A 288,358-nucleotide genomic window follows, 5' to 3' on the forward strand; every position below is an offset into this window, starting at 1 on the left:
CTTAGCCCAGAGGGTTGTGCAAGGAGAGAGAAGATAATTCAATACGTAATACACCTTCATGAATTGCCAGCTTGCCCCCTTTGCCATCCAAACCCTTTATACTCCTTTTGCTGCTGGTAGGTGAGGTATGGGGAGGAGGGAGGAAAGAGACAGGCAGAGGGGTGCCCAGGAAGGATTCTACCCCCACCCATCCCGCCTCCAGTGAGAGGCAGGAAGTCAAAGTGGGTGGATGAGATGGCCAAACCTGTCACTCACCAGGGAAGAATGCAAGTTAGAGGGCAGAGAACCGTAGTCTCCGAGTTTGTGCTACTGCCAGTGCATCAGGCAGGCACGAAGCTATTTGTGACATGGCACTTTTGGGAACTGGCATTTCCTGACACACAGTATCACCCAAAACAGAATGACCTTTTCAGAGAGGTTTTATCAGAATGTGTCCACTGAATATCTGCGACCTCTTTTGTCCTTGCCCCCATCATAGGTGAGAAGCCTAAGGGTCTACCTTAAATGCAGTGAAGAGGCAGGGCAGGGAGCCCCGCAAGCAGCCCCAGGCTCCTGGCCCAACACGGCTCTATGCCACTTGAGCGCAGCTCTCAGGGGCTGAAAGAAAGACTGCAGTGAGGGCTCAGCAGGAGCCGGGGCACTTAAACCGCACCATCTGTTCGAATTGATTTATCTCTCTAGGTACTGAAAAAATAGGATCTCAAATAGAAACTTTTTGCTCCCCAGAGCCCAGGTCTAGACCAGCAGGGCATCTAGGGTGGAGAGAGTAGATAACACAAAAGAAATGCGTGAATAGGCCACACCCAAAGCAATCGCTGTGTTAGCATGATAATTATGTAGTTTCAAATCTAGCCTCTAGCATTAATGACGATAATTACCACTCATAGGTTTAGTGTGTTTATATTACTGTTTTACAGGATGATTTATTGACATACTAATTTATAATTTTCGTGCTGCTGTCTCCTTGTTGCTTTTTTTCCCCCTTTGCCACCCCAACTTTTGGTTCTCCTGCTTCATGTTAAGGATTCTGGGAGAAATTTATTTAGGGGCATAGGGCAGAGTTTGAGGTTTCTGGAGGGGAAGTGGTAGAAGGTGCCAGAGTGATAAGAGTCTTGGAGAAGTTCCCTCATTGCTGGCAATGGAGGAGATATTTGAGGGGATTCTGCAAGTAATGAAAACAACCACTGTCCCATCACCTGCACCCCAAGACCCCCCGGGGACGAGGAAGGAACTCAGAGGACTTAGCTGTGAGGTGTAGGGGAGGGGGAAAAAAACTCTTTTTCTCTACCCTCTTAAAAGTCTGTAATAGAGGCCTGTGAATTGAATTGACGAAAAACAGGTTAACAAGTGAAAGGCATGCAATTTAAAAAAATAGTTTTAATTTTATGTCCACAGGTCTTCACAGAAAAGAAGTAAAAATTCTAAAAAAGTGATTAGGTGTGGGGGCTTATATATCATTTTAACAAAGGAAGATAAATTGTGGAAAAGTTACTAACAAAAGGAATTTGGGCTCGAGGGCTGATAAATTGTGGGAAGGTGACTAGGAAATAATGGAAGATAAGGGTTATTTTAGTAAGGTTCGTTTATGTAGAGTTGGGTGTGGGCCTTCCACCTCCTGTGACAAAGGGTGCTCTCCTCATCCTGGTACAGGAGAGAGGGAGTATTTATGGCATCTTCGCAAAGGGAAATTTTTGCCCTGTTTTCAGGCAATTAAGGGGAGGACAGAAAACTTCCTGCATTGGTTGATTCTCAATTGCCTTCAGCCGATATGGCACATTTTGAGGTGGCATATTCTGAACCCCTCAGGGGACTCCTCTAAGACCGCCAGACCAAACACCCAGGGACTGTGAGTCTTTTGGGCACAAGTAGAGCCTGACAGTCACCCTGGTGGACTAAGGTTAGAGGCCTGACCCTGGTTTTTTGAACAGCACAGACATGCCAGTGATTCTTGTATGAACTAGAGATGGGGAGGAGATTCCAAACATGACTGATATTAAATTTCTCACCTTACGGGCAAGTTAACTTACATGATTTAGAAAGAACCAAAATATGGCACTTTTATACTCCATGTTTTAAAGTAAAATTATAACCCCTAAATAGATATTATCTCATTAAAAACTCACAATAATCTTATTAAGTATTAGCATGACCAGTGAGGACTTGAGCCTTAATGGGGTAACTCAATTACTCATAGCTATTAAGGTGGTGCCTGGAAGGGATTGCTTCTCTCCCTCCTTTTTACTCTGCATAATAATTGGTTATAGAGATTTCATTCTTGAATTTGGCTAAACCTTTATTTTGAAGTTGTTTCTCCTGAATTCCTTTATGAGAAATTGAATTCACCATATGGCACCCACCGTACAGGTTCTTATGGTCACCACAGCTATATGTCAAGGTTCTTTGGTGGAGAGTAGGGACTTTGTTTCTCCTACAGGAGGACACAGGACAGTTAAGGTGTCACTCATTATGTGCCCCCAAGCTCACTTGCTCTCAACCTTGTAGGGACATTCAGGCTCAGTGTTGTTTAAAAAAAAAATAAGAAAGAAAAAGGAAGAAAAAGAAACACCTATAACAGAGTCCTTTGTAACAGCCCCATAACCCAAACAGAAAAACCTGTGATAAACCCCAGGGGGAGCTTAAATATTTCTCTTCTCTCACTCCCTCAGTTTGGACGGCTGCAGGTTAACCCTGAAACAAGATGATGGATCCTACCATCCTACCGGCATCAATAAAGCCCTAATCCTAGAGGATGGAAGTGGGGTCTGGTTTCCACTGTTGCTAAAAAAAAAAAAAAAAAAAAAAAAAAAAAAAAAAAAAAAAAAAAAAAAAGATCAGGGCTTTCTTTCTTAGAATTATTGCTCTTCCAGCGGTTGTAACACACGGAGACTTGCTTTGGCAGGAAAAGCTCCTTCTGAAGACAAAGGGTTGTTTTACGCAGAGTTCCTCTGAGCGCGCTTGACAGTCCAGAAGCCCTGGTGCCACTGGGTGGCGCTGAAGGAGCCGGGATGAAGAGGCTCTCGCTTCCTGCTTCTGTCGGGTCCGAAATGGACACCTCAGCTACAGAAGCGATGAACCCAGGTGACGCCGTGAGGAGAGGGGGACTGACTCCCTATCTCCCCCCCCCCCAAACACTTTAAAAGTGGACAGTCGCTGTTTTCTCCCTCTTATATAAAGAAGGAAGAAAAGCATCTTTAGAAAATATGCTTTTACTTAGAAAACGCTATTTTTATGGGTCTGTAAAAGACCATCTGTGTAAGAGGGTGCAAGCGCAGTCCCGTGCAAATGCAGCTTCAAGGCGAGTTGCCTGGGGGAGGTCTGAGGGGGGTCAGCACGTCTCCCTGGGCTCCCTCAAAGCCTGCCTATCTATCGCTGCCAGCAAGCCTAACTGCTGTAGCCAAAGCTTAACCGCTGTAGCATTGTCCATGGTACTCCACGGGTTAAATAGTTGCAAGGCTCAAGTTCCAGTAGAGAATAGAGATCCCACCTCTTGATAGAAGGAGTATCAAAGAATTTGGGGCCATGTTTTCAAACAGCATGCCTAGGATACTGCCTTCACCCATGCTTTCTCCTCCTGTCTCATTTTCCTTGTAACTCTCTGCCTCTGTCCTTTAAGGTTGGGGCTGGGTGGGGACGGTCACTAGAGTTGAGCCCAGAAGGATATGCCCTCACACCCTTTTCTTTCCTTACCTCAACTTTAGGACAATTTCCCTTCAGTGGTCGAGCTTGCAGATGGAAAGAAGGCTCCCAATAATTTGATCAATGCCCCTTTCTGGTGGGTGGAGAGGAAGGTAGAAGACTAAACGCTGGGGTCTCAAGCAGCCATTAGACACTTCCATTTGGTGGTCAGAGGAATTATCTGAGTGAAGGCAAGAGTGACGATGAGAAGAGCTGTTGCTAATGAGTCAGTGTTTCAGAGAGGCCTCAGGCCCAGACAGCCTGCTTTACAAGTACAGAGTAGAATTCCTGCCACCATCGTTATTGTTAGAGGTGGATTATTATTATTATTATTGAAATGAGTTTAAGCTTCCGTTTCTTGTTCTTTTTTTGTGCTTCAAAAGTAATAGAAATTAATAGTCATGAGGCCCAGCTAGTCCAGACATTTTCCTCTGAGGCTGATGACAAGGAAGTGAGATGTCATGCCAACAAAGGTGGACATCTGGGCATCACGTCTTCAACTGAAGCCACTAATGTACCTCATAAATGCTGCCAAGCCACTATGGCAGTGATGACTGTTTCACTCCAGACCCAGACCAATTTTGAGCCAATGACCTTGGCTGACACGGTACCTCCTACAGCCATTCTATAAAGAGGAGAATGATAGCAAGTCAGTAGAGTGGCTCCTTCCAATTACTAAGGTGACGAAGGACATAAATACACTAAGTACTGAGACCCGCGGGGTGACAGTGGCTCAGTGCCAACAACCACAGTGGCCTTTTTACCACTAATTTAGTGGTAAATTAGGCTCATTTTCCTAATACAATCTTCGTCCTTTTGCAAGCACTGAATTAATTTCTTTCTCACATTCATGCATACACCCTTCTGCCTCCATCAGACCAGGAGCTCAGAATGGCCATTGTCCAGGAACAATTTGTAAAGTACAGTGAATATGGTAAACTTTTGTCTTAGAAGAGTTTCTACCCAAGGAGACAAGAGAGTCCATGGATGTGACTAGAAATCAGCTTGAGATTCAGGAGTTATTTCTTTGGGAAGCTCTTCCATCTCCATCAAACACTTAACCAGAAGAGTCTGCCAGAGGCTGTGGTTCAGGCCTCTCAGAGACATCTCAGCCTGGAAGACTTGAAAAATTTTGTGTGACTTTTCGGCTGGATCCTGATGGATGCATAATATTTAGAGAAGCAAAGAGGAAGGAGAGGAGAGCCCCCACGGAGGATAGGCAGGAGATGGATGAGAAAGGAGACTGTGGAATGAGGCTCCTTTGGTGATGGAAGAGCACACAATTTAGGGTCCCCCGACCCAGGTTCAGTGTTTAGGTCCATTTTTTAGTAGCTTTGACAAGACGCTCTGTAAGTCTCAATGTCAACATCTAAAAAGTGGGTATTAAAATAACTACCCCAATAGAGTTGTGAGAATTAAATGAGATAATGTGCATATGGCAGCTGCTTGAGGAGTGGGAGTTAGAGTAAGACATTCTATCAGTAGTAATGACTGCGTAAGTGTGTGTTTGGAGGATAGGAACACAGCGCAGGGCTTGTGTTGGGGAGGAGAGGAGGATCAGTGTAAAAGACAGTGAGGTGCGATGTGAAACCAAGCAGAATATTATGCTATGAGGTTGGATGTACCACTTTTCAGATTAATCATCTGAACCCCCGAGAACTGAAGTAACTTATCAAATGAATGCTGTGTTCGTAATACCATCTGAATATCTGGTTTTCTCAAAAACACAAGATCTTTGAGGGCCGAGGCTTTGACTTCTATATCCTGACAAAACCCAGCACATCATATTGGTGCTGAGTTTCTACTTTTTGGATGAGGGGAGCATGTGCTCACTAAAGAAATTGGAAACTATACTAGTGGTTTAGTATTGCTACACAGTTCATCAACTAATCAGATCAAGACCTATCTGTTTTAAAGTGGTAGGACCTAGTTAGGTCAGGTATTCAGAAGAGATATGTCCATAACAACTCTAGGATTCTCTTTTTGTCCTAGGGACACACCTTATGGGAAGGAACCAAAAGAGAAAGAAGTTGGAAAAATAGATAATACCCGATGCCAGCAATGGTGTGGTTAAACGGGCACTCAAATGTGATTATATGGTATTATAATTTGGCACAAATCTTTAGGAAAGCAATTTATATTTAAAGAGCTATGGGTTTTGAGCCAATTATCTCACACAAATAGATTTATTTTTAAATGATATCTGAATTAAATGTGGGACCGAGCAGCATCAGCATCTGCATGGAGGGAATGACCTGTAGGGAATGTAGAGCCCAAGTGTCTGTGTATGCGTGTGCTCAGGGTGAAGATAAAGTAGGGTGTTAGCACTTAGATGGGGTGAAGGGACATCCATGCAGGGGACAGTGGAGGCGGTGGCCAGGCCAGGGTATCAGAGTCCAAGTGATAGTAGAGTGGGGACAGTGGACAAAGGGAGATTGAATACATAGAGGGGTTTTGATGAAATGAGCAGATATAGTAAGGGTGATGGGAGCCAGGTTTCTCACTACTCAAGAGGGCAGTTATAACTATGGAAAGGGAGAAAACTAGATTGAAGCCTGAGATGTAAAACTGAAATGGAGATATCGATGTGAACTCATGGCTGCAAACTTTACAAGTGAAAAATGCCCTCCCTTTTGCTGTCTTAATTTACAGTTTAAAAAAGATAAATGACATTGAGCATCTTTTTAATTTGCTTGTTATTTCTTTTTAGTTTCTTGTCTGTGAGATGCCTGTTTGTATCTTATGCTTTAAAAGAATTTTTGGAGTATTAGTCAACTTAGCCATTTGTTCCTAGTAAGCATCATGAATATCTTCTGTTTTTCAGTTTTATGTTGTTATTTTATAGTCAGATTTAAGTTAAAAACAAAAAACAAAAACGTGTTCAGGTCTGTCCATTTTCCCCCTTATGTTTTCTGAGTTTTGAATCATGCTTAGAAACAGCTCTCACTTCCTCATTTTTCTAAAGCGAAGCACCCATGTTTTTGTCACCGTGTTTCTGATTTCACTGTTCACGTGTGATCCCTCTGCATGCTCCGGTGGAAGGCACGCAGCGGTAACAGGAAAAGCCTGGCAGCGCCGCTTCCTCCCGCAGGGTTAGGGAGGCTGCGAAGGGGAGGGGCGTGGCGAGGGGCGTATCCCCGGGAGTCGGTGGCCGTGTGAGTTTGGGCCAGTTCTTTCACCTCTCTGTGTCTCCATTGCTCATCTGTAAAATGGGGGTAACAATAAAACTTACCCCAGAGGTGGGAGGTTGAGTAAATGAGGTAACACATAGCGCTTAGAGCTGTGCTCCGCACAGAGTATATAGTTAGTAAATCTCAAATATCGTGTTATCCATTATGTGCCTATCTCTTAAGGGCCGTCAAGATGATAGGCAGAAAGCCGGGGCCCAACTGTCCTTCGTCCCAGCGCTTGGACGGAGGAGCGAGCCCCGGCAGGACTGCCCCGTGGACTGAGAAGCAGCCTTGAGGTCTGCCAGCCACGAGAGCGACTCAAGAAAGGCCGGGCCGCAGGGGGCAAGGAGGGCAGGTCTGTGAGGCGTGTTCACCAAGTGCGGAGCAAAAGCTTTAACCGCGGCGATTCAGCGCTCACTGCCATCGCTAGGCGTCTCTGTTGCCACTACAATCTCGTGATCGCCGACTTCTTGCCTAGCTTGCTGGCTAATTCTCCTAATGCAATCTCTCGGGTGTCCTTGCAGCCTCTTTCAGCATTGCCATCCCAGTAGGCTTGGTGTGCTTTTTTAATAAAGGAAATTAAACACGCACTCTTACATCTTACACACATGCACACGCACACTCTGTTTAAATAATTAACAAATGGAGGATTAAGGGTAGAGATTAAGGAAGGATAGAGATTTCCTGACTTTGGCTGGGTTTAAGCCAGCCACTTAACAAATGGCAGGTTGACAAATGGCCACTGGAGGGCCCTGGGAGCAGGTCTGCAGCCACCGGCTCAAGGAGCTGACATCCTGTCTGGGATGCCTTGGCCTTCTCTGTCCTCAGGAGACCTGGGTGAGGGGCGCAGCCCATGGCCTGGCCTCTCTTCTAGTTTGGCTGCCTGGACACGCAGCAAGGGCCAGAAGCTCCATTTGTGGCTTTGTAAACTAATAGTCCTCAGCCTTCCCTCCTTCCTGACACTGACAGCTCCTGGCCACTTGGCCCAATGTGTGTCCCAAAGTTTTCGCCGTGCTCACAGCCAGCACTCCATCTTCTTTACCTTCACAGTGGGCGACAGGCTTGCCCCATTCCTTCTTCCCCACACGGTCTGGATGGTAAAGTACAACCTCCTGGAGGCAGCTGGGCTGTAAGGCTCTTCCCTGGGGGTCCCGCCCTAATTACACTCATTCCTCAATCTTCTTGGCTCCTGTTACTGCCAGCCAACCTGAGTGGCTCGGCCTCCTCGTAACACCCAAACTCTGTTTTCTGCCTACCTGCCCACCTCTCTCCTCTCTGCCAACCTGCTTCCTTCCCTTGCTCACATTCTCCACCTTTGTTCCCCATTCCAGTCTGATGTACTTGGCTCCGAGCATCCTTATCAGCACATTGTCCCTCAGCAGGCACACTGGAAATAATCAGTATGGCTTTATTAGGGAGGGATGCTATACCTGTGCTTCTCCGGGATGCCTAGGGTGCCCTACCCCTCCTAGACTTTCTGGTCGACTCTGCTTCCAAAATCCCGTTCTCTTAGCTAAACTTTTTAAAGAACCTACCCTTACACTCTTATAGTTTCACTCGTGCTTCTCTGAGCTTCTTCGAAAGCCTACACATCCTATTACTACTGTGTTATGAAAGCAAATTAGTAATTCCTGAGCCACTTGTCTGCTCTGTTTTATAGACTCTGAGGTACTTGAAGGTAGAGCTCACATCTTATTTTATTATTTTAATAAGATATCTTTGTAATAGCTTACTTGTCTTTGTGTTTCCAGGACCAAACACAATACTTGATCTTTTTTTTCTGAATAAGTTTATAATTAATCACTAACTTCCTGACCATGTTTCTTTACCTCCAAAATATTCCTTTTATTTCTTATATTTTATACCACCTTTGCCTCACTCATTCTATTCCTAGATATCTGCTCATGAGAAAACCAACTTTCTTAAGGATTCATATTGGGAGTGCTGAACCCACAGGGACTTTCCAGTTATTCGTTTGTTTGTTTCAAGGGCATGACTCCTTGTTTATGAAAGGGACTTTGTCTAGTGCTTGAACTTGGCAAGAGGAACACATTTAAGAAGAGTTGATGGAGATAAAGGCCAGAACCCATTCCACAGCAGACCCCAGATCAGGTGTAGTGTCTGTGGTCAATCCCCAAATGACGCCTGGCACTTGCAGTCTGTGGCTGTCATTGTCTTCAGACAGACAAGCAGCAGGGAGCTTCTGTGACAGAAGGAAGGCACTGCTGGGTGTGAGAATGGGGTGACATTCTGTCTTTAAGACTGATTTCAGGGTGAGCCTGAGGATGATATTATAAATAAACCAATAAAATAGAATAATGCATTTCAGAACCAAATGTAAACTGTTAGCTTAGGTAATCAAAAAGAATTGTCTGTATCAAAGATATAATGAACCTGGACAGAAAGGAGCGAACTGACTGATTTGGAAGGGGACAGGACACAGAAAGTAGAAATAGAAACAGGAACGAAGTAGCAAGTGTAGGCTTCTTTAATCTGACACATTTTACCCAGGACAAATCTAACTTGTGCTTTAAATAACTGGAGGCTAAAACGAACTTAAGTATTTAAGTATTTAAGGCTCTATATCACTTGTCCTTTGAAACCCCATCTCTCGTAGATCTGTGATAGGGCATCATGGAAAATCCTCATTCCAGAATTGTGCTAGCTGCCCCATACAGCTAGCCAGACTTGTGTTGAAAAATTGGAAGATCTTGGGTCACTGGACCCCTCATCTTGAATGACAACAATTGGTGGGCACTGATTAGTTGCTATCCCATTTAGATAGGACAACTCATTTCCAGTGTATGGGCTCCGCTGGTCCTGTTGTCTAATACAGTCTGTTCACTCGTTTATGTAACTGGCCTGTGGGTTATTATAGGGAGATTTTATTTAGCCAGTAGTTCTCCAGCTATTTTTCACAAGGCAAAAATGTCCTTATGTAAATGTATCTTTTAACTGTGTACCGTAAAAGAGAACATGGGTTAAGGAAGAGTATAGATGAAATCAGGTTCTGTTACAATTAAAAGAAAATCTATAAGAGGAAGTTATTTTCAAAGTTGCACATCTATTAATTTTATCTGTGCATGATATATATATATGTTACCTTGCTTATGCTACGTAACTGTGCTAATATACTTGAACATGACTTTTTGGTGAATTTTATTATTTCTGCCTGCACATCTGGAGGATTGGTATTAGGAGAGGGAATTTCTAAATTTGAAAACAAGAATTTTGGTACATTTTATGCTTTTGAAAAATCTATATCTATAACCGAGAGCTATGTTTTTATTGTCATATTAAAATGTATCTTGGTTTTGTAGACCAGCATAGCAGTAGAGTTATACCAGAGTCAAAATTATCCATGTAATACTTTCTCTTTCCTATGGTGCCTAATAAGAAATAGGTATAATAAAGACATTTCAAAAGCTTTAAGTTATTCATGGCCTTGCTCCCAAGCCAGGGCTCTAAGAGACCCTCAAATTTCACATCAGCCATTTGGAATATGAACTTTAAATCTTCCTCTTGCCTAGTAGTTTTCCTATCTAGGGCTATTGCCAAGACGGGACCGAGTTTCATTGAAATACTGCCTGGGGATTGTGGCATTTACCAGAGGAGATGCTTGAAGAGGCCAAGGTAGACGGATAAACATGTATACGATAGGGATAGTTTTCAACACGACAGTAGGAGGAACGCTAACAAGATTTCTTTTTTTCATTCATTATTTAGGAGGCTTTTTGCCAGATCGTTTTTCTTGCTTCCCCTGGGCTTGGAAGACAGGCAAAATAGGGTTTAGTAGAACTTGGTGAACCATCAAAAATTATAAGTTCATGAAAAGTCAACAGGAAGGTATGTGGTGCCATCCGTGAACATAAAAAACGAAGACCCAATGTGTCAATGAAAATGATGAAAAGTGAGAGTTTCCTGATTCTGAGTTCTCCCAAGATTATGTCCCAAGATGTCTTGTGCAGGATTCTTGCCATTAAGGGGAGGGTAGTTGCTGTAAAACTTAGACTTGGGACACCCCTCCCACTTGCCTGTGGGAAACAGGTTTTTCCTCTTGTCCAACACCACTACCCATCACCGGAGTCCTCCTCTCGGTGTCCTTAGAAGGAGGTCAATAACTGTTGTTTATTGAGTTCTTTCCTGTACCAGGCACTGGTCTAAACACTGCACATGTGCTAGCTTGTTCGACCCTCATCCTAATACTGTGAGGTAGTACTGCTTTAATCTGCACTCTACCGATGAGGAAAACTGAGCCATAGAGAGGTTAGATAACCTGCCTAAGGTCATCTTAAGTGAAGGAGCCAAGATCTCAAACCAGGCACCAGCTCCAAAGCATGAAACTCCAAATGGGTGGCAGGAATGGTAAGGCATGGCTGAGGCCCCTGGACAGACCAGCAGCTGTGGGGAAAGGCCTGCCCTGCAGCTGTTGGAGCAAGGCAGGGCTCCCACAGGCCCTGCTTGTAGAGCTTTGACCAGATTCGTGAAGGAACAATACAGACAGAGGTCTAATTTTTTTGTATCCTTTGTCCATTTTTCTGTTCGGGGTTTATTGTTTGTCTTAACAATCTGTCTATTGGCTACTCGCTCTACTACGAGGGCAGGTATTTTTGTCCATATTGCCTACTGAAATATGCCCAGTATATAGAAAGTGCCTAGCATGTAAATATATGCTGAATGAATAAAGGAACATTAACTCCTTGTCCGTCATTTTCAAATGTATTGTAGTGTGTCTTAAATTAATTTTTATGTGCCCAAGTTTTACATTTTTATGTAGTCAAATATGCTGATCTTTTTCTTCATCATTTTCCCATTGAAAAATGTTTTTAAAGTCCTTTCCCAGCCATACATCATATAAATATTCAGCTATTTTTTCTAGGTTTCTTATTGTGACTTTTTCCCTTTACTGCTTTAATTCACCCGGAATTTGTTTTTTCCTATGCTAAAAATAGAAGCCATAAATAATTTCTGTCTAAATGGGTCCTGAATGTTTTTTCAGCACTATGTATTGAATAATCCGTCTTTCCTTCCACTGGTTTGTCTGTCCACTTCTGTGCAAGTATTACATCCTTAAATTATTGTTTGTATGTGTATGTTTAATATACATGCTATATTTAAATATACTTTAATGTAGATTAAAATATACACTATTAAATATACATTAATGTATATATTAAATATACATTATTCCTTTTTAATTGGATTGGTTGATATTATTATATGTTCTGATTATTTTTAAGGATAATTGACATTTCTAATATTCATCTGGAAATATGACTAAGGAGAGCAAGCTCTTTTTGATCAATTCTCTTGGGTTTCCCAAGATGACTGCAAATAATGACCAACTTGTTGCTTGCTTTTCGATAGTTCTAGAGCCCAAGTCTTTTGGAACCCAAAGCCCATGGTCTTAACCATCACACAAAATTACTCCCTAGATTATGATCTGTACCTAAAAATGATTAACTGTGTGGTCCTGGGGAAGTCACTTTATATTTTGAAAATGAGAGAGTTTCATTTCGTTAGTCTCTCTGAAATGAATGATTAAAAATTGACTCGAATGGTCAATGTGGCCCAAACTTACTTGATTCTGAGATTGTCCCAAGAACTCAGCAACTTCTCAAAAGTGAAATACATCAGTGCAATATGGAATAAAGCAAAACTAAGAGGTAATGCTGCCTATACACACACGTATATTCCACACTCAGTCACTGATTTGAGCTGCCTGAGGACTCAGTCCTACCTCATGGATATCTGTCATTGAAAGCTAACTATCCCAGTCCTGTATTCTCTGCTTCAAATCCTGCAATCCCAATTTTGTATGATGTTGTCTTGTTATGATATTTTTTAGCACTTCAACTTTTAAAGCCTTATTTGTTTTTAAAATCACAGCCTTGCATCCTCAGACATTAGTGTGTTCCCGTACTTCCCCCATCTTGATGGTTTTTCTTCATTTTACAAACGGAGGCCACAAGACACGGACACCAGGTGTCCTGCGCCAGCCACGTAAGGCAGAATCTAGTTGACTCAGAATCTAGTTGCCAACCACTGAGCTCTTCACAGGCGCCACCTTGGTGGAGCCTGGGGAAGAACTGCTGTGACAGAACTCCAGTGTGGACACGTGTACATGTGCGTGTGTGCGCTACGAGCTCCTTCATATCGATACCTATTTTAATGAGAAAAAGAAGCACGAAGTCGGCAACTATTCAATATACGATTATAAGAAAGAAAACCACATCGGGAAGGGAAAAAGATCACTGCAGCAGATAACGGTTCAAAAGATGAAACTGATCCCGTGCTGTTAAAGTGAATGCACAACCATTGCTGCTGTCTCCCGCGGTTAAAGCAAAATGTTTTTGACGGTGGCCGGTTCTTATTAATGGTTCTCTCTCAAATGCGGCAGGTGTGAAGTATGAGGCCGTGGGGATCTATTTTGACCAAGACTTTTACTTTGTAACTTATTTATTAATGAGACGGAGGAAAACAATTTGACACCATCGAACTAGAAAAGACACAGAAAGGAAGGCAGGAGGAAGGCAGGGAAGAAGAGAGGAAAGAAGAAAGAGGAAAAAAAAGCGAAATTGTGGCCTAGTCTGCCAAGCTTAGTGAAGAAGTGAGGTAAACGAGAAGAGATTTGATTTAGGTAAACGTAAGGTAACCCACTTGGGGAGGAATAACAATTAGGAAATTTATAAAAGAGAAAGCTGTTGTTTTGGACATAGTACTGTAGAAAAAAAACCGCTAATACTAATAACTGTGGATATGAGCCCATAATACCGCTGTTACAAAAAGAGACTGATGCCACCTTGGCTGTACTATAAAAGAATCCCTTAAAAACAAGTGGTAATAAAGTTGCTTCACATGACCTTTGTCTGGCTGTATTTTTCATAGTGAAATGCTACCTCAGACTTGCAGAAAAGAATGCTATAAAAAGATATTAGAACACTGTTGAATGTTGAAAATAGAACTGCTTGAATCCTGCATATACACTGAGGTGGGAGTTGCAATAGCTCAATCAGGTCTCATTTTTATTTAAAAATGTCAAATCCAGTGATGCCTGCATTTCTTAGATGCCTGCAGTTTGTGTGGAGCTTGGGCAGCAATGAAAGTCTGATGAACTTTTCGCAGCAGGTCAGTTCACCAGCTCTTGCATGCTTCGCGTTTCTTTTTCTTTTTTTTAATTTGATCGCTGTCACAAAGAAAAATTATTCTCTCAGCCATAAGAAGAGATGAAATACTGCCATTTGCAACAACATGGATGGACCTTGAGATAATCGTGCTAAGTGAAATAAGCCGGACGGAAAAAGTTGAAAATCATATGATATCACTTATATGTGGAATATAAATCTAAAAGTTAACAAATGAACAGTACAACAAATAGAGACTCACAGACATGGGCTATAGACTAGTGGTTACCAGAGGGTAGATGAGGGGAGGGGGGATGTATGTGGGGTAAAGGGGGTCAAATATGTGGTGACAGAAATAAATCTAACTATGGGAGGTGAGCAGTATATATATATATATATATATATATATATATATATATATATATGCCTTACCGTTAAAGTGTACAGCTGAAACTTACTGGATTTCGCTAACTGATGTCATCATTAAAAAATTTAATTAATTAAAAAAAAGAAAAATTATCCTGAAAGTCACATTGTAATATGACTGTCGAGTTTAAAATAGGGGCCAAATAATGTCCTAAACTTAGAATCTTGCTTAACTTCTCCCTAAAAAGATAATATAACCACAGTAACGAAAGACATGATCTTGGACTTGTTGGCAGAACATACCACTAAGGTTTAATGTTAAATGTGTGAGGCTCTCAGGTTCCCGGAGAATTGGGGTCACCCTGTCTGTTGTCCCTTCCCATTCTTTCCCTCCCCACCCTCCTCAAGGGTTTCTCAAAATATGTGGGAAGGAGAGAGTGAGGTCTCCTCAGCCTTCAAGTATTTCCACAGCTCGGGTTCTCTCAGCTTTTAACAGTTCTAGGGGCCTTTTGAGTGGGAGAGTTCTTGGTTGGGGAGGACTGTTTGGTACATTTAGCATCGCTGGACTCCAGACATTAAATGCTAGTTTGTAATAACCAAAAGCAAGTAAGAAATGCTCCTGTACATTTTCAAACACTCCTGGGGTGGGGGGGATGGAGAGACCCTGGTTGGAAACTGTTGAGAGTTGATGGTGCCAGAATAATAGATACTGCCCCGGGGGCGGGAGGCTCTGAAGTACAGTTTCCAGTCTCCTCAGGGTCCATCTCCAAAGCCAGATTCAGGGCATGTGGAGAAAGCCCCCTACTGCCCAGGATCCCTCCTGTGATTACTGAGTTCCGGTATGCAAGCTTCTAGCAAAATGTCGAGGCTAATCGAGCACTCCATAAATAGTTGCTAATTAATTGCTATGTCTTGCTTACTATTTTACACTCATTGAGATCAGAAATTTCACAACCTCTATGTTGTAAAAAGCCCTAGGCGGACTTAATATAACGCCATGCTACTGATAAGCGCTCAGGAAATGTTAATTACTATTGATGAAAGTGGTGACTACTTTAATTTAGATGCAAACAACCAAAAAGGACTAAGTACCCTTGGCTCCTTGCCTCTGTTGCATTTAGAGAGACTCATTAATATAGCCTTACAATTAATTACTTATCCCTCCATCTCTGGCACCTAAAACGCAGTGCATTCAGGTCACTGAGCAGTTGCGTGGGTGGACGAGAGACTTTCTTGGGCTATGGCCAGAGAATCAGGCTATTTGCAGCAAAGCTAGACTTTTACGATATGGAAAACTTGGTAAATATGCCAAAGAAGGGGACAGGAACCAGGCCAGTTCAGGCCAGGCCAAAAGATGGGCATCAAAAAGACTGGCGGCCACGAGGACAGTGTGTGTAGCCGATGCCAGAAGCTGGAAGTTACTTTGGGGGAGGGCCGGGGTCAGTGTGATGGGTCCCTCCCCGGCCTCCATTCCTTTAGGCCCCAGTTCCCCCTGAAAATGTGATCACTATCTTGCTGAGTGCAGGCAAGATTCAATCTGTGAGGGGCAGTCGGGATCCAAATTTCTATCATTCATAGTAAGTTAAAACCAGGGGTTTTTGCTCCTTGACCATGGGTAAATCAGGTGAAGTTTATATCCCAGTATGATCACTGAAGTATACTGGGTAAATACCATGTGATTTCTATACAGAAGCATGAGAAAAAAAAGTCCTAGGCAGGACTAAAGCTTTATAGAAAATTAATGCCACTCTGAGTTTTAAAACAAAAAATAAACTCTGATTGTGATGAGCAGTCATGGATTACCTGTGCATTTCTGCTGAATATCTAGATACTTAGGTTCATTTGCAGATTTACAGATTACACTTTCATTTCGTTCAACTTGTATACAAGAGACAGTGACATTTGCAAACGGCTAAGATTTACTTGGTCTGACTCTCCTCGAATATCTGGCAAGCTTAAATCCAGTCTGTTCTAAAGAAAAGTAGAGGGAGTAGAAGATTGTGTTTTCAGTACCAGGTTTCCCCAAAACACAGTCCCCACCCTTTCAATTTACTTTTCCCCAAGTCCAAATGGCAATTCCTTTTTAATTAGCCGGGAGAGTTAAATAACAAAAAGAAGCTGTATTTTCTTCTTCCTTCCTGGGTGAGCAGGATTTAAATCAGTAAATTCTGGCCGTTCTTGTTTCCCGGAGCTGGTGTGACAAGAGCCCAAGGTAGGATATCTACATCGATTTTAATGACTTTGCTAGAGGTCACTTTGGGGGACAATTTTCAAAGACAATCCACACAGCAGTGAAAGACCACACTAACGCTCTGTGTGATGGCCTGGGCACATTAATATGCGAATGTGTATAACGTGTGATTCTTAGGAAATAATTTGTCAAGGCAAGCTTGTCACCGCACCGCAAAGCAGAATGTAGGCACCTGCCCTAGATGATCTCTTTTCTCTGACCCCTTAAATCAGGGGCTCCTCTAGGTGGCCTCCTAGCAACATAGCCAGGACAATTGCTCACATATTTGTAGAAAAAGGAAAACACATATTGTGTTAAATTCAGTTTGTATTTCTCCCTGGGTCACAGGCCATTCTAGTCTTAGGTTTTTCTGATGATTTCCTTTGAATTAAATAGACATGGCTTTGAGACTCGGCTCTGCAATATATTAGTTCTGAGATCTTCGGGAAATTTAAAAATCTCAAATTATTATTTATAAAATGGGGTATTTATTAATTCCTTCCTCATTGGGCTGGGCGAGCATAAAGGGTAATGTGCAGAAAGCACGCAGCAAACTCGTCGGCACGATTTTTCTTTCTCCCCCAGCCACAACCTGCTGCTGTCACAGCGCAGCACAGAACCCGGAGCAGAGGGTACCAGACCGAACGCGGACCACAGGACGTCCTTCTCAGAAGCTTACGGCGAAGCGCTGCCGTGTGCATGGGGACACTCTGGAGAGATAGGATTCCTACTGCTTCACAGAATAATGCAATCTGTGTATGACTATGGGAGCACAGCAGGGTGAGGCAGCGCCCTGAGGAAAGCCTGATCAGGGACTCTGCCAAAGAGCAGATGAGGAAGTGCGAGGAAAATGACCTCCAATAACCCATAACGGTGTAGCACAATATTCTAACTTAAGATTTACTTCTTTACCCATGCACCGTGACAGAACACAGAACGCTGTCTGCAAAAGCTGAGGAGATCCCCGGAAAGAGACTTGTGCACAGGAAGAAGCTGGACAAGATGAGGTTTTGAATGCCGAGGTGGTGGGGGCGCTGCTCCTCTAAACTGTTCTTGGTCTAGTCTACTACACACACACACACACACACACACACACACACACACACACACACCTACAGAGAGAGGAGATAAAGCTAGGTGTGAAAAAGAGGAAAGACCTGTTTTAATACATTTTGTCAAGCACCGGGGCTGAAGCGACAGTGCACTGAGACCCCCTCCCTTTTGCACAGTGTGCTACTCCGTCGACTGGGAACCATGGGCACTCTGGACGTCAGTGACATCACCACTGAGGAACAGTCATACCCCATGGACCAGCAAGACAAGACATGGTGCCTGGTGGCCCAGTGGCAGCTGGAACAGAAAAGTGCTAAAGCTGGTGTTTTTTCAATTGGACAGCAGAGATAAGAAAGCGAGGCCGGGTCTCCATTTTCAGCAGAAGGACATGTGCGAATCACATGTCCCCAAGCCATCCCTTACCTCTGTTCCTACTAGTGTGGGTCAAAGGTCTCACTTTTATTACCTTAAAAAATATCACCTACTGAATGTTTAAAAGCCTGGAGGAGTCTCCAGGCCAATAGCAATTACTGTAATTGTTCTTAAAGGATTAATCGCTAGAGTGTTTTAGTTTTTATTTTACATGGAGAAGATTCCAGTTCTTTTTCCCCTTTACTAACTATTCAACACTGGAAACCAGAATCTTAAGGAGGAGGACACATTTCAGAAATTCCCTGCAGGGTCCTAAGTACCTGGAGCTAATGTTAAAAAGATCATTAAAAGCAGAGCATCTCTTTGTTCCCTGGAGCTCCTGGTAATTTGTGTTTAAAGACCTAGACTCTAGCAGAGTTAATATTTACAGTGAGGTAATATATTATTTACAGGGACCCCAGACACCAAAACATCTATAAATTCACACATAGTTAACTTCCTTCTGCTCCTTCCTTTCTGTACTTATTAAGTCGATTCAAGATATGGTCTATTATCACATGTAAAGTTGTTTCAATAATTTTACCCACTACCTCTTTAAAAGGAAAATAAAAAAATGAAGGACTTGCCAAATTCTCATATAACATAGGATCTTTTGCAGGTTTCAGAAGTGATCCTGGGTAAGGTAGATGATACAAATATGAAAAAAAATACATTATTTCCTTTATTTGTCCTTTGGAGTTGATACAAATGGCTGAGGAGGAGATAGATTCCAAAGGGTGAACTCTTTCTTTCTCCAGAATGTAATCAGCTATTTGCGAAAATTTCCAGGAGGAAAAATGTGAATATAATCAAAGCTAATTTAAAAGGCAAATCATACTGCTTAACAATATGTGCGGAAATCACATAATTATATATTGCACAAGAATTCTTAAGCAAGGGCTCTCGACAAGTCATAAGATTTTGCACCTACTGTGTCTTTTCTGCACCTCTTGCAGTAGCTCAGGAACTCCCAGTTCAAACTGCCTGAGTGTCCAGGTGTCCGGGGAGCCTCCGGATTTCACCCCAGGCTTAATCTAGCTCAGGCTGCACCATCTGCTTACCTTCCAAGAAATCTCCTCACTTAATTACAGAGCAATGAGGAACTGAAAGTGGGTGACGGTTGGGAAGGCCTATGGGGATCAAAGTAACGAACCAATATAAAAGCTAGAGAAGTCTATATAAGAACTTGTACGTGAATGTTTGTAACATCCCTACTCGTAAGAGCCAGAAAGTATTAACTCAAATGTCCATCAGCTGATGAATGGATAAATGAAATGTGGTATATACATATAGTGAAATATTTTTCAGCAATAAAAACAAATGAAGTGCTGATATATGCTACAATATAGATGAATACAAATCACCACTATCAGGAATAAAAGATCCTACAGACCCTACAAACATTAAAAGAATAATAAAGTAACAGTATGAACAATTTTATGCCAACAAATTCAACAATTTAGATAAAATTGGATAAACTCCTTGAATAACTTGTAAAAACAGATACAAGATAAAATAGAAAATTTGAATAATCCTATATCTATTAAAGAAATTAAGTTCATTATCAAAAATTTCAGGAAGAAAACTCCAGGCTCTTCTTATTATTTCACTGGTGAATTCTATCAAATATTTAAGAACAAAATAATTCTTTTTGAAAGCAGTAGGAGGAAACACTTCTAACTTATTTTATGAGTGTAATTTATTATATTTATGGAATAGAAGAGAGACACCATGTGATTATTTCAATATGGGGAAAAAAAGTATTTAGAAAAAATTCAATAACAATGTGATAAAACAAAAACAAAACAAAAACTATCAGCCAAATAGGGAGAAAGGGGAATTCTCTCTAACTGAAAGGCATCTACAAAAACATGGCGCTAAAAACAAAACAAAACAAAACAAAACAAAATGTGGAGCTAACATCATGCTTAATGGTAAAATATTGAATACTTTCCCACTAAGATCGAGAACAAGGGAAAGATATTCAACCTCTTCATTTTTACTCAAGGTCCTAACCCATGCAATAAGGTAAAAAACAAACAAACTAACAAACAAATAAAAATAAAAAAAGAAACAAAAGACATAAAGATAAGAAAGAGAACTAAAATGATGTCTGCAGATGCAATTGGTAGTTATTATTTGAGATACAAAATTACAAATAATTCACATGAATTCAAGTACAGTTTGTGGGACTCTTTTACTGAGGCTTCTAAATTAGTGCTCAGGCTTTCGAGGCTTCAATAACAGCTCTGCTCGGAGGTCCTTCTATTATAGAGGTGCTGCGTGTATGTGTGCTCAGGTCTTGGCCATCCATAGAAGCTGCAACTTCTGTCCCTTTTTCTTCTATCTGGAGCAATCTAATGACAGACACCACATAGGTCTCCCTCTGCTGTGGAGGCACTGGCCCTAAACCAACTTCCAGATAGATGATTCTAGTTTTTTAGCTTAGTAGGCTCCAACAATGTTTTGCTTTAAACAAAGTCATATGTATTTTAAAACAATTAAAATGAAAATTAGTCTTTTGTATTTACTCAGATATTAACCATTTCCTTTCTTTTCATTCCTTCCTGAAGATGTGAGTTTCCATATGATATAATTGTCTTTTGCTTGAAGAACTTACTTTAGAATTTCTTATAGTACAGGTCTTCTGTCAATGACCTCCCTTAATTTTATCTGAAGAGTCTTCACTTTGCTTTCGTTCTTGAGTGATGTTTTCAAAAGATATAGAGTTTGGGGTTGAATGTTTTACTTCCAGCACTTTAAAGATGTTCCACTGTCTTCCAGCCTCCCATTGTTTCTGATGAGCAGTCAGTAATTACTTGAATCATTATTTCTTCATGTGTCATTTTTCTTTGCCTGCTTTCAAGGTTTTCTCTTTATCTTTGGTTTCAGCATTTGACTCTGTTATCCCTAGACATGCCTTTCTTTATATTTATTTTGCTTGAGTTTCCTTGATTTTACTGAATCTAGAAATTCATGTCTTTCACCAATTTTTAATCATTATTTCTTCTTATTGTGTTGGGCCCCATTTTCTTTCTCCTTTCCTGGGACGCTAATTACATGTAAGTTTGACTTTCTAATACTGTCCAATAGGTCTCTGAGAGTCTATTCATTTTTTAAACTATTTGTTTCTCCTACTTATAGAGTGATTAATTTTATTGACTTGTTCTTCTGTCATCTACATTCTGCTATTAATTCCATGTATTGGAATTTTTTAAAAGTGTTAGCTATTAAGCATTTTTGTTTCAGATATTACACTTTTCTATTTTTCATGCATTACACTTTTCTTTTTATTTTGTTTCAAATATTTCATATTTTTAAAAAGAATTTCAGATTCTTTTTAAAGATTGGTTCCTGTGATGGTTAATTTTATGTGTCAACTTGATGGGGTAATGATGCCTAGATATCTGGTCAAATGTTATTCTTCATGTTTCTGTGAGAGTGTTTTAGGATGAGATTTACATTTAAATCTATGGACTTTAAGGAAAGCAGATTACTTGCCAAGATGTGGGTAGATCTCATCCAATCATTTGAAGGCCTGAATATAACAAAAGGCTCACCTTCCCTACCAAGAGGGAATTCTGCCGCAAACTACCATCAGACTTCATCTGCAACATGGGCACTTCCTGGATCTATGACTTTGGGCTTTATCTGTAACATTGGCCCATTTCTTGGTCTCCATCCTGATAGCTGTCTGACTCGAATCATAACATCAGCTCATCTCTGGGTCTCTAGCCTGCTGGTCAATCCTGCAGATTTTGGATTTGCTAAGTTTTATAATTGCAAAAGCCATTTCCTTAAAATAAATCTCTTTATAAACATCTCTTACTGGTTCTGTTTCTCTGGAGATCCTTCACTAATATAGTTCCTTTTTATAGCTTCTATTTTTCTTCTGAAATGTCTATCTTTTTATTCATTGTGAGTATATTTTCCTTTAGTCCATGAGCATAACTATGATAGCTGCTTTAAAATCCTTGTGTGCCGATATCAACGTCTTGTTTATTCCAAGGTAGAGCTTTTCTCTTGAAAATGGGTCGAAAGTTCTTATTTTTTGATATGTTGAGTACTATTGATTGTATCTTGGACATTGTGCACATTACGTTGTGGAGACTCTGAACCGTGTTGGTTTTGTTATTGTTTCATCTTACCAGGTAATTCACTTGTTTGGATTCAGACTGCAAACTTTGTTGGGCAGCAGTTGAAACCTCAGTTCAGTTCTTCTGCCCTTAGTTGAGCTGTTTTAAGTCTGCTTCTGGTATGTGTGTTCAGAAATCAGCCAGAGATTTGGGCAGAGTCGTACACAGTTTTGCTGTTACTCTCCTTGCGGGCATTCCCTTCCTACCTTCTTGTGACTGTGGCATAAAATCCCTCATGTGTGAAATAAGGAATTAGTGCCAGAAATAGCGGTGACAATCTTGTTCCAAAGTCTTCTTACTATCTCTTTAGCTAGAAAAACTGCAGTTTCTGTTGGAGTTTTAACAGAGCACACAGCCATCCCGATTTGCCCAGAAATAAGTGTTTTCCTGTAATATGGAACTTTCAGTGAAAACTGAGACAACCCTGGAAAAAGCTGAGTTGGCTAATCACCCTTGGTTTTAGCCACTCTGTAGTTTGCAGTTTGTGTTTGAAGACATGAAAACAAAAACTTATCCAGTGCCATACTTTTCTTTTAGAATCTTCTTGTTTTTGATCACTTCCAGGTTCCTTCAAGTATTGTTTTTTTGTATTTTGTCTAGAGTTTTTATAGCTGTTATCTGTGGGAGAGTTGGTCCACTAGGTGGTTCCTTGATCATGACCAGAAGCAAATCTCCCTTCTTATCTATCATACTGCAAACCTTACTTCATGTGCTCTCTTTTTCTCTACCAGGTCTGTCTCATAATTCTCTATAGGCACTTCTTTCTCTTTCTCTTCTGAGCCATTTGCCAAGTCTCTAGCCTTATGACCGTGCCTCTCCCTGAAATCCCTACCCCGCAAGGCAGTTTCAGTGTGAATTAGTGATGGATTCCACTCAACATCAGGAAGCAATTAGTGCCCACAATGCTTGGGCTCTGTGCCATTTGTGAACTCATCTGACCTTTATCACAATTCTGCAAAGTAAGCATCATGCTTTCCGTACCGTAGATAAGAAAACCAAGAGTCGATAAAGTTATTCTCTACGATTACAAAGCTGGCAGGTAGGAGGACCATAAAGGAACCTCCTCTCACGCAGTGCTTCTCCCTTCTTATCACCAATGGAGGTGGGGGCGAGGGAGGCTTAGGACGGTGTAAACAGATACCTTTGAATTCTCGGTGTTTTGAATATTATCTCTGTTGATACTAACCTGCTTCCCTGATTGTCACCTCTATTTCTGGCACTAATTCCTTATTTCACACATGAGGGATTTTATGTCACAGGCGAAAAGACTGTCGCTGTTCAGTGCCCAGGTCCTTCTGGGTGGTGGGTCAGTAATCATCCAAGATAGGGACGGACTTCTAGGAAATGAACACTTCAAAGAAAATTCCCAACATCCACTATGTATAGAACTGTGTGCTTAAGCAAATGCTTTTTTTTTTTTTTAATGACCTTATATACATAAATTGAAAAGTTCACCAGTGAAAGTTAGAAAAAGATGTTTTACTGTGCAAGTGTCTTGTGTGAAATGTCATGCTGGCTAATTCTACCATTTTTTTCTCGTTAGTGGCAGGTCGAATATATTCAGAGGGACCTTGAGAATTTGCTCCAAGGAAATGAGTGAATGTGGACTGGATACATTTGAAAAAGAATTGCTGCTGAAAGAATTGTTCCCGTGGAGGGAACAAGCGTTAACTCTGATTTCCAGATTCCAGTTAAGTTCATGCTCACCTGGTCTGGTTTCCCCTACAACACTTTATTATGCACATTTTCAAACATACAGAAAAGTGAAAAATATTTTACCATAAAGGACACACATATATCCACCACCATGGCTCTATCGTTTACATTTTACTGTATATATTTATCACATCTCCAACCATCTATACATTTGTCAATTCATCTTAATTTTTATGTAATTAAAAGCAAATTACAGACATGGGTGCCTGGAAAGTTTCTGAGCTCATCTTCTTCTCTTCTGGTCATAGAGCCTGTCAGATTTACATTTGTTTAATCTCTGCCACTCTTAATCTAAGAGCTTATTTTGCTCATAGAGGGCCCCTCTGGTCTCTTTCCTTTCAGGTCCTTATCAGCCTTTTTGCACCCGTGGAGCTATAGGAATGCCCACAACTCCCTCCCTCCAGCACGCCCAGGAGAGGGGCAGCCTGGCCTTGCAAAAGGCTTCGCCCCTTAGGAGGTCACGTGCAATACTGTGAGAAGGATGAGGCTGGGGATTAGGTTACAGTATCGATGCTCATTTTCCACATACACACATATGATACTGTGATTTATAAAAAGAAATACATACTTAGTCTTTGTCCCCATTTCTGGCATAGAGGTCCTAAAACCCTTGGAATACTCTAGGCAATGAGAGCAGCAAAAGAGTCTTTTGTTAAGTTAATGAGGTGACTTTTGGCCCTGTACCTAAAGATGGGGGCTGTGGCCAGGGGACCCAACCATGTGATGAGAGGGTTGGAACTTTCAGTCCCACTGCCTGACCTCTGAGGAGGGGAGATGGTCTAGAGCTTGAATCAATTGCCAATGCAATGACTGAATCAATCATGCCTGTGTAACAAAAATCCCAAAAGGATGAGCTTCTGAGAGCTTCTGGGTTGGTGAACACATGGAGATTCAAGGGGAATGGTACCAAGAGGGCATGGAAGCTCCACACCCTTTCCCTGTACCTTCTGCATCTCTTCTACCTGGCTGTTACTGAGTTAGTTATGTCTTTTTATAATAAACTGGCAATCTAGTAAGAAACATGTTCCTCTGAGTTCTGTGAGCCGCTCTAGCAATTAATCAAACCCTAGAAGGAGGTCCTTTAGACCTATGATCTATAGCAGGTTGGTCAGAAGTAACTGGTGTCGGAAGTGGTGGTGGTGAGGATAGTCTTGTAAGACGAGCCCTTAGCCTGTGGGAATCTGACACCATATCCAGGTAGACAGTGTCAGAACCAAGTTGAGTTGTGGGACCCAGTTGGTATGTGAGAATTGAGTTGGTTGTGTGGAAACCCTCACGTTGGAATAATTGATGATCAGAATCTTAGTTGGTGTCGGAACACACCATGCACATCCTACCACACACACACACACACACACACACACACACACGCACACACACACTCCGTCACTATCGCCAACACAGCCCTACCAGCACCTACAGGGTAGGAGAGCCACCAGTTGGCCATAGTGGTGCAATTTTCAGAATTCCCCCAAAGTGTTTTCTGCTATTGGTAGTTGGTGGTAAATCATCAGAAATATTTTATTAATAAAGACATCCTTCTGAATCTTATACTAAAAATATTCACCAAAACCAAATCAGAGCAAAAAATTAAAATGCACCATGAAGTATCTTTTCAGGCCTGCTGCCTGATTTTTATTTCGAATGGATTCTGTTTCATTTTCCTTATCATATTGGAGTCACTGCTAACAGAAGAGCCGCTGAAAACTCATGTGTTCCTGCCACACTCCTTCTCTCATTTTCTCTGACTGTATTTTTCTTTCCAATTCATTTCCATGGGCTCTTTAGCTCCATCTCTTCAGTGAGCTCTATCCTATCATTTGTCCTCTACGAGTTCTTTTATTGTATCTCTCTTATTTCTGAAATGGTCACTTCTTAAGTGTCCCACACATTTTACATTCCCGAAGCATTCATAATGAATGGCCCCTCCCTCCTCTCCTGCTCCGACTCCACGAGGAGCCAGGAGTGTCTTTCCTGCAGACCTTGCTGGGAGCTGAAGGCAGAGCTGAGAGCTCCAGACACCTGACTGTTTTCCTCCTAATGAACCAATCCGTTTACCTAGACGACTTGACACTTCAGTTCTCCACATCTAAGCATGGCCAGCCCTTTAAAAGAGGAGAATTCTTTGTCAGAAATAGTCTTCCTTTTTCTCCTAGAGACAGCAGCAGGGGATATCACTTTATGAAGGAAATGCAAACAATGATGTAGGAAGGAAGAAAGTTGCACTTACAGATTTCACCTCGATTTTCTTCTCATTGGTGCCCTGTCTCGTTTGGAGGGCTCGTTCCACACCCCCCGACTTCGATTATGGAAAAATGCCAATTAACAAAAAGGATAAATATTCCCTAAGTTTTCAATAATATCTAAAATGTGTGTAATTTTATTCTATTCCTGGCACATTTTGATGGCTTCCTAGGTTAATTGATCTTCTTATTGAATTATTGAGCAAAAGCCTTAAATGAAAACATCAAAGTGTCCTTTATCTTTTTCTTCTCCAGCCATGGGACAGGCCAACCTTGCAGCTCACTTCCTTCTCAGAATACTGACATCATCTACACAGTGTATTCATCAAAACCGCACTGGGCCAGAGGGTCCCTCAGGGCTCTCCTGCCCACACACCGCAGGGCTTCCTTGTGGGAGACAGAGTCCTTTTTCTAGTTCTGAACTGAGTGCTCTTTGTTTTTTTGACAGTTTACGCACTGCACTTCTTTTATCATATTCTGATGCTCTGCCGAGACTCCAGAGTAGGGCCAATGCTTTGGTTTATAAACAAAAAGGGTACATGTTTTCTAAATCTTCCATAATCTTCCATAATACCTAACTCATGTAACTATTCTATTCCTGACTGGTTTTGACGGTTTCGTAGGTTAATGGCTCTTCTGATTGAACTACTGAATCATTAAACCTTGCATAAACAGTAGAAGCTCCTCTTCAGAGATGTTCAATAAAGCGGAAGTTTGGCAACTATCCTGTAAATTAAGGCTGTGTAGACCACTAGCCTGGAAAATTCAGTTTTCAATTCTGTTTTTCCTTGGTTATGTCCTCGGCTGGTTAATGGAGGCTAACGCAAGTTGGAAATTGAAGTGACCTGAATTACTCTGGTTAAGATTTAATTTTTGCGGTACAACTATAATTAATGATATCTAATAGCTGTGTTGTTCCCGAAAGGTTGTGTGTGAATTCCATTTTGGTCATTGAATAATTTTCTCATTTACTTTCCCTATAAATTTTAGGATGCTTTACCTTGGCACCTAATTATCTTCGAAAGGTAGTTATTTCCAACATTTCTCTTTCTGTTTTTCTGCTCAGAGGCTTCTGATAAGTAGCTATTACCCCCTTAATGAATGCTTACAAGTGCTTTGGAAGATACACTTGTAATAAGACAATGCTTTTATAAGGCCTTAATTTATGTCTTTCAAACAAAATATCTCACGGTGGAGCTTCTTTAAACAGAGCACACCTATGCTGAGCAGTTTTGCAAATCTGACTGCATTTCAGGCCTAGGAGGGGCGACCTTCGAGGTTGCCATGTAGCCCAGTGTGCCAAAATTTAGTGGTTCGAAAGCAGGTTATCTCTTGTGCTTCAGTGGCTTGGCTGGGCTCGGCTAGGTGATTCTCCCTGGGCAGGGGTGGGATGGGTGGGGAGATCTCTCAGGCAGTCGTAATCAGATGTTGGCTGGGGCTGGAGTCACCTGAAGGTGCTTAACAGAATACGGAAGAATGTTTCTTTAGTCACAGGTCAAGTGCCTAGGCTGGGATGACTGGAATTGCTGGGGGCTGGCTGGGTGCCTCTCTCTCCCCAAAGTCTCTCTCCATGGCTAGCTTGGACCTCCTCACAGCATAGCCACCTCAGCATAGTAGGACTTCTTTCTGCCAGTGGCTACCCCACGAGTGAGCCATTTGACACAGTATGGTAGACATTGTAAGGATTCTTCTGACCTAGCTGAGGAACTTACTTAGTGCCACTTGGGCTGCATTCTGTTGGTTATAAACAAGTCACAAGACCAAACCAGATTCCAGGGGACAGGACTACACAAAGACATGGAGGTAAGAGTCATCGGAGAGCTATCTTGAGAGCTTAGCTACTACACCCTGGTTATAGGTCTATTACTGTGTGTTTAGTGTAGTCTCATATTTGCAAAAAGGGCTAATTAGAGCTAAAATTACTTTTTTCAGTTGTATTCCTGAAAACACCTAAGAATAATAATATTAATATTTGCCATTTATGGAGCAATTACACTATCTCGTGCTAGAAAGGGAGTTGTGCAAAAATGAATAAACAAATTCCTGCTCTCACAGAGCTTGCATTCTAGTGGAAGAGAAAGGTAATAAACTAATAAAGAAAATTTGTAGATGATGATAAATGCTATGGAGAAAATTAAGCAGGAAGCATGTGTGTGGAAGTGATTTTAAATAGGCCGGATAGGAAAGGCTGCCTGACGAGAAGAGATTTGAGCCGAGGTCTGAAGGAGGTGAGGGAGTGAGACGTGGCCTTGTGGGGAAAGAGCCTTGTGGAAACAGGGCCATGGTGGCTGGGGCTGGGTCATGGGGATGGGACGGGTGTTAGGAGAGAGGATCAGAGTGCGAGGGAGTGTGGGGGAGGGTGTGCGCGTCATGTGAGCTCTGTGTGCGACTTACTCTGAGTATAAATGGGAAGCCATTGGAGGGTTTTGAGCTGAAGAGTGGCTTTCTTCGCTGAAAGGGAGCAAGGGTGGAAGCGGGGAAACCAGTCGGGAGGCGGCTGCAGCGGCCCAGGCAGGAGCTGACTTGGGCCTGGATGCTGGCAGTAGGAGTAGCAGGTAGTGAGGTGTCACATTCTGGATCTGTTGAAGGCGGAACCAACAAGATTTGATTGCAGATTGGATGTGGAGACAGGCTCCCAAGACAAGTTTGGCTGTAAATGGGAAGGAGCGGAACACTGAGGAGGAGGCTGGGAGGGACACGCGGTTTTCTAATTTTTTAAAAAGATATGAAGAACGTGTGTACACTAGTCAGAATGGTCCAATAAAAAGGGAAAAGTTGGCGATACGGACGAGAGAGGGGCTAAGTGCTGGCATGACGTCCTCGAGCAGAGAGAAGGGTGGACTTGGGATACGATGAGAGGTCGGCCTTAGGTAGGGGCGCCAACAGCTTACTCAGAGTAGCAGGGGGAAGGACTACGTTTATGGGTTGGTGGGTGGGTGTGGGGTGGCACTTACGGGACTTCTCTTCTGATTGTCTCCATCAGATCCACTGGGATGGAGGCTGTTTGCAAAACAACCATCAAAATGAGAGCGTAGCGAACCCGCAGGACAGGAGACAGGGCCCCGGGGTGATGCCCGAGCCCACTGGAGGTTGCCGACCAGGGCTTTCAGCGGAGCGAGCAGCTTGGCGGTTTTCCTCCAGTCTTTTCCAGCTGTGTGGATGCCAGAGTTTGGTGGGGAACTGGATATGACCAGGGCAGGAAGCTGCCAGGTCAGTGCAAAGAAAGAAGGGGAAGAGAGCTGAGTACGATATGCAAGGGACAGCTGCTGACAGGGACATCTCGGTCAGTAAAGGAGGAAAGGGAGGGGTCGTGGGTGGGTACGGGTGACAGAGCTGAGAGGCCCCGGAGTCGTTAAACAAGGTCTCAGGGCCACTGCAGTGTTCCCTGCCATCCGGTCAGTGGTGTTTTTCACATCATGGCAGCTCTTCTGAATTATCTAAAAATATCTTCCAGACCTAACATAGAAACCAAAGTACTTATGTCAAATAGGCCCCCAAACCAAGGAATAGAATCACCAAACGTTTAGGGCTTCCTCTGTCTGGTCACTATTACCTGCCAGCCACACGGGGACAGCAAGGCCCTTGACTAAGCGGTGGCTGAGGCCCCTCCACCCCGGGACGCGCAGCCGCTGGGCTGGCCGGTTCTTCTCCCACCCTGGCTCTCAGAGCTGGCGGCTATACAGCCCACCCCCGCTCCCAACCCACCCTGTTTCCCTGGGCCACGTTCCCCCCAGCCAGAAGTAAAGGCAAGATCGACCTTAGAGGCCGCCCCGCAGGCAAGAGCGAGGGAGGGCGCTGGGGCTCCCGTACCCCAGAGGGGTGGGGGAAGTTGGGGTGAGGCAGGAATCACTGCTCCACCCCCCACTTACCCAGCATGTGGATTCCAGGCCTGGGCCACCCACGGTCCTCTCCTCTGCCCTTGGAGCATTGTCCCTGCCAATGTTTGGCCACCCCCGATTCACTCTTTAGGTTTCAGCGGAAAACCTGTAAGAACTCCTAATCGGTTTGGGGGCCCCTGGAATCCTGAATTTCTCCCGTCTTCCTGTACTTATCACACTGTGATTGTCTGTTCACTTCTCAGTATCACCAACATGACCAAGAGGGCAAGGCCTCTATTTCTTTTGTTCACAATCATATTCACAGTGCTTAAAACAATTTCTAGCACACTCATGGGCCCCCATAAGAGGGCATTGCCTCCACCACAAAGCGCCCCCGCCCCGTCCTCTTTTCTCCAGATGAGAAACAGTCTCTGTGAAGCTGACTTGCTCAAGGTTGCGTAACTCATACGTTGCAGATTAGTACCAGGGCCTCTGACTTCCTGTTCCTTGGCTGCATCACTCTCTGGCCCTGGGGGTGAGGATTCCAACTGCTGGCCCTCAAAAATCAATGCGCAAACCTGTAAGGATGGTTTCCTTCTCCTCTTTCCTGCCATAGACCAAGTTTCAGTTCCAAACTGCACTTACGTGGGTGACCTCCGGGATCTGATGTGTATTCTGACCTGTAGTAACAGAGGGCAAAGAATATGGATTCCTGCCTCTGGATACCATCTGAGGGAAAGTGACGGGGAGATAGTTTTAAACAATTTTGGGAGCTGGTTCTCTGGCTGCCGTCAGCCTGCTGGTTGTGTAACTGTATTACTGCCGTCCATGTGCCCGGAGGGGTTAACAATGGGAACATTTTTAAAGTCTAAAAATAAAAGTCAATAAACAAATGATGAGGATTGTCGAGCCACAATAACTCCCAAACAATTGAATTTTTTTTTTCTGAATCCCAACCATTTATTTCCAACAATGACAACAAACACTGGAGCCATAGATCAAATTGTCCCTTGTTCCCCCTTCTCACCCGCAGTGCTGATTTGAATGGCAGCAGAGCCATTACGAACCACTTGCCTGGGGTCAGGTTTATCTCTGCATCGATTTGCTTCAGGCTCAGGCGTGCTGTGTGGTTCCTGAGCAAAGACCCGAATTTTCCTGTCAGAGGAGAACACAAATAATGCAATTGTCCGTGAAAATTTTGTTTACAAAACCACAAGGAAAACACAATAATACAGGAATTATATTGAACTTAATTAAAAACCTGAGATACTGCCCTTTAGATTTGGCTCAGGATTCCAGTTAGCAGGTCTGTTTAGAACAGCTTCTGTATTTTCTCACTAGGCCCTATCGCTAAGGATTTCTTGCCTTGAAAGAACAAAGCTTTACTGTAATTAAATCAAAGGATGATATTATTCTCCCATTGAAGTGTAAAAATTGAGGAAGAGCTATGGTAAAAAATCATCAGCGGTCTTCTCTGTAGTTTCAAAGGATGTTTCCATTCGGTGGCAGCGCTGGGGTCAGGGTCAAGCTTCCTGTTTCACATAGTTTTTCTTTTCTTTTCTTTTCTTTTCTTTTCTTTTCTTTTTCTTTTCTTTTCTTTTCTTTTTTTCTTTTTTCTTTGGAGAGGCAAACCTTGGTTGACCTCACAGATTACAAGGACCTTGTTAGTTTACAATCCCTTTTTTATTTTTATTTATTTTTACTTTTTACACCTACAGCACCTGGTCTTCCTAGGTGTTCTCCCATCCAAGTACTAACCAGGCTCAACCCTGCGTAGCTTCCGAGATCAGACGGGATCGGGTACATTCAGGGTGGCATGGCCGTGGACCCACATAGTTTCTTGATGGGATCCCAAGAGGTCTGGCCACTTCCTGGCTTGTCACTGTGCTGTGGGTTAGAAAGGAATCAGGGGAACTCAAAAATAATAAAAAAATAAAATGAGGAGGAGGAAGAGGAGGGAGAATATTATTGTGTGGAGAGAGGTCAAATCCCCTTGAGTCCTGTGGCTTTGATTCCTCTTCTAATCCTCACTGTGCACGAAGCTGAACCCCTCCATCCCTCCAAAGGAAAGTCTAGCCTGAACACCCACAAAGTTCCTTTTCTTGATGTCTCTTAGTACAGAAAAGACAACCTGTCATTTTTGAAAGGGCACTGACAAAGCAAAGTAAAAACAAAATAACTACAGAAAATATCAGTAGTGTGCAAAAGTCAAATTTCTCAAAGACAGATTTCTGATCCTACCATGATATTCTCACTCCACAGGACAGTGCAACTCCACAGGCACCAGGGCTGTCGTCATGTGATGGGTGCCCCCTTACCTCAGCTCAGCCAGGAGCTGGTCTCCCCTGGTACTGAGGAAAGCCCCGTGCCTAGGTGCTTTGCTATTGAGGTCTGGTTTTCCAGCTGAGGGATTCACCATATAGATGCCGAAGATTAATACAATGAATTGTTCACCTCGTGGTAAACCCTGCCAACCTCCCTTACTGGAAAATGACATTCTAAGTCTGCAGATCCACTTATATAACAATAGATAAAATATATAAAAATTTATGATCCTTGTGTAATTATATACACACATGTATCCTCAGATACTAGGCCTTTCACAGATGAGGAGCTCAATAAATATTAGTTGAGTGAATGAATGAATAGCACTTTATTTCTCAGACTGATTTCCAGAGCAGAAATGATTGACATGCCTGTACCCCAGAGAATAGTTAAATAAGCCTATCAAGGGATTTACCAACATCCCTTGGTTCTTCTAGACTGGGTCATTACCTAAGTCTTTTACCCTCTTCATTCCCTCTTTCCATCCACCCAAAGCCTTCTGCATGGATGCATTTTTGTATAGAGAGAGTCAAGAACAGGTATGCATTGGTGAGAAGGTCTTGCCTGAGCGCTCCAAAGCAATGGTGGGTATTCAGGGAGAGCAGGGTTGAGAGCGGCCCCTGCATGGATGGAAAGAGACACGAGGGTTGCGTGCCATGGGGCACAGTGACGTCGGGGAGGTTTGGGCAAAGGAGGATACGAGGGACCAACTTCAGCTTCTGAACAGTTTGCTAGAGGTATGAAATTTAAGCATGTCTTTGGGAAATTAAGCAATTAGTGTTCCGGAACCATATGCACATGAAGGTAGGGTTGCTAAGTGTCTTCTTACAAGTGAACAGGACAATAGAAAAGTAACCAGAAACCCATATATATAATTGCTATGAACATGACAACAAGAAGCAGTTTTGGCCTTTTGGGATGGCAAAGTTTAAGAAGAATGTGGGTTCACAGGGGTGCCTATGGAGGTAAGGACACAGGTGCCTGCACACCTGCAGGGGTGGGGTGGGGTGGGTAGGGTACATTAATACAAGGTGTCTGGGGGAATAATTAGCTAACATGTAGCAAGGGGTTTATGAAAAGTGCATTTCCTTCTAACCAAAAAATACTCTGTACCTCCCCCATGAAAACCTAATCACACTTTATCTGAATTCCTTGTTTAATACTTAAATTCTCTATTAGACTAACTATGAAGGAGGAACTGTATATCTGGATTATCGTTCCATTCTCAGCATCAATAGGGATGTGTGTTAAGCACTCAACACATGTTAATGAATTAGTGAGTACCTCCCACTTCTAGTATGCATCCCCAGGAAACAAGCAGACGTGCGCAAAAATATTGTTGGAAGGCCATTTATCTCTTAACATAGTGGTCCCCAACCTTTTTGGCACCAGGGGCTGGTCCTCCTATGAGAACCCAATGCCTAATGATCTGAGGCAGTGATGCTAGTGCTGGGGAGCGGCTACAAATACAGATGAAGCTTCACTCGCTGGCCCGCATTTCACCTCCCGCCATGCGGTCTGGTTCCTAACAGGCCATGGACTGATACCAGTCTGTAGCCTGGGGGTTGGGAATCCCTGTCTTCATGCCTTCTAAAATGTCTAAAAATGAGAGATTGATTAAATAAATTAAGAGATTCTATCCAATAAGATACAACGCAACCATTTAAAATGATGATCCATATTTATCGGTATGGAAAGATATTCACAATATAGAGCTATAGAAAAATAAAGCCAATTACATAACCGTACACCACCTATTATAGAATTTTTGTAAAATAAAAAAGTCGTGTGGTAGGAAATCAGATATTTTTATTTTCCTCTTTGGGTTTCTGTGTTGTCTGACTTAAAAGGAAAATTTTCTTTAAAAAATTCCTTTTACAGTGTGAAAAGCCAATAAAACCACTTCCATTTTGAAAACAATGCAATCGTTCCTTCCCATTTGGCCTTTCTCCACTTATGGGGCCATTATGTGCTGTGCTTGTGAAAGGGGGCAAAATGGCTCCAATTAGAGAACATAGGAAACTAGCACCTCGTGAACGAAGGCATCGAACAGAAGGAACTGTGTCTACTAGAGGCTCTGTCTTTTGTAGCTGACACAAAAACTGAAAAGGCATTTAATAAAAGCCAAAAAATAAGAATGCATCACGGGGCCATAAACTGACTTTGCGCCCAGTGAAGATGCAGAACAGCAAATCTGGAAAGGATGAATCACAAGGGTTTCTTTTCTTTTGATCCGTACGTGTAATTGTGCATAATTGTAACACAGTGTCCACTGCTCGGGCACCCTTAAATCCTCCGGCTTTTGGCAATCACCCTTTTCCTTTAATATCCGAAGACATTTGCATGAGGCCCTATACCATGCTCTGGCTGTGGAACGTGTGTGGCCTCCCATGACTTCTGATGACTCTCCAGATCTGGGGTAGCAAGGAGAGCTTATGTTCCCACAGTCATTTCTTGCTCCAGACTCTTGCTTTCACTGAGTCTGGGTGACCTGTCCATCTTCTCACCTCCTAAGGCTGCTCTCTCTTCCTGTACCGCTTTGCCCACCCCAGCTACCGCTCTCTCCATTCCCAGAGCACCAACAGCACCAGAATCTGATGTTTAGGGCTTGAAGACTCCTACAGAGCTGCTCAGAAGAGGCGATGACCTGCGACTAAGTATCAAACATCACAGCCCTGAAGTCCCTTCACAGCTGCAGCCACGGGCCCTTCTCCCTGGCTACGCTTCTCATGTGTCTGTGGCTGCTGCCATGTTTTCTCAGGCTTCCTCTTCTCTTCTAGACCCTTCTCTTCCACATCTGCTCCTCTTTCCATCTTACAGGCCCACAAAATCGTTTTCCTCTTAAACTCCCCTAGGACCGTGCCTCTCTGTTCCTCGTTCCTCTTACTCTGTTAAGCAGAGCAACCTAGCTCTCTCTCAATGCCGGCCCTCCCCTGCCTAGTCCCCACCCATATAAACTGCACAGGGGGCTTCATCTTTGCTGACCAAAAGGCATAGACTTGTTTTCTTAAGCATATGAACCACCAACTTTGAGTAACGACTATTTTCCTAGGCTGTGAAAATTTTATAGTAATTTAACTTTCAACTAGTAATTTCTTTTTTCTCATTAAATAGACATAGATATCAGTCAGGGGCACCTAACTGTACGAATACTTGCTACACTTCCGTGTATACATGCTTATGCTTATACATACACGATTAGCTTCTTAAAATATGTAAAAACTGGTAAATGCTTTAAGAATCTGTTCTCATTTCTGTTGTACGTGCTTTAGAGGCGAGGCAGCAATACAAGAGTGCATGCAAAAGGTGTTTTGGGGTTTGGCACAGAAGTTTTCTAGAATTCTCAAAGCAGCTGTGTCTCAGAGTGTATCTGCAGAGTAGGGTCTAGATCCATGCAAAAAAGAGTGTCCATTTTGATAGCAGTGCAGCTCTCCAAGGCCTTCGGAGGGCTCGGTCTGAGAGGTTTTGGACTCCCGTCTCTTGCAGACGGTCCCCTGGAAGTTCCCTACTCAGCTGGGCTTTTTCTCACTCAGCTCCAGTAGAGAGGGCACCGCCAGGACCAGAAGAAAGATGGTATCCTTTGAAGTGGCTCCAGGATGTATAGTTTTGATTTCTCCTTGGCTTACTCCAAACTATGAATAATTTAGGCTTACTTTTCCATCCCTAGTCTCCATTGACGATTCAACAAATATTTGCTTTCTCCACCTTTTTCTGCTTTTGATCGCCCTGGAAATATTTAATGAAATATCTGGCATTGAGTCTGTGCCTAAGCATTCAAGAAGCACTACTGAAATTACCCAAGCACATGCATGTGCATTGACTGGAACCAGCATAAATATTGTCTCAAAGTCATGTCCGGGAAGCATTATGGACTTATCGTGGGTATCCACGCTCTGGGGGGACATTTATAGCAACGGTGTTAAGGCTAGATAATGGCCCCATTTAGAACAGCCATTTAGTCTCATAAATACATTTCCTCAAATAAATCTGCTGATTACCCTCACACTGACTCGACAGCTCAGCCAAGTGCTTTGCCCTAAATGCTGCAAAAGGCCCTGTCGTGTGTCCATCCACATCAGGGACCTCAGATGAGGAAATACAATGGGTGGGCCCTTTTTGGAAAAGATTGCACAAAATGAGGAAAGAAATAGGAAAAAATCGCACAGGAGCGAGCATTTATTATCTAGCTAGCCACCTATATGAAATCATAACTACTGCTTCAGGAAAAATCGACCACGATTCAAGACCCAGACAAGCGTTACCGCAAATATCTTTGAGACGGCAAAAGAAAAACACAAGTTTTCTTTCAGACGCACTAAAGATGGGGAGGGGAGCAGTGGCATGCTGGTTTGTTAACTTGTTAGGGGCTCCGCTTGTTAAAAATTCTTCAGCCCCCCTCCTCCCCCTTGGATAAAATTCGAGGTTTTAGGATGGAATGAAAGACCCTTCTCGGTTCCAGTGCATCCTCTCTGCCACTGGTAGTATTCCACGATCCGCTCTAATCTTACAAAACCACCAGCAAATGTCTCTTGTCCTCTGGAGTTTTCTCTCCTCTCCGCACCTTTCTTCACCTAGTGGAATCTTATTCATCATTAGGAATTCGGTGTACAGGTCGTTCCCTCTGGGAAGTCTTCACTGAGTTTCTTTCACTGCTGCTGACCGATTTGGATGTCCATCCTCCTTGTTCCCTGGGCGCTGATGGCCGTTCTGGTCATCTGGTGTGGTTTTCTTGTCCACCTTCCAGGAGGGTTTCTGGTGCTGGAACAGAAGAGGTACTTGCTAAACATTCCTTAACTAACAAGAGACCACATGTACTTGTTTGCTACCCTGTACCAGGCACTACTCATTAAGTCCTTCACATGCTTTATCTCGTCTCCTTCTCCCAACTGTCTTATGAAGTGGAGACTAGAAATAGCCTCGCTTTACAGGGGAGGAAACTAAGGCACAAAAGGTCTGAAAAACATTCCCAAGGTCAGTTACACAGCTCGTGAGTGTTGGGGTCACGATTTGAATCCAGGCAGTTAGATTCCTGAGCCTGTATTTTGAAATATCATGCTGGGGTGAGAGAAGAAATGGATAAATAAATGCATGATGGGGAGATATCTTTCTTGATGCTATTGCTTGAGAGTGGAGGCAGGCGAGAGAAGGCGGAGTTCTGCTGTCACACACACCAGAGCGAAGCCCCTGGTTCAAGCGACCCCGGTGCCTGCTGTGGCTCCTGTGGCGGTGGGGTGGGAGGCAAGGAGGAGTAGGTGGGGGATGGGCAGAGATGTTCTTTCTCTTAGATAGCTTGCTCCTTTGACTTCTTGACAATTTCTTCCTTTTAGGGGTAAATAATGATAGATTATAGGGGTCGGTATCAATTGTTTCAGTTTCTTATGCTGTAAGCAACAGGTCCCACTTGCCCTGTTTACTCCTACTTAGACATAATGTCTTAGAAGAAACGCCGCCTCTCCAGCCCAGCAGTTCCTCAGACTGAAGCTGCCACACATGCCTTTCACAGGCCACAAATCATCAGCGGCTCTATAAGTGCCTCCCTCCAGGCTCTGATGGTCGGCCACTCAGAGTGCGTGGGGATGGACTGAGAGGTGATGAGGATGAATGGCAGGAGCCAATCCAGGAGGTGAGGTGGCAGCAGGCTCCAGTGGGGGCTTTCCTCTGGTTTCTGCAGAGAAAATGGCTATCGGACACCACCCCTGGAGAAGGGCGGACGGCGGACCCCCAGGCCACGTTCTGCGGAGGTTTCTAGTGCCTCCACCCACCCAGAGCTGTGCTTGGGGCATGGTAAGCCCTTGGCACATGTTCTTTGCCTGTGGAAAGTAAGAGGGAAGGGAGAGAGGAAGAAAAGACTAAAGAAAAGAGGGAAGGAGGGAAAGAAGGAGGGAGAGAGGAGAGGAGGGAGGGAGGGAAAGGAAGAAGGACCAGGAAGATACACAGAAGAGGTGAGGACTAGAAATAAAAGAAAAGCCATGGGTCGCAGTTAACTCAAGGTGACTCACACTTGAGAGTGGGGGTGGTCTTCAGGGTGGTGGGTTTTGTTTTCAACTTTTATGTTAACATCTTCTTTTTCCCATATCCAGGTTTCTTTTAGGTTCTTGGGTTCATGTTAATTTTCCTGTCTACAGGACTTGGATTTTTGGTTGAAGAAATTGCTACACTGTTTTTTTTGTTTGTTTGTTTTGTTGAGTGTGTGTGTGTGTGTGTGTGTGTGTGTGTGTGTGTTTTGAGGTATAATTGACATATAATACCTTGGGTTTAAGCAGCCCTGCAAGGTCCCACGGTGGCTCCAAGGCAGACGCCCTCAGTCACAACTCTTTCCTGTACTCACCCAGAGTCTCACGGTCGGATCTGTTGTGAAACTTGAATATGAAGTGAGTTTGCAACAGGCATATTTTAATTTTATCCAGAATTGTTTTTCGAAGCAGAGAATGATTCTGGGATTTCAGAATAGGTTATGGAATTAGTTCACTGTAATTCAGGTCCCACGATCTCCCTGCAAAGGTCCCCTAATGAGATTATATCTAAGCATTACACAGTTGCCCGTTTTTCATTTTTCCTGGTTTGCCCAGACAGATGCCGATGACGAACCTGACTCTGATTATTTTATCACGGTGAGGTCAGCTCAGTGAGAGATCTCACGGCGGAGACCCAGAAAATATCATAACTCACTCAAGATAAGGTCAATGTCATGGGGAAAATCACACACTCTATAGTTAGAACAACTCTCCCATATGAGTTGATGTCCATTTTCAGACATGTTCTTTAATCAGTTCCTCCAAACAATGCATTCTCTATTTTCAGGGTTTTCTGCTTTAATCTCAGACAATAATGGCCATTCACTTACTCATGCCGGCAGCTGCCTTCTCCTTCCAACTGAAATTCCTTAATTGGAATCACCCTCTCATTGACCTACACCATTCATTACAAACTATTCCAGACAAGCTCCTGATAACCCCGGAGGAGAGGTGGCACCTGTTTGTCTCTCATTTAAGATGCTTTTCCACTCTGGGACGCTCTAGTCACTGCTCAGAAAACGAATTTCTCTCATCTTCACATTCACAACGAATAGCTTTCAATTTAGTAGCAAAACCTGAGACCACTTGGTCTTTGGGTTTCCTTATTTATCCAACAGGATGATGAGAGCTGGTGCTGGAAAATGCACTCTTGACGGGAGTATAAATTGATATATTTCTGGAGAGCAATTTTGTACCGTGTAGCAAAATCTTTAGAATTACATTTGTAAAGAATTCATATTCATACTAATTAATTATAATTAACGTTAGATAGTAATATCAAATAATTTAAAATTATTTGTTCAAACAAATGTTTGTCTAGGTGTTTATCTTAACTAATCATGGCTATGTCAAATGATTGGATTATAAAGATGCCCATTGAGACAATCCTTATAAACGCAAAGAAACAGAACCACTAAAGTACATAATAATAAAGAACCAGTCAAATTAATTCCTGGAGTATAAATGAATCTTTATAGCTCGACCACACAATGAACTAGTGTGTGACCATTAAACATGGTGGTGGAAAAGGCTATTTAAGGCATAGCATCAGTCAGGATCTCAGGTTAGCATAATCTAAGGAGGGTTTCTTCACAAAAGGACTAAGTTATGCGAGTGTGAGTCATGAGGGGAGCCTCAAGGGAGAGGGCGGGGACACCAGCAAGCAGTGGCAGAGCCGTTACCAATTCTGGACCCAAAGGGACATGGAGTGGGGGGCCACAACCAGAACATGTAACCAGAGAGGGTCCTTGCAGAGTAGAAGCCAGGAGAGAATAAATACTCTCTGATTCTGGTTCAGGCTCCTCTTGATTGAGCTAAAACCAACCACATAGGTAATGGGCCCCGTGGATGGCATTCATACAGGGCGGAGGGCAGGCGGAAAAGGGCGGGGCATTGTGGAGGGGGTCTGCAGGAGTAGTGTTTAGTTTCCTGTGGCTGCTATAACGAATTGCCACAAGCTTGGTGGCTTGAAACAGACGTTTATTCTCTTATAGTCCGGAGGCCAGAAATCTAAAATCAAGGTGTTTGCAGGATTGGTTCCTTCTGAAGGCTCTGAAGGCAAATTTGTTCCATGCCTCTCACCTAGCTTCTGGTGGCTACCAGCAATCCTTGGTGTCCCTTGGCTTGTGGACATGTCACTCAAATCTTTGCTTCTGTCCTCACATGGCCTTCTCTGCTTTTCTCCTCCCCTTCTCTTTTCTTCTAACGATACTTGTCACTGGATTTAGGGCCCACCTGCCTAATCCAGAACGATCTCATATGGAAACCCTTAATTTAATTGTATCTGTAAAGGCTATTTTTTTTCTAGATAAGGTCACATCACAGGACTAGTGGACATATCCTTTGGGTGGGGGGCACTACTCCACTGACTGCAGGCAGGCAGACGCTCTTTGGTACAATCAGGGAAAGGGACTCATGCAAACACATAGGTAAAGGGCCAAGAGAGCTGGAAAAAAACAAACGCTGTGTTCTGGTCCATCTTTTGTAGGAAAACCATACATATGTGCATCTAGGCCTAAAAAAGTAATTGAAAGAGCACACCTGGAAGTGTTAGCATGGCTGTTTTTCTGTGATGAGATTACAGGTGATATTTATTTCAGTTTCTACATTTAAAAAGATGATGCTGTATTACTTTTGTAATAAAAAAGCAAACAGAAGCAGAGAGAGAGAGAAAGGGGCGGGGGGCTGATACCTGGTGTTACAATCTGTGTAGGAGAATGAAAGGAGTTTGGTCATATATATAAACATAATAAAGCCCCCAAGCGTGATCAAGTATATGACATAATTTGATCTGTGCTTCTCTCCCGATATCATGAAAGGAAAAAGGCATTCACGCTTCATTTTTAAAGCTCCAAAGCAATCCTGTTGTTTTCTGTGAAATCTTTAACCATTGGCTCCTGGTCCCATCACAACACAGGAAAATGGCCACGTCCTGGCTTTGAGAGAAAAGATGTAATTGTATTTGCTTACACAAGCCAAAGCAGGGGCTGTGCATAACCGTGCCTACAGGTGGTGAAATGCTCTGACATCCTCCTGGCCTTAGACTATGGCGGGGTAAAAGCTCTTTCCCACGCTGGGTCTGCATCCTGGAAAGAAGGTTTGATGCTGAGTGTATAGTGGCAGTGGTAGGGGTGGGTGGGTCTTTATGTGTTCCTAGCCGAGCCCCGACCCCTTCACTCAGTATCTCGGTAGATATTTTCCTATTTACACACTTCTAATCTAGACCAGGTCTCCTGTTGGAGCTTCTTCATAATTTTTAAAAATATCTTTAGGCAACCAACCTTTGTATAGGTGTGATGGACTGATTAAATGTTCTTCTTTTCGTTTCTTTCTCCTTGGAGATTGGTAAAATAATTATCCTAACTATGATTTGCAAGAAGATTAAGGGTAAGATCTTCCATTTCTGCGTGGCTTTGAGGACTGCAGAAGCTGGGGGACCTCATGCAGTAAAGAAATGGGTACAAACATGCAAAAGCCGGAGTGTCCCTGAGTAGAAGGAAAGAAAAGGGGGCAGCTCTGTGCGGTAGGAGGGAATTTGAAATCCCCTGTGATCCAGTTTATCTCCTGACGCCTGCAGAGGTACACACTCTACCAGGAGGGCTCTACCTCTACCGAGGTTTCTTCTGCATGTGTGGCCATGCACAAGTTATTGAAAACCATCTCTTAATGGATAAAAAGTATTTTATTACCCACTAGAGGAGGAAGGCATTCACAAGTTATTTAATCTCTTATTTTCCCACTGCACTGTGTAAAATGACAAAGAAAAAGTTTCTGATAGTCATCCATTTGAGCAGAAATTCCATTTATCTTGCTAGCTGGAAGTCCCTGCGTAGTGGGTTGCACGGTGGTCTCCCACAAAATGTCTATTCGGAAACTATGAATGTGACCTTATTTAGAAAATCTACTTTGCAGAGGTAATTAAGTTAAGGATCTCCAGGTGAGATCATCCTGCATTATCCGGTAGGTCTTAAGTTCAATGACAAGTGTCTTTACAAAAAGAGGAGACGCAGACTGAAGAGAAGACACGGTGAAGACCACGTGAAGTAGCAGGCAGAGAATGGATGGCCCCTGGAAGCTGGGGGGCATGGGATGAAATCGCCCATAGAGCCTCCAGGGGGAGCACAGCCCACCCCTTGATTCAGACTTATGGCCCCCAGAACTATGGGAGACTAAATTCCCATTGTTGTGAGCCATCCAGTTTGTGGTAATATCTACGGGAGCCTTAGGAAGCTAATACGCACTGTCTTTGCACATTATCCATTCTTTTATCCCTCTTGTCACCTGGTGGCCCTAGAGGTAGCTAGCTGATGCCTGTCCATCATTCGAGAAAGCACTCTTTCATTAAAAAATCGTAACTGTTTTTGGAGAACATGTCCTTAATGCATTTCTTGTTCTCTTGAATGTTTTTCTTCTATTTTTTTGAATCTCAGTTTCTTTCTCTTATTTCCTCTCTGGGCATCCCTTGACTTCTGACTCCCAGAGAGCTCCTCAAACAGGTGAGGGGAACTGAGAGGCCAGGTACTGTGCTTTGGGTCCGCCCCAGCGACCCAGGAGCCCTGCTGTCATCTGTGATCCCGTGACAGACCTCCTCTTCCATATTTTGCCCTTTCTTTTAGAACCTGAGTGAGCACTTTATCATTTTCCTGCACTCTCATCCATGCAGGGAGATGGGGTCCCTCTCCTAAGAAGCTTAGTAGAATTCTTTCACTGTTGATGTCCATAGACTTAGTGGTGACCCTTCTGGCGTCACAACGTGAATGGATTCCCTGTCTATCTTACTTGGTTCATAGGGCTTTGCGGGTTTGTTGTCAGTTCAATCCAGAACAGAAACGGAGCAGAGAAAGCCATTCAGCTTGAGCCTGATGGGTGAGACAGAGGCAACGAGAGTACCAGAGCCAGGAGCCAGGAGGGAGAGGCTTGACACCACGGTGAGGTCACTGCGTCTAGTCTGCACTGCCGGTGGTGCCAGTCTGGACCTTCGACACATTTTTTTGATTAAGGTGAATCATGATAGGTTTTTGTGACTTACAATTGAAAGAGCCCCGAATCTTGCCTAAGTCCCTCATAACTGGGAAGCGATAAGGCAGGTCTTAGGACTTCTAGTCCCATGTTCTTGCCATTAGGAGTAGAGTGTATTCTAATCCAGCTCAGATACCAGAAGCAGTCATATCAAAGAGGTGGTCCAAAAGCCCATTAAATGACGAACCGAAAAAAGACCTCAATTAAAAACGGACGCAAGATTAATGTCTGCCATGTGCTCTCCTGTCATGCTAACACACTGATGTCCCGCATGGGCTCTTGCTGGTGCAGTATCTGGAACTCCAAACAGAAGGACCATCTTAGCAGATTTGATGGTTTTGATGATGGCCAATCTACTTCCTTGCATGTCCGATCTCAGCTAGAGATTAGTCCAAAACTTACAAGTTAATAAAGCAACTGCTATATGGTGGGTACACTCTTACCTGCCCCAAATTGCTAGATGGTAAGTGATGAGCAAAAGTTACATGATGCATAAAATTTGACATTTTCAAAGAGCTTTACAAACTCATTAACCAAAGGGAAATTCATTGGATGCTCAAGTGAGACCTGACTTGTCCACTGCCTGCCCTGTGTTCACTAGTCGGGAAAATCATAAACCAAACATTTTGATCACGCCTCCTGTTTTTTTGTGCAGCCATTTGGACTTTGGGACTCTCTTTCTCTGATGAACTTGAATACGTGCCATCTTAGGTACCCTCACTCTAGCTCAGATGACTGAGCGTGTAGCTTTCTGAGATTCCTCTTAGTTCAGAGTCATAATCCTTCTTTCTCTCATGCTGTTCAATCCAAACAGGCCCCACATATTCTTTAGCCCAAGTCTTCTGCTTCTGCTGTTCTTTTGACCCCTACTCCCTGTCCTGAACTTTGCATCTACTCTCCACTATAATACACCACTTGTCCCCTCCTATTTCCACATGCCCCATTTAATCATCCGTCTGTCCATCATCCATCTGTCCATCCAGCTAATGTGTAGTGAGCATCTGCCATGTGCTAGGTACTGTTCTAGGTGCTGGGGAGATGGTAAAGAACAAAGCAACCCAAAATATCCCTAATCTCCTGGTTCCTCTCCTCCCACACATTCTCCATTTTCTGAACTCGGTCCTTCCAGTTTCTCAGGCCCCAAATTTTGGGGCAATTCTTGCCTGCTCTCTTTCACTCATACCCCATATTCAATCCGTCAGCAAATCACGACAGCTCTAACTTCAGATATATCTAGAACTTACCCACTTCTCATTGTTGCCTTCAAGGTGCCTACTGGCCACCTAGGAGGAGACGTGGAAGAGGCAGTGTGTGGAACATGTAAGTCCAGAAGTCGGGAGTAGTTAGAATGCAAGTATGAATTTCAAGCCACGAGATTAGGTGTGATTACTAAAAGCAGAGCAGAGCAGAGGTCTAAGAACTGAGTCTTGGAACATTCCAGTGTTAAGATAAAAGGAACCAGAAAGAGACTGCATTTGTTTTCTACTGCTGCCATAATAAGGTGTTACAAAGTAGGTGGCTTAAAACAACAGAAATGTATTATCTCACAGTTCTGGAGGCTGGAAGTCTGAAATCAATGTGTCGGCTTGGTCAGTTTCTTCAGAGGGCTGCGAGGGAGAATCTGTTCGATGCTGCTCTCCTAGCTTCTGGTGAAGGCCAGCGGTCTTTAGCATTCCTTGCCTCGTAGAGGCATCACTCCAATATTTTCCCCCAGCTTCACTTGGCATTCTCCCTGTGCCTTCTCTCTCTCTGTCTTCACACGGCCATCTTCCTACAAAGGCATGAGTCATATTACATTAGGGCCCATCATGAAAATTATGTACTCTCATATGACCTCATCTTAATTAATTACACTTGCGATAACTCTGTTTCCAAATAAAGTCACATTCTGAGGTACTGGGGTTAGGACTTCGACACGTCTTTTATGGGGAACAGAATTCACCATGTAACAGAGACTGAGAAGGAGCCACCATGGGAATGAGCTGGTCTGGAACATAAATGAAGAAAGTGATTCAAGGAAGAGGTAACGAACACTACTGCTAGGTCATCGAAGAAGAGGAAATTATTCATTTCGCAGGACTGGTGTGGACAAAAGTCTGATTGGCATGGGTTCGAGAAAGAGAAGGAATAGATAAATTGGGGAGAGCAAGTATAGAAGAATCTTTTTAGAGTTTGCTGTGAAAGAAAGAAGAGGTATAGAGTGGTTGCTGAAGCAAGCTGTGGGGTCGAGAAGATTTTGTTGTTGTTGTTTAGTAGAAGAAGTTACAGCATGCTGTTAAGCAAGGTGAGTGAAGACAAAAAAAATCAATGATGCCAGAGAGAAGAGAGACTTGCTAGAGGGTACAGGATTTAGGGGCCAAGGACAGAGATTGGCTTAGAAAGGCCAGTGACAGCCCCAATAACCTAACAGGAGGGAAGGCAGAGTGTATGCTTACAGCGGACGGGTGGGATGCGCAGGAGTGGGACGGTGCGGGGTGCGGGCACGTACAGGCTCTCTTTTGATTGCTTCTTTTCACCAGGAGAATTAGGAAGCAAAGTCATGTGATTCTTCGGCAGTCCCATGGATCAGGGTGGCAGGTGGGAGGGACCAAAAAGTGAAAAGATTTCCTTCAAGTCACCTAGTTAGGAGAAAAGCCAAATTAGGGCTCAGATCTCCTGAGTCTTAGTGACAAGGCTTTTCACACTGCGCCAACCACTAAAAGCAGATATTCAGCCTGAAGCTCCCCCCATCATGCCCCAGCCTGACTGACCGACAGTCTAGTCCTTTGGGAAGCCCTCTGACAGATGCCACCGCAGGCAGGAAGCTTCACCCCATGGGCTGCTCTCCGGCCACTTTGCTCTCACCAGTTGAGTTGTGCGCTTACCTCAAATTAGTGGTATTTGTTTCCACACCTGCTTATGCCATTTTCTTTGGTATTGATTTGTAATTTAGTTAAATCTCACAGAAACTAATTAAATATGAGTGGGAATAAAGTTTGTTTATATGAAAACTAGTTTGAATGCTTTGGAAAAATAGACAGAGGTGAATAAAAAATTGCTCTTATATTAGGTATCGGTGAGACAAAGAAGATTAGGAGAAAGTCATAATAATCTTAATGTCTTCTGCACCTGAAACACTCAAGTTTTCACTCCACTTTAAAGAAACCAAGGGTGGAACTGGTGCATGCTGAGTTCAAGTGCGGTTCCTGCACAAGAGTCAAAGAAAGAGATGCCCTGGTCAGCTGACCCATCCTCATACAACACCGTATAGCCTGACGTTCCAGGATGAGTGAGTGAATGTGTCCTTTACATCTTTGAAAGTAAAGTATTATGATTAAAATAAATGTGTATTGTTTTCCATGATTACCCACTTTGTGAGACTGTTTTCATTAAATGACTAACTACCAATGCTGATCTTGTCTGATAAGAGGGTTCCTGCTCTACTTAGCAAGGTACTCATCCCTTGTTTCCTGTTTGAACACGAAAATGCACAAATCAGCAGTGGCTAAAGGCTCACGCGCCTCCCTTTTAACTGTCTTTGGTTGTCGTTTGCCTCTGAGTCAAGCGCACACAATTTTTGACAGTGAGGTGACAAACTTAGATACGCACTAGGGCCAGGCAGGTAACATGAATGAGTAAAGTGGGCCAGTTGTAAGAAAAATCAATACAGATCTAACTTATTTTCATTTTAAATGTGTAGGAATACTCTTTACACCTACAAATAAATATATCTTTTTTTTTTCTTTTCTTTTAATTGAAACATTTGCTCCTCCCATCTGTCTTTAGTTTCACTGCTTTGGCTCAAGACGTGGGTGCCCGCCTAGAACAGGTAGGTAGATCCAGGTTTCACGGCGCCTGAGGCAGATGCAATTTTGAGGGTGTGCTTTAAGAAAAGAATTGCAATATGCGGCTATCCTCACAAGCCATCTAAGCGCCTTTTCAATTGCTCTCATTGTGTTGAGACGCACAGATATGGAATGACTTGAGACGAGGGATGAACACGTGCAGCTTCATCGCCGGAGATACTCGTCTCTTCAGGTTATTTCACTGCATTCGCACAATTTTGCATGTTGTTTTATCTGACATTGGCAGCCGTCATCATGACAAAAGATGCGTCAGTTCCACAAAGTCTTGGCGTGATATGATGGATATATAAAACACGCAACTTCACGCACAGATGTACTTCCTGCTTGATGCACTGCTAGAGATTCGTGCCCTCAAACACAGGAATTTTGTTAAACTTTATTTCACACCATTTGTCCCCCAAAAAGAAATATGGCGCATTTACAATGGTGTGCTATGCATTAGGAGCTATATTTCCAACAAGAGAGACCTTCAATGTTGAGAAGGCGTTAACGAGAACTGAATTCTCTGCTTCCAATTTTGTATGTCTGAAAATTGCAAGAATTTTCCACAGACTGGCTTTTGGTTCTATACATTTCAAACCTGTTTCTCCTCACACTGCCTGCATGTTTCTGGTGCCAGCTCCTGTAGGTCACAGCCACATTGCCATTGGACCTCTGAGCTGGCATCTTCCAGCCATGGTGCTGGCTGAGTCAGCACAGTGGGTGGGGAGGCTCGTAGGAGCTTCCTACGCTGGGATGGCTGTCAGTGGCTTCAGACTTGGACATAACGAAGAGCCACATAAATTTTCCACTAACCTTAATTAAATGTACCCTCAACTCATTTGCTCTTTAGCTGAATCTCCCAAAAAGGAGATGCTCCACCTCTGTCCCACACAGGGCTGGGTGGGAGGAGGGGGAATGACAGAGAGGGTGATAAAGGGACAATCGGAGCAGAGAGAGAGTGGTCTTGACTGATTGCAGTGAAAATATCTTACTCTTGCAAATTGAACAAAAAAATATGAGCATGTGAACAAATTGCTAGGGCCCCTCCCAGTGTTTGGAATGTACTCGTGCAGGCCAGGGGCCCCACAGTTAATTTCATTAGCATCCTGGAACAGAGATGGTTTTCAACAATGAGAAAACTAGCGAAGTCTTTCAGGCACGATCACGGACTGCCACAGGCGGCGGCTCCCCGTCTCCAAATCAGCCCTGGAGAGACAGAGGCACGGATTAGAAGGACTGACAAAAGTAACAAGCTCTGCTTTTTCCTGTTTCCTAAGAGGCTTCCGAATAATCATTGCCAGTCTATGTGCCACAGAAATCAGTGGCAACAATTGGCTTAAACAATAAGCAAAGTCGTTTTCTCACAACAGGAAGTGAGGAGGTAGGGCAGCCTTCAGGCAGTTGGCTCGGTGTGTCACGGTTTACCAAGGATGCAAGTGTCCTTCATTCTAGCATCCTCCATGCTGACTTCCTCCTCCGCCCGGGAGCAAAGTGGTTGGGGCAGTTCCACGTATCACACACACACAAACACACGAAGAAGAGGGACTGTCTCTTTCCGTGGGTCTCCTGTAGGGCAGAGGAAACATTTCCCTGTGGAGCAGAATCTGGTTCCATGGCTGTTCTGGAACCAATCGCCTGGAGATGAGTAGAATTACTCTCAGCTTAGACCGGCCCACTCTGACTGGTCAGCTTCCCCTAGGCACACAGTTGCACTCGGGGAGGGGTGGCTAACCAAATGAAGTTGGGTAGGGGGAGAGATCTGTTAGGAAGAAATAAGGGGGAACTAGATGCTGGATGGGCAGCCCACTGCGTCCACCACACTGGGCAATTGTCACCCCTTCGACAGTATATTTTGTACTGGTTCTGCGATGACAAGTAACGATGCTCTTTTAGAATCATGCGTGGCTTTTTGTCTCCAGTGCAGGTGCTCACGGCATATTTAAGGTAATGAACACTGGGATTGGCAAAAGAAACAGAATGTGTGTGACAAGAGGGCAAAGCGAGCTTCGTATGTTCTTCAGTGATTTGAGGTGAAAACTGTTTCTAAAAAAATAAAAGCATGAAATGCACACTTAATAAATACAATTATGCAAATGATGCAGTTGTAGTTAAATAGCTACATCCCCCTCTTCTATCGAGCCCCTGACCAGAGGCCTGGCGTTGGGAGGCGGCTCCCAGCTCTTGCTCTCAGTGTCCCCCAGCATTCCCCGGGGCCACTGCACTTGCCGCCTGGGGCGAGAGGCCAGGGCGGGAGCACTAGGATGCAGAGTCGGGTAGAATGCAGTAGGTCTCACGTCTCACATATAGAATGGAGTTGTGCTACTATCATGTAACCCCGAAGGGCTGAGACACTGAGCACACACCTCAAGCCTTTCATGAAGGTTCTATTCGAGTGTGGTCAGGTGTGGAAGGACACCTGGCCCCAAATCGGGATGTTGTGGGCAAACTACTGGGGTTGGAGGAAGTGAATTTCAGTGGAGAAATGCCACAGTGTGGGGTGAGTCGGGGGATCTGGAGGAAGGAGGCAGGTCCAAAGTGTGGAGGAAGGGGGTGCTACGCAGGGGGCGAGTAGGTGATACCTTATAGGGGTGTGGTCTTGAGAAAAGGGAGTTGTGGAGGCCCTCAAGAGGCTGTAAGTCACCCATGTTTCCCCAGAGCTGAAATCTTGAAGTCGAGTGTCATGACCCAAGCAGAAAAGAACTGACTTATTTCAGCTGCACAAGAGCTTAAAACAAGAGCAGAAACCATTGAATTGTAAATGGGTAAATTGTATGAATTATATCTTAATAAAGCTATTACCAAAAAAAAAAAAAAAAGTCTTTGGATTGGAATGTAATAGTCAGACAATGAAAAAAAAAAAAGAGAATTGGTTGGGGCCGTTTCCTGAAAGCCACAGTTTGTGACAGGGTTGGTGCTCACAAGCTTCTTAGTCATTAGACCTCAAATATCTTAAATATTAAGTTGTTCTCATCTACTTCCTTGTGCATAACTTCTTCACATCCCAGCACAGCAAACACCAGCCCAGCCAGGCCAATTGTCCTGGAGGAGAGGGGGACAGGCTGCCAAACGGAGCATTTTCTGCCTCCCCCTCATCAATTCCTGCCGGGCACTACGTGACATGGAAGCGAGACAAGAGGCTTCCTTTGCATCTTTGAGCACGGCTGGCTCGCAGTGCTCAAAGAAAAGACACGTGTATTTTGTGTGAGGCAGGTGTGCAACACGATGTGCAAGTCAGAAACCCAGCGGCTTTGCCAACAGCTGCCTTATCCCTTATTTCCTTGTAGGTTATCTTGTGATGTTTCGTTTGTAGAATACTTACATGCTTTAAAACATATGACTACATTCAGAATATGCATGCTGCTTTGACATTCTATCATTGCTTAAATCTTCAGGTCTGGATGCATTGACGTGGTTCATGTACTCGTGGCTGTTAATAGCCACAGAGTATTTCATGTCACTGTGTAATTTGTTTAGCCATTTCCCCCTACTGTGTGTGTTTGGGTCATTTCACTTTTAGTCTATATTGAATTGCAACTGCTGGGTATATATTTGTACATATTAGTTTTTTTTTTCCTTTGGAATTATTTTCTTTTTGCATATTTCAAAAGTGGAATTTCTGGGTCAGATAGTTCTGTAGTTCTAATCATATATTGTCCAATCCTCAAGAAAGAACCACTGCAAAGAGCCACCAGCCGTGTATGAATGTGCTTATTTCCTTAAAGTCTTGCCAGCATTGTGCTTTATTCTTAAAATAAAAATTGTGCTAACTTAATAGATGGGAGGTTATTCTAAGTGACATGTCTGTCATTGAGAGGGTTTGAAATCCCTCAGCATGGCATGGGGCCAGACGGTCACAGGTCTGTGTAGGGATCCTAATGTGAAAGAATGCAACAAGGTGCATCCAGGCAAGAAAAAAAGAGTCAACCAGGAGGCAACCTCGGCCATGCCCGGTGTCCTTCCCCTATAGCATAAGCCACTTCTAAGAAACCATACATACAAGGCACATAGTTGGTGCTCCATAAATGCCGACTCCACAAATTTTGTTCCTGAGGGCGGACTCCAAGAATTCTTGGATATTAATCTGGACCTGTAAACTCTGTCTTAAAAGACCCTCCTCATTCACTCTTCCAGAAGGTGGTTGGGGTTAATGTGACAAGTTTGGTTTTTATGAAAGCATGGATTAAAATGGAGTTCTGTTGGTCCTGCAGGGGTGCTCTGGGAAACCATACGGGGACTGAGAGCTTGCCTCTGTCCCTGCTTCTCCCCGTGTGCAAAAAAAGAGGAAATTCCATTCTCTGTGTGTTTTGATACTCAGGCCCTAATGCATCCGATATCTCCCCTCCACCCAGCTACAGCTCATGGTGCTCACTGAGCCCGGAGGTCCCCACAGACAGACATACCACTTAACCCAGACTACACTATGTTGGGCATTTCCCCCTGGAGACTGCTTCAGTTCTGGGCATGTTCTTGACTGTGGAGTTTCTCAGCGTCAGCCAAGATGATCCTGACAGGCAGCTAACGATCGGTACTATTGTGGTTCCTTGCCTCCCAGCCTCTAGACCTGCTGTTTCCTCTGCCTGGATGACTTCTTCCATCTCACTGCCCTTGCTAATGGCCATCATTTAAACATCGTGTGTTCCAGGACCTCCGTCTGGTTGAGGAGCTACTCTCTGTGCTCCCACAGCATCGTGCCCTTTCCTCTTTCTTACACTCATTGCTCTGGACTGTGGCGGTTGTGACCATGATCGACCTATCCTCGCATATGCCCTGCTACAATGCCTAGAGCATGGCTCAACTTGCTGAAAGAATGAATGGATGGATGAACACACGTGATGACAAAAGGATGAATGAACTAACCCTGGTCCTTACAGCAATCCAGGGTTGAACCAGAAACCCATGCGATAACCCGGACAAGTGAGCACCTGGGTTCTCTTCACTTTGGAACCTGGACATGAGTAAGACTGACACTCGAGCACAAAAGCAAGAGAAGAGCTCTGGGATCCGACAGGCAACTAGTTCTCCGGTTATCCTGCAGCGTTAGTAAAACCGTAATAATTTCTTCCAAACATGTTTCAGGCTCTAGTCTTTGTTCTATTGACCTCGGAATCCCATTATATAATGAGGCCAGAAAATAAAAAATAAACAAAAATGATCAATTAAAATGTGTCGTGAGGAAGCAGATTTCCTTTTCTTTTATGTTGATCTACAAAGACATTACAGAATAGCACGCATGTCTCACAATCCGTTTTAGGTCCCTTAATCCTCTCATTACCACACTTCGTTCAGTTTAATTTACAAATATTAATGAGCAACTACAAAGTTCTAGACACACTACACTGGAGGGCAGGGTAGTTCAGGGTTCCTTGGGTTGGGGGTGGGTGCAGAAGCCACTGCAAGAAAAACAAAAACCAACCAAACAAGCACACGAATGAAAAAAAGATTAGAGCTGAGAACTGTGCTAAAAGCTCCATCTAAGAACAAGAACGCCCAGGGTGGCCCAAACGGAAGCTCGCAAGGATTTGTCGGCAGAGGAAAGGGCATGGGCATCGTTGGTAAGGGGAGGATGCACGGTCAAGGCCTCATTTTGAGTGGCTATGGCAAAATGTTATGAGTAGAAAAAGCTTCCAGAAAGGAATAGAATAGGTCATTGCCTTAGAGGACTTTCTCAGGGAAGGTAGAGAAACAGGCTACTCATGACAGCACACAGAATGGGGTTAGCAAAAGTGAATAATATTATTTCCTATCCATGACCATTTTAATTTTTTACAATGATGATAAATACATTAACAATAACATTTTACTTAAGAATTTAGACAGGATGAACATTAATCTTCACTTAAGCAGAGTTTACTTAATATGTCTTTGATATTAAAGATGGTTACATAATCTTCAAAATTTTAATGTAATCTTCAAAATTTTAAAGTTGCATATATTTTGGAGAAGAGATTAATCAATAAAAATTGTTTTACAATTTATAATTGTCTTAGCTAACTTCAGAGTCTTTAGGGAAGTAGGTTAAGCGGGATATAAATTGTAAATTAATAAGTACAAATAAAATCCCTTGATTCTACTATTTTGTCTCTACCACAGGTTTTAATCACTTATAATTAAAATTTATTATTTTTTTTAGTATATTACCTGAAGACAGCAGCAACTATTCTTTCTCAGGCAGATAGATATCCTATTTACTTTATAATTTTCCAGAATATACAGTTTCTCAAACTGAAAATCGTACATCCTAGACATCCACAAACTTTTAATTTTGTATTTTCATCTTTCCTAGACATCCACGAGCTTTTAATTTTGTATTTTTGTCTTAGTGATATATTTTTAGGTTAGCAATTATAAAGAGAAAACTTACAATGGTAATTTACATTTGATATTTTCATAAAAAGACTAAGTTTCTTAAGTTATTGTCTTCTCAAACCGGGGTTTGTGAGCAAATTCTGAGAGGATTAAAAATTATTTCCCTATAAACTCCTCCGGGTTAAGAAAGGCTGTTCTAATACATATTCTTATAATTCAAAACCCATTCTTTTCTCATTCTTTTGAACTTCAAATGAATGACATATTAACACTACATCTCATATTTTGTAATATCTTTTTGACATTAAATTATATGCCTATTTGTTAAAGATCTACTCCTACTCTTATTCCCTTTTGTTTTTTCACAGCAGGTCTTAAAATTTGCCAAGAAGTGGCCCCCACCCCACAAGATCATGACTTTCTCCATTGTTATTAAAGATGCAAGAAGGAGTTGAATGAATTCCACAAGGGAAGTAAAATATTTTTATCTTTTTCTTATTGTAAGGATTATGAAACTCTTTGAAAGCTTCACATTGTGACCTTCGCAAAAATAAATTTTGAATTATGCAAGGGTCATGATTGCTTTACCAGTTCAATCAAATGCTGAAGGCACAGTGGAATAAAATTCAGATAAGAATGGTTTATTCGCAGTGTCTGATAGTTTGAGCTGGACCTTTAATAAGGAAACATCAAGGAGTAAGATAAAGAATTTCAATCTGAAATTACTCTCTACTGGTAAGAAATAAACCATTTAAAATTAATTTTATTCAAATCCTGCCCAACTTTCTGCACTAAACTCATATGTCACTTTCTTAATGATGCTTTCCCAAATCAACCTATATCTTCCTTTTCTATGCCTAGCCCTCTCTTTAACGTATCTCCTTTATTCTGTACCTAGCCTATGGTGCTCTCCATCTTTACCTTGTATGTTAGTTATTAGGTGGGTGTCTTATCCTCTCTATAAGATTGTATGTCATCTACTAAAGAGATGCCACATCCAACTGCCCAAAGGATTCATAGCGCACATACCATATATATTTGATTAATTAACAAGTAAATTCTTGAATATGAAATGTTGCTTGGGGGCCATGCTCCAAACTCTGGGGGACCATATGTATCCATCTTTGTAAGAGACAAAGATCCTACCACAGTGACTTTCATCTTGTCAGTTCTTAGTAAACGTCAGCTGAATGGATAGGAACGGCGAGGTCACCACACACGAACTTGAAAAGCACCAGAGACACTCCGCATCCATCTTAGCACCTAATCTGAACCAGAATAGATAGAACAGCTGTGGTAACACCTTGGAGATTTTTTTTTTTCACACTCTGTTTGAAATCCACAGATAAATCTCTTCATGCCACATCACCCCCTCACCCCAAAATTCCTTTCCAGAGTTGAAAATCCTTAGTGTGGCATGAGCTGTTCAGTCATTCGACAAACATTTACAGAACACCCTAATATATGCAGAGACTTGCCTCTGACAGGCTCTGAAGATACGGAGGTGAAAAGAAGGATGGACTCCTGCCCACAGAGAGCTCGCTTCCTAGGGAGGAGGGGACGGGGAACACAATTACACAGAAGTGGGCGGCTGGAGGCGGCGGGGCAGGAGGAGCTAGCTGAGCTGGGCCGGGTGTTTGTATTCTTGGAGTTTATAAACTCCAAGAAAAGGGTCCTTGAAATGAAAAATGGGAAAAATTACATTTTCCACTAACTTCTAACTGTAATTTAGCATTTCCTTTAATTATGAATGTGGGAGACAAACCAAAGTGGTTTAGGAGTGCCAGTGTTTTGACACCGATGGAAACCACAGGTATTTTTGTATTGTATTGTGGTTGTTGCAGATGTGCTGAAATAGTGACACTCGTCACCAATTGGAAACTATGGTACGAGAAGTCCCTCTGCCAGAGCTTGTTATTTAATGTGTTAATAAAGAAGCACATCTATTATTAGTCAAAACATTTAAATAACTATTTCAATGTAATTGGCTTTCTTTGTGAGCTTATGCATTCTATCATCATACTTTACGAATTTGAAAACATTGTTCTGAAAAGTTATCCACAGGCCTCATGCAAGTGCACAATGGGTCCACGGCTCACAAAAAGATTAAGACACCCTGAGCCCAGCCCTCCCCGATGGCCGCCAGTGGCCTCTCCAGCCTGGAAATCTGCTGTGCCCTCTGGCCTCTGGGCCTCATAGAGCCTGTTCCTCTGCCTGCACTGCCTGTTCCTTCTCTCTGCTCTGTTGGTTCCCACTGCACTTTCCACGGACGTGAAACATCACCCATTCCAGGAAGGCTCACTGCCCGTGCGGCCCCAGCACAGGGGACTCGCAGCAAATGTTTAGTCTCCCTTCTGCCTTCTGCTCCTCACCTCTCTCTTCCCCTTGCTCCACCCTTATCCCACTGCATTAAATTGCTTCTTTGCTTGTTTGTTTCTCTGAATGGCTTGTGAGCTACTTGACGGTGAAGATTCCTCTATCTGTCTCTGATATCCTCTGCCTCGTGTGTTTGACATGGTTATTATAGGCAGCCAACTTGGGGATATATGGCGCAGGAATGAATGAGTAAATGGATGGATAAAAAGATGGTTGGATGGATGGATAGGTGGATGAGTGGATGGGTGAGTGGGTGGATGAATAAAAAGATTCCAGGCAGATGTAAAGTATTTCACATTTATAATCTCTTTAATGAATTTTTCTTCTCTTAGATAAAGAATGTTCCATTCTGCTAAGGCCAATGGAAATCTCTATGCCGATAATATCTCTAGCCCTCCTCCCAAAGCAGGATCCCAGAGAAACTTGGCACGAAGCACTGACGCTGGATCCAGCCTCTCAGTCTCAGCTACAGGTTGAGCAGGTGGGCTGGTGGGCACAGGAGCCACAGTTGATGACCCAGGTACTTGATCCTCTTAATCTAAAGGCAAGCAGTCACACGAAACTGCCACGGATGGCCCAGTGTGAGAGAGGGGCGAGTCTGTGAGAGAACCATCCATTTGTGTCCGAGGAGAAAGGGAGAAAGAATGGGTTTCGCAGGTAGGCAAGCCGAGCCAAGCATGCCTGCCAAGCCTTTTCTGGTGGCACAAACGCCAACTTCAGGAGAATCAGTTTGTAGAAAGACTTTGGAAAAGGCACCTGTTTCAGCCAGTGTACAATAACCAATAACTCAGAGAAGAAGAAAGGCAGTTTTACGTCATCCTCTGCAGGTGGATTTGAAAGACAAAATACTAAATAAAATCACAACTCTCGTTTACCGAGAGGCTCTGATGTGCGCTGAGATTTCTGTCATTATCCCCACTCCTCCCAGTCCCGTGTGCCTGCTGGAGTGTTGTTACTGTTACCACTATTTTACAGGTTAGGAGACTGGGGCTTAGCAGTTGTCTCGGTCATGGAGGAGTAAGCGGCAGAGTTAGAATTTGAACCCCGGCTTTTCTGATTCCAGAGCCCGAGTTCTTTCATTCCCTTGAAATAATCTTTGATTCATGGAAAAGTCTCATTCTCCTGGCTGGGGAAAACCCATGTAATTCTAAAATGAGACCATTTTTATTAATATTAGGTGGGATATAGAAAGGGCCTTTATGTTGACTGGGTGAAGCAGCGCCCCCTGTGGGGACTGCTGGGCACAGCTTTATTCCGCCGGGCTCCGTAACCGGGAGGGGCTGCAGCCACGCACCTCTCTCCAGAGGTGTAGTATCGGGTAACAAAGGGTTTATGAAGGGGGCTGGGGGGAAGGCCATGACAAAAAATATCGCTGGGCTCGATGGATTTATTTGCAAGGGGATTCAGGAGAGAAATCTCCCATCAGACCCTTTAATACACTGTTTTCGGGAAACTGGGATGGAACAACCTGTTGAAAGAGCAAACAGCTTTGTATTCGGGGAGATGGGTGTACCCGGCAGAAGCAGGTGCACTTTCGTGGAGAGGCCCAAGGTAGGCGACGCGCCCACACAGACCTCTCGCCAGCCCAGGCAGCTGCCCGGGGCTGGGCAGTGCGGGCGTGGCTTTGAGCTGGAACTGCCTGGCCGTCCTCCAGCGCTCAGGCCGCCTCTCACGCCTCTGGGTTAGAGCAGCTGGCTGCTAAGATGAGTCCTCAGGAAGACTCACTGAATTAGAAAGGTCATTAAGCTTGTGACCTGAGCTCCATGGTCTTTGAGATTTCCGTGGAGCGGGCTGGAGGGGGGTCTGGCATGATTGTAGCAGAGTTTTCCCAGCCCCAGCTCCCTGAGGCCTTCCTGATCCCAGGAGGACCCTCCTCCACTGCCTCGAGTGGTGGCGATTTCCCGCTTCTCCCTGGCGTGTGTCTGGGTGTAGGGAGCCAGCCAGACTGGGGGTCATGGTTCCCAGAGCCCAGGACTGGACATGGATGTGTGTAGGCACTTCGCTCATTTGATTGCTTTTCCATAGACTGTTCCATGTAGTTGTTGAATGTGTATTTGCAACCCAAATCTCTTAGACCCCAAGCTCCAAGAAGACAGTGGCCATGAGCTATGGCCAGCACTAGATAGTCAATAAACACGTCCACTGCATTCTGCATAGACGGCCCTCCTGGGACCTGCGCAATATGGAGGTGCCGATCTAAGGGCCCCGGCAGACGGGGCACAGGCAGCGATGGAAATTCGAGCTTCGCCTTTTGTTCCCTCAAGGTCCTCATTTGCCAACGCCCGGCTGGGGCTGCCTTGTTCCCAGGGTCCTTCTGCCGATGTTCCCCTTGAAGTCGTTCTGGATACAGGACCAGAAGCCCTCTGTGACACGGGGCAGAGCTAGCTAACACTGGGGGATCGCCACGCTTACTGTGCGGAGCCCCAGACATTCCTGAGCAAACCCAGGGACTCCTCAGGAGGAGTCTACACCTATTGTTCAGAGAGTTGGCCACAGGATCCAAAAGGTTGTAAGCAGATGTCACCGGCACTGCCCTGAGTGGCAGCAGTCCCAAGAACCCCACGCATCTAGACGCTTGAGTAGTCCTGCGCATGCGTCCTCCGTGGGCCCTCCCGCATTAGGGAGCCCTCCTTGGCCTGCTGCTTCCTTGGCTTTTAATCTTCTCTGCTAGTAATCTCGCCCAGGGATACAACTATTATTCACCAATCTGAAAAACTCCATTTCCAGCTGCAGCTTCTTTTGAGCATGAGACCCATGAAGCCACAGGGGTGGGCCTCAGGCACCTGGAACTCAGCCCGTCCCAGTTGGAGCTCAGCTCTGCCTATCCCCACGCTCCCACTTGTCCCTACCTGAGGCACCTCAAGGTCTCTTCTTGGTTAAGGTGTCGCATTCCATATATTCATATGGTGATCTCTTCCTGTCTTCTGGATCACCAGGTTCTGGTGCTTCTTCCCTCACTAGCTCTCCTGACTCTGTTTTCACTGCTCCTGCCCCAGATGAGGCCTCACGGCTCTGCCTTCGCTACCCAGGAACCTTCTAACTGGTGTCTTTCCCTCTGGCTCACTCTCAATTCAAACGTAATAGTGTCAATCTCTTGCTTCAAATCATTTTTAGCTCCTTTTCCTTGTAGGACAAAGTGCACATTCTCACACATAAAATACAAGGTCAGGCCTTTGCCATGAAAAAGAATCTCCTCTCAGCGGCGTCAGGCAGGTTGGTCACGCCATGGGACATGAAACATCCTCCTCCCCTGGCTCCCGCACTCCACGTCTGATTTTCCACTGGTGCCTCTCGGTCACCTGCGGGGCTCATGCTCCCCACCCCTCTCCAAGATGCTTGCATTCCTAGAATTTCAGTGTGCAGTCTCTCCTCTTACCTCATCATCCCTTAGTGATGGTGTCTCGTCCATCTTTACATACCATATGCAGGCTAATGACTCCCAATTTAGGTCTTCAGCTTGGATCTCTGAGCCCCAGACCTCCCATCCAGCCACCTACTCACAGCCCTACGCGGGTGACTGATAGAATCTCGAATGTAACACAACTCAAAGAACCCTTGATTCTTCTCATCCTTCTCTCCCCTCAGGTCTTTCCCACTTCAATAAATGTTGCCACTAGCCACCCAGAGGCTAAAGCCAAGAACCTCAGTGTTGCCATTTACTCCTCATCCCAAGTGTCACTGTCTGCTCCTCATGCCCCACAGCAGTCATCAGTAGGTCCTGTCCACTCAGCCTCCAGAGGACACACCTGGAGTTCTTCCTCTTTCACCCTCGCCACTATCCCTCCCCAGTCTGCAAGGGCCCCTGCCCTACCCGTTCCTTCCAGCTGCCAAAGGGATTGATTAAAAACACACATCGGATCATGTCAGTGCTCCAGGCTGCAGCGAAGGGAAGGAATTGCAATGAAACCTCGGCCCCTGTCCATACCCTCCTGACCGGTGTGTGCTGCACCCTCACCTCCCTGGCCTCACCTGGTCCCCACTTCACCTTGCTCACGGGTCTCCCACCACATCGCCCTTTGCTTGGTTCCCAAAACAGGTCAGGTGTGTCCCATCCAGCTTTATATTCACGGTCCCTCTGTCTGGAATGGTTCCTCAGGTGTTTGGTTAACTTCCAAGTTGGTTAGTCCTCTGCTCACATGGTCCTTTCTCAGAGAGACGTAGAACATCTTATCAGAATCCGGGATCACCTTGTTCTTTTCTTTCCGCTCGTTTATCGTCTATCTCCCAACCCAAAGGGCAAGGACTGCGCGTTTCTCAGTCATTTCTCTAGCTCCTGCGCCTAGCATGGTGCCTCACACAGAGTAGGTGCTCAATAAACATTTGTCGAATAATTAATAACTGTGACCCCAGACTATTTTTCTAGTGTTACTTCTTGTCATCCCCTGCCCACCTCCTCCTCCTTCTGGAAATTCTCCAGGATCTGGGAAGAGGGGCTACCGCCCATGGCTCTGCCTCTGCTCCTGTCAGCTCTGCCAGGCGTCATGCCCTCCTGCCTCACTCTGCCCCTACCCTGGCTCCTAGCACAGTTCCCAGAGCATTTTCATCAGGTAGTGTTCACAAAGACAAACACTCTGAAGGTCAGGGCACCACCAGGGGCCGTGGGTTCCTGCCAGAACTGAAAAGTGTGGGAGAGTGGGAAGAGCCCTCAAGCTGACTGAGCCTGGAGGCCGGGTCCTAAATAGAGGTGTCTGGTCTCCAGGCCTCAGCAACCTGTGAAATGAAGCCACTGCAGAGCCTGAGGTGTTGGCTGCCTCTGGGGTCCCGTGAGTCTCCAGACACTCACCTCCTTTAAGAGTAGGTGCGGAGGCTGTCACTGCTTTGCAATGATTTCCCCATTAACTGGAAATTGACCTAGCCGCAAGTGTTGTGAACCTAGATTAATATTTAGAAAGGATTTACAAAGAAAAAAGCCCAGTTAATCCTGAGGTAGAAGGCTTTACATTTCTATTTGTTTAGTGGGTGGACACTGTGTCTGTGGCTAGGACATCCCATATTCCTCCCTGTAAAGCCCCTTTGCTGTCATACTGTCTAACTTGACAGCCACAAAGCCAGCCTAAGCTTCCTTGGCCACGGCCCCCACTGCTGTCAGGTGCACTCAGCCACTGACTCTGGTCCTAGGAAGAGACTCTGCTCTTGGGGAATGCCAAGGGTTAGCAGGTAGAGCTTCTAGACAAAATGCAGAGGCAACAGTGACAATGGCCGAGGATCGCTTTCTACAGCAGGAAATGATTAAGGCCTGGACTTCGGCGTTCCACATGCTCAGGCTTATTCCTCTGCTCCATGTATGGCAAGCTAATTGGCTTATTTAAGCCTCTGATTCCTTATCTGTCAAATGGAGGTGATAATGTGCTAACATCCTAGGTTTCTTGTCAGGATAAGTAAGATAACACAGATAAAGCCCTTATCATAATGCCTGGCAAGCAGTAAGTGCTCAATAAATACTGGCCGTTGTTATTATCACGCTTTATTCTGCCTCTCCTTCCCATTGGTTGCTGCACTACAGGATGTTCCCTTTGCAATCCGGAACTGAGATCTCATATTAGTTTTCAAGCTTTAGGCATTTAAAGGCTTAGAATAAAATCTCAGCTGGGGCCTCAGACACAGAAACACCAGATAATGATGTTCAGAAATTCTCCATGCACACGAACCCGGCGAAAGGCTTTCAACCGGCTGCTGGAAATTCCTAGAGGCCTCCATGCCCGTGTGCGCAGGGGAGAGCAAGTTAGTACTGAGTGGGGTTCTCCCAGTCCTCTCTTAAGTGCCATCCTCTGAAACTGACTGAGGGCACCCCGGAGCCACTCCTAGATCAGAGCGCCTGTGTGGGCGATCGTCCCGTGTGTACGTTCACACGCCCTCCAGTCTGGGAGGCCCCTGGGAAGCGTCCACACGCTGCCCTCCTATCTGTGCTCTGCTGGGCACTGAAGCTGAGCCTCGGGCTGTGGAGGTGGTGGGTGGGCTGCTGGCCGGGCCGGGCCGGGCCGGGTTCTGCCAGCTCCCTGCCTACTCCACTTACCGCTCGATTTTTGCTGTTCAGTTTGAGGTGACCGCTCTGAAATACGGATGCGGTCCCTTATGCCTTTGTGTGCCAATTCCTCAAACACCATCAGCTGAATGACTCTTAGGCCTCCAGACATTTAGAACATTGGTGGTTAAAAAAAAATTTTTTTTTAAATTCAAATAACTTGCACTTATCAATAACTTGCGTTGATTTGTTTGATTTATAGTGCCAGGCAGGCAATTAGTTGAGTGCCCCTGAAACTTTCATCAAAAAGTTTTGGGGAAAGGAAAAGAAAAAGAACCAGTCCTTGCCCACTGGAGTGTAACAAAAAGGCGGTGTACAGGGAGTCATCAAAAGACTCAGGAAAAATATGCGGACGAATAGAAACTAATGCTGTTCTGCAAACTTTAATGCGTCTGTCCGGGTCTTTAAACTCACGGCCAGCAGCCTCCTACGTCGGAGGATTTTCGGGAAGTCAGAGCCTGAAAGTCGTTCCCACTGGCTCGACACAGTTTGTCCAGGACATTCTGGGTGGTGACCGAACTGGAGCCGGTTGTCTTTTTTTTTTTTTTTTCCTTTTACAATATTTATTTTTTCTTCTTACAAGAATCTTACATGGCTTGTAGAAAATTTAGAAAATACAAATAACAAAAAGGAAAAGAAAAACACCCATCTTTAGCACCCACGAACATTCTGGAATACCGCCAGCCTTCCTGTCTCCCCCCAAACGTAGCCTCTGTCGATCTTGACACCCTTCTGGAACAGGACACTCCTGTTTCCGGCCTCACGATGTCCTGCCAGGGTTTCCATTCCCACTGTAGGTGGTTGATTTGGTTCTCTTTTTTTAGAGTTCACTGCTCGTGCTCAGACATGTCAGGGTGACCTTGTCACCATCATTACGAAAGGTGCTGGCTTTGGGAACGCATTTCTAGTGTTGGCATTCCGTGTTTACACTCACTATCATTTAGAAGGACCCACCTCATCCATTTATTGGACAAATATTTGTTGAACATGTGGTAGACACAAGGCGTTGTGCTGTGCAGGCTGTGAAGGCAACAGCGTTTCTTGTTCTGATTGCCGAGCTCATGGTATTAATTGTGATAATTCCATTTAGCAGGACATGGCATATTAAGAAAAAACAAATAAACTATAGGTTTTCTTTTGATCAAAAACTTGTGCTTGACAGGAGGAACTTCTGTCTTTATTCTCAGGTCAAGGTGACTGGGAGGCTGACGGCGCCTGTAGGAGACAGGGTGGCTGTCCTTGCGGGCAGACGTCCCGGCTGGTCCTGTCAGGTGAGGCCGTGTGCCGGACCCACGGGGGGATGTGCACTGATCTCCAGGGCCTTGCGATTTATTAGGAGTAATTTTGACAACAAGGGATTTATATCTGTCACTCTAACACCCTCGAGAAAAACACCTCGCACCCCCCACCCCCACCCCCATCTCTCTTCCTCTGCGGCAGGGCCACCATCCCCAGCTGGAGTGGGGGCCAGAGCAAGCCCTGCTCAGGGCTCGCATGCTGCGTCGGCTGTGGCATGGCTTCAGGTGGGCTTGTCTCTGCGGCTTTTGTATCTTAGGCGAAGCTTATCATTGGAGCTACCAGTCAGGTTTCTAAAATGCAGAAACAATTGTCATACCCTTGCTTATAGTCCGAAGGAAATGATTTAGCTGTACGTAACCATGCCCCACAGCCTCATTTTCTGTGGGCTTCCTCGCTCTCCCGCCACGCACCAGCTGTTAAAGCAGCTTCCCACCTACTATCTTTTGGGACCAACTCTTCCTTTCAAGACACCTTTGTCTGCCTCCTTCCCTTGTATTAGCCACCCCCACTTCCTTAGCACCACCTCTATGAGAATACGTCACATACTGTCTTCTGCTTTGAGTTGGTCTTGTTTGAGAACAAGGTCTTTGTACCCCTGGCTCTCGCGTGGTCGCTGGCACACAGCTGGAACCTGAACGTGGGGGGCTGAATTAGCGAGCCACGCCGGCGACTCCTTTCTCCGATGGCAACCCCAGATAATAGGAAGATGAGCTGATGAGGTAAACTGCACAGGCTGGCAATGGCACGAGTTTGTGCCAAACCTGTCAAAGTCTGCATAACCCAGAGAGTTTGGTTGTGACTATAAACTTAAGCTTGAACATGAAAGCATAAAACCGAGGAGATAAAGAAGAGTCCTTTTTTTCTATGCAGTACCTGCCATGCACCCCTGGAATCTAGATTTAGTCCACAGCTTCATTAACGGGTCAATCTGATTTACTTTTTCTGAAAGATTAATTTCCAAAAATGACTACAAAAGTATTTCCAGTCCCACAAGCTCTTCTAGGGCCTTGCTATTTCCCCATTGGGAGATGGAGCCCGCTTTTCCTCTCCGTGACCAGGGCAGGTCTTTGTGACTGCCTTGTCTCTGAGGGAATGGCAGAAGTGATGGGTGCTCTGTGCCTTGCAAGACTAGATCAGAAAAGGTGATTCGACCTCAGCTGACACCTCTGGGAGCAGAGACAAATTGTCCCTACTGAGTGTCACCCAAACTGCAGATTCATAAGAAACATACATTTATATGATTGTTGGTTTCAGTGACTAAAGTTTTGGAATGGTTTATTTGGGGACATTTATTAACTCTCGCCCTGGACTGAGCTGTCTCCTGGAATGTGTGTGTGGCTTTAGGCAAATTGGGATGATTGGTCACCCAAACCTTCCGTTTATCAGAAATGCACATGATCTGACATCTTGGGTTCTGTTTGCGAGACTGCCGCCTCCTCCTCCTCCTCCTCCTCCTCCTCCTCCTCCTCCTCCTCTTTCCCCTGCCCGTCTCCCCCCCACCTTTCCCCCCTCCTCCTCTCCCTCCCCCTCCTCTGTAGTTCTCCACATGTTGAACAATGCGTTGGTAATAGTATTTGTTTTCTGGGTGAATTTAATCCCACCCCACACCCATCCCCCGGAGCCGGAGCCGGAGCCGTAGTGGTCGAAGCAGCTAATCCCAGGACTGGAAAGTGGAGACAGGCGCCCCGGGCCGCGGGCAGCGCTCCTGTTTCCCAGCCCCAGGGCTCTTCCCCTGCGGTTTCCTCTGCCTGGAGCGCTCCCGCCCCGCTCTTTTCACTTCTTCCCGTTCTTCTATTTTGTTTCTTGATGGCCGGGGCCTGTATCCCTGCTGGTCTTGGTTTTGTCATCAGCACCTACTGCCTGGGAGGTGCTCAAAAAATATATTTTTTTAAATGCCAGAAGAATAAAAGAGTTGAGAGACACTTAGAGGTTATTCAGGTCCAGCTCTCACCACGGCAGAAATTTCCTCCGTGAGAGCCCCGACAGGTGAGCTTATCCTTTTATAAACACCTTAGGGATGAAGAGCTCACTACCTCAGAGCAGCCTATTCTATTAAAAAAAAGGTTTTAGTGTGATATTAAGCCTCACCTCTCTATAACTGTTAGTGATTGCTCTCTAGAGCTTTTCCCATCCTCGTCATCTCGTCTCCTGGTGACGAGGCCCTGGGCAAATCTCTAGCTCTTTCTGGACCCTATGTCTTCTTGCAAGCTGGGACAATTCCTTATTTCAGTCTACTGAGGATGGCAATATATCTGAAGGGATTCTGCAAATCTGTAAACGGTAAGAAAGAATTCATCTTTAAGATGATGGAGAATGCTGAAGACAGCCCCATTTCTCTAAGCCAATTCTAACGCTTGGCTCGGCTACATCAGGATGGGAGTTCTGTCTCTCCTATCTCACATTAAGAAACATCGTAGAACATCTTCTCTGATCCTGGACTAGACTCACCTGCTGAACCGTGATAAGCAGTGGTTCCATCTCACCAGGGCAGAATCGCCCAGGGCAGTTGCTCCCCATTAGGAACCTGCGTGTCTTGACCCGTGAGGGCCCATAAAACCCTGTTTTCTCACTATGGGTGCAGGACACCCAGGGGCCCTGTGCTCCCCGCAGCAGCCCTGGGAATCTGGCATGTGACCTCTTGTCTTGGCCTGCGAGGCCATGTGTTCTCTGAAGGGACAGCTCTGCAATTTGCTCTCAAGCTGTGGCCTAAATCAAACAAACAAAATAAAAAACAAGACAAAGCCTCAAAAGTCATCCTCCCTGTGGCTCTTGCTTTCATGACATGGCCTTTAGTCTTGGAACCGCCAGGCGTCTTCATGCTGGGGCAGCTTTGTCTCTGCAGCAGTGGACAGAAAACGCCTCTTGGACACTAACGAATCACACTTTACCCCAAGTCCTTAGCAAGGATGGAGGAGACCTTCCAGTGACATCCAGAGCTTCCCAGGATGCTCCCTTCCTCGCTGAGTACCTCTGGGCCTGAGCCTCCCTCTCTTTTATTTTAATTAACCCAGTGAAACAGCCTCAGAGGGAAAATTTCCTGCCAAGTCTCGACTGAGTCCCTGTGACACTCAAGAACGTGGGCCAGGCTCTTGTGTAGGTTAAGGAAGTCCAAGGAGAGTGAAGATTATAGGGAAACAGTCTACCTTTCTTTACAAGGGCTTGTTTTGCATCCTGAAATCTCAGATTCAGCTATTACAATGAAGTCCTGTTATAGAGAGAGCTGGCCTTTTATCACCACTTAAAATCTAATTAATCCATATTGAAGCACAAAGATTTCTGTTGTCTTTTAGGGTGAGGGGTCACAGAGCCCTCTTTGTTCATCCTTAGACTTATAATCATTGGGCATTGGGGATATAATTTTACTAAGCAAATTGGAAGGTAACAGATCAAATCCTTATCAGAAAGCCTAACTCATAGTTTTAACAGAGTCCTTCGTCCTTTACACGAAACATTATATTCAAGAAGAACAAAAACGCATTTCAGAGTGCCCAAGGAGTTAACGACCACAGCTTATATTCCAGGCATCATAGAACCAAAACCGTCACACTACTGTCAACCACAAAGACGGCGGCTCCCATAGGGGTGGCAAAAGTTGCAAGATTTGTTGCAATGGCTTTAGTCTTTAGGGTGGCAATGCAATTTGTTGGACTTTTAGTATCTTTGCTGGGATGGGTTTTATCCATTATTACAACTTACCTGCCACACTGGAAGAACCTCAATCTGGACTTAAATGAGATGGAGAACTGGACCATGGGACTCTGGCAAACCTGCGTCATCCAAGAGGAAGTGGGGAGGCAATGCAAGGACTTTGACTCCTTCCTGGCTCTGCCTGCCGAACTCAGGATCTCCAGGATTTTAATGTTCCTGTCGAACGGGCTGGGGTTTCTGGGCCTGCTGGCCTCTGGGTTTGGGCTGGATTGCTTGAGAATTGGAGAGAGACGGCAAGAGCTCAAGAAACGCCTGTTAATCGTGGGAGGAACTCTGTTCTGGACAGCGGGCATCGCAGCCCTGGTTCCCGTGTCGTGGGTCGCCCACGTGACGGTCCAGGAGTTCTGGGATGAGACCATGCCTGAGGTCGTGCCCAGGTGGGAGTTTGGGGAAGCGCTCTTCACTGGCTGGTTTGCTGGGTTCTCTCTCCTCCTAGGAGGGTGTCTGCTCAACTGTGTGGCCTGCTCCACCCATGCTCCTCTAGCTTCCGGCCACTATGCGGTGGAAGAAACGCAGACTCGGTGTCTATACCTGGAAAATGGAACTGCAGATCCGAAAGTGTAACTTCGACAAGCTCGGAGAGACGTATTCTCTGCACAAATTGTGATGTAGGGGCCCACATGAGAAGGGGTCTTTGTCATGTAACTAAATCTGTGCTGCTCACATTTTCTCACTTAATAACCACTTTTCTATCCTAGAGTTCTCTAATCCCCCCAAACTATGGAGAAGAGGCAATCTCTTATATCTAAATGAAAATTATTATGTTAAGCATTACATAGGTGTGAGCAACAAAATTTCATTGATCTGGTTATTTAAATCAAAATGTGGTGGTGGTTGTCCAAGGTAGTATTAAGCTTTAATGTGTTAATTTTATATTTAGAAACCTTTTTGTTTTTGTTGGTAGCTGGAAGTGATAACTAGTTTGTTTCCTAAAGAGAAAAACTAACAAACTGAAATCTTTTAAGCATTCCATACCAGCAAAACCAAAGGTTAAGCCGATTCCAAAGTGTTAGTTCCACAATGATGACTTTAGCCTTCTTTGCTCAGAGGTGGTTTGTGTTTAGGAAATTACAACGCACGCTGTGTGACAGGGTTTTATGAGGCTTAAAGGTTTTCAGTACATCATGAGACTCTCAGATTCAAAATACTGACTGGTCTCCTCTCTTGTCTTTCCCCTCAAAAGCTTCATATTTAAAAAAGAGAAGACGATTAATTTTTTTTTTTTTTTTTTTTGCATGACGACACGATATTGACAGTTCATTTGCCCTAACAAAAACTTTCTTTGTTTGATGAAAAACTACAAGCTTGAGGATGTATATACTTTAGTGGTGCATCAAGAGAGTTTGATTTTAACCTACGAAGTTCTATTGCTTAACTTTTCCACAGCATAAAAAGTATATTTAAGCAAAGGGGAAAAAAAGTGTTTATGCACACATGTATAAATTTGACAAAAAAGGCATGTGGGTATCAGACTTGGTATTTAGTTGAATGTTGTTTCAAACATTATGTATGTATTTTTAAAAATAGGCCTGATTTAAGGTCTAGAGGGATTTCTGATAAGATTGATTTATTTGGTTAAGAAATACTTTCCTTGAATCTATTTTTTTAAAAATGATAACACTCAGTATTACCACAATATGTGTACCAAAATGTGAGAACTACAACAGATGAAAATCAGACAGGACCAATCAGTGAGATATAAAGCTGGAGGAGTTGAACCCAAACTGTCAATCAAACACGGTGCATTTAAACTTGAGTTTTCGAGTTGTAAGAAAGGTTGGGAACAACATGAAAGCCATTTAGACATTAACAATAAAAGGAGGGTTATTACTATTCAATGTTATTTTGGGGACAAACTATTGACTAGAAAATTGATCTTGGCCACACCTTGGCATTACTGGTTTACAGAATTATTTCCCTATCCTTTTCTGAAACCTATTCAACATGGAATCAAACAATAGCAACTCTGGCAAGAATCCTCCTATATACACAATGAAAAAATATTTCTTCATTCTGCAAATGATAACCCAAGTATCACACTTTTCGCAGCGACCGAAAGGCAGGAGTTAGTTTGGCTAAAGCTTGCAGGACTTTATAATGGCTTTAATATTAAGAACTATGGCACAATTAGCTGGAATTTTATTATCTTTGCTGGGATGGGTTTTATCCTGTCTTACAAACTACCTGCCGCACTGGAAGAACCTCACTCTGGACTTAAATGAGATGGAGAACTGGACCATGGGACTCTGGCAAACCTGCGTCATCCAAGAGGAAGTGGGGAGGCAATGCAAGGACTTTGACTCCTTCCTGGCTCTGCCTGCCGAACTCAGGATCTCCAGGATTTTAATGTTCCTGTCGAACGGGCTGGGGTTTCTGGGCCTGCTGGCCTCTGGGTTTGGGCTGGATTGCTTGAGAATTGGAGAGAGACGGCAAGAGCTCAAGAAACGCCTGTTAATCGTGGGAGGAACTCTGTTCTGGACAGCGGGCATCGCAGCCCTGGTTCCCGTGTCGTGGGTCGCCCACGTGACGGTCCAGGAGTTCTGGGATGAGACCATGCCTGAGGTCGTGCCCAGGTGGGAGTTTGGGGAAGCGCTCTTCACTGGCTGGTTTGCTGGGTTCTCTCTCCTCCTAGGAGGGTGTCTGCTCAACTGTGTGGCCTGCTCCACCCATGCTCCTCTAGCTTCCGGCCACTACGCAGCAGAAATGCAGTATCTCCATCGACACCTGGAGATGACAAACACCTACCCGGAAATCTAAGCCAGACGTGATCTGTGGTGTCCACTCGGGAGATGGTAGCCCACTCTTAACGCAGAGTCACCCAGTTGTCACGCTTATGGTTTTCTAAGGTACATTTTCCCTGTGGCTATTAGCTTCTAAAACTATAATTTCTTTCCAAGATGATAAACCACTTTTATCTTCTACTCTGAGACCACAACCAATCAAGGCTTAATAGTAATCATACTCATTCCTGTGGATGAGATTTTTAAATTTTAAAATAGATTCAGTGATTTGCACAGAACTGGTAAATAAAACATTGTATTAGTATTTATATGTCTTTGAAGGTGTTATTCAGAGATGAATATTTTGGGAATTGGAAATGTTACTGCTAATTATTTACTTCTTTGAAGTGTTTAAGATCACCTATTATACTGAAACTACAGTCTCACTGCATATTTATTCAAAATGTATGACATCTGATTATACTAAAACAATTGCTGGCTCTTTGAAAGCTCAAGAGTGAGAGATGTGGGACGATTCCTTTTAGTCAGACACGTCAGTGCCTTCACAGAACCCTTCCCACAGGTCAGCTGCATTCTTTCATGCTTTCTTTATTATGCTAGAAGTAGAGCGGGGCATCTCATGTTTTGGGAGCTTCACGTAAGAGCTACCATACGTAAGGCTTTGCTCGTGTCCTGCGTTCCTCAGCAGATGGCCAACCTCACCCGTCCCACGCACCAGGGCTGCCCCTGGCTCTGTGGAGCAGCCGCAGTGGGTGCTGCAGGTCAGGCCTGGGGTGTGTGGGCAGAGGACGCCCTGGACGTGCCGCCCCGGCCGCGGAGCGCGCCACCAGCACCATACGGCCGTGCCCTGACAGCGTTCATGTTCCGGAGCCCTTCGTTTTGCACTTGAACACTGAAAATAATCTGTCTTTTTAATTTTTGTTTAAATCAGTAATACATACCCTCCAACCAAGAAGTATTCACAACAAACTGCTGGCTTAGGGAATTCTTCAGGAAAGATTTTATATTTGCTCAGTACACAGTTCAAGTAAACTCTTGTGTTTGAGCCAGTCCAGGACATTAATTGAAAAATAAACGACACTGAAATAAAGTATTAGGCAATATGTATCTTTGTTTAAAAAAAAAAAAAACATTGAATTTTTTCCCACCCACAAACATATGAAAAGTGCAGAAACCAAAGTTAATCTATGTGATATATTTGCACACTTTTACAAACAGGACAAATTAAAACAGAAACATATTCAGAATTTAACCTGATTAAATATTTAGTTCAGTCCTGAGCTTTTGATATTTAATACAATATAGATAAAGTAATAGCAAAAAAAGATTTTAAATTTATTTGATTTGCATGCTACAGAGATTCAGCTAAACTTTGTTCGTTTGGCTAGCAAAATTCTTTTTGTACCTGTAATGCTTAGATTCTGATATACAAAATTATAATAATATACTGATAATTCAAACTTGAGAACTAAATATTACATTCTTTTTACCCTGTGCAGAATAAATTCTACCTTTAAAAATAGTATTTATAGTATTAAAATTCATATTGACCATATGGTTTTGTGATCAAGTTATTAAAATGTTTTGTCACTGTGAATCATTTGGGTTAGTATAAATATGACAGGATTGTTAAAAGCTGCCTATAAGTAGATAACACAATTGCTGATTTTTAAAGTGTGGAAAAGGATTATATTAAAATAATTCGATGTTTCATGTTAGAAATGAGCAAATTTTGTAAAATAAAACCGAAAGCATCTTGGTTACAACTGTTAACTACCAGCCTGAGACAGATTTTATTCTTTTATACTTGTCTGAAACTTTTTGTATTACAAAAAGTTAACAGCGAATCTGATGAAGATTTATAAAGCTGTGAATATTCCAATATAGCCTCTTCTATGTCAAACATTTAAAATGGCCAGAACCGAACTATATATTAAACAGAACATAAATAAGACCGTAAATAAATAAATGAAGAAAATAAAATCGTACGGTACAACTACACATAATTCTATAAACATTTTCATGGTCAAATTAAGAAGATGAAAACAGCTGACCTTCATTTACCTCTACATTAAATAAACTTCTGTCTTTCACATTTGACCTTGACAAGAATGAATGGTATTCTTTTTCTAGTTTTCCTCAGTCATTTAATAGAATGAACTGGACAGCCATGAAGGGCTGTGCTCAGTCAATTCACGAGGCTGGTTTTTGCTCAAAGTAGTGTCATGTCCAGTTATAGCTTCTAAGACATTTGTATATAAGTGGTGGGACACTTAGAAAAAAATAGAGTTCTAGGCTCATACATTGCTTAATTTGAATTTTGATTCTGAAAAAATGAAATTTCCAAAATATGTATAATTACTTTTATGGTAATAAAAATTCTTGCTAATGAGGATTCTAGCTTAGGAATAGAACTTGTGTGTGTGTTTTATTTAAAGGGGCCCATTCCTTTAAGATGATTTTGGCATTTCTAAAAAAATAAAATTGATTTAGTTTGCTATATAAGATGGCTAACCAAAAACTGCCTCTTCCAGTCTTACAGATTGAGTAATAAGTATGATTTAAATTGCATAAAACTATTTATTTTAAAACCCTTTAGGCTGGCAGAGCTACACTGGGGATTTGTTTCTTTTAAGAAGTGCTTGGGTTGGGTAAGCTAAAATTCTACCCTGGAAGATGCTTTAGTCAATTCACATCTCTAAAGTCATTCATCTAGAATGGCTTTTTTTAAAACAAATGACTCAGCTTATACCTCGAATTAATAATCTCACAGACACACACTTCTCTTTGCCTCCAACTCTGTACCATAAACTACAGATGGGATTCCCTCAATGAGAACTGCAAAGCAATCGCTGGTAAATGTTAGAAATCTTTTTAATAAAGGGTCTACAAGATTTTTTGGCAACTTTGATTCGATCAAGAGACTCTTTCCTCTGTTTCTGGTTTCACTGAATGAGTGCTGATGTGTGTCCTTCCGCGTCACCTCAGAACATGGGCCACCACGTTCTTCTACTTGACACCATCCTCACACTGAGGACAAAACATTCTGGGGCACGCCAGAAACTCACCCTTGAACACTTACCCTAATTTAGGCTGAGTGAGAAGCAACAGCTGTTCACTGGTGTTTATTTTAGTGTGCTGCAGGGTCACTGGCTTTCTCCTCTCCTTTCCCTACCCTTAATGCCATAAGTCACAAGATCTGCAGTGTAGCCAGGAGGGCTGTTCCTTTGCATTCTTACCTTCTTGAACTCAGCATTTTGTTTTTGTTTTCTTTAGACAAATGGAAAAAGACGAAAAGGAAACTGTTAAGCAAACAAAGTGTTCCAACTTAGGTGATGGAAATGAACACAGCACCTGTCCCAGGGGGCCCTGGAGCTTCTGCTCACGCTTAGCTGCTAAATGCAGAGCCGCTCTCTAGCACAGAAACGTCACATGGCGCTGTTGCCATCTTCCCAACCTACTCACAAGAAAACAGAGGAAAAGCAAAAAGCACCTTCTGCTAAAGTGAGTTATTTCTCAACAGTCAGTTCAATAGGATATACACTGGGTACTGCCTCGATTCCACTTTTACAAAATAAAGCCCATTGGCAATGCACGTATGCTGGACAACATTTGTGTACCAGATCAGCCCATTTTGGTTATCTGATTTTTTTGCTTTTTAAAACATATAAGGATTATATTCAAGGTACTTTACAAATTAACATTTTGAAAATCTGATGTGAAATAAAAGCTCTTTAAGAGTTGACAGTTATAGTACAGTCCCCCACCCGAAACACAACCACGTTGAGTCTTTTGCCTGCCCTAAGAAATAAACAGGTGAAAAAAATCATTTCTTCAGTGGTGTAATCACACGTCATCAGCCGGCAGGGACGGGATGCTTATCTTCGCTCTGGTGAAGTAGGCGATCTTCTCCCTGCAGTCGGGGTGAGGAATAAACCCACTTAAATATGATGTTGAAAATACTCTGTGACTATTACAAATGGACCCAGGACCTCCAGCGGGGTCTCCACAAGCCTGGACAGGAGCTGTCTCTGGGGCAGAACTCCACTTAGAATCGAGATGGCCTCTGCCCTTCACACCAGGGTCTAAGGGATGGCAGCGGCTCTAGCTCACGGTACATCATCTACAAATAGAAGAGTCCGTTCCCTTCCGGGGTTCCCAATGTAAGGTGGGCAGAGGTCAGCCCAGGTATGAATGTCTCTCAAACAGGTAGTGGAGGAGTCAAGAGGGCCAAAATCCTAGGAAATTTCTCAGGAATCTCACGAAAAATGACATGATCCTGAGAAAATTCTTTAAAATCAGGGTTATACAACTTGATGAGTAATAAAAAACCCAAATGAAGGGGGGAAAAAGAAGGAACTCGAGTGTTGTAAAGAAAAACTGTCCTGTGTCCTGAAGCAGGGCAAAATAGAAATGACCTGAAAGGAAGAAGCTGAGAAAGAAACAGAATGGTTTCAAAGCTTAGACGAGTGTTAAAAAATAAGGCTTTAGGATTGTATAGTCACCAAAGACAAGAGCAATATGTCTGTTTTTTCTACAAAATCTTCACCTCGTATGTACTATGCCACCAACACACATTTACTGAGGGCGTGTTACGTACGCGGGGCACGTTGGTGACGGTGGAGAACAGGCACCAGCCCTCCTCTGAGGGAAAGAGTCTAGAAGGCAGAGGACGTGCGGGGTTAGAAGCAAAAACTTAGGGGCACAGACCACGGAAATGAGAAGAAAAGGAAGAGTGAAAAGTTATGGAAATGGGAATGAAAGTTATTTTGTGGTAAAGTGTCCTTTTGATTTGTTCAATTCCAGAAGAGATAAAAATCAGAATTAAAAGAGGCAAACGCGTGTGGTCGTGATGTTACTGAAGGCCACAAGGCAAATGGAAACTAGGGGCCCCGCCCGGACGCTTCCTGCAGAAGGGTTCCCTGGTACGCGTGGTGTTTCAAATGCCTTAATTAGCTGCCAGTGTCCGCATCTGAGCTATTTCACATAAAATTCCTGATTTCTAACTTCCCTTGACAAATCAGAAGATGAGGGAACACAGGGCTCTGGGTTCCAGATGAAAGAGGCAGCTGGGGCGCAGCAGCCGTGCATGGGTAGAGCACCCCAGACCCGCCGGCCCCCACTCCCTCACGGCCCCAGGCCCGGCGACAGTGACCAGGCGCCTCCGTGAGCTTCCAGTACAGTCTGTCTCATCCAGTTCATCTCACTCATTTTCATCAACTACCCGGAGGTATAAATGGATTAGTATGTTAGGGGACACGGAGTGTTTATAAATCTTTATTTTGGGTTTTAGCAGCAGCTGGGGCTTGTATGATGTCCCTGCTGAATGACATTGCTGACCTCAGAGAGACCACAGTACCAAAGGCACGAAAAGATTCCTCTCTCCACCCTGGAGTTCTAAAACCCAAGGAACAGCATCTCTACAAGTTGCCGGAGTGATTCAGCAGCCGCGTGGAGGCAGGAGAAACTCGTCCCTTTGCTATAAACCCATTTTTAAAAAGTCCGAAGCCCATGCTTCTTGGGCTTCCTTCCCTCCACTCTGGGTTCATTCGGTCAGCACGGACCTCCACCTCCTTCCTCTGGCCTCAGCTTCGCCCGGCACCCAGTCCCACCCCTCCCCACTGGGCCGGCCCTACCATGCACCTCGATGTCTGTCCCCACACGTCTCCCCCTCCTGCCTAACAGCTTTGCGGACTCTTCTATGTAACATAAACGCACACGCAGCCAAACCCGCACCCAAACCTACAAAAAACAATAAAGCAAAACCTTTTCTGTGGCCCCGGTCTCATCTGACTGGATGTCTCTGCATGGTTACCAGCAGTCTCCAATCCCCTGGTTGTGGCGGGGGTGGGGGGATTATTTTTCTATCCTCTCCTTTCCTGCTGCATGTGACAGTATCAACAACCTCCTCCCCCTCCAGCCCCAGGCCATGCTCTCCTGCTTCTCCTCTGTCCGCTCTAACCCTTTCTTCTCACTTTCTGGCTATGAGCAAGCCCCTTGATGGGCAGCGCCCCCCAGACCTACTCTCCCAGCCGCCTCTGCACATCTTCTGAGATGTCTGACCCGTTTCCGCTGATGCATGAGGAACCTCAATTTTACATCCCATCCTGACCCTTGCTCCTAGCTTTGGATTTTTATTTCTACTTGTCTACTGGCCAGTTACCTGGGCTGTCCTACTAGAGCTGTCAGTCTGCCGTGCGCAAAGGCAGAGCTCACCACCCTGACTGCAAACCTGCTGTCCCCCAGCGTCCTCAGTCGCGAGTGCTGGCACCTCGACGCAGTGCTCTGCCCGCCTCGCCACCCACCGACCTCCCATCGCCTGGCTGGGCCCCCCGTCCAGTTCCTGCCCTGGCCCACTCTCTGCAGTGGCTCTAATGTCGGCTCCACATAAAATCTACCCTCTTCACTTGCTTTCATGCCTGGAGACGCCAGCTAGCTCCCTCGGCATCTAAAACCCCAGGTGAACACCTGTGGCACAGCGCGCCAGGCCGAGTGTGGTCTGAGCCCGACATGCCCCACAGGCCTGGGGGCTGGCGCTCCGGCACACGCGGAGCTCAGCCTGACCCTGGGGGCTGTGCGCCTCTGTGCACGCTGGTCCCTCCCGCCCCCATGCCCCGTCCAGCCTGCCTCCCCGAGTGCCCGACACACTCGCACCCATTCCTCCCTATGGTTCGCACATGGCCTCTCTCGTAACTCCCGCAGGCTTCTGCAGGCCCTGCACAGACTTACTGTCCTCGTGCGTGCGCTTGCAGGGCCTGGCAGGGCCTTCAGTTCGCTTTTCCCATGCGGCGTGGCCATAGGCAGCTTCCCCATCACCCCCTCGCGGCCCACCCCTCGGTGAGTGCAGGAGCACCTGCTTCTCTCTGCACCCCGGGGCCCCACATGGCGTGTGGCTAATGGGGGTGCCTGAGGAATGTCTGTTGAATAAGAGAAAAACCCCGAGGCATATGCTTTTTTGTGTATCTTCTTGTATGTGTCACTGAGATGCGCTAAATGCTTCTAAGAGCTGGGGACACCCTGGGTTCCTTGGGAACCAGGCTTCAGTGGAGTCAGGACTGCGGCCAGTGGAGTCTGTACCCGCAGGAAGGAGCAAATGGAAACTCACATGTCCAGTCTGGAGGAGACGGTTCGGTGTCTCATGTCCAGACATTAATGTCCGGCGTACTCTGAGGGGGACTCCTACATAATTCAGGCCACACGAGGACAACCCGGCCCGGCTGTTCGTTTACCTGAAGGACTGCACCTGCCGCGGCACCTTCCGGCTCTGTTCCCGGAGCCGGCACACGTCCTTGGAGACCTGCCTCATCAATTTCTCCGCATTCAAACCTTGCGTCTGCTCTTCTTTTGACTGTTCGGCCTGGCAAAGGATATAAACACACAAAAATCCCATAAAACACTAATTAGAAATTCCCCCGAGACATATTATAAGATTGCGAACTGGCATCGGGCGGGCGCCTAGGCAGCTGACGACGCGGTGTCCTCTCACCCTCAGCGGACGACACCAACGTGCCGAACTCATGCTGGGTGGCGCGGTCTTTGATTTGCGGCAAGTTTATTGTATAGCATTGAAAACGTCTTTTCACATAGGCGATACGTGATCGCTTTATTACACCTAGACGACCTAAGAACCCTCAAAAAGGAAACTAACAATTACTTATGGAACTGTGTCTAACATCTATTGCTAACATTTTGGTGAATATACTTTTAACCTGTTATCTTTTCGACCCTTGTTTCCCCTATCTTAGTCATTTAAAAGCTGTTTATCGAAGTAAAATTTACATACCAAAAAAGTGCACATAAACATATGGCTCAAAAGATTTTTACAAACTGAACACATCCATGTAGCCAGCACCAGATGAAGAAACAGACACACTCAGTTCCCACAGCTCCTTGGCCCCCTCCAGTGATGAGCCCTAAGGGCTACCAGCCTCTGACTTCTAACAGCATCTACCAGTCTCTGACTTCTAACAGCATCGGTCACTTTTGCCTCTATTGTTTACATAAATGCAACAATATAGCAGGTACTCTTTAAGGTCTGATTTCTTTTGCTCAGCATTATGCTTGTGAGAATCATACACATTATTGCATGTGCTTGTAACCTGTTTTACTCGCTGCTGTATAATATTCCACCATGGGACTTTACCACATTACCTGAGCTATTATCAATGGCTATTTGGGTATTTTGCATGACTGCATTTAAAAAATAAAAATGGAGTAATAAATACTACAATAAAAGTTCTCTTTTCATCCATCCATCCATCCATCCATCCTTCCATCCTTCTTTCCATCCATCCACCCTTCCATCCATCCAATCAATAAATATTTGTTGACTGCCTTCTAAAGAAACCCTAGGTATAAGTTAGTGAAAAGTGCAAACTCTAGAGTCTTATTGCCTGGGTTCAAATTCCATTTCTAACATTTAACTAGTGGTGTGAGTCTGGGCAAGCTGCTGGCTCTCCCTGCACCACAGTTTCCTCATCTGTAAACTGAGAATAAGTACTTATTTCAACGGGTTGTTGTCAAGTTTAAATAAGTTAATATGCCTAAAGTACTTAGAGCAGTACCCAACACATTATGAAATCCACTATTTCAGTGTTTAACTATTATTGTTTGTTTTTTTAACTATATGCCAGGCACCGTACTAGGAACTAGGGATGTGGCTATGAACAAGACAGTAAAGGTACCAAAAAGACCCTAAGATGCAGCTTTTAATAAGCCAACTCGCAGACCATCCTGGGACGGATAAAAGTGGCAAGGGTTTCTGATACTTTGCGTCAGAGCTGCAGGATATGAGTCACAGCACACAGCAGCTTCCCAGAGCACTGCCTGGGTAGCTAAGTCCCCCAATGTCCCTGGCGAGATCTTGAGGGAAAGTGAAGAGGAACGTTACCCCAAACATTTTGCTCAGAGTTCCTTTTCTTAAAGTGGCTTTGGAAACAAATGCCAAAACCAACTCACATATTTGTAAGGTCTCTCTGTCCCCCAGAATGCAAAGTAAATTAGATTTTTACTTCTGTCAGATGGGGATGCCTACTGCTTTTAAGCATGTATTGAGAAGACTACATTTACATGACACCTCATTCCTTGAGTACATATGTATTACAGTCTTAAGTCTCCACAGAAAGCTAAATGCCTACAATGGGGCATCCTTTGTACTTTGCTAATGATAATCCACTGCAGTGACCTCTGTTTTCATTGCAAAGAATCTCTTTTCCAGATATATTTTACTGCCCTCCTTTCCTTTCCCTATTTTAAAAGATTTTCTTTAGAAAACTGGTCTGTATTTGTTAAATAACAATTCTCTCTTGAATATTTTGTAATCGATAAGTTTAGCTATCACTTGGATCTTCTGAACTTATGTAATTCAGGTTCATAGTAGATAAAGGTGACATTTTAGTTCCTTTGAAGCCTTATCTTTAGTAAATGGATGCTTTTTCATTAGGTCCCAGGTAAGGAACTACTGACTTAGTAAACACAAAGAATTGACTTCTATCATGACGTGACATATCAAGTGAGTAAATCAGTAATTATATGAAAGTATTGCTGTTATTCTAATTCTTGGTAACTTATGACTAAACCAACCTTTGACTGGTCACCTGCTTATTGACTTGAATGACAGAAAGATAAGGAAGAGCCAGAGAAAGAAGGTCCATGCTAGGCATACTTAGGTAAGACAATGTGACCAGGTTTCCTCAAGAAAACGTACTTATCAGATCAAAAATACAACAGACCCTGGGATCCTGCTCAGTCTTTTGTCATCTTCCACATGAATGGAATCATGGCCGTGTGTTTTATCTCCTACAGAGAACTATTAAGATAGTCCCTTTAAGTAGTCTAATGGCTTCTGATAATGACCAGCATTTTTGTGGTAACTGCAAAATCAATTTGAAACTTGGTTTTGTTTTGTGCAAACATGAAGACATTCCTTTTCCTGCTGAATAAAACGTACTTTACTGAAGACTACATTTGTTTCTGTGTTTATATATTTATTTATATCTGTACCTATACCTGTATCTTTCTTCAAAAATCTGGGTGACAAATTTTCGTTAGCTATTAATAATCAATAGTAGTCAACTTTGCAGGTAGTTAAATCTCTATGTTGAATACTTTGTTGCAATCTTTAGGATTTAATTTTGTTGAATGAAGTGTATTAATATCTTTGACATATAATTTTCTTAGCAGATTATAACTTTTAAAAATGTTAACATGTCTTATTATAAACTTTTCTGAACTTTGGCGTTTTGACAAGGAAACACTCTGAGGAAAAAAAAGAAACCTCCCCTTTGTAAGCAACATGAAGCTCCTTTGGAAAAATGCCAACCCTCCCTCGGCATACCTCTCCCTTTCCCACCCAACGGGTCATGAAAAGCTGCCTGGTTCACAAGGACCAGAAGCCACTTTTTATGCCCCAGATTTCAGAAGAGTGTGATGAGCCTTCAGTTTACACAACGGGAGTCTGACCTGCAGAAAGGTCCAGTGATTTACTTACGGTCGCGTTAAGAAGCCTAACAGAGTAAGGAGCACAGCCCCGTCTTAACTTACAGTCCTCCGTTTCCTGCTCTGCTTCCGCAGGGGGTTGCGCAATACACGAGGACGCTAACTCTGATTCAGTTTTTATTCCAAGCTACAAAACAGACTTTCAACCACCAAGGAGGAAGGTTATGGAGTGTGACCCTGAGACCTGCCGACTTTCCTGATAAGGGAGGCAAACCCAGGATCTGCTGCTGGCTTCAATAACTGCTTTCCTGGGAGCCATATTTTTTATAGCAATTGGCAGGCTCTTTGCTCATCGTTAGGCATTTTATGAGCGCCCTGCGAAAATCTCACACACACCCAGCACTGCAGGGACATGAAAGGGCAGTGCTTGAGTGTGTGTGTTGGTGTGTCCACATGTGCATAAAGAAGAGCATGTGGAAATGAAGAGCAAGCAGGAGGGATAAGTCAATGGTTATTACCGATTCCTGTGGCCGTAATGGAAGGCACACAATTGAAATAATCTGTTTTCACAGAGCTGGCTATTACAAACTTCAGAGGAGACAAAGAAAAGTACATAGCTCGAACGGTCTATCTGTATGTACGGAGTTGGTAAAAATGAAGATAAAATCATCTGTACTCAGGGAATCGGACTGTTTTGTAAATAGTATAAATGTACCTTGTTTTGAGAGCTTTTTCTTCACTGTTGTTTGATGTAGAAGACAAAGACGGAGGGACAGCCAACTTGGAGGTTTCCTACACTTCAGTAAGATCCGCTCTACACGACTTGCGTAAGACTGAACTGCAAACACCTTTATATGGGAAAGCTTCAAGGAATCGCATCTCACCTTGGACTTCAGAATTATCAAAATACTCCATCCTCCCTAAAGGTTTGTTTCTTTTAGGCCATGCAGATAAGACTTCAAATTCTACACATTTCCCTGAACCTTTATTTATCACTGGAAGCATATTGGATTTGATCTCAGATAGATCAGAGAATTTTATAACTAGAAGCGCTCTTCGTGGCCATCTAACCCGATTCTCTCTTATTTTATAGACAAGTATGTAAAATCCTATTTGAGCACAGAAAAAACAAAAGCCAAAGATATGCAAACTTGTTCTGGCATTTTATTTCTTGTTTGATGAGAAAGAGGAAGGAGCCGTGAAGGGAAGGAGCGGGAAAGGTGACGAGAGCGCGGAGCTTCCAGTGGCGTCAGAGGCTCTAGTTCTCATCCCAGAAGTGCCCATGGGTCTCTTGGCCCTGCTGTTATCTAGACCCTATCCAAGGACCTCCAGCACATGCCAGTGACTTTTTTACTGGCTGCCATCAGGTTAGCTAGAGAGTTTTGGCCCTGTATTGTGAGAATAAAAACCAACCAAACAAAAAACATCATTTCGTGCATGATTTTCAACTCCTCAAAGGAGTTTTGTACTGTGTTGTTAAGAACGTCCCCATATGGTGTTCACAGTAAGGATCTAGGAAAACAATGGCAATGGTATGGAGAAAGCCGAATACAAATTGTTACGACAGCTATCTCAGCTCTTAATGACCGTCAGTTATTTAGATATATCTATCTATCTTCACGTTTAGTTAGGCTGGACTGTTCTTGAGAACTGGAAAACATATTTTCACTGAATCAGACACTGGTAACATGTCAGCTCAGATCCTCTCAACCTTTCCTGCTTCCTTGTGCTCACAGCTCTCTGGGGGTCTGGTGGACTTCAAGAAGGCACAGCTAGAGTCTCCCCTCATGTCCTTCCTGAGCCTCCGGCCCCTGCCATAGGTTTTCCTGTTGAAGCCAAAAGGTGCCATGAGATTGCTTGGCAGCCACACGTGCACCCTGGTGGGACAATTCTTTCCCCTCTCTGCAGGATGACTGTGAGATGCACTGTGCACGGCTTGTTGGGGCCGGTCCTACAGAATCCAGCAAGCCGCACGTGTAGTGGCCACCTCCTTTCTTACCTCCCCTCTGCTCCCCGGGGCTGCGCTCCCTTCATGAAGTCACGGAAGGGAAATGTTTATCTCAGGCTCTGCGCAAACACAAGAGCAGCCTCCTTGAGCTCTTCTTCTCTCTCAGAATCTTGGTGTGCAAACTGCCTGTAAAACCAACTCAGTGCTGGTTCATCAGATAATGCAGACCAGAGGTAGAATTAACTTCTAAACAAAATCGCCAATGCAACTTATGTAAACATGATTATGATCATCAGTAGAAACTTATTATGAGCCAGAATCATGCATAAGTAGGTATCAATTAATGACTAAACAACTGCAAATTAAGAGAAAAAAAAAACCTTAAAGCACTATTTCACACGCTTCCAAAGCTGCAACAAGATGTACTTACATCCTGCATTGGGCGGGACTTAGCGGACTGTGGCCTCTGAATCTTTACATTCTTGATGCTAACTGGAAAAACCCATCAGCTCTGAAGTATTCTGGGCAAATCTGAATGAGCAGTTGTTACCTTATCTAAATGAGTGTTGATATGCTGGTGAGGGAAGGCCTGTTCTGTGAGCAAAATGAATCCAATCTGGCATTAAAGCTAACTCTCGGCCAACAATGCTTGGCTCTGTGCAGGACTGCTGCAGGGAGCCAAACTCCACATACCTAGAGTAGCACTTTACAGAGACATGGATTCCGAGGTTGGCCCAGGAAATGACAGTACCAGGCAGGTATGTCAGCCAGCACCCACTTTGCAGTAGGGATAACAGAAATGCTAATAATTAGGTGATGAAAGGGGTAAATGTCACTCATGTCACACAAACGGTTGCCTGAATGGCAGAGATGGCAGTTTTCAAAGAGGTTACTTACCAGGGAATTTATGTTCAACTTTATATTATGTCTGGAAAAACAGCCTGGCACTACTATGATCATTTCTGTCACTAAGAACGGTATGATAGGTTGGTTTGACAGATTTGAAAACAAACAAACACGGGGCAGTCAGGCATCCTGGCAGTGTGGGATGTGTGACTAGGCCACCTTCTCCTTATCGCTGCCATTATTTTCCTAGATCGTGACTGTGAACCCCACATGGGATGCTGGGCACAGAACAGCGTCAAACTCCTATTTCAGAACAGTCTGTCAGAGAGTTGAGGCTGATATGCAACACTGTCTTATACAGATACCCAGGAAATACTAACTGATTTGATCCGATAATATCCCTAGACCATGGTGCCCCTACAACTTGGTTCCAGAGACATCAAGGCACAGCCACAGCCGGTGGCCGTGTCTAACCCTGAGGCAGGGCACAGGCCCGCAGTTGCCCAAGCTCTCCTGGTGCCACACACAGTGCCCACCAGTCAGTTTCTCATCACTCCCTATATGCTGTATTTATCTTCACCAGTTAGGTCCTGGGGAAATCTTTTATCAGAATGGGGATAAACAAAACTCCAAATCGGATAATACCATGTCTGGCAGGCAAGATCAGAGGGCTTTAATGAGGCCAAGGAGATTTCGCCAAGGCTAGATGGGACCTATGCTACAAGGCACAGTAATGCAGAAGAAGCAAAAAGGTTGCCTGATCCCCCACCCCCCACCCCGGGGCTGAAAGCACCTTAGCAGAGAGAGGATTTGCATTGAGGTTTTTCTTCTTTACAAGGGCCATTTCTGCTCAAGTTCCCTCAAGAAACCCCTCCCAGAATTTTCTGCAGCTGAAAACAAATACATATTCTTGACTGGCTTAATAAAGGGAAATCATTAGAATGAACAGGTGTGCATTAAACACCAACTTTTTCTCAAGCGCAGGTTTCAGAGGCTGTGAGAAATGCATCTAAGTCGGCTCTGACAATCTGTCTCCTGGGCCATTAGGTTCTGTGCTCCTTTCTGTTTTCATCTACTTGGACTAAGGGTTTCTTTAAAGTAGAAGGAAAACAAGCATTACCCTAAAAACCTGCAAACCTAGAATCTTCCATCAATAGCAGCAAAAATCTTGGCAGAATTCTACAATGAAAGACTGGGAAACCCACTCAGGACAAAAGTATATTTATGATACTTTTACCTTTGAAAGGATGCCTTACTCCTGTATCTTTCAATCGGTGTTAGACAGGCTGCTCGGAACTTGCCCAAGCTCCCCTGTCTGTGTTTTGTGGAGATGGTCTAACCCCAGGGACTCGGAAGAGCCTCCCCCTCTAGCTGATATCCCGTACACGTCACCGCCGCACAATGTTCCCAAAGAGTTTGTCTTTAAGACCTTCAGTCTCCTCATCACCTCATATAGTCAAGGTTTTTAATAGTTTTGCCCCAATTTACCGTACTTCCAACTAGGTAGGAAACAAAATAGGCGCTGCAGACAGGATAACCAAAACATAAAAGAGATACATCCTATATTTGTTACCATGAGTTTTCAACTTTATTTCTGACATTTAAGTCCTTAATCTACCCGGAGTTGATTTCTATATATGAGGCAAGGATCCAATATCATCTTGTTCCACATGAGTGATTTTTCTAGCTTCGCTGCTTCAACAGTCCCTCCTTTAGCCTCTGGCTGATACGCTATCTCCGTCACGGAGCTATGCTCTGCATACGCATGTCTGTTTCTGGGCTCCCGATTTCATGCTATTGATCAGTCTCCGGATTCGTCCTCCAATCCCGTACTGTCTATCTACCTTAGTGGCTTAACAAAGCTTGATTTCTTGCAGGGCAAGTCCCCCTCCTTATTTTTCTTCTCCAGAAGTATTTTCTTTTTAGCATAATAAAGTACTTAAATTTTTTTTTAATTTAAATTTTAATTTTTTCAATTATAGCTGATGTTAAATATTATATTATTTTCAGGTGTACAGCATAGTGGTTAGATATGTATATAATTTATGAAGTGAAAGTGATCCCTCTGATAAGACTAGTACCCACCTGACACTATACATACTTATTACAATATTATTTACTATATTCCCTATGCTGTACTTTACATCCCCATGACTATTTTATAACTGCCATTTTTGCTTCTTAATCCTTTCTTCAGAAGTATCTTGGCTATTCTTTGTCCCTTGTTCTTCATTAATTTATCAATTTCCATGAAGGCCACGTAGGCATTCTTCTTGGAATTAGACTAACTCTATGGTACATTTCAGGGAGAATTGAACATCTCCACAATATTAATGCTTCCTCTATACTGGGGGCGGGCAAACTGTAGCCTGCCATTAGTTAGAACACAGCCACAGCCAATTCTTCACATCTTGTCTGTGGCTGCAGCTGTGCTACATGGGAGTAGCAGTGACCCCTATGGCTCACAACACTTAAGTGTGGCCTTTTACAGAAAGTTTCCTGGCCCATGCTCTACATGAATGTGGTATTTCTCCATAAATTTAGGTGTTTTTATATTTCTCCTCATAAGGTTTTGTAATTTTCCCTCTACTGTACTGCACATTTTTGTTAAATTTATTCCTTGATATTTGATATTCTTTGATACTGTTGTAAATATCTTAATTAAATTTACTAGTTGTTTCTGGTTGCTGTATAGCAATGCAACAGAGTTTTATGTATTCTTCTATTTACATATCTTGTTAAATTCTATTATTATTTGTAATAACATGCAGATTTTTTAAATATACAGAATTGTGTTATCTGTAAACGATTATAGCTTTATGTTTCTAGTTTCCAATCTGTTTCTACATTTTCCTTGTCTTACATTGGTCAGAATTCCTAATACAGTGTTGAACAGAAGAGTATTTAATGTCTTGTTTCTAATTTTAAAAAGAATGATTCCAATGTTTGTCTGTTTAGGAACACATTTGTTTGATCAAATTAAGGAAGTTCTCATCTTCTTAACTTACTAAGAGTTTTAAATATGAATGGTTATTGACTTTTATCAATATTCTTCCTGCATCTATTGAGTTGATCAAATGATTTTTCTCCTTACTCTGTTAAAGGAATTAATTATACTGAAAGATTTTTCTCATATTAAAAAAATCATTACTCAGTTTAACATAGTCAAAATGTAGTATCTTTTAAGTACATTATTAGATTCCACTTACTCATACTTTAGTTAGGATTTTGCATCTATATTCATAAATGAAATTGGCCTGTGATTTTCCTTTTTGATAATATTGTCTATTTTTGGTATTAGGGATGATGGTCACACAGAATAAGTTGTGGGGTATTCTCTCTTTTTCTAGTATTTGAAAGAGTTTGTATAAAATAGAAAGAACTTATTCTTTAAAAGTTTGGTGGAAATTATGTATAAAACATCTAGACCTTGTGTTTTCCTTGTGGATAGATTTTTAATCACTGCTTTCATTTTTTTAAGAGGTATAAAATTTTCTATCTTACCCCCTCCTTTCATTAGTTCAAATATACTGTATTATCATAGATATTTGTCCAAATTGTGGGCATATAGTTTTGATAGTATTCAAATATTTTTTAAATTTCAAACTGATCTGTAGTTCTGTTCCACTTTACATTTATAATTTTCTTTATTTGTATCTTTTCTTCATCAATCTTGTCAGAGCTCTGTCAATTTTCTTTTAGTTTTTTTTCCCCCCAAAAACCAACATTTCGTTTTATTGAGCTTTTCTCTACACCATGGAGATTAGATAGCAGCCAAAGCAAAGCACATAACAAGCAATTTATGGATGAATCTTATCAATGCGATATGAAAAAAAGTCCTGAAGTTTTTATGATTACTGATACCTAGGGATCCAGAATTTCATATCATGATAAACTAGAAACAAACAAACAAACAAAAAATAATAAACCTAAAGATGCAAAGCTCTGCTTATATCTATAGTTGTAAAACTCCAATCCAGCTCTGAAAGCCTTTGACTCACAACAATCAAAAGATGCTTCTCTGTGATATTAAAGTTGGTCAATGTCAACCAAGAATTTGAAATTATTGTTCATGTTGAATTGAAAGACTCAAGAGAGTGAAAATGATGACGAGTATCATTAAGGTTAAAAATATAAGTGTGGGTCATTTCAGCTTTTAACTCAATCTCCCATTTTGTAAAGAGACAGCCATGCTGTGCCCCTGCTCTCCTGCAGGCTCTTGTCCGTGGACCTTTCGCTGCCAGGAACTCTCTTCAGTCTTTACTATTGCAGAGTCCTGTACATGTTGGGCCTCTTCACCTCCACTTGGGATGAAGTTCCGCCACCCACTTTGAGACCAGCTGAATTGCCACTTCCTCCATGAAACCTGATCTCAACAGGAAGCGATTTCTCTTGACCTGGCGTACCTGGCTCATCTCTTTTACCAAACCACAAGCTCTTTAAGGGCACGACAGTGTCTAATGATCCTGGTGTTTGCCGTGGTGTCCAACATAAGGCCTACAATTCAATTCCCCACTGAACAGACATTTACTGAGATCCTACTATATGCTAAGGTTTCTTTCTATGAGGTAGGATATAATACAGATATGTGATGTTTTGTTGCTTACCTCTCTTTAAAAATTATCGTTATCAGTTTGGCATCGATAATTCATATGTTAAGTTTGTAAGTTCCATCTAGGATTAGTAGTGCTAGTCAACTAAATGACTCAAAGTTTCCCTATAGTACCATACACTGCATAATCAAAAACAACTTTGGGCCAAAAAGAGAAGTTTATATTATGGGTAAGAGTTTCTATTAGCTTAAAGAAGCATCTGATCTATTTCAGATTTTCATCCAAGGAGTTGAAAGAAAACAATGTTTTGTTATTTGTAATATTTTAACTATGTGAAAAATTCTATTTGGATACTACATATGGATGTAAACATACACTCCTTAACCAAAACATAAACTCTAATCTTGAGAAGATGAATCAATTTCATAAACGTGCTGGTTCTTGAAATTTTGGGTCATATTTATGGGGGAGAATAACAGAAATATGATCTTAAAAATACCTTATTTTTTATCAGTAATTTACTTCTATCTTATATAGTTGTATGGTGAAAGGCAAGGGAGAATGTCAGTATGTGAAGTGTGACCTTTCTTGTAGGTAAAGAAGAATGTGAAAACTTAGGAGCATTAAAATTAGTAATACTTTTATAATTGGTATGGTTAACGAATCTTAAAGATCCAATCAGAAATTTCAAAGAAAAGTTATCATGTACGTTAAGTTATACTGAATTTAGTTGCCAAGTCTTAATGTTGAGACAAAGAAAAATGCTGAGCAAATGAAGATGATCACTTCGCATTTGCTGCCCTGTGCCTGTCAGGAGGCCAGTGGCCACCAGAGCTGCTGTTGTCGGGGGAGGGGGGGATTGGAGTGGGGGAGGGGTGGAGGTGTGGGGGGACCCCTTATCTGTACTTTGGGAGTGGCAGTACCACCCTTAGCCATATCCTGGGTTTAAAAAATATCTCTAACAATGGGAAAAAAATGTGTTCCAAGTTCTTGGAAAAGGATATGAAGACATGAGCAAAACTGAGTTGTAAAGTGGGTAACTTCTACATGGCAGACTTTAATAAAGGTTGGCTCTATGTAATCCCTCAGAGATAACGGAGACACTGAAACCTGTACCTGCTTCTCGGCTTCTTTCAGGAGCTTCTGGAATCTCTCATCTTCCCGCACACCGGGTGGAAGGTCCGTCTCTCCCTGCGCTTTCAGTTCTTCCAGCTTTTGCCTCAAGCCCCTCAGGGCCTGCAGCTCATCATTGAGGCGACTCTGCCGGGTTAGAGATGCCTGAAGATCCAGTTCTAAGTCTAGAGATGTGCGCACTGGGCATTCTTGTGCTGCTCTTCTAAGGACAGGTTGGCAAACCGTCTGGATAGTTAGAAAACAACAAAACGCCTTGATTACATTGACACTCATTATTCTGCCTTCCCTCCTTCCTGGCACATGATGAGGTGGGATTTCATTGCTCCTTGAGTGAGGCATAACCAGCCAAGTGACTTGCTTTGGTCAATGACAGGTGAGTGGGAGTGATGTGTATCACTTCTAGGAAGAAACTTTTCAAGGTTAGTGTGCGATCTGTACTTTTCTGTCACCTGCTAGAGACACAGTAAAGATCCAGAGATGGCGGCCCCATCAGCTTGGGTCCTTAGTGAGGACCAGGGGCAGAGCATCCAGCCAGCCTGCACTGAACAAGTAGCTAAGGAAGAAACAAACATTTACTGTTTTAAACCACATTGTTTTAAAGCTGTTACCACCATACATTCTAGCTTAGCATGATGAATTTATTATGCAAAGGCTGCCCTCTGTGCAAAACAAATACATTACGAGAAACTTACATTTCCTCCATTTTAGGACACATAACTGTATCCCCACAGCTTACACCTTTTCCCATCATTTCCCTAAATGCCAGCCAGAAGGTAGCTGGTTGGCAGAGCTAAGATTCGGGCTCTCTCCTCCAATCGATACTCTTGAAACTTCAGCTCCTTCTTCAATTTCCCGCTGTCTAATATGTACTTTCACCCCCAGATCACCGGTGTTCTTCCCGCAGCCAATCTTATCCATTTATCAAGAAATAACTATTAAATATGTATCAATAAATGACTGCTGTGGGTTTGTAGGCAAAAGACTAGGAGGAGAAGACACAATTTCTAACCTCGAGGACTTCAGGCAGAGACTGGTGGGAGACGGTAGGAACAGAAAACTGCCAAGTGGCGACTTCTGTGCCACAGGAAGTCAGGGAAGGGAGGGATCATTCAAGGCCGGTCAGACTCGCTTGAGACAAGGAATTCAGGTGAGGCTGGGTGAGATGGCATGGGCAGAGGGGAACAAACAGGGCATTTCTTGCCTAGACTGCTGGCAGTGGGAATGGAACATAAGAGCTTACTAATAAAAACTGGTACTATTTGATACGAGAGAGAGGGGACTCAAACTTGAGAAGTATTCTAGCTTCAAGACCTGAAACAATGGTGGTGCTCATGACACACGAAAGGAGGAGGGCCTGTCTGCCCCTTTTCTTATTTCGGAGCCCTAGCTCAAGTCTGAATAGCTTTCATTGTCTCCTCCTGGTCCTCTTACTCCTTGTCCAACACATACTCTAACATTCTGTAACATTCTTAAAATTAGGTTCCCTTTATTCATCCTCTGCTCTAACAAACTTACTACACAGCAGGATCATCTAGACACATACCCCTTTGATTGTATTACTCATTTTTCAAAATCAGAAATACTTCCTGGTTGTCATGCTCATGGAGCCCTTTTGGGACCCCGAAGTGCAGTGGTCTGCTGGTGAATGTCTGACAACTGGCTCACTAATCTATAGGGTTGGCCAATGTCTTTGGTGTGAATACTCCCACCGTAACTGTTTTCAAGCTGTGGATGTGATGTCACTGAATTGGGAAGAGATGTGTAGCGCTGGCTTTCGTGAGCCAGTACGAGGCTCTAGCACAAACCTCAAGCTCCATGTGCCTGACACTTTGCTTTTTCGGTCAGGTAAATTTTTTACTGATCTTTTCAGATGCTTCCAATCTCTCACACCTCTATACCTTTTTCACACTGTAACTCCTAAATCAAAATACTGTTCCCTACTCACTTCTACCAAACCATATCTACTTTAAAAAACATATTACAATCATCACCTATACAGTGTTTCAGGATTAATCTTTGTCTGGTTCAAGGAGTTCTAACAACTAAGTTTATCAGTAAGCTGACTGTTATTCAGCTCTACTCAATTTATAAACACTTCTGGTTAAAATTTCCCTGAGGAGAGCTACCATCCTCTGCAAGTATGTGCTGTTTAAAAATGCAGGTGATGTATGAAGGAGTTGGGAAGAATTTTCATTCAAAATAATGAAAATTCAGGTGCTTTTAAAGGATAAAATTTGATAATCTGAAAGATCTGCACCTCGAACTTTCCTGAAAATAATGATGTTATACAAATGCTAGCATATTTACCTTTAGAAAAAGAAATATGCTAATTACTTTTAAGTAACTAGGAAATTAAACCAGGGGACCCAAACATTGCCCAGTCCTATATCTAGTACTTTGCACAGAGCGGGCTCAAACCAGAGTCACGGGCGAAGATAAGGACCACCTTTGCGTCTTCCCTCCCAGCCATCATCCACGGGACCTAAGCTCTGGCTGAGCTTGATCATTTCTTGTCTCATGACTGTATTTTCCTGCCCTGGGTCACTTCATGCTAACGACCAATAGCACCTGGCACCCATCCCCCACCTCCCATAAAGCTACCATTTTCTTTGAAACTTTATCCAGGCGTCGAGGCCACAGACCTCCCCCATGAGGCCTTTCTGATTCTCCCAACCAGAGGAGCTCATTCTCTTCTTTCACCCACAATGCTCTCATCATCCTGTGTGCCCCCGAGTACCTCCTCTGGACTGGAAACTCCTGCAGGCGGCGCCTCACCACCTGCAGAGCTGAGCTCAAACAGTGCTTTGTACTTACCGAATAAGATACTTTAAGCTGAATTAGAGCAGCTTAGTAAATTATTACTAAATAAATTATTAGTAAACAAAAAACTTCCCATTAGCATTTCAGCTCTTGGTAAGTAAACAGGAATTTCTGACCTACTTGACCTGTTCAACCTTATTTAACTTATTTAAATGTTCTCTCAGATTTATTTTTTAAAGGTCATCCAGAGACCTGTGGCCTCCAGGAACATTTGACTTAAGCTTTCTCATCCACACTAATCTTAACCTTCTTAAAATATCTCCTTTTAAGCAAGTTATTAAGACTGTTACTTCTTTACTGAAACGTGCCCCTTAGAAAAGGTACGGTGTTATATTTTTCTCACAACTGCTCAAGAGCCAGCCAGACCTGGTGTGAAAACCAGCAGCCATCAGCAGGAATGCGTGCAACCCACCCCGCAGGCCCCTTCTCCATCGATACTGCCAACAAAATTTCTTGCCTTAATTGGCTCAGCATCCAAACCAATGATGAATGAATGCTCTCAGGCACATTCTCTCTCCATTTCTGTAACTGACATAATGAGTTTTCCTGCCCCCTTATGTCGTTTCTCACAACCTACCAAGAGCACCTGATATCCATCCCCCATCCACAGCCAAAGGGTATTCTCTAACCTTATCTGCAATCACAGTGGCTTCACTCAATGGCCCAAGAGCATGCAGCAATGATGCTCAAGAGTTCTGGTATTTATGCTTTGCAATAATGACTCTGGATTGGTCTAGGATAGGGGGCTGTTGCTGAGGGAATACATACCCTTTTGACCCTCAAACTGCGCCGTTCAGTGGAGTTTCTTACAAACAGTGATTTTTTAGCCAGGGTCGAACTGTCACTGTCACTTCGATTTAACTGGCAACAAAGGATAAGAAAAAGAAGATCACCACATAACACTTGAGAAGTTTATCAGACAAAGCAGGTAATGATAAGAGGAGTTTATTTCTTTAAAAAGGACCTCCTCAAACAAGTTTTTTCCTGTCCTATGCTTTCTTAAATAACTTAATTTTTAAAAATAATTTAAGCAATTGCTTTCTGGTGGCAGTTATCGAAAATCATGTGTTAAGATAATTATACATACTCTGAAATAATATTGTGCTTTGTATTTTTTAGCTAATAGGCAATGCTCATTTTTTTAAAGAAAGGTTGATGTACAGAGCTCAGAATCACAGTTAAGACAATCTAAATGTAGTTTGTACAATCTAAAACGCCCTGCCCAGGCAGCATGTTCCCAGGCCCTCTTATTCCACGGCACTAGCCCCATATAAGACACTTTACATTTAGTCATCGTGTTTTTTGTTTGGCTCAACTTATAAGAATGTAGGCCCAGCAAAGGCAGAGTTCTAAGTCTTTCTGTTTAGAGAAATCCCAAGTATCTAGAAACATGCTTAATAGCAGATACTTAATAAAAATATTTGTTGAATTGAATGAATAAATTTAAAAAGTATTTTCTAAGCCATTTGATAATATTAAACCTACATTACTATAAATCGTAAATACTGCTAAAAGTAGAATTTGGTAAATTGTCGCAAATCTCACAATCATTCTCCACAGAACTATGAATCTGATTGTGTCTGGAGGCATTATTAAAAGATGATTTTTGTTCTAAAACTCCATTCACAATTCTTGGTTCAGCAGTACTAACATGGTGTATGATATGCAGCAGAAATATACAAAATAGAAATCTCAGGTCACATTAAGTTTCTGAAGTACAAATATACTGAAAGCCGAGTCCTTAATTTCACTTATTGGAGAAGTAAATGGCATTAGAGCCAATGAGGCAATGAAAAAAGAGAGAAAAAGCCCCAAAACCCAAACTAAAAAGAACTGTAAGAGTGTGATATTTTATGTACATTTTATAAAAGCATTTCTAGCAATTAGTACTTATAGGTGAAATCTGAAGACTCCTGCGACCCAGTGTGTGAAACAGGCTGCTGGCTGGTGGGAGGCGGGAAGCTCGGCTCCCAGCGCAGGGCAGGAGCGGCGGTCCCCCACGGTCCCCTTACCCGGCAGATGTACTGGTTCCGCTCTCCGGGAGAGAAGGTCTGGGAGCGCACAATCACGCTGCTCCTCACGAAGGGACGCTGCCGAGCGCTCAGCCCGCCGCGGTCTTTGGGGCGAACTGCCATGCTGGCATTATCTGCCTCATCGGTATTTGTCTCTTTATCAACCTAGAAGAGAAATAAGTCATTTGTCAGGAGCTGACAGACGTGGATACCTTTGTGCTCCTTTCTTCTAAGTCCAAAAGAAATATCTAACCTTACAACAGAGACTCATGGAGCACTAGGGCCACTTCTAAGAGAAAGGCTTCACCGACTCCTGATGGGGACTCAGGGAGATGGACCCACGGTGGGTGGGACAATATCTGTCCAAACAGGGTTACCCATAAATGGAGGTGCCACCTCTACCAGACTAGGCCTAAAGAATGAAGTTGTACATTTATAGAAGGTAGATGTGGCTCTATAAACAATCTTATTTGGGCATGCTTCATCATTAATCATCATTAAACTGATTAAAATTTTCAGTCAGGGTACATATTTTTTTCCCTCAGGAATAAAGAATCGAAAATTTCTAAACTTGTTACAAGATCCCAAGTTTGCCAGCATTGCAAAGCTTGAGAATGGTTTCCCCCTCTGGGGATGGCGGTCTTAACATCTCTCACGTAACTACCAAAGTCACGTGCTTAATAATTTGGCTGGTGCTTGTGCCTAGACCAAGCCACCTGTCACCTTCCAGAAGAGATTTCAATCAGACCACCCTCTAACCACAATGCATTCAAATGTTTAATTCATGTTTGAAATCAAAATAAACTTACAACGTTTACGAAACTTAATGCAATTAAGCAGTCATCCTGGTGTTATCCAGGAAATTCTGAAAACGCTTTTAATTAAAATTTGCAGAACATTTACCGAGATCTAAATAGCACTGCTTATCTTCTTATATAAAATTTAAGTGGTGCTCATTTGAAAATTTTAAAGCATTTACATTGCTTCTTACAGCCTACTCCCAGTCTAACCCGATGGGCTTTGGCTAATCCTAATATGAAATTACACCCGAAGAGACAAACTTAGTCGACATGGTGCCTATGAGAGCTCTGCTTTAGGAGCATAGTTGGAAATATTCACCAAGGTGGGTGTTCCAGAAGGTGGCTGACTTCCAAGGTCTCTGACACAGTTGTTTTCCTTCCTACTCGTGTCTTCGCTCATCTCAGGCATCCTCGGGCACGAACGTGGGCCTTCTGCGTGGCTGCTGCCCTCTGACAAAGTAACTTCAGCCTCTTCTTCAGCCACAATCTCCTCTGAGGCCTCTCTCAGCATTGTTAACCTTTGGTGAAACAAAACAAAACATATTTATGTCAAACAGGTGTGCTCTGTGCAACAGTGCACATTCGCCTGTTATCTGGGCAAGGAATAACACACTCACACGACGATTCAAGCCATTTCTTTGCCTGGGACTTGTACTAAATTGCACATGAAAAATAAAATCATCTCTAGCAATCTACAGCAATATCAACATAGTTTGGTTACTAAAAGGTAAATTCATGACACTTGAACTAATGCCTAGAGATTAAAATAGAAATATACTGAAAATCACATATAAAGTTTAACCTCACCATTTAAAAAGATTGATATTTACTACAATATAATTTGGTCTTAGCTGTTCGTTAACTGTAAAATTAATCATACTGTGGAATGGAGTTATTCTTGCTAAGAATGAATGATTAAAAATACCCATTGTCAACTGTGCTTACAGTCTAGCAGAGGTAGAACTTTGTGGAAAGGGAGTTTTATTACTGAAATAACAGAAGACTCTTAATACCATATGACCTTGTTTTTAACAAAAGCCACGGTATGGTCTTGGGTGGCATTATAACTATGGCTCTAGAATATAAATATGGTTTGTATTCTGTATAAACTCTATTGACAGGAAGGCAGAAGTACCAGAGTGGTTTTGAATTTCTCATGCTTTATGGAGTTTCGTGTTCTTAGAATGCAAACACTTTTTCTACTGATAACTAAAAGTTGGGCTTCAATTGTGATTGGTGACATACGGACAAATTGGCACAGATTAGTTCCTAAACGCTAGTCATGAAATGGACACGGGAGAGCTAGTAACGAATACCTTGAGTTATAAATTTCTTTAAGTTACGTACTAAGTGTATTTTTTGAAATGCGTGTGAAACAAATTGCATTTTACATACACAAAGAAGGCTTGTTATTTAAAGATACCATGATGAAACTTATAATCGCTCTCATATTTATTTTTTCAGTGCTCTGATTTTTATTCACTATGAAGGATTTTTGATAACAACAAAGTATATCTGTACCTTTTTATATCACTGTAGTAAGCTGTTCCTCTCACATACCCATAATTTTGTTTCTATGATATATCTTGTTATTATAATTTGCAAAAAGTTTTATATACACACATATATACAAATGCATGCTATATATGTATATGCATATATAGGTTAACAGTGGCTCAATCAAACATAACAGTATAAGCACTATATATACAAAGTTAATCTAAGTGATTTTACATGTATATTAAAAAAACTAATGCAGTCACTCAAATATTGTTTTTAGAGAAAACAATACAAACCAGGAAAGATAGTTCTTTATACATATGTAAGTCTAGACAGAAGTTATAATAACTTTCTCTCTCTCTCTCTGTTTCTTCCCACCTCCCTTTAAAGAATAGGGTATGAATAATGAGAAGAGAACAAAAAAGAAGGCGAAAGTGGTAATAAATAGAGAAATGACTACTCAGAAGCTGTTTTCTAAATACCTGCTTCAACTTCCTAGAACCTAAATAATACTTCCGGTAGTTTAACGGAAAAGAGAGTCAGTTTTAAAATTTACCTAGAAATCTAAAATAGATAGTTCAAGACTTGAAGTTTAAAAAGCTCAAAAATTACTGAAAAATAAAGAATCTCGCTGATGTATTAACTTTGTCCACAATCTCGCCGTTACCTCCTTTGACTCTAAAAGGACCAAGGCGAGTTGTTCTTCTAGGGGTACATGACTAAAGCCACACTGCTTTTCATAATTCCAGAATAAGATCTGAACCTATAAAGGTTTTTCTGAAAGTTTCTTATGAGAAACTAAACACATCTTTGAGTTCTCAATAGCAAAAGGAAGTAACTGTTTTACCAGTCTCCATCTGGACGCCTTTGCTCTTCTCCCTGCCCCGGTTCTTCTACTTCTTGTGCTAATTCTTGTTCCACGGCCAACAGCTCAGCTGATGTTCTTGCAAGTAAGGCTGACACTGCATCCTAAAGAATGTAAAACATATGGCAATTAACATCATATGCTTCTAGAAACTTAAAAACTCATCAGATGGGGACTTGTACTTCCAGTTATAACAGACAGCAAATTCATACTTAATGGTGAAAGAATGAAAGCTTCCCTGTGAAGATCAGGCACAAGACAAGGATGTCTGCTCTCGCCACTTTTGGTATTGTACTGCAAGTTTCTAGCCAGGGCAAATAGGCAAGAAAAAGAAAAGACAACTGGAAAGGAAGAAGTAGACTAACTCTATTTGCAGAAAATAAGATCTTATACACAGAAAATTGTAGGGAATGTACTAAAAAGCATAAGAACTAATAAATGAGTTCAGCGAGGTTGCAGGATACAAGATAAATAGACGAAAATTAATTGTGCAATGAATAATCTGAAAATTCAATTAAGAAAATAGTTCTATTTATAATAACATGAAAAAGAATAAAATTAACAAAAGGAGTGCAAATTTTGACTTTGAAAACTACAAAACATTGTTGAAAGAAATGAAGGAAGACCTAAATAAATGGAAAGACATTCTGTATTCATGGATCAGAAGACGTAACACTTAAGATGACAAACTGACCTACAGACTCAATGCAATCTCTATCAAAATCCTAACTTTTTTTTTTCTCCATAAATTGACAAACTGATACTAAAATTCATATGGAAATACAAGGAACCCTGAACAGCCCAAGCATTTTGAAAAGAAAAAGTTTAATGACTCAAATGTTCTGATTTCAAAATAACTATAAAGCTACAATAATCAAAGCAGTGTGGTACTGGCATAAGTACAGACATAGAGATTGATGAAACAGAATTTGGAGTCCAGAAATATAAATGCTCACACTTATGAACAATTGATTTTTGGCAAGGGTGCCAAGATAATTTGATAGAGAAAGAATAGGTTTTTTTCACCAAATAGTGTTGGGATAACTGTATGCCTACATACAAAAGAATAATATTGGAATGACCCATTCCTCATATTACATATAAAAAACAACTCGAATAAATCGGAGCCTTAAAAATAAAACTAAACTTTAAAACTCTCAGAAGAAAACACAGGAGTAAATCTTTGTGATGTTAGGTTTGGCAATACCTTCTAAGATATGACCCCAACAGCATAAGCAGTAAAAGAAAAAAATACACGATTTGACTTCTCTCACAATTTTATACTTTACTGCAAAGGAAACCATCAAGAATGTAAAAAATAACCCAGAGAAGATGAAAAAATATCTGTAATTTATTGGGTAAGAGACTTTTATCAGGAATACATGAGGAATTCATAACTCAATAACAAAAAGATAAATAACCCATTTAAAAAAGACAAGGGATCTGAGTAGACAGTTCTAAAAAAAAAAAAAAAAAAAAAGAATGTACTAACGGCCAGTAAGTCCATGAAAATAAGCTCATCATCGGTCATTAGAAAAATGTGAATCAAAACCACAGAGCTCTCCCACTTATGCCCACAACATGGCTAGAATCAAAAAGACAGGCTCATGACATGTGGCAACGGTGTGGGGACACTGGAATCCTCCTTCATTGCTGGTGAGTATGTAAATGGTGCGGCCGCTTTGGAAAACAGTTTGGCAGTTCCTTAAAATGTCAACACTGATTCACTATATGATCCAGCGATTCCACTCCACGTATAGTCCCAAGAGAAACGAAAACATATGTCTATATAAACTCTTGTATAAAACTGTTCATAGCAGCATTATTAACAGTCAAAAAGCATAAACAGCCCAAATGACCAACAGCTGAGGAACAGATAAATTAAAGGTGGTATATCCATACAATGAAATATTATTTGGAAATAATAAGAAATGAAGTATTAATACATGCTGTTATTTGGATATACCTTGAAAACATTATGCTAAGTAAAAGAAAACAGTCAACAAAAGAACAAATATTGTATTATTCCATTTATATGAAATGTCTATAAATAACAAATTTATATAGAAACATTAGCGGTTGCCTTGGGTCAAAGGGATTGCAGAGAACCAAGAGCAACTGCTACCTAATGCGTACGGGGCTTCCTTTTGGGATAATGACAATGTTCTAATGTTAGCTTGTGGGGATGGTTGCACAACTCCGTGAATTTACTAAAAACTACTGAACTGTGTGCTTCAAATGGGCGAACTGTATACTATAAATGGGTGAACTGCCTATGTGAATTACATTGCATAAAGCTGTTAAAAAATTTATACACAGCGTACCCATTATACAAGCATTCTTAACGGTATAAATCATACTTCATCGTCTTCACGACTTACTTGGTGTCTACCACAGGTAATGTAAGTTCTACCAACACTTTTGTTTCCCTTTTCCCACCTATCACAATGTCCACTATAGTTTCTCGCACATACTAGACGATCAATAGAGAATTGTTGCTTTAATTATCTGACTTATATTTAGTAAACTCTTTCCTTATAGATGATCTAAAATAAATGTGAACTCAGAAACAATATCTACAAATGACAAATCACTGACGAATGGCCTCATTAAATGCCTTTTTGTAAAATTTTTGAAGCACTTAAGTGTGACTGTTGTTTTCAATAGACGTTTTAATAGAAAACACTTATGAACACTGATGTTAAAAATGGAAACTAAAACACTGTTTAAGCTTAGCAATTTTTAACGTTTGCAAAATAAAATAGTTCCAAATGTATAACTTGACAGTGAACACAATGTAAGAAAGTATAAATTTAAATGAAAATGTTTTTTATGGCCACTTAAAACAATGAAGCTTCAACATTGTTTTATTTTTATGGAAGGATGTTTGAGCAGAAACAAGCCATTCTTTTATGAACTATACTTGAAGCAGAGCTAGAAATCCCCCCTTCTCTCCTCTTCCCTTCCCTCCCATCCCCTTCCTTCCTTCCATTTTTCAGGAAGCTGGGAGAAAAGGTAAACTGTGAAATGAGAAAAAGAAAGGATAGTGAAAGTGAATAAAAACATACTGGTATCATAGCATTCTATATGCCATATTATTTTATTCAATTGTAATAACTTTTTTTCTCTAACGTTGACTCACCAAGTCTATAGGATCTACTAATGGCTGGTTTGGTTGAAATACAGAATCCTCATTTTCTTCTTCATTCTTTTTGGAAGGCATTTGCTTATTAGAGGGAAGCAAGTTATACCACAGAGTGAAAATCTCATTGGAAAATGGTAAATCTGCCAGACTGATCTGAGTTCCAGCCTATGTGACATGAAAAAAACGAAAAGAGAAAATAAAATGTTTAAATTCATATTTGCTCCTCCTGATACAAGATTATTGGGCAAGCTTGTTTTAGGGTTAAAAAATGTACTACTCATTATAAAAAGCACTTGTGGATTAAAAAAAAAACTGGACATGTTTTATATTTTCAGGTGTGAGTAAATAAGAAATAATCCCTCTAAAAGCCAACCTTGGGGTTATTTTGTGAGATACTATTTTGTCCAAACCTAATGACTAAGCATGCAGTATTTTATAAGTATGAAATTATTTTAAATAAAAAGTTTAATAAATAAAAATTAAAAAATAAATGATTAAGTATAAACCATAATACGCCTTATAATATGTTATAAGAATGATTTGATTAGTATTGAAAAAAATCCATATCAACTGAAAAATTTTAAAAGAAACAAATAAAAACTCCACTGTGGTTCTTAAGTGAGAAACCAGCAAATTTTTTCTTTGGATAAGTAAGTTAGTAGAATGTCAAAAAAAATTAAAGGTTAAAAGCTTTTCTATTCCACTGAATCGCACATATCAGCCAGAATCTAAATTAAACTACCATTTTCTAAAAGGCTATCAATTAACATATTTATTAACTTTATGGAACTTCTGACATATCTGACATATCTAAGCCTTCTGACAGCCTAATGAGTCTGTTATCTTTGCTCCTTTTCTTTCTTTGTCAGACAATATCAGATATTTTTTATATTCAGATAAAGAAATATTAATAAGAGATCACTTTTTAAAAACGTTGTTCATTGTGAAACATGTGTTTCTATGTTTCCTATTGTACTGCGGAGAAAAGTTCAACTAAAGACCCACACCTTTGAACACCTTATGTAAATTTACGGATGTATAATGATTTTCTGGTTATTATACACAATGGTACATTACACTTACTATTCATTATGCATGAAGTCTCCTGCTTTAGCATCTAAATGCCATGTTGCTCTCAACAGCAACACGTATGTGTTAGAGCTTTCTGGAAGCTCTAACACCATGGCTGGCAGTAATGAACTGAATAAAGGAACTATATACCAAGTGTCTTGCTTAATTTAAATTTGTAACAGTGAATTATGTGTGGGATATCTTTTTGATATCTGGGTCCATCATTTACTAGCTGTGCAACTCTGGACACATTGCTTCTCTAAGCAGTTTTCTACCAGAAATAGAGGGAATTATACCTTTTTCATAAAATTGCCAGGTGGATTAAATGAGATAATGTATACAAAGCACCTAGCATAAGCCTCATATGAAATAATAAATACATAGAGGTTAAAGTGTTTCTTTAAAGGGTAGAAATGGAAAGTAGATTTTACAGAAAATCACGATTTATAAGCAGGTGTTAAAGGTCTAGAATAAGAGAATAAAAACCTGAAATCGCTACTTCGGATAATAAATAAACCACCAGTGGCTCTGTCTGAGGCGTTGGTTAAGATTTTTAGTGGTACCCGGGCTGACAAAATAGCAACCAGGAAATTCCTCCAGAATCTCCAGTTTAAGAGTCATTAGATAATGGCAATTACGAAAACTCCTACCAGGCATTCTTCTCTTCGTTGTTTACTAACACAGCAAAGGTCTACTCTCAGTGTCTTCTGCTGCAAGGCTGCCTGGGAAATGGCCACTCTGAACATATCACTGAATAAGATGGATTCCGTGGCTGGATGGACTTTTGTTCGAAATAGACAGCTGACATCAGTTGAGGAGGGAAGGAGAGCGACCCTAAAATACCTGCAAAGAACGAGAGCAAAATGGATCTCAGAGGTACTTCGATGACAATGGATGCACAGCCATCATTCGAAATTATCTGCAAAAGAGAAACACAGGGGAACATGGACTTTGTTATCAACCTGAAGCTTTGCTGCCACAGTGAGCCTGGTCCGTCTGTGCTCGGCAGCATGGAGGTTCTGTTCCTACCCCTCCTGTGCTGGCTGTGTCCCATGCCTGTGCTCTAGGCTGCCACGGGCTGCAGCAAAGGCATTTGACAGGGAAGCGAATGGGAGCAACATCTGCCAGGCAGATGAACTGAACCTCCCGCCCGCCCATGTACAGCCAAGTCCCAGATAAGTTACTTCTGAGCCTGGGAACATAGGGACACACTAAGTGGATACTGGTGACTTTGCCTCAAGGCATACATATTGAGTGAGTAGTAAACAAGAGATGTTGATAATCATGTCTCAGGAATGGAACACATTTTCCTACTAGAGGAAAAGAAAGGCCAAGTAGCACATTGTTACTAATATTTAAAACAGATGAAATTCAACAGTCCAAAAAATAGCACTGTCTAGTATCCCAGAGGTATCAGAAATGACAAACTGTTTTTGGAGTCTTATGCTTTGTAAAATTCAGAAGAGTTATAGAAAAAAAAAACCAATTTCTAATACCACTTTAAAGCAAAATTTCTGAGCACACATTATATAAGGACTCACAATTCTTGGAAACAGCACGAGCTACTTTCTTTTTAAAACTCAGAGAACACTCATTAAATGCCCCTCCCTCATTGCCAGGCTTGTCTAATTCATATTCTAAGAGATGCTTTTCTCCAATGATAAAAGCTTAAATTCACATGCAAGTCTGAGGAATGTCGTATTATTTCTGCATTTATATAAACATGGATTATGGAGATTCCGCACTAAAACCTAGGGGATCTGGGGCCACTGCTGTTAAGGCTGGAGATTCAGCAGAAGAAATCTTTTTTCTCCGCCTTCATGGAAAAGCAATAGCGGGGTGCGTATCAGCGAGCTGGAATGGAGGGAAAGAATTTTCTATTTCTCCAGGCTTTAGTTTTACTCTGTACTAGTGGCCTAACAACTTATGTGATCCTAAAATGTTTCCTTGTGGAAGAAAGTGAGGTTTTACAAGGTTAAGAGCTAAAGGCACAGGAGAAAGAAGATAACGGTGCTTTACCTCTCATTCTGCTGCAGGGGGTTTTCTCCCAAACGGGTCAGGAGCCACCCACAGAAACTGTCAGTGTTGCTAACTAGCTGAGGCATATATACTCTGCTGGTTGGAATTAATAATAAAAAAATATGTTTTGAAACTAGGGGGATAAAAAAACTATCTTAATGGTATGTCATATGAGCTGTCATTTTTAGCAGTGTCATTATTTGGGCCGAGGCTTTCACGTGTGGGTTTGAGAACGTGCCGCTATACACCGCAGGAAGGTTCAGACCAGTTAGACAAGGAACAGCACACCAGTCGGGGAGCAGAAGCGCCTGCCGTCCTCGCCACTGGAGAACTACTATTGGTCCTGACCTACACTGGCCATCATTTTACCTCCAGAGGGCACTGGTTTGCGACTTCCTACAAGGTAAGTGAGAGTGACTATGATTGGTTTGGCAGAGGTCGAACATCCGGAGATGCCCATTCGTATGATCTGAGTTTAAAGAAAGGACATGTTCTTGGGGGAGTTTTGTAGCTTCCTCCTGGATTTGTGGTTTGACTTTCACTGTTTACTCATCGATTGGGTCCCTGGTGGACCTGTCTTCTCCCTGATAAGCCGTAACAAAATTAAAAGGCAGATAATGACACAATCCAATATCCCGGGATATTCTTTGGTAGAGAGAAGTCATGGATAATACGAAGCCAGTCTTCCCTGAACACTACTGACTAGTCTCAGTCCCACTAGCAGGCTCTCTGGGGGAGATCTAGCTACTTCACCATATTCTTTCCCTCCTTTCTGGGCTCGCTAATAATATGGATCCTCCACGATCTGATCTCAGGAGGTCCTCTGCCCACTCCTCACCTGGAATCCTATCCCTCTCTAGCATGGATGATGGTCAATAGATAGTCATCCACTAGCTCTATTCTCTTACCTACTAAATAATCTCCATACAGGTGCTTTTTTCTTAGATTCGGTTTCTTTTTTCTGACAATCCTCAGAATATTAGAATGTAAGCTTAGAAGTAAACCCACAGGGAAAACATCCAGAATCCTCATGTTTCCTCTATTAAATGTCCTTCTCCTTGAGGAATATAGTCTACCTTTAAGGGAGGCATCCACCTGGCAGGGTACAGCACTTTGAGGGTCCCCTCCCCAATAGCTCTTTCTTATTCCTAAACCCTCGGACTAGCATAGTCAATGTATTATTAAGTGCAGGGTGGAGAGAGAGATTCTGGATTCTAAGTCGGAGGTGCTAAGTTGAAATGTGGCTTCTTTCTGGTACTTTCTAGCCATGGGCCCTTAAGAGAGTCACTGAAACTCTGACTCCAGAAAGTGTGAATGGTGGTAAAAATCTCAGAAAATAAATGGTCTCTACATGGTAAGTGTGTAGCATTACGTCACAACTTGATTGGGATTTACGGTTTGATGAAATGAAATAACTGAGAATTATTGGTCACAGGGAAGTGAACATTCGATTATAAAAACATGGTACACTACAAGTAGCAAGATATGATGTTTGGCAATGTTACGCTGCTAAATAAAATTAATCAGCACACTTTCATGTAAAAGACCAGAAAATTCCTCCAAACCAATAGTGGTCACGACTAGGCAAAAATAGAAATTTTAATTCTATTTCAAAAAATCAGGGCTCAACCCAGCATAATACAGAATTTCTGGATGAAAAGAAAGATAAAAAGGCTTGATTCCTATTCCTAATAATGCATTGGTTGAGTAAGAATCAAATCCAAAGTGCTTTTTTTCACTTTCTCCTTTTCTCTCTGTCCGTATCTACTGTTGATTAAGACATGACCAGCTCTTCTCTGTCCATATCTTTGTCGGATGGATCACTTGATTACAACGTAAAATTATCATATGTGGACAATTTTAATCTCCTCAACTTGTGTTTCACTGATTTTACTTACACTTTTGAAGTATGAGGTATCAGGAAGGCATGAAGATTTCGGAGTTGTGCTATAATCACCATGAAGCTTGACCTTTTTGGATCGCATCTGTCAAAAGAGAAGCTGGTGAAGCAAGGAAAGAGCACAGGCGCTTGCCATTGTGCGGAATTCTAGAATCGTCCCTTGCCTCGTGCACTTTCCTTTACCTGAGTCCGATCTGCACCTGGGCGGTCTCCACGATGGCAGCGTCTTCTTCACTGTATGTCACATCTTCGACTTCACTAGGCCTGGGGACCGGGAAACAGTGAGCATGGAACGGTTTACGGGATGTCCATGGTTATGGTGACAGTTTGCCACTTAATGATTCCGAATGAAAACCTGAATTAACAGCACTTCTATACCACCCCAGTGGGACTGATGCCAGTGCAAGCTCACTCTGAGATCTTTCTTCACCTGTCAAAAGGAGTCTGCCTCTGAGACTTTAGGGGAAAGGCTTTCTGATGTCCGACTTTCCTGAGCCTCCCTGGGGTGTACCGCACCCCTGGACACATTCCAGGCTTTCTGAAATATACATGAGAAGCTTCATGTGCCAAGGAGACAGTGGGCCAATAACTTTATTCCAACATTCTCATTAAAATCAAGTTTCAAGTCTCAAAGAGGGTGAGGCGTCTCTGAGTACCCCGACCTGTTTATCATGTCCCTGGGTGACGGCATGTGCTTGGTGTACCGAAACTTTCAGGCACGCCTTTCCTGTAATTTGCACAGCCCTGAGCACTGCAGAGAGTGGACTGACTGCAGCAGCGCACTGCCATCTATAACCCACAGGCACGGCCACGGGGAGACTCGGTGTAACTGAAAAGCACTCCTGCGGAAATGAGCCCTTACTGTTTCACGAACGCTTCGTAGACCCCACTGTCTCCAGCCACAGACTCGTCAGATACAGCAGCGGACACACAAGAGCCTTTCTCTCCAAGCAAATGGAGTACTCTTCTTTTTGGTAATGATTTTTCCACATCTGAGGAGGGAAGAGTGACAGCACTAATTATGATTTCTTATTAGGAAAAGTTAAATATAAACAGACATACAGTTTGGTTATGGGAAATCCAAAATATAATTCCCATCTGAGAAGCAAAGACATTACCATTCAAATCAACAGATGTGGATGAGTCAAGGCACTGACACTTATTAAGATTCCTGGGGTGCCAGTTATTTTGGTCATTATTTGAGGAAGAATATGGTTTTTCTTTGTCCTGAAATATTTTTAAGGGAAGGAACAAATTACACCTTTCTCTTTTAGGTATTCACTGCAGTTACCACACACACAGCGGCAAGAAACGATTTGCCTCCCTAAGTATTGGAGCTATTTCATTTATTTATTTATTTGTTTGTTATTTTATTTAATGCCTATAGCACTTCCTAGGTGGTCTCCCATCCAAGTACTAGCCAGGCCCGACCGTTAGTACTTGGGCACGTTCAGGGTGGCATGGCCGTAGACGAGAACTATTTTTATAATAGAGAGCATCTGGCTTCTCAAGGGCAGGAAAGGACCCTGCGTCTTTTGCTCTCCCCTTCTCTCCACATGCCATAGTCCACATCTTCTGGGCCACTGCACTAATAGAAGTTAAAGAAAAAAAGTCTCTAACTTAGAGAACTTCTCACTAGCTAATACCATTAAAAAAAACTTTGTGCTACTGAATCTTTAGCACCAACTACCACTTAACTTTTATCTCTAACTTATATTCATACGCCAGCATCCTGCAGTGAGCAAGGAACATTCATTTAAAGCTGTGCTCCTACGCAATAAGCTGCAAGCCTGTGGAGTTCTTTCATCCTCCAGCCTGTGAGCAGGGATCAGCATTTGTATGCATTCTGCCCCCTTCTGAGTCGTGACTTTACATCTTGTTAAGATGTTTAAGTTTTAAGGCTTCAGATTACAGGATTGATTGCTGGCAGTGGGAATGCTTTTTCCTTGATGATGAAGTGCCTTCTCTCCGCCCACCCCCCTTTGCGAAGGGTGAAGGTGATGACATGATTTATTGATTACCCCCAGGAATAACCACAGCAGCCTGAAATTGACTTTGACAATGACAGAGACTGACTGTGGAAGGACTTCGTAGTCATTCCAACTTGGTTTCTGTCATCCAGCAGGGATTGGCGCTGGAGAGCAAAACGCCTATAAAAGGAACTCGACTTTACCTGCATAAAACTCTAGAGCACTGAGGGAGATGAACACCCGTCACCGCCATGAGCCGCCCGCTCCCACACGAAGGTCAGACATCCCCTGAATAAACCAAGCCTTGGTGACTTGACCTGAAGAGAATTAGTCTTTACGGTGAAATATATGCTTTCAGTTGTTTTCACTTATGAAACTGAATATTATTTGCAAACAAAACTCTCGGATATATTGTCTCTTTGGGTGACTTTTTTTTTTTAACTTTTAAAATGCATATTATATTATTTGTTTTGTGCAATTAATATATATAATTACATGTTTCATGGAAGCTTCAGAGACAGCGATCTCTAGGCACAAGCTTCTCACACAGACAGAGGAGCAGACCCAAGGGTCAGCAACCAGGCAGGACAGGGACTTCAGGCCTTGGGATCCCTAGGTGGGGATGAACCTTGGGTGATGTTCTCACACTTTCTCTCCTCCATCTGGCTTCATTTACTGGCCTCTCCAAGTTGACTGAATGTTGAGAATTTGTCACTAGAGAACACTCTAAATATATACAGAGCAAACGTAGCTTTGAAATGTTCAAGAAATGGAAGACCCTTCAAGTCTAAAGCACAGAACACACAAAAAAACTTTCTTCTCTCTTCTGTTCTTTCCTCCTTTCATAGATTTCAATGGTTTGTGGTAGAAACCGTGTTTAGCAGAGTGTGTATTATTTATCATCATATGTAGTAATAATTACCATGACGTGAGTGCCAGGCACCAGGCACCGATAGATGCTTTAGATAGATTATGGCATTAATCCTCCCAGGATCCTCCGTGATAGATATTGTATCATCCCCACTTTGCAGATGACAGACAACAAGCTGGAAAGAATGGACAATGTGCTCACCAGACCACAGCCAGTCAACGGGGCAACCAAAACGTGAGTGCAGGCGTGGCTGGCTCCAGGCGCTGAGAGCGCCGAACCGTACACTGCACGCCCTCTGGAGGCAGAAGGAGGTCTGACAGGGGCTTTCTGCTTTGCTTTCTTGGAACCACTATGTCAGCACCACTCCTGTGCTTATTTTCTTTGTAGTTGGTTATTATTTCAGTAACACGTTATTTGTAGCTTTGGCACCTGCCAGGCAGCGGCACTTAAACCACAGATGTCTCCTGTGCCCTCCCTCTGCCCCAGGCCACTGGCAGGCAGAGTCTCAGTCTTCAGTATTTGAAATCATAGAAACAAGGTGGATTCTTTTATCTGTTTAAACAGCTGAACTGCCCAATTGAGTGATACTCAGAATTCCTAGGATAGTAAATACAAAATAAATATGCTTTTGGAAACAGCAGGAAAATATTTCTTGAAAGGCCTGTCCTCTTCTGTGCTGTGGACACACAGTGACACATGCAGATCTGGGGCCCCCGGGGCCAGCGCTAGAGCTGTTATTTCATATCTTGTTCCAGGCTCCCTTTCTACCAGGACCGCTCTCTGCCAACCACACCTGTGATCATTTGCCAACACGGGTACCATGTTGTCCTCTCTACAACCACGTGTAGTACATGAATAGCTTCTACTTCACCAGGCCAAACAATTACAAAAAAAAAAATTAAATTCTCCCTCTGTTTCTGAATCTATGAGCGTTAATGCAGGAGTCGGAGCTCAGCCTGCTGCGCTTTCCTGGGCTGCAAGCAGTGATGTGGCCAGAAGAGGGCGAGGTGACACTATGCAGCGGAACCGGCTCTCTCCAAACTACCTCTAGGCAGAAAGGGAGAATCTGGCGCGAAACAAAAATTGTATTTAAATAGAATTCCCTGAGCAACCTAAACACAGAGCCCTAGTACTAATTAGCTAGTATGCTAATTGCTTTGCTTTTACTCTGTTTTAGGCCAACTTTTGAAAAAAAAAAAAAGCCCTCTTTTTTGCCTTGTTCTTTCTGAATCAGAATCTGCTGAGAAGCATGAAGTGTGTTCGCAAAGCACGTTCCGAGACAGCTGCCGTACCCAGAGGGTGTCTGAACAACAGAACAGATACCTAACGGTTAAATTTCTAGACAGGGAAAGTGATTTTTATTTGATACAGAAAAAAGTCCAGGTATTTCAACTAAAAACTCCTCAAATGAAACCAAAATAAAAAAAGAGCAGCAGAAAAAGAAGGGAGACTAGTGCCATTTGTTTATATGGAAAGAATAACCCTCCAATTGTTCCCCTTAAAATAACTAAGAGCGAAACATGAAAGCAAAGGTCCCCCCTTACCTGCAGTTCCTTCGTAGAATGGCTCCCTAGCACACTCGTGGAGGTCTTTATCCTCTAAAAGGGACTGGGACGCGCCTCCTGAATCGGGATCCAGCAATATCTGATTTTCACCGAGGCCAATGTCTGCAAAATGGCTACTCAATTCACATTCTTCAAAGTCAGCAGTGAACTGATGGAGAGGGACGTCGTGAGAAGACATGGGAAACGTGCCTTCTAAAACCAGGGGAGAGCCAGGAGGGGACAGGGAGGAAAGGGAGGACCTTGAGGACAGGGATGTCACAGACTTGGGGGCCTCGGTCAGTGGGGGAGTGTGGCCTGCTGCTGCGGCTGCCGCCCCGCAGGGCCCGCTCTGGCCTGGCTGGCTGGGGGACTTGACCACTTCGTTTTCATGGATGGTGGTGATGGGTCCGGAAGGAATGTAACCACCCTTTTCTTGCAGAAGGAAGTCCAGTTTATACTGATAATCCGCGTCTATCTGGTCTCCCTGACTGGTGTAATAGAGCTCGCTGGAACTGAGGGAATTGAGTGACCCTCTGCTGGAGGTGTTCAGAGACCCTCGACTGGAGGCCAAGGAACCCAGGCTGCTACCAGATGACATGGACAGGGTGCTGGCCGAGAGGCTGAGAGAAGAAAAACACACGCTGTAAAAACTGGTATGAAATGGAAACCACCTCAAGCACAAATCCTGCTGGCTCATCAGACCCCAGGGGAAAGGAACCCAGCGAGGCCTAAGAACATATTCGATGACAGAAAAAAAAAAACCTGCTATTATACGCATATTTCCAGGTTTTTTAATGAACATTTTCAACCTGGCTCTTGAAATACTCATTAAGCAGCAATCCTACTCTTACTAAAAATGAGAGTTACTAAAGAAGGGGGGGATCAAACACCTATTGATAAATCTAGCTGCACAGACACTCATAAGCAAGGATATAATTTAAAAATGTGGAAGGAGAGGGTTAAATAGGGCAATGTGTTAGTGCAGTTATTTAACGGATAAAACTCTTTAGTTTGAGAGAGAAAAAGGCAAGCTTATAGAGAAAAAGAGTGATGCAAAGGCCCTGAGGCTTGCCCGCCAGTCCGTGCGTATTTAAATAGTGAATATGTGGCTAAATCTCCCTCGCCCTCCTGTAAAAGGAGGGATACTGTGGAGAAATTGGGGCATTTTCCTAAGTATGTCCGAAGCTAAAATATACCTTCTTTTCACAACAAATTCCACCTTTGGTTTCATGGGGAAAAAAATCTATGCAACTTAAAGTTTGGTCACCAAGTTTTGATTGTACTGGTATAATTATGTTCTTTTCTTTTAAATAGTTGAACATAAAGAGAAAAGTAATCAGAGATGAACAAAAACAAGCCTGAATGTAGCCAAGAAAAAATTTCCCTTTGCAAACCAAATTGGTTTACCTTTTCAGTTGTGAATGTAGGTAAGTTGTTAACTTAGTAGTTTCTTCAAGTTTCTGTAGCAGCTCTTTTCTCCGTTCTTCCAATTTCAACCTAGAAAAAAACCCACAGAAACGAATTTATATATGAAATGATTACAATAAACTATGAAAACTTAAGGAAAAGAAAAACAAGATTCTTATTCTACAAATACTACGTACCACAAAAAGGAGAAATTCAAATTTCGAAAGAAAGCAAACAGAACCTCCAGCAAGAAGCAAAGTGGGCAGAAGAGTTCACAGCCAAGCCTAATGAACGGGGATCTGTACCAAAGCTCAATGTAACTGAGAATTTTTTTAATTTGGTATTCCAACACTTTCCTAAATGGGCAAAGAAACCTCACCATTTTGAGTTAAGGAAAGGCAAGAAACTGACAAAGGTTATAGAATTCTACAGGCCTGTGACTGGGCTTACATTACTAAAACATTTAATAGTAATAGCACAGAATTGTGAAAGATCATCCTAGGTATTAAATTTGGTAGGGGCTGTTCTAAAATAGTATCTAGTGATAAAAATTCCAATATTATATTTGAAGAGAATTTTAGCAATTAAGACACAAATTATTCCAAATCGTTTAAGCAAGAAAAAGACATGAAAATGATTTCCTTTGCTATTTAGAGCAGGTCTCATCACCTACACCAGGTTATCATGAAATTTCATCCACTTGAATTTAACTGCACTAGTGTTTAAGGTTTTTTAAAAATTAACGTATTATGGAATTGTGTACTTGAATACGTCATTTTAAAATATATTAAGCACCCAGAGGTTTATGCAACTAGAAGCCTGCCTGAGGGTCGTCTCGGGGTCTTTAGACATCATGGAAACAGCCCGTTCTGGGTGTTCAATGAGCAGCAGGATGGGACCTAGAAAAACAGCACGATTTGTAGACTTGGATTTGCCATACTGGTTGTGTGTGTTTAGGAAAGTCACTTAATCCAGGTCTCGGCTTTCTCATCTGTAAAATGGTGATTACAGTCCTACTGTGTCTACCTGCCAAGTCTGTTAAAGGGATCAAATGAAGAGTGTGTCTGTGGAAGTGCTCTGTAGACATCGAAACAAATCCTCCTTGTTCTAAGCCTCCCCGTGCCCTGCAAGGTGGTGATATAAAAATTAGCTACTCTTCCTTGGAAAAACAGTAAAATTTCCCTGATTTTCAACTTCTTTGAAATGTTATGTATGTTTTAGTCAGTAAGAAAACATGCCCATATTTTATTTATAGGCATCTATCCTTTGATGTGTCACCAACACGATTTCATTTTATGTTAAAATAAAAAGGTAATTCTTGTCATTTTGTTTAATACTTCAAAGGGTGATAAATTCTTAATTCACAGCTTTCAAAGGTGTATTTTGCAAAGGAGTCCAGTCTTTACTTTTGAGATCTCTTAAATATAAATAAAAACTCAACAAGGAAAAATATTAATACGAAATACATTAATTTTTGGAGAAAGCCCCAAATCTATTAAAATCCATGTCTTCTGAAACAGGAAAAACACTTTCAAAGTAAAATTTAAAACTACATATTTATTGCGCAAATGAAGGCTTTTCTGGTGTGTTAAGGAGACCTCAGTATGACATTAATGTTTCACACTGAAATTTAAAATCCAAAGCTTTTCCCGTCCCCGTCACAAGCGATGGGCCCCATTCTGCCTTCTTCCAGGCGACGGCTCAGGCGCTGACATGGTCACTGTGAACCACGGAGGCTGGGCTTTTGCATTCTTGTTCACATGTTCCCCAGTCAGATCCCAGCCTCCTGGAAGGCAGGCATCGGCTCTTTCTCCCTCTGCTACCCAGGCCGCCTGAAGAGTCGGCGCCCCTCCCCAGCCTCCATTTCGGTGAGTCTAATAACACCTTTGCTTCGCTGGGGGAAACACAATGAAGGCCTAGGGGGAGGCACAGAAACTGCCAGTGGGGCAGCCCTTGCTGTCCTCCGTCAAGCACCCTGACTTCTGTCTCTGATAGAATCGCTGCAGCCTCTCCTACTGGGAGCTGGAAGTCCTCCTCAGATTCCAGGTGTCCTTTTAGGAAGTGACCTCCCCAACTTCCTCTGGACCAGGAATTAGAAGAAACTGCATCTGTCCCTCTAAGCCCTTCTACGGTCTCTGTCCTCCTGGGTGGGAAGGGATCTTTTCAACCAAGTCCCTAAAAGATGCCACCCGTCGATCCTGCTGCTCTGCACCACCCATGTGGCTGCCTCTGCGAGAAGGGTGCAGGGCCTTCGCCTGGCCCTGCCCGTCCTGGGTGCCCCAATGGGGAGAAGCACCTGCCTGCTCTCTCCTGATTCAGACTACTCACCTAGGGACAATTTCATAGCGTCTATAGAAACAGTAAGTTCCTTTTCCATTAAAAAATAAATGACATTTATACCCCCATCTACTGGCTTTAAAATTTTCCCCAGAATCAGTGGCAAAAACATTCATATACAATCATGAGCCACTTAACAATGGGGATGTGTTCTGAGAAATGTTGGTAAGCGATTTCATCATCGTGCAAACATCACTGAGTACGCTTACACAAAGCTGGCTGGTACAGCCTAGCGCGCATCTTGGCTACATGGTGTACCGCTGCCCTTAGGTATGTCATGTGACTGTACAAAACAACACAAGATCAAATCAAGGACAAGAGAAAGTAAATCGATCAAGAGATGCAGTGAACACGAGACGTATGAGGCTGCCGATGGCACACGACGTATCGTTTTTTTAACTGCTTCTTTTATTGCTCTTTACAACGAGCTTTTCAAAAGTGCTTTTTCTAGAGCACATTAAAAAACAACGATACAAAGTATAGTATTGTAAACACATAAACCAGTAATATAGTTATTGTCATTATCAAGCATTACGTACTGTCATAACTGTATGTGCTATACACGACTGGCAGTGCAGTACGTTTGTTTATACCAGTATCACCACAAACACGTGAGGAATGCATTGTACTGTATACAACCTTACGATGGCCACGATGTCAGTAGAAGATATAAATTTTTCAGCTCCATTATAATTAAGAAATAATTAAGACATCTTGGCAAGATAGAAGACAAAACCTCTAAGATTTGTGAGAAAGTAGGGAGCAATATTAAGATCTTATCAGCTAGAGAAAAATACAGAGTTTAAGGAATCTATCTCATTAACTGTATGGAAAGAATATGAAAGATGTTTGAAAAGTCCTGTATTGCATGACTTCTCATTTGAGAGCAATTTCTCTCTTTGCTGACGATCCCTCACAATGAGGACTCTCTTTCTCATGTACTTTACCACCACTAGGTGGCGAGCTCAGTCACTGCTGTCTGGGAGTTAGCGCTGCCAAGCACAGACCACACATAGGATGTAGGATCACACATAGTGGCAGAAAATTCATGTGAGTTTTTGATGGTTATTATATGTGTGCAAACAAAAGTTTAAAAGCCAATGTCTAGGCACTTAGGGGCAAACTCTACTTTTAACGTTACATCACTAGTCATCCCTGAAGCTCTAGCCCTAATAAAAAAGACAAACAAGACATCATGCCTATAAAAGCTGATTAAAGCAAACAAACAAATGCCATTTTCTCTCTCTCCAGAACATATCTAAGAGCTGTTTACAGGCCCTTCCCAGATTCACATACTATAGAGTACAGCTGATCTGTTTACAGAACTGGATATTTTAGATTAAGCGATCATTTTACACGTTCCTACAGAGATCAGAAAATTGCTTAAAGTGTTTCCCTTTACCTTTTACCTACTTCAGAGGAGGGTTTCAAAGGACAAACACAATCCAAGTGAACATTTTGTGACCTGTTAAGATGTCAAAGAAAGCAAGCTGTCCTTTCCTGGTGAAATGGAAAGCAATAAATTTTTGCATTCTTGTGAGTAATAAAACTCGGACTAGGAAGCTTCTGTTGCTGTAACAGTCCAGATAATCTTTCTTATCAGAACGCAAGAGTTTACAGCTATTGTTATCAGACTTGGTCAATGATGTACTGCGTTCCTGGTTTTACGTCAAGATCCCTTAGTTATTCAGCACCTGTCACAAGCATTTTTACATTGCAACAAACACAGAAGGGCTGTGCCTTGTTGCTCTACGGAAAGTCCTTAGCTCTGGTTCTCACTCCACTAAAGACAGACGCAGACCAGGGAAATGGCGCCCGGGCACAGCTAAGCCGCGCTCACAGGTTTCACCTCTCCTGTCCCCAGGGAGGAAAACCAACCTCTCGGCCAAGGCTTGGCTGGGCGCACCCCTCACTGACAGCAGCTCCTCCTCCAGTCGCTGCCGTTCGGCTTCCAGGCGCTCCAGTTCATCTCGAGTGCGCTTTTGTGGAGTGACGAACTGAAGCTCTTTCAAAAGTTCCTCTTTTTCATGAATCAGCATCAGTTTCTCCTTCTCAATATCCAGTGCCCCAGGCCAGGCCTCACTGTCCAATTTTGACAATTCAATTTTTAAGTTGGCCATGCTAAAATAAAGAGATAAAAGAGGCGTGCACATACTTAGGACTCCCAAGAAAGGGAAAACACAAACTAGGCTAAGTTTGAGGTTTAAATGCTAAATTTCCTCAATGAACCTTACCAGAGAGGGGGTGTGATCATCTGGTATGAGCAAAAGCAACAGCCTATACCTCAACTCTGGGCTCTATACTTAGTTGTCATCTACTTCATTTTCCCATTTTGAAACATATGGATAAGCACAGCCACCCATCTGAAGAAAGGTGAAGGTTGAAGCGCACAGACACGTAAAAAAGCGTAGAGCTCCGGGAACCCTGGGCAGGTCAGTGCTGAAGTGTGATGACTGCCTGGGTGGAGTGACAGGGGGACATCTGGAGGGCTTCCATACAAACAAAAACAAACAAAAAACCCCCGAGGTAAATGATGCCTGGAATGCATTATAGATTTTTATTCCTATAGGAAAAGACACTGTCCCCTCGCAAAATGGTTGTCCCCAGGGTAGATTGGGCAGCAACTAGGATATTAGCTAGTCAAGGGGGGAAGAGGGGAAGGAGAGAGCAGTAGATTGGCCAGCTAGTATTAAAATAGTCAATCCATCAAGAAAAGGGGGCAAGGCTTGGCTTCCTCCACCAGCGTTCTCCTTAAGCTGTGCACTGTGAAATCTCTTTCCTGTCACGGTGTTGACTGGTGTCTATATTTATTGAGCTGGTACTGTAGACATCAGTGCATTTGACCTGGCTGTCCTCTGTAGATAGTCATCTGGCCGCACAGGCGCAGACAGCACCTGCTGCGTCTCTAGCAGTTCAGGCAGCACCACAGTGACAACAGGTGCCAAAGTGAGGGAACGGGGATGGAGGAAGAAGAAAACGCAGCAAGGGGGGACTTCACCAGTGTCATAATTTTGCCTGACCCCGGATTTCACTCTTTCTAGAGCTTTATACTAAATGGTCAAGTTAACTCCGGATTCAATTAGAATGTCTCATCAAATAACTTGCTCTCTGTCACTGTGAGGACAATATAGATTATTCACAAGGTAAATGGCACGTGACTGTTTTGACCATAAGCACAAGATCAGGACACACTATGAATACAACTGATATCAGCACAAAGAAGCCATATTCTTATTTTTTTTTTTAAAAAAGCTGATGATTACTTTATATATTGTTCTAGCACATTCCAGAATATAAAAAACAGGGAGAAAGGGAGAATTTTGTTTTTCCTTTTTGATGGATAAAGTTGTAGAAAGGAAGAAAAAAGGTCAGCAAAAAATGTTATCAGGACAAAGATGGAAGTAGTTCCACATTCTTGTGCCATAAATTCCTTGTCTTAGTTAAAAATAAAATTGCCATCTTAAATTGGCACTGCATATACAATGTACTTCTGATTTTCACCCACCGTCTGCATTTATGATAGATCTAACATCAGCTATTCTTCAGCTTTAACCACAAAACCATAAACAACTGTCTCAACGTACTGGAAAATTAATCATCAAAATGCTAAATAAGCATGGTATTATTAGCTTCATTAAGCACATAAAACAAAGGCTGGAGGAGAAAACCGGTTTCAGAGAAACACAGCCCGCCTCTTTACTTATTCAGGACTGAGGAAGAAAAAGCATTTTCTACATATACATAAACCCTTGAGATTTACCTTCTTGATGACATCACTAGTTACTTTAAAATAAAAGCCCACATTAGGTAACAAACAGCAATGCAACCAAATGGGAAAGAACCAGCGTCTTAAGTTTTGATGCGACTGAGTTAACCAATTGAAATGGCACCAACAACGTAACAAAGGAAAGAAAGTCACCTCTGGCTTGTGTGACCAGGCATTATGTAGGTCTTGAATTTTATATGGAAAGAGGACACCGAATCTGGGGAACGAAATAGGAAGATTTTGGGGAACACCTGTGACGAGAAGTGCTGTGCGAGTTCCAGGTGGAATGAGCCATTAGGAGCCCAAGCAAAGCAAAAGCTCAAGTTGATTCAGGGGAAGTTGAGTCAAGTCCCAAAGAACCCAAGGCATGAGGCCTGGCTCTCAGGGTTAATGCTAAGTTACGACCATTCTCCTTCAGAAAACGAGGCACAGATCCTGGGCTTTGTTTACAGCAGAACCCAGGAGTTCTAACAACCGAAGAACTGGCTTGCTCACAGCCAGGGGGCTGCAAGCGGCCTCCACCAGTGGCTTCCAAACCACTGGTTCACAAAACCACAAAGCGATCTTCAATCTTTAGTGAAGGCAAGGTGCTACCCTGGGCACTGAGAAACAGGCAATAAAGTACACGAAATTCTTCCTAACTGCAAGAAATTTATAATCTGCCTGGAAAAATTTATAGGCATGAAAACTAGCCAAGTGAAATATTGTTCAGAGAGGCCAAGTGACTTGCTCAAGCTCCCATGGTTAATAATTTGCGGAACAAAGCTTAGGGTTCTTTCAATAAATCGAAGAACTAAGTAATATTAGTAACAGGCTTCTCAGAGGCAAATATTATATTTAGGCAGATCAAATAATTACTTTGTTAAAGCCAGATAACCTCTAAGAACTTTGGCCAATTACTTATAAATATTATCATCGCCAGAAACAATGGATATACCTCAACACCCATCTGATGGTCTTCCTGATGGTGGGAACCTCTAGTAGGTTCTCAGTTGAGCTTTTCATGCTCATAAAGGAGAATCGTAATAAATTTCTCTGTCACTTGCAAGGTGATAATGCCGTCTCCCCGCCCCCCCCCCGCCCCCTGTGTCTTCCTAAATTATATATCAACAGCATTTCAAATGTATCAGTAGGGCTCTCTCCCTCAAAATAAGCAAAGGGTCCCATATTATGAAAACAAGCTGGGTCTGCTTACTAGGTAAGAACAGTGAAGCCTTTTATATCTTACCCATACAGAGTCACAAGGTAAGAAAAAGACAGTAGAAGGTTTAATAGGAGTTGATAAGGAAAAGGAGAGAAATAAGCATCTCTCTTCCTTCTCCTGGAAGTCACTGGAACAGACACCTCAGCATCTTCAAGGATATTAGCAGGAGGTCTTTCTTCCTTTCAAAGCAAAGAAACATGCTTAAAGCTATTTATCTTAGAACTCATCAACTGTTATCAAGTCCTATACCTCAGCCATTGTATCATGTTTGTATAATTGCACTTTTAATTGTTAAGTATTGTGCCAGCTCAATGCTTCTTTCTTCCAGAAGAGGAGGAGACAATTTCATCCCCTCACTTCTTACTAATTCTCAGTTCTTCCTTTGGGGGCAGGGGAAAGGAAGAGCGAGCGAGCAGAGAGGGGGCTCTGCAACCCCAACATTCTAAAATGCTGAGGGAAATCTCAGTCAGAGCACGTGTGGGTGCGCCCAGCAGATGGCACTCGAGGAGTAAAGATTAAATCTGGAAACGAAAATATTGTTGGAGCCCCTGGACCACTGAACCAAACAGTTGCCCCACTGTTACCTTCTTTTGGCTTCTTCATACTGTAGGCTCAGCCTGACCTTTTCAGCTAAATTTGATCTACTTCTCACTCCGATCTAGTTAAAAAAAAAAAAAAGTCAATTAACTCTGCTAATGAACGAAGGTAAACTGCTTTTGTTTCTGAGAAGTACAAGTAATTGAAAAACTAAAGAAGACGGTACTAAAATTGAGAACACCAGTTTAAAAAGGCACTTACTTTATAGTCCCAGTAGGGGCACAACATTTCTTTTTAATTCAAGCTTGTCTGTCTTTCAAAGACTTTAACATCATTTTCTCCACACATTAAATTCAAGACAAAAAATATCACGTAAATGTTTCTGGTATCTAAGAATTTATGAAGGGTATACAGGTCAATAAAATTTATGAACTAGAACTAATTTCATCTTTATGAGCCAAAATTTCCATCATTTAGCTTTCGACTGCATAAAATGTAAACTGAATAACTTCAAAAATGAATTTTTCCAATAGGCAAGCCCTATTGTTAATCTCTACCTATTTTACTTTCATAACACATAACTCATTGGAAACCTGCTAATGGCATCCCAAATGGGAGAACACACATCCTTATTGTAATTAAGGCCCATCAAGGATGGTGCTGGGGCTGGCCCTCCCACACCGGTAACTTACGTCTCCGGAAATGCTTGTTTGTGACCCCGCATCAAGGGTCTGTCTGGAGAGAGAGAAATGAGAGTTCACAGGACTGGATCTCAAGTCTGGCTCAGATCTGCCAATGCTCTGATCCAAATGAAACCGCTCCTGCAGCTTAGCAAGACTCTGTTCAGGAAATACAAAGTACTTCATAAAGTTTAACATTTAAGAGGGCAAAACTTCCCTACCAGGTAACTTAAATTGAAGGAGCTAATCTCAATGGAAAAACAAAGACTTTAATTTAGTAGGTACTTAGTGCTTTAAATTACTGAAAAAAAAAAGGGTAGAATATAATTTTGCACATACACACGTGACTTTGAAAGTATGTGAGAGCATATTAAATAGGTTATCTTAATTTTCCCAAGATAGCCTGGGAATTATTCACTCTGTGAATAATGCTCTTTATATTTAATACGTGTATTCCTTATTTTAAAAATTTCATTAAAAAGAAGTCACTTTTAATAAGAACTGCTCTCTTTATGCATTAAAAATTATGAAGACATGGAATACCTATAATACAATCTCATTTTAGAAATAGCAAGACAACTTCTTAGAAGACTTTTGCCATTATGCCATTTTATATCTGCACAGGACCTGAGAGATTATTTAGCTCACATTGATGTCAGTGATAAGGAAACTAAGGCCCAGAAGTCACAGTACTTGCAGTGGATCTGAGCCTGTCTGTATGTCAACTGCATGGTGCTGTCTACAGTGACACATTTGGTTTGGTAAAATGAATAATCAAAAGCGAACAACATGCCTGCTGTCCACACCACGTTTAATATACGGAGCTTACTTCAGAGGAAGGATGTGAGCAAATGAAAGTACGAAAAAGAAAAAAATTTTATTTAAATTGCTACCAAAAAACAAAGAAACTTATAACACACTGATAAAAATGGTAAGAAACATATCAACATTAAGAACAGGAATCTAATCTTGATATTTAAAATTCTCATAAGGAACTAGAACTATCAGAGATCTGACACACACACACACACACACGTGTGTGTGTATATGTATATGTATATATATATTTTATATATATATATGTGTGTGTGTGTGTGTATATATATATATATTTAGGTGAGCTAACCCTTGGTTAACCTCACAGATTGCAAGGATCTTGTCAGCTTACAATCCCTTATTTTTTATTTTTTTACACCTACAGCACCTGGTCTTCCTAGGTGGTCTCCCATCCAACTATTAACCAGGCCTAACCCTACTTAGCTTCCAAGATCAGATGGGATCGGGCTTGTTCAGGGTTGCAACCCTGAATATATATATATATATATATATATATATATATATATATATATATATATATATATATTCTTTTTACCTAACTTATATTTCTTTCACAGGGCTATTTAAACAAAATGTATGTGCAAGAGGGATAACACTTAAATGATCACACCAAATAATATGGAACAGAAAAAAACAGAGATCTTTTAGTGATCTTGAGCAAGTCTTTTCTATTTTTCCATCTGTATTATTATCAGTATTTTTCAAACCCACCTGTGGTGATGATGCACTCAATTAATTTAGGTCATGATCACTATTCTTTTTAATGAAATAGAAGGGACCAGCATTAAAATCAGAGTACACTGCTAGTATTAAGAGCAGGCATATTTCTGTGAAATTTGTTTTGTGTATATCTATAAGTAAAGATATTTGTATGGTACTGGGTTTTGATGTACAATATATTTCTTACTGTGTGTCATGGTCGAAGAGGTTTAAAAGTCACAGGAGACATCTAATGACCCTTTCAGCTCTATTGTTGATTTGTGTTATCTACTGATTAATTATTTTATATACATTAGTAACTAAAAAGGAATCTAATCTTTTAATTCAATCTGGCTATGTATAAATCCAAAGTTTACATGAAGAATCAAAAATGACCAAATTGCTGAATTATAAGATTACAAAGTAAATTTGTTCGAGTTCTATTAACATTTTTCAAAGGTCCTATTATGTACATTTCAGGAATTAGTGATTTAATTAGCAGGGTCACTGCGGAACAAAATGAAACATATCCGAGTAAAGTCCTATGTGTGTTATGTTTATGTAAAACCATATAGCCTGGAGGAAGACTACCTGGGTTTGAACCCAAGTCTTGCCACTGACTAGCTGTGTGACTTTAAGTAAGTTACTTAACTTTTCTATGCTGTAATTTCCTTGTCTATAAATTGAAGACAATAACAGTGCCTAGCTTTAAAGTTGTTGTGAGAATTAAATGAATTATTTTTATGCAACGTGCAGAAGATTGCCTGGCACAGAGTCAGTACATGTAAGTACTTACTATTATTACTCTTGTTTTTTCTATTTGATCCTTTCTTGCAAAATTCCCAAAATGAAAAATTACATAGGTTTGAGAATATTTACCTAATTTAACTAGTATTTTGAAAACTGACATGAAGTAATCAAATACAGTTTTTAAACGCAGAGGTTCTACTAATAATGCGAACATCACTACTAGCTCCAACATTTTCCCAAAGATAGAGATTAAATCCTTACTCAGCTAGGTAAAGAATTCCAATATCTGAAATATAAAGAATTCTGTGCTTGTGATAATTATGGGATAGAGGGAAGGAAAGAGGAGGAAGAGATACACTCTTAAGAAAAAAAAACAACACTTGACTTTATCTGCTGAATAGAGATATTTGGAATGTAGAACACTGATCACTGAATGGTTGTTTGTCTTTTTTTCTACAAACAAGGTTGAATCGTTAGGAATTAAGACCTGTACAGTGAGAACTATACAGGTGTCCCCAGGGGATCTACTGCCATTAGCAGATCTCCTAAGGTGACTGACTATATAGATATCCCCCTGCGGGTCAGCATTCCTCACCCCACCCCTAGCTAGGACCTCAGAATCAGCTGGAGTGGAAGAAGCTTTTCTAAGATCCTTACATAAGATCCTCCTTCCAACAAGGCATATCCTCTACTTACTGATAACAGGTAACATGCCTTTTATGTATCCTGGGCTGAAGATCACTGGTTTGGGTAACCCTACTTACCACGGTTCTGAATGAAGTTTCCAGTGAGTTGCAGGTGCACAAGGACGCCATTCTCCTTATATAGGCTCCAGGACCTACCACTCACTGTCTCAAAGACCATCCAAAGCCTGCCTTCAAATGAGCGTATCAGAATCTTGGAACCAATCTGTTTTCCTCCATGGCAGCCTTATTGCCTATAACAATCTCCTATGGGACCATTCTGTATGAACGGGGTGGGTATGATAAAAGGCCATCCAGACTCCGATGGAGAATGTCTGCTTCAAGGAGAGTTTCTGGGCCCCAGAAGGTAGTAGTTTGACTTAACAAAATGTTCCATCACATACCTGCATCAGATCTTGTTTTTCTTTTTCTCCTGAGCTGATAGCCTTTCTGATAGATTTCAGTTCAGTTAGAATGGCTTTGGCTTCACTAAGTTCATAGCCACTCTGGCCTCCAGACATTTTTTTATCAATTCTGTTAAAAGAGTGGGGAGGAGGGGGGGAGGAAAAAAATAAAAAGACAGAGTACAAGTTAAACAGACAGGAGGAATTGGTTTGGGACTAACTCAGTTGCCTGATTGTTTTATTCCTTGACTCTCACATATCAGTATCATCTTTTCAAACTGATTGCTTCTCCTCCTGTCTCTTCTAAACACTTCTAGCTAAGATTCTTTTTACTCCCCACTTCATACCCAGTCCCTTTCTAATCATTTTCAGGCTCAGTCTTTCTGATTTCAGTCTGTTTGGGTGATCCCGCAGCTGACAGACCTCAAAGCTCATCACATGCTGATCCCGATCTCCACCTTTCTGATAGAGAAAGGTTAAAGACATAAGAAAATGATTTAGCAGGACAGAAGTGTCAATAACTGGACAACTGCAGGAACTACAGGATTCATCACTGCCACCTTATTTTACCCACCATAATGTCTGCTGCAAAGTCTGGCAGAGTGCTTACAGTATGGTAGGCTTTTAATAAACGGTAGTAATTATTATTTACGCTAGTGAATACCCTACACTATTTGGATCCTGTGATTAGTTTCTCATTTCTTTTTAAATATATGAAAATATTTATTCCTTTTTTTTTTTTGTAAGAGTCAAGCATCGGGATAAAATTGCTTGCCTTGCCAAATGAGTTCAATTCTAGGCATAAGGCAGAAGGGCAGATGTGTTCATTTGTTAACTAACACCGAATACGGAACTCTTCAATAGACTGATATATTACCCCTGCAGATCTGCTCCCAAGTGTCCTTATAGTTCACATGGGCACCCTATGTCAGAGGATTTCATGTAACCTAGATCTTTGTTGCGAAGGGACCAACCAAATTAGCCAATTCTTTCAAAAAATGGTTTAACGATTTCTTCACTATCACTTTCCTGGTTCTTCCTACCACCTATGCCGCCCGTAGTTCATCATGAACACAACTGGGCTTCACTGGGGGCTGTGTGTGGCTATGCCTCCACCATCGGTCAACAGTTCTTAGGCATATTCTTGGTCATATCCACAGAGGAAAGCCACTTATTATATCACAGAAAACTGGCTCTGAGCTCATTTGGTTTAAAACATTTAATAATTTATATTTATTTCAACCTGAAGAGTACGATCTAAAAAAAACAATGCCATCTTATTCACTCTTCCAAAGTTTACTAAAACAAGTGTAGTGTGTAGATAACATATTTCCCCACGTATTATTTTAGTAGATATTTTATGACGCTGAACAAGCAATTAAAGTCTTAAAACTCCAAGAAAATAAAATACATTCCATCATACGGTCATTTGATAATAAGTACAAATAATGAAATCTGAATTAAACTGAATTATGTGCGCGTGCGCACACCCACACCCACACCCACATACAGAGAGTTGAGGCTGGGGAAGGGACCCTAAAGATCTAGTCACGCTTCCTCCAAATGAAGAAACTGAGGCCAGAAAGTTCATGCAAATGTAGCTCCTAAATTATCTAAACACTTAGCTAGTAGGGTGACTACCTTAAAATGACAGACTAGGCTTGGGGCTCTTATGACTATTACACTTAGAAGATTTGATAAAAATACTGGAAGTACTTTGAATATTGGTTAATTCTATTTATTTGGGAAGGGATTTATCAATGAAATCATCGAATCCCTTAAATATCAAAGTTAGTTGAGGCAAAAAACTTATTTTGATAATAATTTGTGAGATTTCGTGATATAAATCTTAAACTGTGTCAAAGTGAATTTCTAAAGCCCAAGAAATTTCTTTCCATTTGTGTAAAACCTACAGAATTTAATAGTAAAATAAATTAATTTAGAAATCAACTTTAACATTTGAAAGTAAAAATCAGGTGAGCTGTTTTCAAAAACAAATTGTAACGTTTAAAAATAAAAGCAGGACTACTTCAGAACTGCTCATTTAAATTTCAGAGAGCTTTAAAAATAGATGAAAATTTCTTGAGTATTCACTGCTCAATCGAATGTTAAATAGGAGAACAAGCCGGGTCACCTCAGTGCCCACCAGGGGGCCCCTTTTGGTCTTTCTTTCCCTGCTTTGGTCGCCTTTGAATCTTTTTACTTTAAATGTTGGTTTTTTTCCCCTTTACCCCCATGTTTTTCCTTTTTCTCCTCCACTTTTCTTTTTTGATCCTAACGGACAATATAATAAAATATTAGCATTACTTGCTGATTTTTTAAAATAAAGTACTTTGGTTTTTGTTCTTAATTTGAGAAATACCATTTTATATTTTTTCTTAAAAAAATTTTTTTTTGGTTTGTGTATAACCTATAATTAATTTTTAACATTGAATAATAATTGATTGAAAGACTATAACTTAGTCTTTTCTGAAAGAGATGATCATTTACATGACTTCCGTGAAATATAAGTACCCTTAAATCCAAACTACATGTAATCTGTATATGCTTTTGCCTTTGTGGGAGTTTTATCATTTCCCCCTTTCAAATTCTGACTAAACATGGGAGGTGGCAAAGTGGAAATCGTTTCTTCCTGGTATCCACCTACATACATGCTATACTGTCGCTTCAGCCAAAGTCAAATTTAGAACCAAAGACTGAAATGAATAACATAGAAAATAAAACCACATTCACTCATCTGGTATGAACTATTATATCAAGTAAAATGAAAGCCTGAGTTTAAGTTACATCGTAATTCCGGATTCGGCAAAAATATTTCATTCTATTGTGAATGAGTGAAAAGTTGCAAAAGCCTGCAGTGGGATTCTATTTAAATCTTTTCCTGAAATATATTTTCTATTATACCCCATGTAAAAGTCCCTTTATAGTACCAGGAATGTGGTTTCTTGAAAACTGGTCTCTGAGTTCAATCAATTATTATTCAATGTTATAGTCGTATGGTAGTTAACATTTGAATGAAAACAGCTTTATTTTGTCTATAGTTAAGATCGACAAGAGAGGCCCTCTGATGTTAGATATCATATCTTCCTGCTCTTGGTTCAAGGAATTAGAATCATCACAAGAGAATGCCTTAGTTCCTACAACAAATGTCTATTGTTTTCTTGTGGAATGTTATTGACAGATTCTTAAACATGCCTTAGATTCCTATAAAAACTGCTTGCAAGCAAATTGCTTTGAAACAATACAGCATTGTTGTATCAATATAACAAAAACAGCAAGTTTGGCTAACCTTTAATCCCGGGTGGTGACACGAGTTATAATTTCACGTGCCTCAAAAATGTTTAACGGATGGCTAAACATTTTGTGGTGCTCTTTAAAATTTGTTTTCTCTCTCCACTCTTGCCGCAAAACCCTCCTTTATGTTGACATACAATTACTAAATAACACATCTGTGTCATTCTCGGTCTGCCCAGTTTTTAGGGGAGCTCTGCAACCAACTTAAGTTCTGAGAACATAGCTCTGCTTAAGAACCACATGGAGAGTCATAAAATACACCTGGGGTGGAGGACTAGAAAGGTGTTATTTTAAGAGCTCCTCAGATTATGTTAATATATGGTCAGGATGGGAGCATCTGAAAGAATATCATGATCAAGATTACATGAGGTGAGTAGGCAAAAAAGAAGAGTGAGCCATTAAATCAATATCTGAAGCTAGTCACATGACTGGTGGTCAAGAGAGTGACTGGATGTCTTGAGATATAATTCATCATCCAAACAAACATACAGAACAATCAGCTTACGCCTGCCAGGCCAGCGAACACATAGGATCTTTAAAACGGGTGATGCATGGCTGCCTTGGATTGCTACTGAAGAAGATGCGGAGAACAACACAAGACGGATCAGGGAAATGCCTATAAATACTGCACCAAAATTGGTGGCACAGAGCCCTGCATCACAGAGGAGGGAAGTCAAAGCAGCTGAAGTCCTTTCAAGGATACTGCTTTCTGGTCACATATCTGTGAAAACCATCGGCTTTCTCCCTTGCATCAGCGCCCCTGTGGGTGGGGACTGTGAGAGGTGGGGCGTCTCGGTGAGCCTGTCAGGGTTTAGCTAGGCCAGGCCTCTTAGTGGGGAGTACAGCGAATTCCAGGGACTGGCAGTGGGGTAAGGGTTACCAGTTCCTGCAACCCTCTGTCCTCTATACCTGCATTTAACCTGCCCCAGCCAGAGCTATGCCAATGGCCTATGAGACTTCAGCATAGAACTGGGAAGGACAGAAGGCACCTGGAAGTGAGGGACTCACTAAGCTCCTCTGCTGACAATCCCAACTCGCTCTCTAAGATCAGTCTCAGTTCAACTCTGGGTCACGGCTGGGGCTGACAGAGGCTGAGGGCCACCTCCAGCCCGGGCCTAGGGTAGCAAGAGGAGGCTCACTCAGTGCCGCCCTGGGGAAGAGCGCGGAGAGGCGCTTCTGCGCCCAGTCTCAGCCTCACACATCCTTCAATCTTGGAGCAGCTGGAAGGTGTCCAGGAGACAAAGTAAAGTTTTTCACTTTGGTTTCTTTGGATTTCTAACAATTAATAAAAACTTCGGACCTTTTCAATGTACATAGATTTTCCCAAGCTTTTTGTTTGTTGGTTGATCGCTTTTTTTGTTTTTGGTTCAGAACTTTGAGCTTTTTATTTTATGTTTCTTTGAGAAATCTCTTATGTAATCTGAACTTCTATTTTCTTTGTGTAAGTCAGTGGGCTCTGAATTACTCTAAAATCAATTTCAGCATTTTTATACTCACTGTTGCAAGGTTTCAAAGCCTTGTTCTTTATAGAGCAATTCTTGCTTCATCTGCGAGAGTTCCCTCTTCAGCTTTTTAACCTTTTGTGAGAAATCAATGTAAATATGAATGTTTGTAAATAATTAGCAACACTGTTTTAAAATATAATCCATTAGTAAACTATTAAACACATAAACACAGCCCTTGGTTGAACATTCACTTTACTAGTCTCTCCTTGACTAATTTATGGAGGATAGATTAATTATGTTTAAATTATCACTGATGTACATTATTACTAATATTTACCCTCATCCTCTTATTTAGCAACATTCCTATTGTGCCCATTTTGTGATAAATAGCAAAGAGAGAGTCAGAACTTTCAGCCAAGATAGCTCTGACCCTAGAAGCTTGTATTCAGCCTTCCTTCGCTAGGCGTCAGGACCACTGAGCACAACTCTGCTTCTCAAAGATGTCAGGCGGTACCTGCCTCAGTGCTTCTGCAAGTGCCGGACAACTTCTCCCTCCAGTCTTCTATACTCAACTCCTTGTCACTCAGGTCACTCGCATGTTACCTTTCCAAATAGGACTCCTCTGACCACCCCACCCATGCCATTACTCTTTTTTATTTGTTCATAGTATTTTTCAAGAGCTGAAATTTTCTGTGTACTTGTTTACTGTCTGTCCCCCACGGAAAAGTAAGCTGCATCACACCAGCTATATCGCGAACTTCTAGAACAGTACCATGCAAACAGTAGGTGATCAATGAATATCTAATGTCAAACCGATAAAAAATTTTTTCCTATTGCCAAATATATTCTTTGGTAATAACAATACTAAAATCTGATATGTCAGAAGAATAGCGAACGCTTGGTTTAGTCACAAACTAGGGTTCTTCGCATGGCTATCAGAAACTTATTTCTGAATGTTAAGTTATAGCCTGAAATTTTAAGCACATTCTGTTATACAGTATTTCAATGTGCTTTTGAACATTTATTTCCTATTTATTCTACACGTTCCACAAATATTTATTGACTTTCCACTACGTGGAGGGTCCTGGGTCTGAAGTGTGAACAAAACAGACATGATCTTTGCCCTCAATAATTTCTTTTTGAACAACAGGGAGCCAGATATTGAACAAATAATCATCGAATGAAATAAATCTTGCCAATTACCATAGGTGAGATAAAGGAAAAGTTCAGGATACTTCAAGATATAAAAGGGGGTTGGATAAAGCCTGTCTGAGAAAACGATGTTAAGCTGATGGGGTTAGTGGGACTTCACTTGGTAGAAAGGGGGTTCTCAAAAGAGCTTGTGGACAAACCCTAATCTGTGTGTGTGTGGGGTTAACTCATCAAATCTCTGGGATTCAAAAAATGCTACTGTCACTGGATTACAGAGGTGGTATGTAGCATGAGATAGGAACTGGAAAAGAAGGCCTGATTATATGGAGTCTGAAGCCATGTTGAGGATTTCTAAATCTTATCCTAAAAACAATAAGAATCAAGGAGGGATTTTCAAAGCATAATCTGCTTTAAGATTTTAAAAGACCACTGTGCCGACTCTGGTGATTGGATCAGAATGGCCAAAAGAGGTACCTGTACTGTGAGCTGGCATGACGGCAGGGCTATAGAGAGAAGGGCCCAGAGGAAGATGGTATTTTGGAGGTAGAATCGACAGGACTTGATGAAGGACTCAATGTCTCCAGAGGGAGGATAAGGGAAAATATGTGTCAAAGATCACTTCCCGGAGCTTGGCTTGCCACCTGGGGCGCACGCAGGTGCTTTCCTAAAGAGTGGGACCAGATTTGGGGAGAAAGATCAGGATTTTCTTTAAGATATTTTTCTGATACCGATGAGACTTCAAAAGCAATTGGAATATGTAGACTTTGATGTTCAGAAGACGTGTCTGGAATAGAGATACTAAATTAAGAGCCATTGACATAAAGATGACATTTTAAATGAATAAGAATAAATGGGATCACCCAGAGTACGTGAGTATTGAAAAGAGAAGAGAGTTCAGAAACACACGTTGGCCATCTTCATATTCAGAAAACTACTAAAGGAAGAGACAAAATACACCATTAAGTAGAAGCAAGAAAAGTTGGAGGGAAAAAAGAGAGCATCATGGAATGTAAGAGAAAAAGAGTCAAGAGGAAATCTAGGCACTATGAGTAATAAAATGACGAGGGCAAGTGCTGTGTAATGCTCATGTTTGTATACCTAAGGCGCAATACTTTGGATAGAGTAAATATTTAATAATTTATCTGAGTGTTTGGCAGTTTGTGTCTTAAGGCATTTACATTTTATCAGGGAAAGAAAATGCAACTAATTGTCCTGCAAGGCTAGATTTATAACTACGAAGAAGTATAAACAATGGAATCCTAAGGAGAAAAGGACTTGGGATAAGGGCTGACCGCATTCACAGTGTATGGTGAAGACATTTCAGTTTTAGCATTAGACTGTTATGTCAAAGAGCCATCAGTAATCAATGAGCTATTGCTCATTTCAGATGTACTTCTATTTCTGACGGCACTCTCAAGAGCTTTTTACCAAAAAGACTGTAACATTTTATTTTAAAACAACAACAGTTAATCCAAAAATCAATAGCAACTCAAACAGCTGGGCTGAAACCTATCTTTACCTTTGAAAGCACAGTTGATAAAAAAAAAAAAATAGTGATAGTGAGCTTACTTAGAAATGAATTAAAATAATTAGTATTATCTCATTGACAACAAATAGCATTCTACTTAAAATCATTTGGGCTGTGATAACACACCAATTTTTTTTCAGAAATTAATTAAAACCTAAAATTAAAATTTGACAATTCAGACTTCCTCTCTTATGTAACATTTTATTGTATGTTGAGTGATAGTTACAGAGAAAGCTAACCTTTGTTTTGTTTTCTTCCACATTATTTACTTTACCTAAAGTTGGTTGTAAACTACTGTTTTTATTTTAGAGGTTCTTCATAGTGGATTAGCTGAATGATTCTCAGCTCTGGAATATCAATATTGCATTCTATTTTGTTAGGTATAGAAAAGTTTGATTCTATTATATTGACAAATGAAAACAAATATTATTTCCAACCAGACATTATTCCTAATTGCTCCTGGTGTTAAAACTATGGTCTTAATTAATTCAACAGCTTTTCTTCTTGGAGAACCATTTGACACTGTTGGCTATTAGAGGCTTGCTACTTCTATGCTTCCACTCTCCTACCCACCCTCAAATGTAGGACACAGAATGTAAGAACAAATGTCCTTAGATCACAGCTAAAGGATTAAGTTAATGCTGACTTGCCAATTTACCACAATGTGGACTCTACTAGGAAGGAATAATGAGAGCTAAAATTCAGGAGTACTTTATGTATTCCAGACATTGTGCTACATATAAATAACTAATTTCTTTCCTTCCTTCCTTCCTTCCTGAGGAAGGAGGAAGGAAGGAAGGAAGGAAGGGAAGGAAGGAAGGAAGAAAGAAAGAAAGAAGGGAAGGAAAGGGGAAAGGGGAGGGAGGGAGGGAGAAGGGAGAGGGAGGGAGGGAGGGAGGGAGGGAGGGAGGGGAGGGAGGGAGGAGGGAGGGAGGGAGGGAGAGAGAGAGAGAGGGAGGGGAGAGGGAGGGAGGGAGGGAGGGAGGGAGGGAGGGAGGGAGGGAGGGAGGGCGGAGGGAGAGGAAAGGGGAGGGAGGGAGGGAGGGAGGGAGTGAGGGGAGGGGCGGGAGGAGGGAGGGGAGGAGGGAACGGGGAGGGAGGAGGGAGGGAGGGAGGGAGGGAGGGAGGGAGGGAGGAGGGAGGAAGGGGGGGGAGGGAGGGGGGGGGGAAGGAAGGAAGGAAAGAGGGAAGAAAGGAAGGGGAGGGGGGGGAGGGGGAGGGGAGGGAGGGAGGGAGGAGGGAGGGAGGGAGGGAGGGAGGGAGGGGGAGGGAGGGAGGGAGGGAGGGAGGGAGAGGAGGGAGGGAGGGAGGGAGGGAGGGCGGGGGAGGGAGGGAGGGAGGGGGGGGAGGGAGGGAGGGAGGGAGGAAGGAGGGAGGGAGGGAGGGAGGGAGGAAGGAAGGAAGGAAGGAAGGAAGGAAGGAAGGAAGGAAGGAAGGAAGGAAGGAGGGAGGGAGGGAGGAGGGAGGGAGGGAGGGAGGGAGAGGAAGAGGTAGGGGGGAGGGAGGGAGGAGGGAGGGAGGGAGGGAGAGGGAGGGAGGGAGGGAGGGAGGAAGGGGAGGGATGGAGGGGGGAAGAAGGAAGGACGGAAGGAAGGAAGGAAGGAAGGAAGGAAGGGATGGATTGTCTGGCGTGAAGAGTTCGTTCTTGTCTTAGTTCGTTCGTTCTTTCGTGAGGTTCTTTTTCTTTCTTGCTTTTTTGTATGTCCTTCCGTAATTCCTCTCCTACACTTCCTTTTCTTTTTCCTTTCTTTCTTTCTTTCTTTCTTTCTTTCTTTCTTTCTTTCTTTCTTTCTTTCTTTCTTCTTTCTTTCCTTTATTTCCTTTCTTTCTCTTTTCTTTCTTTCCTTTTCTTTTTCTTTCTTTTTAAATGCCAGTTTTTTTATTCATACTATACATAATTTTTTTAACATTTTATTTTTTTTTAATTTTCCCCCTCCCCTCTCCCTTCTGGTAACCACTAGTCCATTGTCCATGTCCATGAGTCTCCGTTTATTTGTCCTGTTCATTTGTTGCTTTTAGGTTTATATCTCACATGTGATATCATGTGATTTTCAACCTTTTCTGCCTGGCTCATTTCGCTTATGTATGATTATTTCAAGGTCCATCCAAGTAGTTGCAAATGGCAGTATTTTCTCTCTTCTTATGGCTGAGTAGTATTCCATCATATATATGTACCACTACTTCTGTAGCCAATAATCTATCATAGGAAATTCAGTTGCTTCCATGTCCTGGCCACAGTGAATAATGCTGCTATGAACATCGATCTGCAAATATCTTTTCAAATATGAATTTTCAAGTCTTTGGGGTAAATACCCAGTAGAGGGAATGCTGGATCATATGATAGGTCAATGCTTAGTTTTTTGAAGAACCTCCATACTGCTTTCCATAGTGGCCGTACCAATTCGCAGTCCCACCAGCAGTGTATGAGGGTTCCTTTTCCTCCGCATCCTCTCCAACATTTGTTATTACTTGTCCTGTTGATTATAGCCACTCTAACAGGTGTGAGACGGCATCTCATTGTGGTTTTGATTGACATTTCCCTGATAGCTAGCAATGTTGAGCATCTTTTCATATATTTGTTGGTCATTTGTATGTTCTCTAGGGAGAAGTGTCTGTTCAGGACCTCTACCCATTTTGTGATTGTTTGTTTGTTTTTTTGTTGGTATTGAGTTGTATGAGTTCTTTGTATATTTTGGATATTAGGCCGCTATTGGAGGTGTTGCTTGCAAATATATTTTCCCATTCGCATGGTTGTCTCTTTACCTTGTTGATAGCTTCTTTTGCTGAGCAGAAACTTTTTAGTTTGATGTAATCCCATTTATTTATTTTTGCTCTTACTTCCCTTGCCTTTGAGGTCAAATTCATAAAATCCTCTTTAAGTCCAAGGTCCTTGAGTTTAATTCCTACTTTTTCTTCTATGCATTTTATTGTTTCAGGTCTTATATTCAGGTCCTTAACCTATTCTGAGTTAATTTTGGTGTGTGGTGATAGACAACAGTCTAGTTCATTCTTTTGCAGGCGGCTTTCCAGTTTTCCCAGCACCATTTATTGAAAAGACTTTCCTTTCTCCACTGTATGTTTTTGGCATTTTTGTCAAAAATTATTTACCTATATAAATATGGGTTTATTTCTAGATTCCTGATTCTGTTCCACTTGTCTATGTGTCTATTTTTCTGCCAATACTCATGCTGTTTTGATTACTGTCACTTTGTAGTATAATTTGAAGTTAAGCAGAGTGATGTCTCCAGCCTCGTTCTTTTTTCTCAGGATGGCTTTGGCAATTTGGGGTCTTTTGTGCTTCCATACAAATCTGATGATTTTTTTGTTCTATTTCTTTAAGAAATGCCAATGGGGTTTTGATGGGGATTACATTAAATCTGTATAATGCTTTAGGTAATAAGGTCATTTTAACTATGTTGATTCTTCCAATCCAAGAACACAGAATATCTTTCCATTTTTTTACATCTTCTTCTATTTCATTTAATAGGGTCTTACAGTTTTCATTATATAGGTCCTTCACATGTTTTGTTAGATTTATTTCTAGGAATTTTATTTTTATTTTTTTTTGCAATTGCAAAAGGAATCACTGTTTCACTTCTTTTTTTTCTGACATTTCATTATCAGAGTATAGGAACGCTATGGATTTTTGAACACTGATTTTGTATCTAGAGACTTTACTCTATTTGCTTACTGTTTCTAGTAGTGCTCGTGTGGAGTCTTTAGGGTTTTCTATATAGAGAATCATGTTATTTGCAAATAGAGACAATTTAACTTCTTCCTTTCCTATTTGGATGTCTTTTATATATTTCTTTTGTCTGACTGCACTTGCTAGGATCTACAATGTTATATTGAATAACAGTGGCGATAGTGGACAGCCTTGCCTTGTTCCTGATCTTAGAAGAAAGGTTTTTAGGTTTTCACCATTAAGTATAATGGTGGCTGAGGGCTTGCCATATATGGCCTTTATTATGTTAAGGTACTTTCCTTCTATACCGATTTCGTTAAGTGTTTTGATCATAAATGGATGCTGTATCTTGTCGAAGGCTTTTTCTGCATCTATTGATATGATCATATGATTCTTTTTAATTTGTTTATGTGGTGTATCACATTAATTGATTTACATATGTTGAACCATCCCTGTGCACCTGGGATGATGCCCACTTGATCGTGGTGTATAATCTTTTTAATATGTTGCTGTATTTGGTTCGCTAGTATCTTATTTAGGATTTTTGCATCTGTGTTCATGAGAGATATTGGTCTGTAGTTTTTTGTGTGTTATCTTTACCAGGTTTTTCTATCGAGGTAATATTGGCCTCATAAAATGAATTGGGAAATATTGCCTCATCTTCGATTTTTGGGGAAGATTTTGAAGAGAATAGGTATTAAATCTTCTTTGAATGTTTGGTAGAGTTCACTGGTGAAGGCATCTGGTCCTGGACTTTGACATTTTGGTAGCTTTTTGATGACTTTCAATTTCCATACTGCTGATTGGTCTACTTAGATTTTCCATTTCTTTTTGATTCAGCCTGGGAAGGCTATATTTTCCTAAGTACTGGTCCACTTTTTCTAGGTCATTAAAAAGATCATAGTATGATCTTTTGTATTTCTGCAATGTCAGTCATAATTTCCCCTCTTTCATCTCTGATTTTGTTTGTGTCCTTTCTCTTTTTTCTTTAGTAAGTCTAGCCAGGGGTTTGTCAGTTTTATTAACCTTCTCAAAGAATCAGCTCTTTGTTGCATTTACTTTTTCTGTTGTTGTTGTTTTTTTTTGTTTTCAATTTCATTTACTTCTGCTCTAATTTTGATTATCTCTTTCCTTCTGCTGACTTTAGTCTTCATTTGTTCTTTCTTTTCTAGTTTTTTAATATGAAGCATTAGGTTATTTATTTGGGCTTTTTCTTGTTTTTGGAGGTAGGCTTGTAATGATATGAACTTTTCTCTTATGACTGCTTTTGCCATGACCCAAAAGTTTTGATAAGTTGTACTATCTTTATTATTTGTTTATATGTATCTCTCAATCTCCCTTTTATTTTCTGACCCAGTTATTCTTCAGTAGTACGTTGCTTAATCTCCATATTATTTGTGGTTCTTTCCACTTTCTTTATACAGTTGATCTCTAGTTTCAAAGCATTATGATCAGAGAATGTGGTTAGTATGATTTCGACCCTCTTATATTTGTTGAGGCTCTTTCTGTGTCCCAGTTATGTGGTCAATCCTTGGGAATGTTCCATGTGCACTAGAGGAGAATATATAAGCAGCTGTTTTGGGATGGAAGGCTCTGTAAATGTCAATTATGTCCAACGGTCTAATGTGTCATTTAAGGATGTTATTTCCTTATTGGTTTTCTGTTTGGATGATCTATCCATATCTGACAGTGGGGTATTTAGGTCCCCTACTATGATAGTGTTTTAGTCTGTTTCCCCATTTAGTTCTGTTAGTAATTGCTTTACATATTTTGGGGCTTTCTGATTGGGAGCACAGATATTAATAAGTATTATGTCTTCTTGGTGCATGATTCCCTTTATCATTAAGAAGTGTCCCTCGGTATCTTTACTTTTTTTATCTTAAAGTCTATTTTGTATGATATTAGTACTGCTACTCCCACTTTACTCTGAATGTCATTTGCTTGAAACATCATTTTCCACCGTTTCACTTTGAGTCTATATTTGTCTTTGGAACTGAGATGTGTCTCCTGGAGGCAATATATGGTTGGGTTTTGTTTTTTGATCCAATCTGCAATCTGTGCCTTTTTATTAGTGAGTTCACCCCATTTACATTTAGGGTGATTATTGAAATATGAGGTCTTCTTATAGCCATTTTATCTTTTGCTTTCTGGTAGCTCAGTGTTCCCACTGCGTCCTTGTCCTTGTGTTCTGTTTTCGTTATTTTGGTTGGCTTTTGTGGGTTTTCTCTCTGGTCCTTCTTGTTTTGTTATATACTTCAGTTCTAAATCTTTGGCCTATGGTTACCATTATGAATATGCGTGTGCCTTATCTCCATTCCCCTTTGCAAATTTAGATCTTTGAATATTTCCTTTTTCAGTCACTGTTGTCTTATTTTGTCCCTATGTATGCTGAATGTTCATCACTATCTCGCTATAGCAAATCTCTTCCTATTTTAAGATTATAATGCCCTGTTAGTAGTAAAGGGTGCACTCCTCTGCTTTTATCAGCCTGCTAGTCACCTTACTCTTAATTATGTTTTGTTTTGTTTTTTCATTTTGTTTTAGGTGAGCTGACCTCTTTCTGTATTACCTGTAGTGCAGGCCTCATAGTGGGGAAATCCCTCTATTTTTGTATGTCTGGAAAGGTCTTTATTTTTCCTTCATATCTAAAGGAGACCTTACCTGGATACATTATTCTAGGCTAGTAGTTCCTTTCATTTAATAGTTCAAATATTTGATTCCACTCCTTTTTTGCTTGTAGGGTTTGTGCTGAGAAGTCCAACGATAATCTAATAGGTTACTGGCTTCTTTTCCTTGGCTGCCCTGAGAATTCTCTTTGTTGTTGATTTTTGATAATTTCAATACTCTGTCTTGGTGAAGGTCTTTTTGGGCTGAGATAATTGGGTGTTCTATTGACTTCTTGAATTCCAAGCTCCAGCTCATTCCTTAGATTTGAGAAATTCTCATCAACTATTTGTCTGAAAATGCTTTCTAATCTCTGCTCCTTTTCCTCCCCTTCGAGAATTCCCATTATTCTTATGTTTCCTCTTCTGATGGTTATCATCTAGTTCTTGTATTTCTCTTTCATTATTTTTCATTTTTCAGTTTCTCTCTTCTTCCTTCTGATTTATTTCTAGATTTCTGTCTCTGATATCACGGATCCTTTCCTCCATTTGGTCGACTCTATTTCCCAAGCTTGTTATTTCATTTTTCAACTCCTGTAGTGTGTTCTTTATCTCCAGAAGGTCTATTTGGTTCTTTTTGAGGGGTTCAGTCTCCTTGCTAAAGAACTCATTCTGCTCATCTAGTTGTTTTTTCAATTCCTGAAATTGTTGATACAATTTGTTTCGGATCTCAGTGAGAGTTTTTTCAGAAGTACCATCCTGAATTCTCTGTCATTTAAGTCATATATTTCTATGTCTGTAAGCTTATTTTCTGGAGATTTTTCTCTCTCTTTTTTTTCTCAGATGCCTTGTCACTTTGGTTGTCCATGGTGTTTAATGGTCTATTTCCCCTCTGGGAATTAATGGAAGAATGTTCTGCTTCCCCCCCCCCCCCCCCCCCCCCCCCCCCCCCCAGAAATAAGATTTCTTATATAATGGTCCCAACCTGTTGCAAGTAAGGTGTTTTTCTCTTGGTTTCCAGTAGGTGGTGTCTAAGTCTCTGGGATCTCTGCTTTATATACAGTCTTAATAATATCTTTTTTTCCCCCTTATAGATGTTTAATCATGCTCTCTACGCTCAGTCTCAGTTCCTGTTAGTGACAGTTCCGGTAGCGTTTGCTCAGATTCCCCTGGGGCTCCACGGTGTTCTGTCTCGGAGGGTATGGGGGGAGAGGCCCTTTGGGTTGGGGGTTGGAGGATGTGGATCAGCCTCAGTTTTGCAACTGGGCTGGTAAAAATCAACTGTTGTTTCTCTGCTGTCCTCGCTTTTCTGCCATCCCTGTTTCTCTGCCTTCTCCCCTGATGATTGGGCACTGCCGCTGGCTGTGTGGAGCTCACAGCTCGCTCAGGCAGGGCTGTTCAGGGAACTCTCTGCTCCTTCTCCCCTCACCCTCCTCCTACAGGGAGCTCTGGCTGCAAGAAGCAGCTTCTTTGTTTCTCCCAGTCTACCGCCTGACGCCCAGGGTTCTGACCTGTGGTAGCTCTTATGAGCAGATCCCACGCTCAGACATGCTGGTGTGCAGTTTGAGTGTTTTTTGTTGTGTTTTAGGTGTTCAGCTTATTGTCATTTCAAGAAGAGAGATCTGGGGACGTCTCTCATGCCGCCATGTTTAATCCAATCTCCTAAACAGCTACTTTCAATCCTCACAACTCTTCTCTTAGATAGATACAGTTTAATTCTTATTTAATAGGTGGGGAATCTCAGACCTAAAGAGAATACGTAATCCGCTGAAGGTTTTGTTCCTATTGAGCAACAGAGAGCAGTCTAAAACCTAGGAGAATTTTTTTAAAACTATGATCATAAAAGTTTTGGTTATTAATGGCATGATAATACATAGATGAAATACAATGTAGAATTGTAGCAAAATGACCTAAATAAAATCTATAGCCTTTATTTTACCTTAGGAACTTCATTATTCCTATATCCCACCCAAACTGAAGATCTAAATAGCCCCACAACCCTAGAACCTGTGTTTCTTTCTCTTTACCTACTAGCCATACCCAATCATCTCACTGTACAGACCTATATCTATGGAATCAAATATCAAAACCTAGAGGACCAAACTGGAGACAAGAGAGCCACGACTTCTGCACATTTCCTTCTTTCTACACTGACTACGGTAAAGCAGCTGATATCTTCAAGTGATTTTAATGTTATTTCTAAAAATCAGGACACGCTGTGATTAAGTGTGATAAGTAAAACTGTAAATCACAGAGCTTCTTATAATTTCCTACAATCCTATTGTAATAAATTTCATTTTAGCAAAAGAAAGAAGATGACGATGAAGGAAAGGTAAATTCCAGAAACCTGTGGACCTCGGAAAGATCACAAGACAGGCAGGTTTCATAAGTTTGTCTTAAAAGTGAACCTGGAAAATGCCATAATGAGCAAAATGGCATTTCACTACTGAATACCTTCCATTTACCACGATCTCTATAGTCTTGCTGGGAGCTCCTCAAGCAAGCCAACAAAGGGCAACTGTCAAAATGCTCCTTCTGGAAAGCATTCCCTTCACTGCTGCTTCCACATCACTAAAAACCCTCACCTTTAAGAAAAATGAGAAATCAGCTCCAGATAGTCACAGGATTACTGACAAAAAAAATTTTTTTTGACTTTACTAAAGAATAGAGGAAAAAGAATCCCAGATGCTGTTAGAAACATTTGTGATGTCTAATAAGTAAACTGTCATTAGAAACAAGATAATTGAACACAACATTGTTTTAAAAATTCAAACTCTGGTTAACAATAGAAAGGAAAAAAAGTCACAGAAAAATTATATGAAACATTTATGAAATATACTACTTTGAGATACAAATAATAGATAAACATATGGAAAGTCGATGCTAGATCTCCACAATTAAAATAAATCAGTAAGTTGCCACAGGACTCAGCATAGCCTCGTTTAAGATCTCCTTTGTGAATATTCCAGGTGCACTTGAAAATAATATGTATTCTGCCGTCTTTAGATAGCATGATCTGCAAATGTTAATTTGATCAGGTTGGTGGATGATATTGTTTGCAATTCAACAACTGTGCTGATTTTGTCTGTATATTCTATCAGTTACCGAGAGAGGAGTGTTGATATATCTGACTGTAATTGTAAATTCGAACTTCTCCTTTCAATGCTACTGGTCTTTACTTCAGGTATTTGAAGCTCTATCATTATGTATACACATCTTTAAGGGTTATGTATATACATCATTATGTCCCATGATGAACTGAGTTATTAACAGAAAATCTCTAATAATAATATCTTTGTTCTAAAGTTTACTTGATATTAATATGGCAACTGCAACTTTCTTTGCCATTTGTATTTTCATGGTATATATTTTTTATTCCTTTAATTTTCAACCTGTGTCTTTATATTTAAAATAGGTCTGATGTAGCCGTCACAGAGTTGATTCTTATTTTAACTATTCTGATAATTTCTGCCTTTTAATTGAAGCATTTACACTTTTTACTCTTAATGTAATTATGGATATTATCAGGTTTAAATCTACTATTTTTATATTTGTTTCCTAATTATCACATATTCTTTTATCCTTTCTATCTCTATTCCTACCTTCTTTTGGATTAACTTTTTTTTTTTTTAATGATTCTATTTTATCTCTGCTATTGGTAATACCCTTGTATTTTCCTAGTGGTTACTCTAAGGCAGGGATTAGCAAATGACAGTTTGTGGGTCATTTGCTATGGCCTAATTTTTCATGGCTCATGAGTTAAGAATGGTTTTCATGTTTCTGATAATTTTCCCCAAAAAAATGAAAAGAAAAAATCTGACGGAGACTGTATGTGGTCTGATATATCAGTTTTCTGTTGCTGCTGAACAAATTATCACAAAATTAGCAGCTTGAAATTACACTCATTTAATAGCTTGCAAGGACTGGCTGGGTTCTCTCCTCAAGGTACCACAAAACTGAAATGGAGGTGTCAGCCAGGCTGAGTTCTCATGTGAAGGCTCTGGGGGGAATCCACTGTCAACTACATTCTTCTTGTTGGCAAAATTTAACTGCTGTGGCTCTAGGTAGGAATGTGATTTGGCTTCCTGGCTGGCTAAGCGCAGAGGTCACTCAGGTCCTTTCTGTGTGGCTTTCTCCATCTTTAGTATAGATGTGGTGCACGAAAGCCCCTTGTACTTCGAACATCTGACTTCCTCTGCTACAACCAGCCAGAGAAATACTCTTTTTGCATGGCTCATGAGATACCTTCAGCCCACCAAGATGATCTCTCCATCTCTAAGTTAGCTGTGCCATACAGAAGAACTCAATCACAGGAGTAAAATCCATCATATTCAGCCTAGAGGTTATGCAGCGTGCATATACTGGGGAAGGTGGGGAAGTGGGTAATCCTGGAGAGCATCTTAGAATTCTGCTCACCATAGCTTCAAAACTTAAAATAGTTACTATTTGTTACCTTTCTAGAAAAATTCTGGCTGCTCCTGCTCCAGTTCATCAAATATACAGTCTACCTACAAATGATATTATATCCCTTTGTGAGTAGGGTGTTTGCCTTATGACAATATCCTTCCATTTTTCTATCCTTTCTGATATCCCAAATTTTACTTCTAAATATTTTATAAACCTCACAATATATTTATTCTTATTTAAATAAGCAATTATATTTAAATATTTTAAGTTATTAAGAACTTATCTATTTACACACTTATTTGCTATCACCTACATTTTTCATTATTTATAAAGATCCAAATTTTCATGTAGTATCATTTTCCTCTGTCTGAAGGAAGTCCCTTTAACATTTAATATATTACAGTTCTGCAGGCAAGCAATTTTCACAGCACTTGTTTGTTGGAAAAATTCTTTATTTTGCCTTCATTTAAAAAATCTGTAATAATTGTCAGTTACGAAATAGTCACAGGGGTGTAAAATACAGCACAGGGAATATAATCAATAATATTGTAATAATTATGTACGGTGTCAGGTGTGTACTATACGTACTGTGGGATTCACTTCGTAAGGTATATAAACGTCTAACCACTATGCTGTATACCTGAAACTAATGTAACATTGAACATCAACTGTTATTGAAACATTAAAAAAAATTAATTTGTAGTAAAATATATACATAATAAACTTTACCATTTTAAAATGTACGATTTAGTGGAATTAAGTGCAATGATCATCACTAGTCATCTCCAGAACTTTTTCATCACCCAAAGCGAAACTCTGTACCCATTAAACAATAACTCCCTGTTCTCTCCTCCGCTCAGCCCCTGGTAACAGCTATTCTACTTTCTGTTTCTATGAACTGCCTACTAGGTACCTAGGGGAAACACAGCATTTGTTTTTTTGAGCGTGGCTGAGTTCACTTAGCATAATGCTTTCAAATTTAATCCATGTTGTATCATGTATCAGAATTTCATTCCTTTTTAAGGCTGCATAATATTCTCTTGTATGTATACGGGCATATTTCATTTTATTGTCTGCTTTGCATATACTGCATTTTCATCAAATCGAGGTAAGGCCTTACATCAGCAATAATATTACAACTTGCTGAAGGTTCAGTTGATGGTTAGTATTTTTTAGCAGTAAAGTATTTTTAAATTAAGTACATACATTGTTTTTTTAAACATAATGCTATTGCACAGTTAATACAGTACAGTGTAAACATAACTCTTACACGTACTGAGAAACTAAAAAATTCATATGATGTACTTTATTGCAATATTTGCTTTATTGTGGTGGTCTGGAACCGAATCTGCAATATCTCTGAGGCATACCTGTGTACCATATTTTGTATATCCATTCATCTATTGATGGATATACAGGCTGTGCCATGACTAATTTTGTGTGTCAACCTGGAAGGTGTTTTTGGATGAGATTAACTCTTAAGTTGGTAAACTCTGAGTAGGCAGCTTTACCTCCATAATGGGGGTGGGCTTCATCTAATCACCTGAAGGCTTGATTAGAACAAAAAGACCAGACTTTCCTAGTAAGAGGGAATTCTCTAGGAGGCTGCCTTTAGACTTCTGTACCACTGGCTCTCCTGAGTCTCTTGCCTGCTGGCTTCAAACAGAAACTGCATCACTGGCCAGTCCACATGGTGGATTTGGATTTGCTGGTCTACATAATCATGTGAGTCAAGTTTTATAATGAGTCTCTTTATATATATACATACTTACATCCTATTGGTTTTGTTTCTCTAGAGAACTCTGACTAATAAAGGTTGTTTCTACCTTTTGGCTATTGTGAATAAAGTTGCAATGGACATTGGTGTATAAGAATACGTTTGAGTCCCTGCTTTCAATTCCTTTGGGTATACCTAGAAATAGAATTCCTAAATCACATAGCAATTCTGTTTGACTTTTGGAGCAACTGCCATACTTTTTTGCACAGTGGTTGTAAAATTTTCCATTTCCACCAGCAATGCACAGGGTTCCAATTTCTCCACATCCTCACCAACACTTGTTATTTTTCTGCTTGTCTCCCTTCCTTCCTGCCTTTCTCTCTCTCTCTCTTTCTCTTTCCCCCTCCTTCTCTCCCATTTTTTTTTTTTTTTTAATAATAGCCACCCTAATGGGTATATCTCATTGTGGTTTTGATTTTCATTCTCTTAATGACTAGTAATGTTTGTCATCTTTTCATATGCTTGTTGGTAATTTGTATATCTTTTTTGGAGAAATGTCTACCATAGTTCCTTGCCATTTTTGAATTGGGTTGTTTTTTTTTTTTTTTTTTTTTTTTGCTTTCAATTTTGAAAGAAATTTTCACTAGGTACAACAATCTAGGTTGACATTTTTCTTTTAGTACTCTGAAGATATCAGTCCATTGTCCTGTAGCTTGCATGGTTTCTCATGAGAAGTCTGTTGTAATTATTATCTTTATTCCTTTTATGTAATGTGCCTAATTTCTATGTCTGCTTTTAATATTTTCTCTTTATCACTTATTACTAGAAATGTAATTATGATATACTTTGATGTAATCTTCTTTGTTTTATTCTGATTTGGAATATCTTCCTGTACCTACAGACTTATAGTTTTAATTTCTTCAAATATTTTTTGTGCTTTCCATCTCCTTGCTCTTTTTTGGGGACTCTAATACGTACACTAGACCCTTTAAGACTATACCACAGGACACTGATGTGCTGTTAAATTTTTCTCAGTCTTTTTATCATCTGTGTAATTCATTTTGCGTAGTTTCTATTCCCATGTCTTCGAATTCACTGATTTTTATTCAGCATCTAGGCTATTCTCATCCAATGCATTTTTCATTTCTGATATTGTATTTTTATTCTGTAAAGGTTCCGTTTTGATCTTCATTTTTATCATGTTTTCATCATGTTTTCCTGTACATTCTTAAGCATATATGTAGTATGGTTTAACATATTTGCTAATTAAGTCATAGCTGTCATTTCTTCTTTTTGTTACAAGTCTTATTTTCTTGCTCTTTGAATGCTTGATAATTTTTAACAGCTTTCTTGATGCATAACCGGCTTATAATGAAATAAATGTTTAAACTATATACTTTGCTAAGTGCTGACATGTTATGCCCATGAAACCACCAACAGAATCAAGATAAAGAACACATCATCATTGCCCCAAAGCTTCCCACTATCCCTTGGTAGTCCCTTCCTTCTGCTTTTCCCCATTTCTCTCATTCCCAACATGCATGGAAGTTTTTGACAGGCTGCCAGACACTGTGTATTTTACACTGTTGTTGGTGGATTTTATTAGAATGCTAGACTTTCTAGTAGCACTCAGTTAAATATTTTAAATCAATCTGGCCCATTCAAGGTTTGCTTTTAATTTCTGTTAGGGTATGTTTGTAGCAGCCTTTGGTCTTGGATTAATTTGGCTCCACTACTGAGGTCTCTACCGAACGCTCTATGTCTTACAAGGTCCCTCCATTCTGGATGGTGAAAACATGAACTATTAGCAGCCCTGTGTAAGCTCTGAGAACTGTTTGTCTTCCTGCTTTCTTTGAGGATATCCTGTTAAAAATCCCCAGCACTTGCTCTTGCTTTCTTTCTCTCTCACTGTAGCTCCTTCCTCTCCGAAATGCTCCACCAATCCTAGACACTTCCACTTCACCGAACTCTAGTCTTCTGTCTCTTCAACTCAGGCACTTCACTGGATTATGGGTGAGCCCTATGCCCTGCACTGAAGATGGTATGATCTCAGGGCTCACCTCCCATTCCCCTTCAGTTAGAGAGTTTCAGTTATAGAGTTTCTCCGGTTTTTTAATTGTCTGTTATTAAAGAACAATTCCTACAGCAGTTAATCCTTCCTAGGCAAAATCAGAAGGTAGTTGATTTTTTAAAAGATACTGATGTGATTCCAACATGAATATTAGGCAGAATATCTGAATTTTAGACAGACTCCCTGTTGGACCTATTTCATCAATCTTTCTTTCTTTCTCTCTAGGCACAGTATCTAGATTTGGGATCCAACTGACTACTCTCAAATCATATAATTCTATTCCTCTATATCTTGAAGGAGCTCTTTCGGATTCTGGTTCTTTGATTAAGTAGAAGCTGTAGTGCTATGTCTACCACCCTCAACTCTAGAAATAAATATGATCGTGAAAATGCTGAAGATTGCAAAATGTATGTAGTATAAACAGATGTTTTTATCTCTCACAACTTCATTGTCACGGCCTCAGGAGAGTGATTCTCCCAAAATTTAATGTGAACACATTAAGCCGATGTATTTAGTGAGTATATGTCAAGAAAAGGTATTGAAATATTAGGAAGTGTAGTTTGAATGTATTCATTATAATATCTTTACCTCATACAGTTTCAGATAGCTGTTTAAAAAAATGAGAAAATGATTTTTGCAGGCTTTATAGAATCATTTAAAAGTGATCATTTATGAATCATTATTTTCCTATTCTTGTCTGTTTAAACTGTATAGTCTCTCATGGGAAAAGTTAAAAGCATTTAATTTTGTAAAATGGTATGAGCATTAAGGGTGTTTATGAATTAAGATGGACAAAACTGGAAGTCATGGCCAGAGAGATTGATATCGTAGTTAATCTGGGTGAGGAGAAACTAAATATCCCCTCCCCAAAAACACAGTGCTGTAGAAAGATTTCCTTTGAAGCATATATATATTATTTAGTCTATAGTATGATACCTTTCAAAGACAGAAAGGAGAGGAAAATCATTAGAGAGAAACAAAATGTTACAAAATCAACAAACGTGACTAAAGTGTTATAGTTTTACTCTACTCAAGGTCTGAGTATGCATTTTGAAAGAAAGCACTACTGGGCTATGAATTTAATCATTTCAAGTTCCTAGCATATCATAATGGAGATAGCATCAGTTCTTGCATTAGTCTCTTAGTCTTGTTTTCTCATTTAGTCTTGTTTCCTCATTTAGTCTTTTCTTTCGTGACTGTGAATCATCATCATTCTTCATTTCATTCAAAATTCACTAAGACTGGTTTACTATTTTCTAACCTACACCAACCGCTAAAGAAATTCAGTTCCAAACATCCTAAAGGAAGATAAACCAAACCTAATGCACGGTTTGGTGCTGCGCATTAGTATTGCTCTATCTCCTTCAATGCCCTGAAATCAGGTCAGTCACAGCGGAAAGAATTTGGGATGTAAACTAAGATTTAAATGTAATGCAAGTAAAAACATCTCTCTCATGTCTAGTCAAGAGATAAACCTTGTTTGTAGTCATTTACATTCTCAGAAGGCATATTTCTTTTCTTTTGAAGCATACTGCTATGAGTTTTGTATGATAGTTATATCAGTGGTTAAAGTGTCTTAATTTGATGTACACTTGAGTTAAGTCTACTCACAGTTATGAACTAAACCTTAAATTTAACTGCCATTTTTTACAATCTGTGCCCAAGTTTACAAATATATGAGATTATAGATAACTTTTCTAAGCCCATCACCATTGCTAAAATTAATCCAAAGTGAATTCACACTAACAATGTGTGAGTGAATATACCTGAGACCATAGTACATTATTATTAACAACAGTGCATACTCACCAGCCATGTGTGTAGAGTACAAATAATTTAACCAAAGGAGCCTTTGTTCTCTCTTTCTCTTTTTTTTACAAAATTAAAAGTTGGATCAGAGGATTGTTATAGTGCTCAATAAATTTCTCAAATGCATTGGTATTTCTGAAGATTCTTTTATACTTAATATTTTATTTCAGTTTAATAAAAAATAGTAGTAAAAACCTTAATCAAATTCATCAAACATTTTCTCCACCAAATTTTCATCATACCTCAACTATTTGTAATTTGGGATATACATTTTTAAAAATATTACTTGAATTTAAGTTTTAGTTTGTATGAGATATTACATTCCCTACTCCAAATGACTATGGTTTGTCTCTATTATGAACAAATAATAAATTTTGCAGTAAAAATTTTATATTTCTCTCCAAACATTACCTTAAAAAGTTATGGTATATTAATAAAAAAGCATTAATTTATTCATTTCACTATTTCAAACAACTAGAAATGAGATGCCAAGAAGTTATCATCTCCTTTGACCAAGGAGGAAATTGAAACCCAATGATCATCAATACCTATGACCATAATATAAAATAATATAAAACAGATGTTGTAGACAGATGGTTCTCAAATACTTGACCCCTGCTAATACTGTTGCATCAAAACAATGAAAAATGAAGTTAGTGTTTGGCTCTGCCTAAAAAATTGTTACCATAACCAAAAATGCTGGCAGGTACTCCAGGACAACAAAATGATGAAGAATTAATTTATTCCTGAGTTACTATTTCTGTGGCATTAATTTATGAAAGGGACTCTTAGTACACACAGGGATTCTTACGGGGTAGATGAGCCAAAAAGGACAGTTTATCAAATTCCATGAGACTCTGCCAAGTTACTCATCCACTTCTGAATGGTCAGGGCATTCTGAAAGTGGTGCTTGGCCAAAATGTGCACACAACAGCAGGGAGAGTGCACCATCTGTCCCACAGTGTTCAAACCATGACTCAGCTCAAAACTTCACAACAGCAACGAGGGCCAATTTGCTAAGGGAGCATTTCTAAAAAGACATTTACATTGACAGAAAGTATTAAACAAGCACCAATAAAAGAGATGAAGAGAGTGCAACTTTGATCTTTAATTAGTTATTTAAAAGTGTTTTATATCTTCTTAGTGATGGAAAGACCTTCTTGAGGAGGGTACTCCTATAGTCTCTGTGGTCGCGCGGTGACAATGTATATGAAACACAGGCTTCTGATAGTAAGCGTATGTTAAATCTGGCATTAAATAAGCTTTATCTAAGATTCTGCTGCATTAGGAGCCAGATCTGGGGCATGTGAGCATGTGGGCTCTCCTGGGATCTTCCCAGGATTGACATGAGGCTTCATTTCCTTCTACATGGTTATTCGTACAACCTAGCCTATATATTTTTTGTTTTTAATTCCCTTCCTTAGTTTGCATCTTTCTTAAAGGGGGATTTACAATGTGTCTTCCAAAGATAAGTACTGTGAAAAGTGGTTAAAATTTCAAAGGACAATAATGGTAAGTAATAAATTCCTGAGAAACACGCAGCTCAAGTAAGTACTGAGGTTTATTAAGAGTAAGTTTTGACAAAGTATTTTCATTTCCCTTTTTCAGATAAGGTATCTACTAGCCTAGTAGATCACAGACATGTGTAGGTATAGAACAGAAAAACAGCAACAAGGCATTTGACAAACAATCACAAGATACTCTTGAGAAATGTGAAAGAGTAAAGGGTCTATGATGCACAGGAAGATGTTTACACTAAAAAGACACAGAACACTTCTATCAATGACTCCTGAAATTTAACCCAGAAATCCAAACTGAGGAAATGTTTGGCTTCCATGAAGTATAGACAAACTTTTTTTACATTCTTTTTCTGAGAACAAGTAGAAAAGTTATGAGAAAAAAAGAAACAAACAAAACATCTATTTGAAGACACTGGCAAACTACCAAGGCAGCAAGAATTTGTATTAAAGACCCAAAAGATAAAGGAAGCCTATAGTCATGATCCAGACTGGGCACTGTTCTCCCTTTTGAGGCATTTGCATATGCAACAGACACTGAAAAGTTGGGAGAATGTAGTGGCTGGGACCCTGAGATGCGAACTGGCAGTCCCATAATGCTGAGCCACTTGGGAGAGATCTGGAGTGCAGTCTCCATCAAACATGTGGGGCCCTCATAAACCAGCACAGGGGTTTGGCTGGAATTTTGAAGAGCTTTTGCCCTAAGAGGAAGGGTAAACTGTAAATAGGCTCACTCTTACAAAAGGAATGAAGTCCAGATTTCAGACCCCAAACACTGATTGAATTAAATTACCTACCCCTGGCCTAACTCCCTAAAAGAAGTTAAAAACTAAATTCTCGCTACAGGATGACAAGATCATCCAAAACCTCAAATTATCTTTATACTTTTTAATATATAACATATAGCTCTTAATAAAAAAGTAAGCAGCTGTAAGAAGTCAAATATTGACCAAAAATCAAAATCATTCTTCAGATCATACTGCAGATTCCAACATATAGGAAATCTAGATATTACATAATCGAGGCATGAAATTTAAAAAGTAACTGTGATTATTTTTAAAAATTATATATCAATGGTCAAAATTTGGGCGAGTAACCAGAAACAAAAAACAATCAAAGAGAAATTTAAGAATTGAAAAATACGATGAAATTAAGCTGAAATCAGTAATAAAAGATAATAAAATTCCAAACTATTTAAAAATTAAGCAACACAGTCATATGAGAAATCATAAAGAAGTTAGAAAAGTTAGAAAGTATTTTTTTAAGAAGAGGAAAACAGAAGTTTATTAACATGTATACCTCATGTATACACACAGAGATACTCAGGGAAAAAAATGCATCATTCTCTAAGGTGGCTTAAACATATGCTTAAATATCATCTTAATAGGAAAGGAGAATGTAGGCCTCTTAGGAAAGAGTAAATGATTTTGGGGAAAGATAAATGGGTCCATAGAAGAACAGACATAAGATGTGACTATGACAAAGTTTGTCTGGGTGTGGGGTTCACTTCCAGTCTCCTCTTCTTTAATAAGAGTCAATATTCCCTGGCTGATGAAACTCTTCATGAGGGGATTTAGGACAACTAGTTACTTTTAGAGGATCTGTCCTTAGGCAGATAAGGGGAGCTCAGAGAAAACCTCTCCCTGCATTTGCTGTTTTTCAAGCACGTATAGCTCAAAATAATCAATATACTGAAGAGGACAGGAAAGCTAAGGACACTCAATCAGAATGGCAAAAAAAAAAAAGATGCCAAGACTAAAAAAATAATTTAAGGAGCATATGGGACACTATTAAGGGTCCAGATATCCGTCTAATTAGTGTAATTGAAGAAAATCAAGATGTTGAATAGCTGTTTGAAGAAATAATGATGGAAAACTTCCCTAACCTGGTGAAGGACATGGACATAAAATCCTAGGAAGTTCAGAGAACCCCAAAAACCAGGGATCCAAAGAGATCTACACCAAGACACATCATAATTAAAATGCCAAATGGTAAATACAAATAAAGAATATTAAAAACAGCAAGAGAAAAACAGATAGTTACCTATAAGGGAAAACCCGTAAGACTGGCAGCTGACTTCTCAAAAGAAACTATGTAGGACAGAAGGGCTTGGGGCAAAATATTCGATGTGCTGAAGACCTGGGATCTACAACCAAGAATACTTTATCCAGCAAAGCTATCATTTAGAGTTGAAGGACAGATAAAGAGCTTCCCAGACAAAAATAAACTAAAGGAATTTATCACCACCAAGCCAGTATTACGGAAAGGTTGGAGGGACGTCTTTAAGAAGAAAAAGCATGTATCAAAAACAAAAACAAAGAATGGTAACAACTACATTCCTATCAATAAGCACCTCAAATGGAAAAGAATTAAGTTCTCCAACTGAAAGATAAAGTAGATGAATGGATAAGAAAACAAGACCCCTACATATAAAAAGGAAGAGGATGGAAAAAGATATTGCTTTGATGGATCTAGAAGGTATTTAAATCAGACAGGGAAAAATAAACACTATATGATTTTACTTATATGTGGAATCTAAGGAGTAAAAAGGACAAACTAATCAAAAACAGACTCACAAATATAGTGGACGATTTGGTGACGGACAGAAAGTGGGGTTTTGGGGTCTGGGAGAATGGAGTGAAAGGTTAAAGAAGTACAAATTAGTAGCTGATGGATGGTCACGGGGATGGGGAGCACGGCATAGGGAATGCAGTTCGGATTAATATGTTGGCTAGGTGGAGGGTCAGGGGAAGGAGGGAGAAACTGGGAAGATTGTTTTATGAACTATGTAGATGTCTAACCAATGTACTGTATACTTGAAACTCATTAAAATAAATTAAAAAAATTTTGATTCAATACACTAACTGCAAATAATAAAACTGCCCAGTAATAAAGCACTCTCTGTCTCAATAACATGAACAAACTCAATCGTTGAAAAAGTTCTAACAAAGGCAGAAACACCGCCCATCAGGAATAGGTGGAGGAGGATCCCGCACTGCATGGAGATGGCGGGAGACCACTAAAGCCCCTTCCCCTACTTCGGAGCCTATGCACTGAATTTTACATTGAATGTAAAACCACAATAAAAAATTCTTACCCTTAATCGCGTCGTGGAGATCTCGGCTTTTAAAATATCAGGATCATATTTAGTACTAGATGAAGATCCTGAGAACACTTTTCAAAGAGAAAAATGAAAAACAAAGTTACATAACTAGCTCTCAGTTTAGAATTTACAAACTCTCAAAACAAGATTTACATGCTTCTGTGGATACTTACTTACTTTACAATTCCTTTACTGTCATTCATCAGACACCTAAATATAAAAAGTAATCTTCAAACCTTTTATATATTTTAAAAAACTCAAGAAAGAAAATGTCATAAAGACCCTGGTATACTTAATTTTCTTCTGGATTTTATAACAATTCATAAAATTTTAGAGGACCTTATTGCAGGTACAGTTTATCAGAGCTTCGCATTATCCAGAAACTTATAAATTAATAAAATTCCTGAGTTTATCTTAGCTGCTTCTTTAAACAAGACCAACTCCAAATGATCGGTTTTTGAGAAAAGAGAGAAGAGAGGTCAATCAACTCAGGTGATCAACAGAAACTTCACTTTGGCTAATAGTTCAGTTCCTCCCCACAACAAATAGAGTGTGAGAGCAGCAAAAAGGGCTAAATTATTTGCCTTGATCTGACAAGGTAAAAATTAATTCATAAATAAATAAAAGACAATCGGGCAGAGGGAAGAGAAAACAGAAGGGATACATAATCCCCAAACGAGGAAACTCTGATCTGAAACGGGGTCCAGGGGTTTTACTGAGAACTCTGTCATGTACCCCTTCTCCCCCGACACACACGCAATGGCTTTAAGGGAATCTTCTGGCCAAGGAAGGAACAGGACCCCAAATGAAACTCCACTGAAACCCAAGTGCCCTTCTGTTATCTACAGTTTGGTCCCCATGTTAAACTGTACTTACAGCTTGTGTGAGAACTTGACTTCTCCTTATAGGCATCATTTAATCGCACATATTCATCCAGGGCCAAAGCCAGTCTTTGCTCCTTCACGTGGTACAGCTCCTTCTGCGTCCTGAGGGCATCCTGAGCCACTGAGAGATAGTCCTTGAGCATTTTCTCCTGTTCCCCCCTCCATTGCTTTCTTGGATCTTCAATCTGTGTGGTTTCTGCAAATACAATAGCAGGGTTATTTTTTTAGAATTTAATTTTGCTTTTTCTTGGGGGGGATTATCTAAGATTTAAAAAGTTGCTATCTTTAATTCGTATATCTTCTAAGTAGTTTATTAGTATTTGTGAAGTGACTTCTCTAGAAATTTGATACAGTTTTTGTTTTATTTTGCCTAATCCCTCCTCGTCCTCATCCCCCTTTGGGTTCTTGTCAACAATTTATTATGACTTGAATCCATCACACACAATGTTGTCAAAGTAAATTTCCATGGCTGTTATCGGATCTCTTTTTTCAAAATTCTCTGGCTGCCCAATACCTACAGAAGAAAAGCCAGGCTATTTACGCCAGCATTCAAGGCCCTGTATGATCCAAACCCAATCCACTTTCCATGGCACATGCTTCCTCTCTCACTGAATGCAGGACCCTTGCCATGTTGCCCTCGACAGCCCTGCTCAAGGTCTGGTCTGCAGACCAGCACCTCTGCCTGTGCTCTGTTATGTGTCCATGACAGTAGGTGTAGAATTTTAAAATTTTTATACAGTTTTTGTATATCTGTTATAATAATACCAAGAATTAGATTGTATTCCCCCCCACCCCGATGATTTTTCTAATAATTTGTCTTTGTTGTGTTTTACAAAAGTATCAGTCAGTCCATAGTGGATTAGAAATTTTAAAAAAACAAAACAAAAACAAAGAAACAAACAAAAAACCCTGGTCCTAGTTTGAGAATACTCAAAGGCACAGTTCTTGGTTCTGCAAGTTAGAACCACCTAAAAGAGCTCTAAAAAAAACTCCCAGCCCAATAAGAGTTTCTGCAGGTGGCTCCCAGGCAACAGTAGGTTTGAAGCCCCTCAGGTGATTCAAATGAGCAGCCGAGGCTGCACACCCGTGCTCTGCCACAGGCCGCACGCTGCCTCCTCCGTTAAGTTATTCAAACTATCCCAGCCTACACTTGCTCAAACTTGCCTGCCGAGCCTCTCCAACTCCTCCCTTGGACGCCACAGTAAAGGCTCTGGCCCAGGCTTCCTCCTGCATTCCTTCTGCCGCCTGACTGACCGAGGCTTCCCCATGTGGCCCTGTGTGGTATGGTGTGCCCTCTTCTCTTGGGAACTGTAAGTTACACAACTTCTTTCAATGGCATTGACTTCTTTGTGTCGTCACTCAGTCACGTCCAAAAATTAAATCCAGGTACAATCAGAACAGGTGGGTCATATGAGAACGACTATGAGAACCCATTCCTGACCAAGTAGGACAGGAAAATTAATTGATTAATTTGCTGGAGTGTCTAATGGCATGTACTATCTTCAGAATGCTTTGTGTGTGAATCCCAGTCTTAAAGAACCCAGACTCAGTATGTCTGGCTGGCCCCGAGGGCTACAGTGATATGAGGTGATCGGACGTGACTACAACAATCCCTAGGGGCTAGTTCTGGAAAAGTTCAACCTGGTCTCTAGGGATAAGGTATAATGCTGAACTGAAGTTGTTTAGGCTGTGAAGCCCAGGCCACCGTTGGGCCAGCAGAGGCCCCGGCTGACTAACAAAGTGGCCTGGGTCCACCAGACACACTGCCACCGCTCTACTTTCTTTGAAGTAGTATTTTAAAAACTAATTTTTAAAAACTGTGAATATTTCAATATGCAAAAGAGGAATATCTCATGTAATTGTGGGAAAAATATGTTAGAGTCAACGTTTAAAGAAGAGATGCAGGAGGGGACAGGCCTGGGTGGACAGCCCCTCCGGTCAAGGATCTTCACGGACATCGTCACTGCGTGGGTAGCCTGGCCGCGTGGGGACTATGGAGAATAGGCAGAGATCAGCCAATAGGAGCCTTCTCAATTTTAAATGTTCATTATAATTCAAGTCTCTGGCTGTCTAAACATGTAATATTTATATATATGAATGCGGCCTGACTCAAAGTACTGAAATTATCCTCTAATGAACAGAACTTTACGGTCTTAAAAAGCTTTTATAACTGTGGATGACCTGCAACGACCCTCACTTCCTAGCATTCACACCCTTGAATATGGGCTAGACTTCGTGACTCATTTCTAATGAACACAACAGAGACTAAGTGATGGGACATCACCTGAGACTAGGCTACAAAAGGCTGTAATTGCCATCTTGATCTTGCTCTCTTATCTCCCTGGCTCTGGGCTTTTTTTGGCTCTAATGAAGCAAACTGTCATGTTGTAAGCCATTGTATGGAGAGGCCCATGTGGCAAGGAACTGGGGGGAGCAGGGCGGGGGGAAGGAGGGTCACTGGCTAGCAGCCAACAGATCCTTCCCCACTCATGGCTGGGGATGGCTACAGCCTGCTATGCTAACACCTTGAAGAAAGCTGTGAAAGTCCTTGAACCAAAGGATCCAGCTGAGTCTTGTGTGGATTTGTGACCCACAGAAACCATAAGATAATAAACAAATGTTAAGCCACTAAATTTGGGGGAAATTCGTTATATCGAGATACATAACTAATAAATTAACCAAATAAAGAAATAATATAAATTGAAATGTATATGAAAAACTTGAAATGTTTATAACTTATAATAGTTATAGAAAGATTTTACTCCCAGTTCTCTCTCAATATTCTTGAGAGGTTCTATCGAATCATATTTCCCTACATTTTGGAGAATTGACATACTTTCAATAAAATACCTGTCAACAGCTAAACTGCCCCAAAACACTGACAGTAACAGTGACTGACGCCTAAAAGAATAAAATATAATAATAATAATAATAATAATAATAAACAACTATCAGCGTTTGTTTTGGACAGATCAGTAGAAACATTCCAGTAGACTGGCTCAAATACTGTGTACCACGGGAGATTTGGTAGGAAACAGTCACGCTTGTGAAATATAGCACAGATCAAAAATGGACCAAAGGGCGTTCCCAAAGGCACCTCAGGGGGCTTCGTAAAGCAGGCCTGCGCTTCATCTCCATCAGCTATGTTTGTTTGCTGAATAGATTTGTGGAGAGTACTTATTAAATGTAAATACTAAAAAAAAGTATACAGACGTGGTATTTTTTATTAAGACCTGGTGGCCTTGGGAGACCATAGTATTATAATGCAATATAATTCGCATGTCATCTACTATATGAAAGAAGTAATATAGCACTTACTGTTAAAATGTCATGTATCTCAAGGAAGTCACATTCCATCAGTTTTAAAGATGTGAAACTTTATAGATAGAGAACACATTGTGAGTTACAAGAGCTTATCACGGGGGGATGATATTAGACTCTTCAGAGGAATATTATTTCTGTCTGTTGTGCATATTTCTATTTTTTCTTCTGTGCTCAGGAAGAATGAAAGAAATAAATATGAGCAACTTTTTTTATCTTCCTTTTTAGAGACTACTGCTAAGCTTATTTATTATCTGCTTGTTACTTCTACAGACAATTACTGACCATCTACCACATGCACCAGGGGAAACGATGCTCAGGCATGATCCTTCCAAGAACTTATAAAATATAAAATACATTGTGACACATGAATTTATAAAACCACACAACTATTTTATATAGTAGAAAGTGATAGGAGCCTTGAGAAGAGAATGGTTAAGTGCCATGGCAATTTAGAGACACAGGGATGTCCCCTGGCTGAAAAAGTTAGGTTCAGTGCAACAGGCAGTGATGAAAGAGGGCTTTGAACGGTTCCAGACAAGAGGCCCGTCGGAACCTAGGCCCTGTTCTCTTCTCCAGCCCTCTTCTCCCGCCCCGTCCACACCAGCCTTCAGAAATTTCTTCTCTTTCCTTCATCAAGCCCTCTTTTCTGTGGCCCCTCCAGACCTTTTACTTTACTTGTGGTCTTTCTTCTTGCAGGAAGTTTCTCCTTTTCCCAACCTTCAAACCCTATCCTCGCAAATCCCTGTTCTCTAGGTCTGGTTAACTCATTCTCTGGGTATTGGCTTAAAGATCCTTCTCTAAGTAGCCCAGCTACCCCTTCAGAATGCGTAGCCAACTTCTAGTTGTTCTCCTTTGTTCTATTAGTGTGATGATGGCTTTTCCCCCACATTCTACTATACCTTCTCATTTCCCCCCCCCCAAAACTCCAATAACTTACTGGGGTGATGTGCATATTTTGTATCTTGACTGCAGAGAGAGTTACAAAGGATTGCGCAGTCAAATTCACCGAGACACACACTTAAAATCTGTGCATTTTCTTATATGTAAATGAGACCTCAATTGCTAAAGGAAAGACAAAAAAATTAGAGTATAACTCTGACCCTACCAAAAAGTGATGTACTCTTGGTTATAGTGATAATATAACCTTATAAACCCAAAACCTTATAAACAGTACTTCATAATTACCTTCTGGTTAGTTAGCATTCCCCTCCAATATCTATACCCCCACTCCACACACACCCCCACTAAAAGCTGAATTCCATCATAAAACACTTAAGGCCTAATATAACTATCATTGTCAAGGTCAAATCTTTTACTTCTTAATATTCAATAGTGTTACAGAGAAATAATATTAAACAGCCAAACATTCTTTATTTCATTTTTTATCAAGATAAAGAGAAAATAATGCTGAAACTACACAATGTCAAGATACAACATATGTGTGGACCAGCTGTTAGGAGAAGATAATACCATTTGCTCCCTACACTACTTCACAGGAATGTCTTTAAGATTAATGAGATAATGGACCAGATCCTTTTTAGTGGGGAAACTACTTGCTGTTGGTAATTGGGGCACTTTAGGGCACAGTAAATCCATCAGGCCGCTGAGATGCCGCTAACTGCACTAGAGCAAAATGGCAGACGTAAAAATTTATAGTAAGAATCAGGTTTTTAAATATTCAGAATGGTGCTTTCTGAAGCATAATTTATACTTGAAATGCATTTTAATTTCTTCAAAAACAAACAAAAAGCTTTTAATCTGCAAGTTAAACAATAAAGCTCTTCCTTCTAGCATTTAAGAGTTTATCATTATACTAAGTACTCAAGGATAAAAAACAAAGATGCTGCCACTATTTGCAAGAAGCTCACAATTTAGTGAGTAAAGTGTACAAATAAATAAGTTAAATAAATATAACAAGTGATTTTTAAAAATTCCTTAGTACCTGATACTATAGAAATACCTGGACAGGAACCCTAATTCAAGATAGGGGACCTACAAGTTGGAGGGTTGGGTATTAGAGGTGGCCTTTGGGAAGCAGTGGGGCCTGAGAAGATGGACCCTAGAAGGATTGGCAGTAGGCCAAGAGGGCCTAAGGGCTGGGCAGAGAGTGCTTGGGGCTAGAAACAACAAATGCAAATAAAGGCAGAATGCACAGTCCTCCAGAGCCAGGGCAGGGCAGGAGATGAAAATGGAGGCCCGCGGTGGCAGACAGCAAAGAGCCTAATAGTAAGGAATCAAATATACGCATTTGGAACTCTTGGAAAGGCTTAGAGAGACAAATTTGGCAGCTGTCAGCCTCAAGGAAGTACCTGAAGTCATCACCCAGGAATATCTGCAGAGTGCAAACAGAAGACTGTTATGGAAATCCTACTAACTAGGTACAAGTGAAGAAGAAATAAGCAAGAGAAAATCGGGCAGCAGCAGCCAGGTATGTAAAAGAAATTCCAACAGTGTCATGAAATCCAAAAAAGTAAAGAGCCAGAGTGACAAGGACTCTATCAGATCAAGGAAGACAATACTATGCTGTTGTTTGGACCTCATCATTTGTGGGTCTCAGGTGCCCTCCTCAAGAGCAGTTTCTGTTGGCAAACAATGGTGGAAGTCGAGTTCATGAGGACAGTGGCTTTCAGTAAGTTTCATGGTGACAGGAAAAACAGAGAGGGCCATAGCTGGTAAGGGATTTGTGTTGAAAGATGGTTTTGAGTATGAGTGAGTGGGAGAGCGGAAGGGAGGAGGGAGAGGCAGAGAAGAAGATCGTTTTATTTCTTCTTTTGGTAGTTTTGGTTTGGTTTTATTTTGAGAGTTTCCAGTGTTTAAATACCAAAATAATAGAACCACTAGAAATAAAAATATAGAAATGGTGGGAGAAAACTTTAGAATCAGGAAATGATTGACAAAGAAGCAAAGCAAAGTAGAAGGATGGGATATAAAAGTTAAGAGGGATCTTCGCGTGAGCGGGGTGGTGTTCAGAACACCTGTCCCTCTGAGAAGAGAAAGCCCTGAGGTGGGCTCAGAACCCCAAGAGTCTGTACGTAGTGGGAGGGAATTAATTTTCTCATTTTAGTGTCATGAGAGCTTATTTCTGTCAAACTGAGACAGGTATGCTTGCTTTGGATTTCCCAAATGATATTTAAGAAAAAACTTTTATTCATATAAAATAAGTACAAAAGTGAGATTTAAATATTTATACATTATAGATATTCCACTGAATTGTTTATTTTCCGTGACATAAGAATGAATTATAACTATTTAAAAAAACTTAATTTTACTAGAATTAGTTCCTTCTACTATAACATTAGAGTATTTGGTTGTCAATCCTTGATAAGCAATAAAACCTAGTATATAATAATATAGTATTGAGAAAGGGTTATTAGAAAATACAAAAACAAAAGGTAACTTTAAAACTCACAATTAAGATTTCTTCATGGAATGTACAGAAACTTTTAGAGAGATAACATCTCTACAAAAAAGTTACATTTCTTCTAATATAAAAAAGAAGTGGAGACAAAACATATTGAAACTTGTTGTTTGTATTTATGTTAAACTAATGTATGCATAAAAGCTGGTTCCCAAACTATGTGCACCAGATGCAGTTAGTCAGGTTACTAACTACATGCATTTATTAAAAAATCGATTTAATACTTCCCAGTCCTTGCTCCTTTCAACCCCTCTATCTCATCTACCTGTGAGAATTAGACCATCTCATCGTCCTCAAACCTATTCTGCCCTAACTCTTAGTGATTCACACTGCTGCCATGCTTCTTAACAGTCATCTTCTCTGGTGCCACTGGGTTGGGGGTGAGCATTTTATTACCCATTTTTGGTTGTCTCTTAGGCAGAGCACCTCTTTTCGGTATAAATTACTGGAGTGAGTCCCTCATTCAGCCGTGCCTTTCCTGGAGCCTCAGACCGGATCACTTGGAGGCAGAAAGCCTTCTCACCCAACCCCACACACCGCACAAACTTCGGCCTCTGCAGATTCAAGGCGCAAATGGTGCAGTTCAATCAGTTCTGGAAGCCCTCCCAATCACCCTGGGAAATGAAGATTTGCCCAGGTAAAAAGAAAGACCCCAACAGAAACAATGCAAGGGTATTTTCACACATTTGATATGTGATGTGAACACACTTTACATATTTAACATTTTTAGATTTCTAAGAGATATTAATATGAGCTTTTTGTGCCTCTCAAAAACTTTATACCTACACAAGGGCAGCTGCAAGCCATCACTAATAAATGGACAATAAATAAAATAATTTTCTATAATGATACTATTTCTAAAGATATTAAACAGTACTATATTATGTAAATTTTTAATATATGAATAGCTCTAAGAGAATTAAGATAAGCATAAATGTATTATGTATTTTTCAAAATCTATAAATATGAAATTATTTTTAAGTGAAATAAGAAAAATGAATATCAGTATTCATGTGACCATCTGAATACATTTTTAAAGAGGTAATAGAGAGTTAAATATAAATATAGGGAAAAAAATGACGTAGATGATAGCAGCTCTGTTCATTCCTCTGGTGACCAAATCAAAGTAGTGACAGAAACAAGGAGCATACAAGCCATACAACTAGGGAGAAATCCAAGAAATCACCCTGCGACGGCAGAAGGTACAGAAGGTAGGCGAGGGGAGGACACGGGGCTGCCTGGTGCGCAGGGGCGGAGTGAGCCAGTGGCTGCGGGGGGAGCACAAGCTTCTAAAAGGGGCCACGTCCGCGCGCGAACTTTCACGGTGACGGACCTACTCGCTGTGAGCACTAGTACCGATCTGGCTGTGCTCAGGGGGCACCAGAGACTTACAGGGAGATAGTGCTGGAGTAAGGGCCAAGGAGAGACTCGCTCTGTACAGAAAGTATCTACTGCCCAGAGGATTCCCTGAAACCCCACCTCCCCAATTCGTGGGCCCACCCAACCCACATCCAGGTGTATTTTCAGGGAGTCAGGTGCTGAGCAGCACCTAGACACACTGTAGGTAGCTAGCCTTGGTTTGTGGTGTGGCCTTTTGAGGTAACTATAAACACAAGCACCTGTGGATTGCTTGCTGAATCTTAACAGGTAGCCCTGGAGGGTAGAGGCTTGGGCTAAATTTAGCCTGCAGCTGAACCCCAGGATTGTGCCACGGGTCACCTACCTTCACAAATCCACACTAGTAAGACTGAGAGACTTAGGAGCCCTGCTTAGTACAAATAAACAGACATGGAAAGGCAGCCAAAATGGGAAGACAAAGAAGCAGAAATCATATGAGAGAAGAGAACAGAGATACAGATATAATGGGGTCAAGTAATCTAACAGATGCAGAGTTCAAAACACTGATTACAAAGATGTTCAATGAACTTCGGGAAATGTCGATAAATTCAGTAAGAACTTCCACAAAGAAAAAAAACATAAAACATAAAAATGAGTATGGAAATTATAAAAAGAAACCAGTCTGAAATGAGAACACATTATCTGAGATGAGAAGTATACTAAATTAATAAAAGAATAAACAAAGTGAATAAAGGAAAGGATGAAATGACCTATTTAGAGGACGGGAAAACCAAGGACATGCAATCAGAAGGGCAAGAGATAAGATGCCAAGACTATAAAAATAATTTAAGGAGCATATGGGACACTATTAAGGGTCCAGATATCCATCTGATTGGCGTAACTGAAGAAAATCCAGATGTTGAACAGCTGTTTGAAGAAATAATGATGGAAAACTTCCCTAACCTGGTGAAGGACATGGACATAAAACCCCAGGAAGCTCAGAGAATTCCGAAAATCAGGGATCCAAAGAGGCCCACACCAAGACACATGATAATTAGAATGCCAAACGGTAAATACAAAGAAAGAATATTAATAGCGGCAAGAGAAAAACATAATTACTTATAAGGGAACACCCATAAGACTGGCAGCTGATTTCTCAAAAGAAACTATGCAGGACAGAAGGGCTTGGCACAAAATTTTGACAGGATGAGGACTGAGGATCTACAATAAAGGATACTTTATCCAACAAAGCTATCATTTAGAGTTAAAGGACAGATAATGAGCTTCCCAGATGAAAATAAGCTAAAGGAATTTATCACCACCAAGCCAGTATTACAGGAAATGTTGGAGGGACTTCTTTAAGAAGAAAAAATACAAGACTCACTTCAGATTAAAAGACACACACAGACTAAAGGAAAAGTGATGGAAAAAGATATTGCTTTGATGGACCTAGAAAGCATTTAAGTCAGACAGAGAAAGATAATTTCTAAAGATTTCACTTACATACGAAATCTAAGGAATAAAAAGAACAAGCTAATCAAAAACAGACTTACAAATATAGTGAACAATTCGGTGATGGACAGAGAGGAGGGTGGTTTGGGGGCTGGGAAAATGGGGTGAAGGGTTAAAGAAGTACAAATTAGTAGCTGATGGATGGTCATGGGGATGGGGAGCACGGCATAGCCAATGCAGTTAGAAATGAACACATTGGCTAGGTGGAGGGCCAGGGGAGGCAGGGATCAATTGAGGGAATCATTTTACAAACCATATAGATGTCTAACCAATGTACTGTACACTTGAAACTGATTAAAATTAATAAACTAAAAAATGTATATATATATATATAAACACACATACACACACATATATAAACAAACCAAAAAATACTTTGAGTGTGTGTTTTAAAAAGTTGTTCACGGCTGCGGTAATCCTCTGTCCTAGCCTTTACATGTCAGGGATGTGACAGATTTAAAAGCTATTAAAGTGAGAGGTGTTTCCCTTCTAACCACAAAAAAATCAGGAAGCAGAAACAAGACAAGGTTTAGGGCTTTTCTGTAGCCACAGCTGCACTGTCCAGAGTTGGTGATGAGCATCAGTTCCTCCCGTGACCCCACCATCGACACACATACAGCTGTGCCATTAGACCAGACTGTACCAATGCCCACCTTTTCAAGGGCAAGGACAAGAGGAAGCCCAATCTCAAGGTGCAGTGGTCACAGAAAGAGGAGCCAAATGGTTCATGGTCTCCAGCGGCCCCAAACCTACACTCCCTATGAGGCAGGCAGACAGACCAAATGCCTACCTCTCTCTCTCCCCACAAGCCCCACTCTACACACATGCCCCAAATTTCAAAAGGGGTATTTCAGCTAAATATTAGTCCCTGAGAAAATAGGGCTTAAAATAAAGAAATATACTTATAAAATGTTTACTCTTTTGTATGACTCTAGATTTGGGGAGATTACTTTTCTGATATATTTGCTCTACCAAACAGAAAAACTTACTGTTCACGTGATCGATGTAGTAGACACCAATCTGAGGGTCAAACCCTGCTTCCCATCCCCATGGCAGTTCATCCCCAACGCAATCCGCAAACGACAAGGGCTTCGTTAACCTGTAACAAACCAGAAAAATGCACAGGTGATTCTTTCCATCAAACCACATCGATTAAAATTCAGCCCCTTAACCACAGTTAAATGTCCAGGCTGCTTGCCTTTCTTTTTGGTTCCTGATAGCACCACTGTGTTTGAAACCTTACAGTAAAAAACAACAAGGATAAAATACAGAGATGAACATCCAAAAAAAAGCAATACGCCATAATACCCTTTTGAGGGCTCACAGTTTAAGACTGTGATAAAAATCTATACAATAAATAAACAAGGGCATCTTACATCAGGAAGAAGGAGGGCTGGGATCTAGCTGCATCTAGCTCTATAGCTAGTTACCCCATTAAAAAGAAAAATTTGCTTCAGGATTTGAATATTGGCATCATGGAAGACACCAGGTTCTCAATGCCTCTGAGCCAAGATACACATCACTACTAACTTCAGGTGTGGATGCTCTTTATATAAATTAACTAAACACCTACATAGTGGTGAGGTCCACTGTGAGTTCTTGAGAGGTGAGACAAACGTATTTTGATAAGAATCTTATACATAATAGTCACTCAACAAAATTTTTAACAGACCCGAACACACAAAGCATCTATTATCAATGTAATATCTCCTTCTGAAACCACCTTATACTTTCTCTTTAAGGTTTAAAACTAATGAGGATTATGCTGAGTGAAGTCAGAAAAAGATAAATACCATATGATTTCACTTATATGTGGAATCTAAGGAACAAAAAAGAACAAACTAATCAAAAACTGACTCACAAATACAGAGGACAATTTGGTGACAGAAGAGGGGATTGGGAGTTGGGAGGTCTGGGAGAATGAGGTGAAGGGTTAAAGAAGCACAAATTAGTAGTTGATAGATGGGGAGCACAGCATAGGGAATGCAGTTAGCAATAATATGTTGGCTAGGTGGAAAGCCAGAGGAGAGAAGGAGCAATTTGGGAGATTGTTTTATAAATGATACAAATGTCTAACCAATGTATTGCATACTTGACACTAATAAAAAAAAAAAACAATAAGGAAACCACAGTTTCTTTAGCAGAGTATAGGTTTCAGACTTAATTATGGATTGATTTTCTCTCTCACTTTCTTCACTTTTGCTTTTAAGATTTTTCCTGGGTATCAGAGCAGCCACCGGCAGGCTAGCACTACAGATTAGTGATGCCCAGTTGCAGAGTGGCCAACATCAGCTGACATATCTTCTAATTCAATGCAATGACACCCAGCACCGTCCTACATAAGAAATCACCTGGAATCCCTTTAACTCATGCAAATGAATATCAACGATCTCATAGCTCAACTGAAATATAGGTCACTTCCAGACTTACATCCTTCATCTGAATAACGAAGTACATCATCTACCCTCAGAATACTGGGAGAACAATATGAAGAGAAGGGAACCCCCATTCTTTCTAGGCCTAGCCTGTAATAGCTCTCCTCCAAGGACATAAAACACCAAAGAATGAAAGGAAGGAAGTGTCTCTCTTTACCCCTTGGAATGAAGTCTGCTTCTGAAGGTGGCTCCAGGGATACTAACCTTCGAAACCAGTTCATGTGACAGAAATGCAACCAGCTCTGCCACTGACTCACTGGGAGACCACCTCACCGAGCCCCTCTCTGCCTCAGCTTCCTTCTCTTTTAAGTGGTCATCACACCTCTATCCTCTCCCTGCAATTAACTACCTCCTAAGATTAATGGAAAGATCAAAAGGGATTAATTTACAACAGTGTCTAGGACACGGTAAGCAGTCAATCAATGTTAGCAATTAATACAAGTATGACATATGAATTGTCTCATTACTCTCTGGAGGAACTGAGTCAGGCAGCATAGTCTAGAACAGTGGTTCTCAAAGTACACCTCACAATCAGCAGCATCAACATCTAGGAACTGGTTAGAAATAAATTATTGGGCCCTTTAGTGGGCCTATTGAATCGGAAACTCTAGGGCCCAGCAACTTATGTTTAATCAAGCTCTCCAAGTAATTCCAGAGAACTTTGGAACCACTGGCTCAGAAATTAAGAGGTTAAGATTTGGCACCAAGAAACCTGGGTCAAACCCTGTTCTGCCACTTACTTGCTGCACAACCTAGGGCGGGTTTGTAACCTTAAAAGCCCCTGTTTCCCAACTTATTTTTTAAGGGCGGGGCGGGGGAGAGGGGTGGGTGGAGGAAATAAGTTTAAATGGGAACTAAAGAGTATAATGCCTGCCAAATGGTAAGCTTCAATATATATTAGATAAGTGAAAGGAATCTCAGATGTGTTAAGCAATGTGCCCAAACATGGCAACTTGCCATATTTACTTTTGCAAACCAGGAGTCAATGTGAACCCAATCTGAGTCAAAAATTCGAGCCCTTAAGAATTGTGCTCAAATTCCATCTTCTATCATATAAACTGCCCAAGAAAATTGAGTTTTCCTTTGACACAGGAATTAGATACTATATCAAAAAATCCGCATGCCACAGGAAATGGCCCTGTCTCCATTCGCTGTCTAGAAGACTGATCTTTGACGACTTCAATAGCGCCGATTAGACAAAGCGCCGGTGCCAGGATATGTGGCGTGTTACTCTGTCTGACGGTTTTCTTTCCCTAACTCCTTTCTCAATGCCATCTATAAAATGTACATGCATTCTAAAGAAATGAAGAATAAGAAGACTTGGAAATGGAAGTTTAAATGACAAAAGAGAGATACTATACAAGTTTTATCTTGGCACCAAATCAACATGTTTAAGCATGAATATGATGTGAATATATTTAATACTCTTAGAATCAGAAGTCATAAAAGCTTCAGAACATGTGCTATAATTACAAGTCATGGTAACTTGATTATACTTGGAAATAATCCAGCTTTCCCCATTAATTGTTCAACAGATAATAAGTATTTTATTAACTGTCACCATTCCAAGACTAGAATTAAATCTATATGATACATATAACTGTGAACTCAGCTAAAAATTCAGATGTTTCCATTCTTGGAAAGTTTAACATAAAAGTTTCTTTGTAGCGTCACTTCAAAAGTCAATTTAATACTTTATTTTCTGTATCTGGATAAATATATATCTTTTCTCCACACTCTATTATTAAGCAAACCCATTCACACATATTTATAAATTTCAAAATTTTAGGATTTAATTTTTATCCAAATTACAAGATATAAACAGAATAAATTCACAGATACCAAACAAAATTAAGCAGTCAGTTATGCTGCTATCCTGATAAAAGGAACATATTACTATGATATACGAAGAAGTAACACTAAACAAAAAGAAATAACAGGTGTATTCCAAAATTAAAACAATATGAATTAGAACATATATTGTGAGCAGAAATGTTGATTAGCTTCAAATTTCTTCTTGTTCTGCACAAGGAATCTCTGAAATATTCAATCCTTCTTTGATGTTATGGAAGTAAAAATGGATGTTTTTCTTTTTTTCTTTCTTTTGTTTTTTTGGTTGTTGGTTCCCTGCAGTGGAGCAACATCATGCAAAAAACCTAAAATTAACAAGAGACTTTATGCTAAATTCCAGAGGTTACTCTTTGCTTAAAAAAGTCTTCCTTTGCACCGTGACTAATGTGAAAAAAATGGCAATTTACTGCAGCGCTTTGCCAAAGTTTACGTATAAAATTTGAACTTTTCATGGTATTTCCTATCCTTCTGGGCACTGTATCATTCTTTTACACAATCTGTCATTTAGTATTTATTGTCCCATTATGGATATCTGTTCTATGACATGAGATCCCACACACAGATAGCTATATTTATTCTTCATAATTATATGATGGTGAATACTGTGTGTGCACAAGCACAAATCCAGGAAAACTGAGTTTGTACTAATTGCAACTGAGTGTGTACTAACTGCACCAAATAAAAAAGCATTTAACAGAGAAAACCATTTTCAGGTTAATAAAACTCTTGCCACAATTCAAGCCTCACAAATGCATAGTTTAGCATGAACGTGAAAGGTCTTAACAGTTATTTTTACTTGGTAGCATCTGCTGCTGTCATTGTTTAGCTAACTCAAAGCGGAGTTCACACTGTCAACTGTCTGATTACTACAGAACCTGCCCCCACAAACATCTCAATCTCGCAGAGAGAACTGGGAGGAAGGAAGGACGGGGTTCACAATGTGAATTTTAAAGGGAGAGGAAAATATGAGAAATCGTTTTATAGTTCTGAAAGAATTTCAATTTATAATGATGTTGATTAGTCCCACCTAAACAACTCCTGTTTCTATCACTCTTCTAGCCATGGAAATCAACAAACGATGATGCGAAGGAACAAAAAGAGGAAAGAGTGAATGGTGGCAGCAAGAAGAAATGGCTTTTAAGAGAAATTACACAAACCACTTCAGAGGCGGGTAACAAGGTTAGTTCTGTGTCTTTGAGGAAATTAACTTCAATTCTTCAAAAGGAATTATATTAGATAAGACAGGGAAGGCCCCAGGCCTGGTGCAATGGGCCAAGGAGAAGGACCGCTGCTCCAAGATTTCAACGACTCACCCAATGTTCTGAAGCTGGTAAACAGCATAACTAGTAGTCTAACCAGGCTCATTTCTTCAGATTTAGTTCATGTGATCTCTGCACCTGCTTGAGTCCTCAGACAGTTCTCTTCTATGTTGGCCCTAGGTCTGGTCTTCCTATGGCTTTTACCCACTGGCGCTACTTTTATCCCTCGGTGCCAAAAACAAAACTAAACAAAACAAAAACTAATATAATCCCCTTCCACATGATGGGCTTTCAAATATTTGAACACAATGATCTTGAACCCAAACGCCTGTTCCTCTCACTGTTTCTCATATTCTTCCTCACGCAAAAGCCTGCCAATCTGCCCTTAAACCCATCCGTTTCTCCCTGCTCTGCAATCTCACTCCATAAACTACTGTCAAGTATTAATCTCCTCTCATATGGTTGATTTTTTTCTTATTCATCCTACAAATGTACTCAGTCCCCCATACCCTAAAAAGTCTTTCTCCAGGTCTTCTGGCTCCTCTTTTGACATTTACTTCTAAACCATTCACCAATTCTAGAGATTTTTCATCTGGAGGATTTAGGAATCCAAATCTCTCTAAGCCCACCCAACCCAATTCTATGGTTACTTCATGGATATACTTCTGAAAGTCAATATTTGTCTGTGTTTTATCTTCGGAAGAGCACATTACTTATGCTGCTGGTATGGGGACCCAGATATATTATTTGCAAAAACGTCAATGCTTACAATATTCTATGTATAAGGAAATCAATTTTTACATATAGTAATTATACTAATAATATAAAACATTTACTGAGTGCTTACCATCTACCACACATGCTTATATATGTGTGTGCGTGTGTGTGTATATACATACATATGTATGTGTGTGTGTGTGTATATATACATACGTGTGTGTGTGTGTGTGTCTGCATCCTCATAAAACCGCAAAGTAGATACAATTATCATTGCCGTGTGAATGAAGTTCTGGAGGGAGAAGGTGGGCGTGGGGCCTGCTCTGGAGACGGCACTGCTGAGTGGCTGCCCCCCTGAGCGCGCCTCCTCTCCAGTGATGACGGCTGCACGCTCCGCGACACAGGCCTTTGCACTTAAACCCTCCCGACAGGGGCTCTGAAGATGTAAGAAATAAGTCCAATCCCAGATAAAAGAAAAAATACACACAAGGACACACAACTCTCCAGTTCTTTAGTGATTTGACCAAAGATCAAAAGGAGCTTTTAAAAAATATTTACTTCTTTTTGACATTTGTAGACTGAATAGCAATTTCTAAGTAAAATTATATGATTTATACATGTGATTCTTAAGTGAGAGGTGAAAATGATTCAACTTAATTGATTATATTGTCTATTTTAGCTAAAAAGAAAAAAATAGTGCTAATAAGGCCAAAGTTGTGCATTACATCTCCCACAAGCTTTTTAATATAAGATTGGCTTGAAAAATGTTAATTTAGAAGAGTGGTTCTAGAACCTAAGTGTACATCCAACTCATCCAAAAAAAGATTATTAAGACAGACTGCTGAGCCTACCCCCTGAGGTTCTGACTCAGTAGGTCAGGGGTGGGAGCCTAAGAACTGGAATTTCTAACATGTTCCCAAGTAAGGCTGATGCCGTTGTTCCTTGGATCACACTCTGAGTACAGGTTAATAAAAGGCACAAATTACAGCTCCAATGCACCCAGGGAATGGAGAAATGGAAAACAAATTCAATTTAAAAATGAACTGAAGGCAAAAGCCTGTGCTTCAGAAATAGCTGTATTATGAAACACATGAAATGTTTAGACAAAATTAATGGCTTAATAATTCTTGGATTTTGGCAGCTTCGTTTCATTTTAAGTAAACATTTTTTGCTCAAAAGACTTTTAAATAATTTTAAAACAAGTTCTTCAAATGCAAGTCTTTCTTTTTCTTTCATTTTCCCACTTACACATGAAATAATAACAAGTATTCAACATCATTAATCATCAGGGAAACACAAATCAAAAACACAATTAGGTACCAGGTCACAGATGGCTATAATTAAAAAATAAAACAAAACAAAAACCAGAAAATAACAAGTGTTGATGGGGATGTGGAAAGATGAGAACCCTGTACATTGCTGGTGAGAATATAAAATGGTGCAGCTTCTATAAAAAACAGTTTGGCAGTTCCTCAAAAACTTAAATACAGAATTACTATATGACCCTGCAATTCCACTGCTAGATGTATACCCCAAAAACTGAAGAGAGGTACCCAAACAATTACGTGTACACACATATTCATAGCAGCGGTATTCACAATGGCCAAAAGGTGGAAACAGCTCGAATCTTTATCATTTATTATCATTTATTATTTATATATCTATAAACAAAGTGTGGTATAGACATAAGATGGAATATTATTCAGTCATTAAAAGGAATTAAGTAAATGCTACAATGTGGATGAACCTCCAAAACATTATGCTAAGTGAAAAAGCCAGACACAAGGGGTCTCGTATGGTATGAATCCACAAATATGAAATATCCAGTATTGATAAATCAATGAAGACAAAAAGATCAGTAATAGTTGCCAGGGGGTAGGGAGAAGGATAAATGGAGAGAAACTGCTTAATGGGCATTCTGAAGTGATGGAAATGTTTTACAACTAGCTAGACAGAGGTGGTGATTGCACAAGATTGAGAATGTATTAAATGTCACTGAATTGTTCACTTTAAAGTGGCTAATTATGTGTTATGTGAATTTTGCCTCAATAAATTGTTCTTAAAATAAGTAACAAGTTATAACAATGCCAAGACTCCAAGTAAATAAAATATTTTCGTGAGAAGAATTAAATAAAAATACGGGAAAAAATTCAACTTCACTATAAAAATAAACACCAAATGAAACAATAATCAGGCTTCATTTTAAGCCTACTAGAGTATCAAGTTTTTGTTTTGTTTTGCTTTGTCTTAATAATGATGAAACAGTTCTGGAGAGGATGTGAGTAATCAGTCACTTTCATTTATTGTGGGTGATTTTGTAACTTAATAACAATCCTTTTAAGAAACAATTGGGCAATATTTAAAAACCATTCAAATGTCGATTCCATCTAACCTAGGAATGCTATTCTCACACCGTGTTCCTGAATCCTGTCTCACCTGACATCCCCACAAAGACTCAGTAGCCGCCTAAGGTATCTTACCACACTGTTGTCTCCCCCACCAGCCTATGAGCTTCTCCAAGGCAGGGCCCCTGCTCCATTCTCTGTATCTCCAGCACAGTGCCTGCCTCATACACAGTTATATAATCAGTGTTGACAGAATGGATGCAAATTAGGAAGGAAGATAGAAATGAAAACAGTTACATCATGGAAGGATAATCATTTGACAAAATTTTCTATTTATATGTGTATAATAATAAATGCATTTACTGAAAACAATATGAAGACCGATACTAAGGTGATAGTTGCTAAATGTTTCCTGACAATGGGTCAAGACAGGAGAAAAATCTTTCAACACCGCATCAAAATAGCTGGTCCTATAATTTATTTTAGTTTATTATAATTACATTTAGGTATCATGAGTGAATAGCTAAATAGAAAACAGATTCTTAGTTACAAAGAGGTAAAAGAATTTATCTCAGGTGTTTCAAGAATTCAGCAAGTTAAAAAAGTATTTTACCCTGGAGAAGAAAACAGTGATGTGCAAACACTTTAACCTGAACCTCTTTTCTCTCCTAAGTGCCAAGAAATGTTTGCTTGTTGAATTATTTGGTTTTGGAAAACAGTTTGAAAATTTAAGTGGATATGCTAGCAAAGAAGGTAGGAATGTTTGAGAGAGGAACAGGGCTTACGAGATTGAACAAACAAACAAACATCGACCAATCATTCTCCTACCTACAGTTCAAACAACACGTAATCATTATGGATTTCATCATAGATGATAATTGTTCAAGGATCAGGACTGGAAGAAGCTCGAGTATTCACTCTGGAGAATGTGTTCCAGTCAGAACAATAAGCCACTGGCACATGGCGCACCCCCTGGAGTGGCAGAACCTTGTTATACTCTACCTAAAGAGGTTAATTAAAGAATTAAAATTAATCTACATTATTTTTATCAAACGTAAAGAACTGGGAAGATGTTTTTGAATGCCTATAACCTTATCACATAGGAATAACCCCAGTTAACACTATATTTGATTCCAGCCTATGTTTTTCTTAAATAAATATAAATACATATGGATATGGATACACAAATAATATTATGCAAATTTTTACAGGATTGGTATTAAACTAAATAAACTATACATATACTATAGTTTGGAGGTCTGCTTTAGAAAACGTGAGTATAAAAATCTCATTATGAAGAATACATAAAATAGGATAAACTGTTATTATATTCCCTCCTTTATTTTCCTATAGAATGAGATATATTCTAATATTTTAGTATCTTTTCAGTCCATCTATAAAGTCATATACTTTACAAAACTTACAAATAGGCTTATACTATGTGCATTTTCTACTCTATTCAGTTTGCAATACAAGTTAGAAATCTTTCAAAGCACATAGATGTAGTTTATCTCAACCTTCTAATATCTACATACATTGAGTGGCTTACAGTCCACCATTTAACCACTAATTAATAGATATAAGTTTCAACTTCCTTCAAGAGAAACTAATGCTTCAATGAACATGCTCGAAAATATTTTCAGCTGTACAAGTATTTTTTAGAATAAATTCCTGGCTGTAAGTCAAGGAATATATACACTTTTTAAATTTAAAAATATAAAAATTCATGAGAGAACTGATAAACACAAACTGGCATTTAAATTTTTTAAATTCTGATATTCTTCCTGACTTGGGCTTTACCAGTGTGCACATAACAGAATGCCCCTTTACCCACACTCCACCAGAGAGGAGCAATCTAATAACGACCAGCAAGGTTTGTAACTTTTCTATGTTTATTTGTTTCTTTTGTGAATTTTCTTTTTTAAATCATGTTGTTTGTCCTTCTTATTGATTTGTAGCAACTTTCAATACATTTTGGTATTAATACTTTGTTAAGTTGCAAATTTTTTTTTCCCCCGAGGGTATTGCTTATCCATGAACTTTGTTCATGATGAGTAGAAGATCGATTATTTGAAATTGTTGGGGAAACTGCATAGCTAGTTAGGGGATAAAAGCTAGATCCTAGCTCTTCCTTATAATGAAATTCATTCCAGATAAATCAAAAGAATTATATGTGGTAAATGAAACTAAAGCATGAAACCCACTAAAAGAAAAGATATACAAGAACCAAGACTCTGGGTTCTATTCCTATCAAAATGTAGTCCTTTAACACTGCCATTGAAAATAAATGGAAAATGATAAAATAAAATTTTAATGAATTGTGAGCAGAGGCTTAGAGTTTATGGCTTGCTCTCTCTGTTAAAAAGACAACTAATAAATATTAGAAAGGTGTTAAACACATACTAGCTCCAAATAGACTTTCTCCTTGATCTAACTGAAGAGTTGAAAGAAAAGTAAAATAGGAAGAAAACATATGACTAAAAGTTATTTAAATGTGATGTCCCTGTCCCATTACATCCACCTTGGGAAATGCGGTCCTCAGCCAATGCAAAACCCCAGCAGGGGTGGCATAATTGGGACACATTTTAATTTAGGAAAGTGAACCTAACTGTGCACTGAACAGAAGAGAGATTCAAATAGTGGTTCTCAAAGAGTGGTCCCCCAACCAGCAGCATCAGCATCAGCATCACCTAGTCACTGGTTAGAAATGCAAATCATCAAGTTCCTCCCCCAAAACTCCTAAATCAGAAACTCTGAGGGTAGGGCCACATGCTTCCAATGCCTGCTACAGTGTGAGAGGCAGTGGACTGGAGAGAAGCTGAAAAAGAGCGTGGTTTTCCATTTTCCACCAGGTAATAAGCACCTGCAATTGAGAAGGTAACCAACGTGGTGATAGTGAGGAACGCAGCTGAGAAGGAAGGAATAACAGGATTTGAGGCTGCCATGGAGGAGAAAAGACTCCTAGTAAATGCAGAGTCCCCAGTCCCTAGATATTTGCAGGTAGAAGCTGGATAATGAAAAGTTGGGGATGTTATCAAAACAATGCATTCAACACGAAGGAGGCAACTGAAAAAGTCTACAATGCCTTGGTTTGGTAGTTTCAGAGTACAGTGGTACAGCATGGGTAAGCAAAATTACCAGGAGTAATTAATTAACTTTAAAATATGCTGTGTATGAGGAGCCAGAGGGACATGCAGGTAAAATATGGACTAAAATTTCCACAGGGAGGACAAATAATGGATGAGATTAATGAGCCAGGCAAGGCCTTGGGATGTGCCTACGTTTACTGGGACGAAGGATGTAACAGTAATAATGCTTAGAAAACTGACTTCAACTGGAAGAGGAAAAAACCCACCTTGGTCTCTATCTTTTCTTTCCTGCCAATAGGAAGTATTAATCAAACTACCAAAAAAGGAACATTTCATCCATGCATTCACCAGGTCATCAAATATCTATTGAACCAGATGCTTTTTTCATGCATTGGGATACACAAAATGTGTTAAACATGATTCTAGTCCCCCAGCAGTTTTCCCATGGACAACCAGCTACTGTCCCCTAGGTGTACGCTGTCTCATGACATAAAATGCTCCCCTGAGTCGTAGCTAAATGTTTGGAAACAAATAAACTTTAAGAGTGCCTCCCAGTTGTATCATCGGAAAATTAATCAACTAAGACCAGTGAGGAAGTCTCTGTGACCGTGGAGTAGGGGGGAGTGCAGCCGAACGCAAAGTGATCCTCGACACAGAATGTTAACCCCCTGAATTAAAGCACCCGCTTTCCTATCTTACACCTTCAGAGGCTGCACATCCGTTAGATGGGGCGTCACCTTCGGAGCCCGGGGAGCCCAGGCCGGCAGAGTGGACGCAGGCAGAGTCTCCTTCTCACACACGAAGTCCCCAGGAACCATCTTCACTCTCCTGACCACCCTGACCACAGGAGGCAGCTACTGGTCATGCTTGAATTTAATGATCTCGAGCTTAGCTTTTTATTTTTTTAAACAGCATTACTGACGTTTAAGTTAAATACCATAAAATTTGCTCATTGTCAACATACAAATCAGAAATTTTTAGTAAATCTACAGTTAAAACCACGATACAACCTAGGTTTAGCACATTCCTACCACCCCCAAAAGACACCTTGTCCCTATTTGCAGTCACCCCTCCATCCCTACCCCCTGCTCTAGGCAATGACTAATTTACTTTCTATCTATACAGATCTGCTTTTTTCCAGAATTTCATGTAAATGGAATCATACAGTTTGTGGTTTCTTGTATCTTGCCTCTCTCATTTAGAATAATGTTTTTGTGGTATATCCATGTCGTGAGTTTCAAGAATTCTATCTTTTTTTATGGCTAAATAATATTCTCTTATATGGATATACCACAGTTTGCTTATCCATTCACCAGTTTATAGACATTTGGATTATTTCCACTTTTAGCTATCATCAATAATGCTGCTATGAACACTCACATCTAAGCCAAGCTCTTTTCCTCCCAAGCCCAGCTTCTGAGAGGAGAAGAAATTGACCCTTAGTAGGGTCATTCCCATCACTTAGTGGGAAGGGCCAGGTTTTATGACATGGTAGGCACAAGTTATTGGCATAGTGGTCTACAAACACTAAACATCAGAGAAGAAAGAAAATCAGCCAACATCAATAAGATGCCCTCATTAATACCAGGAATTTCCAGGACAAGCTGGCAAAGGGTGGAAACACTATCCTACTTCACAGCTCAGGAGCAGGACATTTGTACTTCAGATACCAACTCCACCAACTGCTGAAAGATCTACCAAAAAGAGCCCAGGAGATGTAAAGGAAAAACCAGTCAGCCTGATACATAGGTAGCAAAAACAAACTTTTATACATGCAGTTCCCTCTCCCTGGAATATCTTCTCTCCATCCACCTTCCCACCATGATGCCTTTCCTGTAAGGTTCACCTTCCTTAAAAGTGAGTTCGAGCATCGTCTCAGGGAAGCCATCCTGTTCTCTAGGCCATCACTATTTAATAATATTGTATAAACTTTGGCTTTGGAAATATTTTCTTACTCGAATTGGTCACTTTTCACACTGCTTACATTCTTTGGTTTACTTGTCTATTCGGTTCAGAGTTCCTAGTGGTTTTTTCATCTCTGTATTCTAAACACATAGCATGGTACTTGGTGCTCCCCAGATGTCTGTTAGAGAAAATAAAAAGCAAGTGATTTCTAGCCAGATCTCTCTGTAGAGATCCAGGCTAACTGGAGCCAAAACTACCTAATCGTTCCATGGGATATCTGAGAGCCATGTCGAATGTAACTCATGTAAAACACAGCTCTTGATTCCCTCACCCTGAAACACTGCCCTCAACCTCACTCCTTCCCCATCTTGGAAAATGGCACGATCATCAATCCAGATGCTCAAGTCACAACCCAGGAGGCAGTCATCCTTGATGCTTCCGTCTCCGTCACATCCATATTCAATCCATCGTAAATCCTGCAGACACAGCCTCCCACACAGAGGGATTCACGCAAGTTTCTTCACTGCCACCTCTCTAATCCAAGCTACTAGAACCTCTTGCCTGGACTGCACCCTAATGTCCTAGTTCACTGCTGTGTTTCTACTCTTGTCCCTCTACGATCCACTCTCCATACAGCAATTGATGATCTTTCGGGAAAAGTTTTTAAAAATCTTTCTTTTTATGTAAAATTTTAGTTAGAAATTACATGAGTGCATCCTCCTTGTAAAATACTAAAATACTGTCAATAATGCTCAAGTTCCCTTTGGCCACCAACTCTCATCACAGTTCCCACACTCCTCTCCTCAAAAGCAGATGTCTGCCGTAGATAGAAGTCACTGAGATTTGCAAGCCGCTTCTTAACTTAGCAGAGCTGACTAATACACAAGCCTATCTAAGGGAATGACATCCATGACATCACCCAGTTGACTTCTTTGATGTTATTATCATGTCTAATTTATCTTGTTTACTGCTACAGTCTCTCCTCTGACCTCCCCACAGCCTGTCTTGTCCACCACTTGTAGCCCTCGGTAACTAGAACAACGGCTGGTGCTCATTCACATGTGTTCGATGAAGGTACTTTCTGGTGACCACTACATCTGTACTGATGGCCCCCGTCAACCACACACTAAATCACTCTCAGGATACTAAGCTTTGCATTGAAAAGCACCTCATCTTGGCCTTGAGTACAAGTAACACATAAACCAAAAGAATCACAGATTTTTTTTTTTTTTTTAAAGCTCCAGGGCTGGAATTTCAAGAATCAAATATCAGAAAACTATGAAACGTTCTTGAGCAGTCTAAGGAATGGCGTTAACAGGCTACAAATCAATTCCATACCTAGTGTTTGCTTTACTAGTTAAACACACGACTGGATTTTTATAACTTATGTGCAGGCTTTTTTTGATGGTATTTCCTTGTGCTCTCTAGCCCCTGTTTTCCTCTGGCATAGCACCAGATCCTCCAAGCACTAAACATTAGATGTATGGAATGTCAGGAATGTCTGATAACTATACTAACTTCAGAGATCAGCCCTTAGTTATAAACAAAAATGCATGCCCTTTGAGCTTTGACTCAAATTCAATCTGAAGCAAACAAAAGTCATGAGGCTGAATGCTGGCAAAGTGTGCAAGGTGAAGTGGGGTGGGCTGGGAAAGGCTCTAAATATAGTTCTTCATAACTGTGAATATAAATAACTATTTATCTAAAATGTTAATGAATTGCAATTGCAAAGCATTGCTTGGTTACCTCTTAGATTAGCAGCACCTGAGTTAGTAAAGCAAATCGTTAAAATTACTTTATAAAATAAAGTTCCTCCTATTCCCATATACTTTCACTAACATCTCCTTATCAGGGCCTCATCTTTAGTTATTTCTCCAGTTCTTTAGGTGCTGGTGCTGTTCGGGGTTAATTAAGCTGGTACTATTCAAGATTAGTTATACCTTTTAAAGGCAACTCTACCAAAATGAGAGAAGAAACCAAGAAAACTAGAAGACATGGGATCAGTAGAAGAAAAATAAATGAAATCTGCAAGATGACGATAAACGGAGATTCTGTGCAGATATGACACCTGCAGCAGCCACAGTGATTAACCAGTTTAATGGGACGCCAAGCGCAGAAGAAGCACGAGGTTTGAAATGTTGTGACTGAACGTTCTGAAAGGAGATTTATAATTCTGGCAGCAAATTGGCGACAGAGACATAGAAAGTTAAACCAATGGAAAAAAAGAGACAATTATTAACTACAGAGAAAACCAAAGGAGACTCAGTCACAGTACATTGGATTGGTCATCCAGAAATAACATTTACATAGCCATAAAAACGTAAACATTGAATACTGGTTTCTTTATAAGGTGATATAATACTCCCGGATGATGAGGGGAGGGGAAGTGCGTGTTCGTGAGAAGGGCACCAGAGGGCTGAACCCTCAACCACAGTGAGAGGTCAGTCCTCAAAAATCCACAGCTGAAAAATTCAAGACGTATAAATATGTTATTTAAAAAAAAAAAAAAGAGGTAAATACCAAAAGAAACCATTTGCTATGTAAGCGTGGTTGACTCTGAGGAGGGTCAGGTGTGGGAAGAATGGTGGCTCAGGGGACTGCTGCTTTGCCTTCGAAACCTATGTTTATTAATCTTTTACAAATAACTTTGTAAAAAAAGTTGCAAAATCTCCCATAAGTTTCCAATTTTAATTTCAGAAGTCAGAAACCTTTCTCGACTATCTCTATTTACTGATTCAAATTTATCCCTAAAGATAAATAAAGTTTGAAAGTTACATTTGCTCAGAGCTCATGTAAAGTATACTTTTCTGTACTCTGAAGCACATAATCTAAAAATTTGAAGATTTTACCAACATAGTCTTTTGGTATAAACTAAGTTCTAGTGAACCTTAAACAGAAAATATAAATATTATACCTTCTTCTTCTAGCTTTTATTTAGAAGCCCTGTTACATTCAATACATTGTTAAAGATCAGATAATGTAAATGAAAAGTCTTCCGCAGAGTGTTAAAGTGCAACATAAATGCTTTCATTTTCATTTTTGAACCCTTTTCCTTGCTCTCAAAGAGGCTATATTCTAATTGGAAAGATACAGCATGTACAGAAATACATATTAGGCACTTCGTGCTAGGAACCATGTGAACGGTACAGAACCACGTGAACAGTACAAAGAAGAAATGAAGACAGGTGGTTAGAAAAACTTGCCATCTGGTTGCACCTGGAACAGTGGTCGTCAAGCTAAGCTCTCATTAGTTACCTCCTCTCTCCATTTTATAAAGCAGAGAAACAAAGTAATTTGAAGAAATTACTCTTTTAAATGTCATAATAAATGATCATTCCTCTGCCCTATTTTTTTTTTACCATGCTCTCAATAAATAGCATTAAAAAAATCAATATAAATGTAAAGCTATGTCAAAAAAGTGCATTCCAACATCCAAGACTCCACATGGTTCACCTTCAAGGAGTTGTTTTAACTCTCCCTGTACACTGCCCCCCCCCAACCCCGCCATAACACTCACCAGTTCCCAAGCCTCTCAGAAGTGCTCTCCTCCTTACCCCACCCACTCACCCACTACCACCCAGCCTTCCCAATGACTTAGATTCCAGGACTTCAGAGCTGAAAAGTTTGCCCATGGAAACCCCTGCAACTGTTGTCAGATATAGGAAGATTATACTCATGGTTTTCGATGTTTTATTTCTATACACTTTGAGCTTGTCCCTTGCTGTGACTTTAAATGTCTGTCTCCTGAATCTAAGGTTTTGAAGCCAGAGGACCCACTATTTTCTAGAGTGGAAATCATTTTCTGGCCAAGGGCATAGGAACTGTTAATCTACTGTTTTTGTCTTTGTAAGTTAATAAACATCTGGAATATGCATCTGGAACAATATCTCAGCATTTCAGCATTATTTCTACTGCAGTTTTATGTTTGTTTTGTCAAACAAACCTACTATTCTCTAAGTAACTTGAAAACCTATTTTCCACAGAAAATAAAAGTCATCCTTTGAAGTACACTCATCTTTTGAAGCTCAAATTGGTGCCCACATATTGATTGCATAGCAATTTCTCCACTTAGCGAAACATCCACCTAATTGTTTATATTAAACTAGGATCGGGTTTCAAAAGTATTCCTGGGATGAAAACAACCTACACAATATGTTTATTTGATGATGCAATTATTAGCTATTCAGTAATTCATTGGTTTAAAAGGAAGCTGTGGAAATGAATTTAAAACTTTATTCCTTTACACCAGGTCTTGAATCTCGAAAATTACCTCTTTTAAGTAAATACTATGTGATATAAACAAACTGAGCTGTATGCATAAAGATCTTCACCCCCATCGCTTGGGTATGCCTTGGTCATTCCAAAATTGTATTCTCACGGGATTTCTCTGATAAACATCCAAAAATATGATATGAAAACTTAACTTTTCATAAAGGTATAAAAAAATATAGAAACATACCTGTCAGTCTTTTCTCAAACCTTAACAGCTTTATAGTAGCAACACATCTAATTTCAATGAGAATCAATAATGATTATATTTAATTACAGTAAAACATAGTTCTTACATGCCAATGATTTGCAAACTTTGCATTTATTTGATCAATTTTGCTCATTTTACTATTTCAAAAACGGTTTAAAAAATACAGATACAGACTCAATACTTTATGCCGTAAAAAGGTGAATTTCATATTTAAAGATCATTTTTTAAAAACTCATATTTCTATACATGCCATAACTTAAAAATCTCATTTCAATATGTGAAAATAGCATCTTATTGCCTTTTTAGTTTTTGTCTTTAATGATTTCTACCATAGCCAGCATGCACTCTGACACTCAATGGCACAAAGAGAAGGACCAATTGGTTTAACACTCTCCCTTCTTAATGTTAGCTTTCTTCAAAGAATTTCTAGGCACTAGACATTTTAAAAATAAGACTCAACATCCTTGAAGTAGAGTAGATCTCTTTACTTTATCACAACTAAGCCAAGACACAGAGACATCAATGTGACTGGGCCAAAGTAAATCACAGAGTCCAGTCTATTTGTTGCTTGGTAAGGTTAAAGGGGGTCAAACATTTGGTGACGGAAGGAAATTTAGCTTTGGGTGGTGAACACACAATGCAATATACATATGACATATTATTGAATTGTACACTTGAAACCTATATAATTTTATTAACCAATGCTACCCCAATAAATTTAACTTAAAAATCCACAGACTCCCCCAAATACAGTGAAGTAAAATACCATTACACAAGAAATCAGAGTATTTAGGTTCTTACCCTATCTGTGCCAACCGCTTGCTGGGAGAGTTTAAACATTTAACAATTCCTTTGACTATTAGTTTTCTTCATCTATAAAACAATAGGGTTTGATTCAAAGATCCAAAGTCAATTTATGCACTAAAGCTTAATGGTTTTTTAGATTCTGCAATACTTTGCTGTAGATTGTGGTAATTCATATCTGATTTTCCCACTTAACTTACATAGAGATCTAAATGATCCTTATTGGCAGTGGCCCCTAACCATTTTGTTTTAAACTCCAGTGTCCTCGAAGAGACCTTTACTATACCTGGCAGGAAATACAAAGATCTTTTTAAATCTTAAAAAAAAAAATAAAATTGTTCACTGACTTGCACTGCCAACCACATAAAATCTAAGGTATCTGGTCTGGCATCAGGATACTCAAAATCTGACCTCAACTCGCCTTCCCAAACTTTATCTGCAATGATTCCCTTTCCTGTTCCCAAAACTACAGTCAAACTAAACATGCTTTTCCTAACCACACCAAAGCCTTCTTTCCGTTGCCCATGTTTTGGTTCATGGTGTTGTCTTTACCTAGACTGTTCCCTATCTCCTCAGAGGATTAAGTTTCACTGAATCCTCAGAGCTAGGGCGACTATATAATTTATCATCCAAACTACGACAATTTTGCCGTGAAAGGGGATATTAACTGGATGGAACACCAGGACCCCAGCAGTAAACTGGGGCTTACCCAAGCAGACTGCAACACAAGATCGCTCTTCACAGAGCCCAACTCCAATGTACATCTACTGGAAAAAATCTCTCCCTCCCCTAAAACTTCATCGCACTTGTATCTCTTTTCAATGATCCTTTCTGCTGTGTATTTGAGCTATGTGTCTAACAGGCTTTATCACCCTGATTAGTCTTAGTCATGACATGATTCGTCATTGCACTCCCCACAATGCCTAGCTTATAGAAGAAGTAGGTTTCCAATAAATGCCAGATAAATGAGAGAGCTCCTAGGTACATCTTACTCCAGCATATAAAATTAGCTTTTTTTCAAATCAGTATATGCCTTTTTAAAATCAGCACCACAGTTCACACAGAGAAGACCCATACTCCTTGGCCACACCGAAGAGCCCACTTCCCTGAGAGATGTCCACACACTATGATGGCTTGTCCTAATATGAAATTTCCCTGGTGCATCTGTCTAATTCACATACGATGTTATGTATGCTGGGACAGAACCCATATCACCCAGCCACTGGGTGCCTTGCTAACAGCTGCACGTCTAAGCTCTGAGACAAGTTCTACAGAACTCTGTGCTTCCCATTTGTGAGGAGACATCTCACAAAAAGCACTGTTTCACCTTTGGAGAGCATTAGATCTTGGGATAGAGAGCGGACAGATTACTTATTGTACAACAGGGTTCTGACTGCCTTGCATCCCCAAGCATTTTCTTTCTTTCTTTATTAAGGTATTGGCTACTTTCTAGTCATACATTCTAGACACTTTGGAGTCCAAATCTATACTCATTGATCTCTGTATCCTCCTGAGCACACAGAATAACATACATAGTACATACTCAATGAATACTGGTTGAATTAATTTTTAAAAATCAATGGGAGAATGACCTGAGGTTGTGCAGCGAGTGAAATAAGAATTCCCTTGGCCATGCTGAAGCATGCTTCAAATATACACTGATTCGGGCCTGCTTCATTCATATATTCCAAGTCCTTAACATGCAAAAAATCCTGTGAGGTAGATATAATGAGTCCCCATTTTACAAAACACTCTGGCTCACAAAAACAAAGAGCACTGTCCAGAAGGAGCTGCTAAGTGATGGAGCCAGTTCTTGATTCTACACATTGTGATGAGTAAGACTATCTTGGTCCCCACAGGAACACTGCAATGAACTTGACAGGTATGGCATTTATATAACAGAAAATAGTTACAAGTCCATAGCTACTCTCATCCCTCAATTCCACAGGTATGACAGACCACGGCCCCACATGTCTTACCCAGTTCTGTTAGTTTTCTGAAAAGTGGGAAGGGGAAGCGTTCCTTAGCTGTTTCTCTCAGCCACTAGTAGAGACAGACCTGGCTATGTTAAAGTGGGGTTAAAAAAAACATAAATGAGACGAAAAAAGAGTTTAACACACTGCAAAACTAGAAGTAGAAAGCTTTAAGTATCATAATATCGATGTAGCACTTTATTCATCACAAGCACACATTACAATATTGCTATGTAAATGTGTCAAGTTTATTTTGGGGACAAAAGAAATGAGGCACTTTATCATCCAGAACGTCCACCTGGAGACAAATTCTTTCACTAAAACAGAAAGTCTTATGAATTAAACAAAAGCATTTTTAAAAAATCAAACACTTATTTTTTTATCCAAGTATACCATATTTTAAATGCTATGTATAGGATATGGATGAAAATGAAAACTTGTATTGTGCCAGTTTTCAAGGTTCCTTCATTACCTATACAATTTCTACCTTCTTTCTCTGTAACAGTCATTAAATGTAAGCCTCAACGGGCTTCATTCCCATTTGCTATGAGTCTGAAGGCATGAGAAGTATGTAGCATTTATATAACAGGAAATATCTAAAAGCATTCTACTGAGATTTCCTTCCCCCACACCCGCTTCCACACCCATTCCTTAAACTGCCTTCAAAAGGCCTGCTGTGTTCTTTCAAAATTAAACATGAGTTACTAATAGAAATAGTGTGCTATTCCTTAGTTTGTTTAGACACCACATCTCCACTAAAGTTGTATTTAGCCTGGCTCCTCAAGCCTAGCACCTGACCCTTAATGCTCAAATATTTTAATGCCATGCAGGTCAAATATGCTTTTCTGTTGTTATCAGGGTGGAATTTAGGAGGAAAAGAAGAAAGCTTACCAACTCGGCTTTCCATTCTCCACATACCAAACCCTAATCAAGAGGCCCTTCCAACGTTAGGCATGAATGTGGTTCTGACTCTCAAGTCAGGAGAGGCCCTTTCACCCCATTCCACCCCTTCTAACCCTTACTCCCCGACTCACCCTCACAGTAATTTTGCCTAACCGAGGTTTGAGTTCAAATGGAACGTGAAAGGCACAGGCTTGGGAATGTTTATGGCATATTACAGGTGAAGATTGTTAATACAGTGTTTAACTGAGTAACATTTATTAGTTATTATTACCTCTGTAATAGTACCTAGTAATAGTTATTAGTACTTCTGTTGATTAATCCAAAATGTACCTTTTCTAAAGGATATCGTCAGTCAAAAAGAAAAGTCATTATAGCAATGACAACGTGAATGTCATACTGGAGGCTGACACATGGAACTGCACACAGACAAATGTAAATCACCTGGTTTCTGAAAATGTCCCCAGAAGCCAATCGATGTCGGGGAATACCCGTCTAGGTGGCCTAAATCTGACCCAGTCCAGGACCCATACCCACCGGAAAGGACTTCTCTACCAGCTCCAAAGCCATACATATTACAAGGTTCTTCTCCAACAGTGTAGACTGGCTTAAGAATGTCCCAAAATAGTTTTTTTTTTTTTTTTTTAAAAAAAAGAATAAGGAAGAAAACAGGAATCCCTAACTTAGTTCTAGCTTTCTCTGTCTTTTGAAGATTAATTCTCAATCACTTCTTTCTGTTCTCATTAGTTTAAAATAAAAAGTGTCAAATCACATAATGCAGGACACTGATCTGCATTAATAACACTTTCCAAGTAAAGTAACAGGAAGTTTAAGATTATCAACTCTTACTAAATGAAAGAGCAGAAAGTGAATTTCTTCTACGGAGCTTCTTAGTTGCTGCTCACAGAAATCATTTTGTTCAAACTGCAAGAGAGAATTTTAATTTCAGTTCCATTTTCTCATTACTCTCAAAAACTCTAAAGGTACCATTCTGTTAAGCTGAGCCCCAGTTGAATAGAGTAATTCGGTAACATGGCTCAGCTGTCTACAGGAACACCAATCTTGTTTTATCTAAAATTAATACAACCTGCAATGTTCAAGGAAACCACTCCCACTCATCTTGCTACTCGGATGAATCAATTCTATGTGTAATAATGTTACAAAATTATAAGGCACCCACTAGCTAGATCACAAATCACTTTTGTATTATGGCCTAGAAAATACCCAACATCTCTTCACAAGTGGAAAACATGTAAGTTGATGATTTTGAGGGCTATCCACATATAATAACACAATCAAGACAAAGAATACTTCCAAAGTAATTTGGCACTGACTGATAACTTGGCTCAATTCAAACAATCAAAATGAAAAATAATAAAGGACACAGAGACACATCTTAATGTACTAGAATTAGGTCCCAGAAGCTCATTTGTTAAGTTAGCTATTTAGCTTTCAGCTCACTTACTTGCTTAGGCCCCCAAACCAGATCACAAAACCTCACAATTTACCTAAATAAAGTTCTCTGCATCTTCCCTATGACGTGACAAGGATTTTGTTTTTGCTTTTACTAGAAGGATTGCCATTCTGTTCTCATCAGCTGTGAGCCTCCTCTCTCTTCTGGTAGTGAGAGAACAATTTCCCAGCTCCAGTCCACTACTGCCCACAGCCCAGGGTGGCAGGTGTGGGGTGTGGACCAGTGAGTACGGAACCACCGCAGTCAGTGTAACCCTCAGCACACTGAGTGCTGCACCTCCCAGGACACAAGCTCTAATCTCTCAGTGGCCACACGCACGGGTCTGCCTGCTTCCCTTCTTACTGTTGCCACTTTTTCTTACTGCCCAAAGTGTTTCTCCTTTACAGTTCACTGAGGAAACAGTCTTACAGCTTTACTTTTATCCTCTTTGTGCCTAATGCAAATCTGTGCTATCGTAAGGCTTTTCACTGCTAGTCACTCAAGTTAAAGGACTTCTCTTCACTGAAGTCATCTCCTCTCACCAAAGTGCTACAGAAAAGGGCAAAAATTGAACACTGGACACACAATGATGCCTCTTGAAACACAAAAGAATGATGAATACATCTGAAAAGTCAAAGTTTATATGACTAAGGAATTGTGACTACAACTACATGCTTTAGAAATCAAAGATAACCACTAAACTAGAGTAACGAGACAAGGGCAAACAGCAGTGCTATGGGGTAGCAGAGCCTGTGTGGGATGGGGAGTGAGCGGGGAGAAGAGTCAGGTGATACAGTAGTGCTGTTTCTTATGAGCTGGACAACCTAGAAGTCCCCCCAGAAAACTAGCCTTGCCAGCTCTGCAGCCTAGAAACATGGGAAGGTGAACCAATGTCAGGCAGGGGCAGCTGGAGAACAAGGTGCCATACAGAGCACTGGGGAGCATGCAAATGTTAACAGGGAGTAGCATTAAGAGTCTAGAAGAGAGCTCGATGTGTCACACCATAAAACACCTGATAGGAGTTGCTGAAGGAAAGTGAGGGCAATGGAAGGCGAACTGTTATTTTTAATACAGACAGTCCTCACACTGCGTGGTAGTGCGGGACCATAAAAATGAACGTGCAAGTCAAAATCATGCAAAGTGATCTTAATTAACAGGAAAGACTACAATTGTTGCATGAGCTTTAAACATTTTTTAAATCTTTAAAAGCTCTCCATAAATGTATAGAGAAATGAAAATAGTAATATTTATTTAGCATACTATAATTTAAAACATTAGAAACATTGAGAATTTAAAGTGTTTCTTTTTGACAAACAGAGACTCATGGACATGGATAACAGACCAGTGATTACCAGAGTGGGGTGGGGGGAGACGGGGTAAAAAGGGTCAATTAGGTGGTGACGGAAAAAAATCTAACCTTGGGAGGTGAACATACAATGTAAATATATATACGGCTCACTGTTAAAATGTACAGCTGAAACTTACTGGATTTCATTAACCAATGTCACCATAAAAAATAAATTAAAAAAAAATTTAAAAAGTAAAGCATTTTCTTGTAAAAAACTTACAAAGAGTATTTTGAACAGGGCTTAACTTCTTCACATTGTATAACTTAGGATATGTATATTTCTATACCTTGACAAATTGCCATATTCCTTTCTAAGTTTGGATCAGCTCCCAACATAACCACACAAAAAAGCATCTGAATCAGTCCTCTGGTACAGATAAAAGATCATGGGTTACAATATCATTGTTTCAAGACTTGTTTCAATTGCGGTTTTTTTCCAGAGGTAGGCAAAATCATTTAACTTTTAAAGCACAACTACTACTGTTTGTGCTCCAGGTCACCTTGATTTTCCTGGGCACTTAAATAAAAATGTGAAAATTTGCTTTTTCCTAGCAAATATGACTTCATCAATAAAGCCAATGAACCAAGGAGTTCTTTCAGCTTTTATAGTCTATAGTCTTAGATGGACTTTTGGACAGGTTATTGATGCTATAACTAGAGATCATGCATTTATTTTTTTATAGTTGAATTTTGGAAGAAATACGACATGCATCAGAAAACATTCAAGCACCATGGCATGAGGTGACAGTGAAGAGCGTGTGTGCACAATGGCAGAAACTTTTGCTACACTGTGCGCATAATCTTGCAAAATTTGGATCAAACATAGTTATAGAAGAAATAGTTGACTGTGAGAACTTGTGTCGCAAAAGATGTAAGATCTCGACCTGGCTATAAAGTTGTTCAATACAGATAACTCTTTTATTAGCAGGCAACCCAGATGGTGACTTAATTGAGACCTATACTTATCTATTGGTATGCGAATCTTAATGCTCTAGCATGATTGCTTTTCATTTCTTTGCTACACTTTTATTTTTGTTGGCTGCTTCCTTCTTTCAACTATTCATTCTTGTAAAATCACGTGTGGGTGTATCACTGGGAGACAAAGAGGCAGTACAACTAGTACACACTTTGTCGTCTGCGTGAACTGAATAACAGATGCGCAGTGACAATCATGGACAAAGTGGAAAAAAACGAATGTGACTTGCCATTATCGTGATGCACCTGTGTTATTTATGCAGTGATTTGTGAGCTGAAGCAAAGTTTGTACCTTACTCCGTTACTCACAGTTAATGTACCGTGGTAGCTGAAATATGAACCATATTGCTGGGGGCCTGATATTATTAAAGTAAACCATGATGGCTGATGTATGTGCACATCAGAACCACGGAAAAGTGAGGGCTGCTTTATTTCACTCCACTCCCTGCTTAAAAATTACCTTGGCCAATTAGGCTAAAGATTCAGAAATGTTATTGAAACAACGAAACTTTAGGAAATAATAAAAAGAATCTTAATCTCTTACCAAGTATGGAGAGATTAATTATATAAATAAGGCCTATGGAAATGAGAGAGGAAAAGGAGGGGTGATAATAAAATTTCACTATAAAGAACATTAATTCACAAAATTAACTTACTGCAACTGAAGTATTTTTAAGAAGAGAAATTCTGTATGAAAGAAGATTCTGAGTAGCAGTAGTAATGGCAGCTATGTAAAGCCAAATCTCCTAATACATTCTCTAAAATATAAAAAGACAAGTTGAAAAAGCGAGAACGAATAAATTACATAGATATGCCCTTGGGACCACCAGAAGATTAGAGAAATTTCAAATTCCCTGTAAGTAAAAAATAAATACCAAATCTTGGTGAGCTACTGTCAGTTCTGCTGTAACAGACATTTTGAAAATACAAAAGTTGGTGTTCAAATGTGATTGATACATTAGGGAACAATTAGAACACAAAGTTTGAGTTTGCTTATGTGCATTTTGATCTGTAAGAAACCATAGCTGAATGCAGAAAACAGTGCCCAGCTGAACCAAGCTGGCAGGCACACTAAGTGTGTGTGCACACACATATATACACGCCCAAACACATGCGCGCCTTAAAAATCTTCCGGTTACCTCAGATTACCACAGGAGGCAGGGGCCACACACATCCACATCTGCTGTAACAACTTTCCATGCAATGAAATAACTCACAAGGCTTCCAATATCACTCCCACAAGCAAACTTCGGATATTTCTAAGGTAAAGACCCATATTTATTAGAGTATTTATGTATTTCTAAGGACTTAACATATGTAAAATGGTGCTACAGTTTTTATTAGGGTTATGGTTTTTTTTTTTTTTTAATGTGTCCTTGATGTTTTTTGACAGTTGTGTCCTATTATGGGCTGAACCGTCAGCCTCCCTTCCCCATCCGAAATCCGTATGTTGAAGTCCTAATTTCCAGCACCTCCATGTGACTGTATTTGAAGACAGAACCTTTAAAAAGGCAACTAATGTAAAATGAGGCCATGCGGGTGGGCTCTGATCCAACATGTCTGGTGTCCTGTATAAGAAGAGGGGACATTAGGACACAGGCGTCAGAGGAAAGACCATGTGAAGACATGTGGAGAAGACAACCATCTACAAGCGAAGGAGAGAGAGTGCGGAAGAAACTAACCCTGCTGACACCCTGATCCTGGCTTTCTAGCCTCCAGATCTGTGAGAAAATAAATTTCTGTTGTTTAAGTCTCCCAGTCTGTGGTATTTTGTTATGGCAGCTCTAGCGAACTAATACATGCCCTCAAACCCATTTTCCCATAAGCTCATGGTTTTTAATGTGTGATTTTGCATACCATGATGATTTTTAAGAATGCATACACTGATTAGAGGGAGGGGCAAGATGGTGTAGAGTATGGAAGCTTTATTTCCTCTTGCGACCACACCAGAAATGTGACAAAACAGAGCAAACATCAGAGTCACCTGGGGTCTGGATGAACAGAGGCACTACAACTAGAGGGAGAGAAATAAAAAATCACCCTGCAAAAGTAGGAGGGGGCAGAGATGCGAGGCTGCCTGGTCTCAAGTGGCTCGGTGAGACAGAGGCTGCGGCAGCTACAGCCAGCATGGGCAGATGTTCCTCCTAAAGGGGCCGTGACCGCGACCGAACTTCCCCAGAGATGAACTCACCCGCTCTGAGCTCCAGTGCCAGGTAGGCTGCTGGGAGCGGAGGGGGTGCCAGAGACGTACAAGGCGAGGCGGGGTGGTGGTGGGGAATACTGAGTTGTCGGGCCTCAGGGCAAGGGCCAGAGGCAAGGCTTTCTCCCTGCGGAAGTGCTGGCGGCATCCATTGTTCCTCTGTTCAGCCTTTCCGGCCCGCAGCATGAGATCGCAGCCGTAGCTGAGGCATCCTCAAACTGGATAAAGAAGTCGCTCTGCCCAGAGGACTCCCTGAAACTCTGCTCCTGCCAACTGTGGCCTCACCCAAGCCACATCCAGTGGGGTCCTCAGCATGCCCTGTGCCCCTTGCTGACCAGCTCTAAGCCCTGCACTGGTGGCACCCAGCCTTGGTTTCTGATGTGGCCTCTTGAAGCAACTGTAAGCACAGCATGAGTATCAGCCATCTGGGGACTGCCCGCTGAATCTTACCAGGTGGCCCCGGAGGGGCACTGGCTGGGGCTAAACTTGGCCTACAGCTGGACGCCTCTCAGGACTGTGCCACTGGACACCTACTACACAAAGCCATGCTAATAAGACCGGGATACTTAGGAGCTTTGCGTAGTACTTAGAAACAGACACAGAAAGGCAGCCGAAATGAGGAGACAAAGAAGTATGTCCTACACGAAAGAACAGAACAGTGATCCAGGAAAAATGAAGTCAAGCAATCTAACAGATGCAGAGTTTAAAACACTGGTTATAAAGATGCTCAATGAACTTAGGGGAAGAGTAGACGAATTCAGTGAGAACTTTAACCCTAACTGTGAAAATACTTGGAGGGGGCAATCACAGCATACTAAAGGGAAGGAATTTAAAAGTACATCCCAGACTCCAGGAGGTAGTCTCCGAAAGGCAACACTTTGGGGGGAAGCAGGGAGAAAAAAAAGGAGGCACTTTTTGGAAACTGAATGGTAAAGAAAAACAGCAAAGGGAAATTTAGAAACTTACAGGAAAAAAAACTTTTCAACAACTGAGAGGCACATAAATCCTCCCTTACCGCCGCCGCCAACCCCACCCCATGAAAGCCATCTGGTAAAGCGGCCACACTGGACAATGCTTTTGGAACCCTGCAGACAATCCCTTAAACAGCAGACCAAAGTTAACACCAGCAATAGGACAAAAGGACGTCGTACATCCCCCAAATACAATGCAGTGAGAAGGACACAAAATCACTTCTGGGGTATTTCTAACAAATATGCATAACCTTAATCTAATCACGATTAAACACTGAACAAACAAAAATCGAGTGACATTCATTATACAAATGATGGATATCCAAATAAAAGGCCTTCAAAACTGTTAAGTTCATCAAAGACAAAAAAACATGAAGAAACTATCCCAGATTATGGGAGAATAAAGAGACATTATAATTAGATAAAACAGGTGAATTTGAATTGTATAGTAGTCTTGGGGGCAAAATGTCCTAAAAAGCAGGGGTACCAGTCTGTAGCCTGTTAGGCACTGGGCCACACAGCAAGAGGTGAGCAGCAGGTGGGCAGCAAAGCTTCATCTGTATTTGCAGCTGCTCCCCAGCGCTAGCATCACCGCCTCAGCTCCACCTCAGATCATCGGGCATTAGATTCTCAAAAGAGCACCAGTCCCTGGTGCCAAAAAGGTTGGAGGCCACTGCTATAAAGGGGAATATTAGGACAATTTAGCACGATTTGAATAAAGTACATAGAATAGATCCTTGTACTGTGACTATGTAATGTGAACTTCAAGTATTTAGGGGTAAAGGGTATCATGTCTGCCACTTACTCTCGAATGGTTCAGAACAAAAATTAATGTGTATTAGGTAATATAAGTGTGTGGGGGAGGGGAGGAAGAGAGAGGGGTAGGGAGGGAATGGTAAAGCAAACATGGTAAAATGTTAACATTTGAGGAATTTGGGTGAAGGGTGCATGGGGATTCTTTGTACTCTTTTTGCAACTAGTCTGTAATTATTTCAAAATAAAAAGTTAAAAGAGGGAAATACATTTTGTCTAGCCTTCCAATGTGTAACTTTATGGTCGAGTTCATAATTCATTCACTGAGAACAAGGTCATGGCAGAATAGATGGGAGCTAAAATTAAAGAACAAAAAAACAAAAGAGAATTGAAAATTCAAGAATAACATTATCGCCTCATCTTAAATTTAGAAATTAAAATAAATGAACTTGTAATCAAGCTTCATAATACAGATTGAAAAACTCTGATTTAAACCACCAACCTTGCTAGGAAGCACAGGGAAAAATTATTTCTGCCTCGGCTTGGGTGTTCTTGGGTCAATGGCTCTGCAAGGAGATTCTGGATTAGGAGTAGGCACTCATATACAGTGAAGGACCAAGAGAAAAGTTTATATTATATGACATTTTCTTAAACTACATCTTATTACTTTCAAGTGGATACAGTCCAAACAACTGCTAACAGAGGGAAGAATAATAGAGTAATGACTTCATCCAATACCAGCACTTGACCCAGGCAACCTTATCACCCCTAGATCACTACAGTATGGTCCAAACGAGTTGCCCCCGCTCCCGCCTGTTAATCTCTCTAGCTACACTCTTCCAGATCCTTCATTCTAAAATATACCTTCCATGCCACCACTCCTCTATCAAAAACCTTTTGAAAGATACTTATAAAGAATCATGTTCAAATACCCTCAATATCCAAAGTCTCCTACTCTCCAGGCTTTAGCTTCTTTTCCAAACTCGTTTTCTAATTTCCCTTCAGCCAAAACTAGCCGCTGTCGATGCCAGCCCCTAACGCTTTCCCTGCTGGTCCTCAGGGGCCACCTGGGGGCCCACCTGTCTTCAGCACTTCAACCAACTCCCTATATCTGCAGTTCCCAGCTCAATTTACGGGCTCAATAAATGTTTGTTATAAGAATAAATATTAAGTCAGAATGGTGAGCATGTAGCAAAAGTTGTTGACCATTTTGATTTAAAATGTTTCCAGAGAGAGAGGTGAGAAGAGGGGAGGGGGAGGGAAGAGGGGAGGGGAGGGGCGGGGCGGGGAGAGGAGGGGAGGGGAGGGAAGGGAAGGGAAGGAAAAAATTCCCTGGGGACCAGAATCTTCAGGAGTGGGCATACAATCTTTACAATTCAAGGTAATCACAGAAATAGTTAACACATTTTGAGTACCTATCTAATCATGTAATCCTCATTAACAAACCTTTGAGTTAGATATGCCTATTACCTTACAAAGGAAGAAACTGAGGCCCAGAAGGATAAGTAGCTTGCTCCAAATCACACAGCCAGCAAGGGGCAGAGCTAGCATTCAAATGCGGGCAGTTTCCAGAGCCCACATTTTCCATCATTACGCATATATCAAATAAAAGTTACACATTTAACCAGAATGAATGTATCAAAAAAAAAAAAAAAAGATCTAATAAATGTATCCTAAGAATTAACCAAAAAAGTACAAACTTTCAGTTAATTTTTAGAATGCAGTCTAATTTAAACAAAATTAAATGATGATACATTTTCTCTTTTCTTTTCTTTCTTTCTTTTCTTTTCTTTTCTTTCTTTCTTTCCTTTTTCTTTCTTTCTTTTTTTTTTTTTTTGCTTTCAAAAGCTACCTTAAGTTACTATTAAAACAGCGAGCCCAGAGTCTCCATCAACCTGGCTAACACAAGTAGCCCTGCTCTGGTGATTGTCTGAGACCTTGCCCCACTCAACTTGTCGGCCCACCTAAGCCGCTTCCAGTGGCTTTTCCACATAAAGGGCCTGTCTTGATTCATGCTGTGGACTTTCCTAAAATCTCTCAAAGGTTTGCAAAACTCAAACAAGTAGCATCTGGCCTCGGGACGCCCCATACCTGTTGCAGAGCAGCCCCAAAGTCCGGCAATAGTGGCAGCCGGCATCGGTTCACAGTTTGGCCTCTTGAGGCACCTCCAAAACCAGGGCAGGTGGCAGCCACCTGCAGATTGCTTGGTGACTCTTGCTCCGTGGCTCTGGTCAGGGTAAAGGCAGCAGTTGAACTTGGCCTGTGGCAGGGCCCCTCCCAGGAGGACCCAGGCTTGCATGCCTGTGGCTGGCCTTCCACTGAGCCAGAGCCGCACTGCCTGGGGCTGCATCTGGGGACAACACAGCCAAAGGGCAGACGGGGCAGGCACCAGAGCCCAGCTAAAGCAAGTCCGTATGTTCACTGCAGCATTATTTACAATAGCCAAGATATGAAAGCAACTTGGGTGTCCATCAAGAGATGAATGGATAAAGATGAGGCGGTACATACATACAATAAAATATTTCTCAGCTGCAAAAAAAGAATGAAATCTTGCCATCTGCAACAACATGGATGGACCTAGAGGGTATTGTGCTGAGTGGAGTAAATCAGACTCAGAAAGACAAATGCCATATGATTTCACTTACATGTGGAATCTAAAGAACAAAATAAACAGAACGGAAACAAACTCATAGACATGGAGAACATTTTGATGGTAGCCAGATGGGAGGAGGACTGGGGGGGAATGGGTGAAAAAAAGGAAGGGATTAAGAAGTACAAATTAGTAGTTACAAAATGTCATGGGGATTAAAGTATAGCATAAGGAATATAATCAATAATACTGTAATAACAAAAAAATATAGCGAGCCTATTAATTATAACTATTTGTAGAGCAATAACGACTACTAAAAACTGACAATTATTAGTTTAATCAAAATAATAATAGAGGATGAATATTTTTCTTTAATAACTAATTTTTCTAAATCAGCATACAGTTTAAATGTTTACTTCAGTTATGAATATAAATTACAGTGTCTTTTAAAACTAAAATGAAACAAACACAAATGAAATTAAAATGACTCTTTCCAGGTGTGTTCAGCTTCTCAAGCTCCAGATGGCCAGGAGACCTTGACAGCTAATACAGTCCTAGCGCCCCAGAAGCCTGCCATGAACTCTGTACTGCTAGGTAACCAAGCAGCAAATGAAGGAAAATCTGTCTTTATAGTGACAGTCCAGCTAACACATGAATAGGAATGACTGAATGAGATCATCATTTTGTAACACCCAATTAATTCACAGATGTAGACACCTGGCATTAATGGCTCAAACACTGACTGCCTTCTTAATGTCACTGAGAAACATCCCAAACATTGTGTGCTTTCTGCCACCAAAACATCTATATATCTATATACACATGTCTCTCTCTCTCCCCCTATATATCTCTCTCTCCATGTATGTATATGTATATATATATATATACACATACACACACACACACACGCACATATATATACATACCTATATATACATATACCTCCTGAATTTGATCAAATGTCTAGATCTACTATCGATTTACAAAAAATACAAAATTGCAGGAAGACGCTAACAGGAAATACGATGAAGAGAAAATCCGTGGATTAATACACTTAGAGGACATTTTAAAACATCAATTCATGGTGTTTGTAGCTTTATCAGGATAATTATTTTCATGAGTAGGAGCTACAGAAGGCTCTGGGGTGGCTGGCAAAGTTCTAGTGTCCTGGGTGGTGTTAGAAGGGTATTCTCTTTACGACAATTCATTAAGCTATGCATTTCTTTTATGTTGTGTGTGTGTATTACAATAAAAAAGGTTTAAAAAAAAGAAGAATGAGATTGTAAAGGTAATTTCAGATTAGCTGACAGCAGTTTAAGTAGGTGCTGAGGGGCTCAGCATCAGAATAGAGTCCTCTACTCCTGCTCCCACCCCAACATGTTAAAAATAATTTTGGATTTAATACTTTTACAGAAAGGAATTGAGGAAGCCAGTATGAAAAAAAGTCAAAACTCTGAGGATATACTCATAATTCCTTTACTATTTAGTGCTCTTTGTTTTGAGTTACGCTGGTGGGACACCATGCAATCTGTACAATGCCTGGGGCCCCTAAAAGTTTGTGTTTGCCCTGTCTTTTCTTAAAAGTTACATCTCACACCTTAGTGTGGCATGAGAAGGAGGTTTGGTGAGTATATCTTAATTGCTCATCTATACTAAAATAAATGTTTTTTGGATCTTTTCTTCTAACTTATTTAAGACACCCTGATTTGGGGGAGAGAGAACTTCTAGAGACTCTGCAGAGAGGTCAAACTTGGGGACAGAAGTTGCAGAGGAACATGGATCATTACTTCATTAGCTAAAACTGGAGCCAGGATATATACAAAGGCGCAAAGATGTACTGTGATTCCCTCAAATCTGGAGCCCGCTCTGTCACTTACAATTGCCATCTCTGGAGAAAGCAGCCATATTTAATCTAAGCAGAAAAATGGAGGAGGCAGGAGGGAACATAAGTGCAGAGTTTGGTAAACATTACACTGGCTCCACAGAAAAATCAGAGCTGTATCTCAATGTTCTCTAATATTAAAATGTTATCTAATATTAGAATGGAGAGGAGGATAGAGAAGCAGTATAATAATATTAAATATAGTCGGTTAAAAATCTAAGATCTAGATCTAATTTAAATAAAGTTAAACGAGCTTTCTATTCCAGGTTTACTAAATTTCAGTATTTATTAGCAACAATATAAATATAGAATATGTCATTACCAGATTAAACCTTGGATAACTTTGTGGGTTGTTTTTTTTTTTACAGTATTTTCCAGTAACACTTTTAATCCAAAAAATCCACTGTTTTGCCAAAACTGGTATTTTTATATGAAGGGGGAAATGTGCATACTTAAAGTACTGTGAGAGAGCCACAATCTCACACACTGCATATACCTTTTGTACTCTGGGAGGTAAACCAGAGTTTCAGGGCGGTTTTAGGAAGATCAGCTAACTGCAGAAGTATAATTTTACAGAGTTCTAAAATTTCTTATAACCTACTTTTATTTTTTTTAACTACTCAAAACAAAAGGATTAATCAGTACAATCATTCTAAGTATTTATTTTATAAAGGCTGTTCCCATTCACACTGAACAATGAAACAGAATGAAATATATTAGCATGTGCAAATATATACTTTACCAAAGAAAAACATGTTTAACCTCATTATTTTTATATTTGCTTGATATGCTTTTAGGTTTGTCTTTATGATGTTTCAGAACACAGAATTTAAAGGAAAGAAATTTTTGGACAATCTTTTGTTTTATATCACTCAAAGTCTCTCACAACAAAATTGAAATCCTAAATAAAACATGTCAGAAATTTCTGTACCATCTTCGGCTTGATCCTAAAATTTCATTATTTTTCATTGTTACCTTTTTACAGCATTGAGCAAAAAGTTGAAGAGATTGTATCAATTACAAATCTCCAAAATTCACTTGGTACAACTGCCACATTTTAGGTCCTGATAAATGTAGAAATCTACAATAACACGAGGGTAATCTGAGTATGAACTGTATGTTCTTTATCATAGATGTGGAATCTCCCCCCCGCCGCCCAAAACTTCACCTTGTGGTGCAGTTACTTGTAAGGAAAATAATATGAGTTACAGTAAAGACCTCAGAAAATCAGTCATAACACAGACTAGCTGTGTGGCTTTGGGGCAAACTACTTAATCTTTCTGAGCCTCCATAGCCTCACAGAAAATAGAGATTATACTGTTTTATATTTGTGAAAATTAAATGATGCTATACATATATGTAAGCGTGCAGGATAGAACAAGAAGTCAAAAGTTCCTATTTCCTTTTCTTTTCTCTTCAGAAATGTTGAGACTGGAGGGATAAGAAAAGTTTGCCTGCGATGCACTGCGATCTAGAACAGGGCTCTGCAAGTGGTCTCAGGACCAGGAGCACTGACATCACCTCTGAGCCTGTTAGAAATGCAAATTGATGGTGGGCCCCAGCTTAACCTAGCAAATCAGAATCACTGGGAGCAGCCCAGGAAACTGTGTTTTTTAATAAACTGTTTCTTAAGAACATTAAAGGTTGAGAACTACTGATCTAAAAATACAAAGTATTTATATGCAGCCTCCTCCCATTTCTATCCCACTTCTGATCCTTGCTTACCTCTCTCTCCTTCCCTGTTTGTCACTCCAGCTTCCTCAACTGCCCAGTAGACTCTTGACGTCACTGGCGCACTTCCCAGACCACAGCTGCTTCTACCCCTCCTGGCGGTCCTCCCTCACTGACAATGTGGTGTTTTTAACATCGCCACCCCCAGCACCATCCTGGTACACAGATAGACATCTGGAAGGGCCTGGTATCCACCCAGGCTGCACGTTACACTCATGAGCAGGCCGGCCTGTGCATACTCAAATCCCAAGTCAGCTTTCCCCTTCTTGTCCCAGAAAAAGATTCCCAGCATCATTTTGTCAACCCATGGTACTTGGGGGCATGGCAGAACTCCCAAGGACTCTGAATTCCCTACACCTCATTTTTAAGGCTTTTTCTTTGGAATTGACAAGTCAACCAAGGAAGGTTTGACAAAACTAGCTGTTTTGTGTGCCACAACTGAGTCCATGCCCACATCCTTCTTCCTTGCCCCAGCTGCAGAAGATGTTCATCCCAATCTCTTAAGTGAACGGATTGCCAGCATTCTGAAGATGGCTCATTACGCTTTAAATCTTTAATCACTCTGTCTCAAGACAAGACAAAGAGAGCGACAGCAACACTCCTGCAAATAAGTATTCTAAATGAGAATTATGATGCATACTTGCCTGCGGTATATAAACTGGAGTTACTGGCCTGGAGTGACAGCATTAGCCAGTTAGGGTAGACAATCCATCACCTATGATTTCCAGGTCCTGGCAATCTTTCTTACTTCCTTTTATTCTCTGGACTTGTGTCCTCTCAAAGTCTAGTTCTATCGATACCCAGTGCTGACAATTAGAATGAAATCATGGCCTAATTTGTTGGCTACAAGAGACTGGCCCTGTAATGGCACATGCACATAGAGTTCCATCAGAACTCCACTTGGAGGAAGCACCAGACCTAGGGGAAAACAGAAGACTGAGACCACTATTCTGGAGATGAATTATTGCAGCTGCCTCAGAAAGGTAAGTCCCTACAATCTCTGCCATGGTGGAGTCTAGGGCAGACACAAACAAAAGCTGGTATCAAGACCTTCTATCACTGATGAGATGACTAACTAAGGAGTTCATCCTATGTGTGTCATAATAAGCTCTTAAATCCTCAAACCAAAACTTCAGAACCTGGGAACTTCATGCGTCTCTGTCAGTGAAGTCAGAGTAACGCACGTCACAAAGAGACGAAGGCAGATATGTCCCATAAACTACACAGGAAAATTAAGATATTACAGAAGACTATTTAATGATATTTTTTAACAAGCCAATCTAAGGTTATATTTTTAATTAAGTTCAGATCAGAAAATTGCCGTATTTGCTCCAGAAGTAATCTAAATTTACAGTCTCACTACTGCTACGTGAGAGGGCTTATTTCATGGTACTACATTCAGCACTGGCTGTAATGTTTTTAAAGCTTTGTCAGTTTCAAAGGGGGAAAAATGTTTTTCTTTCTTATGTATTTTTGATTACTAGTTAAACATTTTTTTACTTTTTTTATTAGACACGTGGCTTTCTTCTTTTCCATTCTTAAAGCAAACTACTGCAAGGCAATCTTGATAAACATGTACTTTTTACTTGCCCTGTTCAGATGCTGTTAAAACTACAGATAGAAGGGAGAGCGGCAAAAACTAAAAAATACATCTTGATAGTCAATCTTAAATGAGCGTTATATCAAAAAAAAAAAAAACATATCAAGAAGCAATTCAATAGCATAGGGTAGGAAAAATTTAGGGGTAGAAAAAAGAACATCATCTAATCTGATGCCTTATTTTACCCAAGAGGAAACCAAGGCCTAGAAAGCTTGTCCAAGGTCATGGAGCTCAGACCAGTAAACTAGACTTCATCTCCCTTGGCCCTTTAGTCAAACATTCTTCTCACCATATTGTTATCTCAGCTTGAATCCCGGGAAGAAATGGAATATGTACGGTATTGGATAAATGACTGTCAATGCATGATCCTACCTATTTAGTAAACAAATATTTCTGAACAAGCAAGACCAGTCACACAGTATGAGAAAGCTCACTGCTGCTTGTGGTGAATTTTTGCTGCTTCAGCTGCTAGCGCCCCTTCTCTCCTTCTGAGGAAAGACTGCCCTGCCCCCTCCCATGTGGCTGTGGTTGGGACCCCTATCCCTAACCTTCTCACCAGCAAGCATGTGACCAAGATGGGCCAATCATATTTGGTTGCCCACAGTGATTACTTTATAAATTATGATTTCAATAGTATAAAACATGCATGAAAATAAATTATAATTAGAAGATAATATGCAAACGAACATTATTTTTAAATACTGGGTATATGGATAATTATTTTAAAATTCTTCAATATCACTGATCTAGCATCTTTCCAACAAAAATAAAAGAAAAATGCTTGCTAGGTATATTTTCAAATAGCTTGAAAATAAATATTGCCTGGAATTGTCTTTATTTACTTAAAAGTCGTTTATATTCACTTACAATTCACAATTTTAATCCCTAAAATGACCTTATGAAGGAAGGAGAGAGAAAAAATCTGCGGCCAGGCTGCAATCAGTAAGCCGCAGGGCCAGGACTGAAGCTGTGCTCTCAACCACCCGGCTGTTCCGATTCTCAACTGTTGGGCTAAATTCCTTAAACTTTCTCTCCATCTATCTATGGAGTCCGAACTCTAAAGAAGCACAGAATTTTATGAGCACACTGTGTTGCCTACGACCGTTCTTCCTTGTGTTGTGATTTCTGTCAGATTTTATCAGCCACATAAAACCAAATCTAATCAGTACTTAGAAATACACGAAAAATACAGTGGTGGTTTCAAGAACACCCTAGATGTTACTGAGGTGACACTTTTCCCCAATATTTAAAAATAATTATGTTCGCTGGAATATTATCTTCTAATTGCAATGCAATATGTGTTTACGACAGATGGTGTTCTGAGTACAATGAACATCATTAAACAAATTTTGCCCTGTTGTAAACAGTTAGTAGGAAAACAACTGAAACCAATATAACCTCTTATTAGTGAGACACTTCATGAATGAGTAATGACATCTGGGATCACACGGTTTCTCTCTACAAAAATTTCAATTAGTCCTGGCAGCCATGGCCTTAATTATTACTTTCAAATATTAATTTTAACCTTCAGAAGAATGATTTAGCAACACTCCAAGATTATGAAATTAAGCCAAGTAGTTTTCTTCACCCTGGTATATTTTAGCGATAATCTCCTAAGTAAAATACTCTCTAAACCTACAATTTTTTTCAATTTGCAATTGAAATTTCAAAACAGAATACTAAATTAAACACTAAGGCTTCATGTCAACAATTATTATTTATTCAAGTCAAAACGGTCACATTTCACCAAACTGTTACATTATCTTTGCAACCACTCCACCACATCTACACACACCAGAGGGAAAGCTCCCTGATTCAGACTAATAAAGTACTTAAAACTAAAGTATTGAAACTGATTAACCAACTATTTAAAAGAAACTTCACTTTGTTGCTTTTTAAATACTAATTCAAACTAGGGAAACAAATTCTTCACAGAGAAGTTCTGAAGATGTGCAAATGATATATCAACTGTTTTCATTTACACAAGATTCTGAAATGCAGGCACCTGAAGATGCTTGAAAAGTTTATTATAATTTCCTTCTTTACATCTCTGTACCCGTAATCTTAATTTCATATTCACTAGTAATTCAGCCTTTCTGTTAAGAGTTCACACTAGGAACATCAACCTATACTAAATCATGACATAAGTCAATATATGTATCATTTTCAATTTTAGTAAAAACTTTCAATACATTTCATTTCACGTTTTAGAAACAGAACTTAACAATTCTTGCTTCACAATGTTTGCAGGTTATTAAAAATTTATGAAATAAGAAGCCTGATAACCAGAGTCCACTACTTAGGCTGGTTCCTAATTATCCACAGGTTAGGGTACTTAACAAGATCGAGTTAGCACATGAGTCTCATCTCTCAGGCAACAGTAGTCAATTAGTAACGAGATGTTGGTGAGGACTGAGACAGCCAAGAGCCATGCTGGGTGCAAGAGTGTAGGGTCATGCTTGAGTCACCCACACCCACTATTAATAAAACTCCAGAGGCTGCCAAGTTAATTTTAACATGAATTCAATAAAACATAATTTTAAAAGAAAATTAGCCTGCAAAACTGAGTTTCACATTATGAATTCCAAAACCAAATAAAAGTGATTTGGGGAAAATACTTGTCCTATCTGGTGATTCACTTCTGATAGTAACGGGGTGAATTTCACTGTCCATTCTTGATAGGAGACAGGCTTTTCTTATGCTTCACTTTAAAACTGGTCATTCTGGGAAGAAAACTGCATTTTCTTGGTTTTTACTTTATATATAATTTATGGAAGGAAGTTGAACATTCTTGTGTTTCACTTTACAGGATGCTAACAGTAAAACCGCCCAGCCCACACCCTAATACCCTTGGGTAACATTAGCCTGCTGCTGAACGAAGGCCAGAACCTACACCATGTGGCTCCATGCCAGGGCTTCTCATACTGGTGCTGGCCAGGGAATGTGCCCGAGGGCAAGAGTATTCAAATCCACAAAAGAGACAAGGCATTTAAAGTGGTATTTCAAAATTAAAATAGGCACAAATACATTATTTAGAAGCACACAAAATTGGCATGAATTTTAGAAGAATATAAGAGATTACAAAGAAATGTTCCCTTTATGGAAAGATCTGGACACACACACACACACACTCTCTCTCTCTCTCTCTCTCTCTCTCTCTCTCTCTCTCTCTCTCTCTCTCTCTGATTCGATCTTAAGAGAAGCATGACACGACTCCATTAGTGTGCATAAACTGAGGACTGACTCTGAAAGTGTAACAGCTATCTTGATTTTGAAAGGATAGGAGGGTGGCAAGCTGATCCCTGGAACAGCACTTTCCAACTAAAAGGTACATTTGGGTAGAAAAAGCTTTGTTTATTTCAGTTATATCCATACCATAATTACATTAGTAACAGCAATACTTAACATTTACTGAGTATTTGCAGGCAATATGACCCCAAACCCTGGAGATGTCACCCTCACCCTACTGGTCAAGAAGATTTCAACCAGTGGGTCTTTGCATTTCATGTTACAGCCCCTCCGTCCAGAACATTCTTGCAGATATTTCCCTGACTCACGCCTTTTCTTTCCTACCACTTTTCTAAAATAGCATCCCACCCCACCAAGACTGCTTCCTCGATCACCTTACTCTTGTTTTTTTTTCCTTCACATCACACAGACATTGTGCTATGTATTTCTTAGTGTGTTTACTTGTTAACATGTGTCCCTCTGCTACAGTATGTACTCTGTGAAGGCAGCACCCTGCTCTGTTATGCGTCTCACTACATCATCAAAGCCTACAAACAGTCCCTGGCATACAGCAAGATAATTAAATATTTGTTAAATGAATGACTACCAGACTGTATCTATTTAATCAGAAACGTACAATACGAAACATGAAGAGATCAGATGCATACATCCACATAATGACACACACCTCCCAATGCACAGAAAGACATACTCCCAGGGCCTCCACAGCAATGCCGCAGCCTTATTTTAACAACACAGTACCACCTCGCTCCCTACAGAAATGCCACATACTGTGAAATAAGCCTGCTGGTGGTATATACGTGTACCTATATCACTCTGGTGATAACTTATTTTAAAAAAAAAATTGACACTCACTCGAAGGTAATAGAGAACCTATTTAGGCATAGAGGATATTATATTTGTCCCTTGGGGTGGTGGTGGAATGCAATGGACTGAACTGTGTACCCCTCCCCAACTCATATGTTAAAGCCCTAACCCCCAATGTGACTTTGGAGATGTGGCCTTTGGGAGGTAATTAAGGTTAAATGAGGTCATAAGGGTAAGGGCCAAAAGCTGAGTGGCCTTACAAAAAAAGAAAAAGTGAGATATCTTTCTCTCCCCAGGCATACTCACCAAGACAGGCCACGTGAGGACATGCGAGAAGGCAGTCATCTGCAAGGCAGGAAGGGAGCCCTCACCAGAAATCAAACTGGCCAGCACCTTGATCTTGGACGTCTAGCCTCCAGAACTAGTGGTATTTTGTGATGACACCAGGAACTGACTAGTACTCAGAGAGAAATCAGATGATCCTTTACAGCCTTGAAATCCTTCAGAAACCCGTTCAGCTTCCTCTGTTAAAAACTCTCCACGTGGTTCCTCACAAACCTGTTTCATCCACACAAAGGCGTGGTTCTGGTCAGGATTCCCTGCTTCAGTAACAGAGGTCAGCAGTTCTGGAAAGGTGTTGCTACTATCTCTATGTGTTCTAAGCTTCAGTAAATCTGAAATGGGGACACTGATAATACAACTCATAGGGCTGTTGAGGATTAAATTAACCTATGGTAAATGTTTAAAGCAGTGTATGGCACCGAGCAAGTGCTAAATAATATTGGCTACTATTATCAGAGGCACGATTATCCAATTTTACTCCCAAAATGACAATATGCAGCGGGTACAACTAGTACCCTCATTTCAGGAAGCAGGCACAGTTACAAAGGTTACACAGTTATTAAGTAAAGGAGGCAACATTAGAAATCAGGAAGTATAACTCTAGGGTCTAGACTCTTAAATCAGTGACTATCTCAGAGTGAAAACTTTGTAAGGTTGTTGCTTTTATTACTAAGGTCATACCATAATATTAGTAAAGAAAGCAAAAGTGGGCATAAATCAAAAAAGCAATTTATTTTTCCTTTCCAATGCTGTTCTTATAAGGTCTCATCAATCATTTTGTCTAAGAGTAAAACTATAATTCTATCTGCTTATTAAATAGAATGCTTCTTTATGTGCCCTAAAAATTGTTATCCCAATATATTCTTGTGTATTGAAAATTCCTAAGTTAATAGTTCATGTTTATGACTCCTGTGTGAGTCAATACCGTCCCACTAATAACAGTGCGGCGACTCTGCTTTTGTCTTTGTCTGTAGGCAGCACCTGACCATTCTCCCACTGAAGCAGTAGTCTCAAGTCTTAAGTATGAAAGAATCATTGAAATAACTACCTGTAGAATATACATTATTTTCAAGCACACGATATTCACTAAAATAGCAACATAATAGGCCATACAGCAAGTTTCAATAAAGTCAAAAGACCGGCGCTATACATACAAATTCTCTGACCCCTGTTCTTTTTTTAAAGTAATTTTTATTTTTCAATTACAATTGACATACAATATTATATTCATTTCAGGTATATAACATAGCAATTAGACATTTATATAACTTACAAAATGATCACCCTGACAAATCTAGTGCCCATCTGACACCACATATAGTTACTACAATATTATTGATTATATTCTCTATGCTAAGCTTTACATTCTCATGACTATTTTGTAACTATCAATTTGTGCCTCTTAATCTCTTTCTCCCCTTTCTCCCATCCTCGACTCCCTCTCATCCGGCAACCATCAAAATGTTCTCTGTATCTATGAGTTTGTTTGTTTTGTTTGTTCATTTATTTTGTTTTTTAGATTCTACATATAAGTGAAATCATATGGTATTTGTCTTTCTCTGTGTGACTTATTTCATTCAGCATAATACACTCTAGGTCCATCCATGTTGTTGCACATGGCAAGAGTTCATTCTTGTCTACGGCTGAGGAATGTTCCATTGTATATATGTACCACTTCATTATCCATTCATTTACTGATGGACACTTAGGTTGTTTCCATATTTTGGCTATTGTAAATAATGCTGCAATGAAGACATGTCTTCTTGAATTAGAGTTTTAGGTTTCTTCATATACTCAGAAGTAGAATTACTGGGTCTTCTTTGTTTCTTGTTAGAGCCTTGGTTTTAAAGTCTATTTTGTTTGGTATAAGTATAGTTACCTAGCTTTTTTATTTTTCATTTCCATTTTCATGAAATTTCTTTTTTTATACCTTTACTGTCAGTTTGTGTGTGTCTTTCAATCTGAAGTGAGTCTCTTGTAGGCAGCATATGTAGGGGTCTTATTTTCTTATGTATTCAGCCATCCTATCTTTTGATTGGAGCATTTAATCCATTTATGTTTAATTATTGACAGATACGTAGCTATTGCCATTTTATTATATATATTTTTAATCTTTTTTTTCCCCTTCTATTTCTTAAGAAGTCCCTCTAACATAATTTGTGATACTGGTTTGGTGCTGATGAACTCCTTTAGCTTTCTCTTGTCTGGGAAGCTCTTTATCTGTCCTTTGATTCTAAAGGTAGCTTTGCTGGGTAAATAATCTTGGTTGTAGTTTTTTGCTTTTCATCACCTTGAATATTTCATGTATTGATCCCTTCTGGCCTGCAAAGTTTCTTTGAAAAATCAGCTGACAGTTTTATGTGAGCTCCCTTGCAGGTAACTAATTGTTTTTCTCTTGCTGCTTTTAAGATTCTCTCTTTTGTCTTTAGCCTTTGGCATTTTAATTATGATGTGTCTTGGTGGGGGCCTCTTTGGGTTCGATTTGTTTGGAACTCTTTGCACTTCCTGGAGTTGTATGTCTATTTCGTTCACCAGGTTAGGGAACTTTTCCATCATTATTTCTTCAATTAGGTTTCCAATTCCTTGCTCGTTCTCTCTTCTCCTTCTGGTAACCCTATGATATTGTCCCAGAGGCCCCTGAAACTAGCCTCTTTTTTTTTTTTTTAATTATTTTTTCTTATTGTCGTTCTGACTGGGTGTTTTCTGCTACCTTATCTTCTAAATCCCTGATTCAATTCTCTGCTTCATGTAATTTACTGTTAACTTTCTCTAATGTATTCATTTCAGTTACTGTACTTTTCATTTCTGACTGGTTCTTTTTATGTTTTCTATCTCCATTGTTATGTTTTCTATCTCTTTGTTAAAGTTCTCACTGAGTTCATCTACTCTTCCCCTAAGTTCATTGAGCATCCTCATAACCAGTGTTTCGAACTCTGCAACTAGTAGATCACTCGTCTCCATTTTATTTAGTTCTTTTCCTGTTCTTTGTTCTCTTCTTTCACTTGGGGCATGTTTTTTTGTCTCCCCATTTTGGCTGCCTCCCTGTGTTTGTTTCTATGTATTAGGTATGGCTCCTAAGTCTCCTGGTCTTAGTGGAGTGATCTTATGTGGTAGATGTGCTATAGGACCCAGTGGTATCTCCTCCCTCGTCACCAGGTGCTCTGGGTATGTCCCTTGTGTGGGTCATATGTGCCTTCCTGTTGTAGCTGAGCCTTAATTGCTGTTGGCACCTCACTGGGAGGGACTAACCTGCAAGGTCATTGCCTGTGAGGACTGGCCATGACTACAGTGGAAGAGCTGTTATGCAGGGGCTGACCCTAAGGAGCAGGACTTGCTTTAGTTGGGCTCTGATGCCTACTTAGTCTGCCCTTTGATGTGTCATTGTGGAGGTAGTTGGGTGGTGCTCTGGTGTGGCCTGAAGCTGGCCACTGAGTGTGTTGGTTCTGGCGCCTCTTGGGAGGGGTTCTGGTGCAGGTCAATGTCAACCACTGCCTGTACCTTGCCCAGGGCCACTTGGTATGAGCTAAAAAGTGATCTGTGATCTGCAGATGGCTGCCACCTGTGCTGGGCTTGGAGGTGCCTGGGAGAGGCTAAGGTGCAAACTGAGGCTGTCTGCCAGTAGTGAGAGGCTTGAGGTTGCTCAATAAGAAGTATGGGGCATCCCAAGGCCAGATGCTGCTTGTGTGGGGTTTGTGAACCTTTGAGAGATTTTAGAAAAGTCCCCACCATGAGCCAAGATAGGCAGTTTCTATGGAAAATCCACTGGAAGCAGCTTGGGTGGACCCGCAATTAGGTGAGGTAGGGTCTCAGGGAATCACCAGGGTAGGCAAATGGTATTAGCTAGGCTGATGGAGACTCAGATGTGGCACCCACCTACGCATGCAGACTGAGCTGGGGGAGGGCTCAACAAAGGAACAATGGCTTCTCCCAGCACTTTTGTCAGGGAGAAAGCTGCCCCTCTAGCCCTTGCCCTGAAGCCAGACAATTCAGTTCTTTCCCATATGTCCCTGGCACCTTTCGAGCAGCTGCCCCAGCTCTGGAGCTCAGAGCAAGTAAGTCTGTCAGCGAGTAAGTCTGCGCATAGGCCTTAACTTTAAGAAGAATGCCTGAGAGTCCAGTAGCTGTCTGGTTACTCAGCCGCAATCTCTGCTGATTTTTGCAGCCAAAAATTATGGGGACTTCTCCTCCTAGCACTGGAACCCTGGGCTGGGTATCCCGGTGTAGGGCTGGGACCCTTCACTCTTCAGGGGGGACCTCTGTAGCCGAGATATCCTTCTCGATTTTTAACCACTACATGTAGATGTGGGATCAGCCTGTTCCATGTCTCTGTCCCTCTTATTAGTCTCAATGTGGTTTCTATATGTCCTTAGTTATAGGACTTCTGTTCAGCTAGACTTTAAGAGATTCTCTATGATGGTTGTTCTGTAGTTTAGTTCTAATTTTGAGGTGGTCATGAGGAGGCAAGCACAGCATTTATCTCCTCTGCCATCTTGACCAGAAACCTGACCCCAACTCAATTACATTAGAAATCAAAGTCAATAACAAATAGCGGTTTGGAAATTCAGAATGATAATTCTAAATAGTTATGGATAAATGCAAATAAAAGTGCTAAAAACTATAAAATTTTTAAAACTAAATGATAAAGGAAAATTCCTGCATGTGAAAATATATGAGGTTCAGGTCAGCAGCATGTAGACAGAGTTACTACCGAGTAAGTGTATTTTTAAAGCAAAAATACCAAAATCTAATGTGTTATGAATCCTAACTTTTAAGAAGTTTAAAAAAAAAATCAGTAAAATCAACCTAAGTAGAAATATAGAAATAATTGGTGCATCAAGCAATGAAACAGAAAACAAATGATAAAGAGAATGAACAATGCGAATGTCAAAACTCATTTCTTTGAAAAGAAAAAAATGACTAACTTGTAACAAACACAGTTAAAGAAAAAAAGAATGAAAATACAAATAGACAATGGCAGAAATGAAGAGGAGACAAAGCTATAGATGCTACCTTGTTTAAACATGAATTTATTATGAATCACTTTATGCCAAAAATTTGGACATATAAATGAAATGGACAAATTCTTAAAAAGTGAAATTGAAAAGAACTGAATCAAGAAGAGAAAACCTGAATAGTTTCATCATCATTAAATAAACTATGTGAGCAGTTAAAATGCTGCATCCATTTGATTTTGTAGGATTGTTTAACCAAACAGTCAAGAAAGAAATCAGGCCAATATTTCACCAATGGCTCAATAGAACAGAAAACATGGGCACAGTCCTCAATTCATTTTGTCCTGGTGCATATGCTCAATATCAAAATTTGACAAGAAAAAATTGGGAAGGACAATTGTTGGTCAAGTTCACTTATGGAAACATCCCTGAAATAGGAATACATCTTACATAAATGGCACTTTAAATCTGAAAAACAAAAAAACAAAAAACAAAAACAAAAAAAAGTATTGGCAAAACAAACTCTGGCAATAATAACAATAATTCATAGCCAACTTGGGTTTATTTTAGGAATACAAGCTTGGCTTAATATTTAAATATCAATTAATATAACTACCATTTATGGAAAAAATCATTTGATTATCTCAAAAAGAACAGAAACCTTTTGATAAAATTCAACATTACTTAAAAAAAAACAGAAAAAAAAACCAGAAAAACTTCTTAGCATGCTAAAACAGAAGGGAACTTCTTTAACCTGATAAAGGTGTCTACAATATACCTATTTACCATGAAAGCATTTCCTGTAGGATTTTAAAAAAAACAAAACAAAACAAAACAAAGATGCCCATTATTACTACTTCAATTCAACAGTGTGGTCCAAGTCTAAGCTAATACTGTATGGCCGGAAAAAGAAATAAAAGGATTAAGGATAAGCAAGGAAGAACAAAAGTGTCCTTATTTGCAAGTGTTATCATTGTCCTCATACAAATAATCTAAAAAACTTTCCCTACCAAATATTGAGATTCGTTGTAAAACTATATTTACGACAATGTGATAACAGCAAAAGAACTGAATAAACAGACTAAAGGAATTAAACAGCAACACAAAAATAGACCCCTACAAAGACTGACACTTGATACATAGAAACTGTTGTGGAAGATGCATCATTGCTGCTCAGTAGGAGAAGTTAGACTTTAGCTACATAGTACTGTGGTGACAGGTTAGATGTACAGGGGAAAAATGAAATTGGTCCCATCCCACACCCTATACTCAAAAACCAAGTCCTAGTGATTTGAAGACCCAGATGTGAAAGGCAAATCTCTAAAGCTTTGCAAAGATAACATAATGGAATACTTTATGACTTCAGGATACAGTTTTCTTGAACAAAAAACAAATGCACAATCATAAATGAGAAGATGAACATATCTGACTATATTAACTTAATAACTGCCATTCATCAAAAACTCCATGAAGAGAGTAAGAAAATAAGCCACAAACTGGAAGAAGATATTTGCAGCACAAATACGTCACAAGAATTTGTTTCTAAACTATTTAAGGAACTCTTTAAGAATCAATAAAAAACTAACAAACCAATAGGAAGATGAGCAACCAAAGAACAAAACAAAACAAAATGAAACCCAACCCATGAATTTCAACGAAAAGGAAAACGATTAGTCTATAAACATGAAAGTATGTCTAACTACATTTATAATTAGAAAAATGAAGAATTAAAACCACAGTGAGGTACCAGTACAAATCCACCGAAATGAAAAAATATTTGTAAGTCAGACAACTTCCAGTTGCCAAGAATGTGTAGACCTGAGAAATCTCATTAAATGCAGGAGAGTGTAAACTGATTTACAAAACCAATCTTCTTTTGAAAACTTGCCTTTACCTAGGTAGAGCTGCATATACGACCATACAACCCACCAAATCCACTCCTGGATATACACTCTGGGGCATCTACTCTGCACACATGCCCAAGGAGACGTGTAAAAATGCTCAGAGCAGCATCGTTCATAATCGGGAAGAACTGGACAAAAACCAACGCCCACAGCTCTATCTATAGAATGTAAGACTACAGAGCAGTAATTATAAATGAGTACCAGTCATCTACATGGATAAATTCAAGATTTTAATTGTGTGTTGACCTTAATGTGTTCTTTTTACTGTAGTCCATGAACATTCTCCCTATTGATTTAGGTACTCCTTGATTTCTTTCTTTAGCGTTTAGGCGCTTTAAAGATTACGGTTTTCGTACATTAGGTGTATATCTACATATTTTATTATTTTGAAGCTATTGTAATGGTATTGTTTTAATTTTGGTCTCTAATTGTTCATTGCTAACTTATAAAAATATTGGTTTAATTTACATACATATTGCACCCTCAAGGAGGTAAAGTGTAAATCCCCACTCCCTAAGTGTGGGCTGTACATGGTGACTTCCTTCCCAAGAGGAAAGTATGGAAACAGAAGAAAAAAGTAAGTTTATAGTAAAAAAAAAAAAAAAAATCCTGACAGCCAAATGAAGGTCAATATCAGTAGCGATAAGTCTTACAGAAGCACCTGTGCTAATGGTGGTAGATGACAGGCTAGGGGGCCAGTTGGAAGGGTGATTTAATTTGAAGTTCAGTTTCATTTGTATTCTCTGTGTTCCTATAAAAAGTGCTCTCTAACCCCTGAAGGCATGCTGTAAATATCAACTAACAGGTATTGACAAGATGCCTGTCTCTTTGGTCAATATAGTCAGTAATAACTTCTTCATGGCTTTCAGATACAATAAAACACAGCCCATAAGGTGGTGTCCTTAATATGTGCAGTAGTTAACACCCTTTACTATAGAACCTCTATACCTACTACTCCAGTAGAAAGATTACAAGAAGCTGAATTTTCCTTATACCACTATATGGTAAACTTCTCCAAATATAGGACAATGCACTAAGGGTTTTCAAGCTCGTTTGTCACTGGAATACTTAAAATACAACATTTGGAATCAGAATCAGATGCATACAAGGTTTACACATAAGAACTTGAGTGGAAACAGAAACTCCATTTCTTGACACCATTTACAAATTCAAATACCTTTGTTAAAGGTATACCAAAGGCAAAACCTGTATTTCTACAACCTCTGCTTCTCCAGGCTCCCCTTGATACAAAATAACATATTCCACTGGAGCCTGCAGTAAAGCAGAAAAGTCTCAGCTTAACTATATAAAAAAAAAGCAAATGTGTAAAATTTTTTCTACTATTGGCTGCCACGGAAATTCAGAACTTTTACAAAAAGTCAGCCTGACAAACGCTAAACTAGCTTCCACTAAGAAACAGAAGACAGCCTTCCTTCTGCTCCTTCTCTTTTTGCAAATTAAATCTTAACCTTATTTTAGCAACTCCCAAAGAAAAACTAGGACTTACAATCCTGATCAATCTAGATTCTCCTCTGAGTTCAGGGGGCTGGGCCACCAAATCTCAACTGACTCCCTAGGCAGCCTCTACTTACACTCTTCTTTTACTGCCCCTTAAGCTAGAGAGAGAGAGAGAGAAAGAGAGACAGAGACAGAGAGACAGAGAGAGAGACAGAGAGAGAGACAGAGAGACAGAAACAGAGAGTGTTCCAGAAAGTTTCATGGCTTTATTTATGATTTATATGTGAATCTCTCAGCATACGGATAACACTCTGTGACAGAAGATTCCAAAATGACCAGCCTCAGATGCTTCCAACCTTCTGAGTCCCTATAACCATTCCAGATTTGATCCGGGCCACTGTATTTGAGAAAGTCGGGCTCATTAACGTATAAATACCATAAAATTCACCTTTTGGGGGAACAGTTCTATTACTTCTGACAAATGCGTACTACTACACAACCACCACTCCAGTCAAGAAATAGAACGTTTCCACCACTTCCAAAAGTCCCTTCATCCCCTGCGTAGTCAAGCCTCCTCTACCCCTGCCACCACAGACCCGCCCTCTGCTCTGATAGTTCTTCTTGCTCAAGAATGTCATCTAAACCAAATAATACAGCATGTAGCCACTTGAATTTGGCTTCCTTCACTTAGCCCATGCATTCGCCACGCCGGGTGAAGGTGATACCAGCCGCAAAGGGGTGAAAACTGGTTCTTCACGGGTGCAAAAATCTGAGGTCTTTCAACAGTTTTCAATGGTCTGGGAACTCCAAACAGCCACAGTACATACAAGACAGACAATCTATTTGTGGTATTAAAATTTCATGAGGGTAATGGGCAATTAAGGAGGAAAATATGTAAAAAGGCTGGAGTAGGCATAATACTACTCTTTCTAAAAGGGGGTAAGAGGGAGGTAGGTGGGGTAAAAGGAGTCAAATATGCGGTGACAGAAAGAAATCTAACTATGGAAGGGGATCGCACAAAAAAAGAAAGAAAATAAATAAAAGATTGAGAAAAACTGATTAAGCACAATGCATCTGAGATTCATCCATGTTGTTTCATGTATCAATAGTTCGTTGCTTTTTACTATTGATAGTATTTTGGTATTTAAGTGCCAGTTTCTTTATTCATCAATTGATGCACACATGTTTTCATTTCTACTTAGGAGTGGGATTTCTGGATTGAGGGGTAAAGGAAGATTAAAGTGTTCGCCAAGTAGCTATACCATATTGCGTTCCCACTAGCAATGTATGTGAGTTCCAGTTGCTCTCTAGTCTCACCAGCACTTGGTATCGTCAAGTTTTTTCGCTTCTTTATTTATTTGGCCATTCCAATAGGTATGTAGTCGTATCTCATTATGGTTTTAACTTGCATTCCCTGATGACTAACAATACTTTCTTACCGTTTTTCATGCATTTTTTTTCCATCAATATGTCTTCTTTGGTCAAGAGCCTGCCCCCATCTTTTATTAGGTTGTTTGTTTTTCTATTACCGTGCTATGAGAAAGGGGTTGGTTTTAATTGTGGCTAAAATGAAGGGTTGTTTTTTTTTGTTTTTAGAAAGCCTAAAACAAGAGGGAATATGTTTATCAAATAATAAGTTTTGTACCTACCACACAACTTTCCTTATAAAACTATTATACTTCAGCTACCATAATATTCACAGTTCCTAAATAGTTACATCATGTTTTTGTTTTCTATAATGTTTTCTATTTCTAAAATGTTTTTGTTTTTGTTTTGTTTCTCTCTAGGGTAAAGACAAAGCCTATATAATCTTTTTAAATTAATGCTTCGGTCGAACTTGACAGCCATCACACTAGGCCAATGTCTTTAAATTTCTTTGACTATAGCCATCTTAAAGAAACTAAATTCTTCATAAGCCATCTCCTCCATCCACCATTTCTACTCTGTTTTGAAAAAAGAACTCAGTACAAACAGACACTTGTGGCTATGTAAGGAAAGTCTGGGAAGACTATTATATATACTTCCCTGTTTAGCAATGAGCATATATATGGGATGTTTCAAATTTTAACAATAATTCATTTATATCTGAAGTTTCATTACTGGAAAAGCAAGGGTAAAAAAAATAACCACTGTTGTAAACGTACATCACTACACTGAGTTAAAATAACCCAGAGGACCAAAATCAAGATAATCACACTCAGCTAACTGAAATAAATAATTAGAAAACAAAAGAAGCAATTGAAAACAATGACTACCTCAAGACCACACTGAATATGAACATCCTTCCTGAGCATTGCCCTATACAAGGCATGCAAGGTATACTCAGTATGTGTTAAATGAATAAGTGAATGACCAGAAGAAAACTGCAAAATTCCAGCTATCTGTTAGGCACCTGTAATAAATAAATTTTGCAAAGTTGTGTGTCAGCCAACTTTTTGGAAGAACACTGAATTAAATTTTTCAGCAAACTCTACTAACGTGCTAATTGTTGTTAACAAACAACAAATTGTAATTACCTTTACAAACTCATTCAGTGGGCTTTAAAAACCACCTTATAGAATTGTATATCATTTTCTCAAAGATTAAAAAGAAGTGCCTTTTTTATGCACTTTCCACTATATCAGCATTTTGACCAGGTCACTGACCAAGATGATCTCAACCAGTCTTAAAATATCAATTACCACTGCTGTAAATATATATTAATTACTACACAATAATATTTCCCAAATCGATATCTTAAGACTAACCCTCTCTCCTGAGACAGACTCCAATAGTAAAATGACCACTCGACATCTCTACCTGTATGTCTCACAGATGCCTTAAACTCAACAGGTCTACAGTTGAACTCAACCTTGCCCTTCCTTACTGTTAATTAACTTGCTAAATGACATCATGATCCATTCAACTGCTCAAGCCTAAAAGTCAACCCTCTGTTGCTCCCTTAATATCCCACTAATCGACAGATCTTCTTGTTGCTTAGCGTTAAATTTCTTTTATATACAGCTACTTAACTTCCATCTCCACTGCCACTATTTGACCAAGTCAACATCACCTCCTGCCTGAACTACTAAAATGGCTGACTAGTTATCTTCCACCTCTACAATACTATCCCTCCCCCATTAATCTGTTTTTTACTTCCCATAGACTGGTTAGATAAGTTACAGTACATATTTTCAATGGAATATTATGTAGCCATAAAAAAGAATGAAACAGCCCTTTCTATACTGTCATACAATGATATATGTTAACTGAAAAAAGTAAGGTATGTAGAACAGCCTATATAATATTTTGTTATTTGTATAAAAAAGGGTGAGAAAAATGAACAGCTATGCATTTGCCTGTATGTGCACAGAATAGCCATGGGAGGATACACAGGAAATGGAACTATGTCTCCAGGGAAACGAATGAAAGGAGGGAAGGCAGACGTGGGAAGGAGACGACACTGCTATACCCTTTGTTATCTCTTGAAAATCAAATTATGTCATTGTCTTTCCTATTTAAGGCATAAATAAAGTCATAAGGAAAGAAAAATAAATCTTGCTCTCAGGAGAAACTACCAAAACCTTGATCCAGCCCCTGCCTAACTCTCTAATCTTATATCAAGCCTTCCCCTTCTCTCTGTCCATGTCTCTATACATCTAGATAGAAAGACAGATGGATGGAGAGACAGACAGACAGCTCGAGAGCTCGATCTCTCTTTCTCATGCACACACCTGCACTAGATTCTTTCTAAACCTCCAAGACATCAAGTTTTGCCCTGCTCAGACTTTGCAAATGCTTTCTCCTTTGTCACTCAAAATGGTTTCATCCAACCCCTTTTCTAGCTAACTCCCTTCTGGTTTCCATTTAAATGTCACTTCCTCAGTGCCCCAAGAAAGCTTTCCTGACTCCCAGAGTAAGTCAAGGGCCACACAGCACACTGCTGTTACACCCTGCACTTCTCTTCTTAATACTCATGAAGCTTAAAATGAAACTTCTGTCCTATATCTATTTACACTAGAATCCAAAAAACATAAGGACAATGTCTGGGTTTGTCTTAGCAAACAGGAAGAAATTCGGCACCCTGAAGGTACAAAAAAATGCCTCGTGTGCAGTTTCCAGGAGAGGGGAAGGTGACTTGCCATAAATCTGGAGCAGACAGGACCTGGCACAAACCCTCACACAATACAGACACTCAGACACTGGCCGAACGAATAAACACGTGGACAAATGACAAGACCTGGGTTTGGATCTAGCTTAGACACCTACTGACCGGGTCACCTGTGGCAGATTATTTAACCTCTGTAAACATCACTTACGAAATGAAAACAGTCACGTCTGCCTCTTAGAGTTGCTATAAAGGACTAACAAGATACCAAAGAATCATGCACATCATCAGCGCCCTGTGGAAGCCAAGGAATGACCCAGGCATCCCCAGTAAGAAGTGAACAGAACCAGAGCTTATATCCCTCAAAGTTTAAGAGATTGCTCTACCGTGAAGAAAAAAGAGGCGTCTTTTATTTAGCATAAAAACCAAGACTCACAGAGAAAAATAAAAGAGAAAGATACTCTGGAATAGAGGCGATGTTACAGCGAACAAGACAACAGCAGCAGAGGCTGCAGCAGCATGTATGTAGAGTCCCCCAGGCGAGAGAAAAGCAGATGCTGAAAGTGAAGAAAAAGGCCAGAGACAAAGGGCATGACAGCCCTGCACTCTGGAGAATGGGAGGAGGGGGCTATGCCCTACTACAGAACGGACTGATTCTGCAGCTGCACAAAAGATCAAAGACTGTAGAGCTAGGTCTATCACAAAAGCCACTAAAGCCATGGAGTCTAACCTTTTCTCATGAAAGGCACAGGGCCAGGAGTATACAAATGGTTAAGCTAAACGTAATGAGAAAATGGACATCTGCACAGTACTTGGAAAGAATAAGTACACAAATATTTGATGGATTGGTACAAATTGATTCATCTAACCTGTATATTATCAAGACTTAGAAAGGGCAGCTATACAAATTCTTGGCACCAGCAGTGATGAGAAACATACCACCTTGTGAGGTGACTCATTCCATTCTTCGACAACTGAAAGAATTAGATTGTGATTCACTGTAAGGAAAAAGATGCATGTCTTTTTGTTGTGTCCACTGGTCCTAGCACTCCCAGATGAGGTCTAAGCTTTCTTTCCCATAACAGACTTTCAAATATTTGAAGATTGCTATAATTAGGTGACCATATGTTCCCATTTTCCCAGGACAGTTGGAGTCTATGCCCACCAACCCAGCATAATGCTTAAAAGTGCCCTCTTTCATTCTCAGAGTCTTGGTTGGGACAGTAAATTATATGATCGCCCAGTTTGAGACACCTCCCCGGGACCTCCCCAAATACTCTCTTCTTCAGACTGAGCATTGACCTTCTCACCGACCATTTTTCCTGTGACATAATTCCCAGTTCCTTCACCATCCCCTAAGCCCTTAGCTCTGCATGACCTCCAGGTGACCGATGTCCTTAAACCGACTGCAAATATATTCTCAGCATAATGTCACAGAATAAAATCAGAATTATTTCTTCTGATCATATAAGAGCATCTTCGCATTTTCAGAAATCAGATCACACTGTTTATTATGTTGAGCCCAAAATATCAAATAAAATTGTTCGGTCCTTTCCCTTTGTATGTCCACCAGGCAATACTGTATTTAAACAACAGTTTTAGATGCCGATGTAATGTCTTACATTGTTGCATTAGATTTTATTTAATTGATTACTTCAACCAAGTCTACAATATTTAGCATACTGATTCTGTCATAAGCTTTATCTTGACCCACTTTATCCTATCTGCAAGTCTGATAAACATATATTTTCCTCTAAGACAGTAATGAAAAAGACTGAACTCAGAGCTATTGTCAAAATCCCAGAACAAGCCCCAAATAACCTCCTCTCCAGGTTCCACAGATCCCTCATGGACACTTTAGGGCATGGTCACTCAATTACTAATATGCCTAACTAGAAGGTTAACAAATCCATATTTCACCATGTTCTTCATAAAATGTAAAATATCTTGTCTAGATATATAGTAGCCCCCCTTCTCCACAGGGGATACATTCTAAGACCCCTCGTGGATGCATGAAACCGTGGTAGTACCGACACCTATATATACTATATTTTTTCCAATAGGTCAATACTTATAATTTAATTTTTAAATGAGGCAGATTAAGAGATTAACAATAAGTAGTAACAGAACAATTATAACAATATACTGTAATAAAAGTCACATGAATATGGCCTCTCTTCTCTTTCTCTCAAAATATCTGATAACTAAGACCCCTACAAAGTGACTAACAGGTGGGTAATGTGTACAGTGCAAATACACTGGACAAAGGGATGATTCACATTCCACCATAAAAGCATAAGATTTTATCACACTACACAAAATGGCACGCAACTTAAAACTTATGAATTGTTTTTCAATTTTTTTTTTTTAATTTTTTAGGCAAGGCAACCCTTGGTTGACCTCACAGATTGCAAGGACCTTGTCAGTTTATAATCCCTTATATTTTATTTTTTATGCTTATAGAGTAGTCTCCCATCCAAGTACTAATCAGGCCCGACCCTGCTTAGCTTCCAAGATCAGATGGGATTGGGCTTGTTCAGGGTAGCGTGGCCATAAACAAAACTTATGAGTTGTTTATTTCTAGAATTTCCCATTTAATGGTTTCAGATCATGGTGACTGTGGGTAACTGAAACCAGGGACAACGAAACCACAGATAAGTGGAAGATTACTCTAGTAAGCCTATCGTGTGAGACTATTTTGGAACATGTTATTTTGGAGGTAACATCTGGATGTCAATGTAGAATATCGTGAAAATAGAGAACGAGGACAAAAGTTTATTTGCCCACAAATATTCACCAAGTTACACAATAAATACTGCTTCTCGTATGTGTCAAGCACTGTGGCTGACCCTGATGGTACAAAGGCAACAAGGTAATGACCCCTACCTGCATGGAATTTTGAAAAACACTCATTTTTAAAGAGGTAAAAGAAGAGCCAAATGGAAAAAAAAAAAAAAAACTGAACGGGGAGTCAAAAATTAAGGTGGAAAACAAGGAAGATGTCTTATAGCAGAAGTCAAGGAAAGAGACTTGATGAGGAAAGTGTCAAAACAGACCTTGACCTTGGATCGTGGAAATGACAGGTACACATGTCACTAGAAGGCAGACTGGTTGGCAAAGAAAAGGTGAGAGTGTGGCCTTGAACATGTTCAACAATCATGGGAAAAAATACTCCTGATAATTCAAAGATTAAATGTGTAAAATGATTCTTTTTTAAAAAAGACTAGAAGAAAAATAAATGAATTATTTTCATAATCTTCACATAGAGATGGCCTTTCTAGGCATTTTATAAAAACTGGGGCGGGGATGGGGGGGAGGAAAAGACGGAAATTTGATTAAACAAAAATTCAAAACATTCAACCTTACACCTAATTCAAAATGCAACTAATCTTAAAGTGTAGTAAATAATACAGAATTTTAGTACAGTGTTCTGCTTCCTTTTTATAATTCTTTTCTCATTTTCACACATAAGTACAAATAAACTAGTGTGTGCATACATAGGCCACAGAAGACTTTCTAAATCAGTTATTCCTCATGTTCATCCAACCAAGTTTGATGTAAAATCTAATCTATCCTTTGACCTGAAAATATAGTAACGTGTAAATCCTGGAAAGTTCTAAGGAAATTGCTTCTATTTTATCTGCAAAAGCTCATCTCCTATTCCTAAGAAACCCCTAATTTTATTCGCCTTGAAAATAACAAGAGTGGGTAGACAGAACATTATATATCTACCACCAAATCATACTCTGAGGCACATACTGAATATTTTGAGGAGGCCCATGATGCCTGCTAGGTTGAGAAAAACACGGATCATTGCATCTGATCCTCTTTTCTGCCATAATAGGATCCCAGAGGATTAAATTTAGCAACAAGCTCCCAGTAGCAATCTTTACTACAGAATATATAACCCTGGAAGAGCAGCACTGGCTTCATCTCTCAAACAATCCATAACAATAACTGGTTCTCACCCAGTTCTGGTCAGAGGTGGACAAAAGTTATCTGAATATCTGAACAGACAAGATGGCAGCTTCTCAGTTGAGGACAAACAGGCTCACAGAGACAGTCTTTGCAGAAGTAGGAAAGAGTGGACAGGTGGAGGAACTGGACAGGGCTGTGAGGTAAGCCGGGATCCTAGGGCATAAAATTTGAGGAGGCACTAGCCCTCAGGGTCATGCAATACAACACCAACTCGCACCTGCACAGGCTGGAGAATGAGTGCCTCCCTACATCCTGTCCTCTAGGCCTCACCTTGTGAGGTGTCTGGCCACACCCAAGCCCAGCCCTGGAAGGACCAGTGCCAGTGTTTCTCATCTCACCAACCGGATGCATTCATTAGAAAGTCTCAAAGGCATTCCAATTCAGTACAGCTTGAAATACAGGGTGTTACTTCTCTCTTTTACTTTGCAGGGAGGAATGTGGGAAAGCCTGTGACTTCTGCTGGAATGCTGATGATAAATAAACACCTTACAAAATGGAGGCAATTCAAATAAGAAGTGTACAGTTTTCTACTTTGATATTAAAAAAATTCTTAAGAAGGCATACTAAATTGAGCAAGAAAAGTTTTCAATACGCTTAATGTTATGTGGGGGTAGGAAGGAGCAAGAAAACGACAATATTATAAAATTTTAGACCCGATATTACATGATGTAATACTAACATAAATATCTCTAATTTTAATTTTCTTCTCAATTGAGCACATAGACAACTGCCTGAAATCAAATAGGCATTTGATTGAAGGGAAGGATTCATCACATTTCTCACTAATATTCATTTTCAAATGTTTATAAAAGAAATTTATTTGAAATACATGAAATTATGAAATATAACATAATTACATATATTATATATTCATATCATAAATATAGAATAATAATATAATAATTATGAAAACATGGCTTTATAGGCAATGATGGCTCCAATACCAACACAGAACAGCTGTCAGGGAGCACCCATAAATAGCTAAAAATGTCTGTCAGATCATTTGACTTCAGCTCCTGAAGGCAGATTTCAGGGTGCCCTTGAACTGTGAGTCATTTGAAAATAGAACTGGTGAAAATTGAGGATGCACCTATACTTCATTCCAGGAAGCACACCTTGTTTCACGTAAGAGCTTCCAGTTCTGAACATGAAGATGACTGAAAGGAAAAACTGCCAGCCTCACCCCCTCCCCAATGCCAAACACACACTAAAAGCAGCCCTCACAGCTCCATGTGAGCCTCAAATTCCAAGGCAGGACATAGTGCTGGGAGATTTCATGCCCTTGGGGCAATTTCTTTGGCCACACATTCCATCAGAAAAATTTAGTGTGTCTCGTCATTTTTATGCTTTTGTGGAGAAGTTTGTGCTACCACAGATTCTAAATTCTGTCATAAAGAGGAATTCAAAACCAAATATTGATGAATAAATACGACATACCAGAAACTTTGATACAACTAAAGCAGTTATCAGTGATCTGTAGTAAAGAGAAAAGGCATCCTTGACCTCCTTGGGGTCCCTGGCTGGGTCTGAAAATTAACCTGACAGAGACAGAGTGACGGGAGAAAAGCACACGAGTTTGCTTAAGAAGTTTTATGCGAATCCGAAGCCTTCATAAGGAAATGAAGACCCAAAGAAACAACCCTGTGTGTCTGTCCATTTTTATGCTAGGCTTGATGAAGAACTAACAGTTGCAGAAAAATCTGATGGGGTAACATGTTTGGAAATCCACCGGATCGAATGAATATTCATAGTATTTAACTGTTGATACTAATAAATAATAATAAAAATAAATTAAGCAATCTCAAGTAACAAGAAATGAAAAACAACACCAAGAAAAGAAATGAATAAAGATAAAAGCAAAAAGTACTGACTTAGAAAAAACAGTAATTAATAATAATAAATTCAAGAACTGGTGACTTTAAGAAGAAATACCCAAATAACTGAGCAATTAGGTAATTTAAACCAGAAAGGGAAAAAAATAAAAACGCAAAACACTAAGTAATGAATGAGAACAGGAAAACAACCAAAGACACAGTAGAAAGGAAAGGAACATTATGGGATTATCTTGTCTAATAAATTTGAAAACACTGATGATTTTCCAAGAGACTACAAATGTCATATTAATCTCTGAATACAGGGAAAATCTAATCAGCCATATAGATACCAAAGTAATTATCCAAGAACTAACCTCCCTGAAAACTGAGATCAAGTAAGTTAGAAATGCGAACACTACCATATTGCAAGAAACATACAATTCAGGGATACTTGAACTGTTCCATGGAAAAGAATGAAACCTTCCAAATTCTTTTTGGGAAGTCAGTACATTAAAAGCAAAATCTAATCGAAGGATCATCGAAAGAGAAGAAAAAAAATTAGACTAGTCTCATAAATATTAATGTAAAAATCCTAAATAAAATATTAGCAAATAAATTCCAGCAATACATTTTTAAATGACCAAGTGGGCTTTAAACTAAAATTCAAAACTAATAAGTCTATTAATAAAATTCCTTATATTGCTTGCTTAAAGCACAAATTATTTCTAGCGAAAAGAAATGTAGAAAAACGAACAAGTTATGTTTAATATACATTAAAAAATAGAGACAAATGAATAACTACATCTACAGCACCAAGATTTAGGGGATGTGTTTTTCTTCTTGCCTTCAGATTTAAAAACACAAAGAATTATAGATATCTTTTAGGACAGATCCCCTTACACCATTCCTTCCTCAGAGGAAATTACTATCCTGATGTCAGGGTAGATCGTTGCTTTCAAAATCTTGACCACATACATATGTATCCATAAATGCTGTATACTCTAGTTTTGTAGGTTAAAAAAAATTACACAAATGGTATACGCACTATACACACACTTCTCAAACTTGCTCTGTTTCTCTAAACATCATCATCAAGATTTTTCTGTGTTGATATATGTAGGAAAATTCTAGCTCATTTATTTTAACTGCTGTAAACATTCCATTACATATGAACCGTAACAGTTATTTAATACAATCCCCTATTGATGGACACTTGGACTGTTGTCAATTTTCTGCTTTTACAACTTATGCTGCAAAGAACTTGCATGTACACATTTGTGAGAATTTCTCTAGGATGTACAAGTGGAATCCTGGGATGCAAATGTTTAAACTGACATACATTGCCAACTGCTCTCCTTAGCGGTATAACTGATTCACACTACTATCAGCAGTGACGAAAGCTTTGATTTTTCCCACATCCTCTCCACACTTGATGTTATCAGGCTCATTACTTTTAGTAAATCTGATGGAAATGAAATAGTATTGCATTGGAGTTTTACTCTGCACCTCCCTCAGTCAGCACTAGTGAAACTGAGATCTTTCCACATAGTCACTGATCATACTGCTTTTTTTTTTTTCTGAGAATTGGTTATTATTTTTACTCCATTTTCTTCTGTGTTCCCATTTACAACTATGTCATACAGATATCCACCTACCTATAGTTTTCTAATAGCTTAAAATCTGCTTTTCCAAGTTGATTCTCCACATTAATCAACTTAAAAATTTTCGCATATGTGAAAGCACAGGGATCCAAATTTCAGTTTTTTAATACAGATGGTCTATTGTACCAGCACTGAATAATCTATTCTTTGTCCACTATTTTTGTAATGACTAAAATGTAGATAATGTTTACAAATCAGGAATAAAAATAGCAACCATCCAACAACAAAAAAGTAAATAATATAAAGACTTAGTTCACAGAAAAGTAAAAATAAGTGGCTCTTAAAGAAATGAAAAAAAAAAAGTTCCACCTCACTCACAATAGGTGAAAAATGCTATTTCAATATCACTTTAATTTGCATTTCTCTTAACAGTAAAAAATATCAAATGTTTTGAAAAACAACGCTTGGTGAAGGTGTGGGAAACAGGCACTAACTAATTCACAGGTTGGCGAGAGTAGAAATAAGTACCACATTCATGGAGAACAAGTTAAAGAACCTATCAAAATTGCAGATGCATATACCTCTGACTCAGCCTTTCAAGTCTATCAATTTATTTGGAGGTAAGACACAATGTTAACGTCAGTGAAGCACTGTTTGTAACAAAATTAAAAACAAAGAGCAACTTAAATGTCCATAATGAAGAAAAGATTCAAAACGGTTCAGCACATTCACAAAATAGGACAGTAAGTGACAAGATATATCCTATGGAATGGAATAATTTCTTATGGGGGGCGGGGACCAAGGTGCAAAACAGTATTACAACTGTACCAAAAAATAAAAAGCTAAGATACTTGTAGACTGCATACATAGGCACATGTAGGTTTGTATATGCAGAGAATATCTGTGGAAGAATACATAAGAAACTGGTGACAGATGTCTGCTTTTGGGAAGAGAAACTGGAAGCCGAGAGTGGTGTGGGAAGGAGATTTACTTTTCACTGAGCATCTCTGCTCTTGAATTCTGTAAGATGCACATGTATTATCTACTCAAAAAAAATTAAAATTTTAATAATTTAAAGGAAAAAAACTACTGACTGATCCTGTCTTTGCTAAAATAAGGGGGCTCGCTTCTTAGCAGGAAGGAGAAAGGGGATTTCATTTTGCCCCTAAAGACTGAGTACCACAATAACAGCAGAGCTGCAGAGCCTAGGAAAGTCAGCAAAGATGGGGCAGGTAATAGAATTTTTCATACAAATGAATAAACAAGCAAATGAAGTGAGTTTAACATTAAAGAGCATGAACATACCTACCTTAAGGTGTTGTGGTAAGAATTAAATGAGCTAAGACATATGGAGTACTTAAAAGAGTGCCTAGCTTAGAGTAAACACTCTGTAAATTTAAGATCGTTATTATACAATCTAGGTTATACTCATACAGGTATATACCAACCTACAGTTACCCCTCAGGTGACATATACAGTGCTGGGCAAACACACCAAAATATTTTCATCCCAACCTTCAATGAATTTATAATTTAGCAAGAGAGACAAGAAACATGGATATATACTTATATACACACACGCAACCATTCATAAAAGTGAAACACATTATACCTTCAAATATTTGTTGTATTGGATAAGTACTAATGACCTTCTGATTTCTGAAAAGGAACAAACTAGCTTAGCATAGTGGAAAAATTTAAAACCTAAGGTAAAATTCTGGTTCCCTGCCTTCTAATTAAACTTCAGTTTCTCATCTATACAGATAATGTCACCCACCTTCCAAAAACTGCTATGATATAAAGACAGACATGTATGCCAAAGGAACAGAAAAGCAAGCCCAGAGATAAACCCTTGCATATATGGTCAAATGATCTTCAGCAAGGGTGCCAAGGATCCTGGACGGGGAAAGGTTAGTCTCTTTAACAAGTGATGGAGGAAAAACTGGATGTCCACATGTAAAAGAATGAACTTAGACCCTTATCTTATACCATATGCAAAAATTAACTCGAAATGGATTAAAGACATAAATGTAAGACCGGAAACTATAAAACTCTTATTAGAAAAGATAAGAGAAAGATTCATGATATTAGATTTGGCAATAATTTCTTGGATATGACATTAAAACCACAGGCAATAAAGCAAAAATAGATACATGAGACTATATCAAACTTTAAAACTTTGCACAGCAAAAGAAACAATCAACAGAGTGAAAAGGCAATTTCTGAATTGGGAGAAAGTATTTATAAATCATGTATCTGAGAAAGAGTTAATATCCAGAACGTATAAATAACTTACTCAACTTAACAGCAAAACAAACAAGCAACCTAGTCTATGGTCATGCCACCCTGAATGTGCCCGATCTCGTCTGATCTCGGAAGCTAAGCATGGTCGGGCCTGGTAAGTACTTGGATGGGAGATTACCTAGGAAGACCAGGTGCTATAGGCGTTAAAAACAAACAAACAAACAAACAACAATTAAAAAAACAAGCAACCAATTCTAAAATGAATGAACATTTCTCCACCAAAGAAGATATACAAATAGCCAACAAGCATATGAAGAGATGTTCAACATCACTAATCATCAGAGAAAATGCAAACAAAACTACAGTGAGCTATCACCTCACACCTGTTAGGGTGGCCAGTATATCAAAACAAAACAAAACATAAACTAACAAGTGTTGGTGAGAATCTGGGGAAATTAAAACTCTTGTGTACTACTGGCAAGAATTTATAATGGTGCAGCCTCTATGGCAAACAGTATGGGGACTCCTCAAAAATTTTTAAATAGAATTACCATATAAACCAGCAATCCCATTTCTAGGTACATACCCCAAAGAATTGAAAACAGGATCTCAAAAATTTTTGCCCACCTATGTTCACAGCACATTATTCCCAGTAAAAATGCATACAACATGTGTGGTGGTGAATATACACACGGAATATTATTTAGCCTCCAAAAAGAAGGAAATCCTGCCACATGCAATAACATGAATGAATCTTGAGGACATTATGCTAAGTGAAATATGCCAATTACGAAAAGATAAATACTGCTTGATTCCATTTTTATGAGGTATAAACAAAGTGACAAAAAAAAAAAAAAGGGGAAGGCTGTTTTTACGTACACACACAAGCACACACAGAGACACACACTGCTATCGAGCAGTATACCTGCTACACTCAGGCCAAGTTATTAGGTTAAACGACTTAGCAAGAAGGCTCAATGCTATCAACAGTTTTCCACAGAGAAATGCATTTTTACTTTTTTTTTATATTACTTTAGTTGAGGGATGAGCAAACATTTTGTAAAATGGGCCAGATAATATTTTAGCCTTTGCGAGCCATACAGTTTCTATCTCTACTCAACTCGGCCATTACAGTAGGAAAACAACAAATGAGCATGGCTATGCTCTAAAAATTTTATCATGGACAGTGAAATTTGAATTTTACATAATTTTCACACTTCATGAAGTAAATCCTTTGATATTTTTTTAACCATTTAAAAGCATAAACAATGCATGGTTAGGTTACAGGCTATTTAAAACAACAACAAGAACAGGCTGGGGCAGGATCCGGCCCGCAGGCCAGAACTGGCCGACAACTGCCTTAGTACAGTTTTCATGGAAACAAAAGAAGAAAGATATTTTCTGTTTAGATGATGTATACTGTATAAAAAAAGTTTTTACTTTATAAACTAATTTTGTGACTAAGTGATTGAAAACTGGATAATGCTTATTTTACCTGGCAAAATTAAAATATGTAGATATTAAAACTGTTCTCTCCACTGACAACCAACAAATCAGGAACATTTTTCTATGTCTATATGAAGGTAACAGAGATACAAAAAAATTACACATATCAACAATTTCATTGTTTTCCTCCACAATGCAATTTTTTTTCTAATGTTTTATGTGTTCCATCAATCTTATATCAGTGGAATTTAAGAGACTTTCCCCCCAAAATATGGACCAGGTAAAATTAAACAATATTAAATATGGATGAGAATTTATAAATATCATGATTTTAACTCTTTCATTATAAATATAAAATATTTGATTTTTTCTTCTCTGTAAAGAGGGTTTTTATTTAAATAAACAGCAAATTATGTGTATAATAATAATTCAAGTGGCCCAAAAGTAATTAGATAAAATCATGTCTTTTCTCCCAACCTGCAGTCTCACTCCCCAGAAGTGACCACTAATAAAGATTGCTTGTTCAAAACCATTCTAGTTGACAAATGTCAGAATATATGAGTATATGCATGTGTATTGCAACTCAAATGAAATCATAGCAGATACTTTTGTATCTCAGCACCAATACATCTTTATCAATTCATAGTATTTCACTCTATGTGCCATGATGATTTAACATGAATAAAGGTGTTTTCTCATTAAAAATTATATATACACACACCCTTTCAGGCAGCTGACCTTCTCACCTTGAAAATTCTAAAATAACTGGTTTTCCAACTACTTGATTCTTCATTTGTATCCTCAAGACCAGAAAAGGGAAACCAGCTTTTTCCTGTTTCTTCAATCCCCAAAGTATTAATTTAGTAGGATTTAATCTTAAAGTAGTACAAACATCCTTTCTTTACTTGCAAAGGTGACTTTTCATCTCCACGACTGGGACACTCCTGATATTCTGATGAAATCGGATGTTCAGATGATTCCCACACTGACTTTCTTTAAAACCCATCAACAAATAAATTCAAGTTCTCTGGATGGACTGCTTAAGAACTATATTATTATCACCATGGATGAATATAAGAATAAAGAATACAGGAGTAAAAGATGGACCGGGGAAAAAGGAATTGAAAATAGTGGAAAGGAAATTAACTTAGTATACAAAGGCGTAGTCTTTTATGATTTACACATTAAAAACGTTCCTTAATGGGTTCAATGAATAACCATCTCAACTACTACATGTTCATTTTAAGTTCCCACTCTTATCCTAGAATATCTTTTAGAGCTAACACTACATCTGTGTTTTAAAAACTGGTATTTTTAACAAAAAATACTAAAATCTAATTTAAATTTTAAAAATTAAAATTAAAACTTTTAAGAAAATAAATCACTGTTCCGCAACACAAAGTGCATGGCTACACAGAGAGGCAAGTGTGAGGAGGCGCCTGACGCCCCCTTCTGAGAGGGGTGAGCTCCACGGGTTCTTCTACAATCTTCGCAGAGAAGTTATGGTTTCCTTCTGTGAACTGCGTGAAGGACTAGGGCGTCAGGGTTCCTTCTCCAGAGAGAGCTGGGGCAGAAGCGAGAATGTAGGAAAAGGACAAAGGGCATCTCTTAGCAGAGCTGCGTATTCTCAGAGGGAGAATTAATTACATTATCACTATAAATCCCTAAACTGGCCCGTTCCCAGACCTCATGCCTCTAAGCGAGGAAGGAGCCAGCTTCCACCGTCCAGCCACATTCCTAGCCCTTCTGGAGAGCGAGTCCACAGAAATCTCAAGCAGCACTGCCTTCAGCAGGACCAGGGCAAGCTCCGCTTTCATTCGAATGGACTAAAGTGTTTTCTCTAAGACCACCACTAATTTAGGTAAACACCGCTAGTTTAAACAGCACAAAAGAGTATAATCAAAAAAAATCACACAACAGGACCCGACGGCAAGCCTAAGCAATCACCAGGAGTCAGTAAAATTTAGACAGAAGTCGGGTGGAAAGCAAATGCCGTCAGGACAAAAGAAGTCTTTAAGAATGAGATAAAGTGCTGTGTGTGGGGAGGAACAGAGACAAGGTTTCCAAAAACAAAAATGTTGGGAAGTTTCTGATAAGTCACTGGTCTTTCCGTGCAAACCAGCACACACCGCTTCTTTTTGGCCACAATAGTAAACCCAGTCAGACCACTGGCTAAAAGGACTCAACGCTTGGCTGGCCGGCTGCAGCCCCTTAAAGTCCTTCCTCATTTGAATAGTATTTTAGGAATGTTTTGTCAATGTGTCGGATGATTATTCACTTCCACGGCATTCTCGCCTTCACCATGATAATTATGGACATCCTAACAATTTATTTCATAGGCAGAACATTCCCAACTCTAAATGATGACCCTTTTTTTTAACCAGCTAAAATTCATAGATTTGTCCACATTTCCTTAAAAAAGGTTAACTTTAACAACTGTTGCTCATAGCAACACAGGAACAAAAGATTTTTCACATGCATAATCTAAGCATTTAATTAAAATTCACAAACTTGGATCTCAAACGAAGCCAAAAGTAGCAATTTAAGAATACTAGATTCCCAAATAAAAGCAGATATACAACATGCTGTTAAGCCATCACAAAGGCAAAATAATAAGTGCAGCAACTTTGACATAGATAAAGGAATGCACAAGTTAAAAGATTCCTACATAATCACCGTTTTAGTGACTTGTATTTTCCAAGCAAGTTTCATGGCATAAGTAAATTAAACAAAAATATACCATCCTCCCTTAGTTTTTATTACTTCCTACTTACGAATGCTACAGCCTGAATCTAAATCTAAGCAGAGTTTAAGCAAACAATAACATGGCAATTTACAGAAAGATTATTTTTCCCTCAAGAGTTAAATTCAATTATGACAGTCAAGGTAAAAAAGAATTCCAATCAAGGTCTGTGATTTACACATTTGCGGTGTAAACCAGGCATTCTCAGACAATAGATTGTCCACCAAGGTTTAAATCAATGAAAAAAAACAGAGAACTCTAGCAAAGAATCTGGAAGAACTGGGACTCAGCTTAATCACTTTGAACATTCTCCATCCTTAATAATCAGTTCACCTGTCCTCAAATGAGAGAGGGGGTTTGGGTTGGGGAAGTACAGAGTGTAGGTGACACATTTGAGAAGGGGAGAATTCCACAGAAGCCTCGATTGGGAGAAGGCTGTGGTGCAAGGTCAAGGGCTTTTAGAACCAGAAGACAAGGATAAAAAGAATGTATAGCACATCAGATATCAGCCTCTAAAAGAACTTAGAGCATTGGAAAAATGACAGCAGAAGTGACAGAATCAAATCAGGCTTTACTTGAGCACCCAATATGCGTAAGACATGGTGCTGGGACTCCTGTGAGGGGGCGTCGATAAACAACAGTGTGCGTGATTTGATGGACGGAGACTAACAATATGTTTGGGGAAATAAAAACTAACTTTTGAAAAAGTATTGGTCAATTTGAAGAGTCAAAACCTCACATATAATTTAGTTTTAAAACAGATGCTAAAAACATGCATCATAAAAATTAAGGCACTGGAAGATAGTGTAGGGCTAAATTGTTAAGGGAAGTCTCAAATATTGAAACTTTGTTAAGTCCTAAAGGATGGCTATGACTTCTAAACCTCAAACAGGAGGCCAAGAGCCCTTCTGAGTAACAGTCAGAGGCAGTACACAGTTTAAATGCACAACTTTGAAGTCAGACAGACATGGCTAAATTCTGCCATCACTGCTTAACAGCTCTGTGCCCTTAGACAAATCACTTAACCTTTTAAGCCTCATTTCCTAAAACAAGGGCAAGAGAGGTACCTAGCTAAGGTTTCATTTATTAAGAGTGTGCACAGAACTAGAAACTGAAATATAACAGAGAATAAGACAGATACAGTATTGGCCTTTTGGAACCTAAGATAACATATGTGAAGGGCTCAACGGAGAGTACTGATATCACTGTCATCATTTTCGTCATCATCAGAGCACAGTGGTGGAAAGTATAAGATATGTTCTGGTGAGAACAAATAAATCATCTTAGCTGAAACGAGGTTTCACAAAAAAATATTGGCATGCCTCAGGTCTCAGTCTTGGAACCTCTTTTCCTTTTTTCCTAATAATTTCACCCATCCCACAATTTTAAAATACTATCTATGTATACCCAAATTTAGTATCTCCAACTCTGAGATGTCTCGCCAACTCCAGACTCCCTATCCCGCTGCCTATTAGATACCTCCATGTGCATGTCATCAAAGGCATCTCAGATCTATAAATCTAAAACAGGACTCTGGTTTCCTGATCCAACTGGACACCAACCAACCATGTTCCTCCCCGGGTCTTTCAGTAAGTCAGTAAATCATCAAATCTTTGATTCTTCTCTTTACCTCATGCCTCACATATCCAAAGCATGAGCAAGTTCTTTAACTTTCACCTAAAAAACATCACCAATCTATTCACTGCTCTCCATTGCCAAAGCCATCATTCCAGCTCAAGATCTGTTGTTTCTCACTAGATTATCTCACTGCAATAGCTTCTATGATTCCTTCGCCATGGAGCAGGGAACTCTTGTTTAAAAACGGGTAAGACTATATTACACGCACACACACACACCCCATCATTGCTTCGTTCAACTTAAAATGACTCCCGAATACCATTAAAATGTTGATGGTCTACAAGGCATACGTGATCGAGCCCCTTTTTACCTCTCCGCTTCATCTCCTATGATCTCCCTCCCTCTGCCTGCACTGGTCACACTGGCTGCCTTTCAGCAACTTGAACACCCCCACCCCAATCCCAGGACTCGGACAGTGTAGTCCAACAGAACTTTCTGCACTGGTGGAAATGTTCTATATCTGCACATGTGGCTATTAAGCACTTAACATGTGGTGAGTGAGACTGAGGAACTAAATGTTTATGTAATTTTGACTGATCCCAATAGCCACACACTTCTAGAGGCTATCATGCTGCACAGTGCAGAACTGGCCTTTCCTCTGCTGCGCTATTCTTCTCCCAGACCTTCACAGCATGGCTCTTTCTTATCCTCATGTCTCAGCTCACTGTGGCTCCTTGGAAAGGCCTTTCCTGACTACCCCACCCAAAGTAGCTCCCATTAACACCATTATCATTTTGCCTTGTTTATTTCGATCAAAATACATGCACTGATGCCTTTATGATTTGTCTTCCCCAAACTAGAATACAAAATCTATAAGAGCAGGGACTTTGTCCATTTCATTCAATGTTATGTCCTCAAGATATAGTGCTTGGCATATAGTGTTTTCAGTGAATGTCTGACCAATGGCTGAATGAATGAGTCAGTGAGTGACTGACTATGGGGTCAAGTCAGTAAAAGCAGTCCGGAGACCAGTCGTGCAGACTGCTGGAAGAAGGAAAGGGTCCTTGGAATACTATGGATCCAGGCTCTGCAATGTTCTTAAGCACCCCGTGGGGACAGGCAAGCTGAGAAGGTACAAAGGAACAGAGCACATGCAAAGCAGGACTCCATCCTCAACTGACCCAAAATCAATTTTATGAGAACATTAGCGATACAGACATACAGATGCTCCTTACACATGAGACATTAGGAAATGTCTCAAGGAGGTGTCTACATACACTCAAAAGGCATATTTTCACAGAGGAAAAAGGACTGAAAGGGGTATTAGACAACCAAAAGAGCTTTGTAGTATCTGGATCTGCAATAGCAAACTAGGGCATTAAGGTTACAGTAAACATTCGGCCAAGTTAAATACTGTTAAATAACAAGTTCAAACACCCTAATAATCAGCAGAAAGGAAAGAACACCTAACACGGACAGAATTACTGACCAGCAAAAATGAACAAACCTAGATTTATAAGCTAACAAAACTGAAAACCCAGGGATATCATGGGCAATACGGACTCTAACTATTCATTATCATAATTTCAAGGAAAAAGATTGGCATTTTGATTTATCTCTATTAAAAACCATAACACTAAGGAAAACTGCAGGGGAAAGTTTTGAACTAAATGAAACTACATGACCTTCAAATCTTTTGCAGTAAATGTTGTCTATTATGCTTTAAACTTGACCAAATATCAATGCCACTTAAAAAAACTATCTCTCATAAAATGGGGCAATGTTGGTAAAGTACACAAAGCATCCCGGTCCATACCTAAGTCAGAAGTTTAATCAGGAGTTCACAGCACAAATCTCTGTAAGTCGATGTTTACTACTGCTGTCAGCAGTCACATTCGGAGCTGGTGACCACCACAGCCCAAGCCGCACCAGAGAAAACACAGCACTGCAGAAGCAGCAACAGTCACCGGGAAGGAAATCCTCTCCGCCTGCCAAATCCTGACACACTCATTTTACAGACATGCCAGCGACACTTTGTAACTAAAAGCAAGTCACTATTTTAGTAATCAAAATACTGTCTACATTTCTTTAAAATTAACTTCCTACTCCCAGCCCCAGAGAGAGCAGAGCAGGTTAAATGAACGCCTCTGTTGAGACCACCGTAACTGCTCGCTTGGTTCAGCAGTGAAAGAACAGTTCCCAAGGCTTAACTTTGTTCTTGCACTACTGCCCGCTTCTCAGCTGGCTCCATTTTCACTGCTACTCACTACTGTTCCCCTAGAACCATGGTTTCTTTACTGACATCAGGCCTAAAAGTACAGGAAAAATCATTCACAGAATAACACAATTTTAACCTTTCATAGCATCTTTGGAACACCCTTAACTGCAGACAGGCACCTGTCTTGTAAAGATTATACATGGAATTCTTTTCTACTTGATCAATATCATCAACTTTGTGACAATATAAATACTAGCAATACGTCACTGGAAAGTCAGAGTTTCTAACTACCAAAATAGATTACTATAATACTTCCAACAGTGAACTGTAAACAAACAACTATGGTACCTCTAAAAGTACATTTTTGGCTGTTTTTCTCATGTCTCTGTGTACAATTCCAGCTACTTCGGAGGAGAATGGGTTTGTAAAACTTTAAGTATCATGCTGTGTTTTCCATGAGAAGAAAAGTAATGTGAGGTGGAAGGCAACTCTACAAGTTCAGCGTCCATGTCTGATTTACCTTTATACTACACAGTGCCTAGAGTCCACCCTATTTGTTAAATAAATGATCAATGATCCCTGATAAATATGCCATTTTATCATATTAAATGTTTATATGAATTATTTTAAAGACTTCATCATCTTATTTTATATAAGAGGTTGCTAAAATTTTCTGTAAAGGGCCAAAGTCCAAGTATTTTAGGTTTTGTGAGCCACATGCAATCTGTTACATAATACTTTGCTTTTGTTTGTTTGCTTAGAGCCCCTAATGATGTAAAGCCCAGAGGTCTACACAAAAAGGAGGCTGCAGGCCGGGATTTGGCTCTTGGGTCACAGTTTGCCCACTCCTGCTTCTCAAGTATACCAAAAAACCGTAATTACATAGCATGCTCACACTTTGACTAAAGCAAAACACTTCCAACTGTTTTGTGTGGGTTTTTGTAATTTAAAAAAATAAATTATGTTTAGAACAGTTTTAGATTTACAGAAAAAAAATGCAGTTAGTACATTCTGTATTTCATGTTTCCATATATCCCACACTCAAGTTTCCTCTATTTGAACGGATGAACCAACATTGATACAATATAATTAACTAAAATCCACTTTTTTCACATTTCCTTAGCTTTTATGTCTTCTTCTGTACCAGGATCCTATCCAGGATACCATATAACATTTACTCATCATGTCTCCTTAGGCTATTCTTGGCTGTGACGATTTCTCAGACTTTCCTTGTTTTTTGATAATGACAGTTTTAAGGAGTGCTAGTCAGATAATTTGTAGAACGTCCCTCTATTGAGAATTGGTGGGTGTTCTTCTCATGATTAGACAGTGGTTTCTCGAGAGAAAGACCTTACATACACAAAAAAATACCATTGTCATCACATCATATCAAGGGTCTATCAGTATGACTTATGACTTGATATTCACCTTGACTGCCTGACTGAAGCAGTGTTTGTCAGGTTTCCTCCAACTGTTTTTTTAAAAATACAATTAATAAAAATGAATTCCATTCTTACCGTTTATAACTAGCTAAATAGTTTTAAACGTCAAATCATTTTGAATAAGCTGACTGTAAACTTTCACACACATCATGATTCACTATCTATGTGATTCACATCTATCCCTCATAAAATATATCATATGAAGACAAAAATTAATATGTACTTTGCTAGTATATTTGACTTTCAATTCTTCTCCACTCTTGTTTCCCACCTATTAGAAAGGAGGGAGGTAACCATTAGGCTGAATTAAAAGGATATCTAAAGAAAACATAATGGCCGATACTTAGATTTTCTCTCACTTTTTAAATGATGATTATGCAAACTAGATTGTAAGCAACCTGAGCTGAGACAAATCTTATCGGCTTTATATCTCTCAGAGTCCAGGGTACCTGGCAGGTTGTTTAATTTATATTTACAATCTCAGTGTTAAAATAATTCAAAGCCATCAGATATGGGGGACAGGAAAGAGCAATGTGAGACTAAGAAGAACTAATTCCTCCCTTCTAATTTTTTGTTGGTCAAGTTATAAGAGAGAGGACTCAGAAAGGTGGGGAGAGTGGAAAGGGCTAAAAATCTAGAATAAAAGGGGGAAGCTTGGGTCAAATTAAGGCTATCAAAACACTGTGAAGAGGGAAATGCAATTCAAAACCACAGGAAGACACTACTTTGTGCCCACTAGAAATGCTTTAAAAAAAGGAAAAATGGTGAAGGTGGAGAGACACACTGCTGGTGGAATGTAAACTGGTGTAGCCGCTGTAGAAAACAGTTCAGCAAATCCTCAAGAAGTAAGTGAAATATGTGACCTAACAATTCTACTTCTAGGTATATATCCGGGAGAACTGAAACCATATAGCTATACAAAATTTACACACAAAGGTTCACGCAGCATTATTCATAACAGCCAAAAAGTGGAAACAACCCAAATGCCAATCAGCTGAGGAACGGATGAACAAAGTGTGGTATATACACACAATGGAATATTATTCAAAGTCATACAAAGGAATGGTACCGACACATGCAACAACATGATGAATCCTGAAAACATTATGCTAAGTGACAGAAGTCAGACACAAAAATCATATGATTCCATTCATATGAAACTTCCAGAACAGGCGAAATCATAAAGATAGGTGAGTAAAGGCAGCAGGGGTGAGTAAAGAACAGAGGGTGAGCTCTTAATGGGTAAAGAGATTTCTTTGTGGGGTGATAAAAAAGTTCAGGAATTATATACTGGTCATGGTTACACATTGTGAATACACTAAAAACCACTGAATCATACACTCTAAAATGGTTTACATGGTGACCTTTATGTGATTTTTCTTCTCCCAAAAATAAATAAATAAATAGATAGATAGATAGATTTTTTTTTTTAGGAAAAACACTGAACGCATTGAAACATTCTGAACTTGCATACTTGGTAAATCACTTTTGAATCTCAACCTATATATATAACTGTGCCTATAAAAATCCCTTTCCTATACTTTTGTGGTAATTTTTCCAATAATAGGAGCTTCAGAAATGGATGAGAAAAATTAGTCTAAAATTCTAAAAAGAAAACAGTTCAATCAATAGCCATCAAGTTCACAAGACGAGCATACACAGACTCAGGCCCTGTCTCAAGAAACATACACTGTATTGGGCTAACAGTTCCCTACCATTTCAGTAACTCCCATGTCAGCAAAATGAAGCTGGCCACACCCCTCTATAGTGGTGGCATCATTTTCCCACAGACATTTACTCAAGCAAAGTAAGCAAGTGCCATTTACAGGGCACCAGCTCCAACGCCCTCAGGCACACAGTGTGGGGCCTGACCGGGCTGCAGGGCAGCTGCCACACTCACCCTTGAACAGGGAGGGCTTCCCCATGTGAAATCTAAAGAGTGGCTTCCTTGAAGGCTACGGCCACAATGGCTGACTACGCAGCTAAAAAAGTGACTTATTTGTAAATAATAGTCTTTCTTGAAAAGGCAATTACTGTCTGGAGTCTTACAACAAAATTAAACAGCAAACTATGGACTATTAAAGTCACTGAAGAAATCTTTAGTCATATACTAAGCACCCACTGCTCACTCCAACAGGCATTATAGCAAATTGTGTTGAAAACAAGAAATGTTTCTTAGGGAATTTTTGGAAGACAGCATAGTTTAGTTTAAGTTGGTGCTTCCCAGAATGATTTTTCAAAAAAACCTTCTCTTAACAACCTCTCCACACTTCAAATACCATAATCACTCAGATAATTCACAGTAACCACTTGGCACCCAGAACCAGCAATGGCAGTTGCGACTAAGATGATCAGTGCTAATTTTATTTTCTTTGCACTTATAAGTAATTCACATCTGACAATTAGTCAACATGTAGCAGCTTAATTCTCTAATTACTTTTAATCTAACTGGAAAATCAATTGTCTGGTAATTGGTAGTTATGAGCAAATTTTTTGAAAGCCCAACAATATGAAATTGGAATAAAAGAGTAGCTCAACTAGTATTCTTTGATTAATTTAACACCTTTCTTCATTAACTGACCTAACCAACATTCAGTTAAAAATACCACACACAAAGAAAACAGAAAGCAGCAAGAAGCAATCAGGTCTTCTGAGGGGCTTACACTCTAGCAGTAGGTTTAGCAAAATTACTTGCTTTGACTTTGAAAGACAATACAGAGTTCCTTAGATCCTAATCATGCCCTACAGATGGCACAGAATACCCAAAAGTTAACTCCCTCTTCAAAGATACCTGGCTGAGATCTTCTTTCTCCTCACTGTCACCCTTCCCATTCCCCAGGATTTCTTCCCTTCAGTTAGAAATTAAAGGTTGCTTGATGTCTGACACTAGCCATAAACCAAAGATTATGGTCTATCAGCAAGTTTTAATGTAAAGTCACTGTGTGGTGGCAAATCTTTTAAGTACAACGAGACAAAGTCATTGTATCTCTGGGTAACATTCCATCCAACAACAGAAAATAAGCAGAATTCTACTAGGAGTTGGAAAAACCACTCGACCTGTCTCTGAGGCTTGTGTACCTTAGCCTCCTACTGCTCCAAGAGGCAATGAATACATCCAAACTTTTTCTTCTATGTTCTATATAGTTTTTTTTTTAAGCACCAGACCATTTGGCCATGATCTATGGCTTACCATAAACACCAATTGGTGTGGTCAAAGGGTGCGCATGGTGAGTAAAATAGAGACGAAAGAGGGAGCAGACCTGCAAAATAACACTCCTGGGGCAAGGGTCAACTGAGGGTGAAGGTGAGGCAAGAAATCATGGACGGGGAGATTTCCCCAAGATTAGTGGGGGAAAGGAAAAAAGAGGGTAAAGTCAATAATGTTACAGTAAAATTGTAACCTATTCAGGAATTAGACAACTCTCCCCCCTAACTCTTCTCCCATATCGAATTTCTATTGTGCCAAGAATATACTGAATTTTCAGTTCTACCTGGACCTGAGCTATGGTTCAACAGCATCAACTTGATGTTTCCCAACCCACACTCCCAAGGCTTTCATGAATCAGACCCCAAGTGTGGCTAACTCAGGGATCATAGAATTGTAAAATGTTGACAAGGGACCTTTGAAGATCAATAAAGATTGGTCAATCAGCCTGAAAAATCAACACTGAGCCAAGAGTTTCTACTCCACCCCAAAGGGTTCTACTCCACCCCAAGACTCTCGAGCATGTCTATCTAGGTGCGCAGGCAGTCTAGAGGAATGAAAAGGACATGGCTCTGTAACCAGCCTATCTGGCTTGGAATCCTGAATCCACATCTAAAAGCAATGGCAACCTCTCTGTAACTCAAGTTCCTCATCTGTATCTGTAAGATAATAACAGTACCTACCTCACAGGACTGTGGTAGAATAAAATGAGAACCCAGTTAAAAGCTTAGCACAGTGGCTGTCACACAATAAACATGGAGTAAATATATGCTACTATATCTACTATTTTCAGAGGTAACCTGAACTACAAACTACCCAGTTCCTAAACTGGAATGACAACACTACAGCTTCTACAATTTGGCTAGGCCCTAATTAAGGGCCAAATATCCCTATGAAGTAGGAGGTATTATCTTTGTTTTAGAGTTGAAAATGTATTTTTACAGGGATTCAGAAACTCATCTAAGCTTACTCAATAAGTTTTGATTACATCTCAGCGAAATTTGCATTATGTCATCTATCTCCAAAAGCTTACAAGTATTTTAAAATAACACTTTAGTATTTTATAATGACTACTTATTGAATGAAATTCTATTCTTGTAAAATCTCCAGACCTTTCCCCACTAAATCTGTGTAATTATTTATACAATCAGAAATATCTCTCAAATTCCAATCGACTATCAAAAACACAGGATTCTTTTTCTTAACATAAATATGACTGAATAAATCATCATGATCATTTTAATTAAATGGCTTTAAAAGTTCAAAAGTACTGCAGATCCACAGTTTATCAAATTACTTTCCTTTCAGGATTTGTAATTTGATCCTATAGAAGAATAGGCACACTTCAATTGGCCTAGGTAACATCTCTCTTTCCATATGTTTGGTAAGTGTGTAACAAAATTGACTGGAGTCAATAGTTACTCCAAATATCCTCTCCCAACATCTCTCATACCATTTAAGACCTAGAGACACTTACTTTTCCAAAAAGAAAACACCGTCAAATATGTCAATGTGGACACTGATCTCATGGAATCCTTTTAAAACTTGAACACTTAGATCCAGAAATATTTGTAACTAAATTTATAAATACTTAAAGATTCAAAAGCTTCAAGGAAAACTGGAAATAATAACAAGTCATCTTAATCAAAACTGTCTCCGACAAATGAATTTGTTACCCAGTTTCCTGAAAACAGAGTTCGTAATAATTGTTAATCCATTAAAAGTAAAAAAAGACATGCTTAACTTGCTTAGGAAGTAGTGATATGGACAAACCAAGCTATATAATTTTACTTCACTTTCTATTTGTTTAACCTAGGTATTACATATTCTTCTAACCCTTACTGGTAAACATAAATGAAATGACATTAATAAAATATGGAATGGAAAAAGAGAACCTAAAATGCCTAAATATTTCAAGAATTCACTGCAATGTCAATGATTTGAAACTTCAAGTATCAGAAAGCAGAAAGAATTATCACACAACTGTAAAAGTCAAATATTTATACAGGTGCCTTAAAAGCCACTGTTGCATGAGCACCACCATCACTGACATTTCCTATCTGTTAAGGAGTTTCAAAGTGCAATAACTGGCTTGGAGCGTGAAGTTTATAACAACTAATATGTCTGGAGAGACGGTAAAGGTGTGATTCTTGTCATAACTTTTATCAGGCCAGCAACAGACAGCTGGCTGTGGCAAGATGAAACTGCACAGGTGCCTTTTCTCATTTCAGGAGGGAAACCTAAACCGATACCTTCATGGATAATTTAATGAGGATTGTTTCATAAATTTACAATGTCATTTATGACTTACTTATAATTGCTCTTTAATAGCTTTCAAAAGTAATATTCTTACAATAAAAGTAACTGGGAATACAAAGTATGAAACTATTTCAGCTTCGAATTGAGAAAAGGGGAATGTTTCATAGGAGAAGCACTTAGAAAAGTTATAAATCCCCAAGGCCACATTCCATAAAAAGCTGAAAAGAAGTTTTAGAAATGATAAAGAGTCCAAAGGTTGGAGTCATCCCTAATAATATACGTATTATTTAAACTTACAACTAGAAATACTTCCTTAATGGAAAATCTACAAATTTATAATTAAGAATATCTCTTGTTATTCTTATAATAATTATAAGAGATTTTCCTTTTAAGGCTAAAAAGAAAGATGGGATAGGGGAACAACACTTGTGAACATTCAGCTACACTTTAGCTCCTGAACTTCTTAGACGATGATTTAGAGGATGATCATACTTCCCTTCGCCTCCCAAAAAGAATAAAAAGTGTGTGTTGAAAACTACAAGAAATCATGCTAAGCACAAGTCAGAATTCCTCAATAACCAAGGTTCAGTTCTAGTGTTCATTTTACAACTTCTTACTTCAAAATACAATCTGCCATTTCAAGGTCTGGGAATCAGTTTAACTTTTCAAGTGAAGACTAACACTAAGCAGTACAACTCCAAACAAACGTTCCTAAATTAAGGGGCGAAGCGAATTACACCCACTGCCAAGGCCCAGGGAGGAAGGGTACCTGGGACTCCCCTCCATGTTCAGGACCTCCGGGGCTGACGGGTGGCGCGCCCCATCAAGAATTCCCGGTCAAGGCTGGGAGTCAAGCAACGCCAGGGAGATGCTACAGGTGATCTGGGCGGCTGGTCCCCCACCTTGCACTTAGGCCTCCTCCGGGGGCCCCTGAGCCCGCCCCGCCTCCCAGGCCGAATGTGCCCCCTCCAGCCTTAATTCGGCCAACTCTAGGCGGCGGTGAGCTTGTAAGAGGGCTCAGGCGGCCTCTCTGGATCCGTTAACTGGACACGGAGTGCCAGCCCGAGGCGCCCATTCCACTGGTCACTCCGGGCCCAGAGTGTCTAAAGGTTCTGGAGAGCGTCAGGAAATGGATGGGCAAAGGGGGCCCTGGAAGGGGCGGCTCCGACCGGCCCCTCCAGGGCGCCTGGCCGGCTGACGCAGCCCGGCTCCGGCAGGGCGCCCCACGCCTCCTTCCCGGGACCCGTCCCAGCACCGAGGCCGGCGACGCCCCACGCCCCACGCCCCACGACCCCGCGCCGCGGGCGCCGCCGCTCGGCCGGGTCTCCGGGACAACAGCCACCGCCGCGCTCCGCAGGCGGGTCCCCGCGCCCGCCACGGCCCGGCCGCCCACCTGTCCCGGGGATCGATCCAGCTGGTCCTCCTGGTGTTGTGGTCGATGTAGAAGACCTTGCCGTCGTAGTCCCTGGCCTCCTCCCAGCCCCGGGGTAGCGGCAGCTGCCCGCTCCCGGCCCTCCTAGGCATGGTCGGCGGCCTCGCCGGCGGGCGGCGCCTCCATAAGGACCGGGCGCGGGACGCGGCGGGAACGCGACCGTCCGGCTCCGCCGCCGCACCCGACGCGGGCGCCGGCGAGGGGCTGCGGGGCGCGGGGCGCGCGGCGCGGCGGGGCCACGCGCGGGGGGCGCCTCAGGGATCAATCCAGGAATCCGCCGGGGATCAGTCCACCATGTCTGCGTCGGAGCAGGCGATCGAACCCTCCTCCTCCTCCCCGCGGCCGCCGCCGCTGCCTCCGCCTCTTCCTCCTCCTCCTCCCCGTCCCCCTGTGGCCGCCGAGGGTCGCGGCGCCCAGGCTGCCAGAGCCGCCGCCGTCTGGGCTGGGATCCGGGAAGCTCGGCTGAGCCGCGGCCTCGGCGGCGACGGGCCTCTTCATTTGCATGCGATTAGCATGCGCCCCGCCCGGGCCCGCCCCGCCGCCCCGCCCCCCGCCCGCTCATCTGCATGCACATTCCTCGCCGCCACATTCCAGGGCTTAACCCCGCCGCTGCCGGGCCCTGCTGCGGGAGCGGCGACGCGGAGCCGAGCCGCGGCGGGGGAGGGGAGCCGGGGGACCCGGCGGCAGCGGCGGGGCCGCGGAATGCACCGCTCGCCCCCTCCTGCTGGCCCCAAATCTCTCCCCACGGCCAAACTTCTTGGGTTTTTAGAGTTTCGGGACGGGAAGGCGAGCTAAAGAGAAGTCTCCGCACCCTTCTGACTTCTAGGGAAAGCACAGGACCTTCCAGAGGAAAGGGGTGGGGGAAGCGCTCTGCGGAAGGAAAAGGCCCAGCAAACACTGAGGGCACAAAGGCTACCCCACGCCGCGCCCTGAGCCGCTTTAAGACCCGCGGGCGGTTGCGGGCGGTGGGAAAATGTGAAAAGCACCGAAAGCAGTCGGTGGCGCGTCCGGGCGGCGTCGCCCCCGGGGCCTCTGCAGGGCGCCTGGCTCTCCGTGACCTCAGCCCGGGGGCCGCGGGCCTCGCGGCGGAAAGCGAAGGCGGGTCCCTCGGTCCAAGAGCTCTGCGACACGCCTGCCCCCGTTGGCTCGCGGGGGAAACTCCAGCCCGACCCTAAGAAGCGCCTGGACCCCACCCCCCATCTCCTTGACCGTCGTCTCCACCGGGGCCTCCACCCGCGGGGGGCCGGGCGTGCCACCGGAGCCCCCTCTGCCGCTGGCTTCCGCTGCGGGAGTTTAGGCTCGTTGGACGTAGACGTGTCCGGTATCCAGCCCTTTCCATTCAGCCTCCGCCCCGGGAAGTCCTCCACCCCGAGCCCAGCCATGGCCAAGAAGGTGTGGGCGACATGCTGGAGGAAGCCCACGGCGGCCGGGAAGCCAGGCTCTTCCAGGCCTTGGATGCGGCCGTGATGGAATGTGGGTCTTTCCACATTCCACAAGTTTTCATTTATTCAGCAGCTACTAAGTACTGGTCGGCACTGAGGAGGGTCAGTATGGAGGTCGTGCTCCGGGGAGGACAGTGCCAGGAGCAACAGAACTGACAGGGCCTGGACACAGCATTCACTGCTCCCAGCCCCCGGGTCTGGGAGAGAGCCTTGCGGTACCCAAACTCCTCTCGAGCCACGTCAACACCACCGTCTCCTACGCCTATTCTTCCAGGTCGCTAAGCGGCTTCTTTTAAAGTAAAACGCCCAAGGACCCGGCAGCTCAGTCATTCACCTGGTGTGAATTCGCTTAACCCTGCCGGTTAATACATAATGACTTCCCAGCTTGTGCAGGTCACAGGGTTGGGCAGGGCCTTTCAGAGGGTTTGGAACAAGGGCCTTCTGGCTCACAGGCCCATCAGGGAGTCAAGTGAATTCCACTACGCTGTGCTGGAGTGGAACTGGCACTGAATCCCCAGGCGGTGGAGGCATCTGCAGTCAACCTCGAAGGTGGAGGATGGTGGTCCTGGAATATAAGGACCGATGTCCGGGCTTGGAGCTGCTAGTCCCCGGGAACTGAACCTGCCTTCTCTGGCAAGGCTCTTAGAAGGGCTGCATTTGCCCTCGAAGCAGTTTCGGGGAGCAGAAACTTTAAACCACCAGAAAGAAACTGGAGAGCTGGGAGCACCAGGAAAGGAGCAACCAGAGGGAGCAAGAGGTGGGGGATGAAGTCTCTCGCTTTATTTTTTGGGACCCGCCTCTTTTACATCCTGGAGGCTAGGCTTCACCCTTAAGAAAGAGATGCCCTCACCTCCTGGCAGTGTTCTGCTCACTCCATTCATCAAGAGGTGATCACACAAAGCCAGCTTCCCTAAGTCTCAGTGAGATACCAAATCCTGGTAGATAATCTTAAGGTTAGACTTCTGACTGCTGTGAAAAAGATGGGAACTGTCTAGAATTAATCTTTCACATACTAAATGAATGTGCTTTATTTCAGACTCTTCTAAATTGGCCCACCTGCATTGTCAAAATTTGCTTTATAATATACTAATGACACAATTCAGCAACCCAAACAAAGCATTCTTGTTTATTCCTTGCTTCCAGGCTCTCCCACCCCCAAAAGTTAAAATATATATATATATATATATATATATATATATATATATAACAAAAATGTCTGCATACTACCGTTAAAAAAAAAACAAACACACTTTATTGTTGCCAGAATTTAATTTGAATTATAGCACAATACTTCTTGGTGTAATTTCAAAATTGATCGGCTTTCAAGTAAGTATTTTTACCCAACTTCTAAAACCAGTGAGGAATCCCAAATAGTACGTAGTTGTAAATGACATTTATTGTTCCATATATATTGAGACTTCAAAAAGGAATGCTAAATAGACAAACAAAACTCTAAAGCAATTAAGAGACAAACTCACTTCTCTCCCTTTGTTTGGCACAGGAAGCATTTGGTCACACAAAAGCAGTTAAGATGACAGAAAGGAAAGTTGCTACTCTGCAGACTTCTTTGTCTTGATCAAGTTTGAACTCTGTTGTTCTGAGTTCACACAATTTACAATCATCCCTTTGGAGAATTCCTAATGGTTAAGATAATAAAATTGCATTTCATTTCTATTCATATTCATAAAAATAATATAAGGGTAAAGATTATTCCTATTTGATGCTTGGGTACATTTAGATGTGATTTGGGTTTCAGCTGATCCTTGGCAAAGACAGATGATGCAATTTGCTCTCCTGGATGCCAGATTAACCCAGTCTATGGAACTATACACCCGCCATTGCAAGTCTGTTTTCTGGCCTTCAATTCCCTTTTCTCCTGGCTTTACATTCTCTCCACTACTAATACTCTGTGGGAATGAACTGCCATTAAACAAAGCACCCCCTTTGTCAATGTCCAAATCCTGGGAAGCAGGAAAATTAATGATATCAAAAGTGTGAGTAGACAGTGAAAATTATTTCAAAAGCTGCTTTAGTTGTCTCTCTCCAAATTTAAGGTATATGCATGTACTTTAAATCCAGCAATCCCAGTGCAATGATTTTACCTCAGGCTGTCAAAGTTCCTCTAGATACACAAGGATGTTCACTGTAGCATGTGTGATAATAACAAAACTGAAGAAACCTCCAGTGTCCACCAGTAAAAGACTTATTAAATGAACATGATGCATCCATACTCAGTAGGCACTTAAAAAGCGCTAAATACACATGTATGTGTTGTTAAGGAAAGATACGCAGGCTATAAGTGAAATAAAGCAAAATGCAAAAGGACACTTGTTCACTTCACTGGCGGTAGGGCTAATCCTAAAATATAAAGAACAACCCAGACTTCTACATAATTCCTAGTGTCAAAGAAAGAATACAGAGAGTAAAATAAGGGAGTTGTTACAGAGAATAAGGGCTGTCAGGGAGGCCCCATCAAAGAAGTATACAAGACGAAAATAATAATAAAAGAAAAGGATGCAGTGGAGATGAGCACAAACATGATACCAAAACAGACAGGTGTGGTAGGGTGTGCTTATAGAATGAATTGGATGTGCAGAGCTCAAAGATGAATCTGATGTAAAGAGCCTAAGACTGGCTGGAGCCATTGGTACAGAAGATTAGAGTATGATAGTGTACATATGAGAAAGATAAAGGTCTGGATTAGAAACAAGGCAAGGCGGGGGAGCAGGGGGCTAAAATGAAAAGGAATGATCTGGCTAGAATTTGCTACTGATCAGATTAAGCAGGGAGAGGTGAATAGACCAGAAGAAGGAATCTGACAAGGTTTTAAGATTTTAGGCAGTCAAGAGAGACTCAAATAGATGAAATAAATGAGGAAGTCCAAAGGGGGATCTGATACGGGGTTTGCTTTTGGAAATAGAGATACCGAGCAGAAAGTAAAGGTCAGGTCTCAAGCTCAAACGAAAGGTCAGGACTGCAAATATGTGATTGGATGTCATGCATCCAAAAGTCAGTAGAGGGTTGAGGATTCAGGACTGAATCTGGGAAAGGAAACGTCGGTGCAAGGCAAATAGAATTAAGCAACCCATCTATACTTCTATTTTTGGCCTTTACCTCTTCGGTAATTTGATATGAATTAGTTTATTTCTTTGTAAAATGTGGGCTCCATTTTCAGTGATGTGTGTAAGAATTAGTTACTAGTGTGTAAACCATCTCTGAATGAATTATTGTTACAACCTTTATAGTTAGGCTAGTGAATCAACTCATGCGTAGGACAAGACAAACTGGTTTTCAATATTTTAATATCCCTGTTTCCTCAAGGAAATTGAGGATTATATAAACTGGAACTTCTTTATAAAGGGAACATTCCTTTTTTTTTCAGAGTCAAACTAGTGCCTTTTTTTTTTTTTTTGCTTTTCTGCAAACAAACTAGTTAAAATAAAATAACATCTCTAATTATTGTAAATAGGTAACCTTAATCCATAATTTTTAACTTTTATTGTCTAGACAGTCCTTAAGAAGACAGGCATGTGATCTTTAAGAATTACCAGTTCAGGGCCAAACCAGAAACCTCAATTACCATAACCACTTCCCCTCCAGTAAATTATTACACCAACACCTTAGGCAACAATAGTCGTTCCAATTCAATAATAAACAATATCAAACAGATTGGTTTTCCCTTCAGTCACTGCAGATAGGAGACCCACACTGAGCAAATTCTGTGGTTCCTCGAAAGGTATTGAATATTTAAAGTCTATCTTAAATGTGAAAAGGAGCAAAAGCTCAAATTCTATGTTTATACGTGTGAGGTTCTCAGAGGGCACCTCTTGTACACTCTGTGGGATAGACTGTTAGAGGAAGTATTCATTTACATTCTTATATAATGAAATATTATGAGGTTATATTTACATTTTACCATTTTTAATTTACATTTTTACCCATTCCAATCTTACAGTCTGTGAAAAACAGCTTCTTCAAAAGATGGATTGTCATTCCTCATCCGTCTTTTAAAACAATTTTACATCTCTTTTCCAATCCCTCTGGATTTTCCATTAAAATTTTTATTTCTACTTATTTTTTATCTGTCTCTCTTCCCTACCTCATCTTTTCTCTTCCCCTCAATTCTTGATTCCCTGGTGATGACTCGCTGTGAAATTGGCTTTAAGAACTTCAGTTAAATTATAATCTCCTAAATTTATCTAATTTGAGGATATTCAAATGGAATAGAGAAAATAAGTCTAAGTAACAAAACATGTCCAGAGAAATATACTATGCCAATAAACATGAAAAGTATACGATATCATTAATAACAAATGAAGTGAAAACTAAAATCACAACAAGATACTCATGCAGTCACTATACTGGCAAAAATTTTAAAGTTTAAGAATAGCAAGTGTTATTAGGGAAATGCAAATCAAAACCACAATGCGATACCATCTCACAGCTGTTAGAATAGCTGTAATCAACAGGACAAGTAATAATAAATGTTGGAGAGGATGTGGAGAAATAGGAACATTCGTACACTCCTGGTGGGACTGCAAATTGGTTCAGCCACTGTGGAAAGTGGTATGGAAGTTCCTCAAAAAACTAAGAATTGATCTACCATATGATCCAGTAATCCCTCTACTGGGTATTTATCCCAAAGACTTAAAAACTCATATCCGAAAAGATATTTGCACACTGATGTTCATAGCAGTATTCACAGTGGCCAGGACATGAAAACAACCAAACTGTCTTATGATAGATGATTGGCTAAAGAAGCTGTGGTGCATATATACAATGAAATATTACTCAACCATAAGAAGAGATGAAATACAGCCATTTGCGACAACATGGATGGACCTTGAGATAATCATGCTAAACAAAATAAGTCAGACAGAAAAAGTTGAAAATCACATGATATCACTTATATGTGGGATATAAACCTAAAAGCAACAAATGAGCAGGAGAAATAAAGCCACTCATGGACATGGACTACAGACTAGAGGTTACCAGAAGGTAGGAATGGGGAAAGAGGGAGGAGGTAGATGGGGTAAAGAGGATCAAATATAGGAGGGATGGGGGAGAATGAAGTGGGTAAAGGGGATCAAATATCTGGTAGCTGAAGGAAACTGGACTCTGGGTGGTAATCACACAATAGAATATACAGATGTCAAATGATAATGTCCACCTGAAAATTATGTAATTATATTAACCAATGTTACCCCAATAAACTTAATTTAAAAAAAAGGAAAGCAAGTGTTGGCAAGAATGTGGAGCAGTAGAATTTTCATCACTGACAAGTGGGAAATGCAGATTAGTACAGCCCAAATGTGGCCTTCTCTAGGAAAATTGAGAATATTCACATCCTATGAACCAGTGCTTGCACTCCTAGGTATATCCCTAGAGAAATTCACATGTATATGCATCAGATCCACGTACAAGAAAGTTCATAGCAGTATTACTTACAATAGCTCCAAACTGAAGTGTGCAAATGTCCTAAAGAGTGCAGTAGATAAATAAATTGTAATATATTTAGACAATGGAGTATAATGTAACGATGATAAAAGAATGAATTACAGCAAAAAGAAACACTTCAGGTAATTACTATTTCATCCTATTTTGTATTCACACACTACATGTGTTAATTATAAGTAAATTTTTCATCTATTAATTGAAGCAGGTTCCCTGGGTGTTGGGATAGGTGTTGGTATTCCTCACACTTCGAGATAAAGCTATATTTCTGTGTGTGTGTGTGTGTGTGTGTGTGTGTGTGTGTGTGTGTGTGAGTGGGAGAGAGATGCTATTTTGTATTATTATGTACTATTATAAACATAATATTGAGTTTAAAAAAGCAAGAAAAAAATTGTGTAGTATGATTTCATTCATACAAAGTTCACAAAAACAGGTAAAACCAAACCATACTGGTTAGGGATGCATATATAAGAGGGAAAAGTATGAAGGAAAACAAGGAAATAATTATCACAAAAATCAAAGTAGTATTTTCTTCTACAGAGAGAGATAATGTTGAACTTGAGGAACAGGACATGGGGAGGAGAATTCTGATAATGTTTTGTTTTTTTACCTGTTTTATATTTACTTCTTAAACTGTATGTGCATATTTTATACATTTTCTGTATGTTACATTTCTTCTCTCTGTCTCTGTCTCTCTCTCTCTTGCACACACAGAAATATGCTTTATCTTGAAGTGTGAGGAATACCTAACACCTATCCCAACACCCAGGGAACCTGCTTCAATTAATAGATGAAAAATTTACTTATGATTAGCACATGTAGTGTGTGAATACAAATGCCACACTAAATGTTTGTTGCTGTTGTTTTTTTTAAGTAGACTGAGATTCTCTGTTTATTCAATTGCAAATTTGGAGAGATAGCCACAAATAAAATCCAATTACAATAATTCTATTTAAAAAGTTATATCCTATGAGGTTAAAGGGGTCAAATATGTGGTGACATTAAAGAATTTTTTTAAAAAAGTTACGTCCTTCAAAGTTTTATTCTGCATTAGAAAATTTTAAAACTATAATAAATTATGCACAATAATAATTCTACATATCAAATGCTCTATCTGATTACTAAGCACTGGGAATTTTAAAACGGACTTGGAAACTGTTGGTGATGAGGATGTCAGGTAAGCCAGTGGCGGCCAGACTCCTCGAACTTATACTGTGCGTAACAGTTTTTGTAGTTCTTACCCTTCAACTCAGCTCATCTCTTTTTACATAAAAGATCCAAATCACCTCTTTTAGGAGTTACCTAAACCATCAAATCAAAAGTAAAACTAACTCACCCATTCAACATTTATTGAGTACTGATTATGAACAGGGTTCAGAAGGCTAAAATTAGGCGAATAAGAGCAAGGTCCCTGCGCAATCATGACACTGATTCTCAGTATTTGGGTGTTCTCAGGTATTGTGCTGTTTTTATGTGTTTAAATGTCTGCAATTGTGTTGATGCAATACTGTTATTTTAATATTTAAAAATATTAAATATAATACTGTAATTTAATATTTTTAAAATAAGAAATCTGAACCATTTAGTTCTGGGGACATACCCAAGAGAGTTAGACTCTACTTTTCATTTTGAAAAATGTGAAAACTACAGAAAAATAGAAAGAATAATAAAATGAGCAACTATTTAACTGTCTTCCAGATTCACCAGAAGACAATGTTGCACATTGTTTTTATTTTTCTGTCTATAGATAATAGATATAGATGTTTTTACTCAACTGTTTGAAAGTAAATTACAGGCTTCATGACATTTGACTCCTAAATACTCAATACGTGTCTTCTAAAAATAAGGACATTCTCATATAACCATAGTATTATTATCGAACCTAATAGATTTAAATAGATATAATAACTATTATCTAATATACAGTCCATACTCAAATTTATCTGATTGCCCCAAGACATCCTCTGTAGCTATTTGCTGTTTTTCCTTTTGTTTGTTTGTTTGTTTGTTTGTTTGTTCAAAACAGGATGCAGTCAAGGACATCATTTTGTACTTAATTTTATGTCCTGTCTCTTTAGTTTCCTTTTAGCCTTGAACATTCCTCTGCTTTTTAAAAATCTTTCGTGACAATGACATGGAGTCTAAGTCGGCAGTTTTGCAAAATATCCTACAATTTGGTTTTCAAAGATTAGATTCATATTAAAATTCTTGTCAAGAAACCTCTATGTTAGGTAGCGTGCTTCTCACTTGATCACATCAGGAGGCAAATGAAGTCAGTTTTGTCCTGTCATTGGTGACGCTCAATTTGGTCACTCAGTTAAAGTGATATCTGGCACCATTTTAAAGGTATCTTTTATCCTTCATAATTAATAATTATCTGTGGGGTGATACTCTGAGACTATATGAATATCCTTTTCCCCAACAAAGCTTTCACCCATTGGATTTGGCGTTTATTGAAAATCCATGCTTACATACATCAATTATTACATTGATAATTCCAATCTATGAAATCAATCATTGGTAATTTCCTTCCCTCATCACTCCCTTGCCTCCAAAACTCATTTTCCGCAGTCTGTTTTTCTACATTTCTCAGCCAGTATTTTTACCTGAAGAACTTTTCCTCCTTTAGTCATTATTATTATTTTTTATCATTAAGGACTCATGGATTATTTTTTATTCAGTGTTTTATAAATCATTATCGTTTTTTATTGTGGTAAAATATACATTACATAAAATTTACCATTTTAACCAATGTAAGAGTACAGTTCGGTGGCGTCAAGTACCTTCGCATTGTTGTGCAACCATCACCACCATCCAGTCTCCAGAACTTTTCCATCCTCCCCAAATGAACTTCGGATCCACTAAACACTAATTTCTGATTCTCCTCCCTCCCCCGAATTCCTGGCAACTACAGCATCCTTTTTTTTTTTTTTCAATGCTCAGATTGTCTCAGATTTGGCTGAAGGGAGCTCCCTCAGTCTGTTTCCTGTGTCCCCAACATGTCCTGAGCATTCTTTGAGCACTTCCTTGTTTTCTGGCACAAAAAGATATTCCAGACTCCTCTTATGCTTTGCCATTCCAGTGCTGGGATCAGCCATTTCTCCAATGATGCCAGGTTCTTTTAGTGGGGAGTGGTATTGAGAAACCAATGGCTGAACATCTAGGTGAACTTACTGCTCTTGAAGTGTCACCCAGGCCCTCTTAATAGACACCTTTACATGTATATCCACTTATCTCTCAAAACCACGAGTTCACATGAATTTCTTCAATTCAAATCTGATACCACAACATTCATTCTAGTTTTGTTTCCTTTCCATATTTATAACTTCCTTCTCAAACAGGGAGAAATCTGACTCTCCTTATCCTTAATGTACTTAGGTATTTAAACACCGTCCCTGAATGTCACCAACCTCTCAAGGCTGCCACTGTGCCTTCCCCAATGAGGTGCCCTCGTCACCCACTCTGGCCTACACACTTCACACCTGGCTCACACCCTCCCAGAAGCCTTTCTTCCCTCCGTGGGCTTCACACCTGGTGCTGGGCCACACAGCTGTGCAGGGGCCCTCCTCACCCCACTGGACTTGACTGCCCCAATATCAGGGCACCCTGCCCCTTCAGATGGTGATCCTCTCATCTGCTGGGGCTCTGACAGCCCCTCCGTGAAGACAGTTTTCACCCTGCTTGTTTCATTCTCCATCCATGGGCATACTTTTCTTATCCCTCTTGGGCTCCAATATCCCACACTAGGCCGGTCCCTCTGTGTGGATTACCTCCTCACCCAGCTAGGGTGACTCTTCATGCTGGTTAGGGAAGCAGTTCTTAAACTTTAGTGAATGAAAAACTCTCTTGATGACCTCGTTTAAAATGCAGATTGCCAGGACTCACGACTAGAGATTCTGATTTGATAGGTTGAAATGAGAGGTTGAATTCCATACCCTCAACAGGAACCTCAGGTTGCTTCTTATGCAAATAGTCTGAGTGACAATTTAAGAAATACTATTTTCATCTGGAATTACTGGCTGCACGAAAGACTGAACCAATTTGCAATTCCACCAGCAGTTTATAGCAATGCACTGTCCCAAACCTGTCTATACTATGTCTATACTCCCACTGTACCCACATAGTGCTATATAAGTGGTGCTTAATGAATGTTGGGTGGGTGGATAGAAGGGTGGATCCTCTTCCCCAGGCCTTAGTTTCCTAACAGAAAATCAAGGTCATGGATTAAATCAGTGTTTCCAAACTTGCCTGATGATGAACATCACCTAGAACTCATTAAAAATTCAGACTCGGAGGCTAGGATCTACTAGATCAGACGCTCCAAGGGGAGGAAGGGAGAATCTATGTATTTGGAATAATCTTGAGTTTTTCATGAATAAGTTCCACGTTACTCCTTTGCTTAAGTGAGTTTTGTAAATATTGCCCTGATAGACTCTGAATGTTCTCCCGGTTCTACAAATTTTAAAATATTTTTATTTTGCTAACTATGCAAGACCTTATTTAATTGTGAGCCATGAGCCATGAACTCTAAAGGGAAAAGTGGAAGATATACACAGAGCAACCATTATGCTCAGATAAGGTACATATGATGAGAGATTTAGGACATATCTTTTACATCATTGTCAAGGCTAAATATTTCAGATGTTTTTACATTTTTAAAGAAACTGCCACAGCAAAGATTTAAAATATTCCTAAAATGTCAAGGTTGCATAGTGATACTTCTGTGCTGCTTTCTCATTGAGAATGTTAAATTGATTGAATACTACATAATAAAATAAAAACCTCAAACTTGAAAGAAGATCTGACTTCGAGGGAAAAAATAATTCAAGTTTCTCAGTGAAAAGGAAATAAGTGCAGTAGAAAACCATAATAATGATAAAAAGGAATAGAAAGTAGATCCTATGATGCCACACCAAAGGAATGATGTGAAATTTAGAGAAGTTATGGTTAATGGGTTTGCCACAGAGGAATGCATTGATTCATATAGAGCAAATATTAAACTGCTGAAAATGATTCATACTGAACTGATTCTTCTTTATGTACTATATTGATTTATGAATCATATTTACAAACACGCTTAAAATTCAAAGTCATCAGGTCACTGTTGGCTATTAGGCACTTTAGTCAGATAAATCTTCTAGTATAGACTTTTTAAGAAAGTTAATTATTGAGCACTTACCATGAGCCAGATACTGCTCTAAGTGCTTTGCTTCTACAAACTCATTTAAACTTCCCATCAACTCTATGAAGTATGTATTATCAGAGCTCCTTTATGAGAGGAAAGGAAACGAAGGCACAGAGCATTTCACTTGTTTACCGAAGGCCACATAGCTGTTAAGTGAGGAAACTGGGACTTGAACCCAAGGAGACTGACTCTACATTCTTGGCCATGTCATAGCAGAGTAGTGCTTAGTGTGGACAATTATTATGAGGAGCACATTGCTGCTTTACACTCTGTCTTCATTCAAAATTGAGTCATTATAGTTAGTAAAGGTTTAAGTAGACCCGAGCCAGGTTTCTCATTGTTAAAAAAAAAAAAAAAGTTACACATAAGCAAGGGGCATGTCAAGAATGATTCTGTGGTCCTAGATTAATGCTGGAGACATTGAAATAAACTCCCACTTAGTTTAAATAGGTAGATAGACAGATAGATAATTAAAAATATGGATGTATCCATGAATTTGTGTACACACACGTATTCCTTAGTTTGTTTTCTTAGAGGGCCTAGAAGTAATAATACCTCAGTAGCAAGGGCTATACCACCATCCAGATTTGGGTTTCTAATACCATTCTCCAGTAAAGGAGGCAGAGACCCTTGGACAAATGACTGATTCCGGCATAGAGCAGGGAAGACACAAGGTGAGCGTGGAGCATCCTGTAGTGTCAGAAGGTAAAGATGTGCTCAAAGAGCAAAATGACGAGATATCAAAGGGACACGGGAGCCGACTGTTATAATTGTGTTTTCTTAGGTTCTGTATTTGTCTATTTGGCATTCAGGAATCACAGGGCCAAACTAACCACCAAAGTTATTTGCATCCCCCCTGCGATACAGCTTTTGTGGGTGTGTGAAAATTATATTACACATCCTCCAACCAATCCCAAATCCATATTCCTAACCACTTCCTTTAGGTAACTCACACACCAAGCTAATATTTTCCAACCCCATATCAACCCAGGGCCAAGTACCAGACAATTAGGAACAGCCTCTATGCTCCAAAACTCACACTAGCCATTCCTAAGCTGTTTTCTCTTTTCTGCCTTGCCTTTCCCGTAGAAACCCCAATAAAGGCTCATGCCTTACTCTCACCCCTGGGTCTACCTCTCAGTCCAACCTGGTGCTTCCTCATATGGCCCTGCATGGCGTGCCCTCTTCTCTCAGGAACTGTAAGTAACAAATTCTTTTTTCAATGGCAGCCTCTCCATGTTATCATTCAGCTACCTCTGTAAATTAAAATCCTGCAGGTGCATTTTAACAAACTAACCTAAAATAGGCTACAGTAGCCAAAACTAAACCAATCTGAGCAAATAAATAAATAAATAAATAAATAAATAAATAAATAAATATATAAAGTAGTTTTGGGTTATAAACTAAACTAAAATAAGCATATGTGAGTCCAATAATAAGTAAACAATTACATAAATAAATGTGGAGAAGAAACAAATCTTCCTTTCAGAAAAATTTCATATAATTCATTCAAATACTTCTCCCTCCAGAAGCAAAAGCCCAATCCCCTCTGTCTTGAGTATAGGCTGGAGTTAGTGACTCATTTTAAAAAAACAGAGCAGGGAAAAGCAATGGAGAAATCTGGCAACACTAACCAAGTCATCAAGGTTAATAGTACTAGTAATGGCATGTTGATAGCATGAACTGGTATGATGTGATGAGAAGGCCATTTCGTCCTGTGGTATATTTCCACAAAATCCAAGCCCTAGTCTGATCATGAGAAAAATATCAGACAACTGCAGATTGAGGGACATTCTACAAAACTGCTCAGGACAGACCAAGAAACTGTCACCAACCAGAGTAGACTAAGGAGATATAACTAAATGCTATCAGGCTGGATCCTGGAACAGAAAAAACATGGATGAAATCCAAATAGAGTCAGGAATTTAGTGAATAGTGATGGACCAATGTTAATTTCTTAGTTTGGCAAAGATACCATGGTTTTATAAGATTTTCACATTAGTGCAGATGGAGTGAAGAATGTGAACAGTACGAACTACAACTTTTCTATAAATTGAAATTTATTCTAAACTAAAGAGTCAACTAAAAGAAAAACAGCTTAGGTAGACATAAGACAACTTCTTTTCTGTAAGATCAAATATCGTACTAGGAGGGGAAATCAAGTGATATGAAGCCTTACCTGTGGCGATATCTTTATATGCGCAAAGACCATAATTGCCTTTTACAGCAGGCAGGTTGGTCCACTCCTAGAGCAGGAGGCTGCATCATTTGCTATCTTGAAATTTCTTCCAGATCTATGATTCCAACAAGAGAGGAACTTGATATAATTTAATTCAACATTGGCTATTAATCTATGAATGCCAAGAAATATGTCATATGGACTATTTTGAAATACAGTATATTTTGTAAGTAACAATTGTTATTATGTTGTATAATCAAACCTCATATAATAACATTTTTTTGGTATGAACAAGAATAATTATAATTTTTTAAAACACACAAATATTACTAATTCTAAATAATTTTGCTTGCTTTTCCAGTTTGTGTGGACTAATAACGATGCCTTTCACAAATCTAATATTGTTGAATAGTTGTTTTGTGCAAGACACTGCAGTACATTTGCTGAGCTGGCATTGGTCACAGGTTAAATGCTCAAAAATTATAACTCTAAAGAACAAATACATTACATTATTTAAGATCTAAAAATAACATGTATATAAAGGTCTATTTAAATATGTAATGCAACACATCTGTACACAATCCTTAGATGAAAGTTTTTGTTTGGTCTTAAAAGTTCAGTATCATGTAGAGGAAATAAAGTTCAACCATTTAGACAGCCAGATGGCAGATGTAACAGATGGACTCCGAACTGCCATAAAGGCCAGAAAATTCTCCTGACTCTTTTGACTTTCATATTGTAACTGGCATGAAAAATCCATCCTTCTGCCATGTGGTTACAAGTTGCATAGCCTTATGCTTTCTCATTCTTACATACTGACCCGTCAAAGTTATATCATGGATAATAGAATAATTATTATAAAGCATTCACTTAAAAATAAATATGGGAGATTGAGCACCATAAAGCTAATTTGGGCTCCATGCCCAGAGAAATCACATATTAAGATGTCCTTGACTTAAATATATTCACTAGAGCTACATAATAGCTAAACCCTTTGGTGGATTTCTACTTAACTCTTCGAAGGCAGGAAAACGTATCATAAGATCAGTGATTTACATAGAACTGTAGGAAGGTTGTTCATACTACAATGATTTCGTATATGACTATATTCTAGACAATATACATATATGTTTGCAGACACCTGGTTAAAAGCCATGGTCACCTGTTCATTGTTTGTTTCTAAACAATCTGGCAGGCCTTTGGTTTTTGAGTGAAACAGCTACAAAGTTCACTCCTATGTTTTGCTCTGGTTTCTCAATACAAAAAAAAAGTGTGTTGACAAGTGACAACAAAAAGTACGTTGACAACAGGGGCTTTTCCTGTTAGAAGAGAGCTTCTGGGCTTTTTTTTTTTTTTTTTTTTTGAAAAGTCCAAGGTGAAAGCTGGAAGACTATCCCTACAAAGGGGTGAATCAACCTTCTACCTATTGTCCAAGTCCAGCATTTGGCTCCATTCGGAGATTGCTGGAGTGTGAATGCCTCTGCTATTCTAACTTTGCTGAGAATCAGTAACTTGCCTGGCTGCAAGTCCCTGCAAGTGTCCAGGACCAGGACCATATAGGTGCAAGTGTAAAGAGCTGTTGAAGAACTATGAAGAATAGACCAGTCACAAGAAGGAATGACTCTGAATCCCACGATCCTGGTACGTGAAGAGATGCCACTAGAAAACTTGACTCTCGTTTCAGAATCTGATGAGTTTCCTCCCTTCTTACTTATTTCTCTTTCAATGGACATGGAGATAATAGACATATGCATAAATATGGAGCTATGTGTACATATTCTTTTCTCTCTTTCTGACTTTATTTTTTATGAACATCTGCCCAGCAACTTTTCTTAGGAGCACTAGATAAAGCTACAATAACCGAGGGGAAAAGCTCGAATGTTGGGGATCAGAAAGGTCTTAGCTAGATTCCTGCTTGCACCATATACCAGCTGTGTGATCCAAGCAATCACTTAACTTCGAGTTCCAATTTTCTTATTAGTTACATGCTCACAAAAGCATTTACCTTACAGAATTGCAGTGAGCGTTAATATAATGTCTAAAGGTGTCTAAGGTAGAATAGTACTATTCGGAATTAGTTCACTTCTGCTTTTCCCTCTTCTGGTCTCTAACAGTTTTGTGCTTCTTTGCCATCCCCCTCTATCTTCTTACCCCCAAAGGTAATTTGTATTATCTTGGAAAGAAAGTATCCATTTTACAATATTTTGTCCTCACTGAATAAATTTTAAAATTCTAAGTTTCTAGAAATCTTGTGACTTTAAACTTTTCAGTCTCTGACAATAAATGTTGTAATGTACCCAACACTAACACTATATTTTAATACAAATCTTTAAAAGATTGTAAGTGGACTTTGTTTTTTCCCAACATCTGAACACTCTTCCTAAGCTTGAGTATAGCTCTGTGTGGGAACCTTAATGGCAGGCAGGGAAGGTTTCCTGCTGGAGAAACCAGAAAAGAATAAAGGTTGTATGTCAGCTTAGTTTAGCCAATTAGATGCTCCAATGTGATACTGAACTGGGCTCAGCCAATCAGGTGCTCCCGATGGGATGTGATTGTAAGATGCATGATTCAAAGGAAAGTGAAAGCAGCTGCAACACCTGTCTGTAGGTACTGCACATGCCTGATGCCCAAGGCTCCATTGTGCCTGTAATAGGCCAGACATTCAACAATGGCCACAGCTCAGGGCTTTGATCATAGAAGTGGAGCCTTTCACCCTCAGGCAATTTCATCTAGACTCTTGTGTCTTCTTGTTCCAGACTGCTCCTCTGGAGAGGGCTCTCAGAGGTGAATTGTGCTTGAGACCTTTCTAGGGTCATTTCTGGTCTTTTGTGCTATTGCCTTGTGAATCTCTAGGAAAAACTGACAGACTACCAAGCTTCTTTTCGGAACCCTCACTGGTGGATACTGCTTGAAATTTAATTTGGTCACCTAACTTTATTTTGTTCCTCTCATGTCTTTATTTTCGTGTGTGTGAGTTAAGTGCACGTGCAGGTGGGTACCTTGGTATGTTTCTTTCTCCTCAGTCTTCTCAGGTGAGAGTCTAATGTGGCATCAAAAGAGTTTACGGAGTTACCTCTGATTAAAGACCAAAAGCCAAACCATAGACTATTCAGGATTAAAAGATGTTTGTACATACCACAATTTTAAAAAATCTTTCCTTAAGTGTATAAACGCAACATTGAATGTTTTCTTACTACGTTATATAGTAGTACTTTCTGGGATGACAACCCCTAGGCAAAAAGCACATTTCAATAAATCTACGGTCATAACAGATGTAATACATTCGGAGTCATAATAGAGTTACTGTCTTTGCATTTTTCAATCTGAGGCATTTTAACCATTTATTAGTTATTGTTTCTTTTTCTTTCTCTTCCAACTGCTGCACCTAGCCCCCAGAATTCACCTCACACTATAGAGAGAGACAAAAATCAGTGTTGGCTCATGGAAACATGCTTCCATTCCACTTAATTTTCAGCAACATCACTACCTCTTCAGCTCTCTGCTGCTGATAGCAAACTAAGAAATCACTGACCAAAATTCACAGTGTAGAAGCTAAGCTCATGGAATCTGTCTAGCTGTGTGACCCTGAGCAAGGCATCTCTAGGTACCTTCGCTTCTTCCTCTGGAAAAAGAGGTGATGATTATAACAGCACCAACTTCACAATGTTGTGAATATTAACTGAATTAATTAATACATGTGAGGTACTCACTGCTTGACAAAGCATACTAATATGTAAGGGCCATAATAACGCATATGCCTTCATTCATCAGAGAGGGATTTTTAGATCTCATAGCCTGTTATGAGCTGAACTGGGTCCCCTTCACATTCATATGCTGACGTTCTAATGTCCAGTACCTCAGAATTTGACTGTATTTGGAGAAAGAGCCTTTAAAGAGGCAATTAAGGTAAAATGAGAGCATGTGGACGGGCCCTAATTCAATGTGACTAATGTCTACAAGAGGAGATTATTAGGATACAGAGGAAGGACCAAGTGAAGCCACAGGAAGAAGGTGGCCATTTATAAGCCAAGGAGAAAGGCCTGAAGAAGAAATCAACCTTGCCAACACCCAATCTTGAAATTCCAGCCTTCAGAAAATAAATTTCTGCTGCTTAAGCCACCCAGTCTGTGGCACTAATGTTTTGGTACTTTGTCATGACAGCCCTAGCAAACTAATGCACAGCTCAGTTTCAAGCTCGGCTTTTGAAACTGGCTCTGCCCTTCAGTTCCTTGTCCTTGAACCCTACTGATTCTTCCATCCCTCTGGATACTTAGTCTTTCCCTCTGGTTCTTCTTCCACTTTTTCCTCCAGGTTCTTTCTCAGCACTCTTTCTTTCTATATGTTTTCTCACAAGGTGGTTATCCATTTTCACATCTCCAACTGTGGCCTATGTGCTGAAGAATTTCAAATCGATAGCTCTGGTTTCTAGATCTTCCAAATGCCTGTTAGGCATTTTCACAGCTGTATCTTGCTGGTAACTCCCCAACCAAACCCGTTATCTTTTCATCCATATTTTTTCATCCTGTTTTCCCTACCTCCTTAATTATGTTTTTAGTGACTCAACCTATGAAATCAATCATCGGTCATTTCCTTCCCTCATCACTCCCTTGTCCCCAAAACTCATTTTCCACAAAGTCTCCCTTCCTTTTCACCTTCTCCCCATCCCCAGACACATTAATTCTTCACTATTTCCCCTACCTTCAGTTTCAGATCTTTATCCTTCAAGGAGTTATTTTCCTAAACCACAAATGATATTTTTTTCCTCTCAAAATATCTTGGTGGCTCTTTATTACCTAATTTAAGCCTAAATTACTTCCATTGGCATTTGTGATTTTCTATGATCTTTCCCTTTTAACTTTAAAGGATATTTTTAAAAATATCCAAAAAATCACCCAATACACTTTATATTACTGCCATATCAGACTATTTAAGAATCAGTGTAGGCTGTCAATCCTGCAAACAGCAATTGTTTATATTCTGCAAATAAATTGCCTTTGACTTCCCTTCAAAGTAGGTCCCATATAGTAAATGAAACAAAGAATTCTGATATTTTGTACAAATGCTATTTTTAACTTTACAGATCCTTATCAAATCTTTTCCCCCTAGTTTATTTTTTTAAGAGATAATTGACATACATCACTATATAAGTTTAAGGTATACAGCATAATGATTTGACTTACATATATCACAATAAGGTTATTGCAATAAATTTGGTTAACATCTATCATCTCATATAGGTATAAAAAAAGAGATATTCTCTTTGTGATGAGAACTTTTAGAATTTACTCTCTTTTATGTGTATCATGCAACAGTGTTGACTATAGCCACCATGCTATACATTACAACCCCAGTATTATCTTATAACTGGGAGTTTGTACCCTTTGTACCCGTTGATCATTTTCCTCCAATTCCCCCTCTCTCAACTCTGCAAATCTGATAACTTCAAATCTGATATGTTTTTCTATTAGTTTGAGGTTTTTCGTTTCTTCGTTCTATGTTTTTTTAAGATTCCACATATGAGTGAGATCAATATAGTATTTATCTTTCTCTGTTGATTATCGTTTCACTTAACATGATGTCTTCAAGGTTCATCCATATTGTCACAAATGGCAGAATTTTTTTCATTTTTTTATGGCTGAGTAATGTTCTGTGATATAGATGTATATACATACATCTTTACTCATTCATTTGTCAGTGGACATACAGGTTATTTCCATGTCTTGGCTATTGTAACTAATGCTGCATTGAACATGGGGATTCAGATATCTCTGAGATAATGATTTGTTTTCATACCACAAGTGGGATTGTTCGATCATACGGTAGTTCTACTTTTAATTTTTCGATGCGCCTCCATACTGTTTTTCACAGTGCTGCACCAAGTTACATTCCTATGAACAGTACCCCAGGATTCCTTTTCTCTACATCCTTGCCATCACTTGTTCTCTCTTGTCTTTTTGATGATGGCCATTCTAACAGGTGTGATGTGTTACCTCATTGTGGTTTTGACCTCATCACATCTTAACCACATTAACCGATGGAGCTGAGGATAATAATTCGGGTACACACATCCTCATTCATTTCAGGCCAGTTACAAAACTTCAAGAATACCATGGACCTGCACCCACTACTTCAAATGGGCAGTGCCCAGTGCCATTCCTCGGGAAGTATCAGAGATGCAAGACTCAAGCTCATTGTTATGAAATGCATTTCTAGCAAGGCTGATGACCCTCGAATAGATGTTAGAATTCTCGTGAGAAATCCTGCATGTTAATGAACAGGAAATGGAATGTCACTTCTATCTTGTTCTTGCAGGCTCCAAGATCCAGGGTTTCCCAACGGTAGATGTTCAGCAGACAGAGAATGGAGTCTTAGAAAAGAAGGGGAGGTTTGTGTGAAGAATGCGATTTTGGAGTTTTCCACGCTCGGGAGATAAACATAACTGCTGATGGATGCACTGTTAGCAGAAGGAGAGGAGGGGGTCTGAACCGTCAATGTGCACATGGAGGAAAGAGAAATCAGGAAGAGTGGTCCCGATCATGCACATTCCTAGACTAGAAAGAAAGAGATCCCAACCTAGTGATCAGAGCTCAGATAAATGAGAAAGTAAGAAAAAAAGAGGAATATCTCTCAGTTATGTTTTATATCTTCTTAAGGGTTCAATCCAAATCTTTGTCAACACAGTCTAAGAACATTTTGTTTTACTTTCTACTTTACTTGCTTTAAACTTTCAAACTATGTTGGTATCATTCTCTAGCGTGGGCAGAGTGAAGGTTTTGTAAAAAAGGGTTTCTTTGGGGACCATTAAATATAGTTTTTAATCTGTTTCACCTGATTTTTATTTTAGTAATACCCAGAAGAATATTCATGTATGAATCAGCCTGAAATAATGAAGTTTGGAATAATTGTATTTTGGGGAAATAGGTCAGTTCACAGCTACCATTAAAAAGGTAACATCTTTTAACAATAGTTCTTTCTGTATGTTGGTTATAAAAGCTATTGCTGTGTTACTTGTTCCGTGTGTTTTCAATTTGACATTAATGGTTAGAAATGTACTTTTGGGGAGTTAATTTTTGAAGAACAATGACTTCAGGTTAAAATATATGGAGAGTTGGAGCCAAAATTCCATCAATAAAATTATTCCAGCCTTACTTCACCGGATTTGAAAAAGTCCATACCTATTCTTCCCAAATTATGAATACTTGACTAACAAATATCCATGCACAAAATTCATATTTGACAAAGGGCTCCTTCACCTCCCCTCTGCTGGGTTTTACCTGGGACACCCAAGGGGTCTTAAGATGATGCTGCCACCTGGTGGTCAAAAGAGCTAACTAACATCTACCCCAAGACTATTTTGGGAGCATCTTAATCTATCTAGTTCAGTTCAGTCCTGCCCTGTTCATAAACATTCATCAAGCTTATAGGAGGGCCAGGCATTGTGATAATTACTCAGCGGACAGACCTGTCTCTATCTACTTTTATTTTTTTATTTTTTATTTTTTTTACCACCTACAGTTCACCTTATTTAATCTCATGCAACTACTTTCTTGGGAACAGACTCATTCTGGTTTACTCTCTCCATCCCTCCGTTCCTTTCTCAATTCTTACTTTAGAAATGGTTATTTCCTTTCTCTTTCTTTCTTAGGTTCCATTTGCGCAGCAACAATGACACTAATCATGACTTAAAGTGAAAACGTTATGCTAGACATTGTTTTAAGAAAAAAGGAAATCATACTTTATGATTTTACCATGAATTTCTAAAGGCCTCAAAAGGGCTGAGTTCCACAAAAGTTCTCCTTTTTTGTGTGTCCAATTGTATCTACACCACTTTTGCCCACTTTTCCTGATGCACCAACATTGAAGAAAAAGATTTATAATTCTTTTCATCCATTTTCAATTTTCTAGCAATAGTAAATGTTGCTTTTTACCACCTTTCATAAGTATTGGCCATTTAAACTTATTGTGGGTTAAATCTTGAGATTTTTTGTAAACATAATCATCATTAATAAAACTGTATTTAGGAAAAATTCATTTCGAGTTCAAACAAGTAGCTAAGAGCTTTGGAAAATTCTCACCATGAGAATTTTCTGCAATTAAAAAACATAAGTTAAGATCTACTTCATTTATAATATGAAAAGAAATTGCTGCTTCATAGGTTAATTTATCATGGAATCTCTAAATAACATGATCTCCTGAATGCATTTAAACTGTGATTCAATTGTAAAACATTTAGAAATAGAAGTAGTCATAAATCCCATGGGAGTAAACTTAGATAGAGCTGGTCAGAATCAAAGAATTTGGTAAGAACGATACAATTTCCGAGTTCTATTAGTTTCACTAAATGCGCACATATCTGAAATATTCTTATTTGCAATCAAAACAATTAGGAAGACTAATTATATTAAAAAAATATGTAACCTTCAAACAAATTCCTAGGATTCCTGGTGGAATTGCTAAATCAAAGGGTACGTACCTTTGTAATTTTGATAGATACAGCCAAATGTCCCTCTACAGAGATTATATCACTTACACTTTATCATTTTTTCAATCCTGAAATGCATCATTATTATCGATTTATACAGTCACTGTTTATAAGGTTTATCCAAACAGTTAAGTTTTCCTTTGCTCTCCATGCCTTCCTCATCTCTGGCCCTCCACATGAAGTCATTTTCCCTTTTAAAAGTATATCCTTTAGAATTTCCTGTAGTGAGTTTCTGCTGGTGGTAAACTCTCTGTTTTGTTTGTCTGAAAATGTTTTTATCTGCCTTCCATCCTGACATAACTCTAGGCTGACAATTATTTTTTTGCCTCACATTAAAGATCTCACCCTTGGTCTTGTGGCTTCCTGCTGTTGTTTCGGGTCAGGTCTCAGTCTGGCTGGGCTTCTTTCCAAGGCAATTCATTATTTCCCTCTGGCTACTTAAATTTTTTTCTCTTTGGATTCTTAAAACAGTTTTTATTGTTTTAGGGTTTCAAAAAAGTTGTGTTTTAGTTTCACTTGATGTGTCTAGATGTAGAATTTTTTTTTTCCTTGTTAGAATTTGATGAGCTTCTTCAATCTGTGGATTTGTCTCTTTATCAGTTATTATAATTTCAAATACCATCTTATTCTTTTCGTCCTCTTTCTAGACTCTCATTAAATGTATATTAGACCTTCTTATTTTATCTTTTATGTTTCTTAAAACTTTCTTTTCTATATTTTCTATCTTCTGTGATGCAATTTAAATAATTTCTTCTGACCAACATCCAGCTCAGTAATCTTCTCTTTAGCTCTGTCTAGCCTGCTGTTAAACTATATTTGAGTAATTAATTTCAGGTCTTCAATTTTAGAAGTTCTATTTGTTTCTTTGTTAATGTAATGTTTCTATTTTCTGGTTCCCTGGAGATATTTTCAAGCTATTTTTTTTTTCTTCTCAATATATAAAAGTAGTTGCTTCATAGTATGTGCTTAAGAATTCCATCATCTAAGGTGTCTGTGTGGAGGGCATGAAAATGCACCTCTCAGATCTCTGGTTGTAGGAAGCATAAACAGTTGATGGTGTCAGCAGCCATGTCTGATATCCATTACCACTTTTACACGGAGGACACGTTGCCTCTCAGCTAAAGACGGTGCATAGCAAGGCCCATGAGGGATACCTGTTTTGGAGAGACATGGGACTTTTCTGAGAGGTGACTTTGCCTGAAGGACTCCCCTTCTGCCTTACTGAACTTTCTTAAACTTTCAGTTTTAGGCTCTCTCACCTAAGTTTCCTTTCCTTTCTCCTTCACAGGGTCCAGGGTGAGAAATGTGGATTTGAAATTGCTCCATGCACTGCCAAGTGGGCCAAGTGGCTGCTATCCTGGTTAGTAAGAGGGGCATGAATAGTTCCCGGCACAAGGTGGGGGCTTCATTGCTGATGAGTTCACTGGTATTGATCTAAAAAAGGCCCAGTGGAGGGCTGCAGCAGCAATGCAGGCATTCGAGCAACATAGGGGGTGGGGTGCGGGTGTGCCTACAGAAACAGCAAGTTAGTTGGCTGGTTACTGCTAACTTGTACTGGTGCCCTGCAGAGGGCTAATGAGAAACAAGCAGCTAACCGCTAAGCCTGGGAGCCTCAGTGGTAACTTGCAAAGGGGCCCTTCTCTCCTGCAGTGGAGGAGCAGATAGCGAAATCGGCAGGCTGAAGACAGAGCCGTTGGAGATGTTTGCATGCTGAACCAAAGCGGGTCTGTTGCACAAAAGTTAGGCCCTCTTGGAAAAAACCTGGAGCTCTGAAACATGGGATGGGGACATCTGAATGAATGTCCTGTGGATGTTGGCTCTGTAAGAGTCTCCCTACCCTTGACCCCCACCCATCCTCCAGGCTGATAAAGGAGGCTCAACTTTCCCTCCTAAGTCAGCACTTCTGTGATATTGGAAGACACTGCAGAAACCTTTCTCCCACAGGAACAGTGTCTCCCCTTGGGAGTGCCCCACTTCCTCTCTCGGCTGCCAGGATGATAGCCAGGGTTAAATCCCAGGACAACCCAGTGAAGACATGAGGGTGTGATAAGAAAGGAAAGAGACTGTAAACTGAGAGACTGACAAGAATTAGCCAGTATGTATGGGCAGGGACCAGGGGCTTTGCCCTGGAATCGAAATTTAAGAGGTGTGTGATCAAAACTTGTGGAATGTGAGGCTGGATAAGAGATTTCTTGAGAGATAGAATTTACTATCCTGGCAAACCCCCCGGAGATGGGCCGAACTCCTTGCTGGGATGGCTCTTGGAAGCCTGCAGAGAAAGGAGTGATCAAGATGCAGCTAAGGGGAAATGCCTGCAAGGTAGAATATGTCATCCCTGGGGCAAAACAGGCAGGCAGGTGACAAGGGTTCCTTTGTTTTGGGTTCCTTAGCTGGAACCCAAAACAAAGGCAAGCATGCAGGAGCAGGGGGCAAACAGCACTCAACTCAATCACAGGTCACAATCTCTTGCTTAGTTCCCAGACCTGAACCAAATTTCAGACACAGAACCCACAAACTAAAGAGATGGCCAGGGCTCAAGGAAGAAGGCCCCTGCAAGGCCACATCTAACGTGGATGTATATTCTACAAGTATTTCCCCAGTCCTACCCCGAAGGAAACAATGGCATGATTCATTTACTTATTCTATCGTCACTCCACAATATTTTATGACCATAACCTTCTCCAAATCCTTAATATTTACCATTGTGCTCTCCAACCCCTTGCCCCAGGGTGAACATCCAATTATTTAAATATTTTGTGCATACTGTACATTATTTTTGTCTTTCACACTCAAAGAATCTGAAATTGCTTATACTTCACTTGAAGTTCTTGGAATGCAAAGAGTTGCGTGGCTCCTAACAAATAATATTTTTAAAGATATTTTTCTCCCTGCAATCCCAGCTCTCATCTCGGATAATGCACATAGTAAATGGTCAGTAAACCCTCGTGGGTGATAACGCTGACGATGCCTAGTCAGTCACCAGGGGCACTTTGAAGTAGAGTTTTGAGTTAGATATTTTTAAAGCTCATCTTTCTTTTCTACGCTGAACTGAATTATTAAGGTTAAAAAAATTTACCCGATGCTTTCTAACAACTGAAAAACTTTGAACATAGTTGTGTCATGAAGGGGTATGAATTGAAAATTGAGCCTCGGATCCAGTTCAAAGACCAGTCTGCTGGAAGTCCCCTCGGCTTCCCCGACCTCCTGACACAGGTCTGGACAAGCTTGTGTGATGTTGGTAGCTGGACAGCTGCCAATCGCAAACCTATCAAAGAGAATGGAAAGGAGAAATCCTAGAGCCGTTTTGGTGGGAGGCTGTGAGGTTTCCAGCAAACCATTGGTTACTTTTTCCACAGTATTGTCAGATTGAGTAATCTATAGCAGTAAAGTGCTTTAAAACTTTCTTTTCCTTTTTAACAATGAAATACATCAAATATAAAGAATACCTAAAATATATGTGCAGTTAAAGAGAGTAATAGAATGAACAGGTACATAACAACCCAAACCAAAAAGGAGAACATAGCCAGAACCCCACAAGTCCCTCCCTCATCCCTTCCTGTCTCAAAGCAAAATAATAACCATTTATCTCAACTTTTCTAAGAATCATTTCCTTGCTTTGCAGTTTTACTATCTATGAAAACATAGTTTTGCCTGTTTTTGAATTTTATGTATGTAGAATTTTATTGTATATATTATTTTGTGATCTGCTTTTTTAAAAAATAAAATTAACCATTTAAAAAAAATTGTTTATTTTAATTCGTTTCAAGTATACAGTACATTGATTAGACATCTATATGGTTCATAAAATGATCTCCCCAATTGCTTCTTCCCTCCTCTGACCTACCACCTAGCCAATGTATTAATGCTAACTGCATTCTCTATGCCAAGCTCATCCCTGTGACCATTGATCAGCTACTAATTTGTACTTCTTTAACCCTTCACCCTATTATCCCAGCCCCCCAAACTCCCTCCCCTCTGTCTGTCATCAAATTGTCCCCTATATTTGTGAGTCTGTTTCTGACTAGTTTGTTATTTTTATTCCTTAGATTTTGCATATAAGTGAGATCATATAGTATTTATCTTTCTCTGTCTGACTTAAATACCTTCTAGATCCATCAAAGGAATATCTTTTCCCATCCCTTTCCATTAATTAATTAATCAATCAATTAACTACTTAATTATGGTGACATTGGTTAATGAAATCCAGTAAGTTTTAGCCATCTCCTTTCTTTTAGTCTATGTGTGGCTTTTAATCTGAAATGAGTCTTTTGTATTTTTTCTTCTTAAAGAAGTCCCTCCAACATTTCCTGTAATACTGGCTTGGTGGTGATAAATTCCTTTAGCTTATTTTCGTCTGGGAAGATCTTTATCTGTCCTTCAACTCTAAATGATGGCTTTGCTGGATAAAGTATCCTTGATTGTAGATCCTGGGTCCTCATCCTGTCGAATATTTTGTGCCAAGCCCTTCTGTCCTGCATAGTTTCTTTTGAGAAATCAGCTGACAGTCTTATGGGTGTTCCCTTATAAGTAATTATCTGTTTTTTTCTTGTCACTATTAATATTCTTTCTTTGTATTTAAACTATGGCATTTTAATTCTGATATGTCTTGGTGTGGGCCTCTTTGGATCCCTGATTTTTGGAATTCTCTGAGCTTCCTGGGGTTTTATGTCCATGTCCTTTGCCAGGTTAGGGAAGTTTTCCATTATTATTTCTTCAAACAGCTGTTCAACATCTTGATTTTCTTCAGTTACGCTGATCAGACGGATATTTGGACCCTTAATAGTGTCTCATATGCTCCTTAAATTATTTTTATAGTCTTGGCATCTTTTTTCTTGTCCTTCTGATTCCATGTACTTGGCTTTCCCGTCCTCTAAATAGGTCATTTTATCCTTTCCTTTATTTACTTTGTTTATTCCTTTATTAATTTAATATACTTCTCATCTCAGATAATGTGTTCTTCATTTCAGACTGGTTCCCTTTTATAATTTCCATACTCATTTTTATGGTTTTTATCTCTTTGTGGAAGTTCTCACTGAATTTATCTAAACTTCCCTAAAGTTCATTGAGCATCTTTATAACCAGTGTTTTGAACTCTGCATCTGTTAGATTACTTGACTCCATTATATCTGGATCTCTGGTCTGTTCTCTCATATGGCTTCTGTTTCTTTGTCTTCCCATTTTGGCTGCCTTCCCATGTCTCTTTCTATGTAGTAAGCAAAGCGCCTGAGTCTCTCAGTCTTATTTGTGGATTTGTGAAGTAGATATCCAGTGGCACAGTTCTGAGATGTGTTCAGCCGCAGGCCAAATTTAAGCTAAGCCTCTACCCCTGCAGGGCTACCTGTTAAGATTCAGCAAGCTATCCACAGTTGCTGTGCTTATAGTTGCCTCAAAAGACCACACTGGAAACCGAAGCCAGCTAGTTCCAGAGTGAGTCTAGGCGCTGCTCAGCAAGGAGCACATGACTCATTGAGGTTATACCTGGATGTGGTTTGGATGGGGCTGTGAGTTGGGGGAGGGGAGGTTTCAGGAAATTTTCTGGGTAGAGCGACTTCTGTTACCCAGCTTGATGACATCATAGCTGTGGTGGCACTGTGTCATGCGCACTGGGAGAGAGGAGGGCTTAACATGAAACAATGAATACTGCTGGCACTTCTGTACAGCGCGAGTAGAACTTCGGCCCTCACTCTGACAGCGCCTCCCTGTAAGTCCCTGGTGCCCCCTGCGCGCAGCCAAATTGGCATTGGTGCTCAGAGCGAGTAGATCCGTCACTGTGAAAATCTACTCGCACGCAGACGCGGACCCTTTAAGAGGTGTTTACTGCAGCCGCTGCGGCAGCCTCTGTCTCACTCAGACACTGGAGACCGGGCAGGCCCGCATCTTCGCTCCGTCTTACCTTCTGCCATTGCAGGGTGCTTTCTTGGATTTCTTCCTAGTTGTATGGTTTGTTCATCAAGATCCCAGGTAATTTTTCCTTGCCGCTGCTCCTTGTTTCGGTCACAACTTTGATCTGATCGCCAGAGGGATGAACAGAGCCTCCATCATCTATGCCATTTTTTCCCTCTCCTCAAAATTAACCATTTTTAAGTGTGCAGTTCAGTGGCATTAAGTAGTCCCATTAGTACGTTATCTTTACCGTCACCCATCCTCAGAACTTTTTTCGTCTTACAAAACTGAAACTCTGTACCTATTACACAATAATTCCTCATTCCTTCTTCCCCCAGGTCCTTAGAAATCACCATTTTACTTTTGTCTCTGAATTTGACTATTCTAAATAGTTAAATAAGTGGAATCATCTGTTGTTTGTCCTTTAATGTCTGGCTTATTTCACTCAGCACAACGTCCTCAAGGTTTAACCGCGTTGTAGCATGTATTAGAATTTCATTACTTTTTAGGCCCGACTGATATTCCATAATATGTATGTGTGTACATAGGTATACACACATTTTGTTTACCCATCGACGCATTGATGGACACTTGTGGCACTATCCCCTTTGGCTAACGTGAATAATGCTAATATGAATATGGATGCACAAACATCTCTTCAAGTCCCTGATTTCAATTTTATATACTCAGAAGTGAAATTACTGGGTCACACGGTCGTCCTGGTGTTAATTTTCTGAGGCACCGCCATACCGTTTTCCACAGCAGCTGCCCGGGTCCACACTTCTGCCAACAGAGCACAAGTGTTCCAGTGGTTCCACACCCTTGCCAACACTTGTTATTGCCTTTTTAATTTTACAGTAGCTATCTTGATGGGAATGAATATCTCACTGTGGTTTTGATTTGCATTTCCCTGATGTTTAGTGATGCTGGGCATCTTTTCATGTGCTTATTGCCATTTGAATATCTTCTTTGGAGAAATGTTAACTCGAGCCTTTCACTGGCTTTATGTTGTTGTGTTATATGAGTTCTTTCTATATTCTGCATGTTAACCCTTTATCAGACATATGATTTGTAAATATTTCTCCCAGTCTATAAATTGCCTTTTCACTCTGTTAATTGTGTCCTTTCGTGTACAGGTCTTTATTTTGATGCAGTCGAGTTTATCTAATTTTTCTGTGTGTGTGTGTGTGTGTGTGCGCGCGCACGCGCTCGCGTGTGTGTGTTTGATATCATATCCAAGAAATCATTGTCAAATCCAATGTCAAGAAGCTTTTCCCCTACATTTTCTTCTGAGATTTTTATAGTTTTAGGTCTTACATTTAGATCTCTGATCCATTTGAGTTAATTTTTGTCTATAGTGTTAAGGTAAGGGTCCATCTTCCTTTTTTTGCAGGCAGATATATAGTTTCCCCAACACCATTCGTTGAAAGACTTCTTTTCTCATTGAACGATCTTGGCACCTTTGTCAAAATCATTTGACTATATGTGTGCGGATATATTTCTGGGTTCTCTATTCCATTTTCCTATATGTCTATCTGTTTACCAGTGCTACACTGTTTTGATTACTGTAGTTTTTAGTAAAATTTAAAGTCAGGGTGTATGAGATCTCCAACTTTGTTCTTATTCAAAATAGTTTTGGATAATTAGGGTCTCTTGAGATTCTGTATGAATTTTAGGGTGTGGCCTGCTTCTTTTACTCAAACTTATGTTTGTGAGTTTCTACCAAGTCGCTTTTAGTGACAGTTCACTCATTTCCATGGCCACATTTATCCAGTCTACTACTATTGGACATTTGGGTCCTTTCCATTGGGGCTACTAAGAATAATGCTACTATTCACACCCTTATGCATGTCCCTGGCATAGATGTGGAACAGTTTCTCGAGGACGTGTGCCTGCGCATGGAATGAGTGAGTTACATAGTGTGCCCATCTTCAACTTTACAGGGTAGTATCAAACCGTTTCCAAAGGGTTTACACCTATCTATACTCCCACCAACAGTATTTAAGGAATCCCACTGTTCCAGATAGTCATGCATTTACCAAATTTTTGTTTATTAAAGTAAAAAGTATTAGAAACAACCTAAGTATCTGTCAATGGGCAGTTGGATAAATATATTATGACATAACTGTACAGTGGAATATTTTATATCCATTAAAAAAGACAAGGACAGCTATACTTTATGAGCTAGGTGTTCAACACTGTTCTAAGTGCCTTATAAATACCATCTAATTTGATCCTTATAATAGCTTTGTGAGGTAAATATTATTATTCTACCATGTTACAAGTGAAGAAACTGAGGCACAAAGATATCGAATAGCTTGCCTAATTTCGAGCAGTGGATGAATGGAGGAACCAGGATTCAATCCAAGGCAAACTGATTTCGCAGCTATTATTACGTGGTCCAAAATCAAATTTAAAAAGGAAATGAAAGTAATCAAGAAAATCAAAAACAAATTCATTTAGTTTTCAGGTTACCTAATCTTTATATGCAATTTTGTAGATTTTTTTTCCAACCAAAGCTCAGAAAAAGAAATACAGATTTTCCCGATGGCCACCTTTCTGAGGTACAACCAAAAGTGTTAGGTCATTAGAAGAGTTATTAAAAGTTAAAATATCTTTATTTCTTATGCATAACAGAGCCATTGAAAATTATTTTTTTTTGGTAGAGTACTCAAAATGTAATACATTTATGCTTTTTGTCAACTCCAGCATTTAAGTAGTTTTTAGAAACTGAAAGAATCAACTATTTTAAAACATCTCTCTCTGCAAACACCTGTTTCCTCTCACCCCTCTGCCTCCTCCTCTCAGCTGACAGCCTGATGTCCTGCTTCATAGGGACAGGCAATAACCACCACGTGGGGAACCACCCCAGCTTGTTGTCACCTAAACTAAAGCTACCCAGATCTGCTGCCTTCGCTTTCTTCTTTCCACAGAAGAGAGGGTCTCTCCTTGTAGCAAAGGTCAGATCTCCCACATCCGCTCAACTCCATCCCTTTCCTCTCTCTCCGTCTGCACAGTGGACCAATTATCCCTTCTCCTTCAAATTCTCCTTCTCAATTCAGCCTTCCCCATAAGCATATAATCATGCTCTAGTGGCTCCCACTTAAGCAAACACACACACACACACACACACACACACACACACACACACACACACAGAGTAAACCAGACATCTGGTTAAGATCGTGCAAGGAGTTATATTTTGATGTGTGCCTGTTCTCAAAATGTATCATAATGAGAGGAAAAATATGAAAATGGAACCCAGAAATTCACACTGAACTTAAAAATAAGAAATAGAACAAAACGGCAAAGGAACAGGCCAGTTGGGTTCCACATCCAGACGAGGGCGCTGAGTGGAAGGCCGGGTCCAGCGTGGAGAAGGGGCTAAGCCCGGCGCGGAGCTGAAGCTGGGGCGGGGCTTATGAAAGGAGGTGGAAGCAGTCGGCTCTTGAGCATCGGGTTAACTATGTTTTTTATTTGCTATATTCTGATACTTTTGACATCTGGGGCCCGGCTTCCTGGTTCACAGATAGGTGTCTTTTCAATGTGTCTCCACATGGTGGAAGGGAACAAGGAGCCTTTCTAGGGTCTCTTTTATGAGGGCTCTAAGCCCATTCACGTGGGTCTGCATCTCCCAAAGGCCCAACCACCTGATACTATTACACTGGGCATCAGCTTACAACATATGAATTCTTGGGGACACAGACATTCAGTCTGTTGCAAACGGTTAGACTATAAAAATATGAAGAGCTCAGAAATCCAAAAAAAAAAAAAAAAAGGTGAACACTTATGAGAAATAGAAAAAGGAGAAATAATGAGGACGAAATAAGATAATCTAGATGACATGTAGAAGAAAACAAAATGGCAATTTGAATCTGGTAAATAGATTTATGGGGACACGAAATATTAATTTTAAAAAGAAGAGGAATAAAACCCCACCAACTCTGAAAATATATTAAGCAAAACACTCCCTTTGGGGGCTAAGGGTTTTTCTCTTCACCTGCAGGAGAGAATTAACTGCTGTACTCACATCACAATTCTGTGGCTATGAACTTTTTGTGGAGTTGGGGCTGTCACCCAGGCTATGTCTCTAATTAGGGATGCGGGCAGCCAACTGCTGGTTGTAATTTGGGGGCAGAAGAACAGATGCAGTGTCCCCAAAATATCACATGTAAGGCACAACACTGAAAATTAATATTGATTGAAAAGAATATATGTGAAAATACATTATAAATTTTATCATGCCATATAAGTAGAATTACAATTATTGAAGGTAAGATAACACATATTGTAAGGATAGGAGTTAGTTTTGCAATAACGTTTTATCAGGCATTAGTACATAATAACCTTTGTTCATTTCTTTATTCCAAGATCTTTCTCGAGTGCTTGCTGGAGATTAATGAAACACAGTCTCTGTCTTATGAAACTTGCAGTGTTTTAGGGGAGGTTAGTTTCTAGTATACAATACTAGATGGAGTGGAGAACCAGGAGAGAAATAATGACATCCTATCTGGCAGATTTTGGTCAGCTGTGAGCATCCAGGAAGGCTCTGAAAAGGAGGTAGCATCCTCCTGGACCTGAAGGACAGGGAACATTTGAATATTCAAAGATGAGAGAGGGCTCAGCCAGAAGTAATTCTCTTTTTTTTCACATAACATTTGGATAATTTTGCCAGTTGTTCATCCCTGCCTTGAGGGGAGTGGACGTGTGTCAGGCACATTTGGATTAAGAAATAAGAGGCAAAAGTCTGACATGGAGACCCTCTCAGGGATCCTTGGACACTTAGGATGAGCTGGAGTATAAAGGAGTATGTGAGTATCCGGCTAAGGACTTCCACTTCACCAGGGGCACTCTTGGAATTCCAAGTCTTAGATCCCTACAAACTTTTCTTTTCACCCAGCCTCCGGCAGTGTGTAAACAGGAAACAATAAGGAGTGGTGACCATGGAGCCTCTGCTCCCCAGGCACTGGGGAATGCTGGTAGGGTCAGTGTGGATCTCTGCACCAGCTCCCCTTGTTCAAAAGAATTACTCTAATTATACAAAACTCTACAGCCACAAGCAAGTTCACTTATTTGTAAATAATTTTAAAAAGCAAGTAGAAATCTTCTATTGGACTACTTTAGAATATTTCAGAATACAGATGGCTCCTTTATTTAAATCCTCCGAGCTCTAATATCCTTCTATTTTTACATCTATGATGGATAACCAGTTTGAACAGTCCTGTTTCTTAGAGAACCGGGATGCCTTGGTCTGACCATCAGCGCTAAGTGGTGGATGGTAGGCAGCGGTTTTCCCCATCCTGCTCGCAGAAGTTTCCATTGGGAAGTTTGCCCTGAAGAACAAGTTTCTCTAAGGGAATCAGTGCAAAAGGACCGATAATGAATTATGAACATGTCTTAGAGATGCTTGTAAATGATCTTACGAGCCAAGGTATTTAGAGGTGCTGGTAAATATGAAACACATCAAAGGTCTTTGGTGGCCGATGGTCCAGATCTTGTTCCTCAGAGAAAGTCCTTGGAATAGCAGTTTAGCATCTCTCTTAGAGATGCATACTCAGGCTCACCCTAGACCCAGAGCCCCAGGAGATTTGTATTCACATTAAAGTTTGAGAAGTCCTGGCTTAGACAACCTTGAGAGGAAGCCAATCACCCTGCCCATGCTAGTGAGATTCTCTAGCAGAAGGAAAGTCAAACATTATTATTTTACTTACTCTAATATTAGTGTTAATATCAAACAGATCAAACAAATCCTAATTATTTCCCATTAATATACATAATTTTACTAGTTCCACTGGTTTTCTTTAGTCCTCAGAAAAAATATTGAGGAAATTTAGTATATTTAAATCCAAATTCAGCTCTGGTTTGCAATATTCACACTAGAAAGTGTATTAAAAGTCAAAGCAATACTTCTGATTATATGGTTATTAAAAGTAGGATACTGCTTTAAAAAGGCCTCAGTTTGCTGTATCTTATTTTTCTCATGTAAGGCTTTAGTCATTAAATGGCTGAATGTTTGTGAATAAATATCACTCTTATTTTTAAGATCTAAAGACAGATAATTAATGGACTATACTGACAAATAAAGAATTTTAATATTTATAGACATCTGTCACTTTACATTTTAAGATAGTTTTACATATGTGCATTTTGATAATTAAAGTTTATGAACATACACTGTGAACATATAGCTGTAACATTGTCAAACTGATTATCAGGAGGTTTCCTTGCTGATAAGCTATTTTTAAAAGGGGAATTATTAAAAAAAAAATCAAAGTTTTCCTAGAATCTTGTTCCTCTTTTGTTAAAAAGTTTTTTGTGCACTGTTCAAGTCTCTTAAATTCAGCCTAAAAATATACCTTACAGCCCTGGATATGTCACTGTGCTGGGGTGATAGCTGTACTTGGAATAATTTTTTAATATGTGAAATGTGTCCTTAATTGGCCAGAACTTATGCCTCGTGAAGAAAACTCGTCGTTCTTGATCTTCAGTAACTTTCCAGTTTTTCCCGAAGCACCTCTGAAGACGCCCTGCACAGGTCGGGAGGTGCCCTTCCGGCTTCGGCTTCCTTCACTTGCCACCGGGCGTAGCATCCCAGTTGATTATTGTGTGGTTGATGTGGGTAGGGTTGTTTTTCTCTTTTTGAACTTGTCTTAAATATCACCCCAGATTGGATTTGTATCTCCAAATACAGATTGTATTTGAATCAGCCCTGAAGCGTTAAAAATGCTAGATTCATTTTTTATTTAAGCTTTAGCAACAAGGATACCAGTTTCTTATTACAGCATATTCTATGCAGTATCGATTTCTCCAGTGTTTCCCAAAGGAAACTATGGCCATCTATGTGAGTGCCATGCCCTGGAAAGAGAGGGGTACTCAGATCTTTCCAGGGCTCTTGCATATAGCCCTGGAGTTGACACTGATAACCGGAGAGACAAATGTCCTTCTGACCTCTCTGAGAGAGCAGGGAAATGTGGGTGTCAGAAAATAAAGTCCTTGATTAAGTCTGTCTCACCTTGGGCCATGTATCCTGCTCACTCCCTCACCAACACCTCACACACCCATGGTTATATCCTTGATTCCAGGACATGTAATCAGAATGATCACACTTGGCAGCTGGCAGAATCCTTAGAGTGGTCCCTTGACTGTGGAGCAAGAACTATCATAGTAGGAAAGGCCAAGTGGAAGCTCTTAAAACTACCCTCTCTGACCATAATAGTAAATGCCTTGTTTCAGAGTGAGAGCCGAGATTAGTGCTACTCTCAAAGACTTAAATACTTTAAAGTTTGGCCAAATAATTCAAAATGGTGGTCCTCATTCGAGCCCCATTTACTTACCAGTCTGGCTCCTACGAAATCTGGATGGATCGTGGCGGATAATAGTGGGCTATCACAAACTTAACACATAATAGCCCAATTTTAGCTGCTGTTCTGGATATGGTACCTTTTCTGGAGCTGATTAACTTGGACTGGGTCTCTGGTATGCAATCATTGATCTGGAAAATACTTCCCTTCAGTGGCCACCAGGAAGGAGGACCAGTTCTCATTCCATGGGAACTGCGGCACGCTTCGTTGCTTTGCCCCAGCACTGCCATTCTCCCACTCCAGTTTATTCCTATTAAATTTCAACTTTTCAGGAATGGTAGCAAGTATTTGATGGTGTGTCAGCTAGTTCCGCATGTATAGACAGAATGTCAATCTAGGAAATACGATGAACTTTTTAGCTAAAGCCTGTGCTTACTGTCATGTGGGTGCCAACCCAACAAGCCTGTCCTAGTCAAAGCTATAGGACAGAGTTTTGACTTGGGAGATGGTAGTAAATATATTCCTATTAAATTGCTGAAAGCCACTGGAAATCATAAAATAGTTGTCGTGGGTATTAATAAGGTTATGACAGTTGTCTCAAGACTTTGAAATTTTGTGTGATCGTTTTTCCTCTAAATTACCAGTGGACCTCAGTGTAGAAAGGCGATCTACACTCATTGTCTTTTCTTCACAGAGTGTACACTTAGTGGTGGCAATTTGATGACATTTACATATTTCGCTATTTCTTTCTACACTTAATTAAAACTAAAAGGCATTTTTTTCCCCCTACCAACTGTTCTCCGTGAATAAGCAGTGGATGAATTGGCTATATTGTCTTTTAATTAGTTAAATAATCATTAACTAAATAAGAAGATATCTATTTATGTGGTGTGGATTTTAAGAGATAAACAGAATCAAAAGCCATAGAGAACGCCTTCCCTGTGGTATATTGCACATTTGCTAGAAGCAGAGTCACACTCTGATCCCAAGGCTCTTGTCAAACAGAAAAGAGAAATATCTGCCCATAGGAGGACATGCTAGCGATTACTCCTTCACTTTGTCTGTCATTGATCTGCTCTGATGCCCATTGGCGGCCTCCAATAGAGGCATTTTGCCAAGAGTTGTTCCCCTCTCTTTAAGCATAATATTGGCCATTAACTTCGGTCTGTTTTTACATTTCTTAATGGTCGTTTCTTAAGGGTTGTGTCACTGACACCTGTTACTGTCACTACCTGTTCTTTACCTTCAGGAATAAAACTTAGAAAGCAATATTTATTGCTTTTATTCCAGAAAACCTTGTATGAATGCTAATGATAAAATGATAAGATGTTTTGATGGCTTTGTGTCATTATGTTACAGAGTTCCAATATAGAAAATGCACGAGGGACAAAGAGTCAACGGATTATTTGTGGAACAAAATGCAATTTTCAGACATTCATCATCCTATGTCCTACTCATGCTTTTTCTTTCCCACTGCTTGATCACCTTTCCAGGTTCACTTGTCTCGTCGTGCTCAAATTCACATTCCGTATTTGCACTGGAGTCTTGTGCATTATAATGTATGTGATGTTGTTCTAAGTTGCAGCATGTATGTTATAATTTCATTTATAGTTTTATACTACTCCCATAAACCATTTTGAGTTACAAATCCATTTGCATGAAATGGAGCAAAAATGTAACAAGTGAGGAAAGATAAAAAGTCATGTTTGACTAGGTAAGCCATACCATGTAAATCATGCGGAGGCATGTAAGCCGGAAGGCAGCAGGTCCTATTTATTGAACAGTTTCCCCTCCGAAATGCTCAACACAGTTTGTAGCTTATGTGCAAGCTCTAAACCCATCATGTTGTCAGTGCTTTAATGTAATTTCTGTGAAAATCATAGTTTATCATACATTTAAAATTTGCGATGTGTATACGCACAAAATTGGTTTATAGCTTTTCCTCTGCAGACACCTGCAGGGATGACCTGCGGTCTGCAAGCCACACCGCTCTGTGGCTTCTGCCTTCTCCACCCCAGAGAGTATATAAATATCTGCCTGCATTTACGAAAAGTTGTCTTTTCATAGTTTTATGTTTTACATTTATTTTTTTAATTCTCTGGACTTAATTTCGGCGTATGGAAAGATATTAAGCTCTCCCCCACCTCCCTAAATAGTTAACTGATTATCTTAGTGTTATTTATTGAAAAAATTTTCTTTTCTCCATTTATTTCAAATGCTACATTTATTGTATAATACTCTCTTATGTACCTTAGGCACAATTTCAGGGGTTTCATTCATATCAGCCCTGTATGACGGACTTTCTTTACTTTCTGTTCCATTCATTGATCACTCATTCTATTCTTGCACCTGTACCATACAATTTTATGTAAGCTTAATATGTTTTAATATTTGGTAGTGTAAGATCCACTGAATTTCTTTCCTATTTTTAAAAAATTAATGGCGGATTTCATTATTTCACAAGGGTTGTGTGCATTACTTAGTAGTTTTCTGGAGGAAAAGGTTTTGAAATAATTGGAAAGCATTCTACAAATATGAGAATTTGTAGAATTTATGTTTTACATTTATATTTTTCTTCTTATAGTCTTATTCTAGTTATTATTATCAACACAACACACAATTTTAACACAATAAAAAAATCTCAGTTTTGACGTCTCAGTTTCTGATAGTAGTAGCGATATTAAACATTTTTAAAGAACCCCTTCAGATTGTGACTAAGTTTTCCTAGTCTGGGACTGTGAGAATAATAAATTGATCTGGATATCATCAATTAATGCAATGCCATATTCTTTTCTCTAGTGAATGGTGGAAATTCTGCCACAATATACACACCGAAGCAATTCTGATTCACACGACATTTCTGGGATGCCAAAATTGCCAATTGAAAAAAATTAGTCAGCAAATCGGTTTCTTTGTCTCTGTGATGCTAAGCAATCAATTTCTCACATTCTCCCCTCTTTATAACTGAATTAACTAACTCAGCAAGTTCAATTTGGGCCCAGGAAGACACAACCTTAAAGTAGCACCTTATTCAACACTGACAGACAGACAGACACACACACACACACACACACACACACACACACACACACAACCTGTAAGTCTTATGAATCATTTGCATACTCTACTTTAGAGTGTCAGGGAAAACATTTTAGAGATCCAAATGGTTCACAAAGCATCTTGTGATGAAGTGATCTGAAACAAAAGACCCATTGGTGGCCTTGTATTGTTAGTAGTTAAATATGATTTAGCTTCCATCATCAGAATTCATGAAATAAAAACAGTGGATACCACAGTGTGTTCTTGTTGTGCCAAGCTGGTTTCTCTGTGAACTTCAAAAGACTTTTTTTTTTTAATGTTGCTTTATTATATTTGTAATTAGCCCTTGTGAAGACAGGCTCTTTTTGATTCTGCTGTGATTTATTGCAGCTTTCATTACAACTAATATCCATGACCCCTGATGCCTAACTGTAAACAGTGATAGTTGCTAGCCTCATTAGGAGACTAGCAGATGGCTTAAAAAGTCCTCATTGGAGTTTAAACCCATTTGCAGCTTGCAGTGCACAATGTTTATCTTTAAAGAGCGCAAAATATGTCAGAATGGGTCTGCGTGCTCTTTTCATTAGTATTAATGCATTCTGATCCTAATAAGAAAAATGTCTTTGATTACATTTTTTTGTTTGTTTTTTTGCTTGCTTACTCTAAATGAAGTGATTCTCAGATTTTTTTTCTAGTTTCTTACTTGTTATAAGAACAAACAAAGTTTTGTCAACATCTTACTTTTATCTTTTACTCATTCTACAAGTATTCACTAAACTACAACTATGAGCCAGGCTAAAACATGAGAGATGCAGTGATGAATGCAATATAGTAGGTGCTCAATAAATACTTGCTGAAAGAATGAAAGTTAACAGTTTTATTTTATATAATGCTCTCCAGCTAAATAGTACTTGAACACTGTTTCCTGGATATAGAACCATATTATTTTTGTCCATAAACATTTCCTTTCAACTACAAGATGTCAGAAATTCGAGAAAGTGCTTTGTGTTAAAAACTTTTCTTAGTCCAACACACGAAATTTTCAGTGCTAAGAGTTACCTAGATAGAATAATAATAGTGAACATTAAGTACTTACTATGCGTCAGCACTTACTTATGATAAATCCTTTATATTTATTATCTCACTTAATCTTGTAAAGCCTAAGCAATCCATCGGGAAGGTACTATTTTCCCATTTACAGAGGAGACTAAAACTTAAAAATATTAATCAAGTTGCCTGAGTTCTCCTAGTGGCAGAGTCCAGATTTGAACAGAGGTCATCTGACCAGACCCTACACTACTTTCAACCATCATTCATTAATTGTGACAGCTTTCACATCTTGACATCCACATACCTACGATAGTTCATTCCCACCCAGCATCTTTTGGGAGACCACGTTTATTAGTACTTCACCATTCAGTCTTTGGAGCCAAACTGCTTGGTTCAGATTTCGGCTTTGCCATTTAAAGCCCTGTGACTTTGGGTAAGTTACTCAACTTAATTGTGCCTTGTTTTCCTCACTTAGAAATTGAAGATAATTACAGTCCCCTCTTCATAGGATTGACATGAGGATTAAATGACAATACACAAAGCATTTAAGAGAGCGTGTGGCAAATAGTACATGCTATTATTACACAATTAGCTATTACTACCATTATTATTACATAGTTCACAAAGAGCCAGTTACTCTTATTTGAGCTCAATGTGGCCACACAGGAATTCATACCTAGTGTTGTTACATCTTTCAATTCTAAGAATAAGATGGAAATCTAGATTTTTACAAATCTGAGGTCTCTCAATTTTTAAATGTCAGCAACTAATGCAATTTTTCAAAATTGCCGAGTGAGCCAAAGAAATTGTGTCTGTGGGCCATATTCAGCTGGTTTGTGATGTTCGGTGGAAGAACAGTAGTGAAGACCCCTGGAATAAGGACCAGAGAATGCGGACACGTGGATGGGGAGAGTCCGAGTCGCCTGGTACAGCCCAGTGTCTGCAAAGTCTTTGGGAGACTCAGTCACTCTCCATATAATTTTATAGGTTTAACCTGGTCTCACTGCTTGGTTCACTCCATTGTGTTTCTAGCTTGAGAAAATTCTATTGGGGGCCATATCGTTCATGTATTTTTCTTTTCTTGAAAATGACCAATTTGAGTTAATTACTTAAATCAAAAAGGAATCAAACGATAAAGTTATAAGATTTCTATTAAAATGATCATATATTTATTTCTAGTTCTATGATGGTTATACCAGAGTGTCTAGGCTTTGCCATAATAAACTGTGGTTCATAAGACAACACAAGGCTAATTTAAAAATATTCCCTAAATCGAAGTTAATTTATCTGCCAGGTGTACAGCCCCTGCGTCCTTCACAAGCTGGCTGTCAGCAGTCACAGAGGAAATCCCTCTGACCTCAACTCCTGCCCCCAGCGCTCTGCCCGACACTAATTCCAGCTGTTCCAGCAGCTGCCCAAGGACGGCCTCCAGCTGATACAAATATCTGAGATAGATATATGGCTTAAAAGGCTCAGTAATAGTTAACGAGTATCCTCGTTAACTTCAGGAATAAACAAATAGAAGGACCCATAGGACACCGTGTGATCAGAGATGCTGTGAAAGGAAGTAGAACGCTCTGTATGTGCTGACCACATCTCTCCTCCACGGCGTCCAGGAGGGCGGAATACATTTACCACTCAATAGGGAAAAACCATTCGTGGTTGGTTCCATTCTCTCTTCTCTGTTGAAGAATATCATGCTCAGTATTGTGTTTTTTATGGGTGGTGATGTTTTATTTATTCGTTTGTTCGTTGATTTGTCGAACAGTTTTTGATCTCCTACCGCGTTCCAGGCATCATAGCAGGGAACAGTGAGCAAGCTGCAGTTCCTGCCCTCAAGTAGCTCAAGAGCTTTGTGGGAGATGCAGACCAGTGAAAACACAATGCACAGGAACGAGACCTAGGAGATGAGCAAATCAGGGGAGTCTTCGTGGAGGAAGAGACATCTATCTCCTGTACCTTACAGTGACATTTGTAACTTCCAATATAATTAGCTCTCTCTGTCTGATTAGAAGGCAGAATGGCCAGCACTGAGATGTCTCCTGGCGTTGGAAATCAGACCTGGAAGGAAGCACTCCCCAGGACATATATAGTAGTGCAGCCTCAATTACACTCCCCCTGTCCCCCCTCTAGGACGAATCCTATCATGAGGGCACCGTGACACTGGGACCCTGTGGGCCAAGTGCGTGCCAGGGCCCCTCTTCCTATGTTCGGTGGGGAGAGAGTACAGTGCTGCTCTTTCTCTCCATCCCTCTCCTCTTCCATCAGTCTAAAATTCTTTGTGTTGATTTCGTTGCTGTCTCTTGCTCTTAACTCTTTTTTTTTTTTCCTCCCTTTGTTTTCCTCTCCATCTCTCACTCACTGTCTTCCTGGGGTAGAGCGTTTCCTTTTACATTGGGGTCAGGAGAGTGGGAAAGGGGCTGTGGGGCCCCAGTCCCTTTGTGGCTGCACTTAGCTGCTCAGACTCTGCTATCTTCAAAAGGATGGCCCTCCAAGGGGATTCGCTATGTGGCTAGGTGAGCAGCTCACATGCAAGAAGAAAGTCTTTTCTCTTAGTTATCTATTCCAGCCTGTCTCTGTTCTGGGTATGTAGGTGGAAATGTCAAACAATTACACTGTTCCAAAGGGGAAAGGCTAAATGAGCACGTCACGCTCAAAATACAATTGTGCTGATGGCACCAGGAGAAATGAGTGGCTATTTTAGACTCAGCCACTTCTTAAAATAGGAATGCTCACTTGCCAGGAATTAGAGAAAGACCACGGATTCACTTCAAGGTATAGCGTTGTGGCTTGCCAGCAAAATGCTGTGAGTGGGCAAGGATGGGGTGGGGGAGTGTTCGGAGGACTAATGACTTGGATTGGAGTGAAAACAAGAATAAAAGACTTGGTATTCAATTCCCACTCCCTTGAAACACACTACCCTGTGGGGACCATGCATAATTAATGATATTACCATGCAACAGTAGGACTACAGAGATCCACTCATATTGATGAATCCTTTTTCATTTTTATTGCACTTTTCAAGTATGCCAAAAAACATTAAAAGTTCATAAAAGAAAATAACTTGGCGTAATCGTGACTGATCTCATACCTGAAAATGAGTTTGTGGTACCACAAGCTTACCAGCCATCTGCGCTTATTGGGACAGTCCCATTTTTCACTATCTGCAGTCCCAGATGTCTGGACGTTCCAGATTAACTCTTGGGTTGGGGTATTGGCTTTTACCAGAAGCAACATAGCTTTGTGAGGCTAAACCCCATTTGATTTCAGAAATACTTTGAGGAAGAAAATAGACATTGGTAAATAAGGCACTGAATTTGTAAGCCGATGAGCATTTATTATATCAAGCAATATCGATTGACCTCTTCAGCCTAAATTTTAGTACTTAAACTGCAGCTTACATAGGGTGGACTACACAATAGCCAAGACTTTGCTACCTCATAGCCCCTACTGCTCTAGCCAACTGTGCTGACTCTCTGCTGCTCAAAAGCAAGCAGGATGCAAATCCTTCTATGCCACACACTTGGGAGGTAAATAGGTTTCTGGTCCTTTAATAAATAATTCTAGTTAGTTGCCCATCCCTGACACACACACAAAACCAATAGGAGGCAAGTGAGGAGGAAGCGTCACCTGACAATGTTGACAGGTAGATTTAAGGATGTCTACCTGTGCGTGGCAGGGTCCTTAATGCTCAGCACATGCTCCCCATGCTCGCCTGCACGGTCAGCTCCTGCACTTTGGCAGAAGTGAAGTGGATGATGTCATTTCTGGATGAGGGGTGAAGAGCCAGTGGGAGTTCTCCACTCCCTTCTGCCTCAGCAGTCCTGGAAGCTGTGTGTGGAATGCAGGAAGCCAGCAGTTTTAAGAAACCTGGCTCAATGACATGGAGGACACCACTCTGGAAAGTCACCAGACCCTCATGGACTTTGTGTGAGCTGGAAATGAACCTTTGTGAAACCCTAAATCGCTGACATTCCCACTTGTTCCGACCCCTATTTGGTACCCGAGCATATCATCACCTACACACATTAGTAGACTGCTTATCTTTTCCTAAAGCAAAAGCAAAACCGCAAGTCAATCCACATTTGTTGCGCCCCTGTTAGGTGCCAGGAGACATAACAGTGAACTCCCTCCCTGGGTAGCATTTTCTCCTTGGGAGTCCCTAACACACTGAGTCACTGATCCCAGGAGTGCCTGAAGATCCCCAAACTCTGAAGGCTGGTGACAATCCGATTCAGGAATATCTGTCACCCACCACCCACTCCTGGCTCTGATGCTAGAAACTCAAATTAGCTTTTGATGTTTAATGCCATTTAATCTTATCTATTGACTTATTTAAAACAACTATGACTTTCTTAGTTTTAAGTACACATGAAAGCACATTTTGTACTTGCTGGCAAGCACAAATGAAGTGATCTCTTAAAACACATCATTGGAAGTCATTTCAGATGCCTCAATTTCTTCCCAACTTAGGCTGCCATCAAACCTTACCGTTCCCATCACAAAACTTCCAAAGTACCCCCATCTCTGCACCTTCACCCACAATGGGCTAAAGTTAAAAACTAACTCTGACTTTTGAGCATAGAGTAAGGAATTGGGGTGGGCAGAGCAGAGAAAGCCAGTCGTCCCTGAAAGTTTCATGAGAAGCTAACTTTTCATAAAATTGTTTTGAGTGGTGTCCTGTTGCAGAGACGGTTTGGAAGAAGAGTCAGAGTCTGGAAATGTTTAACTAACATGGATAAGGGAGAGGAGGAATGGCAATGCTAGCATCCCCACCCCTGTCTCCATGGCTTTTTATTAAGTTTCACTACAATGTTGGCTTTGTCATTTATTAAGAGTTACTGTCAGGTTAGTAAATACAAACTACAGCCAACTCCCAGATTCAGCCTCAAAGTCACCACCGCGTTCTCAGCTATTGCTTCTCAAATATCTTTTTCTTATCCTCTAAGGTATCCTTTCCTAGTCCCTAGAGCAAGAAGTCTTAGAATCGGTCAGGCGTGTGCGCCCTCCCTGCAATGTGTCCTTGTGTGCAAGTCCACATCTGCTTCTGATGTCCTCATTGCTCCAAGCACCAGGCATCCTGCCAGGACTGCAGGCGTCTCTTACAACATATCCCCCTTTTCTTTTTGCTGAATTTTATTCAGCATTACTGAGAACACAGTGGCCTAAGTCTTTCTTAATCGTTGGCTTCTTAAGAATCTCTTCCAGACTAGATAAAGAAAAACAAGTACCAAACAAATTACTATCCAAGAAGCAATAGATGAACCCATTAACCCATGAATTTGTGAAATAGGATGTAAGTCTTTAATACTATCAACCATGCTTTGTAGCACTGTGATCCCCTGTAATTCAGGAGGCAGTTTTTGAAAAGCGTCAGCAATATGTGTTTGTAAGTCTGTAATTAAACTTGAAGCATTACCATTCCCCAAAATATGCTGTCTTATTTTATTCCATTCAAACATACTTTCATTATACGGTATAGGAGTTATACAAAAGGTGCCATTGCAAATTTACATTTCCTCCTTTCGCTCTGGTGGAGCCAGAAGGACTCCAATCAAGGACTCTTCCATAGGAAGTATTAACCAAAACCCGAGCCTGTTCAGCTTGGCACTGAGTCCACTGAACCCAATGTTCAAGCATCTGAACTTTCGGAGTGGCACACCCCAGCAAATCTGGTGGAGAGGTGTCATCCACAGGTTCTGTAACATTTTTAAATCCTTCCATCCTTAACAAAAACAAGTGACCCACCCCAGCATTTTGTTCAGAAGTCTGCAAAATTGTCAGCCACACTTGAGCACCTAAATGTTAACAGTGCTCTCCAGCTCCCATGCAAACTGGCATCCCCTCTGTTCCCACCATATAGTTCTTAATCACTCTCCCTTCTTCTTCAGGCCTGAGAGGCCCTCTAGCACCATGAGGCCCAGGCACCCAGTTAGAATCATTAATATAAACTACCACTGAAGCATCTCCCCATCCCACTGCCTTATTCAAAGGGGGGATTGGGCACATACGCCCAATATGAATAATTTCCTGTTTTAGCTTGTACCCCACTTACCTAGGCCATAATCAGGGCTGTCATTGAAGTCATCTCCTGACCTGACTCACAGATGACCCGCCGGCCCTCTTCTGATAATTTCTTCATCTGACCTCAAGTTAGTATTTGTGCGCGATGAGCAGAAGGGAGAGACACCCTGACGGTCTGCGGGCCTAGGTTCAACCGGGCCATATCTTGACTCAAGGTGTCAACCCGCCGCTTCTTTTCGCCCCCGGAGCTTGACATTCTTAGCTGGGACCCAAAGCTTCTTTGTTCCTGTAGAGCTATGAGCAAAACCTTGGCCCCATTTCAGTACCTCAGCAGGCACCCAATCCTCCTTCAGATCCTACTTCGAAATGTCACAGGAGATACCCCAAGGGTGTCTTCTGTGAACTCTGGTTTCCCCCCATCGCTTGCGCGGAGAACACAAAACAGACACTGGGACAAGAACAATTACTGGGGTGTAGGTGGCCCCAGAGAAGTTCACCACCTACAACCTAGACAAGACCAAAGACAATAAACAGAACCTGACAACAGGGCACAGGAGGCGGCGTCCCGTGGCCTGGCCATGGTCCAGGGAGATATGGCTGTGTCCAGTCTCTTCATGGACCCCCAATGACCGGTCAACAGAAGCAGGAACAGAAAGGTACCTTAAAAAGCACTGAAATTTGTAATTTAGTCATTACTTTTCTTATCTCCAATACAAAATCATGTTGTCTTCACTGTTGACTCCATGCTAAAATGTTCTAAGTTTTAGACTAATTAGCCAATAAAAGTAAAAGGAAATCATTAATAGTTTTTAAATTTCAAGTTAGAGAAAGAACCCTTTCTGCAAAGCCCCTGCTAACAGATTAGCTTGGTGTGTCAAAGAGCCAACATCATGACAAGCCTTAATATATTCTTCCAAAGGCGCCCCTTGAGCTTTCAGAGGTCTCAGAGCCCTTTGACACTCTGCATTTGCATTTTTATAAGCTAAAGACTCTAAGAGTAAATCTTGGGCTTCAGGAAGAGCCACCGCCCTGATAATGGCCTCACATAGCCGAGATAAAAAATCAGTGTAACTCTCCTCAGGACTCTGTATAATTTTAATAAACGACTGAGGATGTTTCCCAGGTGGTTCCACTGGAGACCAAGCTCTTAACACTATTAATTTCACTTGTAACAA

At 40.3% G+C, this 288,358-nt stretch overlaps 3 protein-coding genes and 3 pseudogenes across 3 annotated transcripts; 3 read left to right on the forward strand and 3 right to left on the reverse strand.

The window, feature by feature from the left end:
* Positions 1 to 31,651: 31,651 nt before the first annotated feature.
* Positions 31,652 to 31,770, reverse strand: LOC118609489 (annotated as a pseudogene).
* A 34,907-nt stretch (positions 31,771 to 66,677) lies between these two features.
* LOC107519632 (putative claudin-24) lies at positions 66,678 to 67,543 on the forward strand. The gene has a single exon (XM_016162488.2). The coding sequence runs from the start codon at positions 66,740 to 66,742 to the stop codon at positions 67,400 to 67,402; it is 663 nt and encodes a 220-aa protein (XP_016017974.1). The 5' UTR covers positions 66,678 to 66,739; the 3' UTR covers positions 67,403 to 67,543.
* Positions 67,544 to 68,909: 1,366 nt separating this feature from the next.
* CLDN22 (claudin 22) lies at positions 68,910 to 69,998 on the forward strand. The gene has a single exon (XM_016162487.2). The coding sequence runs from the start codon at positions 68,936 to 68,938 to the stop codon at positions 69,593 to 69,595; it is 660 nt and encodes a 219-aa protein (XP_016017973.1). The 5' UTR covers positions 68,910 to 68,935; the 3' UTR covers positions 69,596 to 69,998.
* A 667-nt stretch (positions 69,999 to 70,665) lies between these two features.
* WWC2 (WW and C2 domain containing 2) lies at positions 70,666 to 241,275 on the reverse strand. Its single transcript, XM_036228681.1, has 23 exons — positions 241,106 to 241,275; positions 162,115 to 162,224; positions 151,526 to 151,729; positions 150,644 to 150,720; positions 127,110 to 127,189; positions 122,319 to 122,448; positions 118,958 to 119,104; positions 118,313 to 118,386; positions 114,637 to 114,879; positions 110,422 to 110,511; positions 109,015 to 109,634; positions 105,492 to 105,621; positions 104,813 to 104,893; positions 104,628 to 104,714; positions 101,361 to 101,553; positions 99,637 to 99,804; positions 96,477 to 96,598; positions 94,449 to 94,647; positions 93,330 to 93,494; positions 92,086 to 92,178; positions 88,480 to 88,722; positions 76,809 to 76,936; positions 70,666 to 73,492 (listed from the first exon to the last, which is right to left on the reverse strand). The coding sequence occupies exons 1-23, from the start codon at positions 241,234 to 241,236 to the stop codon at positions 73,426 to 73,428; spliced, it is 3,582 nt and encodes a 1,193-aa protein (XP_036084574.1). The 5' UTR covers positions 241,237 to 241,275; the 3' UTR covers positions 70,666 to 73,425.
* On the forward strand, positions 224,906 to 225,024 carry LOC118609908 (annotated as a pseudogene).
* Positions 241,276 to 286,217: 44,942 nt separating the features above from the next.
* LOC118609358 lies at positions 286,218 to 287,653 on the reverse strand (annotated as a pseudogene).
* Positions 287,654 to 288,358: the final 705 nt, after the last annotated feature.

This window comes from Rousettus aegyptiacus, unplaced genomic scaffold (genome assembly GCF_014176215.1).
Source record: "Rousettus aegyptiacus isolate mRouAeg1 unplaced genomic scaffold, mRouAeg1.p scaffold_m13_p_11, whole genome shotgun sequence".
Taxonomy (NCBI): Eukaryota; Metazoa; Chordata; class Mammalia; order Chiroptera; family Pteropodidae; genus Rousettus; species Rousettus aegyptiacus.

Bases quoted from the DNA above. Each gene is read 5' to 3' on its own strand.
- LOC107519632 (XM_016162488.2), top strand. From the start codon at position 66,740: ATGGCTTTAGTCTTTAGGGTGGCAATGCAATTTGTTGGACTTTTAGTA.
- CLDN22 (XM_016162487.2), top strand. From the start codon at position 68,936: ATGGCTTTAATATTAAGAACTATGGCACAATTAGCTGGAATTTTATTA.
- WWC2 (XM_036228681.1), bottom strand. From the start codon at position 241,236: ATGCCTAGGAGGGCCGGGAGCGGGCAGCTGCCGCTACCCCGGGGCTGG. The intron at 119,105-122,318 runs GTATGTGATGGA...TTTCCTGAACAG, and splicing joins AAAAACAAGATCTGATGCAG to AGTCTTGCTAAGCTGCAGGA. The intron at 104,715-104,812 runs GTAAAGGAAAGT...CTCTTTTGACAG, and splicing joins CAGGTGCAGATCGGACTCAG to ATGCGATCCAAAAAGGTCAA.